At 34.9% G+C, this 270,330-nt stretch overlaps 8 protein-coding genes and 1 long non-coding RNA gene across 25 annotated transcripts; 4 read left to right on the top strand and 5 right to left on the bottom strand.

Moving 5' to 3' along the window:
- Positions 1-37,504: 37,504 nt before the first annotated feature.
- On the bottom strand, positions 37,505-59,222 carry LOC149779227 (uncharacterized). Its single transcript, XR_016415382.1, has 5 exons — positions 58,740-59,222; positions 58,109-58,230; positions 47,531-47,645; positions 38,068-38,174; positions 37,505-37,615 (listed from the first exon to the last, which is right to left on the bottom strand). It is a non-coding gene; the product is annotated as an uncharacterized LOC149779227 (long non-coding RNA).
- A 26,220-nt stretch (positions 59,223-85,442) lies between these two features.
- On the top strand, positions 85,443-90,833 carry LOC149779226 (uncharacterized). Of its 3 annotated transcripts, XM_089939811.1 has the most exons (6): positions 85,443-86,474; positions 86,922-87,181; positions 87,576-87,684; positions 88,357-88,589; positions 89,233-89,290; positions 90,126-90,833. In XM_089939811.1, exons 1-5 carry the CDS (start codon positions 86,243-86,245, stop codon positions 89,266-89,268), a joined length of 870 nt encoding a protein of 289 aa, XP_089795937.1. In that variant the 5' UTR covers positions 85,443-86,242; the 3' UTR covers positions 89,269-89,290; positions 90,126-90,833. The 3 variants fall into 3 exon arrangements, with proteins under 3 accessions (XP_089795937.1, XP_089795938.1, XP_089795936.1); XM_089939812.1 differs by lacking the exon at positions 90,126-90,833 and having other exon boundaries at positions 88,462-88,589; positions 89,199-89,318; XM_089939810.1 differs by lacking the exon at positions 90,126-90,833 and having other exon boundaries at positions 89,199-89,318.
- LOC149779225 (uncharacterized) lies at positions 90,067-103,790 on the top strand. Of its 4 annotated transcripts, none has more exons than XM_089939807.1 (13): positions 90,067-90,196; positions 93,570-93,630; positions 94,152-94,319; positions 94,851-94,987; positions 95,390-95,495; positions 95,953-96,036; positions 96,475-96,655; positions 96,964-97,053; positions 98,761-98,849; positions 99,290-99,348; positions 99,589-99,647; positions 101,375-101,559; positions 101,892-103,790. In XM_089939807.1, exons 1-11 carry the CDS (start codon positions 90,150-90,152, stop codon positions 99,614-99,616), a joined length of 1,050 nt encoding a protein of 349 aa, XP_089795933.1. In that variant the 5' UTR covers positions 90,067-90,149; the 3' UTR covers positions 99,617-99,647; positions 101,375-101,559; positions 101,892-103,790. The 4 variants fall into 4 exon arrangements, with proteins under 4 accessions (XP_089795933.1, XP_089795932.1, XP_089795934.1 ...); XM_089939806.1 differs by having other exon boundaries at positions 99,585-99,647; XM_089939809.1 differs by lacking the exon at positions 90,067-90,196 and having other exon boundaries at positions 94,183-94,319; positions 99,585-99,647.
- Positions 103,791-110,671: 6,881 nt separating this feature from the next.
- On the bottom strand, positions 110,672-121,732 carry LOC149779224 (uncharacterized). 6 transcript variants are annotated; one of them, XM_089939798.1, is made up of 11 exons: positions 121,441-121,704; positions 120,731-120,903; positions 119,408-119,552; positions 118,671-118,757; positions 118,044-118,140; positions 117,315-117,392; positions 116,889-116,944; positions 116,079-116,156; positions 115,642-115,719; positions 114,216-114,293; positions 110,672-112,512 (listed from the first exon to the last, which is right to left on the bottom strand). In XM_089939798.1, exons 1-11 carry the CDS (start codon positions 121,550-121,552, stop codon positions 112,436-112,438), a joined length of 1,059 nt encoding a protein of 352 aa, XP_089795924.1. In that variant the 5' UTR covers positions 121,553-121,704; the 3' UTR covers positions 110,672-112,435. The 6 variants fall into 6 exon arrangements, with proteins under 6 accessions (XP_089795924.1, XP_089795927.1, XP_089795926.1 ...); XM_089939801.1 differs by lacking the exon at positions 116,079-116,156 and having other exon boundaries at positions 121,441-121,721; XM_089939800.1 differs by lacking the exon at positions 115,642-115,719 and having other exon boundaries at positions 121,441-121,720.
- Positions 121,733-122,095: 363 nt separating this feature from the next.
- On the bottom strand, positions 122,096-130,612 carry LOC149779223 (uncharacterized). Its single transcript, XM_089939805.1, has 3 exons — positions 124,653-130,612; positions 123,388-123,537; positions 122,096-122,477 (listed from the first exon to the last, which is right to left on the bottom strand). The coding sequence occupies exons 1-3, from the start codon at positions 124,698-124,700 to the stop codon at positions 122,214-122,216; spliced, it is 462 nt and encodes a 153-aa protein (XP_089795931.1). The 5' UTR covers positions 124,701-130,612; the 3' UTR covers positions 122,096-122,213.
- Positions 130,613-131,266: 654 nt separating this feature from the next.
- On the top strand, positions 131,267-146,442 carry LOC149779222 (DBH-like monooxygenase protein 1). 4 transcript variants are annotated; one of them, XM_089939794.1, is made up of 11 exons: positions 131,269-131,672; positions 133,091-133,237; positions 133,713-133,889; positions 134,909-135,001; positions 136,850-137,035; positions 137,741-137,861; positions 138,611-138,768; positions 139,687-139,872; positions 140,597-140,656; positions 145,386-145,646; positions 146,254-146,442. In XM_089939794.1, the coding sequence occupies exons 1-11, from the start codon at positions 131,376-131,378 to the stop codon at positions 146,344-146,346; spliced, it is 1,779 nt and encodes a 592-aa protein (XP_089795920.1). In that variant the 5' UTR covers positions 131,269-131,375; the 3' UTR covers positions 146,347-146,442. The 4 variants fall into 4 exon arrangements, with proteins under 4 accessions (XP_089795922.1, XP_089795923.1, XP_089795921.1 ...); XM_089939796.1 differs by lacking the exon at positions 145,386-145,646 and having other exon boundaries at positions 131,267-131,672; XM_089939795.1 differs by lacking the exon at positions 140,597-140,656 and having other exon boundaries at positions 131,268-131,672.
- Positions 146,443-147,398: 956 nt separating this feature from the next.
- On the bottom strand, positions 147,399-210,681 carry LOC149779221 (DBH-like monooxygenase protein 1). Of its 2 annotated transcripts, none has more exons than XM_089939792.1 (11): positions 210,068-210,681; positions 162,950-163,096; positions 162,007-162,186; positions 160,474-160,560; positions 157,751-157,936; positions 157,192-157,294; positions 154,360-154,526; positions 152,194-152,379; positions 151,697-151,756; positions 149,759-150,019; positions 147,399-149,179 (listed from the first exon to the last, which is right to left on the bottom strand). In XM_089939792.1, exons 1-11 carry the CDS (start codon positions 210,524-210,526, stop codon positions 149,096-149,098), a joined length of 1,920 nt encoding a protein of 639 aa, XP_089795918.1. In that variant the 5' UTR covers positions 210,527-210,681; the 3' UTR covers positions 147,399-149,095. The 2 variants fall into 2 exon arrangements, with proteins under 2 accessions (XP_089795918.1, XP_089795919.1); XM_089939793.1 differs by lacking the exon at positions 210,068-210,681 and adding an exon at positions 174,330-175,008.
- A 1,321-nt stretch (positions 210,682-212,002) lies between these two features.
- Positions 212,003-250,752, top strand: LOC149779220 (SNARE-associated protein Snapin-like). 3 transcript variants are annotated; one of them, XM_089939789.1, is made up of 5 exons: positions 212,003-212,163; positions 216,259-216,305; positions 229,979-230,097; positions 233,910-234,023; positions 250,314-250,752. In XM_089939789.1, exons 1-4 carry the CDS (start codon positions 212,024-212,026, stop codon positions 234,000-234,002), a joined length of 399 nt encoding a protein of 132 aa, XP_089795915.1. In that variant the 5' UTR covers positions 212,003-212,023; the 3' UTR covers positions 234,003-234,023; positions 250,314-250,752. The 3 variants fall into 3 exon arrangements, with proteins under 3 accessions (XP_089795915.1, XP_089795917.1, XP_089795914.1); XM_089939791.1 differs by lacking the exon at positions 233,910-234,023; XM_089939788.1 differs by lacking the exon at positions 250,314-250,752 and having other exon boundaries at positions 233,910-242,115.
- LOC149779219 (uricase-like) lies at positions 244,030-269,538 on the bottom strand. The gene is made up of 9 exons (XM_089939787.1): positions 269,312-269,538; positions 264,319-264,550; positions 262,776-262,892; positions 258,578-258,656; positions 257,319-257,505; positions 253,352-253,475; positions 251,655-251,750; positions 249,980-250,084; positions 244,030-249,629 (listed from the first exon to the last, which is right to left on the bottom strand). The coding sequence occupies exons 2-8, from the start codon at positions 264,547-264,549 to the stop codon at positions 250,010-250,012; spliced, it is 909 nt and encodes a 302-aa protein (XP_089795913.1). The 5' UTR covers position 264,550; positions 269,312-269,538; the 3' UTR covers positions 244,030-249,629; positions 249,980-250,009.
- Positions 269,539-270,330: the final 792 nt, after the last annotated feature.

The raw sequence follows: 270,330 nt of genomic DNA, 5'->3' as shown, positions 1-270,330 counted from the left end.
GGAAAAAAACTCGCACTATTTAACACCTGGGTGAAAAGAAATCTCGCATGATTTAACACGTGAGAAAAATCGCATGACTTAATACGTGGGTGATAAATCTATTGAATCTATGAATGTATATAAAATAAAGATTGTTATAATGTTTCAAAGACGACTCAATTTAATAATGTTTCAACAGAGAAACATCATATCCGAATTCGTTTAGTTTTCAAACTTTTTATGCATTTGATCATGTCGATGAACTTGGACATACGTGTAGTAACAATTTACACTGAACTCATGTGATTGGCAAAAACGATTGTTTTTAAAAACAACACATTTTGTATAATTAAGCGATATCTTGAAGAAACAAAATGATTAATCAGCAAGTTTTGCCATCTGATGAACGTTTCAACATAGCTTACACTATCAGCAGTGTTGCATTTCACAAGAGTAAACATCAGCAAGCGAATCAGTTACTAATCATTAAACTTTATCTTCAAACATCTCGAGCATTGCAGTCGAAATTAAAGAAGACAAACGATCATAATATGTTAGTTGGTGATTCGGCCGAAATAATTTTTTAATCGGTCTTTATTTCATACTTCATCTCCACCAAATGACTGTCGATTTTTAATGAAAGATTCAAAAGCCAACATGGACCATATATGATCCCTTTAAAATCTTCAATACCCCAAGACACATCCGGTATTGGGCCCAAATTCCCCAGAGTACAGTAATAAAATAATCAATAAACAGCTTGTGTACACATATTAGACTTTATCATACATTATCATATTACTCAGCCAAGGATTATAGTACCGATCGCAGCGACTGCAAGAACAGTTCTGGAACCCGGTAGACTAGTTCTGACGTGTTTCAGTAATGTATCGATACATGGAGTAACAATACCGTGATTTTTGTTTCCATTTACAATATATTTTAATTATCAAAGCGACATATGTACAAAACTTCCACAAAAGGTATGTTTATCTTACCGCTAGCATAAGCAAATGTGTGTTAAAGCCAAGTGAGAACTAAGTATAGGTAACCTAGACAATATATTCCACATTCATAGGTTACAACCTTTGCATTTTATGCAAGTTTGTAGCTTTTAGTTATTCGGTATTGTTGAAGTTTTAAAAAAAATTGTTCGCTCTTTTCTTTTATTTAGTTTAGGACAATTGAGTCTTAACAATGGGTCAGTCAAAATAGGTGTCAATCAGTCATAATAGATATTGGTCAGTTGAAAAAATTGCTGGCCGGTCTGTACAGGTCACGGTTAGTCAATATAGGTATTCGTCAGTCAAACATGGTCGTAGTCAGTGTCAGAATATGTGTGAGCTGGTCAGTGTGAGTCTTGGTCGGCTATCTAGTCATGTTAAATTCCCACAAAGTGTCCTAGAGGAATTTAAATTTTCATAGGGGCCTATAGTGTCATTTGTAATGTTAAAATCCCATTATATCCCATTATATCTCCAATCCTTCTAATTTTTCAGTAGGAAGCCAATATCCACCAATGTTAAATTTCTTTAGGGCCATGTAAAGGTCCAACGCCACTTATGTTAAACTCCTTTAGGGCCATGTAAAGGTCAAACACCACTTATGTTAAATTCCTTTAGGGCCATGTAAAGATCAAACACCACTTATGTTAAATTTATTTAGGGCCATGCAAAGGTCCAACACCACTTATGTTAAATTCCCTTAGGGCCATGTCAAGGTCCAACACCACTTATGTTAAATTCCTTTAAAGCCATGTAAAGGTCAAACACCACTTATGTTAAATTTCTTTAGGGCCATGTAAAGGTCCAACGCCACTTATGTTAAACTCATTTAGGGCCATGTAAAGGTCCAACGCCACTTATGTTAAACTCCTTTAGGGCCATGTAAAGGTCAAACACCACTTATGTTAAATTTCTTTAGGGCCATGTAAAGGTCCAACACCACTTACGTAAAATTCACATATTCTTCTTATTGGCACTATTATTGCTACATTCCTTTATTGGGCCATCTTCACTGTATCATATTAAATGCCCATACATCCCTACAGTACTATAGTAACCAGTCAATGCTAAATCCCATACATCTCCACAGTAGCTTAGTGATGCTAATTACCTTGCATCTACATTCCACCCCAACTCGAATGTTAAATTCCCATACATCTCTATTGTGACTCATAGTGCTAAAATTCCCATACATTCAAAAAGTGGCTTAGTAATTTTAAGTCCCATGGATCCACGTAGTGGACCCTGCGTTGGTCTTAGTATTAAGTTAGTAATAGCTTTCTACATTTTTAAAATTGGTGGAATTGTATATTCTGCCAGATCTTACATGGAGCAAATGTAAATAAAATAAACAGTTCGGTGTCTCGTGATGTTTTGCTTACATTAGCGAGTCTTACACTGTCATGCGCATATTTTATTCCAGTGAAAATAGTTGTAGAAGGAAAATACACTGCTTAAAAAGAGCTTTAAATTAACATATATCCTTCCCAGGTATCCCAGAATAATTCTTCAAAATATTGTCATTATTCCTGTTGTTTTCGTTGTTGTTTTCGTTTATGTATTGTTGTTGTTACAATTAATGTCGTGACGATGACTATAATGATGGTAATAATGATGAAGTATGTTATTTAAATTTCCAGTAATATGTTGTTAGAAGATGACAGTGATTATTTGTCAGGGTCAGTTTTCGCGGGGAAAAAGGTTTATTTTTATTTTTTGACCCACAAATAGTTTGAACAAAATATTCTTTATCTGATTTGTGAAGAAAGAACTAATTATATCTAATATATTAGTTCTTAAAAAAATTATCGTCAGGTAATATCATAACATTTCCGTTCAAAATAAAATCCCTGTATCAACCATAGGAAAAGTGAAATGATTGATCCATATTTGATTATTGTTTGTTGTCTTCCCAACAAGAATGCATCACTGAATACGATCAATGATTCTGTAAATTCTTTAAAGAGAAACACTTAAGTAATACCTACTGTGGACGCAAAATGCGGTCAGTATGTTTATTTTGGGGATTTTCTTTGGCTTTTTATATGAAAATACCTCGTCATTTAATGAAGAATAAAGACATGTTTCACTATAGCTGAATAGTGAATAATCTCATAATACCAGGATGCAAAATATGATGTAAGGGACTGACTATTTGACTGAGTATTGTGGGGAGGTGGCCTGACATATTTGGAAGACAAAAAAGGTTCGGCTCTCAAAGAGCTTTTTTTTAAACATAAATTCATTCTCTGATTTATAAAAACAATGAAATTGTTATATCCAGTATAATAGATTACGAAATTAATTATCTTCAATTTTAGAAAGAGTTCTATCGCAGCTTGAATAATATCACACACACACACACACACACACACACACACACACACACAACTCCCCAGTCACACATCTAATCCTCATCTTCGGAAATTAAATATCGGTCCCTATTTTCGAGCATGAATGAAAAAGATGACTCGGATTTTATGCATACATATATTGATAATATGGAATGCAAATATTTTGTGATATACAATATGGTGTTTAGAGGGAAAGAATACAAACAATATCATTGTCCCCGTCGCGTTTTGTCAAATTTGCTATACTTTGGTGACGTTTTTTGCTAAGTGAAATGAATCGAAGCTGGATATATTCCAATTAAATCATTTAGTTTAGGTATTTAATGTTTATATGACAGCAATGTGCGTGCCATTCTGATAAATCCAGCTTTAAATCTTGCTTGGACCGATTATTATCCTATATCTCGTCATCGTAGTCATCTAACAGAAACAGCTTTAGTAATATCTGACTTAAGTCATTCCTCCTAATAATTCACACTTAAACTCACATTGCATTCATGCCTTTTTCATGACATCTTTAGAGGCGAATTAATACTTTTCCATCCCTCTCTCTCTCTCTCTCCTTTGTTATTTTATTAAGTTTCAGCAATACATTTGTGAATAAAACTAAAATTGAGAACATGTTAGTTCAACAATTCAGTTTCGGCCTAAATCTGTGCACACTTATCTATAATTGTATAAATTAAATCATCCTTGTTGTCAATGAGAAGTCGACACACGTTTAATTCAAGAGATAATTGATTCTGTAGTTATTATTTTTGTTCATTCAACTGCGATGACATCATCACAAGAACTATCATGGATTTTTCACATGTAATATATCTTGGTAAGTAGCGGTATTTATTTCCGAAATTTTTTGAGATGTATTTCAAACCTTTCGGAATTTACCTATATTAAAATATGAATTCGACCTACACGTGGCGAATCGTGTCCTGTATCGGAAACTGTGTTTAAAACCTTATGTTTGATAGAGTCTTACTGCTAATTCCTCAATCGCTTTGTAATTATAAATGAATCAGAAGTTACGTTCGCAAATTGTAGAGACAGTTAAGTTTTAATTTCAAAAGAAACACATTTGATTATATTCACCCTAATACATAATATATACTAGGCTAGTCTACACGATAGTCCTCATCGGGTCCGTTATGAATTGTAATCCACCTTCGGTATTTACCTAGCACATCTACAATATAGCTGATGATTATTTGTTCCCCTTAGACCATAACAATTTCAGACGAATCCTTGGCATGTCACCATAAACACTTGTTTTACATTTTGAAACAAGTGTACTGTTACAGGAGGATTCTGGTCACAATTCATGATTCATTTGTTTTTCAGTACTATACTTTCCACTGTGTCCAAATTATAATACATCATATCTAATTCTAAAATGCCTTCAAAAATGAACTCACGGTGAAGTTCTTATCATAGGTTATCCGGCATATTTTGAGAGGCTGTACTGTAAACAAGCACAGTCCATTGGGTCACATATTTTATTTCCGGAACAGCATCATTGACTCAATACTCACTATGACCAGAGTCCAGATACGGTATTTTAGTAGATCAAACAGACAAGTCGTGTGTGTGTGTGTGTGGGTGCGTGCGTGCATAAGTGTGTGTGTGTGTGTGTGTGTGTGTGTGTGTGTGTTGTATTTTAAACTTAGCTTTCAACATTTCCAGTCATATCGCTACGATGTATGCCGTGTAGCAGTTTATAGTGATGTCTAGCACTGGGACATCATGCCGCAGACATGTAGCATCATGCACCATCCAGTCACATTATCCTAACACCATGCCGACCAGTCCGAACACTAACCTCTTAATGCTGAGCGCCAAGCGATCAACTGTTAGCACCATTTTTATACATCTTTTGTATGACTCCCGCGACCAACCGCATCCGAGGCGGACGCTCTAACCGCTAGGCCACTGGAGAGGTAACGAAATTCACTACATTGTTACTACATGCATTTATGCAAGATACCAACCGATAAAATTAAAATAAAGGATAGGAAACTAGAGTGACGAAATTCTCTGAATCATAAAAATGTAATACGAGTAGAACATAGACTATCTTTTTTGTGTACATGCCACACATTCCAAAAATGCTGTCTGAGTACAAAATGGCTTTATGGCATTTTGTTAAAATTCATTATCAGGTATCATTTAAAATTTAATCTGTAAACATTTAAAATAATAATGAGACTATTCAGATGGCAACATTTTTTTATTTTTAAACGAAATCAATAATGAATAAAACGGAAAGAATATAAACAATAGTGTAAAAATAATGGCTGATATTTTTATTTTAAGGTATACGATTATGAGGTGAATCTACACTGTATACACCATGCAAGACGCCTACCGCTTTAATGACTACGACTATATTAAAGGGATTAAAAACTACGATGACAACAATTTCTAAATCATAAATTTATCATTTTGTAAGTCATTAATATGTCAGGTAATTATATTATAAAGTTGTATCATTTTTATGTTTTATGCTAGATATTCCTCTATAATGTAATATGAACAGAAGTGTCTTTACCATAGAATATGTTTAATTCAAATTTAGATGGCATCATCATGCCATCAATTTGATTATCATTTAAGAAGAATGTGTATTGTAGACATTATTATTATTATTATTATTATTATTAGTAGTAGTAGTAGTAGTAGTAGTATTGAAGCTGTTGTTTATTTTTCTTAAAAAATAATACAAACATTCCCTAAGTATAAGTCTGAACGTTTCGGAAACATGACGCAAAATACCGTTTTAACTTTTTTAACTATTCCACTAATTAACCCCATAAAATCATATACATACAAATCTGCGATAAAACTATTTATTTCATACTGTATTAACATTATAATTGTTATTATTGTTAAATGTATAATCCACACAGATATTTGCTTTTCAGAGTAGAGGAGAAATATAAATATATTTTTTTTCCTGGCAACAGTAGGTACGAAGCACTCAGTAAATAACACGTAAGTACCAAGTCACTGAACTAGAACCCAATCATGTGCACGTCCGCGCGGCAAAGCTTTCGTTTTGAGCATCGGTCCATCAATGTGGTATATAATTAACGAAACGTGATAGTCTAAAGTCTACATACATTACATTTTCATGATTCAGAGAAATATTTCACAGTAGTTTCATCCCTTTTGTTTAAATTTTACTGTTTATAGGGGTTGGTATTTTGCACATTGTATACAGAAAAAATGTACCGACTTTTAATATTACCTGCGTGACCATCAACCTCACAACAATGAACCTTACTATACACATGGGGCTGCTCTATCTCCTAAATGTCGCATTTTTACCATTGGATTCACTGTTGACGACTTTACCGTTCCAGATGAAAAAACTTTGCGCCCACAGAAAACACTTTTGCTGCAGATTTGTAAGGTTTAAAAGGATTATGCAATCCCCAGCTTACTTTTAACTTATGGACCTGACCGACTATACCAATGCAAAATTATAGTAGCGGCCTCTGCCGCATTAGGGCTTCGGGAGGCCAGGGTCACTTAAGTGGGGGGACCGTATAGATCCATAAATACACCTAAAAGCAGTCCTTAAACTGTCCTTGACATGTATATAATTATTATAACTATATTAGACTAAGGATGATGATGATATTCTTTTATTCCTCCATTTTCTGAAGATTTTAAGACAATATATAGAAATGCAATGAAATACATAGAATCACAAAAATAGTGGATTCGTTCCTTATGAAATCCTCTGAATTATTTCCAATAGCAAACGAATAAATAAATTAATATCATTACTAAACTGAAAATATATATATATATATATATATATATATATATATATATATATATATATATATATATATATATATATATATATATATATATATGATAGAACATTTGAAAATGTATCCTCGCAACAAAAATAGTTAGTTTCCTAACCGCTTTGCAATCCAGTATAAGTATTTCTTTCCTTATATTCTGTGTGAGTTCTCTATTGAATCGAATATATAATATCCATTATCTTAATGAAATACTTGGTAGATCGTCTGATCATATTTATCCATGCCTCAAATTCTAAACGTTCTGATATATCATTTAAACCACCAAGTAGTATAATCAGTATAACATCGTCGATCTGATCACAGTAATCACGGTAAATCACTGGAGGCATATTCGAAAATAGACTTTCCATCAAGTGGTTTCTGTCGTCTAAGGTTAAGGCACAATTCATCGACATGTGCAAAATACTGTCATGACTCATTCTGCCACATAGGGGACACAGTTCAGGTCTTGCTTGCATTCCTCCAATACGAATTAATGTCCCATATTCCATTTTTATGCTTGAGTCAGTGTAAGCTATTTTCAATAGATGATGCATTTTTAGTCCTGGATTAATTTTTAAAAATCTACCGAATCCCTCTGATGGATTTCTGATACTCATTTCATGTTTTCTCTCCTCAGATATCTGTATTCTTGTCCCAATTAGGTTCTTCCATGTTATTTTGTCTGGAAATTTTCCAGTGAAAATAAAGTCGTCGAGATAGTCTTCTAAATCATACTTTTTGAGTACAGTATTTATATCATATATGAAAGAGTTGTAGCATGTTGGGGGTCAAAAATCAAGTTTCCAACAGCCCAGAGGAAAACCTTTTTAGCAGTTAAGTTTGCTGATGTTCTACACATGCGACCAAGGAATACGAGCTTTTGCTTATCTATGCGAGCTTCCATTGATATCATCCCCAAGCACGATGTTGTAGATCCAATAGGCGATCTTTGATGTAAACCTTGTATTCTCCGGGCGAAATATCGTTGCATTTTCTCCATTGATTCAATGATCTGATATGACATTTTAAACCAGAGTTCTGAGCCATACAAAGCAGACGGCAATATAACTCTTTTCCAGACTTTCACAGAAACTATAGGATTCATTCATTTGCATTTAATCCAATTGAGTATAGTGAGTTTGTTACACGTTTAGCTTTATCGTATGAGTAGACTATACGATCATTAGTTTTCATTGGTCGTGAAAAGGTAACTCCTGCATATTTCACTTTTTTTTCTCTATGAATATGATGTGATCCCAGAGTAATTCCATTTGATGAGTACACTTCATTTGTTTTACTAAATATCATCCAATTACTCTTGTTGAGTTATATTTCAATTTCCACTTCTGCGCATACTGATAAGCTGTATTCACGAGTATTTGTAATCCATTCAGCTTAGAGCTTAGTAGAGTAGTGTCGTTTGCCAAAAGCATGCCAGGTATGTTCATCTGATTCACTGTTATCCCGCAATTAGTCATTACTAGTTCATTCAATAGGTCATTTATGTACACGAGAAATAAAAAAGCAGACATTACACGCCCTTGACCAACGCCTCTCCTTAATGGAAATGTGTTCGATATAAATCCTCTACACGCTACACAGGCACTTGACTGTGTGTAAGAATGGGCGATTATTCTCCATATGTTTGCATTAATTCCTAATATTTTTAGATTTTTTAGTAGTCCACAATGCCACATTCTAGCGAATGCCTTTTCATTATCCAGAAAAAAACAGCATATATATTAGAGATATGATTATTAAAGTACATCAAACATTCTTGTAGAGTAAATTCAGCGGAGATAGCTCCAGCTTCTTACGAAATCCAAATTGATAAGGATGTGGAAAGCTTATTTTGTCTAAATACGTTTGAATTTTGGTCATCAATATTTTTCAAACAATTTTTCCAGACAACATGTCAATGTTATACCACGATAATTCACCGGATCCTTTTTATCTTTACCATTTTGTTTGTATACCCGTAAAATCATCCCACATCTATATACATTAGGTAAACACTCATACTGGATCATGTAATTAAAAAGGGAAGCTAAATGTCTGATTAAATATTTTCCACCATAACTTTAAGTGCTCATTCGATACGCAATCAATGACTGGTGATTTTTTTGTTTCTAAGTACTTGATATGCTGCAACACTTCTTCCTCTGTAATATTATTACATTTTATGTTTTCAGTCTCTAGTTTGCTTTCTTCGTACACATTCTTCATTTTGACACAATCATTATGTTCCTCATCTGTTGTACCACTTAATTCAGAAAAATATAGTTTCCATAGATTGACACATTCATCCAAATTATTAGATTCTACTCCTCGAAATGCAATATTACCAATATCCGATTTATCTTTCCTATTTTCCCGTATGACTGCATAGAATTCGACTATTCCCTTTTATGCACCCTTTTCTATCTCTTCAAATATGCACTCTTTATATACCTTTTTCACTAGCCTATCTTTCTTTCTAAACTTTCTTTTTGCGTCATTGTATTTTCTTTTGATGTTAGTCTCTGTGCTTCTATTTTTTGCTGCTTTGATCCATTCTCCGCGAGCTTTTCTCATATACTGATGTAATTTTCAAGCCCACCTTTCTTCCAATATGGTTTCAAGTGCGATTTGAATTCAGACTTTGAAATATATCTGTCTGATGCAGTTATTACACTCTTAGTTATCAATTCATTATACTTCTCTATATATTCTACCTTTTTACACTCATAGGTGAAATTCAATAATGCACTAACATCAGATTTATACATGCTCATTTCTAATGGATTTGCCAAGTTCCATTTCATTCTTGGAGATACACATGTCTTTTTATTTTCCTTCAATATATCTTTTGCAAGTGCCGCTGTAATAGGTAGGTGATCCGATATTGAGAAATCAATTTTGTCATTTACTATGTGTCTTTTTACAGCACCTCTCTCCATTACGGAACACTGCCATCTCACCTCTGCCTGCGTAGGTTCCAGTCTCAGATTCAGCCAATGTCGGTATGTGAGAAAACTTGCCAGTAGCTTCTCGTGGGTCGGTGGTTCTTTTCTGGGTTTTCCCGGGTTCTTCCTCCACCATTAATACTGGCCGCCATGTATAGCCATATTGTGTGCTGAAAAATGGCGTTAAACACTACAACAACAACAACAACAGCACCTCTGATTATTTCAGGTATTAATATATAATCACGTGTGGAAGTTGGTGACACGTCTTTAGATCTATGCTAGATGTAATGTTCATGTGGTTTTATCACCAACGTAGCAACAATTTTTCTTTGCTCTATTCATTTTTTTAGAGCAAGATCTCGTCTTGATGGATTTTTAACACACAAGATCTGCATTCATGTCGCCTATATTTATGCATATATTTTCAGCAGAATACCTATCATACACATCAAAAACATTTTTACAAAATATGTCATATGCATCATATGCATTATTTTTCGGGTTATATACTACCACTGATAGATTACGGCCGTACCATATGGGGAAACACATCAAATTATAATCTGTCCAGAATTGATAGACTCCAGAAAAGGGCAGCCCTAATAATACTGAAACTTCCTGTTATGACTCCCTCAAATGTTTTGTTTTCACGTCTGAAATGGCTACCTATACAAAAACGTATTCTTTATTTTAAAGGAATCATGACATACAAGTCTTTAAACGGTCTTTCTCCAGATTATATCTCTAACATAACTGAACTAAGATCATCGAATACTGAGCGTAATCTCCAATCGACGACTAACAACGATCTCCAGATTCCTTGGTCGAAAACCAATCATTACAAAAGCTCATTTACTGTATCAGCACCTACTGTATGGAATTCCTTACCAATGAGGATACGTAATTCAACTTCCCTTGCTTCTTTTAAAATACCATTAAAGAAATTCCTTCTAGACCAGCTGGAATGACATATTAAAAGCTCTGAATAGAAAACTTTAAAATCATATCCATAATTGATATATATAGATATGTTTCCCAGTATAGTCACACATAGTCATTCATGTCAAATATGTACGAATGAGTGTGTGACAATATCACCTAACTGGTTTTCCAATCTGGAGAATTTTTTTTCAAACTTATCATTCATTATCGCTATCTGCGCAAATATTGTGCTCCTTCTATCAACATCTTCATCTGTTCTTTGTAAGGCGTAATCATTGACCAGAGTTTTCGGACTTTGTGATATATAATCGCTGCGAATGGAGTTTAAACGCTTATTTAAAGTTTATTTTGTTATCATAACCACTCATAATCAAGTCTTTGTCTCAAATCTCTATGGTTAAAATTGAGAAACTTTAAGACGCTGAAAGCCTTTTAAAGAAAAAACATGGCGGTAAGACTTGATTTACTGCGCTTATCGGACCTCTTCACTTTATTTCAAATACTAATTGTCCGGGGAATAACTAGACATTTTAGCACCCTTCCACTTGACTCTTTTCGTGTTTTCATTCATTAGTAATTGAGTTTAATTGCAGTTGAAACCGCTTAGAACTCCTTGAACATTAAAAATCTTTGGATTTATCCCGAAGAGTTTCAGATCGAGACTATAAGAACACTGTCCTCAACTCTCTGTAGCTAAAACTTTTATATATATATTTGTTGTCATTTTGATTTTGAATTTGCTTCTACAAGTGATACGTCTTATGGATGCACCGCCTTCTATGTCCCCAAAGTCCAGTTTTCAGGAAAATACCATGCGATGAAGGTGAATATTTTCAACAGGTTTATCACTGACACTCATGCGATGACGGTTACTATTTTCACACATTTATCACTGATACCCGTGCGTTCAAGGGCATATGTTCATATATTTATCACTGATACCCATTCTGATCGAGGTCAATAATTATATATATTTTTCTCTGATATTCCTTGCGATCAAGGTCAATAACTGTATATATTTATCACTGATACCCGTGCGAATAAGCCCAATATTTGTATATATTAATAACTCATAACCACGTGATCAAGGTGAATATTTGCATAATTTTATCAATAATACGTTTTATCATGCAACCGTACACGTTTATCAGTGGTAATAATGCGATAAAGGCACATTTTTTAAAACATTTATCTCTCATATCCATGCGATTAAGGTAAATATTTTTACACATTTATCACTGATACATTTTGCAATTTAAAGAGCGGTAACTCAAGGTCTAAGCGTCTGCAAAGTATGTTTATTTTACAAAAGGGTTAATTTGAAGGGCTATAGAGGAGGGGTACACAACCCCCGGCCCGCGAACGTGTTCTGTCCGGCCCTCAGGGCAAATTAAAACAACACAGAAATCTGGCCCTTGAACAGTACTTATATTAAAGAAATTAGTGTTTGTGGCCCTCGAGTGGTCTTAGAAAATGCGGTTTCGTAAGGGGGCAGAGTCCAGTTTTTGTGTACAAATTTAATGGCGCAATCAGCGACCTAGTATAAAAAATCATAAAAAATCAAATGCATAATGAGGTCAAATAGTTCCATATTTTTGGATACCTATATTAAACCGAAGCATAAGAATATTATCTACTTGACCAAAGAAGTCAATGACAGTTCAAAGCAGAAGAGGTTTATGCACCCCAACCCCAAATTTGTACATACAATTTTCATGTCTGAAGGCTATTTTTGACACCATGTAATACTCACAGTGCAAGCACAAGCCCTTTTCCTAGATGACAATTCTTCAAAACAGTGTTTACTAAACAGACTGATTCAACTGAAAATAGTTGTCATCCAAGCCATTTCTGAGATATTCTGCTTGCCCCGAACCCATGTGTTTACCGCTATGGGAGGCTAGCTATTCTTCCTAGCCGACTATTGGTATTTCACTATCAACATACTGCAGAGTAACTATGGAAGGTGTACATGCCTGAAACCAGTTTCAAGAACAACACAAGCCCGAAACACCTCATTCACAAATATAGCCGTATCTTTAAATAGTAAACAGCAACAGCTGAAAAAGTAACACTATAGCCCTAAGTTAAGAAATTTGCGAATTTACGAAACTGGACCCTGCCACCTAATATTTGCTTGGGGGATAAGAATGGAGGTATTAGAAACTTAATCATCTAGATACTAGTAGGAACTTCAAATAACAAAATATTTCAACAAAGAAAAGTGTTTAAAATACTTATTTGTTTAAAGAGCAGCTCGTGGCAAATGAACTGTCCTATCGGTATTTACGGCATTTTTATAACAACGAACGAAAAGCTACCTCCAAAAGCAAGACAGTTTAATTTTCAGTATGTCTGGTCTTTATTCTACCGCATTAGAAAGATTAAGTATTCAATCCCTTCGATGATTTCTAAACTTTTCGTTCTACGGAAGATGTATAGATGCGAGGCAATAAGATTTCACGAAAAAGTAAATTCGTAAATCGAGTAAATTTATCAAATAATAATACTTTGTCAAAATGGATATAACTAGGTATTTATATGCATGCAAAGAGCATTTTTGACAATTCGTTCTTCTCTGTTACTTACCAAAGTCAACTTGAGAGGTTCTCAAACGAAATAAAAAGGAGTGGATATGTTTTATTCACCAATTAGATTTATCTCATCAACTCAACAAATGTAAACAGTTTTAACAGAACAAAAACTAATATTTGTTTTAAATGATTTAAACCCACCTAGTGTATTTCTTTGGAATAATGAATGATATTGGACTGTCAAATAATTCCTCACTTGTTCTATTAGTATTTAGTCTAATAAACGTACCTTAGATGAATTAGAGGAATACAGTATTTGATTCCTGTTTCTCTCCCCGTCTCTATTTGATGAAGCGATGTTTATCAAGAGATAATATGGTGGCACGTGATGGATCTAAACTTTGATGCCTGCTTCTTGACACCCAAGCTAGTTACAGCAATACATACATACATACATACATACATACATACATACATACATACATACATACATACTTATATATACACAAAACTCAGTTTAATCTCATTACTCGAAATATCTATATATTTCGTAATATGTTACGAGTCTGGGAAATTTACATATGTATTAGACAGAGTTATGTCCCCATGATCTACTCTTGTTAACGGAAAGTTGATTAAATTTCTTCACAATTCAGTGAGAGTGTGTGTGAGAGAGAGCTTTCGTACATAAGGTTGCAGGAATCTAAACTGCTGATTTTCCTGCATAATATCTTTGATTTATCAAGGGTATTTTATTTAGATTTAAGGTAAGAATCTTTTTTAGTGTTTCTATAACATAATAATTGCTAAAATGGAAATGCTTTTTAATAGGAGATCTGTGTTACAGCATAGTGCATTAGATTAAACAATAGGACCCGTACTGGGAGGATTTTTAAATGGATTTAACTCTAAAGAAAGCTTCACCAAAAATGCAAAGTAGCAATCATAGTAACAGAAGGGCAAAACTAATTTGCAAATTTTATTTTGTCATAGCTTTAATACAGACATTGTTTACCGCATTACATATCTCTATGATACATTGCCCAGATGTATCACATACTATCCAAATATATATGATATGTTGTCCAGATGTGTCACATACTATCCAAATCTCTACGATACATTGCCCAGATGTATCACATACTATCCAAATCTCTATGATACATTGCCCAGATGTATCACATACTGTCCAAAATCTCTATGATACATTGCCCAGATGTATCACACACTATCCAAATCTCTATGATACATTGCCCAGATGTATCATATACTATCCAAATCTCTATGATGCATTGCCCAGATGTATCGCATAATATCCAAATATATAAGATACATTGCCCAGATGTATCACATACTATCCAAATCTCTATGATACATTGCCCAGATGTATCACATACTGTCCAAAATCTCTATGATACTTGCCCAGATGTATCACATACTATCCAAATCTCTATGATACATTGCCCAGATGTATCATATACTATCCAAATCTCTATGATGCATTGCCCAGATGTATCGCATAATATCCAAATATATAAGATACATTGCCCAGATGTATCACATACTATCCAAATCTCTATGATATATTGCCCAGATGTGTCACATACTATCCAAATATATATGATACATTGTCCAGATGTGTCACATACTATCCAAATCTCTATGATACATTGCCCAGATGTATCACATACTGTCCAAAATCTCTATGATACATTGCCCAGATGTATCACATACTATCCAAATCTCTATGATACATTGCCCAGATGTATCATATACTATCCAAATCTCTATGATGCATTGCCCAGATGTATCACATACTATCCAAATCTCTATGATACATTGCCCATATGTATCACATAATATCCAAATATATAAGATACATTGCCCAGATGTATCACATACTATCCAAATCTCTATGATATATTGCCCAGATGTATCACATATTATCCAAAGATTTGTTATCGGATCTTATTATGACATAGTATTTACAAGTCATTATTTTACAAATCATACAATAATAAAGTAATTCTAAATGAAGAATTTTATATAAAGTTTAGATATATCTATACAAACAGATCCTTTCATCGGAACACTCTTCTGTCTTTTTCATGCTAATTGTATGCTCCGGTTTTTAGTGTTACATGCGTACATGTCTGTCCTATTATACTGGATTTACAAGTCTCAAAATCACACAAAGAAGAAACAAATTGAAATCAAATTTAATTTATCTTTTTCTTCATCTACAGAATTATAGCTCAAATAGATGGAGAGCAAGACTGACAAGCCATTCTAAGAATATATTACTAATTTGTAGGAATCGATTCTACAAGAATTAATGAACAGGGTAACATGGGAATGCAAGAATGCAGTATATGGATCTCGGGAGACAAAAATCTTACATTCTGCGAATTATTTTTGTGGAATAAAGGAAATAAATTGTTTTAGATCCATAAATGAAAGGAAATTACAGTGAATATGCTGATTAGTGCTTTATAATTATTTTCTTTTTGTTTCGAACACAACTTTGGGAAGACATGTAATCAGAATATTTTTCACAAACTACTGCAATGCACAAAAAACAATACTAAGGTTATATTGTTATGTAAATTTATTTTGAATTGTTTGTTGGCTTTTATAATATTTATGTGTCATGTATATTTGTATTTTGTATTTGACCGTTGTTAAAAGTCATGTTAATGGTGTACCTGACGAGTGACACGTATTTTGTAAACAACATAATGGAAAACTCACTATTTTTATATGATTGTGGATTAAATATTCAGATTAGTATTAATAGTAAACATGTTTGTTTGAATATGAGTTAAAGATACAATCTCGATTCTGATCTTAGAAACTTCAAAAATGGAAACCTGGGATAGTAGAGGGGTATAAAATATTGTTTATCTAAATAATTATTCATTTTTTTCCATAACATCCAAAGTAGAATCATTCTTAATGTTGTGTTCAGCTTTTTGCTCGGGTGGATTTATTTAAACTGTTCACTGGAATTACAAAGCGCTCAATAATACTCTTGGACAGAAATGTTAATTTTGGAATTATAGGGTACTCAGACAAGGCCATTTTGGATTATATTATTGTGTTACATCAAAATCCTGTTAGAACATCGCCACAATCCAAACCACTAGCACATTAGCACATTTCAGACTACATGCACATCAACATAGTCAACATCGGGATTCATTTTGGAATGCCACTACCTTTGGATTTAGGGTAAATCTTTTTGAACTTTTTCTGATTTAATTCACTGTACTGTTAGCTTTTTTTAAATTTTCACAGTTTTCACAGGAAATATATCATTTGTTAAATTTTACAAAACTTGTAGGTTTTCGCTCTTTTGTGTTTCTTAGTTTAGACCATAGAGTCGTAGCATAAACGTATGAGGCTCCCGTCCGGAACACGACTATCTCTAAAATATTTCGGAAAACTTTGTTTTTGAAATTTGAATATATTTTGTTTCAGAATTTCCTAAGTCCCAGGTATTTTAATTTCACATACGTGAGAAAACTTTACTGAAACGAACAAGCTTTCACAATATCATCAATAGTGGAGGACTTTATTTCATATCCTACCAAGAAGGGTTAGAGTCCTTGAAGAAGGATTGAATGTTCCAGCTTAAATTTTCCAGGATGAAATATATAGTAGACTGTAATGTTACATTGGCACTCTTTAAAAACTGGAAAGATTTTTTGAAGCATAAATAATGAAAGCCATCTGAACAATTACAGTACAATTCTCTACTAATAATCATAAAGCTGAAACTTTAAATTTGGAGTCCGTGTGACTGTATGTCCATAAGTCGCTCCGTCTACATCAATAGGTTAAGTCCAAAGTTCTATCATTTGACATTCTATCTAAACAAAAGATCCTCTTGACAATAAGAAATTTCTTGTCATACTGATAGGGCCAGATGTTTATGTAGGTACATGTCTCATAGACGAAAAGGTGATATCATGTCTCATCGATTGAGCCAGGTAGCTTAGTTAGTTGCTCTACTTTTAATTAAGTAAATTAAGTCTCTTTCACCACTCCTGCACGAAAAGGAATGTCTTGTCTTATCGGGTTGTTTAGTTGGGTGTACGACTCCTTGATTTTCAAACCAACTGCATTGTCAGAAAAGCCCACCCAATATGCATCTTCGCTCTATGCATTCTCTAACATTTATTCTAAATAAACAACGTGGTTTGAGCAGGATGATCTCCATAAGAAGAAATCAAGTTCAATACGGTTTTATGACCCTTTGCTAAAAACGCTAATTTGCCTATCTCCACCATCAACAAGATTGTTGTGTCATGGAAAAATGTAGAAAAACTATTATTAAGAGATATTTTTGCATCATTGAATTCGGTTTAGAGTAAGTTAATGTGCAGGAGTTGTATATGCACATATCAACATAACTATTAGCTAATATAAAGGTATGTTAAAGCACAAAATATATAAACCCCTCATGTAACGCGTGTATTCGAAACGTAAGAGACAGCAAATATAAACACAACTTTTTTCTTGAAAAAGAGAGCTTCCGTCAAACACTTTGCCTCCAGTGGTCAATATTTAGTCACCTTCATGACAGTATAAATGCCATATGATCAATTTATGCACAACATACATGTAGTAAAATTATTTTCTTGTTGACGCCAAAGCGTAGGTGTTACCTTTTTAAAATTTGTTCTATACAGTTGAGAAGACGTAGTGTCTAAAATGTCATTCTTATTGAGATGTTATCCCTTCGTCTTGTATTTCACATTTATCAGTAGAAATACGTTTCTGCAATCAAAACTACACTTTAGTTTAATTAATTAATAAAGATAAACGCAGCAGAAACAACGCTTATTAAGATAGTATTCATTGTTAATTTTCCTAGCGTTGGTAGACATATTACAAGCGGATGAATACATTTTAATAGTTTTGTTGAACTGTACAAGCAGAGGTGTACTGCCACATGGCTACAAGAAGATTTTTCTTTTGTCTTCTCCTCCTGATTGTTACCCAAGAATCACGTGGTATCTTAGAGTTGGTTAAGAAATATTTGCAAACGTTTGTATCAATGCTGAGAAATTATATAGAGAATGTAGCGTTTTTAAGTAGACATAATGTTCATACTTAAAATAATGCATAAAGGACACATCGATATCACTTATTCTAATGTACAGTTTTTACCTTTAGCATATCTACTTGAAAGCAGCTAATCCAGTAAATATTTGAAGGATAATGGAATTTTAAAAGCTGTGAATCGAATAATCTGAGCGTAGTTATTACAAACTGGTGAGTGTATCAGCAGAAACGGTATTCATGAATTACTTCTCGTAGAGATGTTGTCACAAGATAGTTCCCCAACGTTGGAACTATTTGGCATATGAAAGGCTAAAAGATATGCTGTAAAAATTGTAAACAACAAATGGCATTTGCTGTAGGAAATGTAAACAATAAATGGCATATCAGTAACAACAAAGATTCACTGAATGCAGCGAGACAAATAGCACAGTTCAATACAGAAGTGTTGCTTACTTTAACCTTTTCCTTGGAACCATACATTTCATTTTTATTTTGACTTACCTTAAAAGGTTTAATTGAAAAAATTCCTTTCAAATTCCTAATACTTTAAACCTAATCTTTCCACATCTTCCAAATGCTGCTATTTATCAAAAGATTTACCAAAATAAAATTAAAACATTAACTCAACAATAAATATAATCTTATTAAAGTGATGCATATCCTTTTCTTACATTCTTTACGAAAATCAGGTTTCTGAAGTTTTAGAGTAGCTTAGCATATCATGAAGTCAAATTTTCCAAATTTGTTGGATTTAACATTATTACCAATAACACATTCGCCCGTTTTAATTTCATTGTTTAAAGTTCGTGCAGTAAATTGGTATTCCTGTAGGTTTTTTTTTTCTCTATAAGTATCGAAAGGAATACAAGAGAAGTCGTAGATAAGAGACAAACCTTGCTAGTGTCAATATGGGATAATCCTCGCTTGTGTCAAGATGGGATAATCGTTGCTAGTATCAAAATGGGATAATCCTTGCTTGTGTCAAGATGGGATAATCCTCACTTGTGTCAAGATGGGATAATCCTTGCTTGTGTCAAGATGGGATAATCCTCGCTTGTGTCAAGGTGGGATAATCATTGCTTGTGTCAAGATGGGAAAATCATTGCTTGTGTCAAGATGGGAAAATCATTGCTTGTGTCAAGATGGGATAATCCTGGCCTGTGTCAAGATGGGATACTTCTTGCTAGTGTCAAGATGGAGCAATCCTTCTTGCAAACAACGTGGCAGAGTAGGTTTCAGTGGTAATGTTGACTTTAAGTGCATTGACAAAGGTGCGATGCCCAATTAGAAAGTCAGAGACCCTGACCACTAGACATCAAGCAAAAGAGGTCATTTTCATAATGAATGCAGTTTAGATTTAAATATTCAAAATTCATCCAACTTTTCATTCATAACGTGTGCGATTATAACAGGTAAATATTTAGGAGTAAATTGGTGGGAATGGACCTGAATTGGAAGTTCTGATCATACCGAAAAACGATGAAAAATAGAATTCATAATTGATATGTTCACAAAAGAAGGAAAATAAATATCTTTTCAAAACAGACGATCAGAGTTGTTGAGAGCTATCGGTTCATCCGTCAATCCTATGAATATCTAGCAACAAATATGAACAATGATAGCTTCACATAAACAATTAAACGTTTTGAACAATTGAAACCATATATATATATATATATATATATATATATATATATATATATATATATATATATATATATATATATATATAGTGTGTGTGTGTGTGTGTGTGTGTGTGTGTGTGTTATTTTGGTTCGCTGAGACAGCCATTCCACCAAGAAAAGTTTTAATTCTCATTTTCTAACAGTGATATAACCAATAATGACTATCAATACGTTCAGCTTGAAAACATTAGGTAATCCCCAAAACTAATTACGTTACAAAATATACACTGCTGTCGTGCTACATACTTGACAGGTCTGACTAATCATTCATCATTTAAACGTAAACTTTTAATAAATAAAGATATGTTCCAGATGATTGAGAGTGAAGAACGAGGAGGGATTTGCACTATACAAAAATACGCAAAATCGAATCATGCGTATTATGTTCATGAAGTTAGAATATAGAGATGAATATGACGAGTCAATAACTTTGTTCTAAACAATTTCAGTTTGTAGTAATGGGTTCCATATCAATACATTCCTGTGAGAGACAAAAACAAAAATACATGGATAAGCAATGACGAGATTCTATGGGTAGAGACAATTGTAACCAAAATCCTTCATACTAATGATATAGAGTATATATTAGAAGTAAATGCAGAGATTGTAGAGAAATTAATACCAAAAACAAAGAACAGTCTCCCTCATAAAGACCATTATCAATTATAAAGTCATCGAACAAGGACGAGCAACCATGCCCACTGTACCAAAATACTTCTTAATAACAGCAAAGTAAAGCTAACCATTTATGCGGGAGTACCACTGGAGAAGAATAAATACAGATCACTTGTCTGAGTAACAACCTTGGATAAAATCTCACATTGAACTGAATACTAATTTGCGACAAAAGCTACTAATGGTTCCAAGAATGCCTTATTCGACTTTTAGATCGATGCAGTGTTTGGCATGCAGAGAATTAAAGCTCAAGAAAAGAGCAGCTTTTTAAAATCTGTCAGAATGAAAGAAGCATGGTAGAATTTAGAAACATTTATTATTCGCGAGGAGAACATTAATCAATGATGAATTGGTCTTTGCTAACTTGGAAACAAAAATAAATTACCCAAATCTATTTACTTTATTTTTATTCGTATCTAAATGGTTGAGGCGTGAATTGGACTACAGTCAGTTTAAAATGAAATACATACACAATGAAAGAATTATATTGTTGACACCAGCTATTTAAAAACAGTAAAACAGTTATGCATACGATACGCTATAAAGCAAACAAGAAAATGCCAGGTCTTCAATTTTGAATTAAACGGCACACCTACCAAAGAATGTTGTGGGTTACAATCAAAGCAAAAAGCAAAAAGTTCCAATGCTCTAAATGAACACTCTACCACTCTCTCTAAAAATAAACTAATAAATCAGCAAGCGAAACCCAAACAAACGGGTAACCTTCATTGCAGTGGAATCTATATTTTCCTGGGAAGAATCATTAGACACAGAAATTGTGATTATTATGTCGGACTGCATTCTTTAAGATCAAAATTAAAGTTGAAACTCTATGCAAATATATATATATATATATATATATATATATATATATATATATATATATATATATATATATATATATATATATATATATATATATATATCACTTATTTCGACTGCAAGAACAAACTTAAAGACCTAATAATGTTTCCTACCTGAAATATTCTCAGCATGTTTTTTATTTTTTAATGTTTTTCTAATTGCATGGTGTTTGTTTTGTAATAATATTATTATATGTTTTTTGTCTTATAATTGTTGTATAATGTTGTAAAGCGCTTAGAACGTCTAAAGATTAGGCGCTATACAAAGTCCTCATTATTATTATTATTATTATATATATATATATATATATATATATATATATATATATATATATATATATATATATATATATATATATATATATTTATATATTCATCCTTGTGATCTCGTTCAGGCCAATACATCACCTAGATACGATTATTTATTTATGTTTCAATTCAGACGAAATGTCTTATATTTATCTAATAACGTCCGGATTACATAATATTTTGTCCAACATGTGTTTACTGCTCTTTTATCGGCATTAAGCATAGTGAGTTTATTACTAGAATTTGCTAAATTAGAAATAAAGATAAAGTCAACTCTTACAGGAAACATTTCTCAATTAATTAAGATAGCACCGTCGACTGGTTAACTTGACATTGTAAAATGGTCCTCATCTCTTAGCAGATTGTTTAAATCTACAGAAATTAAATTGTACAGCTGATGCAAAAATTACTTTCCTCCTGCTGCTTACCCAAGGAACGAAAGGTACGTTGCTGTAAATCAGAAACATTTTGCCAGACATGTTTTTGTGCAAACGTCTAGACTCAAGTTTCATAAAATGTGTTACAGTACAGTAGGGCCAACTATAAAACAGAAACAAATATATACATTTTTAGTGTTCGATAAAAATACAGCTTCAAATGAACAATGTAAAAATGGATTAGCTCTCTCTCTCTCTCTCTCTCTCTCTCTCTCTCTCTCTCTCTCTCTCTCTATATATATATATATATATATATATATATATATATATATATATATATATATATATATGAAATAATTTGAGGTATACTTTAGGATCTTTACTATGAATATATGACTGTATTGGTCTCGCCCCTTTATTGTATTTACTATGACTATATAATGGTAATGTCTCACCCCTTTTGGATATTTACTATGACTATAGGGTGTTATTGGTCTCGCTTCTTTAGGGTATTTACTTTGACTATATGATTGCAGTTTGGTCTCGCCCCTTTATTGTATTTATTATGACTATATAATGGTAACGGTCTCGCCCCTTTATTGTATTTACTATGACTATATAATGGTAATGTCTCGCCCCTTTATAATATTTACTATGACTATAGGATGGTACTGGTCTCGACCTTTTATGATATTTACTATAGGATGGTATTGGTCTCGCCCCTTTATGATATTTACTATAGGATGGTATTGGTCTCGCCCCTTTATGATATTTACTATAGGATGGTATTGGTCTCGCCCCTTTATGATATTTACTCTAGGATGGTATTGGTCTCGCCCCTTTATGATATTTACTATAGGATGGTATTGGTCTCGCCCCTTTATGATATTTACTATAGGATGGTATTGGTCTCGCCCCTTTATGATATTTACTCTAGGATGGTATTGGTCTCGCCCCTTTATGATATTTACTATAGGATGGTATTGGTCTCGCCCCTTTATGATATTTACTATAGGATGGTATTGGTCTCGCCCCTTTATGATATTTACTATAGGATGGTATTGGTCTCGCCCCTTTATGATATTTACTCTAGAATGGTATTGGTCTCGCCCCTTTATGATATTTACTATAGGATGGTATTGGTCTCGCCCATTTATGATAGTTACTTTAGGATGGTATTGATCTAGCCCCATTATGATATTTACTATAGGATGGTAACTGTATTATAGTCCTAACATTACTCCTACATAAGATTTGTTTTCCTGTGTCGTAAGTCAATAAAAATTGATTGAACGATTGCTCTTAATTGCATTGAATTGAAAATGTTTTTAGTATTTTTCATTCATCGACCTTACCATTCAAGTTATATCGAAAATAAAAATATTCACATAATGTTGAAAATGTTTGATATGTAAATATATTATGAGATACCTAACGTTTTCATTGAAATGTCATCCATGAAAAGAATAAATAATTAAAAGGACGAGCGGGGTTAGGGACTGCTGTAAGAATACAAATAATGTTTTGAGTTAATTAGCCCAGATAGGGTAATCTAATCTCCTGTTTTAATACAATGGCATCTGCCCTAATTAACGCCAATTAGTTTTATATCACCGAAAAATGTAAAAAAAGATTATGGAATTGTATATTAACATCCCTGTATCTACTTAAAGTTATATTTAAAGAAAACATTATTTTCTACTCTACCCTCAAATGTAGAATGGATCCCCTGTTGTGCTAGAGAGAGAGAGAGAGAGTACTAGAGAGAGAGAGAGAGAGAGAGAGAGAGAGATATTGCATAAGTATACCTGTTAGAATCGATGGATGTACTACAGTTTTGTTTGGCAGGCAAAACGGTATGTCCAAATCCTGCTGAAAAGTACAGAAACAAAGGCACAATCGCTACTCTTGAGTGTTTGTTACAACAAATAGAAAAAATTAATGAACGTTATGTTAGCTGCAAAAGAAGCGGTGTGATGGTACTACGGTGTAATAAATACTGACGTTGGAAAGAGCAAGATTATCAACGGTTACTTTTGCTTAAATTTATTTCTCGTCCTCTTTCCCTTCTCTCGTTTTCTTTAATCATGTCTCCTAGCTCAGGGCCATGTGAGATTAAAATATGATTCTAATAATCTATAAATGATATACAGGATTTTACAGTAAATCGCAGATAGCGTAGGTGCTTACTTCGCGACGATGATGCCGAGTGAAGAAATCTAATATATTATATTGCTTCGAAGGAAACAATAATTGACGTCGTATCAGTAACATGTCAGTATACCTAATTATATATATATATATATATATATATATATATATATATATATATATATATATATATATATATATATATATAATACTGTGTGTGGGTGTGGGTTGGTGTGGGTGTGCTTTTTTGTGTTGACACAAATATTGGTATGGTGCAGTGAAACTGTTTATGTAGGGTGAATTTGGAATTACATAAGATACATTAGTTTAATGGATAAATTATAGTCCTGTCTGTACAAATCGGGTTTCTCTTGTTTGTATGCTAAATATGCATGCATCTTTTCCTCACGGAAATGATAATTTTATTTAAAGATTCAGCTCAGAAAATTCAATTTAGACGAATAATTTCTGCCCTTAAATTTCGATACGGTGTTAAAATAGGTGTAAGATATGGCAATTTATGCGATAAATTCTCTACTTGCATTGACTTATGTCACATTTAGTCTTCACAAGGGATTTAGAGGCATTAAAATTTGAAGTAGTTCAACAGTTCATATGTAGATAATTCCAGAGTTTATTTACTGTATACATAATAGACTGCAGTACATACCTGACTGTTTTTATGTTTAGAATTTTCACCATAAATACAAACCTAGAAAGGTAAGAACATGTTTTCAAACTTTCAAATCATTTAAATATATCGAACATTGCTGGTTTAAAATTTTGAAAACTCGTAGTGTCATGGTCTTGAACCTTCAGATGTGGACAGCTGATACATTGCCATTACCATGTGCTAAGAATTCCTTCGTGGATTTGTATAAATATTTGTTCATATTTTTGTGACTGCTGTAATATCACGTTAGGTTACAGTAGCTGTAGGTTGTTATGATGAAATAATGAGACACTGACATCTGTCATACGGTCGTGAGTTTATATTCCAATTCGTTCTACGCATATTTAGTATACATACATACATACATACATACATACATATATACATACATACATGTGTGTGTGCGTGTTTGACAGTATAGTTAATGTATACATTTACACTTAATTTAAAAAATAGTATATTAATTACAAAGAGACATAAACGAATTACCTGAGGTCACGCGAGTATCTTTTCAGTTATAATTTAGATGATTTATGTTTCTCAACAGCACATAGGAAATATTCTGGACTGAGCAGGATTTTTACTGATCTTCTTATAAGAGATCGCCTGTCTTTGGACTGGGATCGAAATTTGATTTGGTGACTGGGCATAACCCGGGCATTTGTCACATTCAGCAACTCTAGACAGCGATACTTCGAGAAGGTAATCGTTTGAACGCTACGCTTCATTTACATATTGTTACAGACTCCACTCTACATTGATCCACTGCTCTAGAACATAAACTTGGCATTGTTATGTCAACAGGGGTCTTAAGCTGTCGACACCAATTCACTGGTATTACAACATCAATTTGCACAAATAATGTCATGGAAGCAACCACACTAACAATAATTCTTTAATAGGTTAATATTGTATGCCTCTATTATTGCATAAATGTATTTTGTGCATATCTGCTGATTGATATGCAAATTTGGCATGGCTTCACATGCAGAAAATCTGTGCAACTTCATGACAAGTCCATGTATTCCTCGCATATATATATAGTTTTCTTTAGACATAATTTGTACTTTTCGAAAGATCATTTTAATACTTAAGCCTTGCCATCTTTGATGCAGCATTCGCTAATAAAACGTATCTAATATTGGCATACACACCCACCAAGGACATACTTTTCCTGATTCGTATACACATTATAAAGTAATTTCGTCCATCACTCTAATGTGAATCATTTTCAATGTTTCGAGGTTGTAAAATGTAGATGCAAATTTTGCCAAGTGTTACACGGTTCACAGAGCTGGCACTGAATACATCCGTCTCATCTGAGTCAACACGTCAAAAATAAGGCTATTATTCTAATCGATGTCCATGCAAAGAAACAAAACATGGTATGTGTTGGTCACCAACCGATACCAGGCAAATCAAATTATCCTTTTAGGAGCTGAAGAATGTGCTTCCTGGTTCCTCTAGTATAATTTTGTCGATAAGAATTTGTATTTATGTGTTCATTCGAACTTTATGTCTTGATAGTTTAACATTTTCTAACAAGGTCTTGAATTTACGCTGCTCACTTGAATATTGGCTTGCAGTGATCGCATCTTACACCATCCCAAGTTGTTTATTGCGTTTATGTTTATATATGCTGTTGATATTTATTTTCTATCTCGAGTAAACGACGTACCCGCTGATGGTTACAAAGCAATTGCAGTGGTTCTTTCAGTTAAATCGATGTTACTTGAAGGTGCTGGTTGAAGAGTGCGAGTTGTTGACGCTCCAGTAGAAAACATGTAATTATCATGTAATTAAATGACTTATCATATTATCAAAAATGTCGTGAAGTCACGTTAATGTCACTCTGACTCCCGGTCAGGTGAACAAATTACAATCAAAACTCGCGAGTAAATGCGGAATAAAAATATAACTAAAAAATGATCAAATTTCTGATGGCTTTCCTAATAAATTATCATTAACCAAGACTCATCTCAAATATTTTAATAAGGCTTTAATAAAGATATGGTTAAAATTGCTGCTAAAAATTATATATCAAAGATTTTAAAGGAGTTTTTATGCGTGATCAATTACCAAAACAACCAAAATTTTGAAACAGACATTATTAATCGTGATAACAGTTCTGGTCCAGGAACTCATTGGGTTGCTTATGCAATTGATCCACGTGGTTCTATTTATCAACAATAACAATGATGGCACCATAAGTTGTGACAATTTGTGTTTCAACTACAACAGTATTGCAGTATTCTCAAAATCGTCACAAAAAATAAGCACGTGCACAAATGCAAAATTGCATGATTATATAATAAAATTACACACAGTGACGTTAGCATTCTCCAAATTTCCTTCGTTGTTATCAACGAGCCATAGTGATAGAAAAATATCACATTTTGAGTTCACGGAGATGATCAAAACTTACAATGAACCAATTGATATAGAAAATCAAGATTTAAATAATAATGTCACTAGTACTGGCGTCGTCAAACGAGATACTACAACAGATTGTAAATAATACAATTCCGTCAAAAACAACAATGATACTGGTAAGTTCAAATAATCCAGAATTTAGTATTAACATTCCAACTGCAACTGCAGGGAAAGAAATCGCACTAGCACAATTACGATTATATTACAGCTGGTCAATATCAGATCAAAATCATTTGGTGGATTATAGGCGAATAATTCGCTTGCATTTGCAAATAAAATAAAGATGATGAAACACCTGATTGGAATGTTGTTTGCTGTTTATATTCCTACAGGAAATTATCAAATCGAACAAATCCATGATGAATTTCAATGGAAAATCAAATCTTTAAGCGGAAACGAATCCAAAATAGTCATTTCAGTTCATGAACCAACATTATCATCCGCGATAGAGATAAATTCTACAGTTTACGTTGTAGATTTATCAATTATCGATTAGATCTGTTTTAGGATGGAATGAAATTCCACCAGGATATCAAAAACCACATGAACAAACGTTGGATGAATTCCTCACAACGAAATAATATTTTATAACGATTCAAGAATATCAAGAAGAAGACTCTCCATTACACTCTACTCGTCATTATTTCTATTTTTATATAATGGTCAGATCAGTGCAGGGATTTTATGTCGTTAATGACAAAACGTTCAAATCATTGACTGATAAAATCAGAAATGAACATACAATTATGTATGCATCTTTAATAAATTTATTTAAAGATTATATTCTTATCCTCATGGCAGTCTAAAAAAAGAAAATCATTGAAAAATACAACATTTTAATCAAGTTGTGTCAGACCTTGACTATATTAATCAAAAAAAATATTGAGTATATAACCAATGCAGCGGTTACAGTACCACAAATTAATGGAAGAGAAACGTTTGAAGAAATATTTATCGGTTATTATATATTAACTGAAGCTGAATTACCAACCTTTGTAATACCAGGATTTTAAACCGAAGGAATTAAAAGATCACTTAACGATCTTATCAACGATAACGTTTCTAAGATCGTTGAGTCATGGAAAAAAAAGCTCCACCAGCATCTCTTCTCAAACATAACAATGACCCATATGGTTCCTTGCGTCACATTTTACCAGACATCGTTAATATAACATCAACAATCGCAGCCCATCTTGTATGCGACTTAACTGATGGCAGATTTCAAAATGATCTTGAAATTCAAATCAAGCTCAACAAGGATATATTTGATATACATTTACATTTACACAGAAAGTACCTCCTGGATATTTGATTGCACAAGAACCAATCAATGCCGTTTATTTACCATGACATAATCTGTTATTATCAAGAATACATTTCATACTTACTTAGCGATCCGGACACTTAATTGTTTTAAGGATTGAAAATCTGAATTTAAATTTATACGTAAGATCTAAACGAATTTTACAATTAATCAAAACGTATATTATATAAGGTACCAACTAATGAGAGTTTTTATACACGACAAAGGGGAGGTAATTGAAAACGCCATCAGATTCACATTCGTTGGAACAAAAATGACACAGTCCCCGGGGACAGTACAAAACGGCACTCATCACGTTGTTCGAGGTGTACATGAAACGCTTTCGGGCTGGAGACCCCATCCTTATATAGAAAAACCGCTATAATCGGTACCATCCAGAGCATGCCGGTCACGAGAATCAAACGCTTACCTCGATCATGAAAATTAGATGGGCTACGACTGTGCTATGTTCTAATCTTACTGATACATGTTTCAGAAATTATTATAAAAATACCTATGCTAGGATGCTACAGTACTGAATAAAACTACAGCTTGAAATTATTTTCCATTCCTCAAACTGTATAAAATAATTATATATATATATATATATATATATATATATACACGTTTTAGGTGCGTTGTGGGCAGTCATCCCGAAAGTGGGTTTACGGGAAGGACATGATATAGTTTACATTTCAAATCAAAATACATATACATAGGTTGTATTTCTTACATAGTAATTATGTATATGTTGAAAATAAGTATATACACTTATGTTATAGTCCTATTCATGTTTTCGGTTCGTGGGCAGATATATATATTTCATGGGCAGTTTTGACCTTTAGGTTGAAGATGACAAAGTAACTGCCCAAAAATACGTTCACGAAGAACAAACATATAGCATTCTGCCCGTGAATACGGCCATGGGAACAATATATAGCGTACTGCCCACGAATACGTTCACAAGTAACAAATATATAGCATGACTTTCCGGTGTGCGCGCGCAAAATGGTTGTCAAGACACGACGATAAACATTAATCTATTAAAGCATCCTTTGCAATGGCCAGCGTACATATAGCGGACGTGAGGTTCGTTTTTCACAGTTTGTTTGAAATAAATGGATGATTATATATCCAGTGTAACAACTTGTCTTGACAGCTTATGGATGCTAATGTTTGACATTTATTGTGAAGATGATTGTTCACTGCTTGTTGATGAATTCGTAGCTTCTGTTAATCGATGCTATAGCTCAATTTAACTGTCATACACTGATATGTTTAAGTCTGCTTGCACAGTTAACTATGCAGAGTTATGGAAATATAACAAATTGGTTTTAATAACTTTCAGAGTTTGTTTTACTATTACTCAATATTTGTTTCAAGTACTATAAAGGCTGTGATAGGTTGGGTGGCTTAGATTACAAATCAGGCCCTTCTCACTTGGGGGTGGGGGGTGGGGGGTGGGTACTGCCCATTATGAATATTACTGGTCCTAGATGTCCAACCTGATATTTATGACATATAGGTTCAACATCTTACTGCCAGCAGAAATGGTGTTCTGTAGTATTTTTCCCAGTCAATAGTTTATGGATATATTATGTCATGTACTATGCTTGTTTAATTCTCTCATCTCAGTTCTGACGTTACCATTGAATGCTATAATGTTCCCAGACATCCGGTATTCTTGGTTATTAAAATTATATATATACACAGATAACTGAAGGTGAGTTCTCATTATTCCCTAACAATTGTAATTAGTGGGGCTGTAGCAATTGATGGTCTGAGAATTCAAGTTAACTGGTTCAAAACTTGGGTAAACAACAAACTGTTTTCTTCCTTTGACAGGCATCATAAAGTTTTGCATCTTTGTCTCTCTGATGACTGTGGTACACAAGTTACAGACTTTGCCTTAGAATGAGCCTGATTTTTGATACTTGTTACTGAATGGGGTGGGGTAGGGAAGTAACAAAATTATTAAAGGTGGAATGTATGCAAACCATGCTGGAAATAGATATGTGCCAGCAACTGCAACATGTAAGCTTCAATCAATTTGGAAACTATAAGCTTTATCCTGTAAATATTAACAGTTCACACCCTGTATAAAAGGTGATTTTGTGTTTGATTAACTGGAACTGTTAATTTATTATGTTAAGGAATTTATTGTTTTAACCCTAGTAAATGTAATTAGGTCAAAAGTTCCAGTTTGTTTATTGTTTCCAGAGTTGATTATTGTAACTGGAAGAACCTGTTTCTAAGTGTTAAATGAAACGAAAGAGATATTGTTTACTCAAGTGATATAAAATAAAAGTTTAAAATGAACTGAAAGAAATATTGTTTATTCAAGTGATACAAAATAAATGCAAAAGTGTATATTCATTAAGAAGTGTATTGTCAATTGCAAATAAATGAAGATTTATCTTATTTTGTTCTTTACTTGTGTACAAAATTATACCTGGATTGGGCAATAATTACTTGGACTCCATTTGGAAAAGAAAAATCTATATGTCCTAAATACCTAATGTTCATATCATAATGCTCTTTTAATGGATGATTATGCTTTTCAGCTGACGTTACCATATTGCCAAGTGAACTAATAGTATGGCCTTCGGTGTGGCCCACTAATCACATTTGTAAATGAATTATGCATACAATAGAGAAATAGCTCTTAAAATATCTTATGAGTTGAACAATCTGTGTACACAAATAAACTTGAAGCAAATCTTTGAACTTGTATGCCACACATGCAAGTGAATTGGTGGTTTTCATATGTAACTTGTGTACTCTTATGGCTTTTGTCTATATTACTTTTAGCCATTTCTATTCACACACCAGAACACCTTTTTTGTCTGATTCAGGTACTAATGCAAAACTTATTTCAGCTGTAACTGAAGTATACAGAATTTTTCCTGACGTTGAGGCCTACTGTGTAGACAGTATAGCTGTAAGTCATCAAATCAAATGGAAGACAACAGTGTGCAGTTGAAGAAAATGATATATACCCAGTACCATTTAGAGTTATCTTAAAGAAAAGTCACAATGCACACTGATACAAGTAGTTTTAGAAAATGCATTTGTTCCACATACATTTTAACTTAACCCAAAAGTTCAGTCTCTTGCCTAAAATTCAATCAGATGTATGCATTTATTCCATAAAACACAAAGATATAATGAACCAAATCATTTTCATTATTGAGTTAGGTAGTAGGCTATGTTAAAGAGTGCAATCACTTTATCGATTTTTTTTTCCATTACATTTTTATTTATTATAAAATGACATTTCTTAGTGGAGTGCTAGCAACTGTAACTTGAGGAATATTTTGTACATGCTGGCCTAAGTGTCATGAATATACTGTGCTACATTTTGCTTTATTAGGTATAATACTATCATGAGACTTGCTTGATTAAATCCTGAATTTGTCAGTTACACTTACAAGTCCACTGGTAGAATTTAAAATCTGTGACAGTTTGGGAACTTTTTTTGCAGTAACTGCAAATCACTTTGCCTTCACGGTCAATGAATTCAAGCCATTGATAATTGTCAAACCATTGTGACTGAAAATGTGATTGTCTCTTAGTTGTGTCCTATTTGATAATTTTGCTGCCACAGAGTCTGGATTGTGTCTCTGAAGAAATAGTTCATCTAGACTCTGTTGCAGTATTACATTTTATATGTTCAATTTAATGAATTTTCTTTCTTTGAATCATTCTTATGTCATAACTTGCGAAAATAGTTTAGTTAACAATATTTATTCAAACAGAAAAGATAACCTCACTTGACAAATCATCCTACTAAAGTGATCATGGCATACACTTTTATCTTTGAAATTCAAATATTGCCCACTCGTTAATTAACATAACTAATATTGCACATTGAAGGTGATCATATGTATCATCAGTTTTAAAAAAATAAAGACATAATACTATCATTTAATCACTGCATACAGGAAACAGACACTTGTGTCTGTAAAATGCCTTTCATTGGATTACTTTGGTTTATTAAAACCAAACAGCAATCCACTCAGGATTTTCTAGGATAGATACAGAGAATATATTATGGTCATTCAGAACGCTATCAATACATCAGACCAGATTGTTTTTATTATTATTTAGGCAAAATAACTTAGTAAGTCAGATGGCAAACATGAGGATGGTGATAGGTTATGTGGAATTTGCATTGAATCATCTGATCCCAGAAGATTTGATACAATGTCACTGGCTGTGGTAATCATCAAGTGCAGTTGCACGGCACCATAAGACTTATCAAGATACCATAAGCTAGAAAGATGAAGAAAAAGAAAAACGATGACCCAAAGACAAATCCTGAAAACTGTGTGCAAAAATGATTCCACAGATTATAGATGAAAACTTTACTATATTTAGCTTCGAGATATTAATAAATTCGGATTACTTCCTCCAGTCTGCTACAGTAATTCATGCCCATTGCACTCATAAATTGATTATAGTCTTTGCAGTATTTTGTGTGGGCCACAATATTTTAATTGATGCAGCTGATGCTCCATTCTTCAGTTCAGTGTTGATTCAAACATAGCAATGTCCCTTTGGGATGTGTGCATAAATAAAGAATGCCTGTCCCTTCATTACCACACTTGTTGAATTTATCGTGTCTCTCTGAAAACTGTACCATGTGAGAAAGAATTTTATAAACAAACTGGACATAAGTATTGCTAGACATATACTCAGACCTGAGACTTCATAAAAGACTGCTTACTTGTGAGGCATTATTAGTGCTAGGGCTTGAGGTAATAACTTGCTATATGTTTGGTAAGGCAAAATAAGGGGCCTTATGACTTAAATTGAAACTGTGAAAAAACAAAAGGTTCAAATGCAATAAACTTTTGTTTTTCCTCATTTGTTATATTACAGTGCCATGAAAGGTCATTTCTTTTATCTTTTTAATCCCTTGCCAATTTTAAGTCATCATCACTAACCAAGTCTCTAAATCAATTCTTGGCATATTTAGCTAAAATGGTGTCTACTGTTCCATTATATCATTGATTGTTTAGCTTGCTTGTATGGAGCTTAACACCATTTTTCAGGACATCATAGACTTTACATGGCAGCCAACATATTTATTGGAAGAAATCAACACACATAACGCTACTGGCAAGCTTTCTCATATACACACATTGGTTGGACTAGAGAGAGTTGATTAGTGATGTGTATGCCTAGACCATTCTATAATCCAGGGCCCCATGATTGAATACAGCTTAAAGAAATTAACCCTAATTCAATTTCCTTGTTGCATTTAAATCATAACACCCACCATGCAAAGTGACACATGTCTCAAGATTTTCAAATTTGTATATGTTTTGCAACTTTTAATTCTGAGTTGATGCATGTGGATGTGGAAATTCAGTTACTGAATACTTAGCTACTTATATAAGGAGCTCTCACACTGGTAAAAGCATGCAATTGGGATTGTATTTGCAAGAGGGCAATTAATTGTTCAAAATACTGTTTTAGCTAACTACATATGCGAAGGGTTGATGTATAAAAAAGAGGATCAAGAAATCCTAGCTGGTAAAGATAATTGTATCCAACTTGACAGAAAGTGAGAAGGCCTTTTAATTTTGTACAGCAGTTTCATTAAGGAACCAACTATAATACCATTAGAAGTTTATGAGCAGCAAAAACCACATTTAGGACCAACTAGACATCAAAACCATATGCATAGTTCCATTTACGGCCAACCAGACATCAAATAGGTCATCTAGTGAAAGCACAATGTCAAAATGACCAGCCATCTAGGAGAAGTAGCAAGGAAGGGGTTTTCCAGATGCCCATTAAAACAGCCATATTGAAGGTTAGATTGGCACTATTTTCATTTACGTCCAACTAGACATAAGAAGTCTTTCACTGATATGACGATTCATTCAGGAGAAGTAGTTATACCAAGATTTTCAGGATGGCCACATTGGTGGCCTTATAGGATGTCTGTACAGCACCATAATTCTCATTCAGGACCTGCTAGACATCAACATAAGTATTTTGTACACATGTTGACACGCTGACACAATTATCCATTCAGAAGTAGCGATAAAAAGTTTCTTAATATGGCTACTGTGGCAACCACATTGTATGTGTGAGTGGCACCATCTTGTTTTTTCTTCCAGATATTTTCACACAAATATCATATTTAAAGATAACATGAATTCATACAAGATCTTGTCAGTTTATTTCATAACAGATTTTTCCCTCATATTAATATAATCTTTTGAAAACATTTATACATTATAGTTCTAGAAATTTTTCATGCTCTCAGAAACTATTAAAATCACAGCAGAAAGTGTTATGTTATATCTTTATTCAGCACTGAAAAATATTTATGAACTCTTAAAGTTTTTTCCCCTATATTAACTTAATTTAATGAAGATTTTCAGACTATAACCTTTCCATTGGATTTATTTTTTCAAACATGGCGTAAAAAGTATGTTATAGTAACCAATTTTTACATTGCCTTCACCATTGCAGAAATCTCTATAATCAATTTCCTAGTAAAGAAAAGCCAAGAAAATAAATGGACAGTTAATATTCACTTCAGGATCACAGACCTGAGGCAAATATGTCATTGTTAAATCAAACATTTTTATTGTGTTTCCTTAGACCTAAATATATATATATACTTGCTGTTACTCTAAACGAAGGCTGGTGATCCAGTTGATAACCTTTTGGGGGTTTTAAGGATGTCTTTAAAATTAAGGCCTTAAAAATGTTGAGATCTTATATTAAAAATGACAATTTGAGCCTTGCAGATTCATGTCCACAGGTGCCCAAATAAAATAAAAAGGGGGGGGTGCAAGGGGCAAGCTTGTTGGTGTGTTATAAAATAACTGACTTATCATCGGTGTGCTGACAGGTGATGTGTAATTAAATCACTGTTGTAATATTAATAATGAGTGAGTCTGCACAAAGGAATTTCATACAGCTAAACTAGCTCAACAACTAGAGGCAATTAAGAAATATATCCACATTCGTGATTCTGTCAAATGGCAGATACAACAGCATCAGGAAGCTCAAGTGGCATTTACAGAAGGTAAAGAGCCGCTATACTTGTTATCTTTTTAGGGATGTGCTTGGATTTTGCCCTCAAGCTGGAGCAGTCATAGGATATATAATAAATCGCCACGGTCGGAATTTATCCCCAAGCTGGGGTAATCGATGGGTAAAGTCTTATCCACAGTCGGGGTTTTATTCAAGCTTCAGGTGCAAGTTTTTGTGCATCTCCATGCCCTTGCATAAAACACAGTTACACGTTTTTTTATATAGATATTTTTCAGTTGTAGACAGGAATAATAAGTATTTGCGAGTGTTTGAAATGAATGGGTTCATTATGAATTGAGTGGTACTACATTTCAAAAGCAAAATTGGATTGAAATGCAAGAACTGTAGTACGGAATTAGTGTTGGTTCTGGATCGTAGAATGGAATTGTGTGTGTGTGATTGGATTTTTAACGTAGCTTGAATAATTTTTCAGTCATATTGCTACGATGTCTGCAGTGTGGCAGTTTATAGTGATGTATAGCACTGGGGCATCATGCTGCAAACATGTAGTATGATGTTGCACCCAGTCACATTATCCTGACACCAGGCCGATCAGTCCTAACACTAACCTCTTAATGCTGAGCGTCTAGCGAGGTAGCTGTTAATACCATTTTTGTAAGTCTTTGGTATGACTTGGCTGGGGTTTGAACCCATGACCTCCCGCTTCTGAGGCGGACGCTCTAACCACTAGGACACCGGAGTGGTCAGAATGGAATTGTAACAATTACAATGGAAGCAATTTGTATTATGCTTGTTGGGGCATTCCTCACTGATGACTGTCAGTGACATCATCATGGGAATGTGTAACAGCCACATTTTGTAAGAACAAGGTGTAGTTGGTGAACAATACAGACACTTTTCTGCCATTTCCACTGGCATCATCTCATATGATGTTATTTAAAAAAACTTCCTACAACATACTCACAACATATAAAACCTATATGCAAATCTGATGAAAGCTGCTTGTGTTTCTGAAACACATATTCCATACTGGTGGCAAGAATGTCCAAATCTACATTACAAAAATGAAAACATTACCATCCATCTAGGAGTTGCAAATGTATGAAATCCTCTTGTTGGGTAGTTTTACTAACAGGCTTTACAGCAGGGCCTTCCATTAGATTTAAATGTGGCAGGTAAGTTGACAAAGTAGGGTGGGGGGTTGGGGGGACCTACCCCAATGGGGATAATTCATTTTTTTTTTAAAGTAGCATGGTGTAAAGTAAAAGTAGATGGGCTGATAAGGAATCAACTGAATTTACAGACTAAAGGTTCAGACATTTGTTTTTAAGAGAAAAATGAAAGAAGGAAACAATACAACAGATATTTTAATATGACTTTAATGTTTATTTTCTAGATTTAATTAAGATTATGAATCAGAATCAGTCTCCAACTCCACTGTAAAGTTTATCTATTACTTCTTCTGCTCAGGCACCTGCAAATTAAAACAAAATTGTAATGCTTAAATAAAGTCATATCATCTCAGCACTAGTTACATATGCAGAAGTCATGTTAATCAGCATTATAAAAATGTATGAAATTTTCTTCACTGCACTTGTGCTTCCCTTACTATCGTTAAGCCATGATACAAGATAACTTTGCACTTACTTGTCATTTCTGGCAAGTGGATGGTGCAATCAATTTGCACAAAGATGAATTTATTTCATCCAAATATTTCATGTGAATAAAAATTCCAAATGGAGGCACTTGTCCGATCAGACAAGATATATGCATATTGTAGTTAGCTGGACTCTAGCTCTGATAGTCCTGGGCAATAGGATAAGCTGATTTTGTTATCAGTTTAGAAATGCATCCGCTTTGCAAATACTATGCTTTAAAAGACGAAACTGAATCCAATATTGATGAAATAAGAGTCATTTGGATTACCTTGTTTTTTATCATTCTGCGTTGGTTGGGTGCATATTTGAGGGTCTCTGATATGGTCTCTTCCATTCCATTTGCCTTTGCTTTGCCATTAGTTTTCAAGCAGGCTTCTGCATGAGTAATACAATGTTTTAAAATAAGTTTCACAACAAAGGATGCATTGCATTTTTCTAAATGCCAGCAATAATCAATGGAATATTTTTAAAACATGTACTTTGAAATGTGTCTCAAGTTACTTTATCAATTCATTTAAAAATCTCTGGCAAGTCACATGAAAAACACAATTTAAATCAAGCCATACTTACTTATCAAAGACTTTCTCATTCACATCCTTTACCTCACACAATAAATATCAGCAACACCAACATTAAATTCACACAATCAGTACAAAACCTAGGTGTTACTCTGGACAGTACTCTCACACTGCACCAACATGTCATGAACATATGCAAGGCTGCGTATCTTGAGCTGAGACGCATCAGCTCCATTCTCAGATATCTTTCAGTTGATGCCACTAAAACACTTGTGTGTTCATTACTGCTTTCAAGACTGGACTATGGTAACTCAATTCTGTCTGGTTCATCTTAATATCTACTGCAGAGACTTCAAAAAGTTCAAAACATAGCTGCTTGGATCATACTTAGAGTACCACAATCAGAGCACACCTGCCCGCTGCTCTGTACCCAACACTGGCTATCCATTCAATCCAGAATCAAACACAACATTAGTTCTCTGTGCTACGTTTCACTGACAGACTCTAGTCCAACATACCTATCCGACCTCACCTATGTGTACACACAAGTAAGATACTTACACTCCTCTTCCGACAATCATATACTCATTATTCTCACTATGAAAACAAAGTCACATGGACAGCATTCTTTTGCATACCAGGGCCCAGCAACATGGAATGAATTGCCCACTGAACTTAGACACAAAGACGCAGTGATCCCATTCAAGAGTGCTCTCAAAACTACTTATTCTGACTACAAAAACAAACTTAATGACTTAATAATGTTAACTACCTTAAATATTCTCAGCATGTTTTTTATGTTTTCTAATTTCATGGTGTTTGTTTTTGTAATCATATCATTGTGTATGTTTTTATGTTGTCTAATGTTGCAAAGCGCTTAGAGCTTCTAAAGATTAGGCGCTATACAAAGTCCTCATTATTATTATTATTATATTTAGCTTGGATGAATATTTTTTAAATCAGTGGCCATAACTAAAAAATGGGATTTTGTTTTATGATCATAAAAGTATGTTGGACACCATCCATGATGTACAATGCTGTCTGACATTTCTATGCACCTAAGGTTTCCATCTCAAATATTAAAGCAAAATGCATACCGAATTTGACAGATTGATGAAAATAAAAAAAAGCAATGCTTACCATTTGAAAAGAGGCAATTGTCACTAGAATATTCTATTCAAAATGATATTAATTTTGGACACAGGGGATACCACCCCCATGTTTTCCTGACTCGTGATATGTCGGCCTATTCTGTGCACAGCTTTAAAAGATGTAATGTTTATCCATCGAGCTATAGAAATGAAATACATTTACTGTAGACTGTTTCTGTCAGCAGTTAAGTTGAGTAATTAGGTCAGGTTTATAGCTAGTTTACAAAATTCAATGTAGAATGCCAATAAATGACAAGATATATTTTTGCAAACTTAAGTGATCTTGAAAAAAGATTAGTAAAGTTTAACATTTTATAAAAAATAAGCTATTATGTGGAAAAGAAACAACAATGAAATAGGATGCAATGTGTTTACGTCTAGTTTTGGAAGGTACCGTCATAATTGTACCGTAGTTTAATGGGTGGAAAGGCCATTGAAAGGTAAGGGCAGTGCGGAGACCATCGAGTATGTTCCAGAATAGCTGAATCTTTGTAGATACATAGATCCATTCGTAACTTCAGTCCGCAAGCGAAACACTGTACTTCGTATCCCAATCCTGACTCAGGTCCGAAGTAGACAAATCCTGTTCTAGCTAAAACATACGAAGAAGGTAATCCTTCCCTATCCGTAGGCCATTTTTGAAACGTGTCCAATCGACGGGCACAATCACAATAGTCAGGTAAGAAGACTGGAAAATGGTAGGGTTTGAACTTGGAGTTCTCACTGGATTTCTCACTCGATTCTTGCTGCGGTGAAGTCATCCTTCTGGTGGGTGGCTATCCTCTTACAACCAATGTTTTATACCGACATGTCCATACGGCAAAGTAAAGTGGGTGGGAAGCCGCACTCGCTTCTGCTACACGATTTGATAGACTTTTTCCAAGGGTCGACTGACGATGTGGTGTGTGGGTAAACGTACAATCTTGTTGGGTTGATAGGTGGTCACTTTCTCTAGACTGCAAGGCTTCTTTCAATATGCCAAAGTTGACCACTCGACTGGTACGATAATTCAGAGTAAGTCCTTTCACTTTACACTTTGTGTACACTTCTCCTTGTTTGTCCCAGTATTCGTAGCCGTAATTTTTGGGACCACCACTAACGAAACTTAGAATCTTGTCATCGGGGTGCTTGTCTGTCCAGGCTCCTAAACGGTCTCCTTCAATGTCAGGGTGCTGTTGACTCGGGTGATCGATATAAATGCAACTGTCCATGTCAAAGTACAAGACACGTTCCCCTAACAGTTCTAAAGCTTCGTACAATTTTAAGCGAGCATGAGCTGTCATGTAAGCTGCAATGATGACATTTCCAAAGGGGTCATCTTCTACAAAGTTCAGATCTTCTTCGTAATTCACCAAGATCAAATCCTCACGAACGACGTCCACGTGTTTCATGAATTTGGCTTTGTCGTGAATCATCTGAAAGTAGCGGGAAGGTTCGGTCAAATACTCCGTCTTGGGTAAACACGGTCATTGTGCCATTTTACCCCACAAGCAATTTAACATCACTTTGGCAAACGATCGCCTGCCTTCGTTTTTCTCAATGTGATTTAAAGTAATGCCTTCTTGTGCCCAGAATTTCTCTCTGAATGTCTTTTGGTCTTCGGGAGTGTGACACCAGGACAGATAGCCACTGGCTTCTTGCTCAGTTTCAAAAAGGCATCCACGTAGTCTGCGAAAATGCCTTTCTGCGTGGGGTCACCCTTGTGGAATTATTGTGTCTTGGGAAAGTGGCAAATTTCGTACACTTCTAACAGTTGGTATCCCATGTTCAGAGCTTTGAACAATTCTACGCTGACCCATGTCCCCGTCAAGGCCCGTTCTTCCTGGGTGTGATGACAAGGTTGATCTTGGTTGCACGTTTCAGCACAAGTACGGCACAAAGGAAACATAAGTTTGCCTTGGCAATGGCGAGGTAAGACGGGATGGTATAGGTTCGTGGGAGGCAAAACTTTGCACTTGATCAAGCCTTCGTATTGTCGAATGTTTTTTAGGTCGATGTGTTCGGTGAACAATTGTGGGTGCCCTGCAGGAAAGCAACAATATTTGCACACGTAGGGATACAGTGAACACACGTCCAAGTATTTGATTTCTTCTCCTTTCTCTTCGTCAGCTTGGTACAGCAAACAGGTGGCATTGGTCCTTCCTCCGTACAAACTATTACTTGGGTTCAGGGGGTCCATGAACTGGTAACTTTCCATGAGGCGTTTAAACTCAGGATCGGTGTTCAAACGGTGATTGTATTTGTGTTCCCACATTTCCACCACTTGGTATCCTTCCTGTTCTAACTTTAGGCGTGGCTGACAAATGGCCTGGTACAAGTCTTCCATGGTTCGTTGTAAGAACTGATTTTTAGTGCCGCGGTCAGGGTAACAGACGGGACATCCGTGAAATAAGCAACCGTTAAACTCGTACATGATCTTGGGGTTTTCTAAGTCCCAGCCATTGACCGAATGCATTCCGATGATCTTTCGCCCTGTCCGTTGCGGGCATGCTGAATCCATTTGTCTTCCTTGTCGCACAAGTAATGCAACCAGCATGGGGCTTTGACCGAGTATTGACGTTTGACATAGTTGGTCGTTTGAGGACTGATGACAGCCACAGTGTTTTCAAGCATGAATCGTTGTCGGTAGACTAAGGAACACGCTTTGGCAATGGTGCAAGCCTCTTTTAAATGATCAACCCCTCCGTGTTCCATGAACAGTTCTCGAAATTTTCCACAGCATCGCCATAAAATGTCCATGTCGGAACGACGATACTTTAGCATTTCTTCCTGAAAGTCGAAAGGGTCGGAAGCGTGAGCCTGGTACCAAGCGTAGAAAGTTTCTCGTTCGGTACGCATGTTGTCAGGGTCGTAATAGTGAGCCTGAGGCAAATGGGGTAGAACGGCGTGTTGATTGGCTTCTGTATTGAAAAAGTGTGGAAAGTACCCTTTAGCCATTTCTGTCATTCCAAACATTTTAGGCATTCGACTCAAAGGCATGGCTAAGTAGCTCATCGAATCTTTAAACTGCACTTGTCCCACTTGCATCAAAATGATTTTGGCTCCGTTCAAAGTGATTTTAGGACGCTCAATGCCACGTTCCGTATAACATCTCAAAAGAAACTGTCCATCGTATCCGGAGAAATTGTGAGCCATCACCGTGGCATGGTGATGACAATCTCCATAATAATGTTCGATGTCCTCTTGGCTCCACGTCTTGTCGATGGGGTCTAAGACCCATTGTGTGAAATCGGCTAGTGTGTTCGGTCCTTGAAAGATTTTTTCACGCCCTCCAGGAATCTTACTGCAGTGAGGGCAATAACTCAAGATAGGTTCTTGAATCACTTCTCGCACGCTTGATGAGCCACGCAGAAATTAGGAATGTGAATACTGGTCTCTTGCATGCATTCGAAATCGAAAAAGATGAAATTGCCTTTCTTCTTCTTGTGACCATCCTCTTTCTCTGGTTGGGATTGGTATTTTTGTATGTAGCATTGGTGTTCCAAGTCCACAATGCAGTGACAAATGTGACATTTTTTCTTTCCTGAACATACGTGTGCCTTGGTACTGTTGATACATAGACCTTGTCCACACATTGGGCACAATCTCAGGAGTTGACAAGCACATTTCTTCTGTGAACCTTGCATCTTCAGATGTTGTTGGTAACAGGCAGGGCTGACAAATGTGCGCAGACAAGCAGGACAATGCACTGGTTCTTACCCTTCGCTCAGACAGGGTTGAGAGGCCAAACATCCTGAGCATTTCGATCCACAATGTTTGTGTTGCTCTCGATTATTATAACCATCATAAGTCACATTTCTCACAGTAATATTTGTATCCCAGGAATCCAGTGATAGTGGTAATGGTATCGAAATGGTCATCGTGATGATAGAGGTGAATGTATTTTCCATCCTTAAAGTCTTTCCCTCGAAACAACAGAGACCCGCACACTTCTTGAGGGTGCACTTTCAAGGTGTATCGTGGAGCTAGGGCATCTTGCAATTTTTGCATCTCAGGAATGCCACAGGATGTGTCTTTGGACAGGCATGCTTGTTGTAACAGAAGTTCTGCTTCATTTCGTTGTTTGGCTCGGTTCGATTTTCGAATGTTCTCCCAGGCTCTTTTCCATTCTACCGTGTCGTTCTTGTCGGCATAGGTTCATCCCACCACGATGGCTCGGGCTAAACACATGTGGTCTTGAAAATTGTTAATTTGGACAAGACTTGTTTTGGTAATGCGAAGGTTGTTGACCAATAAGGTCTTTCTGCATTGTCCGGTCCCTTGAGGAGGAGAGACGTGGGTCATGTCCAGTGTGGCTTTTCCATCGGTGATGTCAAACTGGTCATTAGATTGTTGCACGTGTTGAATCTTGTCCATGACTTTGGAAGTGGTCAATTCTGCAGGGCTGCTAAACTCGATCCAAACAGGGGATTTCAAGCCATCATGTTGTATGGAAAGTCTCAAGCGATCATCTTCTTTGGGTTGACATTGTCGCTTGAGTGTGGTGAGCAAAGAATCCCACATGTCGGTGATGAACCCTTTTGCTTTCTCTAACAGTACTTCAGACTTGAAATCTTTAAACTTCACTGTGTATTTGTAAGCCGTAGTTCTAAATTTTCTAGAGGGACGCTTTTCCGTCTCTCGAATGTCATAGTACTTTTCAGGGTTGACTAAGGGTGGTAAACTTTGTTTAGAGGGTTTGGATTCTGGTTCACTCATGTCCTCTTCAAAATCACTGGCATGAATTTGTGCCAAGACTTCAGCCCTAGTACGAGGCGATAGATCACGTTTCTGCCTCTTACTTTCTTCTTCTTTCTTCTCAAATGAATTGGATCATTTCATCTCGATAGCAAAAAGTCAAATGACTAAAGTTTAAACACCATGGATTAATTTATAGTCATAGCAGACCAGCGTATATAAAGGGTATGTGTCTTGTCCTTTCACTATTCATTTCACTCTCAAACTGAGCACAACAATGGAAGAGACTACCAAGATCGAACGTTTCATCAGAGCTTTGCGAGGGGTCATTAGAAAATTCTCTTCAGACCAGCCGAGGGACTACTCTCCTTCCTTTCAAGATAAAAGTCAAGATACTTGCTATATCTGTCAGAAGAAAGGGCATTGGTCTTCAGAGTGTCCAGACCGTCAAAAAAGAAAAAAAAAGGGTTAGAAGAGACAAAAGTCAAGATACCTGTTATTATTGTCAAGAAAAAGGACATTGGTCACCAGACTGCCCAAAAAAGAAACAAGAGGAGTCAGAAGAAGAGAGGGATTCTTCAGAGGAAGAGGAAGAAGAAGAGGAAGAAAACAGACAGGTGAAGAAAAAGAAACAGGAGAAGAAAAGAAGGGAAGAAAGTGAGGAGGAAGAGGAGGAAAAGACTATGACAGTGAAGAAATTAAAAAAAACAGAGTGAACAATGAGACAGAATAAGTCTATGAACTTTTTAAAGTGCTCTGTTGTGAATTGTGAATTGTAAATATTTATAAAAGAATAAATTAATTATAAAAGGTAAGTGTCTTTGGGTTTTGATTTTAAAATAAGAACCTACACTCACGCACACTCATACACAGACAGGTACTATTGGGTAAAATGGTTTTTATTAGTTATTGGCAATTGAAAGCCTATCTCTTTTCGAGAGACGTGGATGGCCCTGAAAAGGGCCTTTTTTGGTGTAAGGGGTGAGTTTAAACAATCAACTTTAACTGTCTTAAGCCTTTGCCATGGCCAAGGCCTACTTCTGGACTGCGTACTGTTGATGATGATTTCGTTGAAATCACTAAGGATGGTGCAGTAGGCGTAGTCACAGGGTTGGAGTGTTTAGCTTGGGAAGGTCGTATTCTCTTCGTCCGTAATAAAGAAGTCTGATACATCTGTTTCAGACTTCTTAACTAAAATGTCTAACAGTACCGTGATCGTTTGATTTTGACACCCTTGTTTCTTTGCTGCTGCGTCTTCTTCTTGTTGTTTTTTTCTTACCTCTTCTTCTTGCTGCTGTTGCTGTAGGAGAAAAGCTTGTTCCGCTTCCTTTTGCTGTTGTATAAATTTCTCCAATTCTTCTTTCTGTCTCTGTCTAAAATTTTCCATGTGCGGTAATGAAGGAGAAGGTGACGAAGGTTCAGGAACAAATTCTTGCAAGGTAAAAAAATCCACAAAATCCCAATTCACCTCTTCTGAAAGTAAGTCTGGGTTCCCTTGGGTAGTCTCCACCATCAGTGTACCCAAACTGATCGTTTTCTGAGTTTCCGTCATGTTGAAAAACTGTCGCTTAGATTGACTACGCACAGGCGCTAGCGAATCTATATAGACTATGTGACGTCACAGACTGCTCTCTTCGGATTGGACGTGGGCTGACTGAATTTTGTAACGCGTGTTTGGATTGGTCAACAAACTCAATCCGTTTCAATCCTTCCTCCCCCTATAAATAAGTACAGTTCACTGCATTCCTTCACCTGTTACTCAGCACCCCAACATGTGGACCGATGTACAATCTTCAACGCTTGTGTCTTCGATGATGTTCCGGACGGACATATCAATGTATGTCCGATCCAACTGGACAGTTATCCACAGGACAGACACCAGCCTGTGGATGCAAAGAATCTTATGTGGAGCATCAAGGATGTCTCAAAAGAGTCTTAATCTATGGTCCTGCAGTCAGGCACAGCCTAAGGTCAAGAAGAAGATGTCACAGATGCCCTTTATGTTAAGGGTATATTAACATAAAACCAAAGGCCCTTTTCAGGGCCATTCCTATCTCTCGAAAAGATCTTGACTTTCAATTGCCTACCCCTTTTTTTATTTTTTTGTTTAAAAAAATAATAAAAAAATAGAGACCCCTCCCTGTTTCAATTTTCGCCTGTTCCATTTTCATAGACCCATCAGGTCGGGACCTTATTAAAATAGGGTCCCGACCCTGTTCCATTTCCCCTAGTCCCAAGACAGTCCCACGATTTATTCCCCATGTTCAATTTCCCTTGTCCCTAGAGTGAATATTTTTTTTTCTTTCTCCCATGTTAAATTCCCCTTGTCCCTAGAATGGATATTTTTTTTTTTTCTCCCATGTTAAATTACATAGTCCCCAGAGTGGATATACCCTTTTTAACATGGAAGTTCCCTAGTCCCTAGACCATCCCTATTCACTACTACCATTGTCATTACCAGCCTGAAACCCAATTTAATGCCATTTGTATAAATTCATTTCAAATAAATATTATGATATAGTTGAAGTGTAAAGTCAAGCAAGTATTCTGTTTGCAGATTTTACATTTTAGATATTAAAGTCATATTTTCTCTTGTTTAGTAAACTTTATTGCAACTGGTTCCAAAATAGTAAATCTTATTTAATGTTCATTCACCAGAATAGGTATTAATACAATCCGGAATTAACTGTATGGTACTAAAATATACCCTGATCTTGCGTGAGATTGTAATATACAGAACTATACCTCAAGACAACAATAATATATTGAATTTATATTGTATCAAGACTGTCATGGTTATGAACTCCAACTTTATTCAGGTTTTTTCATAATAAATGATCATCTTGTGCTATGGTTGAAAAGAAATCAAAGTTCAGTTTAACTCCATTCTCTCCACATTTGTAAGTTGTTAAGAGGCATACTCATCCTCAGTGTTATAGTAAAATGTAATCTTATTTGGATCAATCTTGGTGGTGTAATATATGAATGGAGAAAGAATATTATCATCCAGATTAAAATATGTTTTATTCAGACTCTACTAAAATTTTTAGTTGGATATGGGTTACGGAGCCTGATGTGTACGAACAAAGCAATGTGTACCATGACCTTTTTAATTTAACATTTTAAACTCCTGCAGAAGAAAGAGATTTTTTAGATCCATTAATCTGTATTAACAAAAACATTTCTTCAGTATGATTTTCAATTACTTAGTATTGACAAAACTCATATTTTAAAGTTGTTGTTTTTTTGTGTTTGGTTTGGCCTTTTATGGTAAACCAACACAAGTAAGTTATTTAGTGCCAAGGCACTTTAAGTATAGTGCCTTGCCCAAGGACACACCATGGTAGCTAACCCAGGTTGGTCTGATGGTAGAATTTGAACCTACCTTATTTCACAGGTCCAGAAAGCTAACCACTGAGCCACTACAGCTCCCCATCTTATAGTGGAATGCTGGTATACTTTATGATCAAGAAGGATGGGTTGGGGTATGCATGTTGCATCTGAAAAAAGTGATGGAATTTTTGTTTACATAATATTTTAGTCATACAATATGAATCATTTTCAATAGATTTAAGATGTATCAGATCAAGTTAAGAAAAATCATATATTCTGTTTCCTGGGAATGTACTAAAATTCACTGTTATTGTTTGATTTTTTGGTAGTAAGCTTACTTGGTATTTTTTTCTTTTTAACTTGAATACCTAATTTGTTAACATCCTATTCTAAATCTTCAGAGTTCTGTCTATTAAGTGACAACTGTTGATACATGTAGGGAAGTTTTTGTTTATATCTTTTGATTTTTGTGATTCTGGAAGTTGCAGTATTTGTTGTTGTATTATAACCATTTCAGTAATTTAATGAATGCAGAGTATACTGCTCTATAAATGAAATTTAAGTGAAAATAATGTAAAAGTATGTTTCACTGCAAATATAAATTGTTTAAAATAATATATCATTTATCATATGACTATTCAATTGTGGTAACTAGTATTCCATCCAATATCTATATATTAAAATATGTCTTTTCATACAGCTGGTGATCATTTAGATACAAGTCCAATTGAACATAATCAAATTATCAATGCAGGTGTTTTTATTAGTAGTAGTATTGCAAGTATAAGTGTTAGTATTAAGATTTCATATACAGGTATGATAAGTGTATCATAATGTTTAAATGATGCTCCTTGTTACAACATAAAATATGTTCATTGAAACAAATGGTTCACTGGTAAATTGGCAGCAAAGGTCTTCACTGAATTATGTTGCATAAACTATTTTACAATAAAACATATATGATGCATCTCAATTATGATGAATGTGAGGAGGAGGATTAATAATAATGCAATTTAAGTTATCTTCATAACATAAGTTCTAGCAGATGTGTAATTTTTATGTGGTTCATCATCAGTTTGAAACTGGTCTGTGATTTCTGGATCTGGACATACCTGGTCCCCTGCTGTTGTGCTGCTATGGTCTTTACAGTTCATTAGGATATCAGTTACACTTGGTTTACATTTAGAACCCCATGGGATGGAATGCCCAGTTTGAAACTGAGAGAATGGTTAATTATCCATAATATAACTCCTGCAGTTATTATTAGGTTTGATATCAAGGTCTTTCTTTAAAAGCTTTTCAACTCAGGTTCTGTTCTACCATACAGATAAATAAAGTCAAATTCAAGGCTTTCAGATTTGTCCAGTTTGTTTCATGTGTTGCGGCAGACAGACTGTATATTGCCACTGTACCATATAAATATCAGTGCTTAGTCTGCTCTCAGTTGCTGTGGTTTGATTAGTTACAAGTGTCATCACATGTGACTAATTATTGACCAATGTAATGAAACTTGTATAATTAGAAGGCTGTATTTAAAAACTCTAAAGATCTTAAAAAGAAAATTGGATCGGGGTAAGTAAAACCTTTTACTTTGACCATTTGGCTAGAAAATAATTTTCAATAAGTTTAAATTGGATAATAGTAATATAATAATTAATTACACAAATCAGAATAAAAGCTATTTGCATATCCCCTTACAGCTGTTGCTTTTTCATAGTACTAAGTAGAATAAAGTATAGTTAAGACAGATAGCTTTAAGCTAGAATTAAACTCAAATAAATTGCAAGAAATCAAAACAAACCCAGGATTAAAACTAAAGAAATATCCCGTCATATATACCTTACATCAAATAAAGAAACTCAAGATGGATAACAACAAAATTAATGTCACATCATCAAATAGTTATCTCAGCTGCCTGGTCAACCTAAAGGCAGATAAACTAAGGCAAACTTACTCCGAAGCAGTCTCATCCCCCCTAAGAGAAAAACGACAGATACAGTTCTTAACGCCAATTTTCAACTCGACCCCAACTGACTCGATGAGCAGACTCTACCTGTCACCAAGCGTAAACGAGAATGTGGACAATCTACCGAGTAACCGCAAAACTACATCCGACATGAGTACCCAAACTGAGGAACAATACTCAACAAGCACAAAAACAACCCAGACCACGCTGGTTAAAAACACTAGCAGCCAGGGGACTCAAACTGAGAACCTACTAGATGAAACAGAACGCCCTCACCCTACCACAAATAAAGCAGTCACACACGACTCAACAAAAGGTAAGAATAATAGGAAAACCAAATCCCAAATACCAGTTAGAAAGAATAAGGAACACACTAACTGTCAGAATACAAGACCCAGCAAGCCGGTTATGGACAACGAAACAAAGTCAGCTAAAGAGACAAACACCAGGGGAAAAAAGACCAGTCTGCAAAATATCCAAAACAAGAAACACCCCGCTGAACTGACTCTCTTCGTTAAGGGAGTAAATTCCAAAATAATGAAGTTAGCCTTTAAAACCATAGCATGGCAATTGAACAAACATCACCAAGGAGAATTCACGCTTAAAAGCACTAGAGACGACTTGCTGATAATCAAATGCACCACTGAACAACAGATTGCCAAATATATGGAAATTGAAAGAATAGGCCAAATAAATGTTAAGGTCACTAGACACAACAGAACAAAACAACACATAGACCCAAACCCCCCAAAAACACACAACAAAGGAGTCATATACGTATCAACTCAAAATAAAACCAATGAAATAGTAGACTACATAAGGAGTAAAGGACAGGAAGTAGAGAAAGCAATCCGCCTAAAAACAAGAAGGGGAAAGGATAGCACTGCAGTGGTACTCTTTTTTAAGGGCGCCACCCCAGAAACTATCAAAATAGCCGAAAAACTCGAGGCTAAAAAAATTTTTGCTTTCAAAAACAAACCACGGTTCTGTGGCAACTGCAAAAATTGGGGGCATTACTCTAAGAGTTGCGGAAACCTATTCCGGTGCAATCAATGTGGTCTTCACCACCCAGACCGGAAAACATGTAGCGCCACCAATCAGCACTGCGCTAACTGTAGTGGTAACCACAAACCAAACCACGCAGAATGCCCCAGGGCTCTTAGAGAAGCCCTAATAGTCGAATATATGATCTCCCATGGGGTAAACTATAAGCAGGCCAAAACAAAAATCAGGATACCAAAAACAAAATAAATAGGTAGCACCCTCACTGGTAGGAAACACGCATAAAACGAAAACAACAGTAAATTAAACAAACTATTAAGACTTTTTGCACTAGTGATGGATTCCAGAGCAGAAATCAAAATATGGCAATGGAATGCACGCGGCCTTAGGGCCCACGCTGACCAACTAAATAACAAAATACTTGAACAGGAAAGAAAACCAGATGTTATATGCATACAGGACACCCACCTAAATGATACCTCACGTATCCCAAACATCATAGGCTACAACACCAAATACCTAAAGCATCGATCCCCCACAGCAAGAGGAGGGGGGTTAGCAACCTTTGTTAGAGATGGAATTACATCAGAAATGCATAAATTAACAGATAGTAGACCGCCCAATGACTTCGAAATACAGATAGTCAAAATAACCGCTCAAACTAAGCAGGTACTAATCGTTAACCTCTATGAAACAAATGAGCAGCGCAATTTAAGTGCAGACGAAACAATCAAAATGATTAAAGACTGTGGAGAATGGGTGGTAATATGCGGGGACTTCAATGCGCACAATGAACTATGGGGGAGTCAAAAGACGGACATTAAAGGAAAAATTGTAGAAAAATGGGCACAAAAATGCAACTTAGTTTTTCTAAACAACGGAATGCACACCCGGATAGATGACAGAACAGGCCACACATCAGCAATAGACCTATCTCTATGCACACCAAGATTAGCAGGCATTTCTGATTGGCAAGTTGATGAAAGCGACCCTATGGGAAGTGACCATTACCTTATAAATATAGAAATACAAATTAGAATACCTCAAAATAAAGCGTCCTTCACACCAAGATGGAAATACGAACAGGCCAACTGGATTAGGTTCAAACAGATAGGTGACTCAATCGACCCAGAAACCATATATCACCGGGACATTGACACCTTTAATGACAAATTAATAGAAACCATTAACACAATGGCCCAAGAAACAATTCCTAAAACTAAAGGAGTAGCACCCAAACCCACGGTGCCCTGGTGGAATAATGAATGTAAAATAGCAATTAAAGAGAAAAAAAGAGCTCTAAACAAATTCAAAAGAACTAAAAATAATAGGGACTTTAACTACTACAAGGAAAAGGAAAAAACTGCCAAACAAACTATTATGATAGCTAAACAAAACTCATGGAGAGAATTCTGCTCAAAACTAGATATTAACACAAAATCGAAGGATGTGTGGCAAAGAATTAAAAAAATGAGAGGCAAAACTAAATCAATAACCCCCAACATACCTGGACAAAACAACAAACATAAGGCAGAATTATTCGCAAACTATTTCGCCAACATGTGTAGCAATACCAACTTAGAGGATAAGTTTAAAAATCATAAAAGGCAATTTGAGGAAAGCAACTCTGACAACATAAAGGAAGCAGGAAATAATGACGGCCCACTAAACCTTCCGTTTACAGAAGCCGAATGGAGAAAGGCCCTCGCCGGCAAAAAGACCACATCCCCCGGGGAGGACACTTTGGGGTATGAAATGTACAAGAACCTACCCAAAAAACTTGTCACAATTGCACTTAACCTATTTAATAAAATATGGGAAACCGGTACCATACCTATAAGATGGAAAAAGGCAGTAGTGGTCCCGATTCTTAAGCCTGGAAAACCCTCAAGCGATATAAAATCATACAGGCCCATATCACTAACAGACAATATATGTAAAATAATGGAAACTATGGTAAACAAAAGGCTGAAATACCATTTAGAAAGCAAAGGACTACTAGCTAATACACAGAGCGGGTTTCGCAACTACCGAAGCACAATAGACCAACTCATGAGACTAGAAACCGCTGTCAAATTAGCATCTAGAGAAAAATTTTAAAAATCCAGATATGTTACAGCCATCTTCTTAGACATGGAAAAAGCATATGATCTAATGTGGACTAAGGGACTGATAAGTAAACTTAAACCATACGGAATAACTGGCAATATATACAAATTTATTGCTAACTTCCTAACCGATAGAAAGATACAAGTCAGACTAGGACAAGACTACTCCGAACGATACAAACTGGAAAATGGCACGCCACAATGAAGCGTAATCAGCCCAACTTTATTTAATATAATGATAAACGACCTGGAAACAGCGGTAAAACCCAACCACCTTGACTTATCCCAATTCGCCGATGACAGCGCCGTATGGAAAACTGGCAACCCGGCCAGCAGAGAAACGACCAAGCACTTACAAAAAGGACTAAACGATATAGGAAATTGGACAGATAAATGGGGATTTAAACTGTCACCTCTAAAAACAGTAGGCATAGTTTTCAATCCGGGAGGTGGCCACCCCCCACCCACTCCAAACTTAACCCTAAAGGGGGTACCCATCAAATTCGAAAAACAAGCGACACTCCTAGGTATGGTATTCGACCACGAACTCACGTGGGCAGCTCATATCCAAGAACTCGTAACGAAGTGCAAACGAGACATCAACCTCCACAGAAACCTCAGAGGGGTGAATTGGGGGGTTGATCAAAAAACACTCGTTACCCTATATAGAGCACTTATAAGAGCAAAATTGGACTACGGTTGCCAGGTATATGGAGCGGCGAATGCCACGTTACTAAAGAAACTAGACACAGTCCAATCAAAAGCGCTAAGGGTATGCACCGGCGTCCTAAATGGTACCCCCACACAAGATATCTTAATAATAGTAGGAGAACCCCCGCTAGACCTAAGGCGGAAGGAATTGATGCTGCGATACTCGACTCGAATATCAATACACCAACCCAACCACCTCACGCTACAAGCCCTCTTAGCATGCGACAAACCATTCGATACAAAAGGAAAAAATAAAAAAATACCTAGTGGGAAAATAATTATAGAATTAAAAAGGAAATTTCAAATCGCAAATATCAACCCAGAAAAAATAAGGTACTACCCAGACCCCCCGTGGACCTGTCCCACACCACAAATAGATCTTAGCTTACGTAAACTAGGACAAAAACAAAATGACCCGATAGGACTAAGAGCATCAATACTAACGTACATTGACAACAAATACGAGACATACACGCAAATCTTCGCAGATGGATCAAAAACCAAAAATCCAAATAAAACTGCAGCAGGGATAGTGATCCCAAAATTAGATGTCACCGTTGGAAAAAGACTCCCAGACCAATGCGCTATATACACGGTAGAATTCATGGCAATACTAATGGCATTAACATACGTCAAAACATACCCCACAACTAAGGCAGTCATTCTAAGCGACTCTTACAGTGTACTACAATCGTTAGCAACGGACCAATCCAAGAGCAGACTTAATATGATTAATCATGCAAGATCGCTACTTAAAGAGATTGAAAAAAACAACAAACACGTTGAATTCGTATGGATACCCTCTCACATCCATAATCCCAGGCAATGACAAAGCAGATGCAGAAGCAAAAAACGCCACAAACGAACCAAAAGCCCAAAATATAGCATACAGCGTCACTGAAATCAATAACATGGGACAAGATCAATGACATGTGGCAAGAGCTATGGGAAAAATCGGATGCAAACAGTCTAATACACACGATGATGAAAAAAGTAAGTAGAAAAGTCGAAAGTCCGACCTTCAAAAATCCATACGATATAACAATAATAAATAGAATAAGAACAGGTAAAACACTATTGGCAGGATGCGCAGGGAAACACATAAAAAGGGGACCAACCGAAAACTGCCCCTACTGCCCAACTCCAGAAACAATCGCACACTTAATAAATATATGCCCCAAATACAACCAGGAAAGGGCCGAACTAAAATCTCAACAGGAACAAATAGGAGAACGGTGGACATACCCGGAGTTACTTGTGGCAAAAAACAATAACATAGGAATGACCTATAATAACATCATGACATTCATTAACAAAATAGGCAAAAGGGGACAAATCTAAACCGAATGAAGGGTTGGGTATAAAGAGAGACCATGTAAAGAAATTAAAACCAATAAACCTAAAAGATCGAACCAAAAAAGAAAAAAACCAATCAAAATATTACAAATCACTGTTTGGGAATTGTGACGGCCGGCTCGGGTTAGTGGGTTCACAGACTGACACCGCCGCTCATAACCCGAACAATAAAAACCAGATAAGGACGAATATTACAAAATCACTGTTTTGGAATTATAATGGCATGCTAGGCCCCGTAGGTTCAAAAAAAAAAAAAATATAAAAAAAATAAAAATAAAAAAAATATACATTAAAATAAATCACAAATAGCTAAGCTAAACAAAAATAACAGGTAAATAGCCAAGTGGTCAAAGCGAAGGGAAACAAAGGCAATCAAACCACCTCCCTCGAAGAAAACATCTCACGGCGAACATGGCAGTATCAAAAGGACGAGAAGACCAAAACAGAAATGGACACGGGATAAGGCAGAAAGAGCTGAAATAAAGAAGAGCAGGAAAAGGCACAGAATGAAGTTAAACGTCCTAAGGCAGTAAAAGAAGAAAGAACAGGACACTTGCAGACCTTGGGGAATGAAGGCAGAAACAATGAAAAGAGTATGCCTCAAATAATCAAACCACCCCCACCCCCCAGTATGAAAAGAATTGCCTTCCCGAAATCAAACAAAAGAAATAAGGCCACCCCCCCCACATCTAATTATAAGTGTGAATGAGAAAGTGAGCGTGAATGTGTGTTGTCGGGATATGTGGGAAAAGCAGAAAAACGAACAAAAATGTCTATAGCCATCACACAAATATAGCATACACACTCCCTACCCACCTTTTTTTTCTTTTCTTTTCTTTTTTTTTTTCTTTTTTACAAACAAATTTTACTACATAGGGCTTTCATTCTGACCCACGAAAGCCCTCTTTTGACCAACAACTTACTGGCCCTGAAACACACTGATTGGTTTAAAGCCACACGTACGAAATACTTAACCAAATTGAGATCTCCAAAACAAAATAAAGGGCTACTAAAAGCCTACTAGATGTGAAAAAATTTTCGGAAAATTCAAGTACGCAAAGTACACAAAATTTAATAGACCTTACAAAAGATAGGAAAATTCACAACTCAGGAATATCTGAAGCGTATGTGACAATCACATGTTTGGCAAGATAGTACAGGAATAGCCCAATAAATATAGGGAACTGGGCATTGATTGCAACGAAAATTTAATAATACTGCTGCTGGTGTGCTTCGGTTACTGCCTGAAATGAGAGAGGAAGGAGATGCAGGATGCAGAAACAGACCACCAACGGAGTACAACGATGGAGAAGGTTGCAGCGACGAGAGCCTGGGCGGGACCTTTTGGGGCACCTGGGCTTCGGCTTGCTTGCTTGGGGGCATTGTATAAGTTAATCGCTAAATTCAAAAAGTACACAAACGTGTACAAACTAAACAGTCGCACATACCGAAAGGTGCACGTGACTTTAATCCAATGAATGAATGAAATGTGTGCTAGAGGGTAGGGTTAGCAGTTATACTCCCAATTATGTTTGTGATGAGCAAAAGCAGCTGCACAAATTTGAGCTTTTAGTTTGGTTCTGGTAGGGTCAAAGGATGCAGGTACATTTTACATTCATTTTTTACTAGAAATAGCTATTTTCAATATTTTTCTGTGACAAGGCAACTAAAAGAATCAGTATGTGCCTTATGCATGAATAAAGTTCACTAGTACTATAACAAATTAGCATACTTTTCATCACCCCTCTACCATCAAGATTTTTTTATATTTACCTCTGTAGCAGACACAAATAAAAGTCGGCAGCTCATTTGCAGACTAAGTTACGCATATGATCTCCAATGCTCATCTAACTGTGACAGGCAGTCACCAACAAGCCAACCTATTTCCATGCCTAACTCAAAGTAAATCTGAACCACATTATAAATTTAGCTTATGTGTAAATTTATAAATGCTAGGCTTGTGATAATTAGGTTCATGCCTTCTACCTTAAAAATTAGAGGGATGTCAAAATACGAAACTATCCAGTGAGACCTATGATGTTAATTTTAATCCCTATGGGATTTGTGACATAAAAAACCCAAATGCTTTATGTATTAAAAGGTAACTAATGGGGGCAGGATCTGCAGTGAATCAATGGTTAGTATGCTAGACTCCTGATAAAAATGTTTGTGTTAAAATCCTGTTATCAAGTCAACCAGGTTACCTACTGCAATGTACCCTTGCCTTACTCCAATTCCCTCAGTACTCAGTAAACAACTAGTGTTGCTGTACATAACAAAACCAGTCCATATTGATTTTACATATTTTACTAAATCCTGACAAAAATAATTCTCTAAATAAAGAATGATTAATATGTGATGGTCTCGCATGTAATCAAACTCTTCCAAGCTTTTAATGATATGAACCGATTTATCAATGTTTATCAAATTTGCATGAAAAACTATTTCTTATTTGTCATCAAATATGTTCAATGTTTTGATCATATAAGCATTTCTGCTACATTAAATCAAAATAATCTTTTTGTCAGAAATAGAGCCCTTATAGTATTTGCAAGGTCAACCAATCAGATGCAGAATTTGAGTTTAATATGAATGAATATTTTTTTTACAAAATTGCTCTTTTGCTATATCTTGATGAGATAAATCTATTCGCCAAGTCTGATGAAATTAATGAGAAATAGTTTTAAGAGCAGTAGCAAGAATGGCTAGTGAGATGTAGAACCACCACATTATATGCATAGATTTTGCTTATAGCCTCAGACATACAAGCAAATAATTAAACAAGTCAGATCTAAATTGGATCATAAACACTGTTGTGCAAATCATAAGAAACTCTGCCAATCAGATGCAAGGTCACTTCACTACCATACCTTTATCACACTCATAATAAGCATCATTGTGAAACTTGACTCTATAAGCCCAATGGCCAAGCATGATCAAACTTGAATCAGCAGTAGTGGTTATAACCTCATGTATTTGTATGCATCTTCACTTCTTCAATCTAGATCTCATTTATATAAGCATGTATTCTACGTTTAGTAAAAACTGCACTACATGTATAAATATTGCATGCGGTGGTAACATACTCAGATGAAAGATCACCTTATTATTATTAATGGTTAACACTCATCAAACTTCAAGGACAACTTAATGATTTTAGCCTATATTGTGGAAGTATGGCTTTTAGGCTGGTTAAAAAACTCAACTAATCTTATACATGATCACATGTATATACTTGGATTTTGCTCATTATTAGATTTATCCAAGATGTTGATTTAAGCCCAAAACCAAGTTTTATATAAACAAATTGATCAGAACTATGGACTCCAAAGTAGCTAATTTCTTACTGTTGAAAGACAGAAGGGGATGTGAAATAAATAACACACTCTGGACCATTACATAAACCCACTTAGCCTTTTGACCAGTTGAGATAAAATATCAACAATAATGTTAAATAAGATTGATAAATTATGTTTTCTCACATTACCTCTAGCCCTTTTCAACATGGATGGTATTTTTCTTCCACATATGTCAGCTCTTAATTAGTGGCCCTTTCCCATCATGAATGTTGTAGGTGAAACTCTCAGAATTAGGCTTTTTAATTTATATCTGTAGAAGAAAAAAACTATTGGTCTGCATATATCAATGTCACCATTTCTGTATTAGATTAAAATACCATATGTGTGTGTGTGTGTGTGTGTGTGTGTGTTAATTTTAGAATTTAAGCAAACTTGTCTCCATGTGTTTTTTTTAAAACTGATGATGATAACACATAACAGGTTCAATGGATAAAATGTTATTTCTTACTTCTTACAACTGCTCATTATATCTGAATTTACATTCAATGTTTGTTTTAATTAACATATTTGGGATATTGGGCAAATTATTTATTTTGTAGTTTATCATTATATCATTTACCAGTCTTTTATCATTCAAATATGTAATATAGTACCATTATACTGACTTCATATTCTATATGATATCCCAGCAATACATATTAAGCAGATAAGTGCAAATAAAAATGTTCAGAATGTAAAATTTACTCCAAGCTCAAAGAAGATCAGCAAAAGATAATATCCAACAAATTACCAAACAAAAAGCGAAGTTAACGCAGTTACCTTTATTATGATGTCTCCAACACCAACGGTACTGTACAGCTACGTCTTCTGAGTTTTACCGTCATCTTGTCTTTCAAACCAGAATTAATTTCTTGAGCTCTTACAAAATGAAGAAACTTTTAAATACTATAATTTAAGCAGCTTCTTTACATGCCATCAGATAAATTATGGCACAGTGTTATGTCTGTCAGCAAAGCGCAACTTCACATTTGGACGGCGCGCTGTGTGGGCATCGCCGACACAGCAACTGACATGAATTCTCTATTAGCAGACAATGATTCGGAATAAATCCTTCGCAAATCTAACATTCTCGATTTTTCATAGTTCCACTTTTCATTGTTGCATCTGTTTGATTGTACAATTGCTAATGATGTTCAATGAATCAACTTCAATTCATCTGCTGTCTGAAATCCCGGTTCAGTTGGTATTTTCTTCCGCGCATGATGCCGTGTAAATAAAAGATACGGTCGACATTCAAAGTGGTTTAGGTTAATTTATTATTTTTCTTTATTAAGGTCATTTGCAGAAAGTGTTTCGCTAGGGTGAGAAAAAAAAATATAACAAAAAGAAAACTTTCTTTTCCAACGCTAATACTGTATATATTTCAATTTGTGATTGATGCTATAAATAAAAAAAAATGATAATAAAGCATTTTAGCCCGTGGCTTCGGCACGGCACTCGTTTTTGTGGGTTTTTTAAAATGTTGTTAGTGTTGTTTTGGGGTTGTTTTTTGTGTGTGTACCACACTAAAAAACATACCAGGTATTAGGCCTAACGTAGGAAAAGAAATTATCCTCTATTTATTACTATTCTTACTGTCAAATGACGCAAAAGTGATCAAATTGCTATTAAGATTTTGTTTTGTATAACACTTACCGCTCGTTTTCCTCGAGATAAAGCAGCCACTTCAAAATGATTATAAAATCTGTGACAGATGAAAAACGTGGTTTAAATAATTCGTAATCGCCTGCCTCAAAATACTGTAGGAATTTGCTAATGTATTTCATGGCCCTCGTTTGAATAGATACCAACGATCATGTATATCGACCAAATTTTGTATATTCCTGCCCACAATCATGTATTTTGTATTAAACCGTATATTACACGAGCGCTCTGTGGCAAACTCGGGGGGGGGGGGGGGGGGCGGGTCTCTATTATACCCAGAGGCGTAGCTATGATATTTTGCGCCCGGGGACGAACTATAAAATTGGCGCCCCAGCCCCCTCCCCGTTTAATCACATTTTTGAATATTACCCTTGTTTACTTATTATAATGTAACGTTGTAAGCCTCATTTTGGCGCCCCTGTACCTTGGCGCCCGGGGACATATGTACTCCCCTTCCCCCCCCCCCAGCTACGCCTCTGATTATACCTGCTGTATCAGTTGAGAAACATATTGAACAGATCAGGCCCCAATACTCTCGCTCTGAAAAACATTAAAATAATTATATGCAGAATATCGGTAGGTCTCCCTCTTGCCGAAAATGTCAGCACCATATATATTTTGCAAGTAATGTAATGGGTATAATAACACACACACACACACACACACACACACTTTTTTTTTGGGGGGGGCACCGGACAGATGCCCCCATTTCCCCCAAAAAATAAAAAGTATTTTATATTTGTGTATTTCCCCCTCAGATGTGTTCTACGTTTTATTAAAACAAAATTTTATATAAAAAATTTAGTTTTTAGAATTTTTGATGGGGTATTTATGTTTCCATAGTGTTATCTAAAGGGTTGTTCGTCCGAGTCTGGTTTCCCTCACCTTGCTCGAAGTTCATTCCCTTGAAATGTTTTGTAACCTTTGCTATATGTCGCCTAGGTCTCAGTGTTTGCTATATGTAATGGTGTTATATTGTGTGTATGCTATATTTTCTTTATGTTTGAGACAGCAAGTATAGATCAAATATCTTTCCCAGTTGTATTTCTTCCTTTATGATGTTATATTGTATCTTTTAATTTGTTTTATGGTTTTCTAATTTTGACGATGGAATGGTGTACTATTTAGATTTTGTTTAAAAAAAATAATTTCCTATTTTATTATTCGAGTGATAATATGTGTCGTTCCTCATAATAGTCTTTAAAGATGTTGATAGGTAGGTTACGCTCGATCCAAGGTTCACGCTTCTTTATTCTCTATGTGTTTTTCCTGGGTCGCGTTAGGCCTCCTTTATTTAGTTTATCTGATTATGCTTTATTGAAAGATCCAAACGTATTTATGAGACCACATTATTCTATAGTGGTCAACCATGCAGTGCGGGAGAAGTTAGTAGGGTTTTAAACTAAGTGTTGTACAGTATGTATTTGTGTCTTTATTTTGTCTGTTTATGTTCTACATTGGGTGTTTTCAAAGACTCATGATGGGCCTATGCACTTCACTGAGCCCTGTGACTTAGCCCCATGATGTCATCGCCATTTACTTCCCCCTTATATTTTCCCTGTATCCCTTCCTATATATGTCTTTAGAATTTTCTTTCAGAGAAAGAAGAAAAAAAATTAAATTACAAAATTCTTTTATTTTTTTCTTTCTTCCTTTCTTCCCTTTTCTCTTTTAAAAAAAAAAAGTTATATGGGTTTCTTTGAAATATTTGAAATAGAATTTGAAATTTTCTTTGAAATATGGCTGTTGTGGGGTGCGAGGAGGGGGTATGGGTATGGCATCAGCTCGCAATTGCGCTACGCGACCCTTCGGTCTGTAATACCTATTCCTCCCTCCCCCTCTCTCCCCCAATTCCAACATCAATTGCGTTATATCAACCTGACGGTAAGTATCTATTCGTCGTAAGACGTACTGAGTTCTTGTTGTGGTTAATATTCTTATTTTTACCACGTATCTTATTTAAAAATCTTTATCACCTGTCCACAGGATATCATCGTAGTTACTATATAGTCTATACATTTTAGAACGATTTTGTTTTCGTAGTCTAAATCTATGAATAAAATGTTATTTTTGTTATACTTATATTTTTTGCAAATTTTCATTATTAACTTTATCTCATTATGTTTAGTTTTATCACATTGGACAATCGTATGTAGTTTGGTGAAGTTCGCTGTTTTACATAAAGGGCATTTCGGCATTATCCTCAGCATACGATGTTTGATTGTTTCTTCGCCTGTTAGCCAGGTGTTGTGCAGGTATTTAAAAATTATACTTTGTGTTTTGACAGATCTTATTTTCCCCAATTTTTCCAATTTTTTGTCCAATTTACACCCTCAGTTGTCCTGCTCTACTCTACATTTTATATTTTTGGTTACCTCCTCCCTAATCCAAGCGTGACTTTTACTTATTAAATTTTGCATAAATCTGTTTTGTCTCTATATTTTAAAATTAGTTCTCATATGTTTGCGTGGCACTTCGATTTTTTTATATTAATTTGTTATTTTTGTATATCTCTGGTCGGTTTCTCAAGGTGAAGCCGAACCAGTAGATGTACGGTGCTTCTCACGCTGTAGCCGGGTCTGAGTGCATTTTTTTTTTTAGTCTATTGATTATGTTAGTTAATTATAGTAGTAGAGGGCTCGGCAACCCCAAGCCCCCTCTACTTTTGGCCCTATATAATGTCTCTTTTTTTACATGATGCATTTTATGATTCCATATATAATCTATTATTTCGTTGTCTGTTTTGTTTAAAATTGTATTATCCATATCTATGGATTTAATTATGTAGTTAATATTTGAGTATAAATAAGTCTTGGCCACTTGGGCCCGCTCCATGATAGGTAATGGCGCCATGGCCAGATTTTCACATTTTCTCTTATTTTATTGATAATATGTTCATAATTTTCTACAGCTTCTTTTTTTTATTACCAAAGTAAACCCCTAGAGCCTTTACAGTGTCTCTCAGTAAGTGTGTGTGTGTGGGGGGGGGGGGGCGATAATCCAGGGTGGTTGCCCCTCCAGTTAACTATTTTTAAGATTTCGTGCTTGTTGTGGTTTATTTTGGAACCCGACGCTTATAACATTTCCCCTCTCTTATAAAGATGTTGCAATCATATGCATGTTAGAGCATTTTTTAATTCTTTTTTAGGTTTGGTATTTGTATGCCTTGTATAATCAGGGGCGGATTAAGGCTCACTGGTGCCCTAAGCACTGACAAATCTTGGCGCGCCTCTCTTTTCCACGTACACCTGAGAAGATAACCCTAGGGTGTACCATGATCAAGAAACAGAACATCATGATCAATTTGCACTAGTTGTATCAGTTTTTTTACAAATCTTCATTCTTTTTTCTTTCTTTCTTTTCACCCTTTTCTCAACTTTGTGGTGCCCCCTTTGGCCCTGGTGTCCTATGCACGTGCTTAGTCTGCTTAATGGTTAATACGCCCCTGCTTGCACATCTGGGTTGTTTCTTATCGTGTGACGTAGGATTTATATTGCCATTACGTATTCTAGCATTGATAGTGGACATCCTTGTATCACTGATCGTTGTATTTCAAATTCTTTCGTGCATTTCCCGTTTAATTATCCCAGTGTGTAGGATTTTGGTCCATTTTGGAAATTGGGTCCGAAACCAAATTTTTTAAAAACATTCTTTATACAGTTTTGTTCAAATCAGTCGAAAGCTTTCTCCTGGTCGAAGAGTACCATAGCACTCATCATACCAGTTTCATTTATGTAGTTAATTATAGTTTTAATGTTTAAAATATTGTTTTGTATATCCCTCCCCCACAAGTTTGATTTACATTAATTATCTTGTTTATCCTACCCTTTACTGTATTTGATAAAATCCTACTTAAAATCTTATAGTCCGTGTTTAAAAGTGATATAGGCTTCCAGTTTTTAATCTCGTCTCTATTCCCTTTCCCTTTGTATATAATTGTGATAACTCCCTCCCTCATAGATTTAGTCATTTTATTTTTACTTAAAACTATATTATTATACAAAGCGTTTAAGATCGGCGTCAGTTCACCGTGGAACTTTTGGTAGAATTCCACGATGAGTCCATCTTTCCCTGGTGACTTTTGTGAGTGTTGATATACTTTTTGTGATTTCTTCATCTGAGATGACATCATCACATTGGTCTCTATGTACTGCTGATGTCATCTCACAGTCGACATTTTTTAAGTAGCTGTCGATTGTGCTGAAGTATATGTTCTGTGTGGTGTGTGGTGTATAGTTCTTTATAATATTTGGAAATATTATTTAGGATATCTTCTTTTACAGTATGGGTTACATTGTTTATTTTAATATTGTTTAAAATTGTATCACCCCCTTTTCTAAATTCTTCTCGCTTATATACGTTTTTTGCCTCGTTGTAGATCTTTGTAAATTTTCCCGCCCTTATTATTCTCCCCTGATTTTTTCGTCTTCTTCAACGATTTTAATTTTGTCTGTCAATCGTTTTTTTTTTTTTCTTTCTCCATCGTCGTTTGTTGTTTTGCTTAGTTCTAATTTGAGTTCGTGTTTGTCTTTTTTTTCTGGGGTTTTTCCGCCCTCTATTTGAGTACTGAATATTTATTCCTTTTATTTTGTTTTTTAAAACATCCCAATCAATTATTATATTAATATTTTCTTCATTTTTGACGGTTTCAATTTCTTTTTTTAATTATTATTTCGACATATTCTTTGTCATTTAAAATCTTATTATTTAGTTTCCATAGTCCTGACCCACATTTTTCTATTTTTTTCATTTTTAGGTCAATAGTGAGCATGAAATGGTCTGATAGCTTTTGGTTGGTTATTGCAGTATTAATATATATTAATGGATCATAAAAATTTCCGTAAAATTTATCAATCCTGCTAGACTGGTTTAATTTATAGTTACCCAGTTGAAATCTCCCCCTATGATTAGATTTTCCATCGAATATTGTTGTAGGTAGGTGTATAAGTTTTCTTTAAAATTAGTTTCTTATTTCTATTAGCTGGCATGTACACATTTATAATATGCCAATTAAACATTTTAACACGTAGCAACCGTCCCTTAAAAAATTCCCCCCTCCTCAAACCTTTCCCAGCTTTTTAAAAATATTATTGTTGCAACCAACTCTAATATCATTATTTGCAAAATTGTTGCATATCTTTATTGCGTTAAGTTTGTCTTCTACTAAAATTTCGAACTCTGGCTTAATTCTATAGTGTGTTTCTTGTATCATTATTACACCAAAGTTTGTTTCTTTGGCTACTTTGTCTGCTTTCGCTTTGTCTATCCCATTGCTGTTGATAGTAGCGATCCGGAAATTTGTTTCTTCCATTTTTGCTTTACTCCCAGGTGCCGTATCACTTTTATATAGAATTTAATTGTATATATTTCAGTTAAAGTTATTATATTCCATTTGTTTTTGTACACACACACCAGCACGCTCGACAAAGAGCGCTTGAGTAATATACAGTTTGATACATCCTACATGGTAGTGGGCAGGAATACATATATAGGTCGTTATCCTTCTCGACCGAAGTAGTAACATTGTTCCAATGCTAACACTCGACGTCCTCGATTTGTGCTTCATCGTATTTGCAGTCTATACACTTAAAGTTACAATGGAAAAGTGTACATGAACATATTTATACCATAGACAGAGCCTTGAAGTACTACTTTTTTCGGTCTAAAACTGTCCCCCCAAAAAAAGAAAAAAAACCCAGCATGTAATAGTTCATTTCGATACAGTTGCACAGAGCATTTGACGTTCATTTTGATGTCAATATATATTGATATCGATTAAGTGCGATTTGTTTTCAAAGCTGCTTTATTGCTGGTAGTGCTTCTGTTTTCAAGTTCGATATATAATATACCCATGGAGCAGTAGTAATACAGAAATCAGAACAACAACCATCATCATCATCATCGGGAGTATTATTATCGTATATGTTGGTCACATCGATGATCATTAATAAAAAGCGGTTGAAATATGAACAATATTCCATCTCTTCAAATAGCAAATAACTAAGCAAAGTGTGTGTGTGTGTGTGTGTGTGTGTGTGTGTAATTTTTAACGTAGCTTTAAAAAAAAATGCAATCATATCGCTACCATGTCTGCATTGTGACAGTTTATAATGATGTCTAGCAATGTGGCATCATGCCACAAACATACAGCATTTTGTCCCACCCAATCACATTATCCTCACACCAATATCTTAATGATGGGCGCCAAAAGAGGCAGCTGCTAGTACCATTTTTATGTCTTTAGTGTGATTCGGCAGGGGTTTGAATCCGCGACCTCTCGCATCCAAGGCGGACGCTCTGTACAGACACTGCACCACCTGAGCGATCGCTTAGCAAAGAATGTACGATACTGTTTCCTGTTGTTCATAACAACTCGATCTGGAGACCCACCTGACGGAAAATGAAAGCGCATTATAACGTTATAATATACGAATCCGGAATTTTTTTTGATTATTATAATTTTCAAGAAAGTTAGTGCCTTTTAGCATTTGACAAAGTGTGCTTGCAGTTGCATACTAAGGGGAGGGGGAGTTTACAACATACTTCGATGCTGACTACTGATTTGAAGCATAAAATTAAAACTAAACAACAGCATAACATGTTTATATATCTTATTAAATACGTCTTCATTTGTCTTTCCGTGCGCCAAAATGCCTTCCTACACGAACATGTTCCATATAGGTAAATAAGTTGTACCAATCGTAAACAACCACCGATTTCGACATATATGATATCAATTTATAGGTTTCTCATCAGTTTAAATCGATCTGTGCAAAAAAAAAAAAAAAAAAAAAAAAAAAAAAAAAATAATTAAAAAAAATGTGTGAAAACGAATAATAAAAAAGTTGCTATTTGCGACTCATTGTCGCTTGCGATTTTACCGATCTTCGTATCCTTGATGCTTCCATCCTTCCCGTTTAGGGATGGTAGCACCTACTTGGATGCTAATACTATAGATTTGAAGCATATAATTAAAGCTGTACAACAGTAAATAATATGTTTATGTATCTTCTTATTAAGTACGTCTTCATAATGTATGTTCGTGCGCCCTCTACGAACGGTTTCGATATACACGAATAAGTCATACCAATAGTAAATAAACACCGATTTTGACAAATTTCATATTAATATATAGGTTTCTCATCTGTCTAACTCGTTCTGTGCCAACAGACATGTGTGAACATGCAGAATACAAAAAAGTGTACTTTTTACTGAATATTGGGTTCGACTTTACTGATCTTCATATCCTTGCTACGTTCATATACCGTTCCCGTTCTGCGATGGTAGCACATACGTCCATGCTAATACTATAGATCTGAAGCATAGAATTAAAGCTGTACATAATTATAAAATATGTGTATGTATCTTATTAAGCACGTCTTTATCTGTCTTTCCGTGTGCCTACATCTGACCTATACGAAAGTTTTCCATATGGGCGAATAAGTCATACCAATCGCAAAGAACGATTTTGACACGTTTGATATCAGTTGATAAATTTTTATCAGTCTAAATAGATCTGTGCCAATATAAATGGGTGAAAATGCAAAATAGAAAAGTTGGTATTTTTCACTCAGTATCGCTTGCAACGTTACCGATCATCGTATCCTTGCTACGTCCATCTGCCATTCCCGTTTTGCGATCGTATCACATTTTTTCGATGCTAATTCTATAAACCTGACACATATAATAAAAGCTGTTCAACGGTAAATAATGTGTATGCGTCTTATGAAGTACGTCTTCATTTGTACGTCCTTGCGTTTAGTGCCTTCCTAACCGAACATTTTCCATATAGGCGAATAAGTCATACCAATCGCAAACAACCAACGATGTTGACAAGTTTGATATCAATTGATACGTTTCTCATGATTCTAAGTCGATCTCTGCCAATAGACATGTGTGAAAATGCAAAATAAAAAAGATTGTTCTTTTTACTGAATATCGGGTGCGACATTACCGATCTTCATATCCTTGGTACGTGAAACTACCATTGCCGTTTTGCGATTGTACCACATATTTCGATGCTAATACTATAAATTTGAAGAATATAATTAAAGCTGTACAACAGTAAATAATATGTGTGTGCATCTTATTAAGTACGTCTTCATTTGTCTGTCTTTTCTCCTAATGTCTTCTATACGATCGTTTAACAAACAGGTGAATAAGTCATTACAATAGTAATAAACACCGATTTAGCAAAATTTGATATCAATTGTTAGGTTTTCGTCAGTCTAAATCGATATGTGCCAACAGAAATGTGTGAAAATGAAAATAAAATAGTTTGTATTTTTGACTCGATATCGGTTGCGACTTATACGTGCCTCTACCATTGCAGTTTGCCACGGTACCACATATTTCAATTTTAATGTTATAGATCTCAAACATATAAGGAAAGCTATACAACAATATATAATATGTGTATGCATCTTATAAAGTACATCTTTGTGTGTCTGTATGTCCGCTCAATGTCTTCCTCAATGAGCGTTTTCCATATAGGCAAATAAGTTATAACATTAGTAATTTTTTAAAAACGCGATTTAGACGAATTTGATATCAATTGATAGGTTTCTCATCAGTCTAAATTGATCTGTGAAATATATAAATGTGTGAAAATGCAAGTAAAAAAGTTGATATTTTTTACTTGGTGTCGCTTGCGATATTACGGATCATCAACGGATCATCATATTCTATATTCTACCTACGTGCCTCTACCCTTGCCGCTTTGAGATGGTACCATATAATTCGATGATAATCATTTGAATGTTAGTGCTCCTAGATCTTTACAACACGAACGTTTATCTTAGAGTCGAATAAGTCATACCAATCGTAAGCACACACAGATTTTGACAAATCTGGTATTATTTGGTAGGTTTCTCATCAGTCTAAATTGATCTATGCCTACAGAAATGTGTGAAAATGCAACCTAGAAAAGTTTATATATTTTACCCAGTATCCTTTGCGACTTTACCATTACCAATCTTCATATCCTTGTTACGTGCCTCTAGTATTGCTGTTTTGCGATGGTATCACATACCTCGATGCTGATACTAGTGATATGAAGCATATACTTAAGCAATAAAACAGTAAAAATTATGTGTATGTATCTTATTAAGTACATCTTCATTTCTCTGTCCGTGCGCCTATATCCGTGCAACATGATCGTTTTCTATAAGGCTAAATATGTCATGTTAATCGTAAAAAAAGCTACAAAGATTTGGACCTATTTGATATCCAGTCATTGGTTTCTCATTAGTCTAAAACGACCCGTGTCAATATAAATGTGTGAAAATGCTACCTTGAAAGTTGCCTTTTTTGTCTCGGTATTGCTTGCGACTTACCGATCTTCATATCTTTGCTACCCGCTTCTACCCTTGCCATTTTTTGATGGTTTGTATATAACCAAATAAGTCATGCCAATTGTAAAGAACCACCGATGTTAACACATTTGATATTAGTTTATAGGTTTCTCATCCTCCAAATCTTTCTGTTTTTAAGAAACGTTTTTCTAATTCAACTAACGGGTCATCACGCTAAAATTACGCTACTGACAAATGTCACCTTAATATCCTACATACTAAACTTAGACAAGCAGGTAGTCTCCTGAAATCCGACCTTTACATGGTGAATTTAGTTAACTCTTTCACGTGTGCATGTGCTTATGATAACGAAGAAGTTGAACACTTTGTCTATTGCCCCTTACCTAATGCCAAAGATCCCAGCTCTTTCGCTCTACCTTTCAATACACTTCTTGGTTAAGTCTAGATTTATCATTGAAAAGTGACGTGACTACTCACCTACAATAAGATGTCTTTCTGCTTGTGTGATGACCCGTTAGTTAAATTAGAGAAACGTTTCTTAAAAATAGAAAGATTTGGAGGATTTCGGATATCATCAGGCAGAGAGTTCTAAAGACGAATCGTATATGGTAAAAGGTCGTGTGAAAATATAAAGTTTGGTTGAGATTGGTGTGATACTTTGAGAGTAACGTAGACGATAATTAGATGCCTCATATCTCCTTTGTGGAAGAAGTTCGTTTAAATAGTTAGGTACTTGAGTATTTATAATCGAATACATAATGCATAATCTCTTCCTTTTCCTTCGTTGTGCAAACCAAGCAGTTTCCGCATAAAGAGACTATCTAGAAGAATTAATGGGTATAGATCTGGAACGATCCGTGCATCTTCCATCTGATTTTCCCCCCTTTATTCTGATCTTTCCGAATCTTCAATAGAACAATTATCCCAGACTCCAGAAGTATATTCTAAGGTTGGACTTATGAATAGTGTATATAATTTAGCTGAAGTCAACAATTAGTCTGCATTTAGACGGTAGTGTTTTATCTCCTTTCTTATACATCGGTATGTCATACGCTAGCTTGCACTGTGTTAGGAACACGCTGGCTGGGAGTGATTTATTTAAATGTATTTGCAATGGAACATACATTTCTTCAACTATACTTGTACAAGTTTATTACTTATTGGATTGGTTCCAGCGGTTTTGTTTAGGTCAAGACTAGTTACTACATCTATAATTTCTTGTTTATATATAATGATGGCAGAAATAAAAGTTTCATTTCTAACTTCAAAATGCGGTAACTGTTTATCATAATTTTTTAAACGTGTAACATATCAAACTTCTGAGTTCAACAGGTCGCACTTCTCCTGATCACTTGTTGCAAATTTAGATGATCATTTCGTACGTTTCAGTGGAGGTAATAGGTTCCATGTCTTTGTAGAATGTACTTGTTATCTCATTATTTTCCAATAAGGTCGAGGATTTGATCCGATGGCAGGGGTTGAACCTGCATCCTTTCGGTCGCAGGTCTGAGAAGCTAACCACTGAGCCAATGTTGCTCCTCTTAAGATTAATATACCCATATGATATTTTCCAGTATCATACGTAACTATATGATACGTTTAATAACACCCAGTAACTCAGCAAATGCCGGCATGACGACATATGAATTGAAGGTGTAATGACGAATGTAATTTAAAGTCAATTATGTAACCTATTTTTATGCTTTTTATTGAATATCATTTCTGTCATGTGATACACACAACATAATCTTACATTTAAGTTTATTTAAAATGAAATTTATGAAATTCGTTAAATAGTTTCAATCTTTTGCGACTCTCGTGAAAAGATCCTTCATTGCTGTTCATATAATTTTACATGTCATTATATTTCTTTATTGATTTGCACTTTGGTTACAAAAGAGACAACTTTTGCAATTTAAAACTTATTTCATCTATACTACACTAGTATAGCTCATGAAATGAAGGCAGTTTACTTGGCCTCTAATTCATCTATAGGGAATGATACCTGCGGGAGACTGCTCTATCTGACCAGTGTGTAACTATGGAAACGGTAATTTAGTGACCTCTTCTCCAGCCTCGAGCTTTAGGTTAAGACTGAAATTCGCTGTCTTATGTAATGTTCTGTATCTGTAGTTTAAAGCTGGGAGAATTATACAAAGAGAATAGCAAGTAAACCCTTCTGTAAATGGAGCAAACTCGCACTTTTACACTGTAAAACTAATTTATCTTACAATCATTTATGAATAATTAAAAATTACTGAGTAGTAACTAAGAATATATAAATTCTTTAGATGGAGACCCAAATTTCATTTTTTAAATTATCGTATTTTTTATGTTTACTTTCCAGATACATTTTTAAAAAAATTCTCAAGAAAATACGAAATCTGACAAAAGATAACGAAAGTCTTATTATTTTGATTTTTTGTAAAGAGCAAAGAAAGAAAACTATTAATGACATAAGCTTTCATTATGACATATACACACTAGCCTCCACAGAAGTACCTTTATGACAGTACGGTTAAAATAGAAATAAATATGCATATACAGTTGTAAACTTTCCCGATTTATGACTAAACATTTATACTGTGATAGGGTATTCTTAGTAAGTAAAATGTGTATTATACAATGAATGAATAGGAGGTATTCGATGAATGGACTGCACGCATTTCAGGTGCAGTGGCTACTCAAGATTATTTACTGATGCACAAACTAGTTATAGTTGTCATACTGGTTGTCATTCCAGGGATACTGACAGTCAGTGATTTCCACCTTGTAAAATCTTTCCTCTAGGGCGGACAATAATAATAGTTTCTGAAGCTGATTTTATTAGCAATGGTTTGCAAAATAACAACAAATATCCTTGTGTTTTATCAACTCATTATGGTTCCGCTGCTTTGGTAGAACAAAAAGGAATGTTCTTTATTGTTTTATGAATTTTATGCCCTTTGACAATGGCCAACATTTTGTAAGTCACGATCACTTTGGCATAAACTTATTTTATGCATGGCAGTTGGAAACTACGAAAATCTTCTTAGAGGCGAGCTGTATAATCGGCAGTTACATTGTTATTCTGAAAGAGTTCTGATAACTAAATAAATAAGTAAATAAATAAAAACACCATCTTTTATCATTAAAAGTTGCCAAGTGTTGTTTATACATTGTACGTGGCGTAATTCGTAAGTTTACTCGGCATATTTTCAACTCGGTAACGCCTGGTAACGGTCATACTTTTACCTAAATATGTGGGTCCTTTGAGAGCATCGTAAATGTATGGAGGAAAAGAAATAATTGTATTTTATGCTCATCTCAAAAGATTTGTTTGTATTTCTGCGAAATAGTCATGCCTAACCAGATAATAGCACAGACCCCCCCCCATTGTAACTACAAAGCCTTGAGCAAGTGCGAAGTTACCAGTTAATTTTATTGTTTGTTTCTATTTTTCAAGTTGTCTTCGTGTGTGCGCGCGTAAATTGAAAGCTTGTTATTACCAGTCAATATCGTCAATCATATTTGCTCCATTATTCCATGCAGATAAGAAAGGAACTAATTTTGTGTTGAATTTGTGCCCCCCCCCCCATCCCACCCCGCCCCGGCACGGTACAATAAACAAACACTTGATTGAAAATAAAATAAAAGAAACTAACCTTGCATTGTTATAATATATTCCTTCTTTTTTCATCATGCGAAATTTACAGAACAAAATATATCAACGAACTCCGTAAATGTAGCGGATGCCGGCATGCGTATGCATCCTTACTGTGTGTGTATCGCTAATGTCAGATAAAAAAAATATCGCAAAAGAGACGAAAATATCACCAGATTGCTTGAAGGCGCCTGCCATTCACGCATGATAAGTTTCAAGGTGCAAACGGACCAAGATTATATTGTATCCAGGTTAACTATACGACGATATCTCGCAAATAAAAAAAAAAATCATTATTTTAAAGAACATACAATGTGAGTGCAAATGATAATCTTTCGCAGGTATGAGTTACGAAAGTATCATGGGGGGGGGGGGGGGGGGCACCAGACAGATGATCCCCACCACACAAAAAATAAAGTGTTTTCATGTACTCTTGTATACCCCAAGATGTGTGTGCTTGTTTAAAGTTTAAAAAAGGAATTTTGATCAAACTTTTAGTTTATAATTAGTCCTAGTGTTTTCTAAAGGGTAGTAGTCTGAAACATGGGTCTTATTCCCATTTTCAGATTTCATATCCTTGATTTTTAGTGATCTTTGTCAAGAATTTTCTATGTTCCGTGTATGCTATGTGTATCAATGCTATGGTGTGTGTATGCTATATAGTCTGTGTGTAGGGACAGCAATACTATGTCAAATTTGTCTCTGTTGTCTTAATATATATTTTTCTATGGACTTTTCAAATTTATTTGTTTGTCCTGGTATAAATTTAGTTGCTTTTGAATTAATTTGCAATTTAGAATTCCGGCGAGATGAACGGTATACTACCATTTGAAATTAAAATAAAACCTTTTGTTTTATGTGATTGACTATGGTGTGGTGTTTCTCACATTAAAGTCTATTTTCAAAATGAGGTAGGCTGTATTCGAGTCAGGGTCCGCACTTTCTTTCTTTATTTATTTGTGTTTCTCCCGATTCGAGTTAGGCCTCCTCTCTAGTATTTAATTTATAATGTAAAAGAAGTAAATATCCAACCCAAAACCCCTTAGGAAGCTTTATACATTTACTGGTTTGGTTTTAGCATGAAAAACATAAGTGACATCTACAAAAATAATAAACTGGTAAAAAGACTAGAAACAACAAGGACCTTTAGAAGTATAAAGGAACTTTTATGTAAATATAGGGAAAATGAGGAACTTTGGGGAATTGAAACTAAGGAAACATATAATTGGATAAGGGAAAATTTAACCTCTAAATTAAAAATAAAGTAGAGGAGGAAATATCTCGGTTAATTGGGACAGACCTTAGAGGTACTGGACCAACATCGGCTCTCCAAAAATACAAAGCTTGATATTCAGATATCTACACGACATATGCATACATGTAAATTATCTCATGTGCAAATGTGCGAACTTCACAAAATATCATGCGATGGCACAGTGCGAGTTTAGGAAACAAGACAGGATACAATTAATTATGGAGATATCCAAGAAATAAAAATACAGAAGAAACCAAGTTTTATATCAAGACGGCAACTTTAACAAAACTTTAATAGGAAAAATAACAGATAACATAACTAAAACCATGATGGCGTGTGACCAAGTCATAAACATAAAAAAAATGAATAGGCAAATTTTTTTGTAATCCTTTCAAATTAATTAGAAAAAAGAACTTCTAGGAAGATTTGTGAATGGGAGGGACGGGGCTGCAAAGGGTGAAAAGAAGGGGAGGGAGATGGGGCAATGGATAATCTCCCCTTAAAGGGGACCATCACAAAGTGAACCCTTGCCCTCATACCCCCACCCCGGATTGGAATCTGCTGTAGCCGCCACCCTTTTAGATTCTTATAAATTTTCCTAAACAGCTTCAGTTTCTTTTTATTATCCATTACAATTAAAATTAAATAATTAAATAGACTTTAATTATATTACGTAAACTATCACAAATCCTAATTATCGGGACAGAGAAACTATATGGGAAAAGAACGAGATAATGACGTCATGGGGCTATGAAAGAGTCGGGAAAAACACCTCATATAGGAAACTTTACATACATACACGAAAACAAAGGATCTAATAAGTCTCTCTTCTAATTCTATTTGCTCAAAATGTGCAGCTCTCGCACTGCAGGGTAAATCCCCACTGTGTGTGTGTATGTGTGTGTGTGTGTGTGTGTGTGTGTGTGTGTGGGAAGAACAACCATTTTTAGAGATTTTGGCAGAAATCCAATAAATAATTTGAGACGGCCTAACTCTAGGTGGGAGAAATACAAGCAAATAAAAAAGTGTATGGACTCCAACTCGAGTACAGCGGATTTCAATTTACAAATCCAATATGTGAATAATGACATAATATATTTGCACACAGAACACATGAAGTTTTTTTTTTTTTAATTAAATTATAATACACCGTTACTTAGCCAAAATTCAAAAATATATTAAATAAATAAAAATAAACCTTTTCTTGATCCGATTATAAGGTCCTAAGATTACTGGGGAGATTTGGGAAAAAATAAAGGCTATCCCAACATGGAAGCAAAATATAGCATACACAAACTATAGCATATATATATATAGCACACACGGGATATAGGCGACCTCTAGCCAAGGTCAACCAAGAGTATAGCGAAGGGATTTCAAGTCAGGTGATGGAAAGATGGAAACCTATTCGGAAAAACAACCCTATAGATAAAACTAGGTTTTAAAAGAAATACCCCGTTAAAAAGGAGAATTAAATTTTTTTGACCTAAATTCTTTTGCATAATATAAAACATACAACACATGGGGGGGGGGATAAATACACATAAAACACTATAATTTTTTGGAAAAGTGGGGTGGGGGGTCTGTCTGGTGCCGGCCCCCCCCCCAGTACTTCGTCTTGTGGGGATAAATGTACGTCATTTCCTGCTGGCGTCCTCTATAGGTGGAAAATCGTATCTAAGTAACAGTGATGTATACTTTTATTTCGAGAAATTAAATTATTTTTTCTGTACACTTTATAGGTTTTTTTTGGTTCTTTTTGTTCAAGTATAACTACTTTTAATCATGTTATGCAAATCTGATGTATAAAGAAAAATGTTGGTGCATGGCCGGTAACTTTTATACGTCATGGCAACGGAAAATAATTCCGCGCATGCGCATTTTGTGTGGGAGCACCAAAAAAAACCCCACACAAAAACAAGCAATCTACTAAAACAAGCCATTACGTGAGAACTTGGCCTGAAAAGAGCAAATATAGGTACTATAAAATATTGCTAGTCTCGGATTTGACAAGCCTTAGTTTTTTATGCTGATGAAACATTTTTCAGTAGAATTTTTTTCCTACAGTTTAAATGCCTAATTTTACTGTTTATAATCATACATGTTCAAATGTACTGGTCACATATAACAATATCGTCGAAATATTAACTGATACCATGCTGGATTTATATAGAATGTCTAAATAATCATAAAACTAAAGGTGTAATTGATTATAACCAATATATATTTTTTGCAATAACAAGATAATGAGATCCGAACATTGACCAAACAGTACTTAGAGAAATTCAATATCGATTAGTTCATCCTCAACCTCCAACTGATATACTTTATTGCAAGGGGTAAATGGTACCGTATTGAAAGACGTGTTAGGAAAAAGATACCGTTGTTAAAGAATATCCTGACCGACTGAGATCTTAACATCGTACATCATAGCTGCAAACAGTGCAAGCCAATATACACATTTGCATTATGCTCACGCAAGAAATATTGTATCAACCAAATGGTTTTCTTGACCGAGCGATGTCAAGCCCTTGCGCGAATCCCGCTACGAGTCATAGGTTTCCCCGATTCAAAGGAATCCTGTACAACTACTTCTGCAAACTGGAAAGTCCAACGCGTCCAATCTATCAGTAATGTTACTCTAATTAATACATGACCACAAATCCCAACTTCCCAATTGTATGTCAATGTCACAACTGCAAAGCTTCTCTTCGTTAACTTTCCGTAACTTACCGCCAGTATTTCACGCCGTGAAACTATACAACTGAACAACCTAATACAGGGAACCGTTTTTACTACGCCACCATAGGCCTTTTAAATCATGATTTTTAGCTTCATTTCGCCTGTAACTTTGTAACATATTTACCACCACAGCAACAATAAATGGCGCCCGCCGACGGCGGAACAGTCCTTTTCTGTTGATTCCATTGTATAATTTACCAATCTCCAGTCATAAATACTGCACCTGGAGTCACACGATCAATTCACGCAATTAGATTTGAATAGGGACTACTGAGTGACAGGGATACTCATGCGGCTCTTACCTGAATTCACCAAAAGTAAACCATGTCATCTTGAAACTGACTTACACTTCACTCCGTAACGTTTGCCCCTATTAATTGGCTAATTATTTTGGTCTAAAGACTATAATCCCAGCACCGACTTCCCATATTCAAGCAAGTATATAAGGAATCCTTAAAATGGAGAGCGGTAAACAAATGCGCATACTCCAAAATATATTACAATATTATACATACCTTGGAATTTTATTAACTATTTTTGTTTACATATTTTCATTGTACTCGTGGATGGGTAATGTGATTTTGCGTTCTGCCTTGCTTATAAAATGTATTGTCTTTGGTCAACAAAAGTTGATTTAGAGAGGATAAGAAAAGAAGTTTTGTTAAACGATGATGGAATTAAATAAACACTGGGGACAATATCGTACGTTGCACATAAATCGCAGAGATTAATTGAGATTTTGCTTAACGGTCAATCAGTCCGCACTCGAAGTAGGGAAATAAGCGAATAGTGCAAAAGCCGACCATTGTCTGATAATCGACGTACATCTGCCACAGCCATATATTGTAAAAATCCCATTACTACAGGTAAAAAAGAATTAACTACAACTGCTTCTTTGGGGCGTCATGTGTGACCAGTGTATATTAGTACTGTGTTAGAAAAATATTGCGACAAACCAAAGTAAAGAAAACAGTCACTTTTATCAATCAGTCCATATCGTTTTACAAATTATACTGAATAACTGACTTCAGTAGAACTCAGAAGAATGTATTCCTGTAAGCACATCACGATTGCGGTGTTTGTACATTTATATAAAGTGGGATCATTTTACAAGCAAAGTATACATTTAAAAATTAACACTACAAATGAGACAACGCTTAAGTACATACGGATTATAATCGTGAGATGGCAAAGAATGGTTCATATGTTGAGAGGTAACCAATACACCAACAAAATAAGAGTTTGTAAGAACATCTTATTTCCTTCTTAGATATACTTAGCCATAATGCAAATTGTTTCCTAATATGAAACATGTAAACATATTCCGACCATGCTGGAAACAAAAATAGTAAATTTAATTTAGTTCAGCGTAAACTGTAAGTTAGTTCTTTCCTTTTGGCATGGTGTCTGAATAAAAAAGTATATTTCTCAAATTTGCTAACCACTACACTGTCATTATGTAATTAGATACCTAATTGATGTACCATGGTTGTATACATATATCTATAAATATATATAGTTTTGTGGACATGTACGGTTGAATAATACCATCCCGTGTTTGTGTAGGGAAATGCGTACATCACAATCGCACTCGTAAATTTGAATCAATACCATCTCATGAATGGTTAGGGGCCGTCCATTTAGTATGTACGCATAGAAGGGGGGGGGGGGTAACCCAAATGCATAGGCTTGAGCATGGAGGTATACTGATAATATATGTACGCATTTAAGGTGGGGGGGGGGGGGCGCTGAAACCTCGAAAATAAGTTGTATAATACGTAACCTGTTCGACTTGGTTCAGTAGGCTTTTGCATTTTAGCGGACATAAGACAAACTTGTCCCACCCAGTCACACTATCCTGACACCAGGCCGACTAATCCGAACACTAACCTCTTAATGATCGGCACCAAAAGAGGCAGCTGCTAGTACCATTTTTATGTCTTTAGTATGATTCGGCCGGGGTTTGAATACGCGACCCCTCGCATCCGAGGCGGACGCTCTATAGACACATTGCACCATCGGAGAAGTCGCTTAGTAAAGAATGTACGATACTGGTTCCTGTTTTTCATGACAACTCGACCTGGAGACCTACCTGATGGAAAATGAAGGCGCATTATAAGGTTATAATATACGAGTCCATAAATACATAAATATTTTTTAAATTATAATTTTCGAGCAATTAGTGTCTCTTAGCATTTAACAAAGTCTGCTTGCAGTAGCGTACTAAGGGGAGGGGGGTTACAACATACTTCGATGCTAATACTACTGATTTCAAGCATAAAATTAAAGCTAAACAACAGCATATAACATGTTTACATATATTATTAAGTACGTCTTCATTTGTCTTTCCGTGCGCCAAATACCTTCCAACACAAAGATTTTCCATATAGGTAAATTAGTTGTACCAATCTTAAACAACCATATATTTCGACATATATAATATCAATGTATAGGTTTCTCATCAGTTTAAATCGATCTGTGCCAAAAAAAGTCGAGAAAATTAATAATAAAAAAGTTGGTATTTATGACTCATTATTGCTTGCGACTTTACCGATCTTCATATCCTTGATATGTGCATCTACCCTTCCCGTTTTGCGATAGTAGCACATACTTGGATGCTAATACTATAGATTTGAAGCATATACTTTAAGATGTACAACATTAAATAATATGTGTATGTATCTTATTAAGTACGGTTTCATATGTCTGTTTGTGCACCCGATGCCTTCCTATCCGAACGGTTTCCATATAGGTGAATAATTTATACCAATAGTAAACAAACACAGCTTTTGACAAATTTCATATTAATATATAGGTTCTCATCTGCCTAAATCGATTTGTGCCAATAGACGTGTGTGAAAATACAAAATAAAAAAGTTCCACTTTTTACGGAATATCGGGTGCGACTTTACCGATCTTCATATGCTTGCTACTTTAATACACCCTTCCCGTTTTGTGATTGTAGCACATACTTCGATGCTAATATTAGAGATCTGAAGTATAGAATTAAAACTATACAATATTATAAAATGTGTGTATATATCTTAATAAGCACGTCTTTATTTGTCTGTCCGTGCGCCTAGATCCGACCTATACGAAAGTTTTTCATATGGGCGAATAAGTCATAACAATCGCAAAAACAACGGTTTTGACACATTTGATATCAGATGACAAATTTGATTTTAATTGATATGTTTCTAATCATACTAAATCGATCTGTGCCAATAGACATGTGTGAAAATGCAAAATAGAAGGTTTTGTTCTTTTTGCTGAATATCGGGTGCGACTTTGCCGATCTGCATATCCTTGCTACGTGAATCTACCATTGCCGTTTTGCGATCGTACTACATATTTCGATGCTATTGCTATATATCTAAAGCATATAATTAAAGCCGTACAACTGTAAATAGTATGTGTATGTATCTTATTAAGTATATCTTCCTTTGTCTGTCATTTCGCCTAATGTCTTCCTATACGATCGTTTTCCATACAGGTGAATAACTCATAACAATAGTAAATAAACCCCGATTTTGACAAATTTGATATAAATTGATAGGTTTCGCATCAGTCTAAATCGATCTGTGATAGTAGAAATGTAAGAAAATGCAATATGAAAGTTTGGGTATATTTGACTCTGTATCGCTTGTGAATTTAACAATCTTCATAACCTTGATACGTGCATCTTCCATTGCCGTTTGTCTCGGTATCACAAACTTCAATGTTTATAGTATAAATCTGAAGCATACAAGGAGAGCTATACAACAGTATATAATATGTGTATGAATCTTATTAAATACATCTTGATGTGTCTGTATGTCCGCCCAATGTCTTCCACAGCGAGCGTTTTCCATATTGTGTATTGTTCCACTTCCTATTTTTACACTACCTAATTTTGACCTAGTTTAATAAACACCCATTTCTACAGAGGACACATCTGTCGCAGCCTCGACATTTTTTTACACTTATCAGCATTGAGTCACTCGGACAAAAAGATTTGTCAAAAGTCATATCATTATTATTAATGAAGTGAAACAAGGACACATACGATGAAAAAAATAATACATTTCTCCAATTCACTTTTTTCCAACCAGGAAGTCCTCTTAAAATCTTTACCAACTATTCTGACAAGGCAAATACAATTCGTTCCATACCAATCATCCAGTCTGCTACTCAACATGTGTTAGCTATGTGACTCACAGCTGATAACTGCATCTCCATCACTTTTTTAGAATTGTGTTTTGTGTTTTACGTGAATATGTCATTACTGATTTTCTGAGGTGGTTCTTGGGTATTTTACTTTGGAGTAATGAACATGAAACACACGTTTATGGTATATTTCATAAATAAATCAGCATCCTCTACATTACTGCTAATTTAAATAAAATTACGTGTATTACTATTAGGATTTTTCTCTCAAAAATAGGCAATTTTACTTTAATAGTAAATTTTCAAACGTCCATTAAACTAATCTTGATATTTAACTTATTTTGACAAATTAATTCTTTCTAAATGTCTTCTGTCTCCTATTATTTGCACTATTAGAGAAATAAGTTATGAAGTATGCAAAACAGTTTTGTACCTTAAACAGTACATGTACATTAAAGAATTGGGGTTCTGCATATTCACAATGCCATTTAATTATTGCAAGGATGTTGTACACTAAATCCAGTATTCTTTTATTATAAGTAAACAATTGTATTATTATACCATCATGATTTTCCCCCAATTTTATTCTTTCAGCTTTTCCAACAAAATATCTGTTCCAAAACAAATTTTTTGATAAATATAGGAACAAATTCTGAGTAAACACCATTTTTCTTTTGTTGTCGTTGTTAATGGTAGACTGAGAGAAGAAAATGCAGCAGCATATAATATGAACTTAAGTGAAGTTATGAACTTACTAAGCCTGGATTTAAATAAATGGTATCACTTGTATTTCTAATGACAGCCACAATCCTCTTAGTTTGGGCTCAAGACCAGCAATAGTGAATAGAGGTATTTCGAAAGACATATAACAGCTCACTCATTATAATGTTACTAATTAGCATTATTGAAAACTTCTTAGATATCAAAATAAATAGTATATATGTATGGTGCTTGTTGGCGACATTGGCAGATTATTCACTCCACATCCTGGTTCCCGGGCAGTTTTGATCTCTCACAATAATAATCACGGGCATAGTGGCTCGTTACAAAGAAAATCAACAGATTTGGGTTCTAACCTGTAACACTATTAACATATTATATTGTTACAGGTTAGAACCCCATCCCTTGATTTTCTTTGTAACGACCCCCTGTCATCATGGGCAGTAAATTTGAAACATACTACTTCCGGGTCAATCTATTTTTAAGGTGCAATATATACTAGTACATAATGGGAGGTAACTCAAGTTGTGCTATTCAATTCAATTCATTAATGAAAAAATGGAAATAAATAGGTAAAAAGGCAATTATTTATTTTGCAGATGAATATTTATCGAATATTTAACATTCAGCAGCGTAAATATGCATTTATTTTATTGATATTTGTGGCAAGAGTGCAGAAAAGGACGACGTGCTTCGTGGGCAGATGGAAATCTGCCCACGAACTTTTATCTGCCCACGAAACCGTCTGAGGACGACAAAACTGCCCACGACCCACCTTAAATAATAGTATATATATATATATATATATATATATATATATATATATATTTCTGCCTTGACAAAATCAGTTTTGAAATATATATATTTCAATAATAATAAAAAATAATTATATATATATATATATATATATATATATATATATATATATATATATATATATATATATATATATATATATATATGTATATATATATATATATATATTTCTGCCTTGACAAAATCAGTTTTGAAATATATATATTTCTGTGTAACATAGATATAAAGATAGCTTTGTTGTACTGTACATGGAACCGTCTGTTTTTCCACCTTTCATTTGTAAATTAGAAACCAGATATTATCCTTCTACCAATTTAAAATATTATACAATTATGTTACTGATATTAATTATGATACAGATCGTTAATTAATTACTAGGACAAAAATAATTACGATCTACGCAGAAAATTCAGGTCATTGACATGATGAAAGGGAGGTAACCGCTAGTCTCTGTTTAATTGATGCAAGAGTTATCTCCCTTAAAAAGTGGAAAAGTTTCAGATAAAATGACGTTGTATCATATTTATTTTATTGAAGAAAAAATTAAATAAAGAGCCATTAATTTCAATGCATATCATATCGTGAAGGATATGAAACGCTATTTGATCGATGCGAAAATCCTCACGTGATTTTTACAATCACCTTTACTGAGTCAATTTCATTCATTGTTTTAATGATCATTTTACATCTTGGAGTGGTTACCAATTTGTTTGATTAAATACATTACTAATTATTTTTTTAATGTATTTTTTCAGGTCATCCAAAATCAGATTGAAATGATAAATTCACAGTTGTATCATCATGATGCAAAAATATAAATTAAATGAATAGTTTAGTAAATATAAGCGGCATAACTATCTAAAACCCATACCGGAGATAGCTTAAATTGACAGTTATCTCTCTCAACAATAATGGAATATGATTTTTTGTTTATATTTCTTAGAGAGAGCAGATTGGGTTATCTGTTTGCGACAAATTGTACTGCTTTTGAGTGAATATCGAAATATTTATTAGCTGCACATATCGATGGAAATATTAGTTCTTCGCCAGTCTCTGTATTTGTAGATTTAACTGATCTTGCAATTTTTGAATGTTTCCCAGTATTACCAGGTTTACAATTTTAGCTTTGTGTGACAGCTCGTAAATTTCATAAATTATTATCGGCTTTTTTACCGTTGATATGATCGATCACAAGATCGTCGTCGACTACTCCACTGAAACATTCGTAAATAAATTTTGGCAAACATATAGTTTCGCTTTATTTTCCCTGATCCTGAATGTGATATAACCAGTATTAATAATAATAATAATAATAATAATAATAATAATGAGGACTTTGTATAGCGCCTAGTCTTTAGAAGATCTAAGCGCTTTACAACATTAGACAACATCTATAAGATAAAAACATAATAATATTATTACAAAAACAAACAACATGAAATTAGAAAAACATTAAAAAATAAAAAACATGCTGAGATAATTTCAGGTAGCAAAAATTATTAGGTCTTTAGGTTTGTTCTTGCAGTCGAAATAAGTGAGTTTTGAGAGCCCTCTTGAATGTGATCACTGTGTCTTTGTGTCTAAGTTCAGTTGGCAATTCATTCCACGTTCCTAGGCCCTGGTATGCAAAAGAGAGCTGTCCATATGAATTTGTTTTCATAGTAAGAATGATATGCATACGATTGTCAGAAGAGGAATGTACGTATCTTGCTGATATGTACACATGAGTGAGGTCAGATAGGTATGTTGGACTAGAGTCCGACAGTGAAATGTAGCACAGGTAACAAATTTTGTGTTTGATTCTGGATCGAATGGATAGCCAGTGTAGGGTACAGAGCAGCGGGGAGGTGTGCTCTTATCGTGGTACTCTAAGTATGATCAGAGCGGCTGTGTTTTGAACTTTTTGAAGTTTCTGAAGCAGATATTCAGATGAAGCAGACATAATTGAGTTACAATAGTCCAGTCTTGAAAATACTAATGAACACACACGTGCTTTAGTGGCATCAACTGAAAGATATTTGCGAATGGAGCTGATGCGTTTCAGCTCAAGATATCCAGTCTTGCATATGTTCATGACATGTTGGTGCAATGTGAGAGTACTGTCCAGAGTAACACCTAGGTTTCGTACTGATTGTTTGAATTTAATGTTGGAGTTGCTGCTATTTATTGTTTGAGGTAAAGGATGTGAATGAGAAAGTCTTTGTGTTGTGATCAGAATGGCCTCAGTTTTATCATCATTCAGCTGGAGCTTGTCACAAGTCATCCATGATTTCACATCAGAAATGCACCTCTCTACACCTTCGATGGTACCATCAACTTCAGTCGGGTGGCTAGGTTTGAATATTTGCGTGTCATCAGCGTACAATTGGTGAGACATTGGATGATGATCTATGACACTTGAGAGCGACTGAGTGTATAGAATGAAGAGGACAGATCCAAGAACTGACCCCTGTGGAACATCACAACATAGATCAACTGGGTTGGAGTGTATTCCATTTGCAGATACAATTTGTGTCCTGTTGACCAAGTAGGACTTGAAACACAGTAAGGCTGTATCATGAATGCCGAATACATGTTGGAGACGGTGAAGTAATATATCATGGTCTATTGTGTCAAATGCTGCAGGCAAATCAAGGAGGGTGAGGACTGTAATGTTTCCGCTATCCAACGCAGAGAGAATGTCATTAACTACTTTTAGAAGGGTGGTTTCAGTACTGTGGCAAGGGCGATATGCTGATTGTACATTGCAAAAAAGACTGTTTGAATACAGATGAGATACAAGCTAGGATAGAACAACCTTTTCTAAGATTTTTTGTATGAATGGGAGATTAGAAACTGGGTAGTAGTTCTTTAAATCGTTATGGTCTAGTGTTGGTTTTTTCAGCAGAGGTTTTACAGTGGCAGTTTTGAAAAATAATGGGAATTCCCCTGATGAGAGAGGTATTAATAACATCAGTTAGTGGAGGTAATACTAGATCTAAGCACTCAAGCAGCAGTGATGTTGGAACTGGATCAAGTTTACATGACTTTGGTGCATTCTTCATCAGGATTGTACACACGAAATCCATATAGAAGGTTCAAATGATGCTAATTATTGCCGCTCAAATTCTGTATCCAAACTGTATGGTGACGACGAGTCAATTGAAATTGTGGTGTCAAGCTTATCTCTAATGGTTCACCCGATACGTCCATTGTTACAGCCTACAAGCCTGGAATTGTTGATATTGTTAAGGCCTTCAAACCGCAACAACGTATATGTTCGTACGATGCAGTATACGTTATGTAGCTACCAAGCCTTAACAATGTTGTTGGAATATTTTCTCTGTTGCGCATGTGCGCAATTTCTAAAACTAAAACATCCGGTTGCAGAAGCTGTGGGCCATTCAATTTCCCATTGTTCCTGGTATGTAGATCTTGAGTATGGCTTCATTCCCAAACTTATGATAGATTTTGATCTTGGATTTATTGTGTTGTCTGTTACTGAAGTAATTATAACAATAATAATTTGTATCAAATGGAAGAAGTAATTATCTTTGATAGAGATTGCCTGATAATTCATTTTCCGTGATGTTGATTTGTACAATTAAAAATAAATGCTTTGACAAATTACCCTGGAGATGTATCTGGAGAATTGTAAATGTGCAAAGCCTTATTTATAGGAACAGTTTAGCAAAGCTGAATTTTGTTGTAGCAGGTTGCTCAATATTGGTTTAGACAAGATGCAATAGCGAGAGCGTTGTGTTTAAGTCAGTTGAGAGCAGGTGTGAATAAAACTCCTGAAAAAGCACTGGTTTTTTTGACGTAATTATTCTTCGTTTTTATCACTTTAATAATTCCATTTTATTTGTTAGTGCCACAATTTTGGAATGGTTTGTGCTTTTTTATAGTATTATTTCATAGCGTTGCATTAAATGCAAATATTTGTCGTTGAATCCATTTAACAGTAGATAAAAATGTTTGTGTCAGTTTTTTATTAAGGAAAATGGTGTTCATATGGGATCGAAAGCCAGCCAAGAGAAAATATATATCTGTTCAAAACAAGTCAATTAGGGTAAAGTATGAGAGAATTTTACCAACTTCTAGTAGAGAACAAGACCCAGTGGCCATATATGAAACAAGTGGATCTCTTCCAAAGGCAATATCTGCATCTGGGTCCATATCCTTAAACTCAGAACTTGTAGATAAACAATCAGAAGAGGCAGTTTTTCTCTCAGGTAAAATACAGTCTGTCCCAAGTTTAAGATCCTAATGCAGAGTCCTTGCAAAAAGAACATGTTCTTATTTACAAAAATACCTTCCTATAAGATTTGATAGAATGTTTCCTGATATTTACCGTGTCTTTCTTTAATTGACATCCCAATCATTCAGTACATAATAAATGCTTACCTAACAGATGTCTTTAATTGGCAAATACTTCCAGAAAAGCAATAAAATTAGAACAGCCAAAAGAGGCATAATTACAGAAGAATAAAATTACAGTGGTTACAGCCTGAATATACTACAAAAGCAAATTTATTTCTAGCATTTTTTCTGTCTCATACATGTATGTGCTTATTTACATTGATTTTACATGTGACTGCAATATATGTATCATATGATGTATAATCTGTTATTTTTCTCTTATTAATCAACAACAAATAAAGTGCTTACAAATCTTGCAGATGCCTTAGATGAAACAAAAGTCTCCTACCGAGAGAAGAAGAGAAAAAGACTAGAAAATTGGGCAGCTCTTGCTGATGAATTGGTTGAAGTTGGCGCAGCCGTGTTGTTTACACCACCTCACAGTCAGTGCATTTGTTGTACACAAAGTCCCGATCAGATTTTTCGCTGCATGGACTGTGGCACATCAGCCGTGTACTGCAGAGAATGCCTTGACATTTGTCACAGTCTGCCACATCTACACGTGTTTGAAGTGTTTAAAGTAAGCTGTTATTAATTTTTAATGTGTAAGTTTTGTTAGCATCAGTTTATATTGTTTTGTATGAATTGAAATTGTTGTCTGTATATTTTACATCATCAAGATATTGATATACAGTCCAGGTTATCTTTTTATTAATTACCTTGTTAATCCTCAGATGATCTAGTCAGTTTATGAAAACAGATTTTCACCCAGGGAGTATAACATTTTGCAACATTTGCATATTAATGTGATTTTTTCATTCTTTTTATTTTCTTTCACATTATTTTTCTTCACTAGTTATATTAATAATATTAATTTTATTTACAAAAGATTTTTTTATTGTATAGAGATTATGCCACAGGAGGGAATATATATTTTTCAAATGAGAAGTAACCAGCATTTTCTTGTTTTTCAGAATGGTACATTTGTTTGTGTGGACACAGATACACCAGTGTGGAGAAGGCCAGATAACCATGTATGTCAAACCATCTATTGTCAGCAGATTGTAGTAATGGATGAACATGGTTGGTATACATTTATCCTGTTTAATATATACAAATTAAAAATGGTCCATTATCATTTCTAAACAGAAATTTACAAACTGCTTCTGGGGGCCCCGAGTGGCTGAGTGGTATAAAGCGCTCTCCGTTACGGATCACTGCCATCTCACCTCTGCCTGCGTGTGTTTGAGTCTCGGATACAGCCAATGTCGGTATGTGAGAAAGCTTGCCAGTAGCTTCTCGTGGGTCGGTATTTCTTTCCAGGTTTTCCTGGGTTCTTCCTCCGCCATTAATACTGGCCGCCATGTATAGCCTATCGTGTGCTGAAAAATGGCGTTAAACACTACAAGAACAACAACAACAACAAACTGCCTCTGATAAATCACCTAACCTGTTTGACAAAATTTGAGGGAGAAAAAAAACATCCCGGAATGGCTACATTTCAGACTGGTACTTATGATAAGAAATTTGAATCTGATATGTACATCACTACTACATGTGGAAACAAAATTCAATTCTTCCTGCAAACTGGTCAGCCAAGTTTAAAAATTTTTTAAGAGGAAACATTTCTTATTATAAGGCTTCTTAAGTTTGCACTAATGATACTAATCAGCCACTGATAATGACTTTGCTGCTTTCAGGTAATGTTCATTTTTTACGCCTTCATTTTTCCAATAAGCATTTTTCTTTTAACAGGCAGACAGCACAAGCGTATCATTGAATTATGTGGGTGCGAGTCTGCGGCAGTTACAATGATCCGTAGTTATCTCTGGCCTTCCTCACCTAAGAATCCCATTTTAGGTTTCCACATAGGACTTCTTGAGTGGATGACAGCACTGTTGCTGGAGTGTCCTGTGTCTACCAAAGGTTTCTGTGAAGCTTTAAAGGCCAAGTTGTCCAAGCATCACAAAGGATTGTTTGATTCAGAAGTAATGCATTCAGTTCTTGTCTTTTTCATAATTATTCCATTTTTGTGTTTATATTCTTTCTTGAAAACAGTTGTTAAATATTTATATATGTAATGAAAGATTATTATTTTAGTGGTTTGTAAATTGATGTTTTTGTAATGAGTTATGTTGTTTCCAGCAAAAATTAGGTTTTTTTTTTTGGTTTTCAATTTGTGGCATGTAGCAACTATATATCAACATAAAATTTAGATTTTACAGAATATTTTTACAAGTATCCAGTTCACCCAGATTTTATAACCTATGCTTTTTGCCATAATTAGCACACTGGGTTTGTTGAATATTTGACAGACTTGGTCACATTATCCTGTGAAATCATTTACACATCATGTATTGATATATAATTTGGTGTTATACATTTCCAAAGTTGTTGTATTCTGCTCATTGGTTCAGTTTCACATAATGTGATTTGAGTCTGTTTAAAATAGAAATAACTGAAGACCTGCATCCTGTTTCTAAAATAAATATTTCTGATAATTTTGATTTTGTTGCATCTTTGTAAATGTTGTTTTGTAATCCACATGCTTTACAATGATACTAATACCCTTTGCCTGTTTGTTTTGGGGTCTCCAGGTGGCCAAATGGTCTAAATCACTCTCCATTACAGATCACTGCAATCTCACCCCTGTCTGCGTGGGTTTGAGTCACTGGGTCAGCAAATGTAGGTATGTGAGAAAGCTTCCCATCGGTTGATGGCTCTTTGGGGTTTTCCCGTTTCTTCCTCCACGAGTTATACTGGCTGCCATGTATAGCCTATCTGGTGCTGAGAAATGGCGTTTAACCCCACAACAACAATAACAACTGTCTGTTTTGTTGATCTACCTATCAACAGATCTTTTTTTTCAAAACTGCTAGGTGACATTTCACAAAACTTCGTATGTTTTATGATCTTTCCCACAAAGTAAATATCATTTCAAAGAGAGTTCGAGTTTTGCAATCACCCGGTGGGAGAGAAAACAATGTTCTGTCACATAATATTTAGGTATATATTATGTTATAGCAGGAAGATGCACCATCTGTGTGACACATATTCCATTCCATTTTTTGGGGTAATCACAATATCTTGTTTTACAATGGACAAAGAAGAAATAAACTGTATCCATGATAAACAAAATTCTGAAAGTTAGTAGCTATTTGGCAAAGTATCCAGTATGCATATTTTAACTATCTCAGTTGGTCACATCGCCTTTTCTTTTATCAAACAGCTTTTATATGAAGTTTTGTGTTTACAAGATTCCGTTTCATGTGAAGTTGACACATTCAAACAAGAAATATATTTAGATGCTTTCATTTATTAAATCCTGTTGAAATTTTGGGAGGGAAACTTTAGGACCAAAAAATTCCATCTCTACAGGAGATGTCAGTTTACTTATGTGCTATGAGTTATCAGTAATATTTATTATATCAAAATTGTATGCCCTTCTGTTAGATACAGTATAAAGTTTAAAATGAATCAGACTTGTTATTTATATTCTTGTTTTTTTGTTGTTTATTTTCCAGTTTAAAGACGTTTATAAAATTTTAATGAATGAGTGCCTGGTGCAGTATCGAAATTTTAGGTACAGGATCAGGTATCACGGTACCAATTGTTTTTCCATATACCTCAATGCTAATGTTTTGTGAAATAAATATACTTTCTGTCCTACTTGGGCATGCATGTCACACGCTGTCATATAGAACAATGCTAGATTGTCAATTTGACAATGACATAACCAGGTACTCCATTGCATTTAAGAGAGATAACTCTACTGGAACTAGACAGGGGTAAGAGTTATCTAGTCACAACAAGCACATTTTCAGTCATGTGTACCATATTTTAAAAAAATCATAAAAAATACAAAATATGATCTAGATAGAAATTAACACAAACTCACATGTTGCCAAGAGGCTCAACTTTTTTTTAAGCCAAACAGAAAGTACAAGTCTTACATAATGCACCAATCACAGCTAGTTTTGTTCTTTAATTCTGAATACAATGTTCCATACACCTTAAGCTCCGCCCACCTGGACTTGCGCAATTGGTACCGTTATACCTATAGCAAACCTTAATTTTTCCAATAATCTGTGAAATAGTTCGGGACTGTATAAGTAACAAATATACTTAGTCTCACTTGTGAAAAACAATTTGATGAGGTACTAACCTATGTCTTATATGAATGTGTATAGAAATGTCATTGAGCTGTTTGAACTATTGTTTTCATACTTTTGCTTCACCATCAAAATCATCTTTTGAAATAAAATGAATTCTTTCAACTATGAGTTGTATCTTATTCATATCAGCAATTATTGAACTTCACATAGGTGATATGGGATAAATCACATTATATCATATTATGTAATAACTAGGTCAAAGGTCAATGTACCAAATAGTATGCACCTGTCCTACTTCAAAATGTACAATTCACCTAAAAGAAAGGAATTTATATTTGTTTGGTAGGTGCAGAACTTAACATCAGAGACAGGTGGACATGACCCAATCTTATTATAAAGTATAAGCTTTGACCACTTTACACTATCTACAGATACAAGAGGTCACTAACCACCAGTCCTCACACAAAGGTCCACCTACCCATCCTCTTTGTAACACAAATAGTAAGCTTTCCTCCTTTGTAATGTGAATAAAATTGTTTCAATAAGCCAGTCAGTCACCAAATATAGTAAATCGCAGCTTCTAAGTGGTTATGTTTGGATTGGGAGGTGAAATTAGGGGAATAAAATACAGAAAAATGCCAAATATAAACACTAAGTATAGCACATCAAATGGAGTTAAAAACAGGAGGAAAGTGTTTATCTAAAAGGGAGAGGTAGCTTATGATAAAGGAATTAAAGGTGGCAAAATCAGCAATGCGAAAAATGAGAAGTGAAAGTTTGATGACCTTACCTTGGACAAATATATGGGGCAGGGCCCAACAGGTCCAAGGACAGCCCAAAGGCAACTGTGCTATAACATCCCTTACAGGACCCAAATTTCAAGTGAAGTTGTGTTCATTTCCATCTAATATAAAAGGGTGAATAATTTAGATAATATAGATACATATAAAGTATATTTCTTCTACATAAGAATTTAATAATAATTGGCATAAGATAGAGAGAAACTTATCTCAGAGCCAAGCAGAACATACCTTATCAGTTTTTAAACTTGTAAACTTTACTGTGAGAAATTATCAAATTGCTTCTACTTACATTTGCATCAAGATTGAGGGCTAATATAATACTTCACAAATCTTCTCTTTATTTTCATAATCAGTCACTGAAAATGTGAGATTTTATTTCCTTGAAATGTTATGACTGGTGTAAGGGAGATAACTGAATGATATACATAAGGTGTGGTAACCTTGAATACATTATCCATGTAATATAGATGAGTTCATCAACAACCTGTATTAACTTCATTGCAATTAAATTATCTCAAAATACATTACTGACAAAGTGAGAACCTAACATTTAGACTCCTATGTTTAGTGGAGACCTCAAGAGTCATGTAATTTTAATTTCTAAGATGACGCAGCTCTTTCATATCACATAGTTCATATTTTCTACAATGCCGGCATGTAGAGTGCAGCCTTCCATAACCATGCAGATATCATCTCATGCCAATTTGGATTCTTGCGATGGGATGCAAAGTTTCAAGAACAGTGTGGATTTGAATGGAATGAATATGCACTGTGTGACTAAAATGGTTATCATTCTGTAATGTTGGACCAAACATGGAAATTCCACAGGAGCAGCTTGACAGAAAGAAATAGGATTAATTGAAAGTCAATAGTAGATTATAATTGGGCTTATACAAGTGCCAATGGGAAATGCTGACTTAAGGAAACTGTTCTTGTTTGTTGGTATTCACTGCTACTTCAACAAAAGGGAATGCAAGAGAACTGAACTAACTACATGAACAATTTCAAAGCAGGAGAGTGTAAAAAAAAAAGGGGACAATTAGAGCAGGACAATTCAAATCAAAATGGGAAGGAATACCAAATCCTTAATAAATTACCTAAAAATTACTCATGCCAGAACATCCCACATGGTACAAGTGATCTATCTACAAGTGTACTTAGAATGTTCTCTATCCTGGTTTATGGCATGCCTTACAAGAACAAGATAGTTGTTTTTGTACACATGATTTTTCATCTTTTGCAGGTACAAAAGCCAATATTTGGCCAAAATCAACTATATTATGTTTACATAACTTATTTTGTTGCATGCATTCCAATCTAGGAGGTAACAGCACATACATAAAGGCATCAGGTAACACAAGTCTATATCTATCATAGCTATAGTTATCAAAAGTCCCCATCCAAAGCCATCTTGTGCTATTTTCTAAAGATTTCATACATTTTATTCTTAAAGAACTTTCAATATTTGACCAAAAGTGTTCAGCATACATTTGTTTTCCTACATCAAACTAGTATAGTTCATAAATGCCGCCCACATGTATGCGTTTCTATGGAAACACTGTGGGGCTATTCTTTCCTTTAGGTATCACGGTACCAATTGTTTTTCCATATACCTCAATGCTAATGTTTTGTGAAATAAATATACTTTCTGTCCTACTTGGGCATGCATGTCACACGCTGTCATATAGAACAATGCTAGATTGTCAATTTGACAATGACATAACCAGGTACTCCATTGCATTTAAGAGAGATAACTCTACTGGAACTAGACAGGGGTAAGAGTTATCTAGTCACAACAAGCACATTTTCAGTCATGTGTACCATATTTTAAAAAAATCATAAAAAATACAAAATATGATCTAGATAGAAATTAACACAAACTCACATGTTGCCAAGAGGCTCAACTTTTTTTTAAGCCAAACAGAAAGTACAAGTCTTACATAATGCACCAATCACAGCTAGTTTTGTTCTTTAATTCTGAATACAATGTTCCATACACCTTAAGCTCCGCCCACCTGGACTTGCGCAATTGGTACCGTTATACCATCAGTCACCCTATACATCTTTGTGAAGAAATTGATTCTGGAACCCAGTGCCCAGCATGCTTTGAGGTAACAGCTGCTTTAAGAAGCCAATGTATGTATGTATGTATGTATGTATGTATGTATGTATGTATGTGTGAATATATATATATATATATATATATATATATATATATATATATATATATATATATATATATATATATTACATTATTCCTAGTATTGTAGACTGCAGTTTCTCATTATGTTTGTATATATCATCTGACAGGTATATAAATTTCCTTTGGATACAGTAAGATATGCAAACAGCTCCTTTATGCATAAAAAATGCAGTTTCCTAGTTGATATATAAATCTAAATTTATGCAAAATATTAAGCATGCACATTTCCATCTGGCACCTGTCATTTGATGTTGTTCATTGTACAGTCTGATAGAAGTTTTCATTGCATGTCAGCTCTGACATTGAAAGTTGATGGGTATAAGGAATTAGATTTAAATAAGTCAATCATGAGAGGTTTTTTTAACATAATTTTGACCTCACAGATGTACCACAACATTTCTTATAGCTCATTTTCAATTTCATCTTCAGAATCCACAAAAGATTATTTCTTTTGATGCAGATTTCCAGTTGGTCAGAAAGGTTTCATCGGGAGCTGAGGCAGGAAAGCCTAAACATGATGGTCATTTCTTTCTTGATCAGGATGAAGTTGATAAATTCATGGATGGCTACTCCACAGAAAAGACAAAGAATATGCAGGTAAAAGGCAGTTCACAATGTAAGAAGAGTTTTAACTACTTGATTCTATACTTTATATACTATTTTCCTCAAATAAAGACAGTTTCATTAATTTACTCATATTTTTGTGAAGCTATTATCTTTTTAGATGCTTTTTGTTTACCATTGCCTGCCCAGTGCCATCAGATGACAGATACATTAATTTATTACCACATCTCCATCCACTACAGATGGTTACCATAATAAGTACCATGTATGCTTAATTTCCACCAAATAGTTTAGAAGGTCATACATATGCAGTTTTGGAGACAGAATGGTAGTTTACATGCAGCTAATGCTTGAGTGAAAATCTTGTAGATCATGAGTCTTATAACAAGTTCTATTCTCGTGCATTAGCGTTTAATAATTTATCATCTAGCTGCTTTGCATAAAGATGAAGGATTCTGACCTAAGTTTATTAAGTCACTTCATATTTACCATAAAATTTTGCCTTATCTTCTGGACTCTTGATGTAGTTATTTTATTTTGCAAGTTTCCGTTTGTTTATTTCAGGAATGTAGTGAGTTTCAAGCTGGCAGTGCCCTAAGATCCAAAGCAAAGAACAAGAAACTTGATGAAACTGCTCTGTTTGGTTCTGACTGTCGTCATGAATTCCCACACTATTTTTTCAACTTGAAACATGGTGAAAGGTATGCAATTGTTTTTTTATCAAAAGTCTTAATAATTTAGTATCCACAATATCATTTGGGTAAATATTTGTCATGCAAAGTTTTATTTTCCCATCTTTGAAAATTGGTTAATGACTTACCAAAGTTTCTCTCCTCAAGGAATGTAACTGCATTAAAGATTTTTTACATAGTTGAAGGAAATATCTTTATGGCTCAGTTATTTCAATCAATTTTACATTTATTCGTAATTAGTCGATTACAATATTGTAATGATTATTTGTTTTGAACAGCATTGAGATTCATTAATACCGGTAGTAACTTATTGTTACTGGCAAAATTTTACAACTAAAGTTTGGTATACTTATACAATTGATTTTTTTTCTTAATATGATCTTGTATGTTTGAATTTCAATTTTATTACAGAATTGGTTATTCAGTGTACCTGCTTGAAAAATTAGTTGCAGAAAACAAGGACAGCCAAATGCACATATTGTATGATATAGCTTGTCTCCTGGAAACCCACCTGAAGGTACATGTCTGCCCTGTCTATTATGTGGGTGAATTTCTCCTGACTTAGTTGTGTATGTGGCCATGTCATATTTCATGCAGTATTTCAGTAATTTTTCTGTTTTGATTCTCTCTCATTTCCTGATTGTTGTACAATACATATCTTCTTTTAATCATTTTAATGTATCAATTGAAAACACTTCTTGTTTATAATTAATTTTAGGTTCAGTATTTGATGTCAGATAATCTGTCAATAGATTGATGTGTGAAGCATAGCTGAAACCTCATTACCACTTTGTGACAGTGTTATCATTTTGTTTTTGGCGTCACTGTTATTTATGTGTTCAATAATTCCTATGATAGTGTTGTTTCTAATCATTTTCAGCTTGCAATTTTGTTCTTCATGTGCATTCTATTAGCATGGTATCATTGTGATATTGTAACATTTTTTGTAATTTAATTTCATTGTTTATTTTTAGAAAAAAGAACGTACTGATCTGTTGGATGCAGTGAAGCTAGTTATCCCAATATTTCATTGCTATGGACACAAAATGGCTTGCCAGGTTTGTTTTCCCTTTACCAGTAAAAACATAATGAAATATATCTTCATATACCTTTTGAAATGTTTTTAATTGTTGATTGTTCCAATATCAAATGCCTGTCTTTTTTAATGAAAATTTTATATGATGATGTAGACGCTCGGTGTATGCACCAAAGTTGTAATGACAAAGGAAATCTTCTTGCTACTGGCATTTGTAAAAATGTTGCAGTTTGTTTCAGATAACTGTATTTTTAAGATCACGAAAAACTTTATTTAAGATCAGTTTTAATTAAATGGCTTTTGTAATTACTGCAGTTCTCAAGAATTTACATTCACTTTATTAACAAATTTTTTTGAAAGAACATTACCATGTAAAGGGAATACAAAATCTTGTGTATTAATGTTTCAACTGTTTTTTTTTAATTCAGTTTTGTCATGTACATTTTCCCCATTTTTGTAGGTTTTGTACAACCCAAGGCGAACACCTGGGTTAGGACTGACTGATGGGGAGTGCTTGGAGCGCCTGTGGGCATACTTAGGGAAATTTAAAAGCATTTCCAAGGAGATGACTCCAGAAAATCGTGTTGATCTGCTTGTTGATGGCCTTATGCATTATGGAGATAAAATTAAAAGAAAACAAGGTACATGTAGTCTCTGCATATGCAGTTTTTGCAAGTAAGAAAATATGTCATTACCATCTAATTGTGCCATTAACAGATTAGGTTTTATCAAACATAATGTTAATTATATTTAAAATTCCTTGCCATCTTTTTGTTGTATTAATGTATACATACATAAAGAACTGTCCTAACATGCAAATCCTGGGGTGAATAGATTTGACCGGTTGAAAATTAATATAGTACATCTAGATAAAAACACGATTTTCACATTCATTACAGAAATTATATACACAAACACACACAGTAATTATCATCTTACTGATTTTCAGGCAAAACCTTTGCAGAAAGGTTGAAGAAAGCAGAAGCTCTGAAAGTCAACACCAACAGAATGCTTCAAGAAACTCTAGGAAATATTTCAGGTGTTTTTAAATTATGCTTTTCTTTAATTCTTTCTTTATGTATATTTTGAACCATTAATCAATTTTTTTAATTAAGATTTTCAGCTTATGCTTGTTTTTGTTTTTTGATATATTATTTTCAGTATAACATCCATGCATGTTAGCCTGTAACAATTTTGCTGGTGTTTGTTAAAAGTATGACGACCTGATAAAATCATGAACTAACAAATGAATAACAGGTATTTTGAAGTGATTTTCATGAAACGTGCAAGAACTCTAATGCTAAATCTTTAATAATTGATTAATTAAGCTGACACTATACATATTTTAGTCATCTCTGGTGGACACTGTATTTTTTGTTTGCCTTACTATTAAAAAAAATTGGAAATGTCTTTCAAAATTACAGCAAAATATCAAATCATTTTCAATTCAAACACAATTTCAGATCAAACCATTGACTTTGTATAAGCATTGTTATTTAATTCTGAGCAATGGATATAATGCTTTCAGTTTATTTTTATAAGCAGTGTTGCTCATGGAGGTGCAGGGTATTACCAGTAGAGCAGTTTTCCTCATGATATTTTGTTCCAGCTGTACATACCACATTATGTTTCCACTAAATCATACATGCCAACCATTACACTTTTGGCATAATCATTATGCTTTTCTCACCAGATTACATTTTATGTTAGCCTGTATATGAATTGTGCTTTTTTGGCATACAAAAAAGAGCAATAAAAAGTTCTTTTGTAATTTTTTTATTATCATTTCTTTGATTCCACTCATACACTGGAGATTATTCTTGAAAAGATGACTGCTGTGTAAGAATAGTGCAAGAGTAGTTTCCTTTTTCGCTATTTAGAGCAACTGTATATGACCCATTTCCAAGAAACAGACTGGTTTCTTCAAATATGAACATTGCATCACAGATTCATTAAATTGACAAGCTAGTTAGTTAGTGGGCCTGTCTATACATTTAATGGTGCCATATGTTAAGCATTTATGGTGTGAGTCGTTATATGATAGAAATTATTAGAGCAGTTATCATCAAGAAGGAATGTACAGAAATTGCAAAGTAATCTTGTTATTGAAAGAAAGTAATGACATTTTTCACTTGTTATGTTAATTTGTTAAAAGTATGTGCATAATTCTAAGATTGGGGCATTGGTGTTGGCATCAGACTCCAGTTTCCCTGCCAACTGTATCATTATCATCACTTAGTGGAGTGTATGCTTCAGTGTCAGCACTTCCCATTTTTATGCACAAGCACTCAGTTGTTTTAACAGTATCATTTACAGTATCACAAGCACTCAGTTGTTATAACAGTATCATTTACAGGGTGTAGCTTATAGTGTAAGCAGACTCATTCATATGATAGACCGATCATTTGCTATTTTTTGGATGGTAAGCAGGGATTGTTCTGAAGAACATTCTGTGCCCCAAATAGCATTAAAAAATGTACTCTGATTTCTTGAGGTAAAAGAGAAAAAAATCAAAGTTCAAAAGAAAATCCCAAGACCTACCTTCAAACAATTTAAATGGTCAATTGTGGTATACCACAGTACAGAGTTATGTGTAGTATCCATTGTAGCTTCATGTTAGTGTAATATAGAAATTTGCGTTACATGCATTACTTGACCGGTTTTTTGCTTATTGTGAATTTATTTTCATGTATATCACTTTTTCTGGCTTTGCAGAAATAATTTCATTGTCGCTGTCTTTTTAAAGGTGTGTCAACAGATGACATTAGAAGATGGTCAGTGGAGGATAAAAATCGATTTTCCACAGGCAACTCTCTTGCAAGAAGTGAAAGCAAGGTATAACAGCACATCATTCACTGAGTTTGGTTTAAGAGATGATAGCACCCCTATGTATAGGTCAGGTAGAATTTATATCTCTAAAATTTCATCTTTGCTCATTTTAATTTCTTTTTGCTTTGCTTCAGATCTGAATTTCAGTTTGGAGTGGAAAGAAATCATTGTTAATAAGAGTCGGTCATCATCCAATATAGTGACTGTGCTAAAATATATTTGCATGGAGGTGTTTTTGCCTTGTTTCTAATGAAGTTCATTAATAAAATACCTTTAAACTACTCATTTTCAATTGCTCTGAATCAATTATATTTTACTGTAACATCAGTAATGTATGTTATTAAATCTATGATTATTTCAACCTCCAATTATTATAGGTGACTTCACCATGTCAGCTGCAATTGCACAAGCAATATGTTTAATTTATGCTTTATAATAAATTTCAGGAACCGCTTACCCGATTAGAGACATATGCTATCAGTTTGAAGAAATACTACCATTTAAGGTAAGTTGTTCATCTCTTATAACTGATACCTTTTGTTAATTAGACATAGAAAACCTCATACAGTAGCTTGTCCTTAAACCTGTAATGGTGATATGAATAATGTGCCAGTGTTGCCCTAAACAATAATATTTTCTTTAATAATTTTATAATTTCTTTGGAAGGAAAGACTTCACATAAATTTCAATTATATTTCAATATACATCAAGTCGGTATTATTTTTATATATACTCTTTCAGTCAGTCTTCACTGGGAGTTGTTGATCCACTAGTTAAAGAGAACATCAGGAAGAAAATGTCTGGGTAAATATGTTTCATTTTCATTATGTCTCAAGTCACACTCAACCATTTACTACTGTATGTATGGTTCAAGGCATTGTTGTACAGGCAGTGTCTTTTACTGCACAGGTGCATCTTGCCAGCATCATAGTTTGAGAATGTAGTATATGTCAAAATTAAAGCTGTAATTTTATGAATGAGGTCAAACCTGCCTGTTGTCACAAAACTACCAACAAATAAAAAAGATGCAGTGATCACATTGAATAATATATAATATGTTTTTTTGATTGTTTCAAGTTAATAATTGCAGAGATGCATATTTACTTCAGCCTATTCATTTTGGCAGGATGCATAGAAATCGTCTGGATCAGCTACAATAGAACAACCTCATGCATAGTTTGCGAGGCAGTTTTGGATGGCTTAAATTGGTCATTCTATAGTTTCTGTGCATCAGAGTAGTTTCAAAAACTTAGACTGAAATAGGTTTTTCAAAACAGTTTAATCAGTTGTCATATTTTTATACACACAAATGCACACCCAACACTTTTTCAAGTTGATGGTTAGGTATGGTGGCAGTATTTCAGAAATGGTCTAAAAGTGGGGTTGTTCAGAAACTGGTTGCAAATGTTAATGCCTGTTTCATGTTTATTCAACAGATTCAGATACATAGCTTTATTACAGCATGTGATTCATGGATTTATTCATTTGTGCATTTTAATTAACTTTCCATAGTTTCCTTATTAGCTACAATTAAAGTGTCCACACTTTTCATGATATAGTTACAACAAACTATGATATAATCAGACTCAAGTGACAAAGTATTTAATGCTGAAAAAAGTGAATATTTGTTGCAGAAATGAATAAATCCATGATTCTTGCACCTGTGGTCATTGTCAGACTCTCTCCCCCTCCTCCCAATTTTCATACTGTGATTTTTAATTCCTCACAATTGGGTTACCATTACTTGTTAAAATGTATTTTAGTTATTTGAGTCACTGATGTTTCTCCAGTCTGTATGCTACTTTAGAAATAAATGCAGCATTTTGACTATTTAATCTTCTATTTGTTTCATTTTCTTTCAGTGATCATTTCCTCTTGATTGGTTTTCAAGCTAATCAAAATAAGTAAAAGATTTCTCTCAGCCATTAAAGTTTAGTATGATATGCTTCTTTTGCTGGGAGTGCAAACTATCAAGTAATCTTGGTATGCACTCCATTCAGTCAGACCGCTCTGGTGGCCTAGTGGTTAGACTGTCCGCCTCGGATGTGGGAGGTTGTGGGTTCAATCCTCGGCCAAGTTATACCAAAGACTTTTAAAAAATGATACTAACAGTTACCTCGCTTGGTGCTCAGCATTAAGAGGTTAGTGTTAGGACTAGTCAGCCTGGTGTCAGGATAATGTGACTGGGTGGGACATCATGCAAAATGTCTGCGGCCTGATGTAAACTGTCACATTGCAGACATTGTAGCGATATGACTGAAACATTGTTAAAGCTATGTTAAAAATCCAAATCACATCACAACACATAACACAATCCAGTCAGTCTAAAAAATTCTTCTCTCTTTTTTTGTTGCCCTGTTTTAATTGTTCTGGAGGAAAAAAAATTATGCAAAAGATGAAAACAATAGTGATGGCGCATGAGCAGCCTAAAATGAACACTGGGGCGGTAACTTAATTAAATTAAAGGAAACAGATATAGTGATTATTACAATTTACTGGCAGTTCAGAGTATTCTGATTTATGTTTTTCAGTCTAGAACAGGTCTTGAGATCCCACGAAAGGTCCTTAAAGATCACCAGGTGATCTTCGACATCAGACCAGTATAAAATGCACACTGAATCCAGTAATATAAAAACAATATCTGCCAAAGTCCAGGTGATGACAAGGCTGATGGCAGAGAGAACCTTCTTACTGCAGATGATGAAGAAATATGCGTGTAAGTATTGACATAACAAGCCTTGATATCATGAGATAAAGGAGAATGTGAAAGAAGTGTTAATGGATATTTGGGGTAATTAAAACATGTGTTTTGAAATACAGTTGTCTTTGTTTAAGAAGACTTACAATATTCCAGGCAATCTTTACAAATTTATCATTTTAGAGGTAATCACAAGAAACAATAAAACAAAATGTGTAGGGAATTAATTTGGTGTATGTTTTTATGGTATGGAGTTTTGTTTCATTGTAATATATATTTAGTTGATCTGGCTTTATAAATATAACTGGCATAATAAAAGGTCATATTTCTTGTTTTTCTGTCTATTCAAGGTGGACAAGCTGTTGCAGTAAGACTTGGGAGACAGCTAAAAAGAGTAAACACAGCTGTTCAACATCATCTTAAGGAGTACAATTTATTGGAAGGCAGCAAAATCCCGCATCCAGATAAAATGGACCTGGACAGCTTGAAATCTCTAGAGGTTCCAGCTGCAGTTCCAGAAGAACTTAAAAGGCTTCTAATTGATTTGTTTGAAACAATGGAGAGATGTGATGAAGAAATTGAACTAATTGCATGTGACATGAGGAGCACAAATTGTTTTTACATAAAACAACAGGGAGCAGTGCTAACTTCATTTGAGAGAGCAGAGAGTGATGTGCACAGGGCTGTCCTGCTCTTGGAGGGTTTACATATAGAGAGATGTATTCTTCATCTGAGAAACACGTTCTCTAATGTATGCATTGTTAATGAAGTTCCATTGCATTTCCACAAGATATTACAGTTTGACTTACCAAATGTCGACCAAGAAATTCCCTCTATTCTTGGCAATCTTGTATTAGATGAATATCTGCTAGAACAGTTAGATGTTGAAGGGTATGAATCGATGGATTCAGACCCATCTTCAGACGAGGCTGATGACATTGAGATGTATATTTAAATTCCTTCTCCTATCAGATTTTTTAGTGGTGTCTGTTTCTTTTTTTTAAGAGAAAAAAATCATTGAATTCTTCAAACAGAACAAATAATCTTTAAAATATAACAAAATATAGTATTGTTTTACATTATCAATCTGCAGAGTTATTCTGAACTTTTGCTTATTACCAGTTGTACATATTGCATTTAGAATAAAGATACATTAATTCTTACTTACTGATAAATGTATAGTTAACTGTTTTCATGTCTCAAATACAAACAGTATTTCGCTTTTATCTCTTAAATCCATATGGTTACTCATTTAATTGAGAGTGATCAAAATTATGGCAAGAGATAAGATTTAATCACTACATTATGCATAATAAATTGTCAAAATATAGCAATGATTATTTATGATGATTCACAAGAGACTGATTTTTTAATAATGTTATAATTAAGCAATGCTACGTCCAAATTCATCGTTTATTTTTCATAATGATCATGTTCATATTCATGTTATTGGACAAAGCCGATAAATCAGGTATTGGGACTGATAACACCTATTCATTAAAAGTTGCAAATATTTGTAAACAGTTTCATCTGCACATTTTATACACTTACTGGTATTTCTTGCAGCTGTTGAGCTATTGTCAACTTAAGGGTTCTTATGTATATAATATTTCTGGATCAAATCCTATGTTTGACAGATTATAACTCCATGTTTAATAGCACAACTCTTTCCAGTGACCATTTTTAATGTGGCACTAGATTTGGCTATTACCTAATGCCAGTGGTGATGTGAAATGAACAGGTGCATTAACTGTAATATTTTGTGGTTGGTTTGTTTTCAACATAACTTCTGCTTGTAGAGTCACATAAATTGTTGTCATATCCATTATTGAAAACTTAGTGACTTTGAACTGTATTTAATGGTTTGTAGTCAGACAGTATTGTTATATTTTTTGTTATTTTACCTCATGGCAAAGTGATGAATGTTATCATTATTAAGTTTGTTTTGAAAGCTGGCTATGTGCTGTAGATTTTATAGTAACTTGATTGACTATTTTGGGGGTATATGAATATAATAAAGTCATGACAGTACAAAGTCATGCATTCTTGAAGAAGTGATAGTCTGGCAATAGCATTTTTATATGAAATATATCTTGGAAATTAACATTTACTGTAAAGTACATAAAGTACACTATAGTTACTTAGTCATTTTGGTTTGTCATTTTGTATATTGTCATGCCTCAAAAACATAATATTGTGACCAAAATATATTTAATAATTATGTCTGACACAATAAACATGCTTTAATTGCATAATCTTTTATGTAATCCTTTCTTTATGGTTGTTCTCCATACCTGAACTTTCTGAAGTTGTTCTTTCATTTCTGTCTTTATTTCCTAGAATGTCTTTGAGTCACTTGTGCCTTCACTATGTATACATTTTTATATTTAAAATTTTTTAAACTTTCATATACTATTAAAAATATTCTCAGACATTTTCATTTAATTTACATACCTTTTTGGTGGAGTGCTATTGTAAAGTTAAGTACATTTTTGCTAACCTTGCACTAATAAGTTTTATTAGCCCAGACATTCACTATGTCCAACATTGTGGCCATCTTGAAAATCTTATTATCAAATCTGCTATTGAATTGATGGTCATATTGACATGGGGATTTCACTTGAATATTTGACTCCATTTAGCTGGTCTTAAATATTGTGGCTGATTGTATATTCAATATGGTTGCTACCATGGCATCATGGAACATTTTAACACAGCTCCAGAACGGATGGTCATAGTGACATGGTTTTCAACAAATTGTATCTTGTATCATTCATTCCTGGAATTTCTTTTCAACCAGTAGAGTGCTAGCCCCTTCCAGGGATGCTTGTTTATGTAGCCAGAAACAAGAGTGCCAGAGAAAGTTCACTCAGGATGATTACTACCATGATCTCAACAGGTTCCGTCTCATGACATAATTTTCACGCCTTGTTAGGAAAACTTTGTTTTTAACCATGACAGTTTCCTACATAATTGAAAATAATTACAAATTATCTTTTATACACGTTCAGTATGGCCCACATGCATTTTCATTATAATTTATCAGTTATTTAGGGATTTATACATTTTTAACATTAGCATTACTGGTCATAGATCAAAAGAGCATGTGGGATGGCCGGTTGCCAGATCAGTTGTCAAACGTGGCCTCCTGATAGAAAAGTCATATTCACCAGAAGACTTCATTGTTGATTCTAAATCCAAACAGTGCCCAGTGGATATCCATCATAGTCACTATAGCTGCCATCTTGAAAATGTTTAAGCTACTCAACCTGAATCAGTGGTCGTATCAACACGGACTTTTCAAGGCAAGAATTATGATATCTCGTTCCTAAGTGATAATGGTCCGGATCTGATATGGTCAAATATGGCCACTTCATTGGTCATCTAGAATATCCTGTTTTTGCTATTCCTTCTAAACAGAAAGTTGTATCAACATAAGATTGATGTAAACAGTGAGCCTTGATGCTGAAAGAAACACCTGGTCACATAAATTTAGTCCTCATCTCTGTAAGCATTTAATAAACGTGATACTTTTATAAATCTAATGTAAGTCAATTAGGATTATGAATGAAAATCCAATTTTATAATTCATAAGTTTCTTAGCCCAAATTTGTCTCCTGTTTTCTTCAACGTTTTCGCTTTTGATAAATCTACTTTTATCAAGTTGTTCGCACCTAATGTTTTTCAGCTATATTATTCAGTCTTTGGGCCATTAGGTCATGGAATCTATCAAAACCATGACCTTGTTTAAAACAAAGCATATAGAAAACTAAAGTGTTTTTTACTAAACGGGTCTAATTAATTGATCCAGCTATAAAGCCTGCAATCCTTATTCAGAATCTGACCCTACTCAAGACATTTCACCCAGGTTATATCGCAACAAATATATTGTTGCATTAAAACAAATGATCTGCCCATACATCTGGAAACATTTCAACTGTCTCTATCAAGCATATGACGATTATTGCCATCGTTGTAATCATCGTCATCCTGATTATCAGCTCTGTCTTCTTCCTGTGAAGGCACTTTAATTCAGTTGCATCAGAACTAACTAATCTGTCCGTGTTGCTGTTTCGTCACTGTGGTGTCGTGAAACACAACACGGAATTTTTTCGTCATTAGTGCGACAGTCGTGTGGGTGTCTGTCTGTCTGTGTGTGTGTTTGAGAGAGAAAGAGAAAAAATTCAGTATCAGTACACTTCGAATTCAAATTCTCTTTCTTACTCGTATTTCCATTTTTGCATTCTGATCATATGAGGCCCTCGGGCATTAAATTATAAATATCTACAACTCTCAACGCATGTAAGTATTAGAGAAAATCTCTCTCTCTCTCTCTCTCTCTCTCTCTCTCTGCAATAAACCGAAAACATTATATATTAAACAACGGAAAACCCTTTGAATCAAATTTAATTTGCGATTTTCTCTCTCTCTCTCTCTCTCTCTCCGAAAACAGTATATATTAAACACCGCAAAACGGAAAAACATTTGAATCAAATTTAATTTGCGATTTGGAGAGGTTTTATGTTTAATGCGCAACCGAGAGAGAGAGAGAGAGAGAGAGAGAGAGAGAGATTGTGTGTATTTGTGCGCATGAGTGAACAAATTAAGAAACCTGTTGTTGTATTTTAATATAACATTTAATGACAATTTAGATGAACAATGAGCGTTGCTATCGACAATCACAGACATTCATAGAAATACAGTGCTCGTCTCAGTATTTAAAATACGTGATAATTCTTCAAGCTTAACGTAACTCCATTACGATTGTAAACAATAATCCATAGTTTTAAAGCTTCTGGATACGTTATAAGTTTCATAGCCCAAAATTGTCTCGTTTCTTCAACGTAGTGTTTAGCATCTATTCATATTCTATAATCAGATTAAATATATAATGAAAAGATAATACACTCATGCGACATTTAGCAGGTAGTTTTGACAGCTTGACGTACGAGTGGCGACAAATATCAGTGATCGCTACATAAATACGTGTATGCAATGCCTGTTATCTTTCGAAATTCCTTCTAGTAAATCTGACTGTTGTATTGGTCGCCAGCGACAATAAGCATCAAAAAGCTCGTTCATCAAGCCCTGGAATGCAATAATAAGAAATGCAAAAATGAAAATAAAAAATAAAACGTTATATGGATCATTGATACAAAATAATAGAGAGGAAAATACAAGAATCCGTGCTATGCCACCAGTTATGAACGGAAACGTTTTTTGGTCATTATCATGCGGGTAATCACCACAACAAATATCATGATTTAAACACAAGAAATTCACGTACCTCTATCAGCATGATTATTCGGAATATGTGATCAACACAATATTTATTACAAACCAATGATTTTAACCAAAGCGATCCACACACTTTTATAAGGATTAATTTGAATATATATTTTTGGTTGATTACTTACATGATAAAGACCAAAACACGTTTCCGTTTCATTCATTCTCACATATTCATTTGTACAAATGATCCATAAATTTGTTATCATTTTATTGCATTCCAGGGCTTCATTAACTTTATCTCTCTTTTCTCTCTCTCTCTCTCTCTCTCTCTCTCTCTCTCTGCGCACTGATGATGCAGTAGTGCAGATTTATCATCCTAAAAAAGAGGGAGTCAGAAAAGAAGTTTATATGTCAGTAATAAAATAAAGGTACCTAAAATTTACATTATGATAGTACCGGTTAAAACGCGATATCAACAATATTAAAATAATACATCAGTTGGATAGAGTAGATTCAACGGTTGCTGTTGGTTTTATCGATTGTCTCGTTTGTCACAGTTTTGTAAGTTGTTTTTTTTTTAACTCTCTCTCTCTCTCTCTGTGTCTCTCTCTCTCTCTCTCTCTCTCTCTCTATCTATATATATATATATATATATATATATATATATATATATATATATAGAGAGAGAGAGAGAGAGAGAGAGAGAGAGAGAGAGAGAGAGTAAAAAACCACCTTGCAATTTTTTATCATGATTAATCTGCACTACTCTCTCTCTCTCTCTCTCTTTATATATATATATATATATATATATATATATATATATATATATATATATATATATATATATATATATATATATATAAAATTATTATTATTATTATTATTATTAAATAATTCGTGAACCCAGCTTTTGGTTTTATTTGACTGTTGACGTATCTTAGTCTTATTAGAGAAAGTGGTCGAGTATGAAATGGAGGCCCATGTTTCGGTTTTGGCCACGAATTAGGTAGGTCTACATGTCTTAATCAGATAGATGCTTACTTTATTACTAACAGTGCAGTTTAAAGCACTTAAGTTATTGTGTGTCAAGATCGGTCGATGGGGGTGGGGAGAGAGAGAGAGAGATCGGGAGAGAGAGAGATTCACTACTACACTTTAGTGTCCACCTCTTTCTGGATCTTAAGAGCTATGCCAGAGCCCCCACGACCCAGACATGAGCCCCACCAAACCTTAGGATCCTATTCCAAGTTTTAAAATTTCAGTTTGGTTTTACATTATAAATTTAATATAAATTAAATAGGAACCCCAACTCAATATAAATTACATAAATTTAAATCGTAAAATTTTTAATAATTGGGGAAAAATCTACTAAATTATAACAAGGTTTGTATAGGAATTCTAACTTATTGTAACTTTCAAATACCATTTGAACTTTCTAAAGAATCCTATGACGTTACACATTGAAAAATTCTAAAATACTATTACCCGAAATATGAAACTAGAGGGAATCTACATGGGGAAAGTGCAAGGTGATGACATCATGGGGCTATGTCACAGGGCGCAACGTGAAGTGGACAGACCTTCTTTAACACGTATTGAGAAGAACGACACATATTACCACTCGAATAAAACAATAGAATTTTTTTTTCCATAACCTAATATATCACACAGTTCCGATCGCCAAAATAAAAATTGAAAATAAACGGAATATAATTTAAAAAAATATATTGTAATGGATTTTAAATCCAAAGAATTAAAATAAGACAACTGGGGTGGGTGGGGGGGAATATAAAAAAATTGATTTATACTTGCTGTCTCAAACATACAGAAAATATAGCATACACACAATAGCAAACACTGAGAATTAGGAGACCTCTAGCAAAGGTCACAAAAATTACAAGGCTCGGATGGACAACCCTTTAGATAAACACTAGGGAAAAATAAATAACCCATCAAAAACTCAAATTAAATTTTTTTCATACAAAATTCTTTATAAATAGAACATACAACATCTGAAGGAGAAACACAAACTTAAAATACTTTTTATATTTTTTTTAAATGGGGTGGCGGCATCTGTCTGAAAATTTTTACCGATGGATAAACAGGTGTTAGGTTCTGACAGGGATTACTACTAAAAAGGTGAGTGTTCTGAAGGATTTAATGCTATAGGTCAATAGTAGATTAATTTAACTTAACCAGATACAAAGGTGGATCAAAATAATTGTAGTAATTACTAACAAGTGGCCAATAGTCCGACAGAGCAGGTTGCTCAAAACTCCAGCACAGATAGTGCCAAGTGGAGAACCACTTGCTGCAGTTGTTGCCAAAACCTCATGCAAGCTAACGTGGTATGTCCATTCATAGGTTCGCTGCAAGTATACAGAATTGTCTGTTACAATGCTGCATGTATTATCATATTGAAATTATACAGGCAAATCAGCAGTTGTTTTCTATTATCGTTTATTACTCATAATAAGTAGAACTAAACTTTATCCTGGCAATAAGGAAGAATGTTCCGATGATTTTAATATCATGACCTTTTGTCAAATGTTTTGGGATGCTCAGCATGGGTTTTCATTAACCTCAGTTGCATAAGTATCAAATCCAAATTTAGAAATATTTGCCAAAGCATATATTTTATGCAAAGCAGAGTAGACTATACCTGATTTATCTTTAAAATGATACCATTTTTAATATGATTCCTTGCAGGAACATTTACAGGGGAACTCTCATGTACATTTGTGTATATACTGCCCCATACAAAACTACTAAATGCCCCAACAAGCCTTTTAGAATTCTCTCTAATTTTGGATCAAAGCATCAGTTTAACTATTTTAAGATTTTGAAGTTATTTTGTGCCAAATCAAAATATTTGGTTGTCTTGACATTTATTTGCACAGCACATTATTAAAATATGTTCATGTTGTAATGAAACAGCCTTATTGAAACATACTTTGTTATACATTATAACGAGTCAGTTTTATTGCTGACATGATGAACATTATACCACTCCTAGGATGATAGATACCCTCTTTGGATCTGGTGCTTATGACCAGGTAGAATTTTTTTAACCAAAGTCTTAAATAGGCTATTTAAATTACCATGACCATGTCTGATGTTACAAGGTAGGGTTGAAGTGCATTGACTTGAATGGTACTGTAGAAATAATGTAAATTCATGAATGTTGGGTGTCCACTGTTAGGTTGATAAGAAAAATTGTTACCACATACCTCGCTGGAGAGTTCAGCATTTATTAGTCTGTGCATACAACGAAAGACTAGACTAGAAATACATAAATGCATGGCCTGTAGTATTTTGAACAGCATCATTCCTTATTTTGTTTTCTAATTTCAGTACAGAAAAACTTTATTTTGTGATAAGATTGTGTGAATTTTAGGTACTTTAGAAAGTAACGATCTTTAATTTACCGTAATCATTTTTCACCATACTCCATGTACTGTTTAAGCTCATTTGATAATAAATCATAATGAAACTGAAAAATACCTGATCCAAAAATATTTGACCACCTCTTACTAATTTTCGCATTTTTCAGTCTCTCACTGACAGTTGCCAAAAGGATAATTTTGATATCACACACAGTTGAAGATCCAAATCCTTCAACAAGGTTGCACTTTCAGAATTTAATATCAATAAGTCCAAAATTTTCTATTTAATCAAGATGTTCAAATGACCTTAACACTGACAGAGTCAGAGGAAGAGTAGAGGTGAATGGCTATTAAAGGTCTTACCTGATTCCACAGTATGAGAGTTATCAACCCAAACGTATGAGAATTATGAGCATTCAGAAAAAAGTCTGCCTTATCTAAGTCATACTCTCTTTAAAGCAGGCAAGACAACAAGGCATGAAAAACAAAAACATTGTAAAAACAAAACTTAATCCAGTTTCATCATTTTATTCAATATGTGCATTCACTTGTGACAAATTCAATACAAATGCAAAATAAATTTGTTTTTTCAGCAAGGAACTATAATACTGAAGCATCTAGCAAAGATTAAACTGATTATTGCTTAAACACCAGTTAAAGTTTAATATGCAAAGTGACTTCTAAGAAAAAAGAAAAAGTTGCAAAGAGTGTCCACGATCCAAAATCAAAATGCATTTTCTAAGCAACATTTTTCCTGAATGAGAAATTTATTAATGGAAAGCAACATCTTTTTTCGCAAACTTAAAATATCATTTTTTTAAATAAAAATCCAATCACCCCTCTCCCTCACAAAAGTGACATTAAGATTCTGTGCCAAGATGGATATAAATAACAGTTTTCTCAACTTTACATGGTGAATCTTTTATAGAGTCCTCCAAGATATTGAAACATATTCAACAACTTCTGTTGCAACTGACATTAACCTGCCTCACAATATACTGGCAGGGTTTCTAAAAAGGCTTTTAAATGACCTTATGTCAGTACTGGCTGCATTTTGATAGCTGTAATATTGTCACCTAGCAGAAATTTGGCTACTTTCAATGTCCAATTTGTGTAGTTCATATTCTGAATACACAATATTACAGGCAAGATACATTTTTGATTAAGCTAGCAAGTTAACAGTTATAGGTTACTTCACTTGAGAGTGCAGTATATCCATCCGACAAAACGAGTTCATATTTTCCTATACAAATGAAGTAACCTTTTTATTATAGGCTAATTTTCTTATTCTACCTAAGGCTTAATTACATAAACAAAAATACACTACATGAAACAAAGTAATTGAATGTATGCCGCATTTCAAAAAGCTAAATACACAAGCAAATATTCATCAGTACACAACATTATTAATGCCCACTTAAATCCACCCAGATAAATTTGAAATGTCACGTGCTACACATACCTTCTGAAAGAAAATGGCATTTTGATCTACTTAAAATTTAAATTTGTAGTCATATTGTGAATGAATGTGCATTAAAACAGCTTTCCCATTTGATCTGTAATGAAAAGATTTTGGTATTTTTGTCATACCTACGAAATATGGACTGGATTTATGTGCCTACTGTACATGAAGTACATTAAATTTCAGCAGCGATGGAGCAACGTGTTGACATCTGCAAGTGTGTTTCTGTTCTGCCATTGAATGTTTGAAATCATAATGTAGGAAAAATATGAAGTCATTCAATTTAGTTATCAAAAAGACGCTATGGACATAACAATTATTTAGGATCTAAGCATATACTCTTATCATTTGAGTATTACATTGGCAAAATATATACATATGTACAAGAAATAAATATTAGAAAAAATCATCAGACTGCAATTGTTGCATCGAGAAACAATGTCAAAACTTGAACAAATAAGTACCAACTAAATCCAGCTCATGGGTGATAAAAATACAAATGTAATAAATTATCTTGTGTTTTTTTTTAAATATTAAGCCCTATCTTTACACAGTCCAATCAATCCAGAATTATAGTAAAATTGGCTTGAAGTAGTACTAATTTGTACCTATATAACAAATGAATAGGTAGATAATAAAGCTGTCTCTGAATATTTATGGTAAATATGATAACTGGTTTGATGATAGGAAATGATATTCACACTGAAGGAAAGTGGTGTAGTATATGTATTGATGTTAATCCTTTTCTTGTAATTTTTTGGGTTTTCTAATATTGTGTTCTGGTTCCCAGGTTGGCTTCTCATATCCCTTCCACTTAATGAGATATTGTTTGCCTTTGCCTTTTCCTTTTTTTTTTTGTTTTCAGTATCTTCTCCACCTCAAACCAATCAGCTGAAATTAAAAAATTTAGATATTTATTTTCTTATTGTATTCCTGTTAATCAGTAGACACAATAAGCATGAGTGTGGCACTATAATTTAATTTCAAGAACAGTTAAATCCTATACTTTTTCATAAGATAGACTGATACAATTTTTTAAAACTTTAATTTAATTGGCACCATAAAGGCATTATCGTTTGGACATGATACTATACCCTAATACAAATATGCATACATACATACATACAAAGATGCGTACATACATACATACATATATAGATGTGTACATACATACATACATACATACATATATTCATAAATATAAACATACATACAAAGATGCTTACATACATACATACATACATACATACAAACATGCATGCATGCATGCATACATACATACATACGTACATACATACATACATACTGGAAATAAAGATTTAATACATACAGCACTAATTCAGAACAAAGTAAGTAAGCTTAATGCAGCTAACAATTCTATTTCAAATCAGTTATTGTTTACAAATGAGAATAATTTCTTTACAACATGTTCAAGGCCAATTTGCTCTTTGATTTCTCACTGTTATACATTATACTGTGCACTTCACAAATTTTGCAACATAATTTCACTGATCACAAGAAATGCATACTATATTAACATACAACATATGCAAATCTTAATAGCTTACAAAATTATAATTCAATTTTCAATAAACTGTCATTTATAATAAAAAAATAATTTGTCAATCACTGGAAATATTAAGAAGAAGATCTCAGGGTTAAATTAAAAAAATATGTAATAACAAGAGAACAATTCATTTTCCAAATATCTGAGGAGTTACTGGATGCAAGGAATATGTCTTAACTGCCTTTAATATCACAAATAACAGTAACTGGGAAGGTGAAAAGATTTTCAAGATGGCCACCATGGCAGCTGTACTGGATGTCAGAGGAGTACAGTTTAGACATTTAAGACCAATGGGTATTTTCTGAATGAATAGGTGTAGTTTCATAGCAAAAATGCACACAATATTACTATATAACACATAAAAATCATAACTTCCACAACCTGAATGCAATTTTAAATAACTTAGCAAACATAATAATAACAGGGTTAGAAGTGAAGTTGAATTTGAAAATTTTTGGTTATTATTAAGTTTTTTTCTTCAAAGTTTTAAAAATATTTTTCAGGTTTAAAAAAAAAAAACATTTTAGGTTTATATTATCTATTTAGGTTTCCTACAGTTTCTTTGTGATTTTGTTAGGTTTCTAAGGTCAAATGAAAATTTAGGTTTTTCATGTTTTTTTAGGTCTGCTTCTAACACTTAACAAATTCTTTGTCCAGCACTGATAATATTTTCAATAAGATCAGAATGATTAAAATAAAATAATAAACTGGTTGGAGAAGAATGCATGTTCCAGAAAACTGTTCATGCTGTTGAGAAGGCATATCAATAAGATTCTCAAGGTTGTCACCATGGCAGCCATATTACATGCATGTCTGAAGGGCAAACTAGACCTTGCAACAAATAAGTGTACAGTTTCAGCAACCCTTCCAGTTTGTTAGGAGAAGAAGCAATAACAAATTAGCACTAATGGCTGGACAGATAACAAGTTATTGCATAAGCATTTATCAGTTATATATGACATAAAGAGATAAAAATTGTGTACACTTATTACAAGAGGTTAATATACACTCCTAAAGCAATTCTTACATGTTGAGGGTTCCATAACCTCTAACACTGAATTTGTATCCTCTGAATCAGTGAGGTCCATCAAAAGCTCAGCTTCAACTATAAATAAATTTTAAAACTGTGAAACGAGTACAAAACAATTATCAGACAGTAAAACAATGAACTGCTTTATTTTTGTTATAAAAATTGTTGAAACTTAGAGAAAATCATGATTTGATTTCTCTAGTGTAAGAATAAAGAAAACATTTTGTTACTTTTACAAACAATGGAGCAAATGTATTCAACATTTGCAATAGTGAAGACAATATAGGGGTCTCTGTATTAACACTTAATTTCACCTGCATAAGGTGGCATAACAGCAATAAAGAATAACCTAAAGATGACATATTGCACTTTCCCAATTTATGTTAAGAATCCAACTGAAAGCATGCTGTATCATCACTCAATCTGCATACTCACAAGTTATATATGATAATGCTGGCCATTATATAATATATATATGGTTCCCATTGCATTGGATTTTAACTTTGTTATTGATACATTGTTTTTAACTTGACTTGATGTTGGACTGCTCCCGTGGCTCAGTGGTTAGAGCATCTGTCTTGGATGATGGATGTCATGGGTTTGAACACCAGCTAAGTCCTAAGAAAGACTTATAAAAATGGTACTAGCAGCTGCCATGCTTGGTGCGGAGCACTAAGAGGGTAGTTTTAGGACTGGTTGGCCTGGTGTTAAGATAATGTCACTTAGTGGGAAATGATGCCACATGTCTGCAGCATGATGCCCCAGTGCTGGATCAAAAAAACTGTCACACTGCAGACATCACCAAGATATGACTCAGATTATTAAAGCAACGTTAAAAATCTAAATCACACATACACATACATCTGATGTTGTTTCTGGCTTAAGAGAAACCTGTTATAATGTTGTTTTTAATTCAATGACACCAAAGTTTTGTGCTGGGTATAACAAAAATTTGGAGCATGAATATCTAGCCCTATTGTGATGATGTGGTTGAATGATTATCTTAAAAAATGAATATACATACTGCATCAGGGACATGCATATATTTATCAATAATTCTGAATTGAAATCATTACTGTAATTATTAAAAAAGCAATCTCGAGAATGTCAGACAGACTGAGACTTTAAAAAAATGTTTGTGCCAATAAAGAACTTATTGAAATAACAATTATTAAAAAAACTGGGCTGTTTATAGAAAGAATGCAGCTAAAATGTATTGCATGTTAGTCCAAAAGAAAGAGTCGTTATAATACAATGATAAACTCATTATACCGTCTACATATGCATATAAACATGCATATTAATTTCAATTTAGCCAAGAGCTACACAGCAAACAAGTGATGGATGATTAGCCAGTAGCAGTTACCATGACACAATGCAATGGGAGCATAAAAATGAAATGAGACCTTTGTCAGGAGAGTACCTGGATTGGGAACAAAGGCCTTTTGCTTTCCCTTATCTTCCAGTGACTCTTGCATTACATTTGGAACACCATTATGATCTGAAGTAAAACAAATTTCATTAAGTTTTCTGATGTTATTAAGTGATACTGCTTTTTAAAAAAGCAAATGTGCAAGGAAATAACTTGTTAAAAGAACTGCTATTAGGCATACTACATGAGTTACAAGATTTTTTATTTAAAAAAAGGCAGCCAAAATGTATTGCATGCAAGTCCAAAAGAAAGAAGGCAGAGTCATTCCAATGCAATGATAAACTCATCATCTACATATGTATAGAAACATGCCTACTAATCTCAGTTTGGCTGAGAGCTACCCACCTAACGAATTATAGATGAATGGCCAGTAGAAAATAAAATGCAATGGGAAGGTAAAAATAAAATGACCATTCTTAAGAAAGTACCTAGATTGGGAACAAAGGCAGTTTGGTTTCCCTCATCTTCCAGTGAATCTTTAATTGCATTTGGAATTTCAACCTGTTCTGCAAGAAAACAAAATTTGTTAAGTTTCCTCATGCAATTAAGTGATGCTTCTTTTACTATTTTGTCATCAACATTCCACTACCACCACGTAAATTCTGTCACACAAGGATAGTGCAACATATAAAGTTGGCCTAATTCCAAGACCGAAATGCACCCCCCCCAAAAACGATTCAGAATACAAGTAAAAAAGCTTATAAATCTGATTTAAGTTGGCTGTCAATATAAAGAGGACTACTAAAATCCAAATGCATAACTAAATTAGTTTCTGAGAAAACTATACCAAAATGGTTTTCATCAAATAATGCTTAATTTAAAAATATGCCAAAATGGATAAAGAATCGCAAGGGCCTAAATAACATATTACTTTGTTATGCATATGAACATGCTGTACACATTTAATTTACAGCTTTTAGTTGCTTCAAAATCTGGTCAGTAAATCTTTATATGAATACAAACATAACAAAAATCCTGCATCTATGTTGGATATGTCCAAAAAAAGCTTCAAATGCATGTACAAGTAAAAGATAAATGTAATCAGATGGCCATTAGAACTGATCATCACTGAGTAAGCAATCTACCATTATCACGATATTAGGTACATATATTACTGCTTTACTTGGTTAAGTGTATGAATTCTAATATAAATGCATAATAATCCAAGGCATATATATTCACAGATCAGCCTTTTCATGCTGCGAACACACCAAAAGGTATGTCATAATATAAATTACCTTGATTCAGATGGCAAGGCTCATCTGATGATGTTCTTGTGGCTACTTTACTTGTCCTTTAAAAAAGAAATTATAAAGAAGTGAATAACTAACCCTAACAGACATTTTGTAAGCTAAAGTAAAACCTTTTAAAATAAAAAACAAAAACACAATCTAAAATGATAAGAAACACACTATACATATATATGTATTTAAACTGTATAATTAATGGGCATAAAATCTTCACTGTATAGACAGCTTATAATCCAAAACAACAAACACTATGCTTCTCTGCTTGGCAGAGATTTACTCTTGATTCTCAGTTTGTCCCACTGCAGAGTGGATTACAAATTTATGATGTACTGTCCACATGTAACCTTAAATTGTTTCTTTAGATTGCAACTCTCTGACTTTGATCATTTTAGAGTAGTTTCAATGGCCAAGTACCTTGTGACGGAGAATTCCAAACTGTCTCTCGCATTAATTATTTCTTTTAGAGTTGGAAGGCCCATACAGCTTGGGTCCCTGGCACACACAAAAAAATACAACTGAGACACAATCTTGGATAGTTAAAAAACAATTCATGAACATACAATTACTTCAATGAACAAGAATTTTGCAGGATGTCTTGCATTCAAGGCTAGTGAATAATGTACAATACTTAATCAAAAGTTGAGTGGCTCTCTTTTGATTTTCTGATTCTGTAATATGAACTTGATACAGAGATGACCTCTCTGCTTGAGGGTCACTGTAAGAGTGCAGGTAAGGGTGCATACATTATGAAATGAACTCCTTCTTTATACTACATTACAAGTATAACACAGCCAGCCATCCCTGGATCTGGGACTTTTACCATATGCATAAACCTGAATGAAACCATTAACCAATGTTGCTGTTATACCCATTGGTGGAATTAGTGTATTCTGTGCTTTTTCTATGTGCATTTGTTTTATCCAATGTTGCATTAGTTTTTTACAAAACTCAAAAGATGGCAAAAACTTGATACATAGTATCAGCATCATAAGTACCTAATATAACTTGATACATCACATCAGCATCTGAACCTAATGCAGCACCTAATACATGGCAACATAATTTGATATATGATATCAGCAAGGTAATATATTACTCATAATGAATATAAAGTCTACAGAGAAAAGAAGAAAGAACACTTACCTAAATTTAACACCATTAGGCAAGTTCTTAATCTCTACCTGATACAAGTTATCTTTTATTGTCTTGTATGGCACTTTATTCTTTCCTGTTGTCTTGGCTGAAAAAGATATTGTCACTTAATGACAGACATTTGTTCATAGTAATTGTAAGTAAAGCATTAAGTTGTACAATGAAATTTCAGATGTTGAAACTTACAATTACATTTAATAAATATTTATTACCTATAATAAAAGGTTTTTTTTACTTGAAGACTTCATCTTAATGTGGGTAATGGATTTAACATTCATCAGTCATACCTTGATAACACACATTTTGTGAATGTAAGATAAACATTCATTTACCATGCATCAAACATATTAGAAAATTGAAACATGACATGACATTTGGCAGCTGAACAATTCATGAAGATAAACTGAATGGGTTTTTCAATTGCAAACATGGAGGATACAAGGATACATATTACTGAAGATGGAGAAAATGCTATCATGGTTAACTGACAGTTCAGTAAACATAAATTTTCCCTGCCATACAAATGATGACCATTACTATAGAAGGCATTCATATTTCTTTCTCTTTATCTAAATAAATGTAAGTGATGACAAAAATGAAATTTGTATCAAATATTACCCCAGCAGTCATTAAAGATCTGTCGCACTTGTGACACATATTTTTTCTTGATTTCATCAACTGCTGGTGATAAACTTGTCTGTGAATCTAAAAAATTAAACTGAAGCCTAAATTGCATATTCAAACAATAAATATTCATGTCATTCAAGATTTTAAAAGCCTTCATATGAGTTTGCAAACAAAATGCCATCGAAAATGAATGGACATGGATCTTAAATCCAATGTATAAAATAATTTTGTACAATACTGTAATTGGCAGAAAAACTCAGTTACATATAAATACAAAATATGCTAGCCAAATTCCTGTTGTATATGTTGATTTGTTTCTTTACCATTCTTAATTAATTTTGTTCACATGTGAATGTATAACCCAGTGTAATCTATGTTTATTTTCTGGCAATTACATGTATAAAACAAGCTTTCAAAAAAAGTGTCACTTTCCCTTTTGAACCTAGTAGCATTTCAAACAATATCTGGACCTAGTCTAAAAGTAGTGGACACCATCTTGAACATAACAAATTCAAATATACAAGCCAGTAAATAAAGCAGCTATGTATTGATATATTTAAACTAATTGACAAATTTATTACATATAATGCAATTTTGGCCAAATGATCATGACACTATTAATCTGCCTAAAAGCTAACAATGTAATGTAATACTTGGCCTAGAAACAAATATTTTCTGCCACTGAAAAATTGTCATAAAATGATATAAAACTGATTAGTTATACAAACCCATCATGCTGGTTACGAACTGATCTTTCCATTCAACAGTCTGAAAAAACTGGTAGGCCCTTGTGTTACCGAATACACCAACACGTCTAGTACTGTCAGTAAACAGACCACCAATATTTACACCCATGTCATTAAGAGCTTCACACTGAAAATACATGATAACAAAGTCCCTCAAAAAAAATGATGCTTTACTGGGCAAATAGAATTTTCAGGAATTCAAGATAAAACCATTTCTTTCTATTAACTGTGAAGTCTTGAAACTATCTCTGGTGTTACTGTTATTAAGTGCTAAGAAGATTATCAAATTAGCTGCTGTGAACACTTTGGATTTCAGATTGACATCATTTCCATTTAGGCCAAGCAGACATTAAAAGTCTTCTGGCGAAAAGCCCACATTTCAATATTACCAGTCATTAAAGGGGAATGAGGACAACAAGATTTCAAGACAGCCATCAAGCCAGCCATATATGATGTACCATTGGCAAGATGTGCATTTTCAGGATTATGTAGTTAGCAAAAGAGGTCTTTTGGTGAAATCCCCATATTGATATAGCCATCCATATGGCCTCCACTGTGGACAGATTGAGAACTAGTTTGCATCATTATCATTAGTACCAACCTGACACATTACCAACCGTTAATATGAAATATAAACCCTCCATGTTCAAATTACTTTCTATTTAAAAGTAGGAATGACAAGATATCATTGTAGAAATATTGGACTCAATAACAGCACCATTTTAATTTTGGACCAGTAAGACAGTATACGAAGTCTTTTGGTGAAAACACAATGTTGATATGACCAGCCATCTAAGCTCTTTTCCTTTCTGATATGACCAGTAGAGCTAAAAACCAAAGTAAAAGCACAGACAAGTAAAAGAAAGAAAGAAATCACAGACAAGTAAAAGAAAGAAAGAAATGGAGAGACCGAAAAAATGGGAGAGAATGTATTAGCAAGCAAACTCTGCCAACTAAATGGCAAGCAAAGATTTACAAAATAATGACAACCTCAGCATCAAAATAAAAATGAAAACTAAAAAAGTATTTAAACAAATCAGTTCTAAATGAACCTCAAGTCTAATCATCAGTGAAATTAGCTTGTTTAAAACTGCATTTTATTAAAAATAGAAATGAAGGAATCTATAATATTTACATTGTTACCTGAAACACTACAGTAGTACATTTTATAAATCAATGTTTGTTAGATGCAGGTTCTCTTCCTCCAGGTTGAAGTATTCATAGGATCTGAAAGATGACCTCATACATGACTTCATGTTAACTGGACAGACATAACTTCATACTGAATCAAGAAACATGACTTACCGACTGACTGATCAGTTTTAGGTGGTGCCTTATGAATTTTGGGGTGCCCACAGATGTTGACAAATTTTGCCTCTGTTCCTCAGCAGTCTGCTGATATTGGACCTTTTCTGAAGCAGGCAGATACTTCCATTCATTTGCCCACTGAACAAAAGTAGTTCCTGAGGATGATGGCTCTTTAAACAAATATAGATAATAATATAAAAGAATTCCGATACTTTCATAAACAAAACTAACCACAAAAAATAATTCAAAAGTGATATAGGCATATAAATTGAAGTTTACAATAATAATAAACAAAATTCACTTTACCATCTAGGTATTAATATGTATTAAGAATAACAGTGTCATTATTTTTCAAACACCATTAGCATACAGTTACACATATATGTGAATATAATTTAAAGGTGCATTTTATAAAAAAATTGCTCAGAGTATGCTGCAAAGAGATTAATGAGTCTGGTTATACATGTGCATACACAAGGCTAGAGAAAAATGTAAGCAATAATACCTGAATAATAAATTAATAACAGAACATGCCAGAAGAAACAGGTAAAGCACTACTTTCCACACATTCACTATGTCGCAGCATCAAAAACAAGACAAAAAGCAAAGTGATCAGAAAAAAGAGTTTTAAATTACATTCATACAAAACAAACAGCCATTAACACCATTACCAGAGTGTATATATCACTAAATCAAAGTTATTTTACCTCTCTGACATCTTAAAAGTACAGACTGAAAATAAATAAAAATTAGTAACATAACAAGAGTAATAGATTTATGAGACTCCTTCATTATATAATATTTGCAAAATGAAGCCATTCAACACAGATGCATTTGTAGTAATTTCTGTACAATACAATTCATTTGCTTTCTAAATTTGTCAATAACCCAATAAGAGTGTTCTCAACACACAACTAATGACCTTTATTTTTTATTTCATATACATTTGACAGAATTTAACATCTTTACGATTTATATTTTATATTGTTGATAATAATGTTCATATTATGAATGGTTTGTCTTCCTAAACTTATGTGCAAATTCACTGTTAGATCATGTTAAATGTACCTTTAGTTGCCACTGCATAGCCACTATTGTGCTGAGGTGTCAAAAGATGTAACACACACACACACACACATCTTAATGAAACATCACCTAAAGATGATCACTATCTCAGCACCAGTGTACTATTAAGTTTACAAGAAGTAAATAAATGATCTGCATATGGGCAAACTGACGGACAGACAGGATTATTCAGTGTAAAATTACCAAGTGGGCACATGGTAAGATATCAGAGAAAATCTAAGTTTATGCAGAATAATTAAGCAAATGATGTCAGCATAAGTCAATATATACAGTTTTACCCCGCTATAGCACACTCCGCTATTATATGAATTCAGATATAACATGGTCTTATACAGAGTAGGACAAAGACCTAAACATTCTTTTGTTAGAATCTGTTAAAAACGAAGCAACACTTTCAAAGGGAATGAAAATAAATTTCCTTTTTCTTCCATTTTTGGAAATAGTGTGGTACAGGACTGGCTTTATCAAAACTGCACAGAGCAATAAAAAAGTTTGTGACCAATAACATATTTAGCCTACCAAGTGATTTTCCCTTGCAAAATATATTGTATGCACTAGGCCCTTTCAACTGTATTGGTTCTGGCTTGGAAGCAGAGCTTGAGACAGCAGGCTGCTGAATGCTGTGTTTCTGTTTTTGCCGCTGATTTCCAATCCAGTCCTGAAAATAATAAATAACCAGACTGTATGCTATTCATTGTGTCATCAACATTATTAAATTCATCCTAGATAATGCGAGCTTCCACTGACCTGCTGCACTCTATTTCATCATGTTTGTTTCCTGTATAATCTGTCCTTGAGAATAATGATCATTGATTTTTTTGTTGTTGCTGTTGTTGTGGGGTTTAATGCCATTTTTCAGCACATGATAGGCTATACATGGCGTCAAGTATTAATGGTGGAGGAAGAACCCTGGAAAACCCCGGAAACAACCACCGACCCACAAGAAGCTACTGGCAAGCTTCTCACATACCCACATTTGTTGAATCCGAGACTCGAACCCACGCAAACTGAGGTGAGATGGCAGTGATTCATAATGAGAGCGCTTTAGACCACTCGGCCATTCGGGGCCCCCTACGATCCTTGACAATGGGCAATCCATTTTGTACCAACCTCCAAAAACCAAATTGCAAAGCATGTGCCTAGCATATGGTTTTTAGGCAGACTAAAATATATTTAAAGATGCAATAAAATCATAATTTCAAAGAACGGATGTATTTAAATGATTTACAAACTATTGAATACATTTACTTCTGCACCCCCCCAAAAAAAACTGAATATGAAAACAACTGAGAACATTCATTTCTAAGGTGAAATAGAGATCAAGAAACCTAAAGAAATGTTAAAGCCAAAGATTTTAATTAATTGAAAAGAAATGTACTTTTGAGAAGTTTTACTTTCATTTGAAAATTGAGAAGCAAACACTGGAAATATCCTGCAACTCTGACTTACGACAGTAATTGATTAATATAACCAACTGTATTGCTTTTAAATTATTAAGAAATGCAATTCATTAAGCTGCTGGATATCAAAACTTTGCAAGAAAGAGGAAATTCTTTAAAACAACTAACCCTGACTTGTTGCATTGTAAGGTTCTGAGAGTTGGCCAGGTTCTCGATTCTTCTGCCATCCTTTACACTCGTCAATCCTGCATTCCATTCTGTTTCCAATGCATGCAGTTGTTCATCTGTAAAGATGTGGCGCAGCTTTTTGGATGCTGACTGCAGCAGATGATAACAAATTATGAGTTATTACATTGTTTTGATACCATATAAATAGGACTACCAATTCAGGGGAAGTAGCTAAATGATTCTGAAGATGTCTGTCCTAGCAGATGTCTAATGTCTGAGAGGTATATTTCATTCCGAATCAACAGGACATGATAAGAAGTCTTTCAGTGAAAATCACATATCAACTAATTTGACAAAACAGCTGCAATTGTAGCAATATTGGATACTATATTGGTACCATTTTCATTTAGGAAAAACCAAGCATAATAAAAAGTCTTGAGGGGAAACATGATGTAGATAGAACTGTCAACTGAAAATACAGGACCAGTGGTGATCAGATTTTCATCAAATCAGCACCATTTTAATTTTGGGTCATCTTTGGTTAAAACACCATATCTACATATACATCCATTGCAATAGAACGATTTTCAAAATGAATAACGTGTAAATATTAGATGTAAAAGTTATAAGGACCAACTAAACAGAAAATTATAAATCTTTTAGTAAATGACATGTGACCTATTACCTAGTCCTACCCGTAATACCTGACGCTGATAATTATGTTTTAACTAACGCGCTGTGTAGTGTGTTTTGATGTCGACTAACATCGTTATGAAAGTAAAATTTTCTGGAATATTTCACACAACTGACAACTAAAATAACGACGCTTTTCTACAAAGTAAAGTTATAATGTTTTAGTCGTACTTTACTTACTATGATGCCCTTTCTCTAATAAATTCAAATTCTCACAAAAGAAACGGGCCCGTTTTCAAGTTTCTAGCACCTAAACAAAATCAAAGTGTGCTATGTCTTACATGTAGGACTGACCTATTACCATGCACCCACTAAGAGTACCTGTACAATTTTCAAGATGACCACCATGGTAGATGTATTTCATATCAGAGGGGTATTATTTTAATTTAGGACCAAGCAGTATGTATTGGTTTGAATGGCATTTTTAACGTTGCTTTAACAATTTGAGTCATATCGCTATGATGTTTGCCGTGTGAGATAGTGGTGAATTATTCAAGGTTTAAACATGTCAGCGAAAAATCAATTTCATATATTGTGACAAGTGTGTTAAGGAAATATTAGGATAAATATACCAGCATAGTATGAGCTGTCATATGGGTCTCAGTCGACATATTTTCCATTTCAAATTCTCAACGTTCTGCTTTCAACTACTTAATTACGCACAGCTTCCGCAACCGGATGTTTTAGTTTTAGAAATTGCGCACATGCGCAACAGAGAAAATATTCCAACAACATTGTTAAGGCTTGGTAGCTACATAACGTATACTGCATCGTACGAACATATACGTTGTTGCGGTTTGAAGGCCTTAACAATATCAACAATTCCAGGCTTGTAGGCTGTAACAATGGACGTATCGGGTGAATGGTTTGTACTTTGTCACGGAAGAAATTTGCAAACATGTCAGTAAGGTCGACTGGAGAGAAGGTAGTTGGAAGTGGTGTCGATCTGTTCCTTGACATAAGCTTGTTGGTAATCTCGAAGAGCTCTTTGCAGATGGAACTTTCCATGATCTTAGTAGTGTAGTGAGCTGAATTCGCTGCATGGACTATATTTGTGACATTCCTTTTAGCGGCTTCATAGATTTGCTTATGAATAGTGAGTCTCGTGGAACGCAAAGACCTTTCAGTTTTACGGCGGTCTCTTTTAGCAGTGCGAAGCTGGTCCCTAACACTGCTATACCATGGAGAACACTTTTGAATTGATACTCTGCACTTGATAGCTGGGGCATGTGTGTCGAGCAATGAACGCAGGCAGTTATCGAGTTGTTCTACTGTAGGAGATAAGCAAGTTGTTAGGTTTGGATGTCATGCATTAGTTTGGTTCTATTTATCATATGGAGGTTTCTCTTAGTAGCAGATAAAGGTGGATGGTTGGGGACTGATACGTCAATATGGCATAAAATGCAGAGTTGATCTTATGCAAGTTCATGGGATACCAGGGAGGACCGTAGAATGTTATCATCAGGTCTATGAAGAATCCAGTCTAAAATGTGACAATATTTACGGGTGGGTTGGTTAATTGACTGTTTGAGGTTGAAAACATTAATGGAACCTATGAGTTTTGATGTGTTTGGGTTTCCGGGACAGTCAAAAAGAAAGTTGAAATCTCCAAGAATAATCAGGTTACCATCTATCGAATATCCATACTCCAGGAGATTCAGAAACTGCTCCAAAAAGAGAGATTCAGTCAGCTTGTTTTCTTTTCTAGGAGGAGGGTGGTATAGGCAGAAAAAATGTTGAACTTTGCTCCAGTGTGAGGTTGTTTTGGACTAGTTCAAACGATGTGTGGTCGAAATTGAATGTTGTGGTGTGGTTAATACGTTTGATCATGGAGTTCTTTGTGATGACAGCAATTCCACCTCCACGAGAGTTACTGGGGAACGACTTGATGGAGTAACCACTGAGTGTTAGATCCACACCCTTGGGCTCATCGCCTGATGTTTTAGCCATGTTTCTGTCAGGAAAAAGACGTCAGTATTTAGGTCGTTGATAAAATTAACTATTTATGTGCGCTTTTCCGGTAGTTGTACTGATTGGGCATTGAATAATGCAATACGCAGAGGTATCTCTTGGATAGTTGACACGAAGGTTGACGAATTAATAGGGATTTGAATTAGGTTATTTAAAATAACGGTCGAAATTTTAAATTATCAAGCCGGAAAGTGCATAAGGGAGTAACTGGAATTCTTCTCTTCCTGTTCTACGCCGGCCAGATTTGAAACAAAGCTTATTTTTTCTCTTCTGTTTACATTCAGGTAATGATGAATGTAGTCCCAGTTCGTTTAGTCTAGAGCACAATGTAGTGTGGAGAGCCAATGAGTGGTCATTTAAAGCCATTAATGAGGGTTCATCATAGCATAAACCGGTTGACTGGCGAGTATCACGTGATGGCGGTTTGTTCAAATGGAAGTTGTAGCAGTGGAGCAAGACAGCTGAGAAAAAGTCTAATTGTTCTCGTGTCCAAAACAAGGATATGAAGAAACGCATACGAACTGAACAGCCAGTACATAATGAGCACAAAAACGTAGACGAAAACAGGCAAAAAGTACGAATATCATGAAAACGGCACAAAAAACGGAACAGCTGCATCAAGTCGGTTAAGCGATAGCGGCTATCTTGTTTCATCCTATATATATTTTACACACACACACACACACACACACACACATATATGTGTGTGTGTGTGTGTGTGTGTGTGATGTGTACGTGCGTGTGTGTAGATAGATAGATATATTTGCAATGAGAAGTACCATAAATGTTGAACTATTTAGGTAAATGATGATGATACATATGCATAGACAAACTAGGTTTATGAATGTTTCCATATAATTTGGTTTACTAAAAACCACATAATTCCTAATAGTAATATAGATGGTCAGTGTAGCAATGCATTTTAATTAAGATTGCTGTGTCACACTTTGGCTTTATGAGAATTTCGCATTATGTGCCAACAATAGGATGTATTGGAGTTTTACCTAGTTGGGCCTCATTGGGAATGTATGGGAATTCACAGTGGAAGGGTCAATATGGCCACCTAGGAATTTAACATTACTAGTCCAGTATACGTATTTGTATGGGAATTTACAGAAGAATGATGATAAAACTGAGGCCATTCTGATCACAACACAAAGACTTTCTCATTCACATCCTTTACCTCAAACAATAAATAGCAGCAACACCAACATTAAATTCACACAATCAGTACGCAACCTAGGTGTTACTCTGGACAGTACTCTCACATTGCACCAACATGTCATGAACATATGCAAGGCTGCATATCTTGAGCTGAGACGCATCAGCTCAGCTGGCAAATATCTTTCAGTTGATGCCACTAAAACACGTGTGTGTTCATTAGTACTTTCAAGACTGGACTATTGTAACTCAATTATGTCTGGTTCATCTCAATATCTACTCCATAAACTTCAAAAAGTTCAAAACACAGCTGCTCGGATCATACTTAGAATACCACGATCAGAGCACACCTCCCTGCTGCTCTGTACCCTACATTGGCTATCTATTCGATCCAGAATCAAACACAAAATTTGTTCTCTGTGCTACATTTCACTGTCGGACTCTAGTCCAACATACCTATCCGATCTCACCCATGTGTACACACCAACAAGATACTAACGCTCCTCTTCTGATAATCGTATACTCATTATTCCCACTATGAAACAAAGTCATATGGACAGCGCTCTTTTGCATACCCTTGAATTGCCCACTGAACTTAGACACAAAGACACAGTGATCACATTCAAGAGGGCTCTCCAAACTCACCTGTTTCGACAACAAGAACAAACTTAAAGATCTAATAATGTTTCCTACCTGAAATATTCTCAGCATGTTTTTTATTTTTTAATGTTTTTTTTTTCTAAGTTCATGGTGTTTGTTTTCGTAATAATATTATTATATGTTTTTTATCTTATAGGTGTTGTCTAATGTCTTAAAGCGCTTAGAGTTTATAAAGATTAGGCGCTATACAAAGTCCTCATTATTATTATTATTATTATTATTATTAATTTAACATCAGTATGTTTGGACCGATATGCGGCCCAGCAGGAATTAAAATGTTGGGGACTTTATGAGAGTGTATGGCAATTTTTATCATTAGCGGATTCCTACCGGAATGTAGTTCACTGGGATTTAACTTGAAGACCAAGTTTAAACGATGTTGGACCCTGTGGTAATTAAACAAAATATGTGGTTGATGGATAAAGTGTGAGTTTCATATTGCAAATATAAGTTACTGTCTGTAATTAAGTCCGCCTCTTCATCATTGATATCCAAAATCTTAAATTTCCCTACTGGCCCAAAATGTTATTATTCCCAGGAATAGCCAACAACACTGTACATTATGACTGTTGTCTAAAGGAGCACGACGCCTTGTGACGAATATAAAACTTAAGGCGGTGATTAAAAAGGACAATGTGCTTTATGTTTGGTGTTTCGTATTATACGATCCCATATGCTAAAGGAAAAACTTGAGAGAATGGTTTGTAAAAAGTGCAACCGTAATTGCTGCTGGGTTACCCAGTATCTCTGTTGCAATCTGAACCGAATCAGTGATCGGAAACAGCGATGAAAGTTATACTTAATTTATTATTGTATAAGGCACCTTACGTCAAATTTAACGGTCGAGAATTTGTTTTTCACTAGGTGTAGTTATGCTTGATGTCACGTTTCTCAGTATAGCCGTAGAGAAATATAACATAAGCAACCATTGAAAACAACAACTTACTTTATGTTTGCACGTTTCAAGCTCACAACATCGAATTTAGAACATGTGAGCCTGTTGTTACAATGCTGCAGTCGGGTTCACGGAATTATCTCTAACTTCTTTGTGATCAACGTTCCCGCTAAGCTGCGTGCGCGCGCGGCCGCGCATTTGCTCAGGCATCTCCGCGCAGCTGATTTGTTCTCCGCGCAGCAGATCAAAATTACCAAATATTCAATCCAACATTGATACTCAAGTAACCGTAATGCTTGCACAATGCAGCGCGCATAGCGCGCACATCTACCATTCGCTTAGAGGGAATGTTATTTGTGATCTATATAAATAAAATCGGAATTTCCATCTACAGAATATGTAATAGGGTGATATTTTCAAACTACATTATTGATAGTCAGAATAGGTCTTTATCAGTCATGCTAGCTATTGACTGATCAGTTTAAAGGTGTCGGAAGATCAGATGATAATAGTGGTGAAGGATAATACGTTATTGAATTGTCCAATACTATTTTAATATACCCCAATTAACTTGTAAAAAGGTTTTTATCTCATTTATCAATAAAAGAACTTATTATATCCCATATATTATTTGAAATATAGTATTTAAAGCCATGGGAAATTAAACGAACGACCTTTAATTAATTATTCTTTATCGTGTCCCCATCAAAAGCCACTCAAACGAGGCGATGAATGGTTCCGTAATTCTGACAATGCGTACTAAAAATCTGCAATAAAATTGAAGTTCCTGTGCTTAAACAATCAATATAAATGTAAACGTGTTGATTTATTCCAAGATAAATATTTCAGTAGTATCTAGTGTATATTCGAAATGATTTTATTGCACTTTATAGAATTAAAAAGTTCCACCATGTAAAGATTTCAAAAAGGATAAAGGTAGTTTTCACCGCAGCTTAATCATATTTTATTCATAAAAGGTATTCAGGTCTCAGATAGCTTTTATTGTAAAAAAAATTGTTAATTCTTTGAGCACACACATCACAATTCACACCCCCTGCTCCTCAATAAAATTAAATATCGGTCAATATATTGCAGCATGTGTGTAAAAGATGACTCTGGTAATATGCATAAATATACTGATTAACTTTTATGTAAATATTTGGTGATATACGATATGGTGTTTAGAGGGAAGGAATACAATTATTATATCTGGTAAACATTATCTCCGTCACGTATGTATCAAATTTGCAATACCTTTGTGACACTTTAGGTGAAGTAAAATGAACCATAGTTGGACACACCCCAAATAAATCATTTTGTTTAGATATGCATTGTTTATGTTACAGCAGTGTGATTACATATCCGCTTGAATCTTTGCTTGGGCGGATTATGCTCCCATGTTTACATTAATCCTCATTAGAAATCCTGACTTTTTCATGTTGAATTTATAGGCCAATAAATTCTTTACCAAGAAACGTTCAGTCCATCCATTTGCGAAAAGAAATCGGGTGCATTATAAATCTATACGCAAGGATGCGTTCTTTAATTATAGAACTAATCGCTGTTATCAATCAGTTAGAAGCTGTCAGATGTTTATTTCAAGATTAAATGGACTCGGTAGTTATCAATTTAGCTACTTCAAAGACGATGATGAATACGAACTGGAAACAACATAGATCTTTCTTATATAATACATTCGTCGTTTGAGGCATTCATTTCCTTCATTTGTTAGCTGCATTGTAATCAATGTGTATTTACTGGTATTACAATTTGTATATGATGTGCATGTATAGATCAATTCACCGCCCTAAACTGTATTGAAACTTTATGTCTAAATAAATGGATTCCTAGTCTGACGAGAAATCTGTTACATCTACCAACATCAGAGTTTGGAAACTCATCGAAAACAGCGATACAGATTTATAGATAGGTTCCACTCTTTACCAAATTGTCTATGAACAATTTGTGTGTGTTAAACGATTTAAAACCGTGACCCTATCGACAAATCAATAAGAAACAAAATAATGTATCTTCTGCAGATTTAGACAATAGATGAGCTTATTTGTGCATTAATTTTATGGGTACTATAGACACACCTATAGAAGCAAAAACATTCGATTTGATCGAGATATATTGAAAGTTCCAAGGTTGCAATTATAAACAGATCAGTTTTTAACTGACAAATGAGCGAGTTTCTACAAGATAGTTAACGTAAGTATCCATTTAAAATGAAATACCTTTTGATTTTAATCATCATGTTACATGGGATGTAAAAGCCGAGTCAAAATATCAAAATGGTATGCATGTTAATTCAAATATCATTCTATGCATTTATAAGGGTTTACAATCGTGAGCTTAGAGGTTAAACAAGGTGTCGTCAATCACTGTGAGAAGACAGTGATTGACGACTCGTGCACATCTGAATTCCATTAACGTATGACTGATGTCAAAATGTAAATCTCTTGCTGCCACAATTACGGAAATCAAAATATCAAATTGTTTTGTCGTAGAATAAACTGAAATGTGTGCATGAATGTGACGTATAGTCGCAATCAACGCAAAAAATGTTTTAAGTCGGTTTAATTTACTTTAGAAATCCCGTTGAAAAATGGAGACATTAATCTGTCTATGTAGTCTACTCTATGCTGTGATGCTTCCAAACATTTTTTTCATCAAGTGCCAAGAACTTGGAAAATTCACTAAACTGCCATTTATAAGACCTTTAGAGGATACCAATCATGTACTTCTCCGCTGGCAATATACGGAAACAGACATTATGTTTGAGGTTTCCATGCCAACTCTTGGTATCGTTGGCCTCGGGATAGTACGAGATCGGGAAAATGCTTCCATGTTTCCAGCAGACATTGCTCTAGGATGGGTACAAGACGGTCTCGTCTATCTAGCGGTATGTCTAATGCATTTTGTTAATAAAAAGTACTACCTTTCTAAATGCTCCATCTAAATCAGTAATATAATAATCGGATAACCTTATTGTGAAATAATTTCAGTCTCGAAATATGATTTTTTTATAAAGAATATGTATACGCGTATCAATGATTACCAGACAATAGATATGTAATTTTTAGACGTGCGATATGCGAAACTTCACTCCTTTTACTTCTTGATGAACATATCTAGAAAATAAATGATACATATTACAACTATTCAAAGTCCAAATAATCAAAAATCTTAAATATAAATAACACTAAACAAAAACAGTTTCAGCTAAAGTTAAGTTTTAGCTCACACGGTCATGAATTAAGTCATTTAAATCGAGAATGTGGACGATAAACAAACTTCATGTACTTAATACATAACCGGCTTGTAATGAAGTTTATATCTGAGTTAAATAAACTGCATGATGACGTCTTATGTATGTGAAAAGCACAAATTGTTTACTCTAATTGTGTAGTGTCATTCATTAAGTTAAATGTGCCCGACGAAGACCCGTATGCTTTCATTTAACTTTGTGGTTTGCATTCTGTTGTTCTGTCTTTATCAGCCCTTTTGATTTAGGTAAAACATCTGTCTGCGTTTATTCTCACTAGATACAATAAAGATCTTTATTTTGCCATTCATATTATACTCAACCGATCCATCATCATTCGAATTATTTCTCTTCCATGTTAAAGATGCAGTACACTTTCGAGTAATTCAGCTATCGTGACAACTTTTAGAGCTTATGAACTTTCGAGACCGCTTTCTGGTAAAATGTGTTATTTAAACAACTTTTCTTGACGAACGCATTAGCATTTGAGACCAGCTATTAATGTTGACAACAAAATTAGAAATTAAATTGAACTATAGTCATATTTTGTCTGTTCATTGTTTCTACCGAATGTGTTTTATATTTATTATTTTTATTGTATGTGACACCATTAATCGATTCCATATATATGTGCCAGTCACGAGAAGACATTGGTAGAAATTTTGGTATGAACCCCCTGGAACATTTAATTCACACACACACACACACACACACACACACACACACACACACACTTTAACAATTATCTCCCTTATGTCATGACTTTTTATATCCAGAGTCTCTGATGCGATATTATCTTAATTTTATCTGTGCATTTGGCTTCTCCTCTACACCCACCTCCCTTGCTATATCATTATTTTATCATCCCGTCATTTGCTTCCCTAACAGATGCTGCATAATATTGTACCTTTAGCAGTTAAACATTTACAGCTAAAGCGCACTTGCAGATAAGAATGCATTATGTAAATGCCTCTTTGATTTATGTAGATGTGGTCCGATTTAAATAATGCTAAACAACTGAAATATTTTCTTGAATTATATACATCGTGCTGTAGGACTATCACATTAATGAAGATGGCACACTCATCGTGGATGAATCCCAGAATTGGATGCTTATCAGTGGTTTTGAAAACAGAAAAGGAACCACTCTTAGAATGCAAAGAAAGCTGGATACGTGTGATACTGATGACGAAGTAATCATGGTACTGTATGCATGAAAGTTTTTTCTAAAATTAGTATAATCCTGCAGAAGAATGGAGAAGTCTTCTAACATGAATAATACTCTTTAAATGAAATTAGTTATATTTTGTATTTTTAAACTATGTTGAGGGAATTTCTGTTAGGATAGTTATTTAAAATTCTGATGCTAATGTTGATAATAATAATAATAATAATAATAATAATAATAATAATAATTAGTAGCAGTAGTAGTGTTATTAATTGATGATTACATATAGACAACGTTTGTATATATATATATATATATATATATATATATATATATATATATATATATATATATATATATATATATATATATATATATATATGCGCACATTTAATAAGCCAGAGACGAAGATGTAAAAATGGATAAATACAAACAAATAATAATAATAATAATAGAAACATTATCCATTATCACAAGATATTGACAAAAGCCTGTATGAATTAACTCAGGAAGGAACGGTCAACCTCTTGTACGCTTACAGTATGAGTGACGTCGACGATTTTTTCAAACCGATTGAGTTTCCATTCCCTGAGATGGGGTCCAAACAGTTGGTACTTTTGGGCTCTAGCCTGTCTCCAGAGATATTAGCAGACGACACTACTACCATAGACTTCGTACACAATAATGTAACATCTCTCTCTCTCTCTCTCTCTCTCTCTCTCTCTCTCTCTCTCAGCTCAAGCTCTACATCTATAAGAGACTGTATAACTATTGTATTTATAAATTTGTAGGCGCTGGTATAATTCTTTATAAATGGATTTTACATGTAAAGGATTTTTATGATTGAGATAATAATAGCAAGAATCTTAATTCCCTTATTATTGATAGAGCTAATATTTAAAATATTAGATATCTCAAGAATAATTTGTTTTATTGTTATTTTTATCAAGCAGCGGTTGATATAATTATTCCTTTCTCTGATGCTCCATTTAACAAGATACTTGATTCAGGGGAATTTTCATTGTAGTGGTCCAAACTCCAAACATAGTATATCTCTGAGATATAGAAAATAGAGATAACATCGATTCAATAAACTAACGTCTAATTTCTTTATTCAACTCACTGAGTAATGATTTACAGGTATTTTGAAGAAACAAATGCATACTACTGACAGTGTTTGTGAAACATCCTAAATATAAACTAGTGTTGCAAAAAAAGGATAAGTCGTAGAAATGTGGAGGGATGGGTAGGCATATAAAGCAAAATGAAATCATTCTAAGCAAATTATGAACTTGATTTAAAGCGCTTTAAACTATTTACGAGGCAAATCATTGTTCGATGTTCATTTCATTATTATAACCAATTTTAAGTCTTTGCTTCAGATATGTAGGGTTAGAGTTAAGAAACTTTAAGATGCTCTAGAGATTTTGTAGGAAACAATTGCCAGGCAAATTGTTTATCCGACCTCCTCACTTTTTTCAGACATCAATCATCCCAGGAAGAATTCGCTTGGTGTGCGCTCTTCGACCTGACTGTGTTTTCGTCTTAATTCATTATTTATCAAGCTTACATTGTATTGGAAAACTTACAGTTTCGTAGTACCCACAGTACATTAAAAGCAATTGGATGGTTTCGACAGAGTTTCATATCGACATAATATGTACACTTTTCTCAACTTCTTTGTAATATTTATTTTCCTTTTCAGTTTGAATTTGCTTCTACAGGTGCCACGACTTACGGATGCACCGCCTTCTATGTCCCCAAAGATCAGTTTGGAGGAAAATACCACGCGATCAAGGTCAATATTGTGTACAAAATTTATCACTGACACTCATGCGATCTAGGTGCATAATGGGTACAAATTTATCACTGACACTCATGCGATCACAATTACTACTTTTACACATTTATCACTGATACCCATGCGATCTAGGTGCATATTTACATACATTTAGCGCTGATACCCATGCGATCGAGTTGCATATTTACATGCATTTATCGCTGATACCCCTGCGATCAAGGTGCATATTTATATACATTTCTCGCAGATACTCATGCGATCAAGGTGCATATTTACATACATTTATCGCAGATACCCATGCGATCAAGGTGCATATTTACATACATTTATCGCAGATACTCATGCAATTAAGGTGCATATTTACATACATTCATCACTGATACTCATACGATCAAGGTGCATATTTACATACATTTATCGCTGATACTCATACGATCAAGGTGAATATTTACATATATTTTGTCGCTGATACCCATGCGATCACAATTACTATTTTTATACATTTCTCACTGATACCCATGCGATTAAGGTGCATATTTACATACATTTATCGCTGATATTCATACGATCAAGGTGCAAATTTACATACATCTATCGCTGGTACCCATGCGAGTACAATTACTAATTGTATACATTTATCACTGATACCCATGCCATCAAGGTGCATATTTACATACATTTACCGCTGATACTCATGCGATCAAGGTGCATATTTACATACATTTATCGCTGATACTCATGCGATCAAGGTGCATATTTACATACATTTATCGCTCATACTCATGCGATCAAGGCGCATATTGACATACATTCATCGCTGATACTCAAGCGATCAAGGTGCATATTTACATACATTTATCGCTGATACTCATGGAATCGAGTTGCATATTTACATACATTTATCGCTGACACCCTTGCGATCAAGGTGCATATTTTCATACATTTATCGCTGATACCCATGCGATCAAGGTGCATATTTACATACCTTTATCGCTGATATTCATATGATCAAGGTGCATATTTACATACATTTATCGCTGGTACACATACAATCACAGTTACTAATTTTATACATTCATCACTGATACCCATGCGATCAAGGTGCAAATTTGCATACATCTATCGCTGGTACCCATGCGAGTACAATTACTAATTGTATACATTTATACTGATACCCATGCCATCAAGGTGCATATTTACATACATTCATCGCTGATACTCATGCGATCAAGGTGCATATTTACGTACATTTATCGCTGATACCCATGCGATCAAGGTGCATATTTACATACATTTGTCGCTGATACCCATGCGATCAAGGTGCATATTTACATACATTTATCGCAAACACTCATGCGATCAAGGTGCACATTTACATACATTCATCACTGACACTCATGCGATCAAGGTGTTTATATGTATCACTGATACGTTATATGATTCAATCGAGTTGAATACTTGTATATATTTATCACTGATACTGATGCGATCCCGGTAACGTTTTGTACACGTTAATCAATGATATTTATGCGATCAAGGAAGATATTTGTACACATTTATCATTGATATACTTTATAATTTAAAATGCGGAATCTCTACGTCTAAGCTTCTGCAAAGAGGGCCGCATGCGATTGATTAGGTTAAAAATCACATGTATTTGGTTAGATTCGAAGTCACGTTGGATTTGTTAGATCTGAAGTCACGTGGAATTGGTTAGATTTTTAGTATAATGTATCGTTTTTGCTGTATAGTCTTCTGTTTCTCTTGGTTTTGTTTATATCTTCTCCAGCCCTACTCAACGTTAGTATCTCGGAGTCACACAATTAGTCTCGTACCTATTTTCAGTTCGATGCGGTTTTCGATTCTAAACACGAGAGAATCATTCATCACCAGTTTCTCCTTGGATGTAAGTTACCGGATGGTCTGGAGCCCAATCGATTCCACGGCGAAACCTTCGAGTGCGCAGAACAGCTGAATTTCCTTCTTCGTTACTGCGGTTACGTAATATTTTCTTGGGGGATAGGAATGGAGGTATTGAAAATTAAGAATACTAAAATGTTGCAATGCTTATTAGTTTAGAGAGCGGCTTGAGTCAAATGAACCTTCTTTACATCGTATGTATAAAAAGAAACAGCTGTTTCTGATGAAATTAAACGTTACGTCTACAGACCAGAACGGTTTTCTTTTAAGGATGTCTGGTCTTTAGTCAATCACATTAGAAAGACTTTAGTAATCGATCCCAAAGAAACAGGCGGTTATATTTTGTCAGAAAGGATGAAATTTTTATTTGAGATATTTTACAATTCCTTCTTAGACAAATTAGTAGAGATGTCGTACTCACCAATTAATCTAGTCATCCGATTTAGAAACCTAAACTGGAAAAAATAATGTTTGCTTAAAAAATTTAAAGCTATATGATTTCATCTGAATTGTAAATGATATTGTATTTCAGGATATGTCCACATTTGTTCCCGTAGTATGCAAAACTGAGTATAATATCTATATCATGAATGAATTAGAGGAAAAAAAGATTAACGTCATTTGACAAAAACTGTAAACCATAATTAATATCCAATTTACGTGTATGTGCGTGAAAGTGATAGTTTAGTGATATATTTTTATATAATGTTTATGTGTATCTATGTGTGTGTGGAGAGAGAGAGAGAGAGAGAGAGAGAGAGAGAGAGAGAGAGAAAGAGAGAGAGAAGGGGGAAATACAGTTTTTTTTCCTTCCAGCCGTTTTTTTATCCGGAGCACATGGGGGTGTCATTTGGAGGACCAAACGATCCAGAATTATTTATACTCATGTCTCATTATCACAATCACACCAATGGACATCCTACGGATGACCTTGACGGTACACAATATTTTATATCCTGGCTATGGTGAATTTTACCTTTCATGCTTTGTAATGTCTTCCCCATAAATGATGCATATTGTGCGGGAGAATATTCAATATGTATGTATAACGGATAGGAAATCCTGCCTCTAGGTAGGTAAGGCTTATATACATAAGTCGGCAAGCCTCGTATCTGACATACATATTATCCCGTAAGGTTATATTCCACATTAAGCTTGCATTAATGGGGGAGATTATACTAATCCAGCATGATCAGACTAAAATCTTTGTATCTGGTAACCTACGGTTTCATCTTCCTTCGTATTGCCCACACCATCAATAATTTCATCGAATAGTAAAGACTTTTTGCTCAACTACCTGTTGCTAGTGTCTTTTTATTTCCAGATGACTAATTTATTCTGAGAATCCACCAATATATCACCGTCTTCAAATGATTTTCTCCTCTGGCTTGATATTAAATAGTTTGAAATTGATCTTGATTATAAGTATATTATTCATAATTGTTTTGTTATGCAAAAACCGAAAACAGTTATAGCTTTGATATTTTTTCCGTACATGTTATTCGAGTACTCTTAGCTAGTTAAAGTCTTCAAAGTTGTTTTAAAAATGCATTAATCAGAAAAGAATGAAATATGTTGGTCTTATGCTTGGGGATTATAACGAAAGTGCATTATTTCTGTACTTTTATCGCTTCATTGTTCATTTATACTCAGTTATTTAAAAAAAATGTATCCAATGTCTCCTAGACAGCTCCGGAATACGGATAACACTAACCCGGAAGTTACGTCAGTATGACGCAGGAACATTACACGTTGGTCATATGCCGTCCCCGAACCATCTTATACCCCCTGGAGAGCCGAATTTCTTCACAAGCGCGGAATGCCCAAGCAGATGTATTGATTGGGTGAGTAACACCAATCAAATGTTAAATAACCGAAACGGGAAGAATTAAAGTTTACTACAGCAGCACGTGGTAGCGGCGGTGGCTCAAAGGTTGGAGTGCTGATTTAAATCCAACCATCAGACCAGCCTGGGTCAGATACCATGGTGTATCCTTTGGAAAGACACTTTACTCACTCGCTTCAGTACTTAATGACCTTATTGGGTCGCTATGTTCTAAAGTATAAAGCAAAACGTGTACTACTGTATCACTGAAATCACTGTTAACTGTCTGCAAACCCTAACGAACAGCTCATGTGTCCGTCACGTGCATGCTGTCCTACATTGCACGACGTCATATATATGTACTGCTTTCTGGAACAGGCATGTCTTCAGTCCATATGAATTACGTTTTGGTTAATTATGAAAAACATGTATCAGCGGTTGAAGGTTCAGTTATCAAGATATTTGTTACATCTTACCATCAGAGTTTACAACTGAAGTTTGGTTTATTGACTTGAATGGATTTATATTCAAAGATCGATCACATTGTTTATTACGATATTGACAGTCCAATGTAGTCTTTTCTCACAGAATGATCGTAGTAACACCATATTACTAATTTTACATCAATTGCTTTAATGGTCTCAGATTGGCGACTTTTGACTAATAAATAGTTCCCCAAACAGCTACACATCGTGAAGCGTGAAGCCAAATCAACAGGTTGTATAATTATATGTTTTGAATCGCCTAAGATTTATGAGTCCAAAGCGGATTTTTTTTTTTGTTTGTTTTGGTGCCATGTTTTATTATATGCATCTTCCATTATCTCGTTTCCCAAAGACTTCAAAGACGTCTGACATATATCATTTTAGCATAGGGAAACTTCTAGATTTTAGCTATGGTTTAAGGAATGATAAAATGTTTATCGATTTTATAACAGGGTCTTGGATCAAATGGAACGATGAAAATCGCAGCTGTATTTATTCATGCCCACGAAAGAGGAACATCTGTGAAGGTCAAAGTCATTCGGAATGGCATGGAGTTACCCTGGTTGGCTTACGACAAAAAGTATTCTTTTCGTCATCAATATACACGGCTGCTTACTCGAGAATTTACGCTGCAGAAGGTGAGTAAGACGGAATTATTGGCGGGGTGTGGAAAGTATATGATTGATGCTTCCTCTATGTTTCTCAAATTGAGATTTAAAAAAAAAATGAAACCATCTTCTAATACGGAATATTACAAATCACAATGTTACCGTCACACTACATTAGCAGAGCTTTCCTCACAAAAATATTCTTGGCAATAATTGAAATGTAAAATCTCAATCTCAACCCGTATAATTGCATATTTCTTTAGTCGTTCTTAAAAAATGTGCCGTGAAGAAGAAGAAAGGGTGGCTTTGCCAAAGTGACATTAACTTCAAGATTATGGAAGATTTCTTTGAAAGAATTATTGTTCTTTATGTCTTAGAATTCGTGGTTTTGCAGCATATACAAAAAAAAAATCCAGAAAAATGAATATACTATCAATATTAATAAAGCCACAATACTGGATTTAAGGAAGGTTAAATCATTAGTAGCTTATGATTCTTAATTAACCTAAAGGTAAACCAGGTGTAAATAAAATATTTTATATTGTGGCTACTTTAAATTTATTGAAGGCCGGTTAACCATTAGTATATCTATGATATTATGACCTGACATGTGCCATGTGTTGTTTACATATTGACATTGATTTTGTTTCGTCTGTTTCAAAGATAAATAAACGGTGCTTTATTAATCATAAATGTTTAATCCATATAAAATACAGAGTTCTACACTGGACATTTTTTAAACAATTCTTTGTAGGGTGATAGTATCAGAGTCGAATGCACCTACAATACAACCGCTGATAATGTTGTGATAATGGTAAGCTAATATTAATGATATTGATTGCCTGAATATATGTTATTATAATATATATCCATCAGTCATATTAAGGCTATTAGTAATCCATCCTCTATATATTTAATATCATATTGCAATTGTACGTTTGTCTGGCACAGAGTGTCTAAGGCACCAGTTTACTGAATATCACGTCTGCATGTCTGAGTACACGTCAGAATATACTGAGTATTTTGTCAACAATGTATAAGTATCACGTCAGAATGAACTGAGCATCCGGTCAATAACGTACAGAGTTTCATGTCAATAATGTTTTGAATATCACGTCTTATTGTATGATCATGTTTGTCTCCGTTAACTTTACATTGTCAGAATCGTCCAATATTTTACGATATTGAACTCACGTGCAACTTCATATTGCATTAGGAACTACTTTGTAAACAAATCATGTACATTCTCGTAGTAGATGATTTACGTTTTGGCTGATTAAATGTGTTTCTGAATGAACTAAAGCAGGTGTTTCGTAGACTGCCACATACCAGCTGCTTTTCCACATTCCGCGTTAATCTTTTAGATTCAATGTTTCGGATTTAGGGTAGCGAGAGAGGCCAGACAAGGTCCTAAAGAAACATGCAAGTGACAAGGCATAAACTGTCTACTTAAGCTGGTAATAAGAATGGAAAAAAATATACTTACAGTTTTTCATACTGAATTTCCACAAAATGTACATTCTTAGTTTTGCAAATCCGAATTACATGAGCCATGTCATGGGTTCGTAAGCTTGATTAAACATTTCGAAATTGTACTGTAATTTCGACTGTATTCCAAGTGCAATCACGTCATCCTTACTGCATTCAAAATGAAATAATCATTATATTGATAATTGCAATTGAAAGACTTCATATTTTCCCCACGTTATGATTTCAAACATTCAATGGCAGAACAGAAAACACTTGCATTTGTCAAGACGCTGCTGAAATCCGATGTACCTCCTGTAGAATTGACACATATAAATCCAGTCCATAATCACGAAATTTCGTAGAATCGACAAAAATATCAAACACTATTCATTCCAGATGAAATGAAAAAGTTGTTGCAATGCGCGTTCATTCACAATATGACTCCAATTTTTACTTTTAAGTTGAACTAAAAGGTCATGTTTTTTGATAGTTATGCCTAGCGCGCGACTAAGTTCTAATATATTTGGGCGCAGTTATGTGCGCATTAATAATGTTGTTGTTGTTGTTTAATGACGAATCTGCGCATGTGTATTTAGTTTGGAATACGACATACATGCAGTTAATTTGTTTCTTGCAGTGTATTTTTGCTTATATAATTAAGCCTTAGGTAGAATAAAAACATGAGCATATAATAAAAAGGTTACTGCATTTGTATGGGAAAATATGAACACGTTTTGTCGAATGGATATACTGCATTCCCAAGTTCGTGCAGTATTTCCATCTAAGAAACTCGTTCATGTTATCGCATACAATGCAGTAACCTATAATTATTATATGCTCAAATATTTCCCCGTTAACATTACATTGTCAGAATCGTGCAGTATTACCCGATATTGAATCCGCGCGACAATACACTTATATCATTCACGTGCATAAATGAACTACTTTCTATTGTAAATAAACAAAGGACGCAGACGCCAGCACTTTTGATTTGTACACAACTCATGTACACTCGCGTAAGAGGCTCTTAACGTTGTGGTTGTTTAAATTTGTTTCTGAATAAACTAAAACAGATGTTTTGTGGACTGCCACATACCAGCTGCTTCGGCACATTCCGCGTTGATACAATGTTACGGATTTAAGCTAGCTACAGTATATAACAGACGCAAGATAAGATCCTTACAAATAACATACAAGTGACAAGTCATATACTCTCTTCTTTAGCTGGTGATAAGAATGCCAAAATAAAATATAAAATATACTTAGTTTTACATCCTGAATTTCCTCAAAATGTATTTCCTTAATTATGCAAATCCGAATTACCTGAGCCATGTCATAGGCTTTCAATCTGGATTACACATTTCGAAATTGTGCTGTAATTTCGATGATAAGTGCAAGTGCATCCTCCTTACTGCACTCAAAATGAAATAAGTATTAAATTCCATAGCGTCTTTTTCATAAATGCAATTGAAAGACTTCATATTTTTCCCACATTATGATTTCAAACATTCAATGACAGAAACAGAAACACATTTTCAGATGTCAACACGCTTCTCCCTAGCTTCTTCAATCTGACGTATTTCATGTGGAATTGTCAGATACAAATCCAGTGCATAATCACGAAATTTCCTAGAATCGAGAAAAATACCAAAATCTATTCATTTCAGATCAAATGGAAAAGTTGTTGCAATACATATTCATTCTGAATATGACTCAAAATTTCAATTTCAACTAGACACACCATATTCTTTCCAAAGTTATGTCGAGCGCGCGACTAAGTTCAAATTTATATGGGCGGAGTTATGTGCGCAGTAATAATGTTGATTTGTGTAATGATGAATATGCTCTTGTGTATTTAGTTTGGAATACGGCATACATTCATTTACGTTGTTTATTGTAGTGTATTTTGTTTATATAATTAAGCCTTAGGTAGAATTAAAAATATGAGCATATAATAAAAAGGTTACTGTATTTGTATGGGAAAATATGAACTCGTTTTGTCGGAAGGATATACTTTACTCCCAAGGTCGTGCAGTATTCCATCCCAAAACTCGTTCATATTTTCCCATACAAATGCAGTAACCTATAAATATAATGCACTGGATAACACGTCAGAATGAACTGAGTACCACGTCAGAATGTAATGAGTACAACGTCAGAATGTACTGAATATCACGTCATAATGTACAGAGTATCATGGTAGTGCAATGTCTGAGCATCACGTAAGAATGTACTGAATATCACGTCATAATGTACTGAGTATCATGGTAGTGCAATGTCTGAGCATCACGTAAGAATGTACTGAATATCACGTCATAATGTACAGAGTATCATGGTAGTGCAATGTCTGAGCATCACGTAAGAATGTACTGAATATCACGTCATAATGTACTGAGTATCATGGTAGTGCAATGTCTGAGTATCACGTCAGAATGTACTGAATATCACGTCATAATGCACTGAGTATCATGGTAGTGTAATGTCTGAGTATCACGTCAGAATGTACTAAATATCACGTCATAATGTACTGAGTATCATGGTAGTGTAATGTCTGAGTATCACGTCAGAATGTACTGAATATCACGTCATAATGTACTGAGTATCATGGTAGTGCAATGTCTGAGTATCACGTCAGAATGTACTGAATATCATATCATAATGTACAGAGTATCATGGTAGTGTAATGTCTGAGTATCACGTCATAATGTACAGAGTATCATGGTAGTGTAATGTCTGAGTATCACGTCATAATGTACAGAGTATCATGGTAGTGTAATGTCTGAGTATCACGTCATAATGTACAGAGTATCATGGTAGTGTAATGTCTGAGTATCACGTCAGAATGTACTGAATATCATATCATAATGTACAGAGTATCATGGTAGTGTAATGTCTGAGTATCACGTCATAATGTACAGAGTATCATGGTAGTGTAATGTCTGAGTATCACGTCAGAATGTACTGAATATCACGTCATAATGTACTGAGTACCACGTTAATAATGTGCTGAGTTTCACTTCAGAATGAACTGAACGTACTGCGTTTCATGTCAGAGGAAAACAATCTTGCAAGTACATGAATTTCAATAAAATATACTACCACAGTGCAACATTTCATTTTGCTGTAACCTAGTATGAATATATAATTTGGCCGAGAGCGGTTGCTTTAGGAAGCTTCATTTTGCAGCAATATCTGCTTTAGAAATCGGAATTTCGGGTGCCTATAAGCCAGAGGCGTAGCTGGGGGGGGGGGGGGGGCAGGGGGGGTACATATGTCCCCAAGCGCTAAGGTACAGGGGCGCCAAAATGAGGCTTACAACGTTACATTATAATAAGTAAACAAGGGTAATATTCAAAAATGTGATTAAACCGGGAGGGGGCTGGGGCGCCAATTTTATAGTTCGTCCCCGGGCGCAAAATATCATAGCTACGCCTCTGCTATAAGCTGTCTTTGTTTCACTTAAGATTGCTTACGTTCAAGGCATGCCATTAGCAGAGACTGCTAAATGTTGATGGTGGAAAATAATAGTCAAGTCTAAAATGTATTTATAATATCTGTCCCCGATCGAAGTATTTGTAAAATATAATTTGCTTACGTTAATCTATAAAAACCGGTTCATGGAATTCAGTTTTGAGAGCTTCCATTAAAATGAACCTATAAAATGATACACTATTTGAAGAAAAAAAAAGATTAATTAACTTTTTGCCAGGATCAAATTCTTATTATAAAATATTGTCTCCACTCCTTAGCCTGTAACTAATGAACAATCATCGAAGCATATGATGTATGTGTGGATGTACTTGCACATAAATAGACAAGAACGTGTGTGCTCATAAAGAGAAACTTAACCATTTACAGCATGATCTCTCATCTTTGGAACGGCATTATCAATCGCTCTTCTTCCTGTTAGAAAGCTACTTAGTCCTGAATCCGAATACTTTTAACATTTGACAGCATTATGCTTAGTTTCAACATGTTAGACCAATCATCATTTTGAGACTTTAGAAACGCGTTTTTATCTCCAATACTCTGATTTATTAGCCTACCCCAGTTATGTCCGTTGTCTTTACAAGGGCGGCTACAGACGGAACACCGAGATGTGCATCGCGACATTGATATACTATCCCCGGAAGTCACTGGACACGTGTCTGTCATGGCCGCTGTACGACCAGCTGAGAAACAGGCTCAACCAATCAATACCCCCACAATATGCACTCAATTTCCTCAGCACGGTGAACTGGAGAAACGATTTAATAATGAGGAGAAATTTTAGGATAGCATTGAACATATCAGCCCAGACATCTCTTTGTACGTCGTTAGATTTGCCAGAGCGAGTAAGTGTACATACATACATACATACATACATACATACGTGACTCGCATTGTATACTTAAGCGATGTCTCTGGTACCAATTGTTTCCGGTAAACGTACCAGAATACTGAAATCAAAATAAATATATTAATAAATTGGCTACCTAGAGTTTTTAATATATGCTCTAGCAAATAATTTTAGTATGTTGGTATGGATAGATATTCTGAGAAAATAACGATTCTATTACGAGGCTGATTCTAAATGTTAGAAAGGCAACCAAAGGAGTGTTTGCAGATAAAATTAGTACGACCACATTTGTGTATTGCATATATATTTTTGTCTTGTTGTGACGGAACTTGATTGTGCCAGAAAAAATCGGCACAACCCCTAAGACAATTTTTTTTGATATAATAATGAGCCTTTAAGACTTTTTCAAGTTACTTTTAACTTAGCGTAAACGGCATCGCTTACAAAGACAAATTCACTTTACTTTTGTTATAAACAAAACACGGATTTACTTTTGTACCTTTATGCATGTCAAATATTGGTAGTGACTCCTCGTGTAGTATAATTACAAAGACCAAATGTAAGGACTAACATTATTAGCACATTATTTATTTATTTTTCAGGTGATATCTCACACCTTCAGACCGGTTCTGATCAGATGGCCATATGAACCACCATATACTTGTATAGACCCTTTTCTTTTGACTCATCGATGACGATCTGCGAGTTTTCCGTCACAAGAACATACACACATATTTTTCCTTTCTGATTCTTTGTATATATACACATTTCAATAAAGCTTCTGTTTCAATCGTTTTTTTATTTATACGTGTTAATTTCGTTATATCGGATGTCCTAAAAGAACATCATTGAATAAAGTACATGTTCTTCATTACTTCGATACAATTCATTGAACATTCAGCCCTATAAATAGTTTTCGAGACAGAGACATGTATCTTTTCTTCAAAATTTCATTTTCAAAGACAAAAACTTCATATTGGTTAATTTATGAAACTCTCATGATGTAGTAATATTTTCCCTTGAATTTGGATTGGTTAAAACTATTATGCATGAACGTAAAATATTGTATACAATGCTATATGCACAACTAATGTGGGGACTATAGCGTAGAATACTCATTGTGAAACAGGAAAGACGAATTGAAAATAAATTGTCACTTTTCTCTGTGAAATAGTTTTTTGATCGAGCAGTATGGAATGCTTGTGCCTAGAATGGTATCATAATTCCTGTCAAGGTAGTAATTTATGCATTTAAAAAGGTGAAGAATAGGTTTCAATCGAATATATTCATTTTAGCTATTGTATGCATGTCATGTATCATTCAAAGCTGGCGTATTATTTGTATTTCTTCCTGCTTTATTCCTCTCACAATGTCCATTTTGATAATTAATGTTTATCAGGGACCATACGGGGGCATGTGGTGGTTCTATGCATCAATTAATGAGTATTTTCATGGAAACTATCTAAAGCAATAATAAAAATTTCCATTATATATATAATTAGGTCAATAGCCAGTCCTGCGATTGGAATTAAAAAAATAAAAACACTATGATGAGTGACTTTCAAACAGGCTTGAACATCAATATACAAAAGAAAAGAGTTTTTAAAAGATCGGGATGCCGCATCGAGTTTCGTACTCGCAGTTTCTTGTTTGGCGGGCCACAAAAACCGAAATACAGAAAGAAAAATGTGGATATTAATATATAAGATGATGAATATCAAAACAAACACGAAACGATAATACCATAAAGACATCGGAGTACATTTATTCCACTTTTATTCTTTATCATATATTCGTTTCATTTTAGGCCAGCAGATACCCTAAATTCAAGACCTACTTATAACTGTATCAAGTATATGAAAGACAACATGTATATCCTGAATACCAATATCTTTTGTATGACATACTCCCGTATGATTTGTGATTAATATGATTTCTACAATAATAAAAGTCTCGGTGAACAATGGGCATCCAACAATTTCTGTCACAAAATTGACTACAATACATTCCTTTACAGATATTTTTGTAAAGCAAATTATTAAGAGGTAGGTTCGTATTCCATATGTTGTGTAATGATTAATTTACATATCATAATTCTGCTAACAATTTATTACAATATATTTTAATTCAGCCTATCTACATTGAAAAATGGATAACACTTTCCCAATTTGCAAAGTCTAGCCTCAAGCCACATGCAAAAATAAACTGCAAATAAATTACGTACATCGTACAATGTGAACAACATTAATATGTATTAATAACGGAAAGTTTAACCATATTTGCCTTGAGTCAGAGATTCCATCAGGACTTTTGTGAAAGAAGCCCATCACTCTTATTCAACTAAGCCTAAATGTACCATTGACCACTAAGCATAAATGTATCATTGACCGTTAAGCCTAATTGTACCACTGACCCTTGACCACTAAGCCTAAATTTACCACTGACCACTAAGCTTAAATAGGCCACTGACCACTAAGTCTAAATGTACCATTCACCACTAAGCCTAAATAGGCCATTTACCACTAAGCCTAAATGTTTCAATGACCACTAAGCCAAAATGAAACACTGACAAACGATCTTTAACAGAGCATTAATCACAGTTATTTGATGTTATTGAAAACATGATGGGGAAAACAGTTGCATTACTGCTCATGATGTAGCTAAAGATGAGAATACCTCAACAATATGGTTTAATGAAATTGGTGAGATGTATTAAAGATTCTGGGAAATCCGAGCTCGTTTAGGTGTGCAATAGTTTTATGGCGAGCAATGGTTTCACGAAGACTATATATAAAATAATGCTAGAATTATTACTCTAAACCTAAAAACAATAAAGCTCTCTTGCCGACAAATGACGATGGACGTCCAAAGATTGTGACATATCAAAATATATTAACTACGTGTATTGTTCTGATTGCAAAAGACTTGTCAAGCAAATATCTCTAAAACAAAGTAAGAATGACATCAATAGGTTTCATTATACATGACTATACGCAAAGCCCCAAAATGGATTATAGGAACACCTAAAATCTGTTTTCGTCACATATTGCAGAGCACTAGCAGGACATGGTAAAATTATACCAGTACTGAGCTGGCTAATCCTGCTTTGTGCGTGCATTTATTCTCGATTACAAATTTAAGAATAGTACATTTAAACGGAAACGTGTCGTATGACCTTGTCGTATGACCTTGGAGCTGCTGTATTTCGGACATGTTATGCAGTGTTTGAGGTCTAACAAAGGATGACCCTAAAATCAAACCAACAATATTATAAAGTAGCTTTTAAGACAATGGCATAGCAAAATTGAATAAATATAATGAAACGTTTATGCAGTATAGTTTCGCTAAATTTATCAACAACTGAAACAAATTATTGAATGCCCATCGTATCTTCACTCTCGGCATTGTGTTTTGGACTTTCCGCAGTGAGTGCTTCTCAAGCTGTTAAGGGCTTTGTGCAGAACAATTGAATGAGTTGGATGTGTATTCATTCCGTATAGAAGCTGGGCTGGAGTGGTCAAATGCAATCTGTAAATAAATAAATAAGTAAATCAATAAACTTCAACTAACGAGAAATAAAGAACTGGCATGCACAGAGAGAGAGACAGACAGACAGACGGGGGGGGGATAGCTACCGAAACTTGTGAAGCTAATTTTAACCCTTTAATAGTGAAAGTCACAAGAACAATGTTATCTGTATCTTCGCTATTGAAAATAAAAATTGATATTTCTTATCGACAATGGGATTGCAATAATTGTTTAGCATTATAATGATTCTGCGATATTTTGAGTACGTAATAATAGCTACATATGGATTTAATTATTTAGGATATATTACTACACATTAAGAGGTCGACAAATGAAAACTCCTCTGATTATGTACTTGCTTTTCACCAATAGGAACACATGATTTGTTTTATCAGACGTTGTCTGTGCATGCTCCTTAATGACCCAGACCACCATTTCAAATATGCAAAAAGCGAATTCGTGAACAGATACAGTTAAGAAAATTAAATGGATAAAGCAACGGTTAGGATTTTTTGTGGCACTTTCTTACATCAACTCGGAGAAGAAAAAAACTCACAGACTAATCAGAGATTAAATTACCATTGGTTCCTGATAGAGAGAGAAACAGATAGTTCTCTCATCCGAATCATTGATGGCCTGTTTGAGGTTTCTTCTCATGATGTTATTGTTGGTCCAGTTGACCGAGGAGAGGTAACGGATGGTTTCGGAGACCGGGATTATCTCTCCCTCTTCGTCGTTTAGTTTGTTGTACACGGACCAACCGAAACAGCTGTCTATGGCTTGCTTAGGGTAGTATAGGATTATGACTCGGCAAATCTCATCAGCTAAAGTTATTCCTCCCTTATAGTATATAAAGGGAAACAGACTGTATTTAATAAACATTTAAAAAAATAAATGCTTCAAGAAAGTGTGGATTTTTTTATTCAAAGATTAAACGATTTTATTAGAAACATAGTATTTATTAAAATAATATATAGGATAAACAAACAAAGAAATGAATTTTATTTCCATGCCCAAATATCATCATCTATAATTCTTATTTATATGGAAAAATACATGTGTCCACCTTTAATATTACAGATCTAATATTTGCAGTAGAATTACTGAAAGAAGTTCTTTCTATCCTTATCACCAATACTATGTTCTGGTTTTCATCCATGAACGTTTATAACGCGGTTGATAGCATCGACTTGCAAAATGTTTCACTCACAATAAGAGTTCTTTTTACAAGAGTTTCAAAAAGTTCATATCGTTATTTTGCCTATTAACGTGCACCTTAAGCATTTAAGTCATTAAAGACATTTAAGTCAATGAAATCACCCTCAAAGAGTTAAGACACTCTTAGTGTTATAACGGACGTAGTATTTCGGTAGCAATGTTATTTTCTCCTGAATATTATTTTACTTATTATTATTGAAAAATGAATTAATTATGAATTTAAGTTACCCCATGGGCTAATGTACCGTACGAATATATAACGAAAGTCAATCCTACAGTAGTATACCAACTTCTAACCACTTTTCTCCGGTGCCAAAATTAAACATTACAAGAATAAAATTGATGTATTTAAAATTACCAAATACGACAGTAGTGAAATATTGCCCGACACAGATTTTTTATATTTCTCATTTATGAAATCAATTCAATGAAAGATTTTTCTCTTTTTCACGCATTGATATATTAAAGGCTGACCATTTGCACTTCTTGGTTTGGAACTGGGTTTTTGTTTGAGCCGGTACATATATTTTTCCACCAGAGAATGTGTTTTTTCTTTCTTTCTCCTCATTATAATGGATATAATGTTTTCTTTTTCTTCTACAAATCAGAGAATATGTATTTTCCAGATTTTAGGGGGGTCTGGGATGTTCTCACGAAAAGTATGTCATTACAGCGCCATTTTACCTTTATGGGGTGTTAACATAAATAAATAAATGGGAATACACAAATTAAATTGCTTGCAACATTGTCTAGGAATCTGAGTTTATAGAGAACAAGAGTGGCTTGCGTACATTGTCAAGCAATCACACTGACTGAGATATATTTAACTTCAATGTGCGCGTGTGTGTGTGTGTGTGTGTGTGTGAGAGAGAGAGAGAGAGAGAGAGAGAGAGAGAGAGAGAGAGAAAGAGAGAGAGAGATTACGTATTAGCGTAAACTGTCACTCGGTAACACACTGAAATGATCCCCACTACTCAATTACACAGCATATGACTTGCTTCATATATTAATCTAAATTAACCAATCAAAACTGATTTACTCCTAAAAACATACGTTACAGTGTATTAAACTTATTTCTTTACCTCCGAAGTAAAAATAAAGCATCACACTACACTCTCCTCATCTACATTCTATTTTGCTTCTAAAGTTTGCTAAATTTATACAGGAAAATACGAACTCGGGTTTTAGGTATACAACATTCGAAACTTTGAGCAGTATAGCTAAGAAAGTGCGCTATTTTTCCCAAGTAAATGTAGTAACCTAAACTATATATTGTGAATATATCGGCATAATAGTTACCATAGTTACTCTGTCCCTCGACGTTGAATCATACTCACAATCAATTCGTATACTGTCCCCCTAAAATGTAAAATATCATGTATGGTCATTCCTTTCTAAAGAACCACATCAAAAGTTTGCACTTACAAATATAGCACTTAGAATGATTAATAATTCATCGCAAAACGTTATGTATGTATATGTCGTGGTGTGTCTGTTTTTGTCTGACTGTGTAAATCCGGGATGGGGGAGAAAGAGATAGATTCGTTGCTAATTCAATATCGTACAGTAAACTCGAGAGGTTTGGACCTGTCACCTTTCCTATTCAAATTATGTTATAGTAATTTGCAATTTACTTTCGGAACAGTACGGATGCGAAGATCAATTCATGCCTAATTATATGAGCTCCAAACATTTTAATTTAATTCAGATGATAAAAATTATTAGCTGAGGAATTACCTTTTGAACGCGAACTTCCCTGGACAGCAGACGATAAAATTGATTAGCTAAGGAATTACCTTTTGAACAAGAACTTCCCTGGACAGCAGACGATAAAATTGATTGGCGGGTGAATAATGTTTATCAAATGCCCAGTGCTGATACTCAGTACCGTTCCGAACGCTCCGTACTTTCACAGACTTTCCAAGTTCACGGGTGTGGAAGAAGACGCCAAAAACCCGTATTGCCTGAACGGAACGCATTCCCTAAAAATAATATTACTAAAAATAATACTGCATCTTTTAATACCCCTTGGCATATTTTTTAAGAATATTTTCGTTTGATTTTCCATTTTCAAACCACGTAAACCAACAAAAACACGCATAAAATGCATCACCCTTTATAGGTTACTGCATTTGAATGGGAAAATATGAACGAGCTTTTGGGATGGTATACTGCATGACCTTGGGAGTGCAGCATATCTTTGCGACAAAACGAGTTCATATTTTCCCATACAAACGCAGTAACATTTTTATTATATGCTCATTTTTTATTCTACCTAAGGTTTAATTATATAGACAAATTACACTACAAGAAACAACGTAAATAAATAAATACCGTATTCCAAACTAAATAAACAAGCGCAGATTTGTCATTACACAGTGACATCATTATTAATGCGCACTTATCTCCGCCCAGATAGATTTGAACTTAGTCGCGCGCTCGACATAACTTTCGAAAGAAAATTGCGTGCCTAGTTAAAATTGAAATTTTCAGTCAATCAAACGTCGTATGATCAGGATAATGCCGAAATGCCCTTTGTGTAAAACAGCGAACTTCACCAAACTACATATGATTGCCCAATGTGATAAAACTAAACATAATAAGATAAAGTTAATAATGGAAATATGCAAAAAATATAAGTATAACAAAATAACATTTTATTCATAGATGTAGACTACGAAAACCAAATCGTTCTAGAAATTATAGACTATATAGTAACTACGATGATATCCTGTGGACAGGTGATAAAGATTTTTAAATAAGATACGTGGTACAAATAAGAATATTAACCACAATAAGAACTCAATACGTCTTACGACGAACAGATACTTACCGTCAGGCTGATAAATCGCAATTTATGTTGGAATGGGGGGAGAGAGGGGGAGGGAGGAATCGGTATTACAGACCGAAAGGTCGAGTAGCGCAAATGCGAGCCGATGCCATACCCATACCCCCTCCTCTCACCCCACAACAGCCATATTTCAAAGAAAATTTCAAATTATATTTCAAATATTTCAACAAAAAACATATAACTTCTTTTTTAAAGAAAAGGGAAGAAAGGATTGAAAAGGAAAGTTTTTTTCTGAAAGAAAATTCTAAAGACATATATAGCAAGGGATAAAGGGAAACTATATGGAGGAAGTAAAAGGCGATGACATCATGGGGCTAGATTGTTGCTAGATTGGTCAGTGCAAAACTTCCTTTTTGCTGAACACTAAAGGATCAATACGTGTTGCTAGATTGGTCAGTGCAAAACTTCCTGTTTGCTGAACACTAAAGAATCAATACGTGTTGCTAGATTGATCAGTGCAAAACTTCCTGTTTGCTGAAAACTAACTTCAAAATGTAGGGGCACAAATGTGTTAAGTACTGTTTATCTTGGTTATTGATTATTGTGGAAAAAATACTCAAGTGATAATGAAAATCTACGAGGATTTTCTTCTATTTTGTATGCACCATGTCATGAAAAACAGCAGTCACATGATCATAACTAGAGATTTTTTTTTCATGGTTCTCTAACAGTGAACACGATCATGCGAAGAAATGTGAGAAAGACGGATATTTAACGGGGCTTTCTCATAATCATTAACCAAGTCATACATGTATTGGAACGAAAGAACAAGATACGATTTTTATTGAAAAAGTTCATATCAAATCCAAGTCAGTTAAACAGTAACCCGAAGGTGTTGTGGGTCACCTCTACGATGGATAACATGAAATCTCATGATAGATGTTGATTCCGAAAGTTTGAGTTTCAATGAATGCTCTGAAACACAAGAACAATGATTTCACCTTAGAAAAGCATGTCTCCAGATGGAATGTACATACAACTAATTGAATAAAATATGCTTGCATAATTAGTAACTTGCAGTTTGATTAAATTAGTCTTTCCTTTAAAACATGTGTAAATTGTCGTAAGAGTCGACCGCAGAACAAACGGACGAATCCATTAATTAACTTACCCATTCTAGACACCTACGCGAGCAGTGGATTTTGGTCACGAAGCTTGGTTCACCTGGCGGAATGATCTGTCTGTTGGATATATAGTGACCCGCGTGCAAAATTCCGGCATCAAACCGTCTCAGCTGCCTCGTATATGTTAGGCGCAGACCCGAGCTGTCGATTATCCCTGTCAAGAACGTTAATAGTTTACAAGCAATAACCCACTAATCTCTCTTGAAAAAAGTGGTCACAGAAATTTGATCAATCTTCCACTGTGTTCTGTATACTCTAATATTGTGCTAAACTACCTCTAAATTACCTATAAACTGCCTGTAAACCACCTGTAAACCACCTTGTTATATCTATATGTCAAAGGCAGAGAAAGAAATTCAATATTTGCAAGGATTTTGCTTAAGTATGTAAAGATACATAATCATATATTCAATTTCTATCAAATGATCCTTGATTTCGTCTACCAAATGTATTGATTGTTGGAAATTATCATTGACTTCGCTCACCAAATGTACTGATTGATCAAAATTATTGATTTCGTCCACCAAATGTACTGATTAGTCGAACAAAATAAGGACATTTCATTGCATATATTTCATCAATTTGAATCGCTGTGTGAAAAGTATACAGTGTGCCTCACGCTCACCCTGTAGTTATTCCACCAGAAACTTGAGTAGCTTTTGAACGCTGTTTTCATTTAGCAAATCAAAATGATTTAATTCGACGAAAGAAGAGAATCAATGTGATATATTATCTTGTTTGCCTAGGTCAGAGTTAAAGGGTTACTGTTTAATCTTTAGTTTCTTTACTCAACTGTCACACTTTTGGAAAATGCTATACCTCAAGAATACCACTAAATAAATATGATGTACCATATACTGAAAGCCATATATTAACATCCAGATAGCATATCTTTTACATTTATCCTAAATCTAAACACTCTTGAGGTACAAACTTCAAACTTTGAAGTAAATCTAGCGTTGAGAAAAGGCCAGTCGTAAGTATGCCAATCACAAATAACGTTACTTGTGAAAAGTAGTTTTTCATTCAATCACAAATGACGTTACTGTTGAAAGGCTGATAACTTATTTATGAATGAGTTCATAGTTTTATAATCATCGGAACTGGACAGCGCGTGTCTAACCCTAACCGACACCCTACCACAGATTGAAATAGTCTTAAACCTATTTCACAGGCAGACAAAACGTTAAGTTGCTTGTATTTGCATATGTTTAAAACAAAATGTTCCATTGCACGTTAAAATCATTTCTCAATTTCGTTAACTGTGGGCATAAAATAATGATAGAAACCAATGTTTGTGTCTGGTATGGCATGTCCATATGGTTCATTTAATTTAATTTTTATTTATGCTAGAGCAGGCAAGGTAAAGCTTAAATTCAAATAGAAGTATGGTTCAATAAGGTTAATAGATATTCCTCTATACAGTTTATATCAAATATGTATAGTTGATGATATGTGCTGATCAGTAGATACCCTTTGCTGTCCCAGAAGGGGAGTGTAACTTAATTCTGGCTTATTTTGTAAAGCATTATGTGGGAACTTCATTAGAATTTACTATTTTGCAACAGCTTTTTGGAGATATCCAATATATATATATATATATATATATATATATATATATATATATATATATATATATATATATATATATATATATATATCGTTGAACAAACGCAAAGAAACAGACAGTGCTAAAAAATAAATCGATATTATTACTAGTATCAAGAAGAACAACATGTATGATTGTATGTTATAAAGTTTCGTATAGAAACTGTACTATACTGAGATTCATTTAGAACAAGTTTAGATAATATTATTGCTTTTGTATATATTTAAATAATTGTTGGGTTCATGTATATAGTGTTATGCTTTTCACATGGCTATAAAGCACGTTTATGTTCTCCTTAATCAAAAAAACATCAATTTGATATAACACATTTTTTTTACTTTTATCTTCTGGTTTACTTCGCCTGATCGCAAATTTTCATCAATTAATTTCCTACGTTAGTACACAAACATCATTGAAATTGAAAAGACTTATATACGTGCCTGCTAACGATAATAAAATATCAAACTATTGTTTAAAATACAAAAACGATAGAAAACAGACTATGGGCAGTGATTTGATTAGCAAGACTAACAATCGATCCGGACTTAAGTCAGTAACCCATATCATCTTGTAAGTATGTTTAAAACATATTCTTGTTGATCCCTTAACTTATATTTTTTTTAAATGTCCATTTAATATGCAAGAAATTTTGATCTACCTATGTATGCTGAGATCCATAGCACGTTACAAGTTTTTGGTCTGCCTGTGCGTGTCGAGATCTATATTACGCGAGAATTTTTTTGTTTTTTAGTTTTTTGTCTTTGGTTTGGGTGTCAGCATGTGCGTGCTGATATCAACATCACACAAGGAGTTTTTATAAGCCTGCGCGTGTTGAGATCCATCTGCCTATGTCAAGATCCATATCATGCGAGGATTATGTTACTTATTACAAGACGAATCCGAAGCAAACTTCTAAAATCAATGGATATTTGTTTTAATGTCGATATTAGGCTAAAATAATTTCTTGTTGTAAAACGGTAGATAATTGCTTTATCAAACATGTATAACCATCGTCTTGGTTTGCTTTGCTAGACTGTTCATCTGAACACATACAGAATTTGAACCATCAGGCTCTGACTTCAGGTTTCCAACACATTTCCTGTGCTTCGGCAAGCCTCTAGGTAAACATACTATATATGATTAATTACATATTCCTGAAATAACGTAGACCATTAACATATACTAACTTATGTAACAAGATTATGAGTACCTTCTTGTTGAACGGGGTTATGGAAATGAGTCTGCAACACAAATAGCACAGGATCTTCCGGTGATCCTATTGAGACGCCCACGTGTTCCGGATAGTACAACGGCTGTAAAGAAGAGGCAAAAGAGTAACAAAGAATGCCAGAAAATAAGCGCTTTCCTTTTCGCAAAGAAATGTACACATAGTTACATTTTCAAATATATAATTCCCAGAAAAGAAACTGCATTTTAAAAGCTAAATTATTATTTTGTCTACAGATTGAATACAACACACAATTCTTCAGGATATATACGACTAGTTAATGATGTCATACGTCATAATTTCAATACCAATATCAAATTCTAATTAAACCTTTAAATATTTTAATAATAAAATCCAAAACTGAAACAAAAAAGATGCAACTTATGCCTTTCAATGACGCGTTATTTCTGCAATTTGTTTTCAACTGTGGGACATTACAGTGTCCTTAGTTTTAGTGACTCAAGTTTTGCTTGAATATCTTTATTTATTTCCAAACTTGTCGGGAAAATTTTGTTCATTTAAGGACCAAGCTTTTCTTCACCTCGGCGCCAACGCTCCATCCAGCAAAGACCGATTCACAGTACTGTAGAAGTGGTATGGTTCCATCAAGGCAGTTAAAGTTGAGGCCGTGGTATTGTGGTAAGTGGAAGAAAATAGGAAGTCTACATGCCAATAGCAAAATATTCTTAATCAAATTTTCGTGCCCTCTTTGTATAGATGCCTCTGTCTGCATACAGAAAAGAAAGCAAACTCCATCAACGTACGAATATAATACTGTTAATTATCAAGATACGAATATAAAAATAATAATTATCAAGATACGAATTTAATAATGTTAATTATCAGGATATGAATATAATAATGTTAATTATCAAGATACGAATATAAAAATGCTAATTATCAAGATACGAATATAATAATGTTAATTATCAAGATATGAATATAATAATGTTAATTATCAAGATACGAAAATAATAATGTTAATTGTCAAGATATGAATATGAGAATGTTAATTATCAAGAAACAAATATCTGAATGTTAAGTATCAAGATACGAATATAAGAATGTTAATTATCAAGAAACAAATATAAGAATGTTAGTTATCAAGATACACATATATGAATGTTAAATATCAAGATACGAATATAATACTGTTAATTATCAAGATACGAATATAATAATGTTAATTATCAAGATACGAATATAAAAATGTTAATTATCAAGATACGAATATAATATTGTTAATTATCAAGATACGAATATAATACTGTTAATTATCAAGATACGAATATAAGAATGTTAATTGTCAAGATACGAATATAAGAATGTTAATTGTCAAGATACAAATATAAGAATGTTAATTATCAAGATACAAATATAAGAATGTTAAGTATCAAGATACGAATATGATGCTGTTAATTATTAAGATACGAATATAATAATGTTAATTATCAAAATACGAATATAATAACCCACACATCAACATTTATAACCTAAAACCTATGCAATCATTGATATGTAATGTAAAGAGTATAATACATTAGTCATAAGTGAAAGATAAAACAATACAAGTCAAGTTAGAAGTGAATGGTTCAACGTATACATGACCATCAAAATTAGAAGCGGGAGCGGTGGGGCAGAATCAATTATAAAGGTCATTTTGATTGAGATAATATGTTTTATAGTTAGAATTTAGACTTATATGTTGTATGCAAATTGGAAACAATAATATTTTATCATTACATCTTTTGGCGAACCACATTCACATTTTTACGAACGATTTCAACGGCTAATATTATTCATTAGTCTAAACACAAAGGACTATAATAAAGTTGGAGTATGCGCATTTGGTTATAGCGCCCCGTTTTAAGGAATTCTTAGATTTGTGTGATTACTTGTGTGATTATTGGAATTTGGCACAATGGAAATATCCTTAGCCCGAAATAATTAGCCAATTACTAGGTGCCAACGTCACGGAGTGAAGTGTTAGTGAGTTTCCATGATGCCATGGTTCACTAGCAGTGAATGCAGGCTAAAACCGAATGAATGTCCGTGAGTAAGATAGTCCATATTAAAATCTAGTGGTGTACACTGGTGGTGTGACTGCATTGGCAGTATTTACGGTAGGAAACCGGTAAATTACACAAAGGAATAAATAAGAAGGGACTCGGCAGATACCGTTTATATCGCCATGGGGGCAAACTTTCATTCAGTTAGATTGGCGAAATGTGCCTGGAAAGCATACATTGACTGGCCTAAGGTGGTTGAGTTAAAATAATCCCCAGTGTTAGGGGATACTCGTATAGTTTCTACGGCGTGAACGGCTGGTGGTACCGAAACCGGATGAAGAGAAATCATGCAGATGTGCGGTTGATATATATTTGGCAGGTTGTTTTAACTGTGGTCTTGCATTAATTAGAGTAAAAGTTATGTATAAAACGGACAGATTGGGTTTTCTAATTTACAACTGAAGTTGTACAGAAGTCTTTGGAAATTTGGGGTATGACTTGTATCGGGAATCGCGCCAGTGTTTGACAACCGCACGATATAGTTAGAAAACGATGCATACTTAGATGAAATTCAAAACAATCAAAGTTTTCCATAATGGATGCTTCAATGAAGAACCAATCGACGTCATATTTCTATATGATGTGTATATTACCTGCACCTTCAACACAATTGAAGATCCTTTGGGATTCTCATTTTAAGCGTTGGCCAAAATACAAACGATCAGAATTTGGCATTCTTGAAAATATAAATACATTTACTTTACGTCTACACTGTGTAATAAAAAATTTTAAAATAATTTTGTTACAAATGAAGACTGCTGTAGCTATTTTTTTCCCATGGTGAATAAATCAACATTATCTGGATACATAAAAAGAAACATAGCAAAACTAAAAGGGGTTACTCTGGTAAACGAGTCACAAAGGATGTTTATTGTAATGGGGGGGGGGGGGTACCGTTTATTCGTCTTTTCAATTTGAGGAAGATTTTTTTTCTCAACCGGATAATTATACCTTAGATCATTTCATGGAACGCACATCATAACGCACAGCGTTAAGGAAGCATATATATATATATATATATATATATATATATATATATATATATATATATATATATATATATATATATATATATATATGTATGTATGTATATATATATATATATATATATATATATATATATATATATATATATATATATATATACAGACATACACAGAGAGAAAGAGAGAGATGTACAGAAAGATATAGAGACCTTTATTATATGTAGTTTTGCACGTATAGTCGGAAGGTAAAAGGCAGTACACCCGTATGTTGTGACTTCCGATCCTGGAACTTGGTACTGTAATATCAAATATCATTCAAATGTAAGAATAGTTTCATTTAAGATGCGTAGTTTTATATTATCTCTCTCTGACCTTCACCAAGACGAAACTCATCAAGACTGAGACGAAAATAAAATAAAACGGATAAGTAAATATAACGATAATAACGGATCGACGAATGTGTTTCACTATAATTATTAGTGTACGTGTCCCTATCAATCGGAACTCTTCGGGCTATTTCTAGTACATTCCACCACATAAATATTTCGATAGGATGATTACAAAAATAAAAAAATTTTTAAAAAAATCGTCGGAAAACGTTGAAGAACTCAGTGACGCCAACAAGATCGCCTGGCAAAATAAAACTGTGTCAAAGCATTATCGTGCCATTTAAGGAAGTTCAGTGAAAGAAAATTGCTCGCAAATTCTATTTTTGAAATGCTTCTTATAAGAATGTGTCGTCTCAGTTGATAAGAATAGGTCTTGATATGTGACGTACGCATGAGAAACTTGTGAACACGGTATAGGTGTATGCAGTAGTAGCAACTGTAGTATTTCCGATATGCTTTTAAGATCATTGTTAGAAAGACCGAAAGGTGTTCCTATTGCGTATTATATTTTTATATGTTGGTCAGATTTCATAACAGCACAGAAGAATAAACAAAAGAATCAAATTCACAAACAACAGGAAATGGTTTTAAAAAAAGGAAGTATGCCTTAAAAGGTAATAAAAATACCTGAAAACTGATTTATAGGAAACATATTTCTGCAAGACAATATGAATTTTACTTTTTAATTTCTGCTGAACGATATTTTATTATGAATGTAAGATTCATAGACTTTTTCTAAGGATAGTCCTCAAGGAAAATCAGTTACTGACGAAAAAAATATCTTTAAAACTCCAGTCATATTATATTTATTAACCCTTTGATTCACACAAAAAATAACTGCAACTTTTATTGCAAGATGCATTAAAGTAACTAACCATAATAAGTCTTCACGATCTAAATAAACAGACCACAAACAAAATGCTTTATCAATATACCAAATATTACAAATATTAATTAGTATTTTGTTTTGCTGGAATCTGTAAAGAGTAAAAAGACAAATTTAAATATTTATGCTGAAACATTCGTCACAAAAACGGTTGCAATATGTTCTTCAATGTGAGACAATTCAGAAGATGAACAAAAGAAAAGAAATGATATTTTAAATAATGAAACAATTTAGCAATACATATTAAAATTTGTTAATATTTAAATCCTATGTCATTTAGTACGTTGAATTGTTCGCTTCTACAACAGGAAAAAAATGAATAGATGGACTGGGGCTCGAACCAATATCTCCTTAACTCTATATCATTTGATCTATCCGAGCTAATGCACCCAGTCCAACTCGCTGTTTGTGTATCTAGCTTACCTAAAATAAGTACTATTTTTTAATACAACAGTTGTATTGCCTACATTATTATGTCGGAAATCAATCGTTCCAGCATCGCTAGGCCATGGTTTTGGTTGAAAACTTGTGCCAATCAAAAGGACAGCTTTGGAGCCACGCTGGGTTTGACCGTGATACCGGAACAGGAAGTTAGGGACATCTGGGTCCACATCATGGTAGGCATAGATTAGGTGAACGGTTCCCTCCTGCAAATATAGACATAGAATACATAATTTGAACCCAATTTTATGAAATAAAGCTGCCATTCAAAATATCCGAAAATTACTACCAGTGTGAAAGGTATGATATCCTTTGGATTGATATATAATAGAAGAGTCAGCTTTACTCTTACTTGCTCTTGTCTTAAGCAGTTGCGGAAAGAAGCCATTGTGTACGACTCACATACAGGATAAATATTTACTGATCATTGCAAATCAATTGCTGTCAAGTGAAGAAGTTCTCAAAAGCAATAAATTACCAAAGATCTTGCTTTCTACATCACACATGAGTCGAAATAATTACAAAGATTTCAAATTTTAACAAAATAAGAGTACAAGATTACCCAGAATTCGCATCTCTATTTTATTTTATGGAAAAGTTATACAATGTATAAAACTAGAAAATCTTAGCCATGTATTGCATAATTTTTTATTTCAGTTTCTCTGTGGGTTGAAAGTATCAATATTGCCTTTGAACGAAATAAGTTAAACATTTGTTATAATCTTTACTACCACCAACACAATACCTGTATACAATCAACCACCAAACTTCATTGTGGTTATCATAAGCCCAGGCTTCTACAACTTGCAGCAATTATGTCAATATAACAGACAAACAAAATACAAGAACTTGCCAGAGACTTGCTTTTTATTAAACCATCCGATTTTCTATAAACTTTCTAACATTCTTTGAAGTACGTCTTCTCTAACTTTGAAAAGACTCAGGATAAAACATTTGAACAATATTTACCTCTATTTTTTCATCATTTGGATCACATGTGACAAATTTACGCCTGAACCTGATTGTGGTACCACTGTCATCTTCATACCCATGAACAACGAACCAGTCTTGTGATTCGTCCATGATGGGTGTTGTGGCGCTGGTTGTATGATAGTCCTGAAAGAATAACATTTTCCTTTAAAGCAAACAATACAAATTATACGTAGATCTATTGCAATTTTTGTGCTTCAGTATTTACCATTATTTCAAGTACTCGTTTTACTTTCTCAATTTATATAATTTGCAAGTTGATTTAAAAAAATGTTTCGTTTTGTTTTTACGTGCCTACCGTTTACCGCATTTCTTAACTGTTGGTGATATATGCACAAAGTCCTTATTTCGTATTATATTATAATCAATTTTTGTTTTATGGGGTGTCTCACCAACATCGCATATGGTTTGATGACCAGGAATTTCTACTGACATTTGTCCAAAACTAAGGCCATTTTGGATGTGAATTATACCCAGTTTTATTCAACTCTGAAATTTATATTTTATATTTTTTTCAACCACGCAAAAAGTGATGTTGTATTAAGGTCATCTCTTACGAATTCGATTATCGGGAATCTCTCGTCAACAGTGGACTTATTGTAAAGATTTTCTGCATTTGTTCCAAAATCTTATATTTTATACACATTTTACAAACTTCTCATCTGTCAGTTTTATTTTTATCTTTCTTTCCATTTAATTGGAAGAGCTTATTCTCCCAGTGTGTAAATATACATTTTGAATTTACACCATGGAGTCAGTATTGTGCAGACTTTCCGTTCAGGCACATACATACATACATACATACATACATACATAAGTCCACTCCGATGGCCTACTGGTTAGAGCGTTCGCCTCTGATGCGGGAGGTCAGGGTTCTAATATCGGCCTGGTCATACGAAAGACTTTAAAATGTGGCACTAGCAGCTGCCTCGCTAGGCGTTCAGCATTAAGAGGTTAGTGTTAGGACTTGATGGCCTGGTGTCAGAATGATATGAGTGAAAATAAAGTCATATGGAAAGCGTTCTTTTGCAACCCAAGTCCCAGCAACACGGAATGAATTGCCCACTGAACTTAGACACAAAGACATAGTGATCACATTCAAGAGGGCTCTCAAAACTCACTTATTTCGATAGCAAGAACAAACTTAAAGACCTAATAATGTTTCCTACCTGAAATATTCTCAGCATGTTATTTATTTTTTAATGTTTTTCTAATTTCATGTTGTTTGTTTTTGTAATAATATTATGTTTCTTGTCTTATAGGTGTTGTCTAGTGTTGTAAAGCGCTTAGAGCGTATAAAGATTAGGCGCTATACAAAGTCCTCATTATTATTATTAGTAGTAGTAGTAGTAATAGTAGTAGACCTCACTATATGCTGCCACACTGCAGACATCGTAGTGATATGACTGAATAATTATTAAAGCTACGTTAAAAATCGAAATCACACACAAACACACATTAGTGTTTATATATAAGGTTTTAGAACGCGAATGCGTTGATTTTTAGATGCTGCTTTTAGGGTTTTTTTTCTCAGCCTAGCTGAATTTTAAATGAAACCTTTGGATCATATCACTTTCTAGAAGAAAAATGAAAATAAAACAAAAATATTATTGACCAGATTTTGGAACTATGTAACTGTTTGCCATTGTGATGTATATAAATCCTTTCGAAAAACTCGTTTTTGTAGGAATCTAGTGGGTGAGTGGAAAACACAGAAACGAATACTTGATTAACCCTGCAGTTCTCGCTTAAGACATTTCGACTTACTGCGATCAATGTTTCTTATGTTAAGGTATATTTCATTGCTGTTAAACACTAGGACATCTGTTGTGGTGATATATATATATATATATATATATATATATATATATATATATATATATATATATATATATATATATATATATATATATATATATATATATATAGTTTTTATGATTCGTGACACCAATCTATCACCTGTTGATTTAATGAGGGGTGGATAGGGAGGATGCTTGAACGTGAAAACATCGCAACTTAAACGGGTCAGGGATCTATGTGTGTCCAGGCGGGCTTTTTCACGCAGTCATCCATCACGTTGCCTTGTCACTGTTTCCTGATCGATGACCTCATTAACCAAAATCTTTCACTTAACGTGAACTATTTCTGTGATGTTATTAATCATAAACCTTGAAGTGTTGAAATTCGATGCATGGATTCCTTTAAATTGTATGGTTCCTCGTAAAGTTCCTCTTCTTAAACCATATTTATTCCATTTTCAAATGTAATATCCATCCATCTTTGAATGTATAAATCCATGCATGTAAACATCTCACACGTTTAAACCAAACTTCATTCAAACATGCAAAGTACCGACCATAGTAAAGGAGTAACAAGCGCGCAATTAATTTTGAAAGTTTGTTGAGTCAACTTCATTCAAACATGCAAAGTACCGACCATAGTAAAGGAGTAACAAGCGCGCAATTAATTTTGAAAGTTTGTTGAGTCATACATCTAATACAGACAAGGTTTACTGCAGCGGAAATCGGTATGATGCGTTGCCCAGATGTATCATATACTGTCCAAAAGATCTATAATCTGATTTTATTTTGAATAATATTTACAGGGCATGAATTTATAAATCATAAATAATTCAAGATAAAGATTTTTTTTATATGACACTAAGATATATCTATGCAAATTTATCCTTTCATCTGAACACGTTTCTATCTTTTACGTTCTATGTGCTCAACGTAGTATGCATTCTTCGACGAATCGGTTTTGATAAATACGTATGTAAAAGTCAATCCGTTTTGCTGGGTTTTCAGGCCTCAAAATAACACAGTAGAAACAAATTAAAATACAATTTGAATCATGTTTATCTTTATCTACAGCAATCAATTCATATGCATGAACAGCAAAACTGACTTTTCATTATAATAATCTGTTAGTAATTTTATGAATTGATTTTATAAAGAAGGCTTTTAGCATCGTACTAAAATTAATAAATAAATAAATAATTTGGGTAGATTGAGACAGAAGTAATACAGCCAATGAATCTTGAGACACAAACATCTTCTAATGAACTAAATATGTAAGACTGAGGTTTAAACAACGAACTACACACACACACACACGTGTTCGATCCAAGACAATTCGACTTAATGTTTGTTATAGTTTGTACTAAGCTATGTAGTTAGAGACTCATCTGTCTATGACGTCGTACGTCTGACCCCATAACCACTGTGAATGTCGTTCCCTTTCAGCTACATTCAGCTTCTTGCAATTCTAAGACTCCAAGGATCACATTTTGATGCATGACGTAAGATAAGTGATATCCTGAATTAAATAGCGATTACCATCAACAAATTCACACTTAAACAATCCGGCTTTTTAACATACGGTAATTAGGTCTCATCAATCCCTCCTTGCATATTTTTATTGCGTTGTGAAACTGTTATCCAAAAACACGTACAAAAACCTTTCGCAAATGGAGTAAAATTGAATTTAGCAAGTTTTTGTGCTGCAGAGGAATGTGATTTGTTAAAATTAACAATGAGCGAAACAATTGCTTGTAGCCACACACACACACACACACACACACACACATATATATATAATTGATTCTAATTATCTGATTGTTTACTTTTGATTTTTTTTTAACCTTCTCAAACAGAGATAGAATGATAGGTTGATTTTCGGTGTGTGTGGAGATTTAGATATGCCCTAAATTGGACATGATATGCTACGGTGTCGAAGGCTAGCTTTCTATCATCATTAGACACAGATATTGTATTGCGTATAAAACAACCCTAAAACAAACTACAAATGGGTGGTTTCTTGAGGTATTAATTATCCTTGCCCCTAAAACAACTACAGAAAGCTGGTTCTTTGTGGGATGAATTATCCTTGCCTACATAATTACATGTCTAGTTTTATTTTCGCCCAATGCGCCCTTGGATAGGAATGTGCATGTTTTATTCGTTATAAATAGTGCGCTAAACGCATAAAAAATGTAAAAATGTAAACATAATTTACTGATGTTTCAACATATAGAAGAGCACATATTTCAAATATTAAATGTGTAAGCATGACATGTGAGAAGCTTTGATGGACGTAATGACAAAGGGGTGTTTGCTTCTTTGTTTTGTCCATAATATTTCTTGTGTCTAAAGGAAGAATCTTTTAAGCGATATATTGCGATGTTTACCAAATATAAAGCATTACTAAGTAATGCCAGGATTAAACTAACAAAACATAATACATCATGTATTTATATGGCCGTCTTGTCTGGACACTTGTTTGCATTTTAAGTGAAGAAATAAAGAACATTCTTATCTGAACAACCGTATTTCAAAAACCATAATTCAAAATTTAATTTTCTTCTTTTCTTAAATGAGAAGTGCACTGAAATTATTATTATTATTATTATTATTATTATTATTATCATCATCATCATCATCATCATCATCATCATCATGATGCAAAGTTTACTTATATGATGTTGATTTACTAACGGATGTAGCTATATCGACTGTAATTAGGATTTAGATTTATGCAGACTATTCGCTATTACCAATCCATTCTCCATACATATAATTAAATTTAACCAATTTACAAGAAACAAATACATTATCAGTAAAAATGCAAAGTATGTTAGGACACTGTTTGGTGGTGGAATAAACTAAGTTGAAATTAAAAACCAATTATGTATGTTGGAGATGGATCCAGTGCATAAAAGACTATATAAAACTAATTCCATATATGGAGGGCCCTATTTTAACACCATATAAGTTATAACTTGCAGATATAGAGGTACGTGGAATGAGAAAAACTTATTGACAGTAATTTTTGTTTCGTATCTGCTATTTTTCGTTTCGTTATAGTTTATGTTTGATTTTAATTGTTGGCGGGGATTGTAGCACCGTCTAGCGTCATATATATATATATATATACATACATACATACATACATACATACATACGTGACAACTGTGGCTGCAAGGGTGTTGTGCTAGGAAGCGATATTGTGTAAATACGTCCCTTTGCAAGCGAAGCAGTATAACCACCCGCCGGAGCAAGCACATTTGGCCAAAGTCCGCCGGATAGGAAAGGGCTCGACCAGTGAATTTAAAAAGTGTAGGGACAAGATCTTTCGTCGACCAGCATACGGGCGCTACAAGGCTGGTCAAAGAAACGCTTAAATCTTACGACATTACACATTTTAACTGAAGATATCTCTTATTTCATCATTTGGCACAGTTCATCTCTCTCCCCCCCCCCTCTCTCTCAATCGATTAAGATCATTAACGACGCGCGAGCACGACCTTGTCTGCGACTCGGTATGCAACCCAGTCAGTGACACAGTCGTCGAATCGGTGACTTAGTCGGCGACAAGAAGCCAGAAATAAGACGGTATCCGCTGGGGTAGAAAGATATCGAACTCTGGGGCGTCAGTCTTCGGATTCAGTGGGGTCTCACTCCAAATACGAAGACCTATCCTAAAGAACCCGAGACAGCAAGACTCGGGGTAGTGTAGCCGTGGGAGTTTCCTCTACATATGCAAAGCTATGCACAAAGTTACTATATTTTATACAGCAAATGGAATAAGGAAAGGATTCAAGCAGTACACAGGACTTTGATAGCATAATGGACTTAACATTTCACTGAGGAAAAGGACGAGATAAAATAGTATGCATAATAAAAAAAACAAAAAGAGTGTAGGAATAAACTGCCAGAGTGTGTATTACAAATATACTACTCGAAACAAGATAATGTTGGAAAGCATTCGTGAATTTATTTATCTACACCTTCGTGCTGAAGCCGTGATTCTGACCCAATGTCTCTCTGCATAAATCTCTTTCGTTACTTGCCAGGTGCATTTGTTTTACAGAATAATGTCAAAGTCACGAGTCGTGCATGACGTTGACAGTTGCTGATGAACACGTTTCCCCAATGGTATTTAAAAACAACTAGAAACCAAAGTTGATTACAACACTATTGTCGTTATCTATTAATGCACCACAATTATTTGATCCCGTCTAATTCCTTCGTGAAAAGCTCCCTAATTGCTTAATAACTCTTCATCTTTTATTTCTTAAATATCACAAGAAAGTCCTGCGTGTCATAAAGTACAATGAGGGTTTCATTTTGTTCCATTTAAATGTATGAGTATTAAACAGTTGGCACACAAACCAGCCTCCCTTGTGGCTCTCAATTGTTTACATATGTAGACACCAACTACAGTAATCAAACAGGTATACTGCATCAACAAATTATTATTTTTCATACAATTTGGTGTTGAGCTTAGGAAGTGTGTGTCTGTGTGTGTGTGTGTGTGTGTGTGTGTGTGTGTGTGATTTAGATTGTTAACGTAGCTTTTAACAATTTTTCAGTCATACCGCTGCGATGTCTGCAGTGAGGCAGTTTATAGTGATGCCTAGCACTGGGGGATCATGCCGCAGACATGTAGCATGAAGTCCCACCCAGTCACATTATCCTAACACCAGGCCGACCAGTCCTAACACTAACCTCTTGATGCTGAGCGCCTAGCTAGGTAGCTGGCAGTGCCATTTTTGTAAGTCTTTGGTATGACTCGGAGTTCGAACCCGCGAATGATGGCATCTGGGGATGACGCTCTAACCACTAGTCCATCGGAGCGGTGAACTTAGGAAGAAAATGATATCAGATGACACAGAGAGTAACATTGATAGACTACAACCTATGTTAGCATTATTTGTCTTTTTATGAAGATATCATTCATATCGTTGGGCATTTAACTATTTCAAAACGTAAACATACACTGAGCTTTTCTTAGATATATTTATTACATAGATTTTCAACATTTCCTTCACATTCGTAGACTTTATGAATGCCGTTGTTATGGATAATTCTGACGGTTCGCCTTTGTTAAAGTGGCATTACCCTGTATGACCTCGCAGTAATCCAGATGACGTTTAATATAACTTCTATAAAGCAATATCCTGTGGTTAAAGGTCAGGAATTCGTATTTTTTTTAGTAACCAGATATACCTTGTCAGCGTTTTGGCAACGGTACTGAAAGATAAAAAAACGCATAGACCACTAACCGTTCAAGCTGTATTAAAAGTCCTGAGTCCTTAATTTTTAATGAAGATTCATCATGCTCTTTTACTTAAAATTATGTAAGCGTAAAATGTTAAGATGTAAAAGCCAAACAAATTTGTTTGTTTTTCTTCATCAAAAAATTGATACTAAATGAGGAAACGGCGACTAGTGCTTTATGATTTTTAAAACTGGATAAAACCGAGTAAGTGGCCTGTGGTTTGCAGAGTTCAAATGTTCAAGGCTGTTATACGATTTTCTCCATTACTTATGATGAACCGATTAAAGAGAATTTAGAAAGCGGTCCTAAAACTAACATCACAAAAAAGTAAATAAATTTATGTTTTAGGGTAAAGACAATGATAATACTTTCATGCTTAAGGTACGAGACTTCACAATTTTACATTATGTAAAGGATGTCCTGGACTTTCAGAAACAACAATTAATGGACCCACAGCCCCCACCCCGACATATTAAATATATAATAAAAGAAACTGACATTAGTTTTGGGAGAGTATCAAGGATACCTAAATATACCAACGCTGGATATTAGTACGACAGAGGTAGAAATTTATATGGATTTACCTTCATCTGAAGACTATTAACTTATGTGGAATATACTGTAAAATGTTTTAGAATACAGTACGGTGTAACCTATATACATTTCTGAAATGCACATTCAGTCAGCTGATTTGTATAAATCTTACCAGCTGATCGGAAATATCTTACGCCTAAAACAATTATTTTCAAAATCATCTTGAGTGTCAATTGATTTCATCAAATAAATTAGTAAATACCTGCCTTGATATGTTAATGCATAGTAAAATTAATTGCCACAATGAAATAGCAAAAATATTGCTATGGTATATTTTTTAACCAATATCTTTAAAACAAATCAACAAAGTCAGACATCTGACTTGAGCGAAATTCGTCTTTGTAAGTTACTGTTAATTAAATAACAGCGTCATGTGCTCATTGTATCACGTGAATATTTTACTTTGGAGGTGTAATTTGTCAGAATGAATTGCTTCTTTTTGCATGCAGGATGTCTGAATACATTGTTTCAAGTGACATATGTATAATTTTAAATTAAAAAATGACTATTATGAAAGAGAATTCAGGTGTGTTAATATGCTTCAGGCGGGACATGTGGATCATGTACGGTTTATATATAGATCCTTTACAGACAACTCCTGTTGGATTTTTATGGCATGTTTGTGAAGGATAAGACACCAGTGTTTGCATGACAGCAGAGAGAAAAAAATATGTCCATGATAAGACAGCAAACGCCAGTCTGACAATTACTCTACATGAAGCGGAGAGAATTATACACATAACAAATGCACAAAACTTTAATTTTAGTAGCCATACATATATACGTACACTTTAAATGATTATCATGTATGAACATTGTAGGATAAAATATATGACTACATGTTACAAAACATTGTTATGCAAACCTCCGGCTAAAACATTTGAGTCGAAAGAAACCTATCGATTTGTGCCTTTCACTACAATTTTTTGAGATTTATTTCAGTGTTGTAACATTTTGAAAAAATATAGTTTTTAAGGTAGCACTTAGCAACGCCTTATAGCAATGTCACCGACTAATAATAAGCCTTTATCGCAATATAATAAATAAAATCTCAAACAAATGTTGAGTGAACATTTAATTTCTGAAACTCGCTGAATGATGATACAATGGCAAACGCTACAAGCTGTCCGTAGAATAGAAACACTATTGAACTGGTTTTATAAATTTAAGATCCCATATTTAAAAACAAATTGACATCCCAACTACTAAACTGATACCTGGGTATGTGTATTGCAATACAAATAAATTGCACATGCAAAGCAAGTCTACTTACTCTTAAAACTAATCTTTTTAATGACAGATTTGTCAAAGGCGAGTGATTTACACTGTTATCCTGGTTAAAATTACATTTATTGCATTCAGCACTTTGGCATTTTTGACAGAAGCAGTTCATAATACCACGACCACAACTATAAATAATGCTGAATGCACAGAAAGCATTAAACTTTAAGCTAACACATGTGAATTTAAATCTTAAATGTCAAAATGACCTGTTAGATATGGAATCAAAATGCCATGCTTAAGAAAATAGAATCTGGCTGTTTCCTGAAATGATTCATCCTCTGTCACCAATCCCTTCATTCTTTGCCAAATCGTATATTATATATGCATTGCCTTTGTTCGGTGCAGATATGTAGATTGACTCTCCCTAAACAAGTCGTGTTCGACGATGGCGAAATCCTTGTTACTGAGCAAATGTGCATTAGACACAATTATTAATAGATGCGGAATTATTGTTCTGAACTTATGTTTGTATTTGTATCATACATTTATGTAATTAAAAGTGCATGTAAAAAAAAAAGAGTACACGTTCATTCCAACAGGTAAACACATACATCTTGCCACAGCACTGATACTCTCGACTACAATCTTATATATGTTAGCACTATACCGATCCAATCCATTGCTTTGATGTATCCTGTTATTTCCAAATTCTTTTTCTTGTTTTTGTTGTCCTCTTTTTCTCTCAGATAGTTCATATTAACAGGTTACCCACCTTCAGTAGCCATGCGGACCTGTAGCGCTTATCCTTACTATCCTGTCACGATATGGTATTGTATCAGTCCCAAAAGGGTCGAAGCTAACAAATATATTTTGCTGCCCACATAAGAGATTTTTTTAAAACCAATTTCAGACGTTCCTTTATTCTACATTTAATATTGTTTTGTGTAATAATTTAAGTGAATAACTCTACTAGTTACGAAAATAAGCCGGGTTACTACTACCTGATGACTCTTCTATGTAAGTCGATAGAATAGATGAAGTCTCTTTTTTCTACATATTTTACCTTTACCCAATTTGCATACATGTTTCTGTGTCGTACTGAAGCATTGAAAGTTTCCAAATAAAAAGATAAGGTATTTCAAATCATTTTGTCAACGTGAATTTGTATTCAAAGCAACAAATTCAAATTTAGACAGCACGCCTTGATAGACGTAAATATCGATAGATGACACATAGTTGGTTCCAATAAGAAGATGAAAATATATTATTTAATTAATTGCTGAAATCTGCAAATATCGAGGGCAATATATTTCCAAACAGTAATGAGTTCTGTATCAATGTGAAGTATTTATTTTTAAAAGTATTTTAAGATTGATAGAATCCACTACGATATTATTTAAAATAAGAGAATACAATTTGTGGGGAAAAGAGAAAAAAAGAAGAGGTCAATTTGTGGCAACTTGCAAAACCATATAAACGATTAGATAATAATGTATGGCATTTTTCAGACTGCGCGAACGAGATCTGACATAGAATCGAATTAACACTGGCAATAGTTCTTCACATTGAACGGTCACTTAAGAACGGGTAAAAGATGAAATAGTCACGTGGGTTGAAGAGAATAAAACATTGCATTTAAGCAGTAAGTCTACATTGCGTTTTTGATGACACACAACATACGAACAAAAGACAAAGATCTGACGGAGGAACATTACTTCAGAATAACATAGCAAAATACGTTTATGCGGAGGAATGCACAAACCACTATGTTCTCATTGTGCTGAGGAATATATAAGCATTTGCATGGACATGACAATTACAATTGTTGTGTAAATAGAATATATCGGGGGGGGGGGGGATGAACTATATGCGTGGCATCCAAATGGCTGAATTTATCAATATAGTCATTTAAACAGACACTCTCCAATCGAGACATTCGTTGAATAAACCTTACACAACAAACGTTATTTCAAACATGATAAAGGATTGATTTAATTATTGTTTCAGATATCTCAATAACTGGTTTTTCAGCGCTCAGATGTTTTAAAAGCTGTATAAAAAGCATCGAAATTTGGCTTTGAAAGTTTAGTAGTAACGCTATAACTTACACAATCGCGATAAGGAATATGCACACATAACTGTGTCAACCAAAATTACTATACGTAGCAACTGCTTTCTTGGTTTATGCAGTTACATCTAGAATATACAAACAAATAAGAATATGCTAAACTTTTTTACTGACTTTAATTGATTTTCTGTCAGGCGTTAAGAAGTATACTTCATGTAGCTTTGGCTTTTCAGTAGGTAGAAATGCTAAGCAATATAAAAAGCGTTCAAACTTTTTAAGTTAAAAACTGATTCAACGTTTGACTTCCTATTTTGCATCAATGAAAAGAATTCGAAGGCTGAGAAAAGCATTTTTTTTTAAATAGTTAAAAATATCTTTCTCACGTCTGACGTCAATTAAAACATAACTTACCGCAAAGAATATCATCCCGTCCTTCACCCATCCGATGACGACATCCGCAGGACGCATTAATCCGGTTTTGGATATCCCGAATCCCACCCAGCCCTTGGCTTTAGCCTTAATTTCAAACACGATTTCCACAGGAGAACTAAATCCCCATGATACAACAACATTTCCTCCTTGGTCTAGTTTTTCACGAAGTGGAAGTTCTCGCTCATAAACTTGCAAGGAGGATGGTCTTGGACTTGCAGTCAATGTTTGGTGCTCACAGATTATCAGGTTGAAGAAACCGCTGATGAAAACAACTCGTAAGAATAAGTTCATCATTTACATCACGTGCATGGCAAGACTATGCAAAGTCCAATTTTGCGGAATATTGCAATGGAACTCTAAGTATACTGAGAATGGATTGTCGTGTACAGACAACATTTGACATGCATGTAACTACTTTAATTTAATCAGTTTAAATATAACTTTCCGTGATAACGCGCCAGTCAGAAGCTGTCAGTTTCACAAGTAATATAATCCAGAAATCTAGCAATTTGGAATATAATTCTTTTTCAAAGTCTTGATCTGATAAATCATTGATATTTCTGCAAAAGCCGAAGGTTGTTATATTCTTAAAACAATTATTTGGTTACGTTGGAGACCGTGGTCAACTCTCCTTGCTGGATTCATCACGAGTCTTAAAAGAGCTTCAGGAATCAATGGGGCATTGCACATTTCGTTACCTACGAGTCATCATTGGCCTGACAGCGCGCGATTCAGCTGTCGGCCTCGCTTCAATTTTTCCGCTCCAGATCATTTGGCAAGTTAAATATTTTTTGTGATGCAGTGTATTATGAAGGAAAAGACATCAACCCATATCGGTATGGGTGGGAGTATGCGTACATGCATGAGTGAGAGCTGGAGCTCTGACTTCAAAAATAGTTCATGTCCTGACATTTTAAAAACTTGTAAGAGTTTTGGTTCGGTTTTTATAAAGGATTTTTATTTTGTTTTTATAAATAAACGCTTCCCTTGTGTAGTTTTAATTTAATTAGTTTCTTTGACCAATAACGCAAAAATGCATTAAAAGGGACAAATTGAAAGATACAGCAAAAAGAGGAATAACAGGAAGTGTAGAATATGGCTGCGATCAGAGCGATCTTTGTCAACCAGGACAGAACTACGTTTGTTTAAACAGCGATGGTCTTTGTACTACAGTGTTAGTTTTGATCGCACACCAAACATATCGCAAAGAACTTAACATCCTCCCTAATTCATTGTTGATAGTTCACACTTCAACAAATTTATAAGAATGATAGTTATGTAATTTAAATAATTTCTACTGTTGAAAAGGAAAACTCGTGCACATAAAACTTTTCATTGATGGCCGATGAGATGTCCTCAGTAAATTTGTGTAAATTTTGATTGTTCTCAAGACCCATTCACTCATCTGGAATCTCTTGCCTAGATAGCAATTTACAAATTACGAACATAAAATAAAATCCATGTAGTTTGAAAGCCGATTATTAGCATAATTAACAGAGTGTTTTCAACGTATTGGCAAAATCAGAATAAGGTGCAATTTAATTTTCAATCTTCGTAACAGATAACTTCTCACACAATGAAATAAATGATGTAGAATACAGGGGTCAAAAGTCACAGAGCATGCTTAAATATGTCGCATTTATACGTTGTAAACATAAAATCGCTTGTGCACTTAACCAAATGTATTCACTATGACGGTACTCACGTCCTAAAACGTAAATCTTTGCACGTATACTTAGGTCAGTATTTATGATGATACACAACATGCATATAGATAATACGCATTCTGGTAAACTTGATTAAAAGGCTTGCACAAGTCTGCAAAAGTAGTTTAAGGGATAACATATTCGGTAACTAATCGTTTATAATTCTGACCCAATCATCCCAAAAAACGTGCTTTATAACATCTATGTGCTGTTCCAATTTAACAGGCAAATGTACATCGTTTGATGGATTAGTACGAGGTCATGGTACACAAAATAATGTCAGGATTTCATTGTCATGATTACAGTGAGGGACAGGAAAAAGAATGATTATAAATTAGCAACTGTATCCTTGAATATATTTTACATGTCCGTGGTACAAGTCCAGGTTCTTTATCTGATCATGATTTGCATTCATACGATCTTTCCAATATATATTTTTAACATAAGTGAATAATAGGTTTCTGTCTCCTTGCATACTCCAATTTACTATGATAAAAAACATGGAGATTATTTTGACTGCCTACCTCTAATGTAAGCTTTGAGTTTGTACCATTGCTCTGTTATAAAGTTTAATAATTTAAAATAAGTTTATTTTAACATGGCATGTCATCAAAATTAAAATATTATGACAAAATAAAGTAATGTCCGATGTAAAATGAAATGTTTTTCCCCCAGATTGCAAATACACTAATATTGTGACAATGACCAAACCATGACACAATTTCAACAATTTGTGACACCTAATTTGTAACACCTAATTAGAACTTTTAGAATTAACTGGAGCTTAAACCTAAATTGTGGATATCATGGTTTTAGTACTCAGCAATATTTAACTAAATTCCTGCTTCGCAAGATTCATCCGTGAAGTAACGGATCAATCATTTATTTTGACCTTTTATATTTTATATTTTTTGTTGTTTTGATATTGTGCTTTTTGTGTTCCGGTGGGGATAATAAGGGGCGAACATTAAATGGTCAGTCTCTAAGTTTAAATAGATTTGAATTTTTACATGCAACTACCTTTTTCCATCAAGAAACGATGGCCCTCTTGGAATATTTTCCACGAGACAGTGTGTGTGTGTGTGTGTGTGTGTGTGGTCATTATAAATTTGACTTAAATCTTCCATGCTAAATGTGATTCCAGATACAAAGTTGTCCAATATCATAACAAGTAGTAGTATTGAACAACTTGCAATTCTAAGTCCAGCTAAAGTAAATGAGAATATTTGTTTCTGTAAATCTTAATGGCAACTCTTGTACAATATATATATATTCATTAAAAAAATTAAGCAACTATAAACGTTTTATTGGTTTCTTATTGAATTAACACATCTTTCTCAGCATGAAACGGCATAAACATGTTCACACATACAGATATATATATATATATATATATATATATATATATATATATATATATATATATATATATATATATATATATATATATATATAAGAAGGATGTATGAACTGTTGAAATTAACTGATACAGTTTCGCGATTTTCTTTCCTTTTTTTTAGTATTTTTTAGGCTATGCAAGGAAAATCGAGGTAGCTGTAATTTCGTACGAGAAGGAAAATAAATATTCTCTACATACATAGTTAGACCAGATTTATTTCGCCGAAACGTTTTCATGTCACATTTGAATGATATTTTCCACATCTATTTGACCCTCAAGACCCAAAACTAATTTGTCAAATGTGTGAAAAGATGATTCATTCAGCTGGGTGTTAACACCTTTTACACGAATAGTGTCATTACAAAATTGATTACATTCGTTAGAACCAGTTGCGTTTTAACGGGGGCGGGGGGGGGGGAATGTTCCTGGGCGCCACATCTCTTTGAGATCCAATACCATGGACGCCATAGGTCTTTGGGCGCCAAAACCTCGTTGAGCCTTCATCACCGCCATTTACCCTTAGTATGCATCTGGTTGCAATATAATGTATACATCATCCGTCCTTTTCTTTCTCCAAAGAAATAGTATTATGTTAATAACATAAATAACAGCACTTTGCTGTTTAACCGATGGCCTCTCCCAGTTTCAACGAGCACATATTTGATGATGTTACATTTCATCATCATCCGAGAATATAAATACAATTATTTCTTTATCTTTGTGGTTGCCCAATTCTAATAGAAAAAAACTTCCATGTTCATTTTGATGGAGTCTATCCACACATTATATGGCTCTTCAAAATACTGGGTTACCTCGTTCTCCACAGTACGAGGGTTATTTGAAAAATTCTGAATATTTTTTAAAAGCTTGTTTTTTTCTTCGAATCTCTCAATAAAATAACATCAATTAATGGACAAAGTAAAATGATTGGGTGCTGCACTTGCAGAACTAGGGACACGTGGAGATATAAGAGTGGAACGTGAAATAGGTAAATGAAGGCAACGTAGAAATTTCACGAAAATAGAACAATTCTATCACTTAGCAAAGAGCATAGAGGAAAATCCGGGCGCTCTTGGTGCACTCTCACAATGATATCAAGGTCGAGTTGGATAATTTACGGATGCAATTCTAAAATATCTCCTACGTTTTGAGATGATTTTGGTCGCGAATACGTAGAAAATGACCCACGTTGTCTCCGATTGGTGAGAGGGAATTAGCAATTAATGTGGACATGTGATACACAGTGAAAGATATTTATATTATTTATTATTACAAGTATTAATTGATCAGAGTTTTGTAATATACTGAAGAATCATTTGAAGTTTATAAAGGTTTGTGCAAGATATACCCTGTATGTGTTGACTGCTGATTAAAAACAGACATGGGTCGATGTCAACAAACAACTAATCCTTGTATGTGAAACAGTGACCAGATACGTTTGGGTGAAATTGTTACAGATGATGAAATATGAATTATTTTTCTTAAACCGACTAAAGAGAAGATAATAAAGTTTGGAGCAGAGAAAACGAGACAAGAACTTGCTTGACAACGGAGCATTATATGCATTAGTTTCACATGAAAAAGGCACATTGATCGCCAAAGTGTTGTGAAAAGTTGCGAAAAACTACCGAACTGTTCAGCGGTACCCGTTTTTTCCATCTACTACATAGCCAAATTAGTCGTCATGCCAAAAGACTAACGTAAGAAGCACATCATCCAGATAATGCCGCATCATCAGCACAGCCTTGGTTTATGGGTGAGTTTTGCCTGAATACCTGTATCAAAGACTCGCTGGGGAGCATATGATTTGAAGTATAGTTTTCCATACCCCAAAATGAACATAATGTGGCATTTATTGATTGGATAATCTGGCTGAGAACGTGTTTTGAGGTACATGGGAAGTATTTGGAGCGGATACGTAGACGTTACTGTTCGCTAATTAAACGTCTCTTTTTGTGAGGCACACTGATAGTCAGAACTTTTTCAATACACCTCGAATATCATATTCTTATACTATTAGTAAAAACCGATAAGTAATAGTTATGGAAAACATAACTACAGATATTCTGAAGCGAATTTCTCAGTTTGAATTTGAGATATGTAGCGTAGTACACGATATAGTTTGAATTTGATACATGTAGCGTAGTACAAGATATTGTTTGAAATTGATATATGTAGCGTAGTACAGGATATATTTTGAATTTGATATATGTAGCGTACATTTGATATATGTAGCGTACTACACGATACAGTTTGAATTTGATATATGTAGCGTAGTACACGATATAGTTTGAATTTGATATATGTAGCGTACCATACGATATAGTTTTAATTTGATATATGTAGCGTAGTACACGACAGAGTTTGAATTTGATATATGTACGTAATACACGATATAGTTTGAATTTAGGAAATTCGTCGCAATTTTACTTTTCATTATTTTAAATACTGTTTTTATCCTCTATTTTAAAACTTGTAGAAATAATAATGAAAGATCTATATTATTTAAAATCTTTCCTTTTGAAAGCAAGCATATAAGCAAACTGTCCTTTAGTTACTAGACTACTCAATTAAAAACATATATACATACACAACAGTGTGCATATTTTGTACAATTCCAAAAACTAATAATGACAATCATAAAGGCACATACGCAAAATAACAGAACCTTCCATTATTGCCGAGCGATGTCGCTACGAACAGGACTTGTCCAGCACCTCAGACTAATTGCCTGTGAAACAGTGCTTTCTAACGTTGTAACAATGACGACCTCTCTTTGACACATATACTGCAATATTAGTTTTGTGATTTTATTTTGCTGTTTCGTACTCGATACTAATTTCAGAAAGGAGAAATAATGGGATGGGGCTATGATCATCTCAACTAAAAAGACGTTGTTTATGCTGAAATGGAGTGCAGATCTAAGCAGGTTTAAAGACGAAGTCATCTAAAACTGCATATGGTGACAATCAATTACAATCATGGATCGGCGCAATTAGCTTCAGAATACGTCTTCATTTCCTCAGCGGGTTCGTCTCTAATATGATACTAAGGAAATACATGTCTTGTGTTTCAATACCAATGCGAAGAACTTTAATGGAAATTCAAATTAAGTCACGATCCGTCGATATACAATTAATTGAAGCACTTGATATATTTGTCAACAGGTTCGTCCCCAGACCTTTGAAAACATTGTTACGATTTTATCTTCCTGGCTGCTTTGGAACTCATGATGAAAGTCACAACCGGAACCCAGGATGTAACGCCCACAAAAGTTCCTGTTAATAGGCAGTTGCGACGAATGATAAGATTCTTTCAGTTTAATCTCGTTCATAGGTCGATAGAAAAAGATGCTCATTTGTTGAGAAAATACGCACGCTCTCTGTGTGTGTGTGTGTGTGTGTGTGTGTGTGGAGGGAGGAGTTGACACTCGTTGCGCTACATCTACCACCCTCCCCAAGGGTACGTTCCTAAACAGCTATATAGATACCTAGCAGATAAATTAGTAAATGTTCACATTTTCAGATTAAAAAATATCAAGTAACATGAACAGCAAACCACTGCATCACAAAAAGTCAACCGCAGATCCATCGTAACCTATAAGTTGTTGAGAGTTCAAACAAACTAAACTGTTTAAAACAAAAACCATCAAGAATGGTTATACAAAAGAAGAGAAATTGCCATTTTCTACTTGCAAAATAAAATATCAACATAAAACATCCATATGGTCAAATGAGTGTTCAATATTTGTCAGTGATAATTACATGCGAAATCAAACATTATATAATTCAAAATGTGTATGCCTGTTCCATTTAAGAGACTGACTTCATTATAGACATTAATTAAAGTTAAACATCAGGAAATATTTCTCCAGCCTTAGAAAACCAGTGCACTTTCATTTTATTGTCATTCTATGAAAAGTTTCCTCATGGCAGAAGGTCAGTTCTGTGTATTTAATTCAATACCTGACGTCAGAGAATGATAATGTGCTTTAAAAGGTATGTAAAATATGTAGAACTTATTTAAGAACTGAACTTCGTATTTTACGGGAATCATGAAGTCACGAGACTTGAAAATCGACCGCACACTGCATGAATGCAGCTGAAGCATAGGCCGTTCATGTATAGTGGTAGTCGAAATTAAAGCTATTACCGTTCATGTATTGTGAGATGTCGAATTAGGCGAAGGCCGTTCAGCAATAGTGGGTAGTCAAACTTAAGCGAGGGCCTTTCATGTATATTGGGTAGTTGAATTTTAAGCGATGTATTGTGAGAAGTCGAGTTTTAAGCAAAAGCCGTTCATATACTCTAGGTGGTCGAGTTTTAAGATTCATAACTTAACGAATCTTAAATTTTAAAAAAAGTCCATTCTTAAAACTACGCAGTTTTATAAATCACCATAAATCCTAAGAAGTAAATAACAGAACTTTGTTTAAGCCATTGTGTCAAACATTATCAAAGCGCACAAAATGGCGCATGAATGAATATGTAGGTCCTTTATGGTGTTATGAACGAATACCCTCCACATTTTATGTCACATGATGCCAATTTCAACCAATCTAAATGATTATTACAAAGGTTTAGGAACAGTACATTTAATTATTATTAAATGTACAGATAATAATTCCCTTAATAAATGAACACTTAATATTGGTGATTTTTGCATTTATGTAGCTCTTTTCCGTACAGCCTGATAGATATCGCGTTGCCTCACGGGAATATAGACCATAGACTTTTTTTGCAAAGTTTGCGAATCTTTAGAAGAAACCATTCGTGTTGCCAGGATACAAATGTTCGTTGTAGTCTTTGACTGAATATGGTGAACTTCATGAACCATGAAACAGAAGACATGCTTCTCGTTAGTGATCATTTCGGTGTTAATAGGGTATAATGAAGTATTTTAAACCAGTAAACCTTATATACATTGCAATGAAGCGAAAAGGAGGTCAACATAAAGCTATACTATGATTTATAAAACTTTATGCTCTCTCAAGAATGGTTAATATTTTGTTTTAGTACCTTTTGAAATTCAACTTGTGTTAGTATAGTGAAATATTTCAACTGCATAAAACCAATTAAAAATACGCTACGAAGTCATGACACTGCAGCATCTTGAATTAGAACATAAAACTGACGTTATGACAGCCAATGAATATAAATTATGCAATATAAATTACGTAATAATATACAAACTAGTCTTGAATAATCTTAACCGAGTATAACTGAAAAACATCAAGAAGCTGGGAAAGCCCTAGAACGAAATGTAGAATTGAGATGCTGTTATTTTCCTTTGAAGCTTCATCAGAATGGAGACGCTTCTTACGTCAGAAGCGGCATAGACTATAAAAAGCCCGAAGAGCGAGCATTGCGATTATTGTTCGTATCCAAACAGATGGACACATCACATCCGGTATGTACATTATGAATCATGCATGTACGTCCAGCTATAAATAGATAGGAAAAAGGATTTTGCTATAGACCACACAGTGTTCGACGTTAATTAAAATTAATTTTTAAAGAAATTTTAAATTAAATTACTGCATTCAAAGTTCAACAGAACGAAAAAAGAAATCATCCGTTCACATGGACATAACAAATTTGGACAGCATTTGCAGCGATAGGAAAGTTGATCCTCTGTTAAACGAATATTGCCTATGGGGAGTAAATCTTGCTGACATAAATTATGCACGTATTCCTGATACAAATTTCGCCCTGTAGTTTCGAATTGTGTGTAGTGTTTGATTTTTTATGATAAATAATTTACCAGATAATCTAACTGATATTTCTGGTTACTTAGAGGAAGAAAAAAAAAAGAGTTTCCTTTATTAATAAAAACAACTTTTATTCTTTTATATTTTGGTATATGATTTATTGTGTTGGATATTAAACCGACTGAACTTACTTCATTTGTGCATCTCTCAAGAGACTGCTAGCTCCGCCTGATTATTTTCACTTTTGGGACCAAGATGCAAATTGTGCAAATACTAACTTTCAACATCTTTTAATTTCTAATGTTCGCTCCAGCACGATTCGTGTTTCCTTTTTTTTTTCTTCTATTTTAATGACTACTTAATGTAGTATACGAGTTCATCTGTCGAACACTAAGAACACCTATTTGGATCAACTGCAGTTTTAGACGGAGTGTTCTCCCATTACTATAGTATATAAAGTAATTTTGGTCACAATACACGACAGCTACACTGAGATATGCCATCATTGTCTTGATTCTACCCGTACACAATTCCGCAATACCTGTCCCTGTTTCTGAAGCATTGGACTAATGCGGAACGGAACCAAATTAATACCGATATGGCGGAATGATACTGCTCAATCTGCCCGATAATCATACTCCATAATACAAGAGTTCACATCAGCCAGTAAAGTAGCTTCATATATTTGTACTTTTGAAGACACCCCACCCCTCAATAAAATAAAATAAAATATTTACAAAGAAAACGACAGAGCATAAATCGGGATTCATAACTAAATCAGGTACTAATTGCTTGTATGCAAAAGATGTACATCAACAGCCAGAACAAAATGCGTATTTGTCTATTGCCATTGTGTGGTCCTGACCTGGACAACTGGGAAGACACATTTGGTCAGTTAAGTATATATGCCACCGTTTTTCTTTATGAATGAATTAAAACAAAACGATTTTTCATCAAAATACTCTAATAAAGGTTAACAGCCTAATCAAAATTCCTCTTGCAACAATCGTTTTGGTGACAACAATCTATTGTTAATGTCATTTCTCTACTATAAAAGAACTACCCAAGGGGAGTAAATCATACTGTAATATTCTAATAAGTAATTCCTTATAAGAACTTAACATTTTAAAATATGACTGAAGGAAAGTAATAGTCTCTTTCCATCTTCACCTGCAAGGATGAGATAATCATATCTAGTCGATTGGTGCTTTCCATATTCAACATTCGTGTTTCTTCACAAGGAAATAACTGATTGCGATCGTCATCATACAATATGGAAATTGGAATGCATATATTATATACATATATACACCTTTCAAATTTCGTTTTGTTATACTCTGTCATTGGCTATTTATATTATTGTCGACCTATATCCTATATGTGACATTCTGCTGTGGTACAGCTTCTCTAATTAGGTCAACCTGAACCTAAATTATCCATAATGTGACGGATCATTTATCAATACACTCATCGTTTTGTTTCGTGTGAGTCTCTGCCATAACGTATGATGATTAAGGTAATCATAGTCATAAAGTAGAAACAGATTTTACAACAGCGAGTGAGCTACTTTGGGGCACTCAACTACGATTTAGATTTCCTGACATATAATGCGCAGGGAGATCTTGGTTTTCTCTGTCGAGTCTCTCAATGAATTCGGTTACAAGAGTTCCATTCTAAGCTCCTGTAGTATAATAAGCAGGGGGAGATCTGAGTTTACTCTGATGGTCCTCAGTGAGACTTCAGTCAAACAAAGTCGACCCTTTCAGCCGTATGTGTAATTTGCGGGTAGAGTTGAATTTTGTATGATTCGAGACAAACAGGGTTGACCCTGTGTAGAGTGTGCAGAGAGACCTGAGTTTGTGCTTTTCGATCTTCCTATGATTTGAGGCAAACGGGGTCGTTTCAGATCTGCCGTGCATATAGTGTGAGGGGACATCTGAGCTGACTCTTGTTTCTCTTCATTTGTTCAGACATACTGGGTCGACCCTCATCTGCTGGTACACTACGTCTACAGATCATTATCTACGTCGTTTTCTTTTGTTTGCGCGTTAAACACATGTAATTAATGTATTCTACTCTTGCTGAAGCCATGTCAGTGCATTGTAGTAAATGAAAATAGCATTTCACAAGGGAATTGCTGTAACTGATATAACTAGGAATATCTATCCTTTATTTTCAGGCCACGTTTCTAATAAATCAAGGTCTGATAATTTCAGCAACCACAAATCTTACATAAAAATTTGTTTCTGAAAATAACATCTTACAAAATCTGAGTTTTCTTAAAAACAGAAATAATTTGTAAATACATCGTTAAATCATTTTGTAAAATGGGAAAGTAATCGCCCACTGAATATTGAAAAAGTTTTTAATGAGGACTCTTGTTCTTTAACACACACACACACACACACACACACATGGACAAATTAAACACGTTTTAAAGCCTAAAATAAAAGGGCAACTATCAGTAAAACAAAACAGCAAATTTTCAAGAGATCGTGTTACACAGAAAAATCCCAATCGTGTTTTCGTCACGGAAGGCGTGAAAAAGAAAAAGAATAGAAAGTTTCGCCGGATAAACATTTAAATAGCCAAGAATGTCAACAGTGTTGTCAACCTGTCATCGGTTAAGTTGTCTGAGTCAGATATAAGTCTCCTTTCCAAGAGCCTCAACTTTTGTTCACGGCCTAAAACGCGACTGAAAGTAAACTTTAGTGACGATGCGAGAGATTCCATGACATTTATACTGTATTAAGTCGATTGATATGGTGTTGATGATACAGTTTTAAGTGGAAAGATATGGCGTTGATGATGCAGCTTTAAGTCAAGTGATATGGTGTTGATGATACGGTTTTAATTCCAGTGCTATGGCATTTATACCGTTTTAAGTGGAGAGATATGGCGTTGATGATGCAGCTTTAAGTCAAGTGATATGGTGTTGATGATACAGTTTTAAGTCAAGTGATATGGTGTTGATGATACAGTTTTAATTCCAGTGCTATGGCATTTATACCGTTTTAAGTGGAGAGATATGGCGTTGATGATGCAGCTTTAAGTCAAGTGATATGGTGTTGATGATACAGTTTTAAGTCCAGTGCTTTGGTGCTGATGATACAGTTTTAAGTCCAGTGCTTTGGTGCTGATGATACAGTTTTAAGTCCAGTGATATGTTGCTGATGATACAGTTTTAAGTCCAGTGATATGACATTTATGCCGTTTTAAGTGGAGAGATATGGCGTTGATAATGCAGCTTTAAGTCCAGTGATATGGTGTTGATGATACAGTTTTAAGTCCAATGATATGGTGTTGATGATACAGTTTTAAGTCTAGTGATATGTTATTGATGATAAGTTTTAAGTTGAGTGATATGGCATTGATTATAAGTTGTAAGTCCAATGATATGGCATTGATGATACAGTTTTAAGTCCAGTGATATGTTATTGATGATAAGTTTTAAGTTGAGTGATATGGCATTGATTATAAGTTGTAAGTCCAGTGATATGGTGTTGATGATACAGTTTTAAGTCCAATGATATGGCATTGATTATACACTGGTCAACAGTGAAATCATTACTGACTTGAAAAGGCCCTAATCTGTAGTATTTTGGTGTGCCGAACACGAATATAACCGTGAAAAATTTGTATTGGCTCTCGTTTTGAAGATATTCATATACCTCATTTTCTATGTTTCACTGTGTAAATTTCTCCAGTAGGACTGCAGCAACATCCGGAATAATGATGTAACATTGCATAATACCATCATGCTCACATCATCCACAGTTGATTGCATCATTTTCTGATGCAATGCAATACTGATGCCATGCGGCTGCTGAAGTAAGTTGACGTCAGCAGTGTACTATACATGTGTAGGCCTATTATACTAATGCCAGGCGGCTGCTGAAGCTGACGTAAGCAGTGTACTATATAAAGCCCAATCAGATAGGTTCAGCATTTAAAATATTTTAGACGTTGTGCGAGACAGTTCAAGCTACTGTTACATAAAACTTATTATTTTATCCATTTACGTACAATAAAGAACAGTAATGCCTCGAAAGTGTGTTAATACCGCGGACAATTTTTGCTATATTTGTGGGGAAGTGACATTTGCCAACCAGAAGAAAAGTATCAATTCTCAAGTGAAGAAGGCATATCATCTTTACTTCGGATGCAAGGTTGGTGACCAAGACAAGCCTTGGGCTCCGCATATATGCTGTGCTACATGTACAACACAGCTTTCACAGTGGTTGAATTGCAAAAGGTCATCAATGCCGTTTGCAGTCCCAATGGTGTGGAGAGAGCCAAGCAACCACCTAAATGACTGTTACTTCTGCTTGGTTCCTCCTCTTTCCGGCGGAATAACGAAGCGAAAGAAGTCGAGAATAGTCTACCCAAACATTCCGTCTGCATTGAGACCAGTTCCACATGGTGAGGGACTTCCTATTCCAGAACCTCCAGCAGAATATTCTCTTGATTCATCTGACGAAGACAAAGGTGAGTCGACCTGTTCTTCTCCTGGTCCATCAGCATGCAGTGATCCAGATTTTCACTGTGGTGCATCATCAACCCCACACAGAATAACACAGGAAGAACTAAATGACCTGATTCGTGATTTGGACTTATCAAAGAACAAGGCAGAATTGCTAGGATCAAGACTCCAACAATGGAATCTTCTAGAAGAAGATGTCACAATTACTGCATATCGAAAGCGCCACCAGCAATTGGAGCCTTTCTTCAGAAAGGAAAGTAATCTGATATTCTGTTCCGATATTGAGGGCCTCACGAATGCTTTAAAAATCACTCATGACCCACAAGAATGGAGACTATTTGTGGACTCTTCGAAACTGAGTCTCAAGGCTGTGCTTTTGCACAATGGAAACATTCTTCCATCTATTCCAGTAGCGTATGCTGTCCACATGAAAGAGACATACGATAACTTAAGGCAGCTGCTGAATTCCATTGAGTATAACAAGTACAGCTGGCACCTCTGTGGTGATTTGAAGGTAGTTGCCCTTTTAATGGGACTGCAGCAAGGATATACAAAATACATGTGTTTCTTATGCGAGTGGGATAGCCGAGCAAGGGAAATGCACTACATGAGGAAGGAATGGACTCACAGGCAGAATGTAGCCATTGGAGAGAAGAATATCCAACACCCAGCTCTGGTTGAGGCTCAGAAAATCTTGCTACCACCCCTTCACATCAAACTAGGTTTGATGAAGAATTTCGTGAAAGCCATTGACCGGACTTTGCCTGCATGAAAAATTCCCTCGACTCAGCGAAGCAAAGATTAAAGAGGGAGTTTTTGTGGGTCCTCAGATTCGAGAGCTTTTCAAAGATGACCGGTTCAACAACTTGCTGGAAGGTGACGCGAAACAAGCATGGAATGCTTTTCGCCTAGTTTCTACAAACTTCCTCGGAAATGTTAGGGCAGAAAACTATAAGGAACTAGTAGAAGACATGTTGATGAAGTATAAGAAACTTGGCTGCAATATGTCTCTAAAGATTCACTTCCTTCATTCCCATTTGGATTTCTTTCCTAGCAACTGTGGTATTGTTAGTGATGAACACGGCGAACGTTTTCATCAAGATATCGCAACAATGGAACAAATATACCAGGGAAAATGGTCCACTACAATGCTGGCTGACTACTGCTGGACACTCCTCAGAGATGCTCCCGAACAGCTGTACAAGAGACAGGCGAAGAAATCTAAGATGTAGTCAGTGACTTGATTTTTTATAGGTAGGCTATTACAGTTGACCTTTTACTATTGGAATGCATTTCGTTATGTAAACATTAATTTCTTGCAGATTACAAAAAAACTAGAGCCAATTTTGCAATTTGACTGTCATATTCGTGTTCAGCACATAAAAATTGATAAGAATTGACTAATTTTATTTCAGTAACATGACTTTTGTAAACATTTGTTGTCCAGTGTTATAAGTTGTAAGTCCAGTGATATGACATTGATGATAAGTCGTAAGTCCAGTGATATGGCATTGATGATAAGTTGTAAGTCGAGTGATATAACATTGATAATAAGTTGTAAGTCGAGTGATATGGCATTGATGATAAGTTGTAAGTCCAGTGATATAACATTGATGATAAGTTGTAAGTCGAGTGATATAACATTGATGATAAGTTGTAAGTCCAGTGATATGACATTGATAATAAGTTGTAAGTCGAGTGATATGGCATTGATGATAAGTTGTAAGTCGAGTGATATGACATTGATGATAAGTTGTAAGTCCAGTGATATGACATTGATAATAAGTTGTAAGTCGAGTGATATGGCATTTATACCGTTTTAAGTCGATTGATATGGTGTTGACGATACAGTTTTAAGTCCAGTGATATGGTGTTGACGATACAGTTTTAATTCCAGTGCTATGGCATTTATACCGTTTTAAGTGGAGAGATATGGCGTTGATGATGCAGCTTTAAGTCCAGTGATATGGTGTTGATGATACAGTTTTAAGTCCAGTGATATGGCATTGATGATAAGTTTTAAGTCGAGTGATATGGCATTGATGATAAGTTGTAAGTCGAGTGATATGACATTGATGTTAAGTTGTAAGTCCAGTGATATGTTATTGATTATAAGTTTTAAGTCGAGTGATATGGCATTGATGATAAGTTGTAAGTCCAGTGATATGACATTGATGATAAGTTGTAAGTCGAGTGATATGGCATTTATACCGTTTTAAGTCCAGTGATATGGCATTGGTGATAAGTTTCAAGTCCAATGATATGGATGATAAGTTGTAAGTCGAGAGTAGTGAATGGGGTCACTTTAGCGACAATGGGAATTAGCATTAAAAACCACCCTGGGTCACTTTGGCGACAATGGAAATTTAACATTAACCACCCTGGGTCACTTTGGCGACAATGGAAATTTAACACGGGCAAAAAACCCTGGATAAGATTAGCGACAATGGGAATTTAACATGGGGAATAGAGTTTGGGTCTGTCTAGGGACAAGGGGAATTGAACATGGGAATAGAGTTTGCGCTTGTCTAGGGACAAGGGGAATTGAACATGGGAATAGAGTTTGGGTTTGTCTAGGGACAAGGGGAATTGAACATGTTAGAATAAAAAACTACTTTAGGGACAAGGGGAATTGAACATGGGATTTTTTTTACAAAAAAAAATTTAAAAAAAGGGTAGGCAATGGAAAGTCAGTCTCTTTTCGAGAAATGTGGGTGGCCCTGATAAGGGCCTTTTGGTTTCTTCTGCTTCTAATTTCTTCTATTTCTCCACCAACTTCTTATTTTCTCTCCTACACTCTTTCTCTTCTTTTCTTCCTTTTTTCTCTTCTTTCTTCTTCTCCTCTTGTTCTTTCTTCCTCTTCTCATTTTCTTCTTCTTTTTCAATTTTTTCATTCCATGCTCTTATCCTTATCCTTTCCTCTTCATCCTCCTTCTCCTCCTTTATTTCTTTCATCACAGCACTTATCATTTCCTTTACTTTTCTTAAGTTGTTAATCTCCATCTTCACTCGATGGGGACTATAAGAATAGTGATCTTCGTTTAGCCTCACTAGCATTTGTTCCATCATGCCCAAATTGTCCAGGACGTCTTGCAATGTTTGCATTTTATCGAGGTGGTTTGAAGCCATCTTCTCTGTAGAATGGTTTGAACGACGAATACTGTGGGTTCTTATAGTGAAAGCGCGGACGTGATGGAAAACATCCCCCAAGACATAAAATTGATATTACCTAAATCATAACGAAACAACGCGCGGACGTGAAGGAAAACATCCCCCTACTTTCTCATTTCATACAATCTACTATCCACATAAGTGAAGCAACATTTAACAAACCCCAAATCTACTATTTACACACTCAAATCATTAAAACAAATCCATAATTTACTATCCACACAATCGTACGTGAGCGGTTACAAAACCCAAACTATACTCTCCACATACGCTAAGAAACAATAAACAAATCCATAATCTACTATCCACACAATCGTACGTGAACGGTTACAAAACCCAAACTATACTTTCCACATACGCTAAGAAACAATAAACAAACCCATAATCTACTATTCACACAAACTTACGTGAGCGCTTACAAACACAAACACACAAACACAAACACATACACTCACACTATGAAAAAGAGTCAGTGTTTATATTCACACTACTCTACCTACACACATTGGCAAATCGATTGTTATTTCTTTTCTAGAGTATTCGGGTAGCCCTGAAAAGGGATGGGTATTTTTTGGTTTTGTTTTTGTTTTGTTTGCTATGGCAATCTTTTAGTTTCTAAGAATGCGACGTCCTCTGAGGATAGACTTTCTGACGATAGGTCTGCTTCTTCCGAAAGAGAAGAAGAACTCTTTGGTGTCGATACGACAATCGACAAAGCCTCTGTCAGGTTCAGGTTCCTGCTGCTGCTGCTGCTGCTGCTGTTGTTGTTGTTGCTGTTGCTGCTGTCTCTGAAGTCTGTACTTCTCTGTCCATTCTTCTTTCTCCCTGTTCACTTCTTCTCCGAAGAGCTCTTCTATCAGGTCTTCAGTGACTTTTAACATTCTCACATTCTCTATCTCTTCTGGCTTCGGTATCAGACTGTGTCTGACCCTATGCAAATTCACGTATGCTTCTTTTAGCTTAGCTAGTTTGGAGCACATTTTCGTAGGAGGATGAGTCGACAATGCATGGTTAGACTGGAAACTGCCCCGGTTCTTAAAGTCAAAGCGCGGACGTGAAGGAAAACATCCCTCGACGGTTTTCGAGCCGCAACGTTCAATGAGTGTCTTGAGAGGGATAGTAAGAAGTCAAAGAGCATAAATCAACATTCTTACAGCCAAACAAACTACAAAGGCATTTTTTTTTCAAAACACAACATTTTTTATTCAAAATCACTTAACACTAACCAACAACTCTAACATTTTTTAACAATAATCCAACCATATAACATCAAACATTTTTTCAAATGACAAACATTTTTTTTCAATTCATACTCTACTTTAAACAGGGCTGACAACGTTGTGAATGAAATTGTGATTTCCACTGTTGGAAGTCATTAGGCCATTGATGGACACTACGTTTCCTAGCTTGAGACAAAAGATAAGCATAATGGTCACAAAACCATCGATCTACTTTCACATCGTTTCTAGAAGAAGAACGAGGATCAAAATGAGTCACTAAATGTTCTAAGGAATAGCCCAGGCTGGATGATGCAGAAAATACACACAGTACTGTCCGCACACCAAGGAATCTGTGCCTTGTAATTTCACATTAATGAATCGAGTAGTCTGAGCATTTCTTCTCATAAAGTCGATGATATCGTCTTCCAAAGGGGGCAATCCGTACGAATCGAAATATTCCACACATCCTCTTGAGGAAAGTAGAAGGCTACCCAGTGGGTTCCTGGGAGATGACTGTCGTCCGTGTTGATCACATAAGCTTGATGGTCTTGAGGTTTGCGATGAGGGAGTTCATCTTTAGCACAGACGACAGGATTCCAAGAAGCCGTATACGAACCATGGTTCAAAAGGTAATAAAGTTCCCAGGTATCCATGTTTTGTGTGTTTTTTCTTCTTCACAGGTAATGATAAGTGATCAATTCGATCCTGACTTTTTGCTTGAAAATGTCTGACAAATAACCGTTTCTTCGTTTCGTCTCCTCACTCTGATTCAGGAGAGCTTCGATACGATGGATCTCTTGAGTGGTTAATGGTGGACAAGAATGTTCATGCAAGTCTTTATACCACTGGTGCAACACGACTTCGTCCGATATGAGACTCCAAGCTTCGTCCAGATACTCGTTCAATTTTTCTTCTTGACTCAGCATCAGGCATTTATCGTGTTGAATTTGACTGGGATGATCGTTTTGACATCCATATCAATTTTTCTTGATCAATTCCGTCATTTTTTCGACCAAGTGTTTGGCAAAACAGGAGACTAAATGGGCTTCTTGTTCTGGCCATCTTGACTTCATCATGATAACTTCTTCTTTTTCCACGGTCTCCTCACATTCCATGTCTAAAGTTTCTCCACTAGGTAAAGAGGGATAACAGTCTTCCATGGCTTCTAGTAATCTAGAATGACTTCTCTCAAACTGTTGATTTCTATCGTATTATCGAATTCGGCATACAGGATGACGTTCACCGTTTCATCAGGGGTTCGTTTTGCAAACTGAATTTCCACACGAATCTGGCCGGATTTTATAGGGTGGAAATGTCCCTCGTCGCTGCCTTGGTCTGGAGTGAAATCAAAAGCCCACAAAGCATAGCCTCCTGCGTAATCCTCGTACGTAATACCCTGACTGGTGTTGGTTCCTAACTGACCAGTGGCTTCGTACAGGGACAAGTACGATCTCAAGTAATTCTTCTTGGTAAAGTTAGGTTCGAAAGGTCGGGTACACAAGGTCTTGCCATCGCGACTGACTTCGATCTTGGACACGTTGAAGTGTTGAAAGTAGAAAGGATTTTTAGTGATAGCTCCGTTGAAGGCTTCATTCTCGACCATACCAACCATCAAACGTTTGGGTAGCTGTCCTTGGAACAGATGATCTTGGATCATGGATTGCTGTCCCTTGGGAATGGTGAAGGTTTTCACTTCCACGCGTCGGATCGGATACTTGGCGGTCGTTCTGCTCAACGTCTGACTGATGTCGTTTCCCACTTTAGGTAACACTTCCACGCGTCGTACGTAGAGTCTGGCTTCTTCGATTTTGGTTTTGTACTCGTCACTATCAGCCATTAAATGGAAAGCGGTACTGCTCCGATTCAGTCTCAGGCGGACATCCACCCCGTTCAGCAAATACTTTTCTTGTAACCACATGTCCAAATGCAAACGATCCATCAGTTCTAAACTTGTGTTGGCTCGCATGATTCTCTTTCTTCGTTCTACAAATCCCTCATTGTGTTCTTTGGTTGTAATAGTTTCGAATTCTTCAAACTGGCCTGCATCGTCAGCTTCCCATACCACACAAGCATCGAGATGAGTGTTCTTGGCGTCTATTCCGTACGTCAAGAGATTTTCCAGGTACGCTCGATAAGGGTAAGTATCCATGCTGCTACTGACTAGTTTGTTATTCAAGTACAAGTCCACTCCACTGAACAAGGAATGCATGAAATTGTCGACGGGAGCTACTGCTTCATCGTCTATAGGACCTCCTGTCTTATCTGGAACTTTGACTTTCAGGTACAAGTAACTGCTATTCAGATCGATGTAATCTTCGGGCTGTCCTTTGATTTCAAACTCGATGGGAGCGGAATCTGTCAATGAGGAGACGGGATGAAATTCCACCCACTGGGATTCTTGCATGGTCATCATGGTGGGGGGCATGGCAAAGAGATCCAGTTCCGACTTGGAACAAGCGCAAGACTCTCGGTGCATCATTTTTTTTTGTTGCTGTTTCTCAATAATCGAAAACGTCTAAGTCTCGAACGGTTCTTCTTTTCTTGGCCTTTCTAGCTTTAGACGTGTGAAGTCTGTGAGAGGGTGTTTTCTTCGTCGTCTCTTTCTGCCTTGTCCTTGCTGTGGCGTCAGGGAAGTAGGAATGCCTGACTCGGTAGCGTGCAGGGCATTTATAGGTGTTTCGCGTCGGTCCAAAAGGTCTTTACCCGTTTGCAGCAAGACATTTTTGCCTGCCCTCATGAAAGCTTCTTTAGGGTTTTGTTTGTCGATGATGACATTTTGGAGAAATTCTTTGCCTTGCATCAGTGCCGCATCTTTCAAGGCGTGCAATCCGCGTGTCACCATCGGTTTCAAGACTGGGGCCACCGAACGAAAGGCCGATTTCAACATATCTCCTAAACCGTGTCCTCGCTCTCGAGCAACCCCTCGGTACACTGGATACATGACTTACGAGTCGTGAGAGAACCGTTTTCGAAAATGGAGTTTCACCGTGACTTTTCCTTTGGTGAATGAAATATTTTGTCCCAGATCTCCTTTTATAGCAATGTTGACCGTGTCCAAATAAGACTTACTGACAGGCAAATAGTGACGATGTACAAATTCGCGGTGGACGTGATAGGTGTTTCCACCTTCCTGGTCACTGGTCGTGGTACTATCCACTTTGAAAGGAATGACACGCAGTAACGGCACGGAGGTGTGTCCCACCACGTTATACTCCACCACATCGGAGTACACAAACATCAAATTCAGTCCTTGGTTCAGTTCTACCGGGTTTGCAAAAGCTCTGTAAAAATCCATATTACTGTTGATCTTGGGGCTCCAATTGTTTGCGACCATTCCTGCATGTCCACCCAAAATTTCAAACAAACTACCATTTAACCTGAGGGACAACGTTTGGGTATCCTGAAATTTCATCAGTAAGCGACGAGCCACTTTATGGTACTCCAGGGTGACACTTTTTTTTATTCTGTTCAGGGCTTTGCCAAAGGCTAACTCGAACCTGGAAGCAATGGTATCCACCAAATGTTGGCCACTAAAATAAAACCCTGACGGAATTTTCAAGGTGTAGATATTGAAGGGTGAACTGTTGGATGGTCTTATGTCGCCTGAAAACCCGATGTTAATCATGGTGTCTTGTAATTGTTGGTTCATGATTTCGACCTCAAAAAAGTTTTCAGTTTCAGTGATGTTTTTGATTTGTGTTGGGTGAATCATTTCTACCAAAGCCACTTCCCAATGGGCTTCTTGGTCTAACGGGATGGCCTGAGGTAATTTGGCCGTGTAACAGCACAACGTGTTCTTGGGAAACACCTCCATGGAACTGTCACTGGGTAAGGTTAAGTAAAATTGGTTTTGGTGACTCATAATTCCAGAGTTCTGTGGGTGTCCGAGGGGTTACTGGACGTCAGAGGCGTGTCTCCTACGGCCAACACTCCACTTTTCTTGGGGACAGCCCTCGTCGGGGACGTATCAAACAGGCGCTCAAACACCATCACTTCGTTGTCAGGAGTCACTTCTTGCGGGGCACGTCCGATGCTTCGATGGTTAGATTGGTTGTACGCTTGCACCAGGTGTGGTAAGATGTCGATGTACTTCAGAGTGTGGTGATGCGTAAAATATTTCCACATGCGTTGTTTCAAAGTGCGTTGAAAACGTTCCACGATGCTGGCTTTGGTTTCGGGATTCTCGATGGTAAAAAAATGAATGTCACGTTTCTTTAATTCTTTTTGGAAAGCTTGGTTCAGAAATTCGGTACCTTTCTCCGTTTGCCATCGAAGAGGGTGACGACCGCTTTGTTTCAACACCCGTCGCAAGGCTCGCACTAACTCGCTGCTCGATTTGGAAGTCAAGGGCACGACCCAGGCAAATTTGGAAAAGACGTCGATGACACAAAACATGGTCTTCTTTTCTTTTTTCACTTCTGGTTTCCCTTCTTTCTTTTTCACTTCTGTTGAAGGAGGAGTGGACATCATCTTTTTAACCCAAGCTTTCATTTCTTCTCGTTGGGGAGTGGGGGACGGGGTCAACAAGGATGCTGCAATCTTACTCGAAATGGGAGCTACTGACGGTGTTTGAAACACTTCTCGCATCTCTTCTTCCTCAGGTCTTCGTGGGGTAGCATCTCTGGTGACCCCTGCGGATGGTAGTAGTGGTGGTGGTGGTGGTGGTAGTGATGATGGTGCTGGACTTTTCATCAAGGTCTTAAAATCTTTCAGAGTGGGTAGAGCTGTTTCGTCTAAAGCTTTCTGGTGAAAGAGTTGCAGTCGTTGCAAGAGTTGACCGTACTTTTGCGATTTTTCTGTTTCGGACAAATCTTGGCGATCCATCAATGTTTGCAATTCGTGTTGTAACTGGGACATCTCGCTCAAATGGGGATTGGGAGGTAAATGCGGGGTGCGTTGTTCTTGCCAACGATGGTATTCCATCCATCGTTTGTAAGGTACTAAAGCTAGTTTTCGTCCTTCCATGGGGTTGTCAGGGGTCGATTCTGAGATCGTGGGACTTCAGAGGGCCTTTTTATCTTGCTCCCACCAGTCCTCCCAACACGGTTCCCAAGACTCCTTTCAGTAAGGGACCTAACAAGAGGGGTAAAATGCCTCCACGTTGGACGAACATCTTCTTCTTTTGACGAATGGGAATTTTCTTTTGAACCATTTGGCGAAGAACGTGACAATGTTTGCCTAAGCATTGTTTCTGGTGTTTGGACAAAGGGATCGTGCCTTTCAAGACGTTCAAACAGCATTCGCACACGGTATCGATGACCTCTTTGGAGGCTGAATGAATGAGTTTTTTTCGTGGAGGTGGAGAAGCTTTGGACAGGACAGATAACATGTCCCCATGTTTGACTAAACGAGGAGGCAGTCCTTTCCTTTTCTTTCCTTGGGGCTGTTTAGAAGAGGGATGTTTTCTGGAGGGTGACATCTTCAGGAGCACCAAAACACTGATACCCCGACTTGGTCACACACCTTTTTTATACTGGAACGCGTCGCCACTGATTGTCTTTACGTCGTATCAGTTTGAGGACAGGCATGACACGTCGTGCAGGGGTACGTTAAATCGAGAGAGTTCTTGCTTAGACAAATCCAGTAAACTTTGTAACATGCCCGATCTCTCTTGGACTTTGATTTTGGGAGAAGGTACTTTGTGAGCAGCGGCCACTGCCGCTAAATTGGAGGGACCTGCCACTGGGGAAGTTCTTGGGGTCATCAACAAAGAAGTTCTTGGTGTGATCAACGTCTCCAAGTACTCTTCAGTTCTTGGTGTCATCAACGGAGAAGTGAATGAACGTGAGGCTGCCGGAGACGCAGTCACCGCCGTGGCAGGTCGTGGTTTGCGAGTGTAAAGTTGCGTCCTGGCCGAAGTGCCTCTCTTGCGACTAGTTTTCTTCTGTGGGCTTTTCTTTTTCTGGGGACTTTTTCTCTGTTTCTTTTTCTGGGGGCTTCTTTTCTTTTTCCGGGGTGGTGTCTGGTAAGAGGAGGGTCCCGCCACTGGAGAAGTTCTCCTTGGGGACCTGGTCTTTTTCTTCTTCTTCTTATTGGAGCTTCGTTGGACTTTTTTCTTGGGGAGAAGTTTGGGGGCATTAGGATCCCATCTTAAGAGAGAGCGAATGATGACCCCTCCTAGAGTACCGCTCCCTCCAGGTTTCAAAATAATTTGTTTTTTGGTTTGAGTGCCGATGCGGGGATCGGCCAGTTGGGTCAAAGCAACTTTGTTTCGATCAAAAAAGCGTTTGGTTTGATGAGGAATCTGAATGATCCCTTGGAATAATTGACGTGCCGTCACCGTTAACCATCGTAAGACTTCTTTGAGACTAGCTTCTAAGACACGAGCTCGTATTTGTGGGGTTTTTTCTCGACTGATGCCATACAATGCACGAATCAATTTGACGGGAAGATGCGACTGAAGGGACGTCATGTTCAAAATGTGTGTGAGACAGACGAAAAGGGTCTGAGGTTTTTATAGATTTTTTTTGTGGAGTGAAATTAAGTCGAGGACGGAGACGTGTACAGGACAGGCCCTCCGTCTTGGCACCAGTGGTGAAACAAGTGGGTACGAAATCGCAAATCCTCGGGGGTCTAAGTTTCAAATCGACGAGTAAATAGGCGTGTGGAGTTTGAGTGGCATCGTCGTACGCCTGAGTCAACCAAGGCGTTCCTAACTGTTTGGCTAAGACTTGCACTTGCGATTTATCTCGAGGGCTTTTAAACAAGACCACGTAATGCGCATTGAGACTGATGGTGCGATGGGCTTTACTTTGTTGAAACAAATTTTGGGTGATGTAAACGACACTGGCATTACGGTGATGCCCTTTGCGCGTGAAGCACAGTTTAATTTCTTCTTCGTCTTCTCCTAACATGTCGTCAAAAATGACCAAATGGGTTTGACGGGAGTCAGAGACGATGCCGTCGTCTTCTTTAGGAATGCCTTCCACAAACACGATGGAATCGCCTTGACTTTCTCGCAAGAGGCTGTACGCCGATTGCCACTCTTTGTAACACCACACGATCCGCTGAGGTGGCCGATCGATCAAATGATGTTTATGTTCGATCAAACGTTTGACGAATTCGGTTTTGCCTCAACCGCTAGGTCCAGCAATGAGCATGTTAAAGGGATGGCGAAGATACAAAGCCTCCCAACTGGTACGATCTAAGTGTTCGTCGATGACTTTGACAGTGGAGGAAGAGGGAGCAGAGACAGCAGAGGTAGCCATAGTGTGAGGAATGTCACTTGTGACACAAAAAACAAACAAGACGAGAGTTTATATACTTTTTTCAGAACACGTTTATTGAATGTTTTAAACATGAATACGAAAGACAAAAATACATAAAAGCCAAAGGCTTAAGTACAAGGATAAAAGGCACATGATAACCATTAACGTGGAATAAAAACAAGTGTCTGTACAACATGGTTTGGGTAAAGTTCTGACCAGTTCTATAGGGGGTAAGGTCACACAAGTGTCCTCCCGAAAGGGTCTTTCAGGCCTGTCCACGACAGTCCTGTCCTGGGTGACGGGTTCTTCTGGTACTGTCACTAACACAGGTTGAAAAAGTCGCAAGGCTCACAATCGCACTCCACTTCAGAAGCCCCACACTTGAATTGTACCTGTCTAAACTTGTTTTGTGTTTCTCTGAAAGTATTCATCTTGTTCGCTTGGTAGTCACAATGAACTATCGATCTTGCCTAGGGTTCCTTTTTATATACAGACCAATACCGACGTGTCCATACGGTAAGGTGAAATGATTGGAAAGTCGCACTCGCTTCTGGTACACGATTTGATAGACTTTTTCCAAGGGTCGACTGACGATGTGGTTAGTGGGTAAACGTACAATCTTGTTCGGTTGATAGGTGGTCACTTTAAAGTGTTCATCCTCTCCCGATTACAAGGTTTCTTTCAATACCCCAAAGTTGACCACACGACTGGTACGATAATTCAGAGTCAATCCTTTCACTTTGCACGTCGTGTGCACTTCTCCTTGTGGGTCCCGGTATTCGTAGCCGTAATTTTTGGGACCGCCACTGACGAAACTTAGAATCTTGTCGTCGGGATGTTCGTCTGTCCAGGCTCCTAAACGGTCTCCTTCGATGTCAGGGTGCTGTTGACTCGGGTGATGGATGTAAATGCAACTGTCCGTGTCAAAGTACAGGACACGTTCCCCTAACAGTTCTAAAGCTTCGTACAATTTTAAGCGAACATGAGCTGTCACGTAAGCCGCAATGATGACATTTCCAAAAGGGTCGTCTTGTACAAAGTCCAGATCTTCTTCGTAATTGACCAAGATCAAATCCACGTGTTTCATGTATTTGGTTTTGTCGTGAATCATCTGGAAGTAGCGGGAAGGTTCTGTCAAATATTCCGTCTTGGGTAAACACGGTCGTTGTGCCATTTTACCCCATAAGCAATTTAACATCACTTTGGCAAACGATCGCCTGCCTTCGTTTTTCTCGATGTGGTCTAAAGAGATGCCTTCTTGTTCATAGTATTTCTCTTTGAATCTCTTTTGGTCTTCGGGAGTGTGACACCAGGACGGATAGCCGCTGGCTTGTTGCTTCAATTTCAAAAAGGCATCCACGTAGTCGGCGAAAATGCCTTTCTGACTCGGGTCACCCTTGTGGTATTGTTGTGTCTTGGGAAAGTGGCAAATTTCGTACACTTCTAACAGTTGGTATCCCATGTCCAGAGCTTTGAACAATTATACGCTGACCCAGGTTCCCGTCAAGGCCCGTTCTTCCTGGGTGTGCTGACAAGGTTGGTCTTGGTTGCACGTTTCGGCACAAGTACGGCACAAAGGAAACATCAGTTTGCCTTGGCAATGGTGAGGTAAGACGGGATGGTATAGGTTCGTGGGAGGCAAAACTTTACACTTGATCAAGCCTTCGTATTGTCGAATGTTTTTCAGGTCGATGTGTTCCGTGAACAATTGTGGGTGCCCTGCAGGAAAGCGACAATATTTGCAGACGTAAGGATACAGCGAACACACGTCCAAGTATTTGATTTCTTCTCCTTTCTCTTCGTCGGCTTGGTACAGCAAACAGGTGGCATTGGTCCTTCCTCCGTACAAACTATCCCTCGGTTCAGGGGGTCCATCAGCTTGTAACTTTCCACGACACGTTTAAACTCGGGATCGGTTTTCATACGGTGATCGTACTCGTGTTCCCACATTTCCACCACTTGGTATCCTTCCTGTTCTAACTTTAGGCGTCGCTGACAAGTGGCCTGGTACAAGTCTTCCATGGTTCGTTGTAAAAACTGATTTTTAGTGCCACGGTCAGGATAACAGACGGGACATCCGTGAAATAAGCAACCGTTAAACTCGTACACGATCTTGGGGTTTTCTAAGTCCCAACCATCGACCGAATACGTTCCGATGGTCTTTTCACTCCCTCCGTTGCGGGCATGCTGAATCCATTTGTCTTCCTTGTCGCAAAAGTAATGTAACCAACGTAGGGCTTTGACCGAGTACTGACGTTTGACATAGTGGGTCGTTTGAGGGCTGATGACAGCCACGGTGTTTTCAGGCATGAATCGTTGTCGATACACTAAGGAACACGCTTTGGCAATGGTGCAAGTTTCTTTCAAAGGATCGACCCCTCCGTGTTCCATGAACAGTTCTCGAAATTTTCCACAGCAACGTCGTAAAATGTCCACGTCGGAACGACAATACTTTAAAATTTCTTCGTGAAAGTCGAAAGGGTCCGAGGCGTGAGCCTGGTACCAAGCGTTGAAAGCTTCTCGTTGATCGGTACGCATGTTGTCAGGGTCGTAATAGTGAGCCTCAGGCAAATGGGGTAGAACGGTGTGTTGATTGGCTTCCGTATTGAAAAAGTGTGGAAAGTACCCTTTAACCATTTCTGTCATTCCAAACGTTTTAGGCATTCGACTCAAAGGCATGGTCAAGTAGCTCATCGAATCTTTAAACTGCACTTGTCCCACTTGCATGAAAATGATTTTGGCTCCGTTCAAAGTGTCTTTAGGACGTTCGATGCCTTGTTCCGTATAATACCTCAAAAGAAACTGTCCATCGTATCCGGAGAAATTGTGAGCCATCACTGTGGCATGACGATGACAATCTCCGTAACGTTCGATGTCCTCTTGGCTCCACGTCTTGTCGATGGGGTCTAAGACCCATTGGGCAAAATCGGCTAACGTGTTCGGTCCTCGAAAGATTTTTTCACGCCCTCCGGGAATCTTGCTGCAGTGAGGGCAATGATTGAAGATAGGTTCTTGAATGCACTTCTCGCACGCTCGATGAGCCACGCAGAAATTAGGAACGTGAATGCCAGTCTCTTGCATGCATTCGAAATCGAAAAAGATGAAATTGCCTTTCTTCTTGTGTCCATCCTCTTTCTCTGGTGGGGGTTGGTATTTTTGCACGTAGCACTGGTGTTCCAAGTCCACGATGTGATGACAAATGTGACATTTTGTTTTCCTGAACATACGTGTGTCTTGGTACTGTTGGTACGTAGGCCTTGTCCACACGTAGGGCACAATCTCAGGAGTTGACAAGCACATTTCTGCTGTGAACCTTGCGTCTTCAGATGTTGTTGGTAACAGGCAGGGCTGACAAACGTACGCAGACAAGCAGGACAATGTACTCTTTCTTGTCCTTCGCTCAGACAGGGTGGAGAGGCCAAACATCCTGAGCATTTCCATCCACAATGTTTGTGTTGTTCTCGATTTTTATAGCCATAGTCACATTTCTCACAATAATAAACATATCCCAGGAATCCAGTGATAGTGGTAATTAATGGTATCGAAATGGTCATCGTGATAATAGACATGAATGCATTTTCCATCCTTAAAGTCTTTCCCTCGAAACAACAGAGGCCTACGCACTTCTTGAGGGTGCACTTTCAAGGTGTATCGTGGAGCTAGGACATCTTGCAATTTTTGCATTTCAGGAATGCCACAGGGTGTGTCTTTGGACAGGCCAGCTTGTTGCAACAGGAGTTCTGCTTCACTTCGTTGTTTGGCTCGGTCGGATCGTTGAATAGTTTTCCAGGCTCTTTTCCATTCTGTCGTGTCGTTCTTGTTGGCATAGGTTCGTCCCACCACGATGGCTCGGGCTAAACACATCTGGTCTTGAGGGTTGTTAATTTGGACGAGACTCTTTTTGGTGCTGCGAAGGTCGTTCACCAATAAGACCTTTTTGCGTCCTGTCCCTTGAGGAAGAGAGACGTGGGCCATTTTCAGTGTGGCTTTACCATCGGTGATGTCAAACTGGCCATTAGATTGTTGTACGTGTTGAATCTTGTCCATGACTTTGGAAGGGGTTAGTTCTGCGGGTCTGATAAACTCGATACAAACAGGGGATTTCAAGCTGTCGTGATCTATGGATAGTGTCAAGCGATCGTCTTCTTTGGGTTGACATTGTCGCTTGAGTGCGGTGAGCAAAGAATCCCACATCTCGGTGATAAACCCTTCTGCTTTCTCCAATGGTACGTCGGACTTGAAATTTTTAAACTTCACCGTGTAGGTGTAAGCCGTGGTTCTAAATTTTCTAGAGGAGCGCTTTTCCGTCTCTCGAATGAAATAGTACTTTTCAGGGTTAACTAAGGGTGGTGAACTTTGTTTAGAGGGTTCAGATTCTGGTTCACTCATGTCCTCTTCAAAATCACTGGCATGAATTTGTGCCAAGACTTCAGCTCTGGTACGAGGCGATAGATCACGTTTCTGCCTCTTACCTTCTTCTTCTTTCTTCTCGAATGAATAGGATCGTTTCATCTTGAGTGAAAAACGTCAAATGACTCAAGTTTAAACACCATAGACTAATTTATAATCATGGCAAACCAGCGTATATAAAAGGGTGTGTGTCTTGTCCTTTCACTATTCATTTCACTCTCAAACCGAGCACAACGATGGAAGAGACTAACCAAATCGAACGTTTCATCAGAGCTTTGCGAGGGGTCATTAGAAAATTCTCTTCAGACCAGCCGACGGACTACTCTCCTTCCTTTCGAGATAAAAGTCAAGATACTTGCTATATCTGTCAGAAGAAAGGGCATTGGTCTTCAGAGTGTCCAGACCGTCAAAAAAGAAAAAAAAACAGGGACTAGAAAAGACAAAAGTCAAGATACCTGTTATTATTGTCAAGAAAAAGGACATTGGTCTCCAGATTGCCCAAAAAAGAAACAAGAGGAGTCAGAAGAAAAGAGGGATTCTTCAGAAGAAGAGAGAGATTCTTCAGAGGAAGAAAGCAGCCAGGTGAAGTTAAAGAAACAGGAGAAGAAAAGAAGAAGGAAGAAAGTGACGAGGAAGAGGAGGAAAAGACTGTGACGGTGAAGAAATTGAAAAAACAGAGAGAGTAAAAAAAGAAACAGAAGAAGTGTATGAACTTTATAAAGTGTTCTGTTGCAAATGAATTGGATTGTAACTATGGAGAAAAGAATACATTAATTATATAAGGTAAGTGTCTTTGAGTTTTGATTTTAAATAAGAAGCTACACTCACGCACTCATACACAGACACGTACTATAAGGGTAAAATGGGTTTTTTTGTTGTTGTTGATTTTTGAGTTATTGGCAAATTGAAAGGCTATCTCTTTTCGAGAGAAGTGGGTGGCCCTGAAAAGGGCCTTTTTTTTGGTGTAGGGGTGAGTTTAAGCAATCAACTTTAACTGTCTTAAGCCTTTGCCACGGCCGAGGCCTACTTCTGATGATGATGATTGGGTTGAAATCACTAAGGGTGGTACGGTAGGCTTAGTCACAGGGTTGGCGTGTTTAGCTCGGAAAGGTCGTATTCTCTTCGGTCGTGATAAAGAAGTCTGATACATTTGTTTCAGACTTCTTAACTCCGCTAAAATGTCCAACAGTACCGTGACCGTTTGATTTTCACCCTCTTGTTTCTTTGCTGCTACTTCTTCTTCTTGTTGTTTTTTTCTTACCTCTTCTTGTTGCTGTTGCTGTTGCTGTAGGAGAAAAGCTTGTTCCGCTTCCTTTTGTCGTTGCATAAATTTCTCCAATTCTTCTTTCTGTCTCTGTCTAAAATTCTCCACTTGCGGTAATGAAGAATGAGACGAAGGTTCCGGAACAAATTCTTGCGAGGTAAGAAAATCCACAAAATCCCAATGTACCTCTTCTGAAAGTAAGTCCGGGTTCCCTTGGGCGGTCTCCACTGCTGGTGCACCCCAGTGAATCGTTTTCTGAGTTTCCGTCATGTTGAATCACTGTCGCATAGATTGACTGCACACAGGCGCTAGCGAATCTATATAGACCACGTGACGTCACAGACTGCTCTCTTCGGATTGGATGCGGGCTGACTGAATTTTGTCACGCGTGTTTGGATTGGTCAATGAACTCAATCCGTTTCAATCCTTCCTCTCCCTATAAATAAACGCAGTTCAGCGCAATCACTCACCTGTTTTCGGAGCCTCAAGATGTGGACCGACGTTCAATCTTCCACCCTTGTGTCAACAATGATGTTCAGGACGGACATACCCATGTATGTCCTGTCCAAGTGGACTGTTGTCGATAGGACAGATACTAGTCTATGGATGAGAAGAGTTTACATAGAAAGACAAGGATGCCTCAAGAGGGTACTTGTGTATGGACCTGCAGTTAGAAGGAGTTTAAGAAGAAGAAGATGTGACAGATGCCGTTTATGTTAATATTAACATAAAACCAAAGGCCCTTTTCAGGGCCACCCACATTTCTCGAAAAGAGACTGACTTTCCATTGCCTACCCTTTTTTTAAGAAAATTTTTTATAAAAAAAATCCCATGCTCAATTCCCCTTGTCCCTAAAGTAGTTTTTTTTTTAAACATGTTCAATTCCCCTTGTCCCTAGACAAACCCAAACTCTATTCCCATGTTCAATTCCCCTTGTCCCTAGACAAGCCCAAACTCTATTCCCATGTTCAATTCCCCTTGTCCCTAGACAGACCCAAACTCTATTCCCCATGTTCAATTCCCCTTGTCCCTAGACAGACCCAAACTCTATTCCCCATGTTAAATTCCCATTGTCGCTAATCTTACCCAGGGTTTTTTGCCCATGTTAAATTTCCATTGTCGCCAAAGTGACCCAGGGTGGTTAATGTTAAATTTCCATTGTCGCCAAAGTGACCCAGGGTGGTTTTTAATGCTAATTCCCATTGTCGCTAAAGTGACCCCATTCACTACTGTCGAGTGATATGGCATTTATACAGTTTTAAGTCCAGTGATATGGCATTGGTGATAAGTTGTAAGTCCAGTGATATGGTGTTGATGATGCAGTTGTAAAGTGAAAACTTTAAATGGTGATAAAAGTATGTAGTATTATAAGGTATACCAAGAACTTGAAACATGTATCAGCTAACTTTATATCATGGATGAAACCTTATGTAAATACCCGTGTGGTCAAAATATATCAATTCCAGTAGCTGATAAACAGTCGTTCTGTCTTCGTTGTATAGCAGTAGCTTGTAACGTGCTATTAATATCTGTCTTAGTCTGTATGACTTGGCATTATTGAAATATAAAGATGAGACACTTCAATAAATGGTCGAAAGATTAGATAACAATGTTTAACAACTAGCCCACTTATGCAATAGCTGGTACTGACAAGCAGGTAAAACACAGGTGTGTATTTTATACCCTTGTAATGGGTGTTAGTGCTCATGTTGATTTGTTTGTCTTTCAAACTTCGTTAGTTTATGCAGCTCTTAAATATATAGAACGGCAAAATAACGTATATAAACAATTCCTCACGAGCAAACGAAAATACAACATTATGTTAAGCAGCTTTAACCGATGCATTTTTGCTTTACACGCACTCCTAGTCTTTTCAATCCTAGCTCTTTACAAGTGGCAATACCTAAACTGAAGCCTAATGTTATGATCGTACCTGAGTGATATTATCATGTTATTTTGATGTCTAAATGTGAAAGGGGATGCTAAATGCTAATTTAGAGGGAATGCTTATAAAACATATCACAAAGGCATTTGGAGGTAATAATATTTTCAAGTTGAATGGGTACACTATTTTCATGACACATACAGATGTGTGGCTGCCTGCATCTGTGAAAATGAATAGAATACACCAAGACATCATGAATGGTAATGATAAGATTAGGAGTGGGTAATGCAGAAAATACTGGTACGTAAGCTATTCGGATTGCACCGCATGGAAATATGTTTTGAAAACTACTTGCCTCTTCCAGATGTTGCCAGACCATACCTAATGAATTCATTTTTCTTCCTCGGGGATTTGATGTTTACCAATACACTGGTGAAAACTTTAAAGTTGTAGATATTTGCAACAAGGATTGCGAATTGATAAGCATTTATCTCCAGAACGATATGATTAATTCAGATTCAATGACACTATCCGTTAGGAATAAACAGAAAAAAACATAATTCCTTTCTTTTACGAAAGCATCAAGAAATCAGACAGACAGACACATGGACTGATGTGTCTGCTGATGTGCCATTAGCAAAGGTTATATTGATTTGCATGTGTGATTTTAAATGTTACCTTCACACAGATTAGGAAATGGAGAGAAACTCATTCAAAACAGCTTTTGAAATCAGTTTGTTAATTCAATAAGGTAGACACCTACTTAATATACAAGAAAATGTAGATGCCCACAAAATATTATTACACAAGATAAAATAAATTATATTGTTTTCACGGATTTAGTTTATATGGCAGTATTTTGGTGAAAGGGAGAGGTTCGAAAAACAATATTTTATGCAGCCAAAAGGTACAAAGACGTGTGTTCTGACTTTGAAATAATTGCAAATCTGGAGGCAGAATAAAGGTAAAAGAAACCTCAAAAACAGCAAATGGAAATAACAAACTGATCCCTAGAGAAATGCTGTGAGGTGTGTGCTTTACAGCAATCACAAAATAAGGAATGGCATTACTGTCGCAATGAAAATGGATAATGAAAAGAATCATCCGTTAACTTTGACTACATTTCTTAAAGGGTAAATGGTAACTAACATAAAGAACAACGTTATATTGCTTGATATAATTAACAAGTGAAATGACGGTACAATAACGGAATGAAATATCTTGTTTCAGAGGTATTTAGGTCGTCAGCTAAGTTTATGCATTCAGTAACAGTCATCAAACCATAAACTGTCCCTTCTTCCTGGACAGAAATTTTCCATGTATAATTGCGACACATCTATAACACCTTTTAACACAAAGAACCGTTATAAATTAAACCACAACCGATTGATGTCAGGAATGTCTAAACTGCAAGGAGGTCAGCACGGAAATGAAGTCTAATGACTCCTTGCGACAGGGAAAGAAACCACAGCCGTTTATCATAACTATAAAGAACATCCATCTGTCATTAAAATAATATATTTGAAAAGAACCCAGTAATATGATTAAATATGCTTGATGGAAGCCGAATTCAAGAATTTCTTTGACTGTGTAGTCATCGTCTGTTCAACGATCCTACGAAACGAGACAATCGTTAGCAAATAAATTTGAGAGGTGATACCGTGATTGCGATGTATTCTGGAGATAACTTAAATGTGTGGCTAGAGCTCTTGGTGGAAGTTGACCAATACTTTGTTACTAGTAAATGATTTTGCCCCAAAAATTCAACTAATCTAACAAAGTTAGTATTCAGTGCTAGGTATTACGGAATATATGATGTCGCAGAAGGACAAATAATTAGTGAAACATTTTGTCGTGTCTATTAAAATCTAGAAAGTGTTAAATAACGCATTTTGAAAAAAACACGTGTTTGATTGTGGGATGGAAGATATGGTAGATGCACTCAAGCAGGATAATAAACAAGCTCCTTTGTGGTCTGAAATTTCCAGTAAAATGCAGGGTGGTAGAATAGCCATACGGAAGTGTGTCTATGTTATCCTCTCTGATATTGTATGTTCTTCATGACCATTATCAATCAAGCATTCGGTTTCCGTTGTATCTCCGGTCTCGGTTTGACTGAAATTGGTGCAGGTTAGTACTTTGAAATCTCTATTGTCATTTGTGCATTATGACCGTGTTTTTAGTGTAATGGTATAAGAATGGAATCTTAATTGTAGTGACATATTTTACATTAATGATTTCGTCTACGATTTTTATCCAGACAAATTATTATGGCCTTAAAAGTCACGTTTTGTACTGTTATTAAAACCATAAATCGTAATTGATATCAGAATTTTAATTTTTTTAAAAATTGTTTTAAAAAAAATTAATTTATCAATTTAATTTACTATATCCGAATAAAAATAATTTTGATGTTTTACTGAGATTCGTGGATTCTCTTTGCTGATTAGAGTAAGAAGTCAGATCGTTAACGTCTAGCAAATGAATAATAGCATACAAACAACAACAATAACAAAATAACAAACAGCGATGAATTCGTAAACACTTCATTGAAAAAGCCTATAGCTCTTGGGTTGTCTTTTCTCAGCTTTAATTCGTGTATATGTCGTGATACATCTCCATTAAGTGTGTCAGCAGTGGTTCCGATATTGGTGCAGCATGTCGTCGCTGAAAATATCGCGATGCTGATACGTATCGATGAATCTTTACCCCTCTTTTGATCGGGACAGGATTCTAACCTTTAAACAACTGACTGAATCCGGCACACTGTCGTGAATCGTGCCACAAAAGAACTATCTGACGCTTGCATTCTTCGGTAATAGTAGTAGAAATAGTCGTAGTAGTAGTAGTAGTAACTGTAATAGTAGGTGCTAGTGGTGGTGATGGTGATCTAATAGTGGTGGTGGTAGTGATGTTAGTAATTAGTAGCAAATGTTGCTGTAGGTAGTTGTTAGTTGTTGTGGTAGAGTACCGGTGGTCGCGTTCATAACAGTAGCAAATGGTATATAGCTGGTGCTCGAGTGCTAGTAATAAAAGTAGTAGTGGTGTTAATGGTACTAATAATATAAGTCGTTTCTGTTGTTGTAGGATGACAGCTACAGCCACAACTATTACACTAATGATGTTGCTTTAACTGGTTTTGTATCATCGCTAATAGTAGCAATTCCAATAATGCAACATCGGCGACCGTGTTGATAATGACGAGGAATATGAGAACAGGCAGGAGGAGGAGGAGGAGGATAAAGTTTATTGACAACTCACCCCAAATCCCACAATTCCTTCCTTGACCCATGCTAAGATAACATCAGCGGGTGACATGAGACCGCTGCGAGATATTCCAAATCCAACCCAGCCATAGGTTTGGACCTTGATCTCAAAGATGACTTCTGTATCATTATAATCCCACTGTAAAACAAATTTTCCGAGGTCATCAAGAACTTTCTGGAAACGGAGTGGTCGTATACTTAATTCATCTGGCTGCGTCAAGTTTTGATCCACGTGTTGCTGCTGTTGTTCTGTCATGGAGGGTACTACCGGACCGTGAGATTCGTTGCGAATCGGCGACGGTCCATCACTTTTTGTCACTGCAATAGCCAGTGTGTTTGCTGGTTCCAAATTGGAAGTTCTCAGAATTGTATCCTGTGCTCTGGACACCAAAATAGAGTTAGATATAAATGCTGATATACCAAAGAGAATGAAAAAATCAAAGAATGTAAACATGTTGTAACGATTTTGTTTCTAGTACAAGTGAAGATTTTTCCAAAGATCTTGATTCAAACTTTTCAGCTATAAATCACACCTGTAACTGCCATTTAGTTCACCTAGTCGCCATCAGGTGTCACACGATCATTGTAGACGACAATGCTGAACGAAAAGCAAGAAATGCCGTGAGCCGTGACTATTACCATACAAATTATCATAATGTGATTTCTTACTATAACTAAATTATCTTAGTACTAGTGAATAATTAACTAATTAATGTAAATACATGCGAAAAACAATAAAACATACAACAAAAATGCCGTTTGTATATATTTGTGACGCTTTATTGCGTACGCAAATAACTACTATATGGTCTCATACAGGTGTGGAGGAACATTCTTCTTAATGTAGATTCTAATCACAACTGATTCTTTGTATATTAGTATATAATGATAAACGTGTTAAAAAGGCAACACACTTAAAAATAGAATGTAGTTTATGAAATAAGGAGAATAATTGGTCGTCTATAATCCAGCCCATATTACATTTAATGTAGAAATACAATTAGATGAATCATCTTTCGATTTGAGAAATAATTTCGTTATGTTGATTGACCCTGTTTTATTTTTCTATACTTGCACGAATACGTTAGTGTGTGTGTGTGTGTGTGTGTGTGTGTGTTTACTCATTATTTTTATATCTCTTAAATTCTCTCGTTGTGTACTGATTTGTGTTTTAAATCTTTACATAGTAAAGTATATGGGCTTGTTTCGGCATTCGATTCATTTCCAAATTTCAGTATAACCACGGCCTAGGGGCCTCTAAGCCCCCGATGTGACCAGGGCCTCACTCGAAGGGGCCTGACTCTGTGCGGCTCTTTTACGACGCTTGATCAAACAATCTACACAACAAGTTGAGTTTGGAATACAAAAAATAAATTTGTATTGAGAAACATTTTAACAATTTACAAACCCCGTCAACAACACTTAATTATCACTGCTCAAAAAAGTTCATGGTTCTGATAGGCTACGCCAGATATTAATAAGTATGCGGGGGAAGAAATGTCCCCTCTACCACAGCACCAAATTTCTCCATCGGAAACCACTTCCACAAGTAATGAAAAGCCAGGTAAACAGTCCATTGCAACATGTACCTTATTGTTCTTTGAGTGATCTTTTCATTTCAATTATGGTTGTCATATTTAAACTTTACACACACAAAAAATCAATCCAAATCTGAATTTCTAAAGCAGTGATTGGCGGCCAAGATGAATATCATAATATGAAGACATGTTTAGAAACGGAATAGATACCAATCCTCAAATAATTAAAGTCCGACCTTTTTGAGAAAGATAAAATGCCGTAAATAGAACAGAAAGAAATCCTGTTTCAATATTATACTTTGAATAAGTGGAAAGGGTGGACAAGTCACCAATGCCGTAATGTGCCAACAGACAAGATAGCGCAATGAGAATATTACAGGCGGAGATCGTAGTTCAACAACAACAGAATCAACATGGCGACGACCATTGATCCAAAATCTCCCGACAACATTTCGCCACTTGACATACAAACGAGAGAAGCAGTTACTGATGGCCTTGTGGAACTGTTGAAGCCAGCAGTGGAGGAAATAGATGAGAGAGTTAAAACTGTCAGGTTTGCAGTATTTAATGTCGCACTTTAAAATTGTTTTGCTTAGTGTTGTGGGCGGATGCAAGATAATAATAATAAAAAAAAGCAAAATCGTTTCAGTCATGCGATTTAAAGGCCCGGTTTGGTGCCTGATATACAAGTTTACTTTTATTTCCGATGTTAATACCTGCATATTTATTAAATACATATTTCATTTTTTACATATTGAACAGCATGAATCGATATGCATTATGTTTGCTCGCTGTTTAAGACCAAAGAAAATCACATCATTGACAGTGACAAGCAACAGGGGTAGTACTGTTGTTATTAATACCACTTCGTGGCCCTTAATATGAACCTATGTATATGAATGGGCAACCTGGTGTGATTCACCTTCGATGCTTTTTCAGCCTTCTGTCAAACATTTTGAGTATGTTAATTACATATAATGAAAGAAATTGAATAGTAATCTGATTTAATGCCAGCATTGCTGCATATCATTGTAGAAATATGTGTAAAGTATCGTCTACCATTTCTATCAGCATAATTTCTTTTAAATCGTTTGCTGTATTACTTAACCAGTTTACTATGTCTGTTTCCTCATGTGCCATATAAAGACATTGCTGCCTTTTTTTTAAAAACAAAACCAGATCATAGTAAATATGGTATATATTGAATAACCCTTTGTAGGATATTGATATATGGCATAGAAAGCATTATTTTTGGAAAATGATTTACCATAAGAATCTTGTGTTATCTGTCATGGTAGTCAAGGTGTGGTTAGAGTAAATATACCAATACAATTTACCTGATATAGACTTAATAACTTGATCATTACCCAAAATTCCTGAAAAAGATAACTCATACTTTTTTCGTTGACAGTAGTTTGTTGCTCATTTGTAAGGTGCTGGATTGTATAGTAGCTTCAACATGTTTGAGGCTACAACATCGTTGTGAGCAATAGGGGATGAATCTATTACTTTTTTCAAAAGTGTGACCCAAGTTGATATTCACAAACATACACTGCAGTCAGGCTTTTCTGTGCATATAAGGGTTTTGTCACCAGTATTGGCACAAAATGCATACTGAATTTGGTCGATTGATGGAAATAAAATACTGTAATACTTACCACTTGAAAAGTGGCAATGCCACCAGAACATTTTGCTGAAAATAATACTAATTTTGGACATGCAGAATACTACCCCTGTGTTTTCATGACTCTTGATATATCGGCCTTTTTTGTGCAGATTAGAGGGGCCCATGGTATCTGGCTTTAGGACTTTTTAGTACTGCTATGTTTAAACTTTTGACCATACCTTACTATGTACAAACAGTAATTAAATTCTGAATTGTTCTAAGAAGAATCAGAAGGATTATCATGGACAGACTATTTAATGTCAAAAATGAGTGCCTGCATCACTCTCTTGTCAGGCTCTAATAACTTTGTATTCTGGTATTTTGAAATATGTCTCAAAATATAGTGAGAGAAAAAAGACTACTGCAAGCTTTTTCTCAAGTGATATGCAGTTATTGATTATGTTTTTTTTTCCTACGTCTGTCACTTAGTGGTATTAAAACCAGAGGCGGCATTAGGAGTATGCAGGGCCTAGGGCTGATGATGACTGTGCAGGGCCACAGTATCGGTATCTCGATTGGAATGCTACTGCAAAGTTTAACACTGATTATGTCTCTAGACTAGATCAACTGTCGCGATTTAGCACACAGATTCTGTTTTTTCATTATTCATTTAAAAAATCCTGTTTGTGGACATGTTTTTTTTAATTGAAATAATAACATGAGACTTAGACCTGAAGTGCAAGGCCCTCTCAAGAGCAGGGCCTGGGGCGGTCTCCCCACTTGCCACCCCCAAGCGCTGTTCATGATTACAGCTCAGATTGCAGTCATTTGAAATAAGGCACTTAGTGATTACCTTAATAAATAGGTTACTATCAAAATCAGTGAGATCTTCCAACAAATCAAAACCATCTCATCTTGCTTATTACATGATGAAATACAAAATAAACTTCTTCTCTTTTTTAGAAATGAGCCAAGAAACTTCTGTTGAATAATAGCTTATTATTGGGTGACATGGAATTTACTTCAAGCTTCAGTTATGAATTTTTTTGTGAAGCTAATTGAGTGGTAGAGAACAGCTGGCATAAATGCATATTAATCATTTGACAACAGGGTTTATCAAGGAGCACAAACTAATAAATTTATCTGTTTCATGTTGGTAATTGAACAGAAACAATGACAAAAGAGTAGACGTAATCAGAACATGAAATCATTTTTTAAAGGCCTGAAAAATTAGTGCTAGTGAAGACAATAACCTCTGCTTTAAAGATTCTTATTCTTCAGTAATGTCAGTTTCCTAAGTACAGTTGGCTACGTGTTGTATTTATTTGTATGTAAAAGCATCTTGATGTGTGCAAAAGCTTGGAGACTGGATTTGGATGTATACTATGGCCAGCTTGTAATTTTTCTGAGCTTTTTGTTTTTATCATACAGCAGCACTTGTAAGCTTATACTTTGCCAGGGCAAGTAAAGTAATGAGTTGAAAAGATTCAGCTATTATATGGAATTTTGTACTATGACAAGGCATGTTGAATATCACTTGAAATCTTAGTCTGTACCAAGGAAGGTAGGGTGCATATATATAACTACCACTTGAAATCTTATACTGTTGCATAGCAAGTACAGTTATGAGGATGCAGATACAGCTATGACTTGGAATCTTATACTGTACCAAGGCAAGTAGAGTACAGAGCTACATCTACACATATCACTTAGAAGCAGTTGTGGGACATGCTACAGATATGATCTGTTCATTAGACTAATTATATCGGAAACATACAGTAAGAAAATCTTTAAAATAGTTTAAATTAAACTAGATGATGTTTTTATACCTGTGCCACACAACAGATCCAATAATCACTCAGTCCTTCATCAAAATGGACTATCTTATAACTCCAGGATCAACATGGCAGATTACATGTACAGAAACCACACATTTTCAGCATGAATTGAATAAGTAGTGGTGTTCTGTCTGCAAATTAAGGTATTTAGGTTATTCATGCACAAAATAAATTTGATCATTTTAGCTGCTTTTGAGATGCTGACATGAAAATTCACTGAGCTGCAGGTGCATCTGTGATGCTGAGCTCAGTGACCTATATTTTTATATCACAGAGTTGATTTCAATGCTATATCACAGAGCTGAGCTCAGTGACCTATATTTTTATATCACAGAGCTGAGCTCAGTGACCTACATTTTTATATCACAGAGTTGATTTCAATGCTATATCACAGAGCTGAGCTCAGTGACCTATATTTTTATATCACAGAGCTGGGCTCATCTTAGTGAATTGCTTGCACATTGGGTGAGGTAGAAGCCAATTGAAGATTTCTGCAACAACATAAAGGAAAATGTTTTTTCACACATTAGTTTTACCTTACAGACTTAGTCCCAAGTTTGTGGTTGACTTGCACATTGAGTGAAATAGTGGAAGCTTATTAATTTGGGGGTCTAAAGGTCAGCGTGACTAAAACTGAAAGAAGAAACATTCTTTCCTTTTACTGTTCTTGTTGTAGGATTTAATGCCATTTTTCAGTACAAGATAGGTTATACATGGCAGCAGGTATAAATGGTGGAGGAAGAACCGAGAAAAACCCTGGAAAGAACCATCAACCCACAAGAAGCTACTAGCAGGCTTTCTCACATACCCACATTGGCTGAACCTGAGACTCGAACTCACACAGACAGGGGTGAGATGGCAGTGATCCGTAATGGTGAGTGCTTTAGACCACTCAGCCAGTCGGGGTCCCTTTTTGCACTATAACTTTTGTTTTAGACTTTATCAGATTTTCGGAAAGGTTTTCTCTTGGGTAAAAAAGAAACCTAAATAGTTATGTAGATATGGATGACTAAAGGTTTGAGGTCTTGGTTAAGTATGATGAGAAAATAATAGTTTCTGCATCGTACGATTAGTTCAAGGCAGCGTACCTTAAGCTGAGGTCAGCATGAAAGACCAGTTGGTTAGTAATTTAGAGACAGCTATGCCCTATGTATATTCAATTAATTGGATCAAAAATTTAACAATTTTATTGATTTAATTCCAGGGAAAGTCAAGTTGAACTGAGATCCCAAATTGATAGTCTAGCAGAAGGTATGTAATGACAACAGAACTAACGATAACAACAACAATAATAATAATATAACTGTATACCCTTTTAATAATAGTTTAACTTGTCTTAAGCATCTATCTGTGGAAAAGTCAAAACTGGCATTTATACACAGGTGACCTCTGAATGCAGGTTCATCTTATAAACTTGATTCTTGAGCAAATAACATGCATTTGTTGTTATTATATCAGGCATTTGTCATAATTTGTCATTCAAAGAATTTATCATCAAGTTTGGTCTGGCAAATTTTCATTCATAGATATCTGTAAGCTTTCTCTCTTTTTTGTCTTGTAGTAGTTTTGATTGTATGTGTACAGGGATGGTCCTGGCTTTTAAAAAGCTGTCGCCAAAAAAATCGCCAACCTCAATATTTTGTCGCCAATTTTCAAAAAGTGTCGCCAGAACAAGTAGTGTAAATTTTTTGAAGTGTTAATTTAATCTATTAATGTAACAGGCAATGAAAATTACAAAAGATGGGTTAGTTAATACTCTAATTACAATAAGCATTAACAAAATGTTACAAAGTGTTATATGAAGATTCGTCGCGATTTTAGGGCTGCCAACTTGTTGAATGCAGTTTCAAAGTCTAATTTTTCACATCTGTACATGCTGATTCTCATTAAATTCTCGAGAGATGAGATGCAGAGTTTATTTCTTATGTCAGTTTTTATGAGGTTCATCTTACTGAATCCACGTTCACAGACTACAGTGCTGACAGGTGACACCAGTAGTCTCTCGGCAGCCCCCCCCCCATGGCTAGCTTCACAAAGCTTGAAGTGAATTGCTTCCTAAATCCCAAGAATGATCACTGAATGCTGTATAAATTTTCTCGACAAGCAAACTAGGATCTCCATTCCCACGAATGAAACTTACACGAGTCAACACCTGGCAATATTGGACCGTATATATAAGCATAAATTCACACCCAATTTAGGGATTCTTTCACTCCTGTATTTTGAGAAATAAATAATTATTATTAATTATGCAAAACTGGTTTTTTTGGCTATTTCTTGTTGCAGAGTTTTAGTCTCTGCAGCCATAACACGGATTGATGGCAAAAGGAAAAGATCAATGAGTAAAATGCTGCACTGGCGAAGATATAATTGTGATTGAGATTTTTTTCCATTTGCTTTGTATTTATACGCAATAGTTGGTACTTCAAAGGTTATCAGTTTTCTATGAAGGTTCAGCAAAACTATTGTATTGGTATATGTAAAAAAAACAAATAAACAACAACAACAGAAGGATTAGCCATTCAGTCAATTGTATCTGTTCTGTTCGCGTCTTCAGAAGTTGGTCAGTTGTAGGTATAGTGTGGTAGCATGATTGACTGTATCACAGCATACAGTACTCAGCCCAGATGTCAGCATAAGCAGATTATGATGTAACAATGCACTGTAAAGATGGGATTGTCAATACGAACAAAGGATCGCTTCCAATGCATTGCTTAGTCAAGTTTGTGGCTTCCTTTCGTTCTCCCTTTTAATTTATCCAGTCAAAATCCATGATTGTATGTACAAATTAAATAACCAAAAAGTCTGTCGCCAAAAAAATAGCCAGACGGGATATTTTTGTCGCCAATAAGGAAAAGAAATCGCAATTTGCGACATTGGCGAAGCCCAGGACGATCCCTGTGTGTATATATATATATGTGTGTGTGTGTATGTATATATGTATGTATGTATGTATGTATGTATGTATGTATGTATGTAAAGTGGCTACATATGATGCCTGCTTATTGCAAGTGGAGTTAAAAGCCTCAGAAGCAGCATACCTGGATGAAATGTACAGAATCAGCCAAATGATTGACAGGTCACCATTGTTCAAAGACCTGAAAAACATATAAACATGAAGGATTTGACATTGTAAACATGAAGGATTTGACATTTTAAAAAGTGTGAAATATAAAGTCTTGTATGAAATAAAGACTAGTGTTTTATATGGATTAAAAAAAGTAGAGGTTGATTGAAGATTGGGTATGTGTATTGTGATGATGTATTAATTTTTCTTGGACCATTTTGCACATACCGATTTCTTCACCTTTCAACATTATTATAATAGTACTTTATATGTTTATCTTGGTTGCTGTTTTTTTGCAATGAACCTACCTGACAGACATGAGCAGTGCTAGAAATCGTTAAATTGATAACTAAATCAAATGAAGTTCTTTGATAATCAGTTTCTTTTTTGCTACAACCACAACAGATTTTAAAACTCAAGAGTCACTTGATTTTGAATCATGAGCTCATAGCTGAGATTGTTCCTTATTTGTGGAGCAAACTGACACTGAGGATTCCTCACAACTTTAGGAGATTTATTCTCCTTCTCCTCAGAATGTTGCTAACTTTTTGAACACTCCAGTGGCTTGTGGTTAGAGCATCCACTTTGGATGCAGGAGGTTGTGGGTTAAAACACCATCCAAGTCATGTTGTTGTTGTGGGGTTTAACGCCATTTATCAGCACACAATAGGCTATGTATGGCGGCCAGTATTAATGGTGGAGGAAGAACCAGGGAAAACCCCGGGAAGAACCACCGACCCACGAGAAGCTACTGGCAAGCTTTCTCACAGACCCACATTGGCCGAATCCTAGACTCGATCCCACGCAGACCGTGGTGAGATGGCAGTGATCCATAAAGGAGAGCACTTTAGACCATCCAAGTCATACAAAAGACTTACAGCCGGGATGCTAACAGCAGCCTTGCTTGGCACTCAGCATTAGGGCATAACCGACTTTTGATCCGGAAATCGGATTCCACCGGATAGTATGAACTTCCGATTAATCGGAGTCGGACAAGGCAGGAACGACCGATTCGGATAATAAAAATAATAAAGTTGAATTTCTATAGCACCGTGTCTAACACTGCATGTCATTCGATAGTGCGTTAATAAAGTTAAATAAGAAGTCAGAAAAGTCCAATATGGTCAACACAACGGGGTGAAACGATAATACTCGAGTTAGACCGAAAGATTTAAATTTATTAAAATATATAATACAGTCCTACCCGTTTATGTCAACATCCTCAATAATGAAGGTATAATATTGAATACATTGACACATGCTAATGAGGTATTAAAAGAAAATGATTCCGCAAGAGGCCAACTTTATAGGACCAAACAAAAGCCTGTTTTATTTTTATTTGACCGCGACATTAAAGCATGGCGGCAAGATCAACTAATTGTTGAATAAAGTACAGGATGGAACTGGCCGCTTGCCGACATAAATGATTAAGGCGGGAAAATAAAAGCCTGGCGGCAAGATCAACTAATTGTTGAACAAAGAATGGGTCGGAACTGGCAAAAAAATAAAAAATTTCATGGATTCTTTGTGGCTTTGAACTTCGTTGCATTTTGCTATAGTCCTGCCATATCCTTCCCCTTGTGACATCGGTGTGATATGCAAAACGTGTGTAACACGGTTTAAAAAGTTAATTTGAAAAACCTTTTAATTTAGCATTTCCGATTAATTGAATCGTATCCGGAATCGGAAAAATTTCATGCCCAAAATCCGGAATCGGAAATCAGTAGAAAAATGCTAATCGGTTATGCCCTACTCAGCATTAAGAGGTTAGCATTAGGACTGGTTTGGCCTGGTGTCAGGATAATGTGACTAGTTGGGACATCTTGCTACATGTCTGCAGCATGATGCTCTCGTGCTTGACATCACTATAAACTGCCACACTGCAGACATCATAGCAATATGACCGATTTTGTTTTAAAGCTATGTTAAAAATTCAGATCACACACACATTACTAACATTTTGTTTCTTTTGAGTCTGAGGGTCAGAATGATAGATCAATTCTGAATCTGAGACAGAAACAAAATATACTTCTTTCAGCTGCTGTGATTAATACGATCCATTTGGTGATAATTCAGTGAAAAATTTAGAAGTCTATAGCCCATATTTCATTTCAAAGATTTTTTTAATTAATTTTTTAAAATGCACAAACATTTTTATTTTAATTTACAATATCATTGACTGGTGACCACTGATGATACTGACTGTGATCATTAAGTTTCACACTTAACAGGTCCTTAGTTTCTGGTTCAGATTCCCCTTGAAATCACTTTTATTTTGTGAAGAATGGAGAACATCTTTTCTGTATAGAAAGAATGTGGCAATGACAAAACAACCACACACAGCCTGTAAGAAAGTTCAAACTTTAATTTCCCGTGGCTGTGGTTTTGTTTAGGTTGCTCACAGCTTTTCAATAATCCTCAAAGCTAAGATCATCCTAAAAAGGTTTCTGAGTTGCGCTTAAGATGTAATCTAGAGTTTCATATTTTTTAGCTAGTGGAGATTGTTTTTTTTGCATTGTGAGAAAGTTTACGCTTTCGCAGTTTGACATGAATTAAACTAAAACATATATCAACTACTCTTAAGTATTCCTCTAAAAACATCGTGAACTGTTTGTAAAACACTTTACAAATTAAACAATGCAAAAATCAAAATACTTATTCTAGTGTTTTTGCTGAAATTATTTTTTGGTTGATCTCTCTTTTTATCTCACCTCTACCAAATGACAGCCAATTTTTATTAAAAGATTTCAAAGTCATGACCACCGTTAATCCCTTATTACTTTTAACATTTTAACAAGACATAAAACGTCTTGCATTTGGCCTTAAACTCTCCAGGTTACAATAGTAAGGGAATCATTTAACAGTTTGTTGAGTACACATGTTAGCCTTTGTAAATTTTGTTATTATTTATCCTTGCATAATTGCCCCAGTGTGAGATTTCTGGTCTCCAGGAGACTGGATCCCACTTGTTCCAGAAATGTGTGTATAGAATGCCCAAATATACCAATTGTATGGTATTAAAGTAGTAATTTAGTAATAATCTTTTTAAAAGCTGTAGGGTATATTTCAGTGACATGTGTGGTAGGTAGCTTTTAAAGTTTCTATTTTTGTCACAGGTATAATCATCTCTCTCCCTCTGTCTGTCTGTCTCTCTTTATATATATATATATATATATATATATATATATATATATATATATATATATATATATAGTTAAACCTGTTATGAGAGACCACCCCTTCTGAATAAAAAGCAGTCTCTCGAGACAAGTGGTCTCTCATAGCAGGTTTGTACAAAAAGATAAGTTTCCAAGGTCCAATTTCAGAACAAGTTCAAGAAAAATAACCACAATCATTGTACATGTATTATATTCTTAATTAATAGTAATTGCTAAAATATTTCATTCGTCTAAAAACAAAATTATATAGCAATAAAGATATACTTATGTCATTAAACATGAAATCACATTTACATTTGAAGATCACATATTTTAGTATGTGAAATAGTTCCTGAATACTCGTTTTCCTTTGTAACAACCTAAATTTGTTTTACTGACATTTAAACCGCTTTCTTGCAAGAGGCCTGCTCTTTTTCACCTCTTTCAGATACGATGATTATTTTCTCCAGCCTTAAAATTTGTCGCTTTTTAGTTGAAGGTTTGTCCATTGTTATTAAGGTTCTAGGTGTTAAAGTTATTAGTGGTCAGTTGTAATATCATACATAAAGACAGTTTGACTGGGCTGTGGGAAAATATGAAAAATCTATACATATGCATTGCATATCAAACAGTTATTGAAATAAAAAGAAACAATTATCTCATCCAGAAACAGAACCATTTACTTAGAGACAAAAGTCAAAGACTTCATTCAAAGATGACATGCTGGGATTAACTCTATAACCAAAGTTGCGCCAACTTGAACAGATGACAGCTTTGTGATTGGGATCCCTTAACATCATGGGAAAAAACAACAAACATCACAAGTCTTGAACACAAATTAGTTGAATCCTGCAAACGATTCTCTCTTGTTGGTTTAATAAACAATGACCTTATTTACCTCGGGCAATATGGATTAACTCTAAAGACAAACAATATACACAACCACTACATGAACTTTGACATTAAAACTGTTATTCATGACATGTGCATTAGCCTGGTTAATGGACTGTAGCATCTATCAAAGGTAGCAACAGTCCTTTTTTTAAATAAATATTCAGTTATGTTTGTTTTTTAACAGTACAATCATTACTAATGAAGCGGTCGTTGTAACAACTGAGTACAAATAGGTCAGTGGTGTCTGTCTGTTCTTGCGATATGGTAGTTCATAAGGATGCCGGGTCCTATGATAAGGCCGGGAAGCAGGCTAAGTGTGGGAATAATTAGTCTGGTTCAATGCTTTGTATGCTTTCTGCATTGCTTACCCTTGTACAAATAGAGAAGAACAATGCAGGGGGCATAAGAAGCAGGGAACCAGACTTGGAAATAATCTACCTATACATTAGTCTGGTTTATGACAAAAACTATAAAAACCAATGAGCATAGCTAAACAAATTCAGACATTGGTAGCCAGCCTATTGTTTTTTTATATTTTTTATTTAGAATGATATGAACGGTTGTTTTTACAGGGATTAAATAAAGGTCAGTGGAGTTTAGCCTTGTTTTTGTGATGTGGTCGTTCATAGCAGTGTCGAAATGCATATTTTGCCAAGACATCGTGGTCGCTGGTCACATTCAGCAGGTGGTCGCCCATAACAGAGTATATATATATTAAAAAATTGATCCATGCATTACAATTGTCATCAGAAATGACAGGTGGTTGCTTATAGCAGAGGTCGCTTATAGCAGTTTTTACAGTATATATATATATATATATATATATATATATATATATATATATATATATATGCCACATACATTAAAAATAACAGCTTTTAAAGTGTTGGTATAAAGCAAATTCATATACAAATACTATTGGTATATCACCTTGTGATCCGCCCATGTCACTATAATACGATTATATAAACATTCTGTCACATGCAGGCCTTTTGATCAACTTAGGATGAATTTCCACTCATTAATCCTTAATCACGTATGAAAATAGCAATACAAAGTATTATTAGTCCCCATTTTCTGAGTTTAACATGGTACACAATTTCATCGCCATCCTTTCTTTTTTCCATTCCCCTCTCATGCATAAGGGACAAAATATGCAGAGATATGGAGTGAGAGAGAAAAACAATTAGAGCAGGATCAAAACGATAAAACTGAACTTGCACCAAGTATCCTACAAGAATATGGTTTATCATAATGGTATGTTTACACTTTCCTTGGGATTTGTCTACAGTGTTCATAATATCAATGACACATAGTTGCAATAGCCTGTCGACACTATACTTTAAATTTGTCGGTTACAAGGCACACATACTGTAATGTATTTAATATGTTGTTGTTTCTTAAACCTATTATAATGTTCTAAAATTTGATTATTATTAAATATGAAAATGTCCAAAAGACTGCCTTTTTCTCTCTCTCTCTCTCTCTCTCTCTCTCTCTCTCTGGACCATCATAGGAAGATATGGGTGAAAATCCATGAAAATATGAGTATTGGGGATTTTCAATTGTTTCATATGACGTTGTGAGAGAGAGAGAGAGATTTTTATGGTTGGTAGTGAATGTTAAAGCAGAATAATGACTTAGATCAACTGTAAATAATTTAAAATATTTTAATTACCTCTTGTTAGTTCATCATTTTGCTTGGTTTCTATTCCACACTTTAATTTCCATTTGCCAGTATATGAATGCCTGAGCATTCAGTGTGCAAGAAGCTAACCATGTCTGTAGTGCTACTTTTTTCATTAAAACCATATTTCATGTTTATATCATAAGTGGGATTTATATTGCTTTAGTCATTGTGAATAAAAATAGAAACTCAAAAAAGAAAACAATCAACTTCTCAATATGCAAATGTGATTGTGAACAACAAGAAACGACATGGAACTACATTTTTAGCAGACACACTCACAGGGATGTGAGGAGTTCATTCACTCGGTCAATACACAGTTGCCCATTGCATATCTTAACTCTGTTCCAGGGGAAAGTATTTGTATGTGATATAAATAAAATATATACAGTATGTAGCATGTATGCTGTATCAGTGATATACCACTTGTATAGCCTCGTTTCCTTTTAAATTAAAAATTTATACATATAAATAGCAATTAAATAAATGCCAACATTATTAAAACTTAATCCAGTTATAATTCAATCCCTTTTTCTGAAACTTTCAGGAATGTCAAAGTTAATCTCAAAACACTCTAACCTCGATTCAGTTAAGCCCACCTAAGTGTTACACCAGTTGCCTGTTTTATCTGTCCAGTTCATATAGGTGTGATATTATTGGCAGATAAGGTGTAAACAATAGTCAAGCATAATTTATGTTGATTGATGGTGCATACATTCAGTTTGTAATGCACAGCACACCCTCCATAGGAAATTATACCAACAGGCAAATTAAGGGTAATTATGAATGGTGCTACAGCTCAAATCAATGTGCCTCATAAAAATGCACAGGTTGAAATTTCCATGCATCAGAAATGGTTCAAATTTAAATTCTAAGCATCAGAACGCATGGGTTCATGTCTGTTGAGAACCCAACGTCAGTATGGCAAGATAAGGCATGTTTAGACATTAGTTCATATCACAATTCTTTGTTTAAACTGCAATTTACATCATGTCTTCATGTTTGGACATAAATTTACTTTATGTCATGTTTACACATCAACTTTCATCATGTCTTTATTTTACACTGCTTTTCTCAGTAAAATATATATACTTAATTTGCATGGTTGATGAACTTTTATCATCATCATCAGAGATACATAGTTTTAATTCACAGGCAAATAGATGATGTCTATACATGTCAGGCACAAAAGGGGACTCCTATTTCTGCTGCCATAGCATGACTGCTTTTCCTATCATCCAGAAAATGAATTGCTTCTACCCTCTCCCATCATGATAAAAGCTTCCTTGCTATTGATTTTGCCAAAATGGTAACTTTGAGTTACACTGCCAATGTGACAAGAATGGGAAGTAAATAGCATATACAGAAATATTTGCATATCGATTCACATTATATGCCACTATCTAAATAATGCCTTTCCCATGAAGTAAAAGTTTTGTTTTTGCATACATTAAGCAATCAGTTTTGATACACACCAATGACTGATTAAAGCACTGAGAAACCATTATTTGTTTTGGAAACACCTGGCCATTGAGAATGAAAATCAGTTGACTATCACATACCAGACATTTAAATAGGAGCATTTGCAACAGTTAAATTAGGGTAATTGTTGAGACCAGGTGACTGCTGTATATAGGTGACTGTTGAGACAGGTTTGACTGCAAATGGCTGTTGTAAACCAATTTAGCTTAGTTTAACTGTACTGAATATTTTTTGCTTTTTAATATAATATGCACTTTATACACTGCATAATGTTGACATGGTCTTACTGGAGCATGCCTCAATATAAGATGATGTCACTAATTGCACATGTAATTTTAATGGCCCAGATGGACAGCTTTTTTGTCAGTAATTACATGTGTCATTTTAACAGCCCAGATGGACAGCTTTTTTGTCAGTAATTACATGTGTCATTTTAACAGCCCAGATGGACAGCTTTTTTGTCACTAATTACATGTGTCATTTTTATGGCCCAGATGGACAGCTTTTTTGTCACTAATTACATGTGTCATTTTAATGGCCCAGATGGACAGCTTTTTTGTTACTAATTACATGTGTCATTTTAATGGCCCAGATGGGCCACTTTTTTGTCACTAATTACATGCGCCATATTAATAGCCCAGATGGGTCACTTTTTTGTCACTAATTACGTGTCATTTTAAGAACCCAGATGGACAGCTTTTTTGTCAATAATTACATGTCATTTCAATGGTCCAGATGGACAGCTTTTTTGTAAAGAGGGATTACGTGATACAGTACTTCATTTTACATTCTGCCCATGATTCATTCAAGTTCAAATATTGCTACAGTATTGTTATGCCTTTTCATCCAGTAATCCCCTTTTCTGTCCATCCATCTGTCAATTCAGACTTCCTGTAACTGCCACAGCTGTACCATTCTTACACATGATTTGATGCAGGTAAATTGTTTAATGCATTTATATGTTTTTAAAAGGTGTCATCTTTTCAAGTTAAGTTTTCATTGAGTGACTGCCCATAAATCTCCACTGCAACAGTCATTGTAACAGCATAGCTTTGGGAATAATTCATTATATTGTGATTCAGTTTGATTTCTACTTTGTCTTATAGACCTAGTTGTGATTCAGTTTAATTTCTACATTGTCTTATAGACCTAGCTTTGATTCAGTTTGATTTCCACATTGTCTTATAGACCTAGCTGTCATTCAGTTTGATTTCTATGTTGTCTTATAGACCTAGCTGTGATTCAGTTTGATTTTCACATTGTCTTATATACCTAGCTGTGATTCAGTTTGATTTTCACATTGTCTTATAGACCTAGCTGTCATTCAGTTTGATTTTCACATTGTCTTATAGACCTAGCTGTGATTCAGTTTGATTTCCACATTGTCTTATAGACCTAGCTGTCATTCAGTTTGATTTCCACATTGTCTTATAGACCTAGCTGTCATTCAGTTTGATTTCCACATTGTCTTATAGACCTAGCTGTCATTCAGTTTGATTTCCACATTGTCTTATAGACCTAGCTGTCATTCAGTTTGAGTTGTACATTGTCTTATAGACCTAGCTGTGATTCAGTTTGATTTCCACATTGTCTTATAGACCTAGCTTTGATTCAGTTTGATTTTCACATTGTCTTATAGACCTAGCTGTCATTCAGTTTGATTTCCACATTGTCTTATAGACCTAGCTGTCATTCAGTTTGATTTCTACATTGTCTTATAGACCTAGCTGTGATTCAGTTTGATTTCCACGTTGTCTTATAGACCTAGCTGTCATTCAGTTTGATTTCTACATTGTCTTATAGACCTAGCTGTGATTCAGTTTGATTTCCACATTGTCTTATAGACCTAGCTGTGATTCAGTTTGATTTCCACATTGTCTTATAGACCTAGCTGTGATTCAGTTTGATTTCTACATTGTCTTATAGACCTAGCTGTGATTCAGTTTGATTTCCACATTGTCTTATAGACCTAGCTGTGATTCAGTTTGATTTCTACATTGTCTTATAGACCTAGCTGTGATTCAGTTTGATTTCCACATTGTCTTATAGACCTAGCTGTGATTCAGTTTGATTTCCACATTGTCTTATAGACCTAGCTGTGATTCAGTTTGATTTCCACATTGTCTTATAGACCTAGCTGTCATTCAGTTTGATTTCCACATTGTCTTATAGACCTAGCTGTGATTCAGTTTGATTTCCACATTGTCTTATAGACCTAGCTGTGATTCAGTTTGATTTCTACATTGTCTTATAGACCTAGCTGTGATTCAGTTTGATTTCCACATTGTCTTATAGACCTAGCTGTGATTCAGTTTGATTTCTACATTGTCTTATAGACCTAGCTGTGATTCAGTTTGATTTCCACATTGTCTTATAGACCTAGCTGTGATTCAGTTTGATTTCCACATTGTCTTATAGACCTAGCTGTGATTCAGTTTGATTTCCACATTGTCTTATAGACCTAGCTGTCATTCAGTTTGATTTCCACATTGTCTTATAGACCTAGCTGTGATTCAGTTTGATTTCCACATTGTCTTATAGACCTAGCTGTGATTCAGTTTGATTTCTACATTGTCTTATAGACCTAGCTGTGATTCATTTTGGTATGTAGATTTTCTTGTATACGTTGATGTGATTCAGATTCTTATAACATTGTCTTCTATACCTGGATTTTATTCAGTTTGACATATACATTATTTTATAGACTTGGATGTGATTCAGTTGTGTGTGTACATTGTCCTGTGATTCAGTTTGGTATATACACTGTACATTGTTTTGTAAATCTGACCCAGCTGTGATTCAGTTTGCATGTACATTGTCTTGTAGACCCGGATGCAGTTCAGTTTGGTGTGTACATGGTTATAGACCCTGATGCACATTTTATGGGTTTGTCTCATCGACTCCATTCTGGGTAGAGTTATGCCATGTAAACTTTAACTTAATATCTTCACATGGGATCTAACTTAATAATCTTCACATGGGATGTAACTTAATAATCTTCACATGAGATGTAACTTAATAATCTTCACATGAGATGTAACTTAATAATCTTCACATGGGATGTAACTTAATAACTATACATGGAATGTATTTTAATATCTTCACATGGGATGTAACTTAATATCTTCACAGGGGATGTAACTTAATAATCTTCACATGGGATGTAACTTGATATCTTCACATGGAATGTAACTTAATATCTTCACATCGGATTTAACTTAATATCTTCACATGGAATGTAACTTAATAATCTTCACATGGGATGTAACTTAATAATCTTCACATGGAATGTAACTTAATATCTTCACATCAGATGTATTTTAATATCTTCACAAGGGATGTAACTTAATATCTTCACAAGGGATGTAACTTAATATCTTCACAGGGGATGTAACTTAATATCTTCACATAGAACGTAACTTAATAATCTTCACATGGAATGTAACTTAATAATCTTCACATCGGATGTAACTTGATATCTTCACATGGAATGTAACTTAATATCTTCACATCGGATGTAACTTAATATCTTTACATGGAATGTAACTTAATAATCTTCACATGGGATGTAACTTAATATCTTCACATGGAATGTATTTTAATATCTTCACAGGGGATGTAACTTAATACATTCAAATGGGATGTAACTTAATATCTTCACATGGGATGTAACTTAATATCTTGGCATGGGATGTTACTTGTAACTGGCATAGCTCAAGAACCATTTAACATATTTTGTAGACTTGTATGTGCCTTTTTTGGATTTAGTCTTGTTTTTTTAGATATAATTATGACTTGTTTTACTGAACATTTTGTGTTAATGCAGGGTTCAATGTAATGCCATCACTCATTGGTATTGTTATTGGTCTGTTTATTGTCTGTTTTGTCAACTATTGTTAGGATTCATTTTGGTTTTTGGTTAACAATTTCTAAACTTTAGAGCATGAAATAATTAGTAATTATATGTCTTGTAAAGCCATTAATATCATCAGACATCAGGCAACCAGTATCCAAGTTTATACCATTAGACATTATGTAACCAGTATCCAGGTTTATACCATTATATATCATGTAACCAGTATCCAGGTTTATACTGTTAGACATATAACCAGTATTCAGGTTTATACCCTTAGACATGTAACCAGGATCCAGGTTTATACCCTTAGACATGTAACCAGGATCCAGGTTTATACCCTTAGACATGTAACCAGGATCCAGGTTTATACCCTTAGACATGTAACCAGGATCCAGGTTTATACTGTTAGATATCATGTAACCAGTATCCAAGTTTATACTATTAGACATCATATAACTAGTATCCAAATTTATACCCTTAGATATCATGTAACCCCTATCTGGGTTTATACCCCTAGACATCTAATGGTATCCAGGTTTATACTGTAACCGTTACACATCATATAACGAGTATCTAGGTTTATATCCATAGACATCATGTAATGGTATCCAGGTTTATACCTTTAGACATCATAGTCTAGTATCCAGGTTTGTACCCTGATACATCATAAATAATCAGTATCTAGGTGTAAATCCACAGACATCTTTGCAAGCAGTATCCAAGTTTGTATCCATATGCATCATGTTACCAATATCCATATTAGCTATTAATTGATTACAGATCTCAGAAGGATATCAGAGAGTCAGGCTGTACCAGTAGATCTTGAGCCATATGTGAAAAAGCTGAACAACTCTCGCAGAAGAGTCATGCTGATCAATAACATCTTGCAGAATGTCCAGGTAAAACACAAAATAGACAAAAGTGTTATGATATTGTGTCCAAAAATGACAATCAAGATAAAAAAGTCCTTGATTACTTCACTACAATATAAAACCAAAAAGTGCCTTGATTACTCCATTAAAGTATAAAACCAGAAAGGTCCTTGATTACTTCACTACAGTATAAAACCAAGGGCCTTGATTACTTCACTACAGTATAAAACCAAAAAAGGTTCTTGCTTACTTCGTTACAGTATAAAACCAAAAAGATCCTTATTACTTCATTGCAGTATAAAACCAAAAAGGTCCTTGATTACTTCACTACAGTATAAGCATTTATGTCACATTGTTTGATAAGAGTTAAGATATGTGACTGCTTAGAAATATTAAATTATGTGATCTATATTTGATCAGGAGATTTCATTCAAAACAGAAGTTTCATTGAACCAATTTCACACCTGTGATACTTTCCAAGTTCCAGACAGTGAGATCCAAATATTTCATGAGAGTTTAGTAAATTCTATGAGATCTTACTTTTTTCTGAGATATTCACATGCAATGCTGGTAATTACAAATGGGTTGTCCATTTTGATCACTTTGCCTCTACTGTAACAACACATGTAGCATGTGCATAAAAGGTTTTTATAAAAGCAATTTTCATGAAGTACCAGTTTTGTGTATATTGTGGTTTGTAGCAAGAAACTCTAAATTTAAAGACCCACTGAATAATAATTATTACGTGGGAACAAACTGACCATACCACCCTTTACCCTGTACATAAATTTAACCACTTATGAATGAATTCATATCTGTTTGGTTTCAAGACTTCGATGTTGACCCATGTTAGCGTGCCTCAAAAACGTAGTGGACAGCTGTTGTAATACCTACCCATTGCACTGGATTCGTATAGCCTCACTGCATCTCACCCATTTTTCATAGATCCTAGGAAAAAGTTTGGAGAGGGTTTCATAGCACCTATCACTTTGAGGGGTTCGGGGCTAAGCAGTGTTTCCCGTTACCCTCATTTGTGCTTCAGAGATCCCCAAATTTTTAATTTGACACCCATTTTTGATACCAAAGTTTGTTTTTTACCCAGTTTTGACACCAATGAGATTTTTGACTCTCAGTCGTGCACCCCAAGGGGATACACTGGGCTAAGGAAGATAACCATGTGCATACATATACATTGTTTGTACATTGTTCGTATTCATTAAATTTGGCATTCATCTGTTCAACTCATGTCCACAGAGTGCTTTTTTTTGCTCCCTGATACTGTTCTACCAGTTGTCATAAAACTTGGCAAGAAGATGCAGTTTGACGAGCTCTGTACCTCATGACATACTTCACTGACTTAAGATAAATTGTATTTTCTGAGCTTATTTCTCAAGCAGTGTTCAAGCTAGAATCATCAAACAAGATTATATGCATTAATCTATTTAGTATAGTACATTCCCTCGCAGTTGATAATGGTGATTCATATAGTGACTAACATTTTTCAAGGAATTGAATGCTTTTGAAAAAGGCACAAACTTTGGTCAAGCTTCCAAATTTTGTTTGATTTCATAAGGCTAGTATCAGTTATTAAAAATGTATATCATGTTTTGTTTTTATTTGATTTCATAAGGTTAGTATCAGTTATTAAAAATGTATATCATGTTTTTATTTGATTTCATAAGGTTAGTATCAGTTATTAAAAATGTATATCATGTTTTGTTTTTATTTGATTTCATAAGGTTAGTATCAGTTATTAAAAATATATATCATGTTTGTTTTTATTTGATTTCATAAGGTTAGTATGTTATTAAAAATATATATCATGTTTTTATTTGATTTCATAAAGTTAGTATCAGTTATTAAAATATATATCATGTTTTTATTTGATTTCATAAGGTTAGTATCAGTTATTACAAATATATATCATGTTTTGTTTTTATTTGAATTCATAAGGTTTGTACCAGTTATTAAAAACAGATATCATGTTTTGTTTTGAAGGACAGAACTGAGGCATCAAAGAGAGTTATTGCATTAGTACCATGCTTTCGGGTGAGGGGGTGGGTTGGGGGAGAACACTGAATACCAGCTTGGTTCATATTTCATTGTGAGGTTCAGTTTGTTGATTTAATTAACGGTGATAACCATGAAATGATGAATTCACAGTCTACCTTGATATTATTCTCTTTAGAAAGTTGCTAGTTTTATTTTATTTCAGGCATCATAAATATCCTCCCTTCCTACTGAGGGAAAGGTTTCAGTTTGAACATAAAAGATGTTTTATTTTATTATATTTAATGTGAAAATTAATGGAATATCCTCGTCATTTTTAAGGTTACATTTTTATGATGAGATGGCAATGATATGTTTGATGAGCGACAAATTACCAACTTAAAGAATGTATCTCAGTCCCTATTATTGCTTGTCCCAAATCAGCAATGAAAAGATAAGGAAATAAAAGAAAAAAGATAATGCAATTGTTTCAAATAAATTATTTTGTTTCATCATGTTTTCATATTTACTGCTATGAGTAAAATAATGATGTGATATATAACTGCAGTTAAATTTGGTTCTCCATTTTTGAGGTGGATCAAATGCAACAGCAACAAAATGTCAAATGCCGCATCATAAAAGTTTGAATTAGTTTTTGTTTTGGAACACTAATAGTAGCACCACTATGTTATCCTGAACTTAAGTTTGTTCATAAGTAGTAACAGATGCACAGTCTATTGAAATAACTTGGTGGGTCACGACAGCACTAATATCTAAGTTGGAGTTTGAATTAGTTTGTTTAACTGAACATACTTTCTGCAATTTCCAGTATACCAGGTCTTGTTTGACAATCTTTTTTGCACGAAATAGAAATCTGCTAACAAAATGGCTGTAAAACAGTTCAGTTTGCATAATTGACAAGACATTAGGGCGTGCTCACCAGTTATTATATACTTTTGAGAGAGTGACATATGTAAGGTGAAGTTGTTTGCATTTGAAACAAGCACAGTGGAGAGAATTTAGGCTTACCTCTATGCTGCTTTGATGTAATTTGGCTGGCATTTCTTTGGATATTGTACTTAGAAATTAGATCATCTAAGTACACTGCTAACTAAAATGACTGTTCCCTTATGCTAAAACAATCAGTCTGATTTAGTCTAAAGTACACTATCTTTAGCACATATTATAATTGTGAAAATAAATTTGGCCCAACTCGACAATACTAGCTTCTGAAAATGCAATGAATGAATTACCAAATATATAAAATGTATAAAAAAGTTATCTGCTTTCTTTTTTACAATTTACCTCAGAAGTTCAGGAAGTGAAAATGACCAAGTGGAACTAGCAGTTTTTTGAAAGGTGTGTGTCTGGAATAAAGCCAAGCTGTATACTCTATAAACCATATTACACCCATCAATCATACACCCAAAAAAATGGAATTAAAGGTTCTTGGTACAATACCTAAGATATACAAGGTCTTGTTTAAATAGCCTGTATAACCAGTGAAGAAACCAGAGAAAATTCTTTTTCTATAAAATTCTAACCCTTTACAAATACAAAACTGTGAGTGCCACCTTAATACAGAGAGTCTGAAAACTTGTGTCTTAATTTTTTCCACATAATTGGGGGTGATGGGGCTTTATTGTATATTCCTTTTCCAAACTCATAAACCTATAAAAACGTGAAAAGACAGAAATTTCCTAATAAACACAAAATACAGTGTCAATAAGACAATGTAGAAATCAAACTAAATCACAGCTAGGTCTCAGATCAAATTTAAGTATTAGAAATAATGATCAAAATCAAGGACAGGTTTGAAAAAATGTATTTTCCATGTTTTCATATTGCAGGAGCGGTTAAATAAGTTGTATACCAATGTCTCCAAGGAAACAGCAAGGAGGAAGTCGATGCTTGACCCCCAGAACCCTGCATCTGTTAAATGAATCCGATATGCTAGATCAATAGTGAGCGGCAAACAACAGAAAAACCTGAGAAAAGATTAACTTTATATAAACATGTTTTTTTCTTCTATGTTCTGAATTCTTTTATTTGCCAATTATTATTACTAACCCATTGTTGGAACATGCTTTAACCTTTCTATCAGTGAGAGAAAAACAATATTACATTTAGCTGCAATTGCACACACTTGTATTGTGTTTACCAAATGAAATCATGTACATATTATACAACATTGTTGGAATGATGACAACTGAGATGAGTTAGTTTGGGCTTAATTAAACGTTTTCATGTTTAATTAAGCATTTTCATGTTTAATTAAGGAATTTCCAGGTTTTGGTTTCATTTATGCATGAACTCACAAGAGAACTTTATTGAATTAGTGGAAATGATTCAGTGTTTCGTAACATAGTTTAGCATGTGACCTAGTTATCTGCCATTTGCCAACAATTTCCCCCAATTTATGCTTTGTCACTCCATCAAAGTATTTCTAAGATGGAAATTTATAAATAAACAATCAAGTATTTTGATTGACTGTTCAAAATATAGCAATTGTTTTTGGCTTGGACAACTGGCTTGTTTTTTCTTGGTACAGTAAGACATTCCCTAGATTTTGTACTTGGATTATTTATTTTTATTTGTATCACAGCTGCTTCCAACAAAATGCTTGCCCATAAGTCTTGTTTTTGTATGCATGAGATTTGTTAAGTAACTGAGAAATGAGTATTTGTTAAATATAAAACCTTGAACTGGGTAACATTCCGAGTTTTGTGTTCAACATTATTATGTTGAGTGTGATAAAAAGTCAAACTATGTATCTAAAAATATAATGGCTTATTATGTTGAGTGTGATAAAAAGTCAAACTATGTATCTACAAATATAATGGCTTTGTATCATCCCAATGCTTTCACATTAAGTACATGAATATTTTGATACTCTCTTTCTGTCCATTGTCCATCCTTCTCCCTACCCACTACCATATCTTCTAAATAACTGGGTGGAAATTCACAAGACTTTTTGTATCGCACATGCAAATTAACTAACCATAAGCCCTGGGTCCCTGGATAGGTTAAAGGTCAAGTATTCAAAAACAAAGTAGCAAAGACCTTACAATTATTTTATTGTTGTACCAGATTTGATATATTCAGTCATAGCAAGAAGACACAAGATTTATGTACAGTAGTTTTGGTTGTAACCCAAAGGTCAGTCAGTATCAGGGTAATATTAGTTGTAATTCCACTTGATATATCCAGTCAGGGGAATATTAGTTGTAACCCCAAGGTCAGTCAGTATAAACAGAACATTGGTTGTAACCCCAAGGTCAGTATCCAGGGAATATTGGTTATAACCCGAAGGTCAGTATGCAGGGAATATTGGTTATAACCTCAAGATCAGCCAGTATTTTGGAGAGAATGCAGATGTTAGGATGTGCAATGTATGTAATAATAAAATGAAGCATTACAATGGTGTGCCTCCTGTTCTTTTATATTTTATATTAAATATGATCTTGTGATCTGGAACATGCAATGTAATTTTGACCAGATAGACTTAATTTTCAGCTGAAATTGTCAGTTATCTAAAATGTAAGGGTCCTGATAATATGATGCATTCTTGGTGTGCGAGTGTGTGTGTCTTAAACTTGTGACTAAGAGGTGTGAATTTGAATTGTGCCATCAATTCTGCCAGGGTAGACTACTATTGACAGTCCCAGGGCAAGGTACGTGTTTATACAACATGTACTTTTCTTGTGTGACTGTGTTGTAAAACACCAAATAAACCCAACTAACATGATTCTGTTGTAAAAGAGCAAACAACACCAGCAAACATGATTCCACTGTTTGGCATAAATACTGTTTATCTTCAGCTATATTGCATGCAGTTTAATGGAATAATTTTAGAAAAACAGCATCAGTTGTAATTTTGTGTTGAGTTAATTTGATATTTCAATAGGGACATTTTTTTGTAAATGTAAAGAATACAGAGTAATATTTATTGGTTTTCTATAGAAATTTCTACACAAGGGTCATTCTTCATGGGTAGGTGATGACATAATTTCCGCACTAGGGATCATACTTCTTGGACAGGTGCAAAGTTTTGCAAGTTCCTGCCCATACATTATGAGACTCAGAGTTGTATTATCTTAGTCCACACTAATACGCATGCTTGCTTCATTGATTAAGTTGGTGACTTTAATAAATATGGGTTAGTAACAAAAAGGCAATCCACTGCTATGTATATAGTATACAAAAACAAAAAGGCAATCTACTGCTATGTATATAGTATACAAAAACAAAAATAGTCCTTATAATATTTTTAATTTTAGCAGGAATATGTACATTGCGGATTGAAGTGAAAATTTCAGGGTTAGTCAGGAAATGTAAAATATATAATTTATGTTCTGCATCCAAATCACTAGAAAAATTGACAATGACAAAAATGGATATGTCATAAATTCCAGTCCGAGCCACAATGCACTAATTAAATGGCTGTTTTATGTTGTGTGATGATTTTGGTTGATTTGTAGTTTCATGGCGCAGAAACACAATTAGGTCATTTAGTGCCAAGGCAACTGGAGAAAAGTGCCATGCCCAAGGATACACCCTGTAAGCTGACCAAGGCTGATTTGAGGGTTACATAGTATTTGGAAATGAATCTTTTGGTTGTGGGACCATCAGGCTAAAAACTGAGTCACCATGCCTCTTGTTGTGTGATGAAGGATAACTGTTACATAAAATTAGATTAATAAAATCTTACCCATGTGTTAAAAGAATAGGAGAAATAAAAGCTGAGAGATAATATTTTCATGGCAAAACGCATATTCCCCAAAGGTTAAATTTTCTATTTCTATCCAGAGGCATAACATGTTTATAGCATGGAATAGGTCTGAGTACAATGCAAAATGGAATTAAATGTGACTTGTTACAATTTAATCAGGTGTATTTCATGAAAGTGATATGTGAAACAAGCTGTGTATACTAAAAGCAGTTCAAGATAAAAATTTTAGTAAACTGAAATCTCTTTGAAACTGAAGTCATTTCTGGTCTGAAATTTACATTCTTTCATTACATTAACCAAGAAATTTATATTCTTTCATTCCATCAATCAAGCAGTACCAAATAACCCTCAGAACAGAATTTTTATTTGGTCAGAATAACTTCCCATGCAGAAACAATTTCAGTTCCGATGTTGTAGCCTCATCGTGGTCAAGACTGATATGATCCTATAACTTGCAATGGAGCAATTAAAACTTGTCAAAACAAAAGATGACGCAAGTAAAACTCTGTTATCTAAGTAGTCTTAAGTTTTTCAGGAACTTTTTCTAATAAAGTTACGAAGCCTATAAAAGGTAAATTACATTGGTATGGTTACACTAACCGTACTTTGACCATCATGATGGATAACAAATGATTCTCACAGTAATTCACTCTCCAGATACGGTTACTAAACCGTATTTGGATATTCTAGTATAATGTTATTGAGTGCAAACATATTTCCTATGATCTGTTTGTTTCCAAAACGGATGCAATGTCTTTATATAGCATACCAGAATATGAGGCTGAAAATGGAAGTGTACTAAGATGAACTAATCTGGCAGACAGGTCAAAAGAAAATAATTTTACATGAAGAATATGAAAGCTATTTTATTTGATATTTGGCAGTAGTGGTGCTAAATAAGAATAATTGGTCTCTTTAAGGATATGTAAGTAATATCTTCAGACTTTCTGACTATGTGCTGAAAAATGTGCTGGGTACATATAAGAATGTTTTAGCACCCCTTCAACAAAGTAGTGATACTAATAATAGTTCGAGAAGAATTGAATCTAATCAGCTAAATTTCTGCTGGTTTTGTCAAGGAAAACTGAACATTCTGCTCGAGTATAGTTTTTAGATTTTTATTCCCAACCACCTGATTTTAAAGGTCTGCCATAAGACCATTGTAAGAGAACATTAAATCATAGTATTTTACTTAGAAATGGAATCTATAGTCAATATGCTGCTATAAGAACATTATAAGAGAACATTAAATCATGACAGCATTTTACTTAGAAATGGAATCTAGATTCCAATGTGAGGCCATAAAAACCTTGTAAGAGAACGTGAAATCATAGCATTTTACTTAGAAATGGAATCTATAGTCAATATGCTGCCATAAGAACCTTGTAAGAGAACGTTAAATAATAGTATCTTACTTAGAAATGGAATCTATTGTCAATATGCGGCCATAAGAATCTTAATGAGAACATTAAATCATGATAGCATTTTACTTAGAAATGGAATCTAAAGTCAATGTGAGGCCATAAGAACCTTGTAAGAGAACATTAAATCATAGTATTTTACTTAGAAATGGAATCTAATGTCAATATGCTGCTATAAGAACATTATAAGAGAACATTAAATCATGATAGCATTTTACTTAGAAATGGAATCTACAGTCAATGTGAGGCCATAAAAACCTTGTAATAGAACGTGAAATCATAGCATTTTACTTAGAAATGGAATCTATAGTCAATATGCTGCCATAAGAACCTTGTAAGAGAACATTAAATCATAGCATTTTACTTAGAAATTGAATCTAAAGTCAATGTGAGGCCATAAGAACTTTGTAAGAGAACATTAAATCATAATATTTTACTAAGAAATGGAATCTATAGTCAATATGCGGCCATAAGAACCTTGTAAGAGAACGTTAAATCGTAGCATTTTACTTAGAAATGGAATCTATTGTCAATGTGCGACCATAAGAACCTTATAAGAGAACATTAAATCATGATAGCATTTTTACTTAGAAATGGAATCTATTGTCAATATGCTGCCATAAGAACATTGTAAGAGAACATTAAATCATGATAGCATTTTACTTAGAAATGGAATCTATAATCAATGTGAAGCCATAAGAACATTGTAAGAGAACATTAAATCATAGTATTTTACTTAGAAATGGAATCTATAGTCCAGGAAAATTCTATCATGGTTTTCAGATGCTTTCTTGTTAATAGGATATATATAATGCATTTATATTTGTAATACGTTGGGTTTTTTCATTTATCACATTCATGATGTTCTAATGTTTGTGATAATGTATAATGTCCTAGTATTTGTGATAATGTATAATGCCTTAATATTTGTGATAATGATTAATACCATAATGTTTTGTTTTCAAGATGCATCGGTTAATATATTGTTCAAGTAGGACATCATGTAATAACATGTTAGGTACTAATATAATTAGATTTCAGATGTAAGTGCACAGCTAGGCCGAGTATATACACGATCATTAGTAATTTTTGCCTTATTTTCTTATGCTGAGTTACTCTATGTGTATATTCTTGTAATAATGATATATGAGAATAGATGACATCTTTTTGTAATACATTTAGAGGTAAAATGTACTGTAAATTAATTTTCTAATAGGTAAGTGAGTTTTTCTTAATATTGCAGAGCAGAACAAACACTAAATTACAATCTAAGATGTTAATATCAAAATCACTTGTGGTTTTATTAGCTTCCTGTTCATAGAGTCAGGTATGTGGCATAGACCTGTGTTTGTTGTGTGATGTGTGCCATCTATTCATAAGTTATGACCATACAGTTACATTTGTGGCATAGACCCGTGTCTGTTGTGTGATGCATGCCATCCATTCACCAACAGTTCCTAGTTTCATCTATTAAAATCTGACAGACCAATTTCAACCTAGTTTGGTTCAGAGCTTTGTATGATGACAATCTGCCATTTCTGTATCATTACTGTACCACTCTGGTGGCTTAGTGGTTAGAGCATCTGCCTTGGATGCGGGAGGTCATGGATTCAATCCCTGGCCGAGTCATAACAAAGACTTACAAAAATGGTACTAACAGCTGCCTTGCTCGGCACTCAGCATCAAGAGGTTAGTGTTAGGACTGGTCAGCCAGGTGTCATGATAATGTGACTGGGTGGGACATCATGCTACATGTCTGAGGCATGATACCCTAGTGCTAGACATCACTATAAACTGTCACACTGCAGACATTGTAGTGATATGACCGGAAAATTGTTAAAGCTACATTAAAAATCCAGGTCACACACACGCACACTCCATCATTACTAAAAAGACCCAAAAAAAGGTCTTTAAATAATTTCTCAAGAATTGCTGAGCAGAATATGACCAGATATGACAGAAACTGATGCTAGTCTTCCAGCAGATATGTTTGTCATTACTAGTACTGGTAAAAACCTTAAAAACTGTTCAAATGAATTTGACCAAATATGAGAGGAAGTATCCTGGCATGAAGGCCTCTCAGTATTGTTTCAGGTGTGTCATTACTAAAATAAGAGAGACAATTGACAAAGTATTTAACATGAAGGCATTTTTATACAGATGATTCAGATCTGCTATTAAGGATGGCCCTTTTAACTCAAAATAGAAAACCCTTTAAGGAATTTCATCGAAAACCTTGAACAGAATTTGACCAGGTTTGAGAAAAAAGTATCCTGGCGTGACGGCCTTTGAAATTAATATGAATGGCATGGTTGATACAAACTACAAAATCTCCAATTTTAAGAGGTTTCTCAGAAAACCTCTCTGCATTTTTTTTAAAGCTTATTCTTTTCCTTGACATTCATTTACTTTGTTGAAAAACTCCATGAATATTTTTTCCAAACTTGTTAAATATTTTTTTTGGAAAACAAAATATTATAACTGAATAGATTATATTACTGTTTAATTTAACATTTTTGTTCTTTATGTTTTTTAAAAACCAATGAATAAGTAGATGGGACCAAATTAAGTGGATCAGCTGGCACATGACAATGCATTGCTACTAACTGCTGAAATATTATAATAATGGTTAAATTTTGTCTTATTTTGTAGCTATTTATGCATTGATAAACAAAGTAAGAGAAAGTTCAAGTTTGGTTACAGAAATGAATCCTTTAAACTTGTTCAAGTCTTTTAAAATCAGTGAGAAGTCATTGAAGATCTACTGGGTCAGAGCTGGTTCACCGTTCGATATTGCCATTATTATAACATTATAAAGTTATCTATAATAAAAATCACTGCTCAATGAAATTTGACCAACTATGAGAGAACCCTGGAATGAAGACCTTCCAATATTTGACAATTAATGCTCGTGTACCATTAGCAATTTATAAAGATACAACAATATATAAACCTTGAAACTAGAATTTTCAAAACATTTGCAATCCATAGCATTGCAAGAATTTTTTTCGGAAAGCATCCTACATTTCAATATTTCCTTTATTGTTTCATATGCCCAGAAGTTTGTCAAGGTGAGTGAGACAGCAGCATGCATGTATAATACATTTTTGATTATTCATTCAGTTTATATCCTTGGTTATAAAGTCTTTTGAAGTGACAATATCAATTGCACAGTATTGACTCTTGCACATACCAGTAATTTCATTTTGCTCGATGACTTTTTTGGGTACCACATGCAGATGATTTGTCTTATATCTGCTAATTTTACACAACTTTTTCTTTGTTTTTGTTCCTACCAATTGTCGTTAACAAGATCAGCTGAATAAAGATGAATCTAGGTATACCAGTTCCAATATTTTAAATAGATTGTCATTAGTTTTTGTATTGATATTTCATCTAATTCCATGGGTGAACTTTTTAGATTATGGCTACAACTAGGTTACCATTTTCAACTTTGATATGCATGCCTGTAAATGATACAAATATTTAATCACTGAAGGCCTTCTTCCATTATGGACTGTTCCATTTATAAATGTAGGGTACACAGGGAAGGCAATTTTTTTTACATATATATGCCAGGGTACTCAGATAAATCATTATGTTAAACCAATACAAACCACTAAATTGTATTCACTCCACATTATAAGTGCCTTTCCTTGGTCCCAGACTCCCATGTATGTTTTACTGGAACAGTCCTAGGCTAATTACTATGTATTAATGCATGCTTTTTCCTTGTCAATATTACTCATTTTGCTTCCAGGTAGCAAACATTTTCTTTTTTTTGTAATGAATTTATAACAGTTGTAGCCCTTGTTTTTGTATAAATATGCTTGCAGCATGAAAGATCAGTTATAATGTTAAGGTTTTTGTTAAGTGCAATATCAATAAAAAATAAACTTATAATCAGCTTTTCTTTTCCCATGTGTTGCACATCAGTAATTAAAAGGATAGAAATAAATAATGATAATAGATAGACCATAATGGTTAGAGAATGGTAATGTATAGACCACACTGATGACATAGGGATCATAGCAGAATGGAAAGGTAGACATTAATAGTCTGGTAGGGACCATATATAATGTAGAATGTTAAGACATAGACCTCACTAGTCAGTTCAAGACCCATATATATAATTAAAAGTAGAATGCTAATGTATAGTCCATAATAGGTAGGGGCCATATATCAAGTAAAATGGTATTGTATAGACCACAATAATTAAGTAGGAACAATAGTAGAATGGTAAGGCATATACCATAATTGTCAGGTAAAAACATGTATACATTATCAAATTATCAAAGTAATGAGAATACTGATGTCTTGGAGGGTTTGAGAAAGATGGCTCAAAAGGATGAACATAAATTATGAAATATGATAATTATGCTTATTTCTTTCATCATAATGATTATATAAATATCATTTTGTCCAAGCTTTAAATGTTTAAGTATTTGCATCTTATTATCTTGTAGCAGAAAACTGATTTTAAAATTTTTTGTAAAACATTTTGATTCAGAATATTTCCATTTCATGAGCATGTAGCATTGAAATGATTCTAAATTGAATCTGTCAAATCCTATCTAATTGAATCTGTTGAACCCTAGCTAATTGAATTTGTCAAACCCTGTCTAATTGAATCTGTCAAACCCTATCTAATTGAATCTGTCAAACCCTATCTAACTGAATCTGTCAAACCCAATCTGTCTGAATCTGTCGAACCCTATCTAATTGAATCTGTCAAACCCTATCTGGGGATGTAGTCATTCTGAGTAAAATCATTTTTCTTGAATTAAAATCTGAATTATGTTCCTTTAAATAACTAAACACTTTTTCAAGACTGCAAGTGCTAAATGTAGAAACATGTATATTATTAGAAATACAAACTATTCAGTATTCTTAGTATTTGATAGGAGACAGCATGCCATAAGCTGAAGAGGTATCAACCATAATGGCTAGGCAGGAACCAAATATACCAATAAAGTAGAATGATAATGCATAGACCATGGTAGTTGTAAGGTTTTAAAATCTAGGACACCAACACCACCATTAAAAAATAGTTTTATTGGCCACCAAATCTGAAATGTGTTTTTAGCTCGATACCCACAACACCATACCAAACAACACAGCCAACAAATATGATTTGTTTATAACTTCTGTAGATCCACAACACTGTTTGTACATTCATTATGTTAGAAATGTCTTTTCAGCATTTCTCGGTACCAAAAATATGTTCAAGATTAAAATGTACCTTTTGATGTGTTCTGGTCCAAATCGTTTGAGGTGTTTTTGGAGTTTAGTGCAACATTTCCAGCCCATATTAAGATACAAATGCAGCCAGTATATTTGGTTGAGGAAGAATACAGGTAGACCAAGGAAAGAACCACTGACCCACGGAAAGCTACTGGCAAGCATTCTCACATACCCATGTTGGTCAAGCACCAACTTGACTCATGCGGACAGTGAGATGTGTGAGTGATCTATAAAGGTATCACTTGGTAACATTGATTGGAATCAATACAGCCAAATTAGGAATTTCAATACAGTTTTGTAATGACAAAATCTAAGTGAAGCTGTTGTGTAGAAGGCATTGGTCCTATTCAGGTCACTTCGGCCTTTCACCGTCTTGGTAATCCAAAGTCTTTGCAGCAGCGAAGTATGCTAAAGGTCTTTTCAGTATTCAATTTATAATGAGAAGTCTGTTAATAGTCTTCGTCTTGTGGTGATCTTGACCTTTGACCTTTGGACCCCAAATATCATAAAAGTGCTCTTTTACTGGTTGTCAGTCCAGTTTTTGAGTTAAAAAAAGTCTTGGACTAATAGCACTTTTGGTGTAAAATATTTTATTTTTCTTAAGTATATAAAGTAATAATTAAAAGGATTTAAAGAATTATCAATAATGATAAATGATCTGAATTTTAATGAAAACAGAAAAGACATTTTAAAACAACGAAGACTACACTGCAAACAAAAATCACCAACAAAAATGAAATGTGTGTATACAAGTAGAATATATGGTCTCCCTGTCAGATATCCTTTTAGGGTTACAATGGGGACATGTGACCTTTGGATCCCAAAATCAATAAGATTAGACATTCCAGTGGATACCAAATCTATGAACCCTGGTGATGGTTTGTTTGGCAGGACATAATATCATCCCCAAACCATCTTACATTGCACAGTTACAGTTATGTAGTTATCTTTTGGCCCTGAGGTCAGTTTCATTGGACCCATCAAGGTCATCTTACCAATGAAGTTCAAGTAAAGCATGTGAAGTTCTTAAGTTCATGTGTGAGGAAAAGATTTGATGCACAGACAAAGTCATAGCATTATACAAGCTTGCATATTACAATGAAACTTATCTTACCTACTTCAAAATCCTTTGACCATAACAACTGTACTCATACCTAACCCGTTTCCCACTGGCTTACAAACATGAGCTGTTGGAAATTATTCCCTTTTTATTTTGCCTGTTACATGCAAAATACAACTGTTGTATAAATGCTGAACATTGAAATTACCATCTCAAAAGCTTTTCTTGTCCCAGACTGTTCATCACTTTAAATTCATAGCTATCAAATTGTGTGGCTTGCTTCAAAAATATTTGTTGTTGCTTAATTGTGTGGATTTGTCATTGAAAAATAAAATGACAAATTATTGAGAAATTCATCACTCAATTTTTTCTTGAACTTTTAATGCATTTTTTTATTTCTAAAATGTTTCCAAATTTCATTGGACTGCATAAACATTGAATAATTATCAATTGTTGTACCCCCATCATCTCCGGGATTAATAGGTCTGATGCAATCTTGCATATTGTTACGACTGTTTCCTACGGTTCTTTCAGTCATAAATATTCTGGGTTCGCCAGGTACTGGCTTGAGGTGAAATGAATATAACCTTTTGACTGTAGTGTTTGGATTGATATTTCTGTACAATAAAAGGTTAGAATGACAGAGGAGATTATAGAGAAGAACAAAGAAATGTGTGCTATTTATTTTGTAAATAAATACAGAATAAATTATGTTTTATTTTTTATTGTATTCTCTTATCTCTCTTTTTTTTTAAATCTCACAAGATCACAATTACATTGACATACACAATAATAATTTTTCTTCATGACCATACATTTTCTATACAATACAAACCAAACAAGATTATTTTTTAATACGCCATTGTTTCTGTATATTTTAAGAGATAACAATTTTAGCATAAATACGTTTTTAAATTAGATTTGATGCAATATCATCAAATCTAATTTTATTAGTACATGTATTTGATTGTACTAACCCTATTAATAGAAATTCTGTCAAATAAAACCTTTAAATGAATTCTGGTTAACTCGAATTTTCAGATAACTCTGAAAATTGTATAGATTAAAATCTGGGCAAATCTGAATTTTGGACCAATCCGAAATTTATATAAATCAAAATCTGGACAAATCCGAATTTTGGACCAATCCGAAATTTGTATAAATCAAAATTTGGGTAAATCCAAGTTTTGGAGCAATCCGAAATTTGTATAAAGCAAAATCTGGGTAAATCCGAGTTTTTGGACAAATCCGAAATTTGTATAAATCCAAATCTAGGCAAATCCTAATTTTTGACAAATCCGAAATTGGGATAACTTTAAAACAGGATAAGTCCGAATTTTGTATAAATCAAAATCTGGACAAATCCGAATTTTGATATTGGTAGTAACAAAACACTTTCAGAAAAGGGCTTTTACCTGAATAAAAGTAGTCATGACTGATACAAATTTTGATTTAGAATTTGATCCGAAAGGAGACAGACGGTTGTGATTTCAATATTGTCAGTCCCCCGTCTGCAAGGACGGGGGCCTTATTTATACTCTATACCCTTGGACAACCTCGGATGTTTACATAAACATAAACAACGGGGACACTCGAGGTTCTCCGATACGGGTTAGAAACGAGAACGCTACCATCTCGCGCTCAGCAACCTACAGTACTGCGAACAATGGTGCCATTACAAATCTAGCGGAACACGATCCGGGAGGCCCTCTTTGATTAAAATACACTGTAAACAAGTAAGGCAAAATAAAATATTGTCATCTAATAATACATAATTATCTAACAGTTATTCGAACATAGTGACAAGTCGAAATAATCATCAGAATGGATGAAATGAGTGTCGGTCGATCTCATTCAAAGCCGACATGTGCTTTCAACGAGGGACCGTCTCAAGGCAACGTAATCGTGTGCAACAAGGTACATGTACGCAACATTTTAAAAAAAAATTGTACTAAACATTTAAAAAAATAAAATAAAATTGTGAGACTGGTATAGCAATATCAAACAGAGCAACTAATGGTAGCAGGTCACACTGTGATTTCATGTCAGTCTTGCATATGAAAGTGAAGTGTGCTGGTTCAAATCTTACCGACAATTTAACTGTTGTGCCCCCTGTTGTCTGTGGGATTAAAAATAGGTCTGATATGCTGTCTAGCATATCAAATGGGGTAACTAATGGTGGCAGTTAAAAATGCCTGTACTCCATTTAAACCAAGATGTTAATCCCTACTGGACGTAGAGTATGTAATTGGTATAACCAATAACTTTCTCTATCTTTCCTAAAAGTAGAGTTACTTGAGAAGGGTTTGCTTCTACATCCAAACAGTCATCATCTTCCTTGAACTAATGGTTTTTTGGTCAAACTCTGATTAGCATGCCAGAATGCATCTGAAAGTGAAGTGTGCTGGTTCAGATCCTGCTGACAAATCACCCCAGCTTTGCAACTGTTGCGTGTGCTTGGGCAGGGTCCTTTACTCCAGTTGCCTTAACACTAATAACCTACTTGCATTGCTGTGATGTACTATGCCAAAGCAAATCCAACTATTAATTATTACACATTATAAAATTCAATGAGTATTATTTTAAATAGATTTATGTACTTTGGGAAGTAAAGACGCACACAAACTATTGGTAATTTTGAATTATTAATATAGCATCTATAATTCATAACATTTAAACAAAACATTCATGTTCATGAAATTTTACATGCAAATTAAATTATGATCATTTTCCATCTTTATATAAATATACCCAAATATATACTTCTCAACATTATAAACAGCCATCAGTTGGTAATAAAAACAAACAAGTACTGCCTAAAAATGAACACAGAGGTTGTGGGGGTGGCTTGATTCATACTTTTCTTGCAACTTTAAATTCAAGGTCTAGTTTACCTATGAAAACAAAGAGAATCGGTGTCCTAAGAGTAATAATCAATTCACAATGATTACCCATAAGACTTGGTATGCCATGAACAATAATTCATATTAATCACCCTCTATCACTGCACTTATTAAACTTCCAGTTTAAACCAAGACTGGTTTGGCTCTGATTAAGGTTAAGGATAATTACGTAGGAAGAATGAGGAAAGCACAATTCTAGTTCTAATTTTGCACATGATAGGTTATACCTGACAGCCAGTATATCTGGTGGAGGAATAACTTCGTGGGGGGGGGGAGGCCTGGAAGAACCACTAAGCTACTGGCAAGCTTTCTCCTATACCCACACTGTTGGCCAAGTCCAAGACTTGATTGAACACACAAGGACAGAGGTGAAAAGTTAGGGTTCTGTAAAAGTGAGTACTTTAGATAAATTAGAAAGCGAATATCCTTGAATCCTTTAGTCTGAGTTTTCTGAGACCGACACAAGTATAACAAAACATCTTGAAGTGATCCTCTTTCATTGTTGTGTCCTTGCAGGTAATAGATTTGTAATCATTCAAAAGCTTGCAATCTTTGTGAACATATGCAAATATAGCCAACTGTTTCGTGTGATCTCCATTCTCATTTACAAGTCATCACAGTAGAGACTGGTTATTTAAATGGTAAATGGGGGGTGGGGGGTGCATGGTATGCCATAAATGAAGGCAATAAATTTACAAGTACACAATATTAAATTACTATGACATAATTTCCTTTAATCAACACAATACTGAATTACCATGACATAATTTCCTTTAATCAACACAATATTAAATTACCATGACATAATTTCCTTTAATCATACACATCCCTCACATTCAGAATACAAAGGTGCTTAGGTTCCAACATTTGAATTTAATGCATACGAAAGTCACAAGAACACAAATTTTATTTCAGAGTTCACAGAACGATAGAATTTATTATACTGCACCATTATTACCACTAAAAAAACAATAAACAAACTTCACAGCTGGTTACTAAAGCTTTGAAGCTGACAATAAGAAAATCAACCTATTATGAACATGCAAAAAAAAGGTCTATTTCTATGTTTGCATCACAAAAATTAATAACTCTGCACAATAATTATGGTGGCCCTGTTGCAAAGCCAATATTCAGATCTGGAAATTACACAAGTTCTGACTTTGAGCTTGTGATTTTGTGTCAGCCAATCACATTTACAACATGACAGTTTATTGCATTAGATGGTTTTGAATGGATCTCATTTGATGATGAATCAAAACAGTTGATGACTGGTCAGAACAGTCAAACAGCCAAGCATTCATTAGGACTGATAATAATAGTCTATCAGTCAAGCATTTGGTTGTCTTTTCATAACCGAACATGAATGAATCAAATGTATTTTTTTTTAACTATTCAACTTTTTGGGCCATAAAAAGAAAAGTAAAATATGTGAATAACAGTTTACAGTTAATATAACCTTCTGTTTAGCACAACTAAGACAGACACAATATATCCTTCTGTTGCTTGGAACAACACTTACACCAATTTCGCTTTCTGTTGTTTAGCATGACCCATCTGTCATTATAGGCTTCTATTGCACACTGACACCAATAGAGGCTTCTGTTTCTTAGAACAACTTGCACATCAATATAGCCTTCTGTTGCCATGTGCAACCCATACACCAATATAGCTTTCTGTTGTTTAGCATGACCCATCTATTGATATAGTCTTCTGTTGCTTAGTACAAGCCACACACCAATAGAAAGGCATAACAAAATCGCCAGTAAACATATGTACTTCATGGGATTCAATGAACTCAGCCATTACCAGGTTTGCAAAAATTACATTTTCTATTCAAAAGAGAAATTATTTCCAACTGATTAAAAGCAATGGTCAATCAATCATGATGAAGCAGTCACCAATCTCTGAATTTCTGATTCTCAACACTGGACTTTATATACCTTATTTCCCAAAAAAAAACTAAAAATATCTTGGTGGAATGACAAACTGATTTGTGTCTGCCTTGTTATTGTTAACTAGTTAAATGTTGTTTGTAATACTTGTATGTGACATTTCACATCAAGAAATCAATGAAAATAAACACAATGTATTCATTACCAATTATATTATGAAGACATCATTTATAAAATCAATGTGGAATTAGAAGAGTGCCCAGATTGGACAAGTTCCTGTTTTACGGCCAGTAAGTGGACTAGTATCAGTACCAGACACTGTAATTACAAATATAGAAAAGATTCAAAATGTGATTTATATCTATCAAAAGACTGGAATGCTAAAATACAAATTTACTGCCACAATCTGAGGATAATATAAAAATGATGGAATAAAGTTTTGTCAGTACATGTAGATAAGAAAATGAGGAAGAATGGATTTCAAAATAGGAATAGTTTTTAAAGCAAGTATACTTAACTTTACTAAGTATATGCATCATCAACAATTTGTAACACAGTCAAAAAATGAGAAACAGTGATTTATTTCTTGAATTGTAAAACAGTTCTGACTATATTATTATATTTGTAAAAATGCAACTAAAAATGCCCACTTCATCTTCACAACCTACAGAATTGCTATGGAAAGTTGACTGCAGCGACTACAGCTTTGCTGATGGCTTCCGTTGTATTGCAGCTCTAATATTTCCTGATGGTTTGTCTGTTGGCATAAAGATCTGAGAAAAGACAATGTTTTCCATCAGAAAATTAAAGGAAGCTTTTAAAATGTATCGTAAACTCAATGAAAGTTAACAAATGCACCAAGAAAGGTACATTATATGCCTTTCCCAAGTTTAATAGTCATATATATATATATATATATATATATATATATATATATATATATATATATATATATATATATATATATAATTTTGGCAAAGAAACTATTTTTTCTTCTTTCAGAGTCATCTTGACCTTCACTGACTTCTTCCTTGCAATAACTGGCAAAGCATGTCATCTGTGACCTTGATCTCTGACTTTTTGACCTACATCAATAGTCTTCTTACCCCAATTGCCAGTCAACCACAAAGTTTTAGCTGAGATATATCATATGTAAAATTAACATTATTGTGCCAAATGAACAAACACATGATACAGCACTTAATTTACCACATGGTCTTACACATATTTACAGCATGTATAGGAATCTTGTTTAAAAATAGGCTTCTCATCAGTGAGAACTTAACTGACTTTTGTTTATTTGCGCCAACAGCACAGTGAACACTGATCAGTTAGCTATACAAAAACATGGTTGAACAAGACTATGCATTAACAAGAATACAAGTAACAGTCTTACTGAATATGTTAACCACCCCATATGGAAATAAAATTCTAGAAAGATTGGGTTTCTAGCTTGTTTTTGAGATTTGTCAGGATTATTTACCTTGGAATTTATATCAGTAAATTAATGATTTTCATTGAAATGCGCTTGTTTCAAAATTAAGCACTTTTCAAGAACCACCAACTATTTTCAAGCACTTTTCCAGTACCTTTGGGAGCTGACCTCATATTCAAGCACTTTTCAAATGAACCAGCAAAATTCAGGCACACTGTCCAAACCCTGACAAAGACTTCCATACAACTCTCACATGTACACATATCCAAAAAACCACATGTACATTTCTTTGCAATAACATCAAAATTATTGTAAATATTATCCTGTACTTTGAAATGTTACCATAAAAACATGAAACGCAAATATAAAGTAATTCTATGAAAACTACATTTGCTCTTAAAGGAAAGACAATTTCAACTAATCAAGGCTAGATACAATTACTGGATCTATGATAAAACAGTAACCATCTGAATCAGTATTTCACATTGGTCCCAATGTGAAGAGGTGTTGACCTTGAAAAACTAACTGAAACCAGTCAACCAGTATTTCAAACCATTCCAAATAAGAAGAAATTTAGACACTTTTTACTGCATAAAAAATACTGACAAAAACATAAATTGGTTCTTTACTTCCATACTACCAAATATATCACAACTTGCCATTCAATGCATTTTGCAGTAAAACAAATTCACGAAGTGAACAAAAATTAAAAGATTTATATCAGATTATTTCCTGCAACAAATTGAAGTTAAATTAAACATTTGTGCTAGTATATCATTTATAAGGGAAATATATAAAACTGCATTAATGCAAAGGTTAAACATGAAAGTAAGACAAAAGTAACTGACACCATCATGCCATTAAAGTTTGTGAGTTGACAGTTGTCATGGATACAATGTAATACTGACCTCATTCTGACATCCAGAAAACTCCAGTTTTGGAAACCTGCTGAAATCTACATTAAAGTAGTGAACATTTGGCAATGTCATCTCTATCTTGTCTATCTGAAATGGAGATTTGACGAGTGAAATAAAAAACATAGTCTACTGATTTTGTGATGAACTAGAAAATAGAAATGTGTTTATATATAACATATGACGTGCCAAGCCATTTCTGTATGACCCTTGCTGCCAACAATGCACATATTGATGTAAATGCAAAACTCAAGTGATGCAATGGATGTACTGAAAAGCAGACAGGCATAACATGTTATGACCCTTCCATATCATCGCAGGGATAATAATGTATTGACAGGCAAACATGGGTAACATGTTATGACCCTCCCATAGCATGACATAATTCAAGTCTTAACTCATTTTTTTTTAACGCAAACTTGTATTCAATTCAAATGAAAGAGTTGTACAATATACAGAGACATGGATTATTATATCACTGAAGTAAATCTAAATTCAAGAGAAAGAGTAATGCAATATTCAGGAGAAAAGAAGAACTATCTGGATTTATGTAGAACTTGAACATTTTCTATTAGGATTTATGCATAACAAAAATATTTTCTATCTGGATTTATAGCTCACATAACTGAAACTGAGAACTCAAGAAATATTACAAAGACTAACTAATTGTAACGCAGGATATTTGCTGTCACAAGATAAAATATTAACCATCACATTATATGAACATGATTCAATAATTTGAAATAATCATTTATGGAGCCATTTTCAAGCACAGTGGTGACAGCTTTAAGCAGAGTGCCAGTTGCAAAAGTGAAAATAAGACCTATATATTTTGAACATTTTCCATTTGTTTCCTTTTATCTTTGGATTTAATTGAACAAAAGCAATGAAAAAACATGACCATCTTAAGACCAAGATGGCTGCTATGGTGGCCATATTGGAGGTCAGAATAATGCCTTTTGTAATTTATGAACAATTAGAGATGACAAGTCTTTCAATGAAATTCCATTTTGATTAACTTAAGGTGGATCAATAACAAGATTTTCAAGATGTCCACTGTGGTGGCCATAATGTATGTCCACTATGGTGGCCATAATGGATGTCCAAGCAGAACCACTGTCACTAAGATGAACCAGTGACAATATGTTTTCTGGTGGAAACCCTACGTCAATATAACTTTATATTCATCAGGAGTTGTGCTAACAAGATTTTCTATATGGTAGTTGTGGTATGTCTGGATGTCAGATTGACACCACTTTAGATCCAGCAAAACATCATAACAAATCTTTTTGTGACAACCCGATATTGATATGACCATCAATTCAAGAGGATTTGCAATAGCAAGATGGCTGCTGAATAGGTCATACTGGATGTCTGAGCAGCACCATTTTCATTTAGGATCAACTCAACCTTTGGGATCAATGTGTGTGTAAAGTTTCATGGCAATCTTCTAAGTAGTTATGGAAGAGTAATGACAACACACTTGTGCTAAGGGATAGATATACGTCAGATTAAGTAAAAACTGACCAATCCACTGAGCTACTCTGATCTATGACCATTAGAACTAAAGATTCAAGTTTCTTACTATTTTACTGCATAAATAGCCACAAAAATAGAAGCAAAACAAATGAATGTGCCACTACAACAAAGGGATACTAATCCAAACAGCTTAAGGTTTTCAAGAACCTTACCTGAGGAATGTTGGCAAGTGCTTCTTTTTCTGCCAGGTACAAAGTGTTCTGGACAGATGGTGAGAAAATCCCTGTGTCAGGTGCTCCAGCAAAGACCTTAAGAATACTTGTCTTCACCCCCTCCCTAAAATTAAAGTGTATTTATTAATGTGTCAGTTGTACATTGGATATCAAACCTGATATAAAGTATTCATACAAAATCAAATGTAAGTATGCTGACTAATCAATCACCATATGATCAAAAAGAGTACATGTGTGAGCAAAGGATCTGCATAACAAAACAATTAATATCAATATTTAATTACACAAAAATATACTTGTTTCATGATGCATTTCACTAAAATGGGCAAATATATGAAAAATATAGGTATCCTTAGCCAATACATGCATGCAGCCTTAAACAATAGTATATGAACAGTTTGTCACCAAATAAACATTTATTCAAAATTCCTTGTATAAAGTCTAGATGGATACAGCATGGAAAAATCTATATAGTCACGAGAACAGACAAAAATACTTAACACTTGTTAGTAAAGCATAATAATGAAAGTGACTCTGACTCTGGTTGTAAAGGTCTTATTACTAACAAAGATATTATATCCCATAATCAAGTTTCATGATTCTAGCTTAAACAGTGCCCAATAAATGAACCTCAAATACAAAATTGAAACAAAGAAATTAAATACAGATCAAACAGACCCTTTTTTTGCAATAATAGAGCCTGAAATTAGTAGTATTATACTAGCTTAAGGCTAGTCAATTTCATGTCAGACTAGTAGTTCTTAATTTCAATAGATCCATGGTTCATAAAGTTGCAGTTGTCAACAGTCAGTAAGTGAAGAAAGAATTGTGATGATTCAGCAGGACTGGTACATTTCTCAAACTACTTGTCCTTCTGGCAACAAAAGAAATTATTGTTAAATTATAGGCCTGAATACATGTGTGGTACTTAATCAAGATGCATATCCTTACTAAGTTTCATATTAATAGGTAGGGTAGCATGCATATCCTTACTAAGTTTCATATTAATAGGTAGGGTAGTATGCATATCCTTACTAAGTTTCATATTAATAGGTAGGGTAGTATGCATATCCTTACTAAGTTTCATATTAATAGGTAGGATAGTATGCATATCCTTACTAAGTTTCATATTTAATATGTAGGGTAGTATGCATATCCTTACTAAGTTTCATATTAATAGGTAGGGTAGTATGCATATCCTTACTAAGTTTCATATTTAATAGGTAGGGTAGTATGCATATTCTTACTAAGTTTCATATTAATAGGTAGGGTAATATGCATATCCTTACTAAGTTTCATATTAATAGGTAGGGTAGTATGCATATCCTTACTAAGTTTCATATTTAATAGGTAGGGTAGTATGCATATCCTTACTAAGTTTCATATTAATAGGTAGGGTAGTATGCATATCCTTACTAAGTTTCATATTTAATAGGTAGGGTAGTATGCATATCCTTACTAAGTTTCATATTAATAGGTAGGGTAGTATGCATATCCTTACTAAGTTTCATATTAATAGGTAGGGTAGTATACAATGAGCAAGCAAAGGTACATGTCCAGTCATGATCTGAAAACAAAATCTAAACCACAGCCAGCAAAAGATGAAATACATGTCACAAAACGCTTCATATTTTGTTAAGGTGTGGTGTTAATATAGATGCATATCATCATCAGTTTTATGAATCTAGCATAAACACTACTGAGAAATGAACATCTAAATAAACTTTAACCTAAATCAGAGATGCATAAAATATGTGTCGTACCGATCTACTTCTGCAATGAGGAAACAGTGCTCTTCATGAAGCATCCCCACACCAAGCTTCATGATTCTAGATAATACATGACTGCTCCAATGGCCTAGTGGTTAGAGCGTCCGCTGCAGACATCATAGTGATATAGCTCAAAAATTGTTAAAGCTATGTTAAAAATCCAAATTACATACACACACACAGATAATACATGTATACAGAATACAGCACAATGTGGCTATGAGCTAGACAAAAGGTTTAACCAAAGCCAATGAAATTTAAGTCATAGTGACATGTTTTTGTATGTGTGTGGTATTAATAGAGATGTATACATTCCATGGCCTGTTTACCCATACATTTTCTTGTCAGTATTTTAAGCAATGCCTGTAAGTATTTTAGAAGGCAGTCAGTATTTTCATTCAGTGTTTATAGCATCTTAACACAGCCACATCACCTGTGAAACAGGGCACAAATAGTAGACTTAATAAATACACTATAATTACCATTATGTAATTAATAAATACACTATAATTACCATTATGTAATTAATAAATACACTATTAATTACCATTATGTAGTATTGCATGACATAGTGATGATACAATATTCTGTAAAAAACTCCTAGTTTGTAAAGAACTTGAACCCACGCAGACAGAGGTGAGATGGCAGTGATCCATAATGGAGAGCGCTTTAGACCACTTCGGGCCCCTACAATATTCTGTAAATAACTCCTAGTTTGTAAAGACGCTGATATTCAGGCAACTCAGAGTCCTAGGCAAAATCTGCATATATTGACCATTGACTTAAACATGTTTATATTATAGTGATAAAAACCACAAAATAATAATTCCACACATCCAACATCTTTCTGTTATTTACCTCTGTTACTTTCTTTAGGAAGACTGTTTTCTCAGCTTCATACATATCGATAACATTTAAAATAAAAGCCAAATCTCTACATTTTACATGGTAAAGGAAGACTTAATACAAAACATTATTGATAGAAATTGCTAACACCACCCATTTTTTCAGAAGTTCATCTAGATAGGTGAAGGCAATCTTATTTATTTCATAAAATTTGGTATCAGCTTTGTTAATATTTACAGTAATGGACTGCTTCTAAATACCTTGTGCAATTTAGGACAGTCTAAATTCTCCTTTAGACGATGGTTTAAGGCATGGCCACAGAGTATTATGAACTGGTAGAAAATGTTGCTTTCTATTTTTAGACTTTCCATTTTGATCATCAGTTTGAAAATGTTAAAATCAGTGATGTGGCACAGACTGCGGACAAAGGCATGGAGTGAAGAGACAATACAACAAAACAAAAAACCACTTTAAAAAATAAATAAATGTACCCTCAAATCGTACTTCAGATCAATGACCGTATGACTGTATGACCATACCAATGGACTTTATTCCATACAAATATGGTAACATACGGATGGGTAAACAGGTCTGCATTCCTAAAGATTAATGATTTTAGTAAGAACAGTTTAAATACAAATTTAACCCAAGTTAGTATATGTGAAATATGGGTCACAGTGGCCAACTTTTGATATGGGTGTTGTAATCATCAGGCTGCATACCTCAGAAAGTTTTACAATACCAGGCATAGAAGTATATTGAAAGTGGAAACTTTTTTTGTTGATGGAGGTGTGGTATTAAAAAAGTCTGATGATTCCAGTATAAGCCGAGTTTGAGCAATAAACCTAAACACAAAATTTAACTAGTCAATAAAGCCTGAAATATGGGCACGGTGACCTACTCTTGTGATGGGGGTGGTGTGTGGGGTGTAGTACTTAAAAGACGAATCTCTTCACCAAATTTTACAATTCTGGTTGTATTAGTATGTATACAGGGTAAAAGAAAAACAATACACTAAATGTACCCTACCCCAAAAGGTCTCAAATAGCATTCACCGCTATCCTGACCACAAGGAAAATGCACATGAAACAATAAAAACGTTTTTCTCATGACACATCCACTTAAAGATTCAGTCACCTATCAAGTTGCAGTAAATGGACAGTTGCTAATAACAGTCATGATAAAGTGAATGGATGCAAAAATGTATGGATAGTCAAAGTTTTTCCTATATGTGCCACCAACACTTCTCACAGGTGAATAAATATTATTAAATTCAAGTGATTCCAAAAATCTACAATTCATAGTACTGATTCAAAAATAGTTTTACTAACCAAGCTTTATCAAAGTCCAGTTTCTCCACAGTACTGTACCACCATCTAGCTTCTACAACTGTACAAAACAGTCTGTCATCCACATCAGGCAGTGTACGATATTCATCATTCACAAACGTTTTGAAAGCTGACATGGTTGTCTTCATCACACGCAAGTCCTTCAGACCAGCTAACGCTAGTGGAATTTCTAAAGAGAAATTATATTTAAAATATAGTCATATCCATTATAACATATTTGAAGCATGTTATACACTGACAATGATGACGTGCCGTTAATAATGTACTTTTAATTGAAACTTATGTACATCTGATCTTTTACCCATCCCAGTGGTAAGCAGGCAAAAGTGACAACCTCTGTTCACCCCAAAAACAACAAATACTGTACAAAGTTTTGTGGCTTTCCATGCTGAGATCTTCACCCCAAAGACAACATAAATACTGTAAAAAGTTTTGTGGCTTCTACGCTGAGATCTTCACCCCAAAGACAACATAAATACTGTAAAAAGTTTTGTGACTTCCACGCTGAGATCTTCAAGATGCAGAAAAAGATATATACATGCTCTAAACTTTGGGGATTAAAAGAAAACAAACGAAGAAATAAAACACATGGATAAAAAACATACCCTCCCTCACCAGACTAGATGAAGTTCAGGTTGTTTGGATAACAGAATACGATCACCCTCCACCTCAATCAGTCAAGATGGAGTTTAGGTGACATGAATAACAACTCTGAAATCCATCACTCAGTCAATGTAGATGGAGTTCATGTTGTATGGAAAAACAAATATGAAGTTCACACCTTCCTACAACCAGCATGTAAAAAGAGTTCAAGTTACATGGATAACAGAGACGAACAAATGCACAGATGGACTTGGATTTGAAGATGGATGGACTGACAAAAAGACATAACCTATCATATCCAGGAAATTGCATAATTAGTAACTGCAATAAACTGCTCTCCCTCATGCTTAGGTACCCAGCACAAAAACTACAATCAGACAACAGACAAAGTCATAGTAACACAACTAGATTCTATGACAATCCTTGAGTACAATCAAGCCTCAGCTATCTGACTCAGACTGATTCAAATATAATTAAATTAGATTAATTTAACTACATATACTGGATTAAGATAATAAATTAAGCATTAACATTTAAAAGAATATAGACATGTGACTGTGACAGTATTGACATAAATAGCAATAGTATAAGAGTGAAAGGAAAACATTTTTGTACACATGCAAAAACTGTACTCTTACCCTTTCGTTTCTGCCTGATCTCACAAAATCGGGTGCAGGTCTTGCTTAACAAATATGCATGCACATGTTTCTGACCATCCTGTGGACAAAAAAAGTTGAGATGGAAACCGTCACAAATGCCAGGAATTTCCCACCTCACCCGACACCCATGACATTGCATTCAGGATTCCAGGAAGTGACCACATTACCTATGAAATGAGACTTTTGACCCCCTAACCCCTCATTCTCCATGGTCTGTATCTAATTTAGTCCTTTTGAAACATTATAAGCAATATCAAAAGCTTACTTCTTGCCCTCTATTATTTCTATATTTACATACACAGTATATAGTTACCTGGAACTATTCCTTCTTATGGCCCTCTATTATTTCTATACATTATACATAGTTGCAAACAGCAAAGAAAAGCTGACACAACTGTCATTAAAAAAAACAAGCTAAAGCAATAGGAACTTAATAAACAAAAAAATGTTACAAGAACATTTTCTAACTAGGTACATGCAGCAAGAAAACACAAGGCAGCAATGTGAAAGTTTAGAGAACCAATACAATGGATGATGTAAATTTGTCAAATCAAACAGGTTCTGTTTTAGATCCGGTGAATTAGATAATGACATTTACTAATATTTGAACTTTCTTTTTTGGCATTCTTGTCCATGCCTCCACAGACTGCATTCACTATATAAAAACACTACTCCTAATTCTCCAGACTGCACTCATTGTCTACCCCATCCCTCCTCCAGACTGCATTCATTGTCTACTCCAACTCTCTGCCAGACTGCATTTATTAACACACCTCTCCTCCTCCAGACTGCATTCACTGTCTACCCCAACCATCCTCCTCCAGACTGCATTCATTGTTTAACACACCCCTCCTTCAAATAATATTCATTGTCTACCCCACCCCTCCTCCTCCAGACTGCATTCATTGTCTACCCCACACCCCTCCTGACTGCATTTAGTGTCTTTCCCCCATTCTCCTGCACGCTGTATTCATTGTCTACCACACCAACTCCTCATGCAGACTGCATTCACTGTCTACCCCACCCCTGCTCATCCACACTGCATTCATGGTCTCCCCCACCAACTCCTCCTCCAGACTGCATTCATTGTCTACCCCACTCATCCATCTCCAGACTGCATTCATTGTCTACCCCACCCATCCACCTCCAGACTGCATTCATTGTCTACCCCACCCATCCACCTCCAGACTGCATTCATTGTCTACCCAACCCATCCACCTCCATGCTGCATTCATTGTCTACCCCACCAACTCCTTCTTCAGACTCCATAAACTGTCTACCCCCCATTCTCCTCCAGACTGCATTCATGTCTACCCCTTCTCTTACATATTACATTCATTGTCTATCCCACCTCTCCACCTCCACACTGCATTTGCTGTCTGTCCCCTCCCCTTTTCCAGATTGCATTCACTGTCTACCCAACCCCTTCTCTTTCAGAATGCATTCACTGTCTATCCCACCTGTGTTCCTCCAGACTGGATTCATCATTTCTCCCCTCCCCTCCTCTTCCAGACTGCATTCATTATCGCTCCCCTCCCCTCTTCTTCCAGACTGCATTCATTGTCTATCACATCTCCTCCTCCTTCAGATTGTGTTCACTGTTTACCCCACCCCTCCTCTTCCAGACTTATTCACTGCCAACCACTATCTATCCTTCTGCAGTTTGCATTAACTGTCTACCCTTACCCCTCCTCCTCCACAGACTGCATTAACTGTCAACCCAATACCTCTTAAACACACTGCATTGTCTATCACAACCCTCCCTCCTCCTCCACAGACTGCATTAAGTGTCTACCCAATTCCTTCTCTTAAACATAGTTCAAAGTCTACCACAACCCTTCCTCCTCCAGCACAGACTGCATTAAATGTCTACCCAATACCTCCTCTTAAACACATTGCATTGTCTACCACAATCCTCCCTCTGCCTCCAAAGACTGCAGTAAATATCTACCCAATGCTGCCTCTTAAACACACTGGATTGTCTACCACAAACCTCCCACCTCCTCCACAGAATGCATTAACTAGCTACCCAATACTTCCTCTTAAACACAATGGATTGTCTACCACAACCCTCCTTCCTCCAGCACAGACTGCATTCATTGTCCACTACTGGTTCTCCTGTAAACATTATACATGCACTAAATATGACAGGCCATCCTCAGTCAGTGTTGATGAAGTTAGTTGACTGACAGATGACTTATAAATATATACTAGTATCTGCAGAAGGGTAGATAACAAAATAGGAAAAAGTAATTCTTGTAAATTGTTCTGTGACTGAGCCACTAACTTTTGTATTGTACATTTGATAATATTCCAAGCAGAAAAAGTTTTTAGTATTGGCTACACATAATTGATTTTCCTAGGGTGTTCTGTTCTCAAAGAGAGACTTATTAGACAGCAAGCTTCTTAACCTTTTTGGTAATACATTCCTGGGATCTCTACATATGTTGGCTTTTACCTAAATTGAGTTTTACTAGGCATCATGCGGTTTTGACATCATGGTGAAGGGTAACTTGAACAAAACAAACAAAAGTCCTTAAGTTTATGGAAAAATGTAACAAAAATGATTTACATATGTACACAAGAGGTGAAGTGAACCATATAATGTGGGTGCACTCAGTTCAAAGGAAAAAAACAACAGTATGTCCACATGCTTATGGTTCATTGTGTATCTTATGGTTCGTTGTGTATCTTATGGTTCATTGTGTATCTTTTGGTTCATTGTGTATCTTGTGGTTCATTATGTATTTACTGGTTCATTATGTATCTTGTGATTCATTGTGTATCTTAAGGTTCATTATATATCTTGTGGTTCATTATGTATTTTCTGGTTCATTATGTATCTTGTGGTTCATTATGTATCTTACAGTTCATTATGTATCTTATGTTTCAGTATGTATCTTATGGTTAATTATGTATCTTGTGGTTCAGTATGTATCTTGTGGTTCAGTATGTATCTTATGGTTCAGTATGTATCTTGTGGTTCATTGTGTATCTTGTGGTTCATTGTGTATCTTGTGGTTCATTGTGTATCTTGTGGTTCATTATGTATATGTATGTCACAGTTTACAGATCACTGGGAGTACCTGTGTTGAATACCCTGAAAATGATGATTCATACAGAAATTTCAAACTGAAAGTCTTGAGGTCCATATTACCCATTAAACAAATTAATCTTACATTATACCAATGTGTTTCTCAATGCTTTTGACACTGCGAAACAGATAAACAGGAAGTCTTTCTCTTACCACATGAAAATTGGTCAGCAATGTTGCTATCAGGAAATATAAGCTTGATAAGCTTTGTGTTGCTTACATTAGATTAATAGAGATATGAGTCACAATGGTTTGTATTGTCCACAAAATGTTAGCTTTCAGCACTTCTTTTTTCAACAAAGCCAGCAACACCTTGTCTGCAGCTGGAAGAAGTACTAAAGCCAGCTGGTGGAGGGGTGGGGGTTTATGCACACAGAATGAGTCACTCAATCTTGCCACTGTATTATCTGTTTCTATATACACTCAGCCATATTCAAGTTTACCATTTCCACTGGCACTGTAGAATTGTTTTTACAATGAAGAAATTTCTGAAGGTTTTTGATTCCAAAGATTTTACAAATGTTTTGTTGTTGCTGTTATAGGGTTTAATGCCATTTTTTCAGCACACGATAGGCTATACATGGCGGCCAGTATTAAAGGTGAAGGAAGAACCCGAGAACACTCCAGAAAGAATCACCAACCCTCAAGAAGCTATTGGAAAGCTTTCTCATATACCCACATTGGCCGAATCCGAGACTCGAACTCACGCAGACAGACGAGATGGCAGTGATCTGTAACGGAGAGTGCTTTATACCACTTGGCCACTCGGGGCCCCCTACAAATGATTTGTGCTTCTCACTACTTGAACGCAATTTTAACACTTTCAGCCATTTTCCCAAGATCAACAACAATATGCACAGTATGCCTTGCTGGGATGAATTAAAGGATTTCAGAGGCTGTGAAATTCAAGGCCATTTCAAGGTCATGCAAACCATAATAATGACCTTGAATACAAGTGGTAACTTTAAGTTAAATACCATGATTATGAAAAACAAACTTAAATATGCTTAATATGAATAATGAATCAATTTAGATAGATTTACTTCAATTAAAGGAGAAGGAGAAATAATCCAATTTACTTACAATTTCAATCCGTTTCCATGGTGCCTCTTCTATGTAGACTTTTGCAGCTACCACATGTTGATATTTATTCAAAAAATGATTGCAGAGAAGAATAGCAAACTGTTCTATTGACTGTATCTGAAGAAAACAACATTACAAATGCTGAAGTAGACAAATGACCTTGGAAGTCCCTTACTGAAATAATGCAGATGTAGAGTCAATATGTCATGCTGACATTGTATAGTTGACTTGACAACATGATAACCTATACAACTGATAATCCATTTTTTTTTTTTGTTGACTGAGTTTCATATCTCTCTGAAAGAGGTTGTTGAGTTATAAAACAGACGGGAAATATAGTAGTGATGATCTGTATGACCTTGTCTTCAATGTAAGGCAGTCAGTTTGATTCTCAAAAATACCTTCTAGTATATTTGGCTAACAGTTTTCATCATTCTAGCTTAAAAAGGCTTGAATTATATGCAAATCTCAATGTGTTTTCAGCAGGGGACTTTAACTGAAACTAGTATTTATAACAAGAATGAACTTGTGTGTCATTACAAAAATAGTTTTCATAAAACTTAAGATGGGAATAACAAACTTATATTTGAAGGTCTGAGTATATTAATGTAGTACAGTGGTAACATGGTGCCAGTCTGTCCCAGACAGTCAATATGGTTACTTTTTTCGCATTAACTTTTGACAAGAAAAACAGATTAGTAAAACCACAATGTAATCCAGTTTTCCAACACAAGAATGTAAAATGTAATTCCTTTTTTGTTCAAGAGAGATCAATGACATCATGATGTCATCAAACTTTTGGTCTGTATATAGTGGGTTTTATTACTGTATTTGCGATGTTAGACCAAAACGAAACCATGTTATATTTACAGGTGTATTACAATATATATTATAATGTGAACATGCAAAAGACAGTATACTGATTCTGTAATATTCATATCATAGTGAGGTCTACAATTACACAGGAAGCATTACCTTGAAATCTTGTCATAGTGCTTAAAAATGTTCATCCAGTTTTTGGGATGAAAATATTTGTTTTCCCAGAATCAAGAAGTGTTATATATGATCAAATATGACCACACCATCCCCACCCACCCAAAAAGGTGATATATAATTATACCAGGCTGGATCCATTTATTTTCAATATTTCAGAGTATATTTCAATATCGCTTTAAGTTGACTTAAAAATCAAATGACAATCATAAAGTTAAATTGAATATGTTCACAGAGTTTAATAAATATGAGCATCAGATGCCTATAGGAAAAGGACATGCAGGCAAGTAAATAAGCCAAAATCAAGATATCACTGAAATGCTTAATAGGTGAGCTGAATAAAAAATGTAATACCCTAATCCCTGTCATCTGATAGCCCTGTGGTCAATGTACAAGATTTCTTCACCCTGATATCAATGACAAAAGCTAATGCTGAAGTGACATCACTGTTCTACATGTAAAGAGCAACTTTTAATTATGGATAAATTTAGTTTACTCATTATGTCCAAGACATGCTGACCTATAAAGCAATGTTAAGAATTAGTTGTACCCCATACTGCCTGGCTAGGATATAGACTGTATTTTTCTGCGAGTCTGTAGCGATTATGTCTGAGTTATCACCAAAGAGGTAGTCACGATGATTGTTGAGGGTGAGCTCGGTATTGACTTCTACTTCTTTCACATAGTGAATATTGCCCTCCCTTCGTAACTGAAGAAGCTTGACAAACTTCTTCCCATATCCAGAGTCTACGAACTCTGTCTGAACAATTTCACCTGACATCCTGCAAATAAATCAAAATTAGGCCCTACATCAATGGCTCACCAAGATGGCAAATTTGCTATTTTTTAATTTCTTCTCTCCCTTGCCTGGTCAGTAATCCAAGGGTCATAACCCCAAAACATTTATATAATTATCTTATTTAGTCTCATGCTGCAAACGTATGTTAAACTTTAAAGTACGGATAAAAGCACATTAAACGTATCATTGTTATTAGTCTTTTGCACATGATACAGACCTTTAGGTCATTAAAATTCATGTCATCTTATGGGAGTCCAACTTTTTTCACTCAAGGGACTAAATTGAAATTTTTTTTCACACAAACTTGGCCTAAATTTTCCACTACCATTTGAATCAAGTTGGTGGACAATTAGTTGGACAACCCAGTTCAGCAGTATGTATATTTGTGAGATGCAGTTTTCACAATCATGCAGTTAAGTAGATATGATTAAAAAGATTATCTTTTCCAACATCAACTGTTTTTAAATCCATTAGCTCGGTATGATCAAAATGAGATGCTGATTTGTGCAAGCAGTTACATAATGAATGAATTGAGAGAAAAAGGGTTAAACACCAAGTGGATTACCCTTGATATCAATGAGGCTAGGCACCAAAGAGATAATTTCCACAAGAAAAAAGACATGAAAATTAAGCTATAGAAAGTGGACCAATAAAACTAAGCACCTGATAGATAAGGCAAAAGAGAACTACTAAAAACAGGTTATTAATGAAAGTAAGAGTACCAAAACAGTGTGGAAGCATCTAAAAGAGCTGAACCCACCCAAGAACAGTTGTCTCCTCCTAGACTTAAGCAAAACGATGATATAGCAACATCTGTACAATTGTGGAAATGTTCAACAATTTCTTCATAAGCATCTCCATTAAGAGTATTCAGAACCAGACTAACATCCCAATTGAACTTGATGCTCTTCTATTATTTATAAGAGCTAAAATTCCTGATGATAATTATTTTTCAATAGCTAATGTTAGTGAAGCTGATTTTGATATGCTAATTAAGGTAAATATTAATAAATCCTCTGGATTGGATGGTATTGATCCACAAATTCTTAAAATTGCTGCACCAGTAATAACAAAATCACTAAAGCATATCATAAATTTAAGTATAATGAGTGGCAATTTTCCAGAAACACTGAAATGTGCAAAGGTTACCCTTATTTTTAAGAGTAGGAGAATATGAGGGTCCAGGAAATTACAGACCAATATCACCTACGTGTATTGTCAAAACTATTTGAAAAGCATGTAGCCATTCAGATCTATACAATTTTTAAAACATACTCTCTATTTCATAAAGCACAATCAGGATTCAGAAGTACCACTTGTGCCAAACAGAATTTACCAAATTATTGATCTTTGGCTGAAGGAAATGGATAATGGACATATGACTTCAAGAAAGGCTTTGATCTTGATGATCATGAAATTCTGCTGCAAAAGTTGAACTGTTACAGGTCTAACAATCCTTTTTTAAATTAGTTTAGATCACACCTAAACCAATTGTCTCAACAAGTAAGCACTGGCAATATTAGCTCTCAAACTCATACTATTTATTCAGGAGTCCCTCATGACTCAGTTTTGGGCCCGCTCCTCTTCCTTATCTATATCAATGATCTGCCATTAAATAATGAATCCACACATATAGATTTGTTTGCAGATGATGCAACCTTGTATACATCTAGTTCTGATACTGAAGTTATCCAAACAAGATTAAACTCAGACCTTATTAGAGTCCAAAACTGGGCACAACAAAATAGGATGGTAATTAATGAAGGTAAAACAAAATGTATGATTTTGGGGACATAACAAAAGCTACACATGTCAGGGAACCCAAAACTATCTCTTGCAATAAATAATCATCCATTAGAAAATGTCAAACATGAAGGCTTGTACTTAGATAACAACTTATTACGGAATGACCATATTGATAAGCTTTGCAAAACACTGTCACCCAAAATTGTCCTTCTCAGGAGAATCAAGAAATATTTACCCATGGAAACTTGAAATCTATACTACAAGTCATGTATTCTTCCAACAATGGATTATTGTTTTAATGTATGGGGAAACTGGGGAAACTGTTAAATCTGAGTTTGACAGGATTTATAAACTTCAGAAACGAGCAGCACATGTAATTTTAGATGCATCTGTTGATTATCCCTCAAAAGCATTATTTACAGAACTCAAATGGTTCACAATATATGACAGGATAGATTTTCACAAGGCAGTTCTTTTATATAAATGTCTACATGGAAGTGCACCAGAGTATCTTCAGGACTTATTCAGGTTTTTTTCAACATAATACCAGTTGAGATCAATATCAAATGGAAACCTTCTAGCACCAAAAGAGTTTTCAATACTCTGGTACAGTTCTGTGGAATAAGCTTCCACTACATGTAAAATCTGCTGAAAATATTAGAGTATTTAAGAAGAGATATCATGAGCATGCACGTGTTTCTAATAGATAATGGAATTTAGTATTTTAATACTAAACATGTTAAAATAAACACTAATTATTGCTATCTTCATATAATGTGCATTGTTATACTCTCCTTAAGAGGGCCTCAAGGGAGAATAGCCCTTGACTAATGAGTTACCCTTTATAAATAAAGCATTATTATTTTTATTATTATTATTATTATTATTATTATTATTATTAAAGTGGAGTAACACTGCATTGAATATAACCCTATCAGAAAAACTGATGCTTTAATAAAAATTTCTGGAAGGTTTCAATTGATGCTAGTCAATAATTTAACTAATTCATGTAATTTGTTGCTCCACATTACAGCTAAAAATCAAATCAACTTCAAACATGAATGAATGAAATCAAGGATACACTAAATGCTACAAACTAGTTATAGCATTATAATTCAAAGGTATATCTAATGAACATATAAACACTAAATTCCGACCTTCAATAAAATCACAGTTCATCCAAAGGAGAAATGTAAAGATTAGTTCTTGTTTAAGTCACCTACAGACAATAATTTTCATCACGATTGGTAAGATTTTACATTTATGCATGTAACCATGCATAAAATTTCCTTTCAAAAGCATTACTGCTATATGTATCTTCAGCTTTGGAAAGATGCCATAAATATGGGAAGAAAATTTTGGAAGACAATATTATGGATTTTACTCTAGCAACGTTTTGGGTGATTACATATCAAACATGGGATTGTTTTTAACTTTATAAATCAACTACTATCATAATTTCCTAATTTTACAATAATAATAATACTAATAATCACAATAATAATAATACTAATAATATTAATAAAGATGAAGAATGTCAACAATTCACAAAAATAAGGTGCCTTTCTGAGCATGAGATATATGCTTAAACTACCCTTGTGAGAGCTTGAAATAGGGTATGATTAAAATATGCATTAGAAAAATGAAACATAATTTAAATAAAATATGCAATGGAAATATAAAAAAACAACTATATAATAACACTTTTTTGTCACTATTTAACTAAATATGATTTCTGGAGATAAAATGACATTAAAACATAAAAATGAATACTTACATTAAATAGCAGTACAAATTTTCTCAAAGAATGTTTCAATTAAATGTGACCAACCTGCTGTGCAATGGGAATTATATGCAATGGAGATTTCAGAAGTTAGTATATGCAATGGAAGTTCATAAATTTTATTTAGTGGTCTTTATCTAGAAATATGTAAAATTGTTTCAATGGTTATTTTTATATTATTAACTTATTCAAAACTTTTAATAATAAAAAAGGTAACCTAATCTGTATGATTGTTACCAGACTACCACAAATCTGCATACATTAACGGAATTTCAAATTTAGTATGTTATTAACCTATAAACTTAATTTTTAAATATTTCTAATATTTTGTAATTTTATATCTTTCAACTTCCAACCGTGCTTTAAATAATGACATGATTTTAATGTATTGTGTTTAAATGACAGTGACCAACCTGATGCTCAAGTGAAATCGGGAATATCTTATGAATGACTCCTAAGTATATTAAGAAATACATCATTAAAAACAACTTCAATATATGTATATTGCAGTTTCTTGTAGAGAAAATTATATCAACTAACTTTAACCATGCTTGATGACTGCTTCATCTGTTTTAAGCAGTATTCAAATTTGCACAATACAATTATTAGCATCAGATTTGACAATTATGTTTTCTGTTTTACAATTCTGATATGTATGCATCTGATGATTAACAAGTTTTTATATTTTTTCAATAAAAAACTTTTTTAAAAATAATTTTCATTGTATATTTTAATTTCATTTTTTCCACTGTGTATTTTATTTCCACTTTGATCCATTATTCCACTGCATATCTTAAACTGCCCAGTTATCCTACCCTTTTAGATTCAAGGGGAAACATTGGGCTGACCTTGAACAATGATTAAACGACTGGGTACAAATACAATTACATAATATTAGTAACGAGCAGAATTGCAGAACTAACCTTAAAAATGCTAGATATATCCTGAAGAAAGAAAAAAAAAAAGAAAAAAGTAATTATCCGCATTAGCCAAAATATAATCCCATCAATCGCTTATTCTGTGGTGGTCGAGTTTCTTTCGACCTTTCCACCCATTTTCGATATTCTACATTTTAAAATATTTCAAATGTGGTGAAAAAATCCGAGGAAACTCGATGGATGTCCACGCTATACAATACTGAAATGTCACTTGTAAGTTGTATGCACCAAAGTGTCAAAACGTTTATAAGATGCCGGAAACGCAACTAATACTTACTTTCTCAATTCAGCAAGCAAAGCAGATGGATCAGGTAAGGTTCGGGCCAGTTAAATGATAAGACACTGTCCTGAAACCCACGAACAGTAATTTATGCACGTCCACACTCCAAACCTTGACCCAAAATTCAACAACTGCACATTGTGTCCCTGCATTTGTGATTATGTTGGTTATTTCTCCTAGACGAAAGAAAACACAGTCAATCGGAATACATTCGTCCTTGTCCATCACATGGTGATATTACATATAGTCAGGGAACCAGTCTGCAGTACATAGTGCACTTTACTATGTTCCTCCAAATCAAGTGTCACGATGCAGAATTGGGGACAATACATTTTTGCATGGGGTGTAATGACGTAAACACCATGCTTCATGGGATAAAAAATTCAAGAGATTTGATGGATTAAAACCAAATTAACCCTGCTAAATTATTACCGCATTATTATTTTTGAAACAATACCATTCACAGCCACAAACAGAAGACAGGGGAAACACATACCAATACACACATTTTGAAAAACAGGGTGTCACTTCTAAGTTCTAACCAGCTATATATGCTGGGATGGAACTAAGGAGTGTCAACAAACGATTGGCGTCAGCCACTTACCAATGTATGAATGCAAAACTATTTATTTTATTTTCCCCTTCCATGGATCATATTAGGCTGCCGATCAACGCTCCAGAAGAGCATGCAAGTTTAAAGTTGCATGTGAAAATAAAAAAACCATTTTTTTTTTGTTGTTGGGGGGTACATATCTGAAAAACTTAAGAACCATACTCTCTCTCTCTCACTCTCTCCTTTATAGTTATGAAATTACGCTTCTTTGCTAAAATTGCAAACCCCTCCCCCATTTATAATTCATCTTTTAATAATCCACGTGGTTACGTAGGAACACTTATTAAAATTGAATATGATTGCTTACAAATTTAATACTAGTATAGTTTAACTAAAGTATAATCAATACTGATTGTTGAATGGTCTGCACCTTAAACGTCATCAAAAAGCTTCCAGACGAAAT

Source organism: Sinohyriopsis cumingii, chromosome 17 (assembly GCF_028554795.1).
Source record: "Sinohyriopsis cumingii isolate HCF-2022 chromosome 17, ASM2855479v2, whole genome shotgun sequence".
NCBI classification, from domain to species: Eukaryota; Metazoa; Mollusca; class Bivalvia; order Unionida; family Unionidae; genus Sinohyriopsis; species Sinohyriopsis cumingii.
The sequence above is the reverse complement of the archived record's forward strand: the minus strand, read 5'-3'. Positions and strand labels throughout refer to the sequence as shown.

Bases quoted from the DNA above. Each gene is read 5' to 3' on its own strand.
- LOC149779226 (XM_089939810.1), top strand. From the start codon at position 86,243: ATGGTGTTCATATGGGATCGAAAGCCAGCCAAGAGAAAATATATATCT. The intron at 86,475-86,921 runs GTAAAATACAGT...CAAATCTTGCAG, and splicing joins AGAGGCAGTTTTTCTCTCAG to ATGCCTTAGATGAAACAAAA. The intron at 88,590-89,198 runs GTAATGCATTCA...TGGGGTCTCCAG, and splicing joins AAGGATTGTTTGATTCAGAA to GTGGCCAAATGGTCTAAATC.
- LOC149779225 (XM_089939806.1), top strand. From the start codon at position 90,150: ATGAATGAGTGCCTGGTGCAGTATCGAAATTTTAGGTACAGGATCAG. The intron at 94,320-94,850 runs GTAAAAGGCAGT...TGTTTATTTCAG, and splicing joins AAAAGACAAAGAATATGCAG to GAATGTAGTGAGTTTCAAGC. The intron at 97,054-98,760 runs GTGTTTTTAAAT...GTCTTTTTAAAG, and splicing joins AACTCTAGGAAATATTTCAG to GTGTGTCAACAGATGACATT.
- LOC149779224 (XM_089939798.1), bottom strand. From the start codon at position 121,552: ATGGCTTCATTTTGCAAATATTATATAATGAAGGAGTCTCATAAATCT. The intron at 116,945-117,314 runs GTACTTGGCCAT...TCTTTTTTAAAG, and splicing joins TTGGAATTCTCCGTCACAAG to GACAAGTAAAGTAGCCACAA. The intron at 116,157-116,888 runs GTAATTTATATT...GTTTTCTTGCAG, and splicing joins GCCTTGCCATCTGAATCAAG to AACAGGTTGAAATTCCAAAT.
- LOC149779223 (XM_089939805.1), bottom strand. From the start codon at position 124,700: ATGGAAAATATGTCGACTGAGACCCATATGACAGCTCATACTATGCTG. The intron at 123,538-124,652 runs GTATATTTATCC...CATCTGCTGCAG, and splicing joins TGACAGCTCATACTATGCTG to TCAGCATCCAAAAAGCTGCG. The intron at 122,478-123,387 runs GTTAGTTGTTTT...TATTATTTTCAG, and splicing joins TTACAATGCAACAAGTCAGG to GACTGGATTGGAAATCAGCG.
- LOC149779222 (XM_089939794.1), top strand. From the start codon at position 131,376: ATGGAGACATTAATCTGTCTATGTAGTCTACTCTATGCTGTGATGCTT. The intron at 137,036-137,740 runs GTATTGAAAATT...TTTTCCTTCCAG, and splicing joins CTTGGGGGATAGGAATGGAG to CCGTTTTTTTATCCGGAGCA. The intron at 145,647-146,253 runs GTAAGTGTACAT...TTTATTTTTCAG, and splicing joins CGTTAGATTTGCCAGAGCGA to GTGATATCTCACACCTTCAG.
- LOC149779221 (XM_089939792.1), bottom strand. From the start codon at position 210,526: ATGTTTACATTCTTTGATTTTTTCATTCTCTTTGGTATATCAGCATTT. The intron at 157,937-160,473 runs GTCTCTATATCT...TTCTGTATGCAG, and splicing joins CAAAACTACATATAATAAAG to ACAGAGGCATCTATACAAAG. The intron at 150,020-151,696 runs GTAACTATTATG...ATATACTATAAG, and splicing joins CGAGGGACAGAGTAACTATG to GGAGGAATAACTTTAGCTGA.
- LOC149779220 (XM_089939789.1), top strand. From the start codon at position 212,024: ATGGCGACGACCATTGATCCAAAATCTCCCGACAACATTTCGCCACTT. The intron at 212,164-216,258 runs GTTTGCAGTATT...ATTTAATTCCAG, and splicing joins GAGAGAGTTAAAACTGTCAG to GGAAAGTCAAGTTGAACTGA. The intron at 230,098-233,909 runs GTAAAACACAAA...TTCATATTGCAG, and splicing joins ACATCTTGCAGAATGTCCAG to GAGCGGTTAAATAAGTTGTA.
- LOC149779219 (XM_089939787.1), bottom strand. From the start codon at position 264,549: ATGTCAGGTGAAATTGTTCAGACAGAGTTCGTAGACTCTGGATATGGG. The intron at 262,893-264,318 runs GTACAACTAATT...TGTTTTCTTCAG, and splicing joins TCCTAGCCAGGCAGTATGGG to ATACAGTCAATAGAACAGTT. The intron at 257,506-258,577 runs GTAAGAGTACAG...ATTTCTCTTTAG, and splicing joins GATCAGGCAGAAACGAAAGG to AAATTCCACTAGCGTTAGCT.